This window comes from Cyprinus carpio, chromosome A17, assembly GCF_018340385.1.
Source record: "Cyprinus carpio isolate SPL01 chromosome A17, ASM1834038v1, whole genome shotgun sequence".
NCBI classification, from domain to species: Eukaryota; Metazoa; Chordata; class Actinopteri; order Cypriniformes; family Cyprinidae; genus Cyprinus; species Cyprinus carpio.
In genome coordinates this window covers 14,346,762-14,557,886 of record NC_056588.1, presented here as the reverse complement: position 1 = coordinate 14,557,886, position 211,125 = coordinate 14,346,762, and the positions used below count along the sequence as shown (strand labels likewise).

At 36.1% G+C, this 211,125-nt stretch overlaps 5 protein-coding genes, 2 long non-coding RNA genes and 3 pseudogenes across 17 annotated transcripts; 4 read left to right on the top strand and 6 right to left on the bottom strand.

The window, feature by feature from the left end:
• Positions 1 to 37,781: 37,781 nt before the first annotated feature.
• Positions 37,782 to 39,080, bottom strand: LOC122134342 (annotated as a pseudogene).
• An 89-nt stretch (positions 39,081 to 39,169) lies between these two features.
• Positions 39,170 to 40,759, bottom strand: LOC122134476 (annotated as a pseudogene).
• Positions 40,760 to 40,799: 40 nt separating this feature from the next.
• LOC109108389 lies at positions 40,800 to 45,057 on the bottom strand (annotated as a pseudogene).
• Positions 45,058 to 45,847: 790 nt separating this feature from the next.
• Positions 45,848 to 47,429, top strand: LOC109108598. Its single transcript, XR_002020906.2, has 2 exons — positions 45,848 to 46,399; positions 47,204 to 47,429. It is a non-coding gene; the product is annotated as an uncharacterized LOC109108598 (long non-coding RNA).
• Positions 47,430 to 53,284: 5,855 nt separating this feature from the next.
• On the bottom strand, positions 53,285 to 59,053 carry LOC122148259. Its single transcript, XR_006162208.1, has 4 exons — positions 58,993 to 59,053; positions 57,628 to 57,797; positions 57,181 to 57,386; positions 53,285 to 54,105 (listed from the first exon to the last, which is right to left on the bottom strand). It is a non-coding gene; the product is annotated as an uncharacterized LOC122148259 (long non-coding RNA).
• Positions 59,054 to 66,575: 7,522 nt separating this feature from the next.
• LOC109107954 (ALK and LTK ligand 2-like) lies at positions 66,576 to 71,132 on the top strand. Its single transcript, XM_019121132.2, has 6 exons — positions 66,576 to 67,436; positions 68,285 to 68,580; positions 68,705 to 68,758; positions 68,847 to 68,927; positions 69,125 to 69,198; positions 70,368 to 71,132. Exons 2-5 carry the CDS (start codon positions 68,337 to 68,339, stop codon positions 69,187 to 69,189), a joined length of 444 nt encoding a protein of 147 aa, XP_018976677.1. The 5' UTR covers positions 66,576 to 67,436; positions 68,285 to 68,336; the 3' UTR covers positions 69,190 to 69,198; positions 70,368 to 71,132.
• A 5,406-nt stretch (positions 71,133 to 76,538) lies between these two features.
• On the top strand, positions 76,539 to 97,400 carry LOC109108388 (SH3 domain-containing YSC84-like protein 1). Of its 2 annotated transcripts, none has more exons than XM_042774647.1 (10): positions 76,539 to 76,858; positions 81,927 to 82,037; positions 83,585 to 83,698; positions 84,383 to 84,447; positions 85,860 to 85,972; positions 87,580 to 87,708; positions 87,829 to 87,979; positions 89,195 to 89,267; positions 89,436 to 89,498; positions 96,429 to 97,400. In XM_042774647.1, coding segments are annotated over exons 1-10 (1,014 nt in total). In that variant the 5' UTR covers positions 76,539 to 76,857; the 3' UTR covers positions 96,623 to 97,400. The 2 variants fall into 2 exon arrangements, with proteins under 2 accessions (XP_042630581.1, XP_042630582.1); XM_042774648.1 differs by having other exon boundaries at positions 76,540 to 76,858; positions 89,445 to 89,498.
• Positions 97,401 to 99,283: 1,883 nt separating this feature from the next.
• LOC109082441 (NHS-like protein 1) lies at positions 99,284 to 148,560 on the bottom strand. Of its 9 annotated transcripts, none has more exons than XM_042774188.1 (10): positions 148,110 to 148,558; positions 116,974 to 117,126; positions 112,286 to 112,413; positions 111,728 to 111,802; positions 110,920 to 111,106; positions 110,686 to 110,817; positions 106,999 to 110,151; positions 106,286 to 106,409; positions 101,550 to 103,949; positions 99,284 to 99,888 (listed from the first exon to the last, which is right to left on the bottom strand). In XM_042774188.1, the coding sequence occupies exons 1-9, from the start codon at positions 148,393 to 148,395 to the stop codon at positions 103,358 to 103,360; spliced, it is 4,830 nt and encodes a 1,609-aa protein (XP_042630122.1). In that variant the 5' UTR covers positions 148,396 to 148,558; the 3' UTR covers positions 99,284 to 99,888; positions 101,550 to 103,357. The 9 variants fall into 9 exon arrangements, with proteins under 9 accessions (XP_042630122.1, XP_042630128.1, XP_042630123.1 ...); XM_042774194.1 differs by lacking the exon at positions 148,110 to 148,558 and adding an exon at positions 132,648 to 132,995; XM_042774189.1 differs by lacking the exon at positions 148,110 to 148,558 and adding an exon at positions 127,454 to 128,102.
• A 1,180-nt stretch (positions 148,561 to 149,740) lies between these two features.
• On the top strand, positions 149,741 to 184,686 carry LOC109107587 (intersectin-2-like). Its single transcript, XM_042774187.1, is given in 41 exon segments — positions 149,741 to 149,941; positions 157,671 to 157,746; positions 163,030 to 163,073; positions 163,807 to 163,899; positions 164,109 to 164,172; positions 164,279 to 164,445; positions 165,197 to 165,403; positions 165,773 to 165,869; positions 165,974 to 166,116; positions 167,621 to 167,684; positions 168,015 to 168,152; positions 168,283 to 168,386; positions 168,860 to 169,122; positions 169,276 to 169,425; positions 169,599 to 169,739; positions 169,931 to 170,018; positions 170,248 to 170,387; positions 170,735 to 170,815; positions 171,670 to 171,806; positions 171,889 to 172,634; positions 172,710 to 172,834; positions 174,712 to 174,869; positions 175,296 to 175,386; positions 175,470 to 175,666; positions 176,015 to 176,058; positions 176,935 to 177,101; positions 177,197 to 177,242; positions 177,341 to 177,462; positions 178,084 to 178,180; positions 178,275 to 178,444; positions 178,447 to 178,471; positions 180,261 to 180,389; positions 180,579 to 180,847; positions 181,445 to 181,543; positions 181,681 to 181,848; positions 182,546 to 182,758; positions 182,866 to 182,987; positions 183,382 to 183,464; positions 183,996 to 184,079; positions 184,171 to 184,344; positions 184,473 to 184,686. Coding segments are annotated over 39 exon segments (5,595 nt in total). The 5' UTR covers positions 149,741 to 149,941; positions 157,671 to 157,746; positions 163,030 to 163,042; the 3' UTR covers positions 184,631 to 184,686.
• Positions 184,687 to 188,123: 3,437 nt separating this feature from the next.
• Positions 188,124 to 208,461, bottom strand: LOC109107104 (phosphatidate phosphatase LPIN1-like). Of its 2 annotated transcripts, none has more exons than XM_042774184.1 (21): positions 208,303 to 208,461; positions 201,414 to 201,614; positions 199,362 to 199,457; positions 197,217 to 197,518; positions 195,491 to 195,580; positions 193,938 to 194,036; positions 193,546 to 193,675; positions 193,188 to 193,473; positions 193,006 to 193,099; positions 192,736 to 192,917; positions 192,397 to 192,491; positions 192,199 to 192,267; positions 191,254 to 191,346; positions 191,022 to 191,083; positions 190,109 to 190,247; positions 189,875 to 190,023; positions 189,695 to 189,781; positions 189,433 to 189,585; positions 189,230 to 189,344; positions 188,662 to 188,765; positions 188,124 to 188,302 (listed from the first exon to the last, which is right to left on the bottom strand). In XM_042774184.1, exons 1-21 carry the CDS (start codon positions 208,369 to 208,371, stop codon positions 188,125 to 188,127), a joined length of 2,793 nt encoding a protein of 930 aa, XP_042630118.1. In that variant the 5' UTR covers positions 208,372 to 208,461; the 3' UTR covers position 188,124. The 2 variants fall into 2 exon arrangements, with proteins under 2 accessions (XP_042630118.1, XP_042630120.1); XM_042774186.1 differs by lacking the exon at positions 208,303 to 208,461 and adding an exon at positions 204,199 to 204,578.
• Between the last annotated feature and the right edge of the window lie 2,664 nt (positions 208,462 to 211,125).

Sequence of the window (211,125 nt, the reverse complement as noted above, 5' to 3'; positions counted from 1 at the left end):
ATTTCTGAGCAAATAAATCCTTAAATGTGCCCAGGAAGTTCCAGCTAATAGCAACATGCTTTCTTAATTAAGTCTGTCAACTCGCCATTAATTACAGATGTAATACAAGACAGAGAGTAAGAGCAGCTTTTCGTATGCAGTCACGGGCCAGCACTCAATGGTACAAAACGCACGCATGCACATGTGTACATACAGGACCACCTGGCCTTTTCAATGAATAACAAGAGATTAAACTTCCTTGCAGCAAAGTATTTCAACATTTGTTGGTATTTAATAAGGAAAGGGGAAGAAAGTTGCACTTGAACATTTTATTCAGATGAAAAAATAAACAAAATCCATTCCAATTGACACTACATGAGAAGTGCTAACGATTAAAAGCATGCTTACAAGCACTGTCAGGAACAAACCTCTAACTCACCGCGCAACATAAACATAGAAAAAAAAAAAAAAAAAAAAAACCAAAACTTACAACTAAAAAATAAAAAAACAGACAAAAAGGAGAAAAGAAGGGCGAGCGAGCGAGAGAACTGGTTCTTCATAGAGACTAGAGAGTGTAGCTCACACTAATGCCTCTGGGCTCTACTGAGGCCTCTTTGGCAGAGACTCTCCGGCCATCACAACATCCATCACTCTCCTCCCAGGACAGACATGGAAAACACTCAGCCTTTCACCTAGAGAGAGACTACGTTAGCTGTCCGTTCACTCGCTGGAGAGGCCTCTTAATTACTCCTACTCACAACACTTCATCTGCACCATTAGTTCATGTACTGAAAGCCCTGGAGATTAAATATGAGTTGTGATAAATAAAACTTTATTCAAAACATTGTGAGACAATGCTCTCTTGGCTGCCACTCAAATATTATTTGCGTTTTCCCCTGCTTCGCCCTTGACTTTTTTATCTGAACTAAATCGGCCAAATCATCTTTGAAGTGGTGATATACTTCTTACAATCAGATATAAAGAGAGAGCAACGCATCTGAGCAGTCGGGGTTTGGAAGGATGCCAGCATGTGAACTTTTGAAAGGTTTCAGCACCTCATTGAAACGAGGATTAGATCTTTGGAGCAGAGTCCAAACTGAGAGAGATGGAAATGGTGAAGTGAGGGGACATCACTGAGGTGAACAGAAAGGTTGCGTGACAGTAACACTTCAGCAGTGTCTATTAATGCTCGGAATATTAAAGATGTTGCACTAGATTATCACATGTGAGATGCATCCTGACAACAACAAAACATCACCTCTGCCATTTGATATTCTGGGCCAAAAAAACACATAATGATTAGTCATTTGTCATTATATTTGACACTTATATCACAAGAGACAATACACTTATTACAGTATCTTGTGTACTTTTTCAACATTTTCTTTGGTGACTGAGGGGGACAAACTGTGAAAATTTTGGAAAATGGAAATAATAAAATAAACGTATGTGAAAATGAGAAATGAAAGAAACAAAATGTGTTAAAACAAGCTAAGAGTACTACACTGTTATGCAGCTGAAAAATTAATGAATTAATTTAATAAACAAACACACAAAGAACCAGAAGAACCAGGACAATAAAACAATCAATATTTGGTTATTTATTGTATCGGTCAATGACTTTTCTAACCAGGTAGATAAAAACAATCTCTTTTAAACCATTTGAAGTTCAAATCAAAGTCTCAATATCTAATTTTGAAAAGCAATTCTGAGTAAATATTGAGTAAAATAAATCATTTAAATTTATGGATTTTGTGTAACCTATACACAAAATTGCTGAATTCAAATAAGTCAAATATTACTTATCGCATCCAAAATAAAAGTTTTTGTTTACATATTATATGTGTGTACTGTGTATAGTTATTGTATATATATATATATATATATAAATACACACACATGCATTTATATATTTAAGAAAAATTTAATTTTATATATTAATTATATTTATATATAATATAAACTATAATAATATAAATGTATACATGTAAATACATGTAAATATTTTCAAAATATACACTGTATGTGTGTGCATTTATATATACATAATAAATATAAACAGTACACACACATATATCATGTAAACAAAAACTTTTATTTTGAATGCGATTAATCGCCCAGCACTAATAATAATGCATATATGAATCAATAGTAAAAAATGTAAATATTTGATTCATTTAACTTAAGCACTTTTGTGTACATCTGATCTTATTAGCTATCATTAAACTGTAATAAATATAATTGTATAAATGTGTTTAAATTGTGTATACACAAATTGTAAAATTGTAAATACACACACACACACAATTCCACAAAAATAAATAAATGTACTATTGAAAAATAAATATATCGATTGATCACTAAATTACACCACCCATCACATGTTAAAATGGCTTTCAGGAGCTTGTTTTTATTGAAACAACAGAGGAAAAAGTTTACTCAAGCACTACATTCAACCGCAGATGAGCACGGATGAACGAGTTCGACATGTGCAGTACCACCTAGTGGACTCGTTCTGTCTCAACATTTACCTCGTGCCTGCGCTGTTGTACACGGACACAAAAACTTTTGATGAAAACTGCGCCAGACACAGCGCACAGACAGTTGTGGAATGTGGACGGCTAAAGTAAGCAGTTCTTAGCACGTTACAATGCATTTGCTATGGACTTGCTAGCAGTTGTTAGCACGTTGCTATATGCAAACAACCTATAATTGCTACGAACAGAGTCAAAAGTTTACTCACCAGCACAGTCTACATTGATCAGGCTGACGGTGGCTGGATGTCCACTGCATATAAATTCCTCAGAGCCAGATGCACTATGCTGACCTTCAGCCTCTCTGGAAGGAGGGACAGCAGGAAGATGGGCAAATAAAAGGTGTACCGCAGCAGGCAGAGCACAGGGGTCATGACCTTACCTTGAGTTCTACAGGCCATGCCCTCAATCGTGGGGAAGAGCATGACCAAAGCCTGAGGATGACAAGTACTGATGGAGATTTTTGAGATGATCGTAGGTCAGGAAAACTGTGCTTTCTCTAGACCCATCTACTTTAGTAGTAGTTGATACTTTGGTTAAGTAACTGACAGTTAGAAAATCAAGAACAGCAGAACAAAATGTTACTTACGAAGATGCAACGTATAATATTTATGACAGCATTGCGAGCACTTTTAATCATAATATATGACATTTCTTAATTTCACTGCTTAAGAGTTATCAAACTATGAAAAATGACATGCCTGTGCTTTCACTATATTATGAAATCGATAGGAGAGACAAGGTAAGGAGGGAACAGAGGAGAGAGAGAGACTTCCAGAAACAGGAAACACCTGCCTCTGTTTGGCCATTGAGTAGAAGGCAGCTAGACACATTCAGTGAGTAAGACAGAGTGGATGTGCTTCATCTGTCTCTACAATCCTTTGCAGTTGCAGCCAAGTATTTTTCAGTGAAACTAAACAGTGCAATATCTTCAATTCTCTTGTGTAAAATATGTGATAGCCAGCACAATAGCAGTTTCAGCAGTGCCAAATGCAATCTATTCAGCTTCAAACCACTAAACTTCAAACTCAGCTAGTTCTGCAATCCTGAAAGAGAGCTGGTTTCATCACGCCCCGGCAATAGGCGATCAGGCAAAGTCCTGCTGCCGCTGAATTTATCATCTGAATGGGCCTTAAGGAACTAAAAAAAATATCTATTGCTGTCAGTGGAAAAGACATCAAAATCCAAATGGATGAGAGATTCACAATCCAGAGTAACTCTGGCATAACAATTACAATACAAACCACCAAATGAGTGGAAATCAAATGAGTTGCTCTGCCCACATGTGTGAAGAAATAATCTATACAAAGTACTCAGCTAAAAACTACATTTTCTGGAGTGAATATGAATGGTGCTTGAGTTGTAAAACCTGCCACCATGATGCTAGGCATTCTGGGTGGTTGCCAAGACTCTACTATGCAGGTGTTCTGAACAATTGTTAGCACATTCTCTACAAACAGGGAATTTTGTGAATGTCCATTTAAGTCTGCATTCTGTCTGCTTTGTAACGTTCACTGACAGACATTCTGAGCCAGTTTGTGAATGTCCCTATTTTGTCTGTCTTCTGCTATTTCCATTACAACACTAGCAAAATCTAGTTGCCCATGCATGGCCTTTTATCATCAGACCTGACCCCTTGCAACTCAGACAAAGGAATTTTTTTTTTAATATTTTAAAGGGGATGTGGTTATTCCATAAAACAAAATCCCTTATTTTAACTGTGATAATGGATTAAATGCAAAAACCATGTTTGTTTTGTAGACTGATCTTATGATATATTTTTTATACTATAGTAAAAATAATAGATTTGAATTAATTGAAAAATAAAGTTAATGTTAAAAATTAATAACTTTCTTTTCTGGCAAAAAAAAAGAAGAAAAAAAATGAAAAATGCAGTAGCTTCTGTTATTAAAGATGCAATCAGTTTGTTTTCAGCAGTTATCATTTAAACATCAAAAACATGATACCCTTCAATAATATAATTGAATATAGGCTACATTTTATTAGGCCCCATGTATTCCCATGCATGAAGAAAATAAAGTTGAATCCCAGGAGCTCTAAAAAAAAATGTTAGTGTCGACTGATGAATGCAGCCAAGGAAAACGTGATGACTGGAAAAATACATTGCAGGAAAAGAAAGTGGAAAATAACACAGGGAAGACAAATAAATGAATCCTACCTATTACATGTCAAACTGTTGGTCAGACAACAAGAAAAGTTACTTTAGGAAAATAATTATTTTAGTTATTGTACTTAAGACTGGTATAGCACGTGTGCATCATGTTCTGGAAATAAACCGTGAGAATCAGCCGTGATTTTGCCGAGATCTAGCAAGATGTCATGGCAACCTTTCCAGTGTAAGTTAAATATTAATAATAATTAGATATTATGTATAATTTGGTAGTAAAACAAAGTGTTCCACATTTTATTGGTGCAAAGGTGAGCATGTTTATTTTGTACAAAATTTGCAATTGCTTTTTATCACTTAATTAGAATTATTGTCTCATGTTAGAAACTACTGAACAGACATTTAGAAGTTTATTTTATAATGCAAAGGATTGAAAATCGAAATAAAGCTCTGTTTCATTACCCATCAGGTAATGGAAACTTCTATAAACACATGTGGTCTTCATGCCCACTTATACGCTTGGGCCAAATACATGAAATATGTTGTGTAAGTAGACAAATGGTCAAGTGCAAAGACCACAAGTGTGGTTATTTGGACATTAGGCTGCACATGGACACATCTTTAATGTGTCGTGACAATTCAAGGGGCACACAACTACTAGTTATAATGTGAAATAAACATGAATTGACATCAGAAGGTACGTAGTTCAGCCGCAGAAAGACGTCAATACACACTATTTTCCAAGTTCACGTTCACCAACGTAAATTCAACTCTCCTGTCTGGTTTGTTTGTTGGACAAAATGACAGATTCTGCTTTAAGATTGGACATATCACCTATAAATCAAACTCTCTGCGAATGTTGCTAAGATGTTCTGTTCCTGTGCAGTTTCTAAGGTGTTTTGGATGATTTCCAGGGTGCAACTACGCAGTTGCTAAAGTGTACTAAACCAGTGGTTCTCAACCCTGTTGCTAGGGTGTTCTAAGTCGATGTTAGCACATTGCTTTGCAGTTGCTAAATTGTTCCAAGTATGAATAATAGTAATAGCAGTATAAATAGTGGTCACTAATAAATCTAAGTCCACATAAAGCTCAAGGAAGCACTCAACCCTCTCACGTAATACTTTTCATCTGCTATTGCACTGCTCATCCTGACGCCCATCATTTGTCAGACAAAGAGAGAGAGAGTGGAAAAGAGCCAGTGAAGGAGAGAGGGAAAGGTGAAGAAGAGGGAGTGTGTGCGGAGCAGGTGATCTTTGATGTGCAAGTAGTGCTTTTGACAAGAAGCAGTTCCTCTTCCTGGAGATCACAGGAATGTAACAGAGAACACAGAACAATCTTACAGAGTCTCTGGGAGTGGCTCTTTAATCAGAGAGACAGAGGACCAGTCACACACACACACTTCTACTTCTAGAGGGTTCCTTCTCTGGTACTGCCGAGGTCAGGAAGGGGGAAGGAGTTCTCTGCATCTGGAGAAGGGGTGAAGAGAGTTTAAACGTCACAATCTGACTTCCACGGATCTGATATGTGAGGGTGCGATCTGATAGTGGAGGAATGTTAATGATGCACAGATCTACTGGTGGTTCAGACAGCATGATGGATCATACGGCAGTCCACATCTCTTTCAACTCAACCACTTACAGTGAGTATCTCAGTGGAAATGTGTTGCAAGGGCCGCCTCCACTCAGGTCAGCACCGCTCCGTGCCTTCGAACATAGCCTTGTGGCCAGGCTGCCAACAGGAATAGACACTATAGAGGAGAGGTGACGTAATGAACACTGCTGAAAGTGTGTGAAAATGCCTACATGAAATCAATAGTGCCCTGTCATTGCTATCCTTAAATGCCAAGTGCCTTTTTGCGAAAAGACTGGTCAGTCAGACTGGTCAGAACTCATAGGTCCCGGAGGAAAGCATAAGGGAAATACCAAGTCACTTTCATTTAGACAAATGAATTTACCAGGTCAAGCCAGGATGCAAGGCCACTGTGACCCTTACTTTCCACCAGGTCAAGGGAAACCGCTGCCCCAATATAACAAAAAATAACGATAAAAAATAATTATCAACCATGTGACTTCACAAGACCGTGTGACTGCATTTTCAAATTGTCTGGACAGTCCGTAGTCACGTCTGGGAGCTTTAAAATCTGGAGATGTTGTGAGGGTAATCTGAGCCAGGGCAATGTGCTGTAATGTTTATGCTTGTGTTTGGCTCATGCTGTGACTGTAACAATGTTTTATTTGAGTGAAGTATGAAATCATACCAATACTTCAGGACTGTTGTGTGATCTCTGCTCCCCAAATGGAGGCCCACCCAGAACACTGCGACACATACTCACCCACAAGTTAACCTACACACCCAAATCCTCATATCCTGGAAAAGAAAGACACATTGTTGTGTCAGGGGAACTTGAGTGTGCCATAAGTCCACTGAGGAGAATGACAAGACTTGTTAAGCATTCTTCTTAGCAAGCATTTCCAAGAATCCCTTTGGCTTTCCAATAGAATGCATCTTGTACAGATTAGCCAGTTTTTTGTTTAGCATCTCTCACTTGATCGATATGTATCTTGTTTAAACCATGTTGGTTTAACAATAGAACTATTGTTAATATCATTGTCATTAAATATTTTCCACAGAAGAAAGTAATTCAAACAGGTTTAGAACAACACAAGTATGAGGAACGGAATTTTCATTTTTGGGATGACCTATTCCTTTTTGATTGCAATTAAAATAGTTCACTATCGTAAGAAACATTATCTATGAAACTAGTTAAACACAAAGCAACACTTCAGCCAACAGCTGTTAAACCAAACTTTACATCTGTGCAGACAAACATAGGAAATGACATCACCTTCCCAGGGCACATGGCAAGATAGTAGCTGCAGGAGGAGGCATAAAGCATTTTCCTCACCTAACAGTCCCAAGAGCTCTAACTCAGACTGAAATGTTGGGTGGAAAAGGTCTTTTCTGCAGTCTCAAATCTGAGTGACAAATCAATTTCTCTCTTTCTGACTGTCTATTCTACAACTGGCACATACACAGTGTCACTTTATTACAACAAGCAAGTACTTCAAAGGCAACAGGGACCACTTGTAAACTGGACTCATGTCAGAGACATACAATTGAGCAACTCCATATGCAGTCAATCAAACTCTTCCTCTAGTTTTAGGGAGGTTTTCCAACCTACCTCATGCTGCTCCTGGTCTGAGGCTGAAATCTGCAAACATTCTCCTCCAGAAATGCACTAAAGAAACCCCACCATCATTTAAACTGACAGGTCTCTTCCATTCCAAAATAAATATCTAGAGCCAATAGTAACAGTTCCTGATTATCACACTTTATATGTTACCAGGCCTAATCTCCAGGTTGGCTTCTTGGCAGCCTGCAATCTGGGACAAAAAAGGAAATCTTTTTCTCCTTTGTGCATGTTTGCTCTGAGCCATGCCATATCTGTCTACATCGTACAGGGATTTAACCAGCCATAATTTGAAAAGAACAGATTCAGACAAGTTTACAAAAAGGTCTACATGGTTGGCAATGCTTTAATGACCTGGAATGAAACATTTTTCACAGGTTATGAAAGAGGACTGTTGAATCGATGAGTGAGATTGGGAGGTTGTGTCCCCATAAAGAAGAAAAAAAGACCAGCTTTCTCAAAATCCACAAAAAAAAAACTAAAAGTGGTCCCGACAAAAATCGTCTCCAAAAGTATCATAACAAAAATTATCAGAACATATTTTTATCGCACTGCAAAAAGTGGTACATAACTGTAGTGGCCTCATTAATGAACCTAAAATCCATTCCTCTTTGTCAGGAGGAAAGCATGTCCCTCTAGTGAGAGGAAATACTAAATAAAAAAAGGTTGAAAGAGGAAAAGAAAAAGATTTCTGGGTAGAGAAAATGCCTGAAGATGAAAATGACAGAGAGCGCATCTTAGAGTAGGAAAACCCCAGAGGATGAAAGAAAATCAAGGTTCTTTTCCATGTTATTTAATCTCCTGGCCTTTTACACAGTAAGGAAAGGGAACAGAAGTGTCTTATGCTGCTGATTGGCAGTGTCTCACTCTGCTTTCACACATTACATACTTTCATGCAGTGACCATGTTTTGGTGGCATGTCCTGTAATGGCAAAGTTGCAAATCGCTGAGGTGGTCTGCAGAGGTTATGCAGACAGCAGTACTGTAGCTGTTATTCATACTGTTTATGGTGGAGAATTAGACAGAATCAGTAGATAGTCTCTATAGATAACACAATTAAAGGGATAGTTCACCTAAAAATTATGTTAATTACTCACCCTCAGGTCGTTCCAAACTGGTAAGAGCCTAGTTCCTCTTCAGAACACAAATTTAGATATTTTTGATGAAATCTGAGAGCTTTCTGACCCTGCATAGACAGCAAGGGAACTATCACATTCCAGGCTCAGAAAGGTAGTAAGGACATCATTAATATAGTCCATGTGATATCAGTGGTTCAACCGTAATTTCATGAAGCTACAAGAATACTTTTTGTGCACAACGAAAACAAAAATAAAAACTTTATTCAACGATTTCTTCTCTTCCGGTCAGTCTCTGCCGCCATTCATGAGAGTACCATGACATACAGTATATGTGAGCATTCCTCTGCTTTTAAACTAGGCGCAACGCATCTGGGTTCTACGTCAACAGCTCCACACACAGTCGAAGATGAACAAAGGTCTAATGGGTTTGGAACGACATGAGGGTGAGTAATTAATGACTTAACTGACTTAAAATAATTTACATTGTTGGGTGAACTATCCCTTTATATTCAATTATAAAATTAAATTATATATTAATCTAACAAACTTATCTGATTTGGAATTTAAACTGAATGAAAAATATTTATGTAATTTTGATTTGTAATTTTGTATGTTTCTCTGATTTTGAATGTGCTGAAATTTGCCCCTAAATATATAAATATTTTTCCTTCACCTTAAATTCCAAATCAGATTTAATGCTGATTTAATGTTATTAATTGCATTTAATGTTAAATTAAAAATATATATTTACTATAAAATCATATATTCAAATTCAAATTACACATATACAATAATATATGCAATATAACTAAATATAATATAACTTCTCAGTCACAGATGCATCTTTGAAAGAAAAAGAGAGAAAAACTGCATAAAGCTCTCACACCAAACCCAATTTACATCATCACATGGTGGCCAGGACTGTTGCCAGTACTTTCATCATGACTTAGAACTAATAAATACAGCAAATAATATAATTAGACAAAGCTGCCTAGTTTGATCGATTGTGGAGCTCCGATCACAGCTAAATGAGAATTGTAAAGGATCCAGAAGACACATTAAATTGTTAAGCGCTCCATATAAAAAGATTTCTTTCATCATCTTGATCTTGTTCTTCATTATTTCTTTGGAAAGAAGTAAAATTACACTCTATTGAACAAAAGCAGTAACTGGAAATCCTGATAATGCTTGGCAGGCTTTGATATTAATATCTTACTACAGGTGCTGAATTTACTAGTATGAACCCGAGAAAGGATAAGAATTAGAATGAATGGACTGTGCAGAAATAAAGGTATGACAGAAGAAGACAGAAGAAGCTGGACTGAGGTGGGGTGAGGCATTTATCACTATGATGAGTTATGGGAGCAGAGCTGTTAATGATGAGACAGGGGAGAGAGGAGTACCAGAGGGGAGAGAGAAATATCTCATATTAGCTTCAAGACATAAATAGACAAAGTGCTCCTTCATGAGACACATTTCACAATATATGGTTCCTGGAGCACACTGCATCTTCTCCTCCTTCTAAAATAATAAAGACATCTCAACTGACGTAGTTGCACATGGCTAATTACTTAGACTTGTTTTATGATGAGATGTGCTGGAATAACAAATCATAAGGGTCTCGTTGATTAACTAGAATTGTACTGTTGTTGAAAGACAAATTAATATATTTTTATAAATTGTCGACAACATATTGAGAAAGAACACCCCTCAATTTTTTTTAATAAAAAGTGATTTTAAGGAAGTTAATCAAATATATATATATATATATATATTATATATATATATATATATATATATATATATATATATATATATATATTACATTAATAAAAATATATACAAAAAATAAAAATGACACTTTTTATATTAAATTACCATTATTATATTATATTATATTATATATATATATATATATATATATATAATATATATATATATATATATATATATTTAACATAGCTTTCGTGAATTGTGCAATACTGTAAAAGAGATCTGCTACTTCCACAGACCTTCACATCTATACAGGAGATAAAAACAGATTTCAAAAAGGAAAGGATGTTGGATGGGGGTGTTAGAGGGTGAGCGGGATGGATGGAGGAGCATTAGGGGGACCAAAAAGAGTGCATATGACCTTTAGGTACAGACAAATGCAGGAGAGATAAAAGGAAGCCGAAGAGAGGAGGAACCAATGAAACATTCAAAAGGTTCAAAACATTAAATCATTTTTATTGCATAAAATACCAGTGGAAGTTCAAGAATTATAAGATAAGACAGAGTAAAAAAAAAATATAAAGGCATACACATCAAGGGGGGTCTGAGACAAAGCACAAGATTCAAAAATCTGCAGGCCAAGTGCAATACAGCATAAAGCTGGGTTTGATGGATAATTGCCATGGTGCTTAAACTCCAAATTCACTGCCAAGCATCTACATATCAGGGTCACACAACATTATATGAAAAAAAGAAAAAAAAAAACAAGACTAGATAAAATAACCAACCATAAATAAAAAATATATACAACATAATAAACATAAATATGGAGAGGTTTTCGACATAAGAAAAGTTGACAGAACAAATCAGCCGATGTATTGTGTTAATATATTATGAGTATGTGAGTCATAATGATTTCTATAATGAGTCTGCTCTATCTAGAAATCTTTCTGAGAGAGCCTAAAATGTTAATGTTATATACAGATAAAAAGTTAGTATAAGAAATTAATCAAGTTATTATCTTATTAAGCCAATACATATTAAATCAATCAAAAGTCATTAATCTAAAAAGAAAAACATGTATCACAGTTCCAACAAAAATATTAACATTAACGTTTTCAACATTGATAATATTAAGAACTGTTCTTTGAGCAGCAAATATTTATATATATATATAATATATATAAAAATTAACAATTTATTTACTTCATTTTTAATAAAAATAAAATAAAAATAAATGAAAAAAAAATAAGCATAAAATATAACTATATAACAACTATTAAACTTTTATGATACTGAGTAGGACCTTAAAAGACACAAATTCACTTAACACATAATTTCAGAAAATTATTAACCAATAATATTTTTTTAAAAGTACTGACAGGCACTTAATCCAGGGCTATTTTCATTCATGAATATAAGTGAAAGAGACACTGAGCATTGTAGTCAGTGACCTGTGCATGCACACACATTTAGCTCTCCCCAAAACACTCCTTACCCCTCATTTCCCATTTTCCAAATCTGATCTAGATTTTTTTCCGAAGGTTCCCACTGAAGTTTGCCTACAAAGGGGCCCTACATGTTTATCTACCAGCACAGAGGGGCACTATGAGCTCAGAGCCCAAACACCAATGAGAGCAGTTTACACATTGAGTGGCCTCTCAGGATTACCTCATGAACATTTAAGACTATCCTACTCGTAAAACATACAAAACCTTCATCCAGCTACAATGACCTACATACAGTCACATATATAAAAGCAATCTTTAACTGTGGGAAAGATGGTTAGACTAAAAAAATAAAAATAATATAAAAAAAATTAAAATGACACTTTTTATATTATATTATTTATATATATATTTATTCCATGACAACAAAAATCAAATAAAATAAATTAACATATCATATACATTACAACTAGAACACAACTTATCTTATTAGATTTTATATTATATTATATTGTATTATATTATAGCATAGCATATAATGGTGCCTAAATAACTACATGGCTACATTGTTTTAGATAATGTGTGCTGTTGAATTGTGCATAATAATGCCAGGATTGTATACTGAGAAACTAAATACTGTAGGGCAATTTGGACTGTTGATCTTAAGCTATATAGAAATCCAAAGGATATCCTTATGGATATGGAACAAGAACAAGATCAGAGCAACCTGTAATGGGTCCAAAGAAGCATTTATGCAACATATGGCAAACACAAATTCCTCAATATAAAATAACGATCTGTTGGCAAGAGCAAGCGATGTATAGGGAGCCGGCTGTTAAGTGATTATATCCCCCCTCTCAAAAATGTGCAATAAATGTGTTGTGCATGTTTCATCCAGGGATTAGGTTACTGAATATTAATGTCAAGAGGAACCACAACAGAGTGGTGTTACTGATTAAAAATGGGTTGATACAGTGGGCATGTCCTTTTGCTTTTGTAAGTATGCTCAGAGAATCTTAAAAAAAAAAAAAAAAAAAAAAAAAAGAGGACTGCAATTATTTGAAACACATGAGAATGCTGTTTGCATGTAAAGCACGTGCATATGCTTCAAGGAATGGGTTAGCCAGAAATGAAAATGTATTCACGCTCAGGCCATCCAAGATGTAGATGAGTTTGTGTCTTCATTGGAAGAGATTTGGAGAAATGCATTTGCTCTGAATCCTCTGATGTGAATCGGTGCCATTAGAATGAAGGGCTAAACAGAGGGTATAAGATTTATTTTGGGCATTTTTGCCTTTATTATGATAGGACAGTAGACAGGAAGCAAAGTGGGAGAGAGAGAGGGGTATGGGATCGTGAAAGGTCTGCAAGCCAGAACTCGAACTCGGGACACCTGAAGTGCAACAACGATATATGTCGGCACACTACCCACGAGGCCTTCGGCACTGACATGTCGGTGGATTTTGATGTGAGTTGACATCAGGGCATGGGCTTTTTCACTGGAAGAAATATTATTATGGATTATGGACTGGTATTTAAATTTAAAATGCTTTATTGATGGACTTGTGTTTTTTACAAACACAGCTTTTTGCTTCACAAGTCATTAATTTATGGACTGAAGTTGTGTGGATTACTTGTGGATTATTGTGATGTTTTTATCAGCTGTTTGAACTCTCACTCTGACGGCACCCATTAACTGCTGAGGATCAGTTGGTGAACAAGTGATATAATGCTACAATTTGCCAAATCTGATCTGATGAAGAAATGTCATGGATGGCCTGAGGGCGAGTAAACTTTCAGCAAATTAAAATTTTTAGGTGAACTAGTCCTTTAAGAATGAATCCACATCAGTCTCTATTGCCAAATACAACCATAATACAACTAATGTAAAGGCCATCTTTAGCAATTAAAATGAATAACAGTTACAACTAACCAACAATTATTACAAAGAGGTATTAGACAAATTTTGTTTTAAATACAATAAGGCTTCCACCCAATGCCCATGCCTCCAGTCAGCAAGACAAACATGAAAACCCAACTTGACTACAACTGGTCACAAAAGGTCACATCAACCAGTCTATTTCCCTTTTACTACACCCCAGGCAATCTTACAAGAATGAGGGAAATTCCTTTTTTTATGCCTGTTTTAATAGCCTGAGCATAAATGGAGGGTAATTTAGTCATATCAGAGAAGGGAAAGTAGATTTTGAGTAGTAGCTCTCTTAACACACTCTGACAAAATGAATGAGACGTGTAGGTCTGGAGGACGGCTTGACCCAGGGCAGGGTTATTGACATTGGCAGAGTCCAAAATGTTCCCCATGTTTGTATTAACAGATATTTTTACTGTAATCAAAAGGTATCAATCACGAATCACCAACCACAGGAACAGTTCCTTCACAGAGATTTGGCATGTTTACCCCACTACCATTTCCCCTGCTTTTGTTTATGTTTCCAAGACACAGGGATGAAATATAATTTAATATATGCCATTAAATACGACCAGCCCTATATTGCCAAAGGGACTGTTTGGCATTGAGAGCTTGAGAACTCATCAATGAACTCAATGAAGTCTCTCTGTGGCTGTGATGGACTGGATGAAATGAGGTTTCTGTAGGTTCTGAGTGGCTGTGCCTGCAGCTGACCGCTGGCTGACCAAGTGCTCTTTGAACAGCAGTAAATCAATGGGCAGCATTCACAAGGAAAGCAACCAGTGACTTCTGGACAAGGAAGTTGAATTTAAAAACCTGAAGTTGTTTGAAGGGTCATCATAAGAAGAAACCGCAAACTATTTTTTCTTTTTTTTTTTTTAAATGAACCTAATAATAATGAATAATAAAATATCAATGTTTTCAAACGGTTTACATTTAATTTCAAAGTAAAAATAATTAAAATTTAGAAATATTATTTTTATATTTTAATATTATTTATTTACTATTATGGTGTTTATTAATGTTGAATTGGCATTTATTTTTATATTTTCAGTTCTCATTTTTTTAAAGTTTTAATTTAGTCATTTTTATTAGTTTTTGAATCACTATTTAAATGTAATTTATTTTTAATTAGTTTTAATTATGTATTTATTTACAGTTAGCTGCCATTGCAAGATTTTTTAGTTACTTTATCTTATATATCTTATACTCTATTTTATTTTAACTTTATTTCAACAACAACAAAAAAATTATAGTAATGAAAACTCTAATTTAAACTGCATATTACTTAATTTCTGTGTCACTAGTGTCCACAAACAGAACAGCAAAATAAATAGTTTCTTGAACACACCCCTGTCTGCCATTGGGCAAAAAAACAGATAGTCCCGCCCTCAAGCCATGCCATTGGTTGAGCCAACATTGCCTTTTAGCCTTAATGAAAGCATCTAAATAATTACTAAAAGAAACTATCCAAACTTTAAACTATCAGTTAAACCGTTTATTTAATGTAACTTTCATAAAAAAATCTGCACATGCCTGCATGACAAAAAACTAAAGCTTTCTAGGATATCTTTAGCAGGTTTTAGTTGATTAGAGTCTGATATAATAAATCCTCAGCAATGAGAAGCAATACAAGCAGCTATTTCCTCAGACAGGGGCATCTGCGAACCAAATGGCAGAACATGATGAGGGATGGATCACTGAGATGAACAAGACAATGTGCCGTGGAAAGAAAAGCCCAGCATATTCGATACCCCCTGCTTAAGACAGCCATTGATGGTAATCAAGAATGTCACTCAAATAGCGAGATTGAGGAAATGAAATATAACTTTTAACTGCGTCCCCTCTTTCATCTGTGCAGGCTTGGCAAACACTTGCCTCTTGTTGTCACATTTGAATCCACTGCTGAGTTTTGACTTTTAATCATCCAGCTTGTGATTGCACAACATGATATGAACAGCAATGGATGTCATCGTCTGTTGTGTGAGCCAGAGATCAGCTGTCTGTCACTAAATACTTTAAGACTGTGATTCCGGTAAAAGTATTCCATGTGTTCACAATAAAAAAGCAATTTTTTGATAACTCAGTTTCTAAAAATAATCTATACTGGATGAGCTACAAGATCATTTAAGGCTGCTGAAAATTTCAGATGTTCTTCCGGAAGTTTTGTTCTGCCAGATCTACTGATTTGATTATGGTCATTCCTGGTGATCAGGTGGCAAATATACCACAAAATTTCATACTGATGAGAAATGCAACCTTGTTTGTCCAAACAGTAGACCTGATGTGAACAGCGTTCACCTAGACTGTCCAATCCATCAAGAGAGCCAGTAGAAATACTGTTTTTGGAGATCCCAGCCATCTGTGAGTGGTTTGTCTTATTACAGGTGAGGGCTTGGTAAGGTCTTTCCCACGTAGCAAGCTCAATAAAAACGTCCATACTGCTTTATGGATGATCATGCTGGACTTTCATATACTGGTTCAGGCAGTGGAGGGAGACACGGCTTGGAGCATCCCGCACTCTGACAGACACTCAAACCAGCGTATCAGTCAGGACAGAGTATGGCTGTGCCTGAAACTGTCAGTCGGTGACTTCACGGTAAGCGTTTGTGTATGTAAGGTACAATACCTCCTAAATAAATTGGTTTCAGAGAGTCTTTCAAGTCTCTCACCATAATGTGTAATGATTTAAAACAAATTCAAGTGAGCTTTAGTGATAACTCAGGCTGGGTAAATATAAATCAGAACACATAAATAAATAAAAATATATACATCATATACATGGATACAAGGACCTAAAAAATAATGCAATATTGTGAGAAAAAGAAGTGCTAATCAAATGCAAAATTGAAAAAAAAAAAATAATAATAAAAAAATTAAATAAAAGTACAATCAATTAATACATTACATAATTATGATTATTAATAATAGCATTTATTAACAATAGTCTAATAATAATAATAATGATAATAATAATAATAAATAATTAAAAACAATTATTATTAATAATAATGAAAATAATCTTGAATGGTAAATAAAGGGGAAAACCATCTAAAAATTACAAAATTATAAACAATTATTCCCCTAAATAACCAAAGTCACTTAATTATCTGCTGCCATCCTACTGACTCATTTATAACAGTGGTAATGACATCACGCTGAGTCAGAGGATAGCAAACAGAAGCTTTTTGTGCAGATGACCTATATGCTGTCACTCTATGACCGTTCTCTCTCTATGACATTTATGTAAATACGAAAAACTATAGACTTTAAGAAGTGCTTAAATGTTAGCTCATGAGAAGAAAAACTATTTTGACCATCTGCAGACAGATATTTGTAATATAGTCCACATCTGAAAAGGCTGGCACTCCAAATTAACTTTTATAATGACAAGCTACTTTGAAGTCCATGAACAACAGAATTTACATGATTGTCCTTTTTTGTCTCAGTATAGGTCATGCATTATCACTTTTACACCTTCAAAAGGACTGTACTGTGTGCTTGATTTTATGCACCTGTTAGTAATGGTATAGCTGAAGTGAAGTAGTCAAATCTGGATAATTAGAAAGCTTGTGTCCACATGTACTTTTGGATGTGTAGTGTATGTAAACAGGGAAAATGTCCTACCTTTAATCATATCAACAAACAAATCATATCATAGGTTTCTGGAGGCACACAGAATATCTCCGGATGAACGTCTGATACAGTGTCCACATGTATGTCTTGTAGAAGCACACCTGGGTTACCTGTGGAAAGGTGGAAACTGAATTTAGCTAAATCTTCATATTTTCACTTCAATATAAGGATTGTGAGACATGGTATTCATTGTTTAGACAAGAACAGATGTCTGTTCCAGGTCTGCTGATGTAGCTCTGCTGGTCTTCACAGATGAGGTTAACTACGAGTGAGGGGAGATAAGGAGATAAATGGCATCTCTGATACCCAGCTGCCTTCAGTGCAGAACAATGGGCACTCTGTGTGGTCACAGGGAATTCACTCCCTCGCTCCAAAGAGTATCGATGAGCCACAGCCTCACAGGCTGATTCCTTTACCATAATTGTTGTGTGTGTCTGTGAGCTGAGAGTACACATAAACACATCACATCAATGTTTCAACAATAATGTTTGAAGTGTTAAACAATCACTCATCATTGGAGATAAACTAATTTTGGGATTATTGTGAGCTACAGTATGTAACTCCAGGGTACTACAATCCAGGCAAGACAGTAAACCAAAATTTTCCAATTCATATTATTACGCAAAACACAATATACTCTATAATACAATATACTCTACCAAAGTGAGTAAAGTAAAGGTTTAAATGGTCCCAAGTACTATACAATGTAAAATAAAAAAAATAAAAAATAAATAAATGTAATACATCCTATTAACCCTGTGAAGCCTGGCATATTAAATAATAGTCAGAAAACGTTTTACAGTTTATCAAACCTTTAAACAAAATGTTTTTTAAAAAAAAAAGTTTGTATGTGTTTTTATGTTTTGTATCCTATTTGATACAAGATTTAATGTATTGAATATGACACAATAGGCTTTATAGGGTTAAAGCAGGACTGTTGAAGCAAGTCCATCTCCACCATCCATCTCAGTCTTCACAGCAGGGGCAGTGTTCGCTGAGATATGCTGCACTGATATGAGCAACAAGGGCCAACAGCAGCCCTTACGAGCTCTTTTCAAACTGATTAAATCCATTTGTATGTTTTTATTCATGCTGAGGGTTCCCAAATCTCTTTCAGATGGGACTTGAAATGCTCAAAGTCCAAACTGCTTCAAGCCAGTGTTATTAGAAATGGCAGGTTCTTCCCAACCAGTCACCACAATAAAGTCACAGACTCTCTCGCTCTAAAGGCAGATGGAATCAAAGAATGCACTGTCACACATGGGCCCACGGATAGATTTCATCTATAGGGGCAGGGGAGGTGGAAGAGGAGACAAGTGCTCTACAGCTTTAAACACCGCTCCACCCTTGATCTAGCCGATAATTACACCCACTTTCCAATTTTTCTGTTCCAATGCTACACAAAACCGAAAGCAATAAAACCACAGCCAATCAGAAGATATCTGAAGTTGAATTTTCACTATGTCGGACGTGTTGCTAGACCAATGAGATTTCACTATGGGCATGATTACTCTGCTCAGAGAAACCAAGAAGCCAACAAAACGACTTGTTTCTTGACATGACGCAGCTGTGAAGAACAGAAATGGCAATTTGAGGGAAAATCCTGTCATCATTTACTCACTCTCATCCAAACCCAAACCACATTCACTCTCCAACACAAATAAAGTGAATAGAGAACAGAAACCATTAACCTCCAAAAACCACAAATTTCAAAAAGACATTGTAAAAACATGATAAAAGTAGTCAATATAACTTATTAATTTTGAAACAGCTATTACAGCTTGTGAGGAAGAGACCAAAATGTAACTTTTAACAATTTAATGGTGGACACCAATTACTCTCATTAGGGATGCACTAATATTAAAATTCAAGCTGATATTGACACCGTTATGTTATGCCAGATAACGATTAATAATTCTTATATTTCTTCTTAAATTTTGGTTATTCACCTTCTTGACTGCCATGGTCACCATTCACTTTCATTATGTGTAGAAAAAAAAAAGCTTAGAAACATCATTATAAATAACTCCCTTTTTTGTTTCACAGAAGACATACATGGTGAGTAAATAACAGAATATTCATTTTTGGGTGAACTCAAACTCATCTCTTTAATATTTTGTTGTGTTGCACCATGTTAGGACAGTGAATAGTCTCACTTACAGTATGACTCTTTGATTTGATTTTTCTTTTTGGTTTTTGTGTGTGTATTAGACTAGTACACCAGGGAAGTAGAAGATGTCCTCCCCTTTCTAATTGTGTCTATTCCATTCCTGAGTTAAAACTATAACAACCTCTTTATATGGACATCACAGAGCTAACAGTGAGACCGAACTAGTCTTTGCCTCTGTGAGGGGAGAAAGAATGCAAAGGAGGCATTCCTACCAGAAAAAGACGACAGAAGCATGAACTATCCTCTCCTCTCCCACACGTTATCATTACCCCCTCTCCCCGAGTTCATAAATTCAGGGCTGCTCACCGGGACATTAAACAGATACCCTGCCTGCCGTCTCTGACCCCAAGGCTGCCTGGACTACCACACCACTGACGTAGCCCTGCAGGTGCAGGACGCACTCTCACTTTGTCTCTCCCTCACACACACACACACACACACACACACACACACACACACACCACACACACACACACACACACACACACACACACACCATCCTGCTTGCTTACCAACCACACTGATTCACAAATACACAAAAGGGAAGCCACTAAATCAGCACATAAACACCAGCAGTGATGTAGGTCCCTAGTGGATATCAAAAAATAAAATATTGAGTTGAAAATGCTGAAAAACTTGCCACTCAAATTAAGAGTCTCCTTCTAGTTTAGTCTGTGAATGTTGCAATAAACCAGTGGTTTTTTTTTTTGTTTTTTTGTTTTTTGTATCACTGATATACTATTATAATTTTGAATTATGTTTTTTTTTTCTTCCTGTTTTTAATTTTAGTAAATTCTTTAGTAGTTTTTACATTTTATTTTATTTCAGTTAAAATTTATTTTATTTAAATAAGTACCAAGAGTATTTTTTAATGGTTTTAGTTAACTATAATAACCCTGCATTAAACTGAACATTTTGGAGTTTGATCTTTAATAGAAAATGCCCATTGACAGATTTTCCATTGTAAGCACCATTTACTAGCATTAAAGTGCAGACAAAAACAGGAATCAAGTTAAACAGGTTAAGGAGACCTGCCGTAAGAAAGGCATTAGCAAGTGCTGGAATTCATTCATGCAGACAGAGTGTGAAGCTGTCTTTAACTTATTAGCTCTAACATACCATAAAGCTGATCCAGTCTGCAGAGAGAGAGGAACAAGTGAAAATGATTATTGACTCTGGCAAACAAGCAGACACAAGGGTGACTATGGCCAGGTCTCCTGACAGATTGCCCTCCGAGGGATCTTTTAATCTATTCAAGAGGTATTGTAATCCAGGATAAAAGGCAGTAGGGGAGTTGTCAACCTCAGGAGGTGGAAAAGTTTGGATGGATGAGGAACATTTTATGAATCAAAAGAGAATACTACAACAGGTATTTTTAATATAATAGTTTAAATTCAATTAGCCCAGTAAATGCACCTTACTTGTATTGTTTGAGGTTGTAAATACCATACTATTCAAACAAACAAGGGAAACAGCACAAAAGCTCAGTGGATTTTATGAAAGCATGTACCATCAAAAGTGTCATCACTCTGGGTGCCCAAATGATGTCTAACATGAGCCATTGGCTAATAAATTTTACTCGCCAGTGTTTGTGTTGAAGGCTAAGTATAAGTTTAGCACAGACATATTTTCACTTGCCGAACACTGACTGAGTGCTTGAGAGTTGCACTCTCCGTCAAGCGATATGTACTTTTTCAGTTCAGCTCAACGGACGCACAGCTACCTGTATTTGACGTACCGTAAACTCCAGTGTGAAGGAGCATGACTTTGCTGAGAACACTGTTTCTCACACACATGCAAAGAAAGAGAAAGAGAGCAATTGCAAATGGCTCAAATCTCATTGGCTGGCGCTCATCTATTACAGTCACTGTTTTGATTTCAGCAAATCAGTTTGAGTAAATGCAGGCAATGTGATTAATATTCTTGAACTCAGCAGCTCATTAATCCTTAGTGCATTTTATATTGTTATAAGTAGTAGAATTCATAGCAGTATTATTATCTTATCAGTATTATTGTTAATCCCCCCCCCCCCTTTTTACAGAATCACTGAATGACCAACAATATATTTTATATTCAAATATGCATTCATACATGGTTACCAAGTTTTAATTCCAGTTACTAAAGTTCTATCATTCAATAATGCCTGCGTGATTATAATATTATCATATTATAATGCTTGACTGACTAATGTTAAAGAGTGTACATTCAGATATTTAAAAAGCTGTGCCATGCTACAAACATATATATATATATATATATATATATATATATATATATATTATATCTATATATATATATATAGATATATATATATATATATATATATATATATATATACATATAATATATATATACATGCATATATATATATATTGTGTCAGTCTGGCGGGTAAACTAAAAAATGACTAGCCAGTGGTGATTCTATTGCCAGTGTGTATGTAGAAGGTTGCAAGGACACATTAAATTGATCAAAAGTTGACATTATAAAGACATTTATAAAAATCTGTTTTAAATAAATTGTTATTTCAAAATTTCCAATATTTCAATATTAGTTTCCATATCTAAAAAGAGAGGGAAACCCCTTGGAAAAATTTGGTGATAAAAAAAAAAAACCTATGTTATTAGGACCACGAGTTAAAGTAAAGCCCACACTGATTAACTCTGTGAACACAATGTGCCTCAACCTCAAGTGGAAACCAACATACTCACTAAAGATGGAAAAGGAAAGAGGAATCTTTGTAAGATTATTATGAATGATCAAACAATGTGATACTGTGGGCTATTGGATGCAGCTGGTGGGACAAGCAGAGTGCTTTGCACAGCAGGTTCCAGTAAATCAAAACCATCTGGATATCTATCCCTGACCCATCGAACATCTCTGTACTTTAGGACTCATCATAAGCAATTTTACTTCTTTTAAAATGATAAAGGGCTTAATTTTCTTTTACAATTTAATGCATAAAATATCCTTCTTATAATTATTTGTTGTTACACATTCTTCAAGGTCAGACAAGATCACCATTAAGTCTGTTGTGCTTTAGCTGTAAACATGACAATTTGCTATCAAAAGTGGAACATTTAGATACAAACTATTTTTTTATAGATAAAATATAAATAACGTAGGTAACGGTTTCTCTCAGAAATTGGTCTAAAAACTTTCTAAAAGCAAGATCTCAAGTAGACAGTTCATTGACAATTCCTTGTTAACTGACTGATTTCAGTGCTGTACTATTACCAAGTTATTTGTTCTTCCACTTTAAACCTTTCAAAATAGGAAACAACATAAAACACTTCATGCTCAGCAGGGGACATACAAAATCGGCAAAAACACAGCAAACCTGCTGCCATCCAGTGGTTTAGTCAGTTAACACGGTTAGGGTGCTACGTGAACTGAGGTGATTTAGCATTTATGTATCACACATATGTCAGTATGCCTGTGTCTAACAGGACTCAAATGGAACTTTTTGGGGAGATATATGCCTCAGTTATATGAAAAAGACAACGAACAATTGGCATTTTGAACAGTACTAACTATTAAAGAGTAAAAATCATTTAAGAATCCAGATCTTTCAAAATTCACTTAGGGAAGTATGATTGCTTTCTTACACCACGCAATAAAAAGGTTCAATTTGGTATCATTTACACTAAGCTGTGTACTAAGACTACATAATGTTGAAAAAAAGTCTTCCGATGCCAATTTGTCTCCTTCTAGTCAGTGTGATCGTTTCAATAATACAATATCGTCCCTCATTCTTACAGAACAAACCGATTAAAACAGTAGCACCTGTGCTGGCCCTGGCAGATATAAGAGCCAAGGGAGCCTCTGGCCAGACTGCAGAGATTATTGTCGTTATCTCTGGAGAAAAGGGCACAGGTTCTACAATAACAGTGCCAGTGTATGGACTCTCCATTTCCCATAAAGAGTCTATTGAGCACAATGCTCAGTGACATTCAGAGCCTGGTGAAAAGCGGGCCTCTTTAAGGTCATCAGCTTGACTGTGTTCTCTCTCCAGGACATCTGCAGTTGGAGTATCTCTTTTTTTTTCAATAGTTTGTCAGAAAATAAAAAAGTGCTATATGTGCACTGTCATTTAAAAACAGAAAGAAATTAACAGGAAGAAAGGAATGATTCTACTTTTATTCAGCAGACACAATCAATTGATCAAAATTGACACTAAAGACATTTCTAATGTTACAAAAGATTTGAAATTAAAATAAATGCTCTTTTGAACTGTCTAAGAACTTCAAAGAATCCTGAAAACAAAAATGTTTCAGTCTTACCAACCCCAAACTTTTAAGTTTAAATCAATCAAGAATAATAAAAAAAGAGACTTTGTCACCTTTCTATTTTTGGAGATGGAAAAACAAAGAGGAGCTGGGAGATGAGATTTCATATGTCTGAAATTTGGTGACATAAAACGCTTCACTGATTCACTGACAGCCAAACTGGTATGAGAACAATTATAAAAAACATGTGCCATCAGTAATGGACATGATGCCTTTCAGAAAAACTAAGCTGTCCTGGTAGCAAACATTCATAAACAGCTATATCTGTGGATGTTCTATAACTGCAATAATCACAAGAGATGACAGAGAATTGAGGTTTCATGCCACAGAAGTTTTTTTCTGTTGTTCAGTTTAACTGGTATTGAGTCTAATTCTGTCATTTTATCACCCTCATGTCATTCCAAACCTGTATGACTTTCTATTTTTTCTTTCATGGAACACAAAAGAATATTCTTTTCATGGCATTACAATGAATGGGACTTGAAATTTCAAGTTTCAAAAAGACGCAAAAGCATCATCTGCTGCTGCTCTCATAAACTGATCTCTAATAAATCACCCAAAAACTTATCCATAAAAAATTGGAAATTTTGTCCTTTTGAGCCAAAGTTTTTTAGCTTACAAAATGGGCCAAATTTGTTCATGAATAGGATGCTGCTCTCATGAACTGATCTCTAATCAGGCTGTTTTCAGTGAAATTTATTCAAATTACATTTTTTTTGTATGTAGCTCATACAATATCAAAAGGCTACAGAAGACTTGAAATATATATTGCTAGAGTCATACTGACCCATTTTTGATGTTTTAAAATCCTTTTATTAAGCCTAGCTTCAAGTTAGCTCAAGTTAGTCATTCATTGCATGAAAAAATGACCAGTGCATTCTTCAAAATATTTTATTTTGTGTTCCACAGAAAGAAGTCATACAGGTTGAAATGACTTGATGGTGGGAAATGATGACAACACTTTTATAAATTTTTTGGTGAACTATCTCAAATTAAAGAAACTAAAAGGTACAAATAAGAAAGTTGCATTTAAAGTGTCAGTTCTAACATAGTCTTTATGACTAGGCATAATAATCTAAAACAGTATTTTTAGTGCTTAACATTTGCTCCTGAGCTACACAGCTTTTCCATGAAGTCAGTGTGTTAGAAGCTGCTGTCAGGGGAAGAGTGGTGGCCCATAGAGCCATTTTCCACTGGGGTTTTCCTCTTGACACAGGGCCAAGTGTAAAAAAGGTAGACTCCCGACAGCACTGAACTTTTCTTCATATCCCCTGCATCTGTTGGACTGTGTTATGTCCAATGCTTCAGATAGCTGTGACGCACTCACCCACCTGTGTACCAATCACTGCTATACAAATTTGGCTAGTTCCAATAGTTATGTTTATTTATGCCTTGGCAACCAAAACCTAACACAGCTCAGTCTATGATATTCATTTCGCCTCAAGACAAGTTTATTTGGTGCTTGGTCTTAATTATGGAAGTGAAGTCATAGGCTTTGAAGCTGAGCAAAACTTTAAAAGATTTGAAGTTCATGCAAACATTGCCTGACATTCAAAATATAACGTTCAAAAACAATATACACTCACCGGCCACTTTATTAGGTACACCTATTCAATTGCTTGGTAACACAAATTGCTAATCAGCCAATCACATGGCAGCAACTCAATGCATTTAGGCATCTAGATGTGGTGAAGACGACTTGCTGAAGTTCAAACCGAGCATCAGAATGGGGAAGAAAGGGGATTCAAGTGACTTTGAACGTGGAATGGTTGTTGGTGCCAGACGGGCTGGCCTGAGTATTTCAAAAACTGCTGATCTACTGGGATTTTCACACACAACCATCTCTAGGGTTTAAGAGAAAATATCCAGTTGTGTGGATGAAAATGCCTTGTTGATATCTGAGGAGAATAGGCAGTTACAACAGTAACTCAAATAACCACTCATTACAACCAAGGTATGCAGAATACCATCTCTAAATGCACAACACGTCGAACCCTGAAGCAGATGGGCTACTGCAGCAGAAGACCACACCGGGTGCTGCTCCTGTCAGCTAAGAACAGGAAATGGAGGCTACAATTTGCACAGGCTCACCAAAATTGGACAATAGAAGATTGGAAAAACATTGCCTGGTCTGATGAGTCTCGATTTCTGCTGCGACATTCAGATGGCAGGGTCAGAATTTGGCATAAAGAACATGAAAGCATGGATCCGTCCTGGTTTGTCTCAATGGTTCAGGCTGCTGGTGGTGGTGTGATGGTGTGGGTGATATTTTCTTTGGGCCCCTTAGTACCAATTGAGCATCGTTTAAATGCCACAGCCTACCTGAGTATTGTTGCTGACCATGTCCATCCCTTTATGACTACAGTGTATCCATCTTCTGATGGCTACTTCGAGCAGAATAATGCACCATGTCACAAAGCTCAAATCATCTCAGACTGGTTTCTTGAACATGACAGTGAGTTCACTGTACTATGTACATAGCAGTGCCAACGTTATTTATTTATATAGCCTATCCTCAAATGAGGATAAAGATAGAATAGAATAGAAGAGAACAACACAGAATAGAACAGAATATGTCATCTTATTTTATATAATATAAAACTTTGAGGGTTTTGTGTGATCTCACTATTTTAATGTAAATTTTTGGCACTGTTGAATCATTGAGTTGATATGTTGAATTGTCGAGTCTAAGGAGCTAAGAAGAAAAATATATTCAAACAATAATAGGTTTTCATATATATTTTATTTTACTTAATGTTTTTTTTAATATAATAAAATACAATTCTGAATATAATATAAAAATATATTACAATATTCAAATCATTATTTTACAATATACAATATATTATAATTAAGGCATTTAATGCATCTGCCCCGGCCCAGGCCTCTTGCTGATGAACATGATGCAGGATGACTGACTGCAAAATGTAGCCTTTATATAATTCTAATTCAAGACATGATGGCAAAACATGGGGGTTTTGCCTTATATTTATATAGGCAAGAGCAAGTTTTGTGTTACATTTTGGACACAATATTGTCAGAAAAAAAAAACCAAACAAAGCCAGGGCAAAACTATTTTTTAATGAAATGAAAATGAGTCAGTGATTCAGTGTCCAATCATAAAGTAAAATGTTACCCCATTCAACATTAATTTTGCCCATGTGTGATATTTCATTGATTGTTGTTAACAAATTTTGCTATCAGGTCCTCATTGCACATTCCAATAGTTTGCATCATCTGCACAACTATGCTGGAAAGTACCCCATTGGCTGCATTAGGTCATCTGTGTATGTGTGTGAAAGAGGGAGCAAAAAATTTTGTTTTCCTTGAATTTTTGGGCTGGGGGAGTAAAGAAAACAAAAGATAAGGCAAAAAAAAAGATGATGGCATATATTAGTTTGATAGGAAACAGGACGTATTTAGGGCTGGACAACTGGGAATGTTGTCCCAGGCCTTATGAGAAAGTGGGTCTGCTAAATACATCTTTACACTGTGCTTTAATTGCGAATTCGTGCAACAGCCCGATTACATTATGCCACTGTCATGACATTATATGGCAAACACTCACATTGACCTCCCAGAACTGGTCAGCTTCAGCAGATGTCCTGAATCACCGACCTTATGTGAGGACTCAAATCTGCGGGTCATAATGGCCACACACACAGTAGTGCTCTACAAATACATTTACCTTTGGATATCAAATGGAATCTTTATCTAGTTGCATGCTGTGAGCTTTCAGAAAGATGAATGCATAGTAACAGACTAACTGCCATCTGATGCATGCGTATCCAATTAATCTCAACTGCAACTGTTTTAAATATCAGTCTTAACACATCATGAGTTCCACAGTGATATCTGGACATAATCCATTCTCGTACAGAAATATGTTAAATCAGATTTTTTGCCTCTGCTGTAACAGCCAGTAAAATGTCAGCACTAAATCCAAGCAAAGCACAAAAGGCTCCAACACTGGCTTAGGCAGTAATCTCAGTATTCTTTCAACACACTACCACAAAATCATGAGTCAATCACTGAAAGAAATGAACTGATTAAAACGGGTAAAAATAAAGTATTGGGAGCCAAACTTTTTATTAGAGCAAGATTAGTTTCAGGAAAGAGCATGCAATATGACATTATACCAGTAAAATGGTACCTGTGTTTTCTCATGTTGGACAGATACTGTGACACAGGCTTAGATGCAGATTTCTCATATAGAATCAGGTGTCCTGTGAGTTCTCACCTGAAAGCAAACCCATATGTAATCAACAACCAGATCGATGTTTGATGTTTTAGGTCCAATACAGTGCACATGGAAGCAGATTGAGACAGTGTCACCTAGCAACATAATTTAAAAGGTATTCAGAGAATATCTGGAAAGTATATGTCATACTCACTCTAATAAACTATTACTTTGACAAAAAGATACATTTTGTGGTGACTGATCCTGTGGCTCAGTGGTAGAGCATTGTGTTAGCAGTGTAAAAGGATGTGGGTTCAATTCCCAAGAAATACACATACTGATTAAAAATAATAATAATTTATAGCCTCAATGCACTGTAAGTTGCTTTGGATAAAAGCGTCTGCTAAATGTTTTGGCATATTGATTGCGAAAATACTGTTTAGTCATGATGATGTTAGCAGAAAAAAATAATAAATAGCACTGTATTTTCTTTCAGAGTTTGAGTAAAAAAGATATCTTTATTGCATTTTGAGTGATGAAGCGATCACTTTATTCTTATGATCTGAAAGGTCATAAATGTTAATGTTAAACCAATCTTCTCACCGGTGAACGTGTCATCAGAGAATAGAAGAGATGTTGTTTCGAAGGCACATGATTTTAAATAATAATAATAATAATAACAATAACAATGTACATGGATAAATAATTTAGAATCAACACTGCAATATTCTATAAAAAATAATAATTATCGATTTTTATTTAAAGATGACTTTAACCCAGGGTTTACAAATGTAAATATATGTGTGAAAGGCCCTTTGAAACAGGAGGAAAGAAGCTTAACTTGAATATTTTGTGGTGTTAAGATTGTCTGATCACCTCTGACCCACACATACAGTATTTGGTCCCACCCATTCTCAAACATATGCTCTAAAGAGCATTGCTCATATACATACTATTATGCCTGCTGCGAGTATGCCAAGAATTCCATGCTCCTGACCTGACATTCTCACATCTCAATCTAATCAATAATAATGATATTTTACTGGAAACACATGTAACGTTTAACCACCCACACAGTCAAACACATTTTCACTGAGCTGTTTGAGGACAAAAGGGAATACTTAGTGCACCTGTGAAAACACAGTATCAAAACATTGGTAGAGAAATCTGTTGTTTAAATATGAAAAAAGAGAGATTATAATGTTAAGTATTTCCTGAATATATCTTGATGCATGACAATGTGAATATCATTCATTCATTAATAAATATATCTATAACACAGCTGTTTTTCTTGGTACATTCCCTCTTTTTCCCTTTTTAACCAAGAGAATTAATCAAAAGGTTTTTTTTTTTACTGGAGTTCAGATGTGAGTACAATAAATTAGCTATATGAGTTCTTGATCATTAATTCATAAACAGACCTTACAGAGAAACAGAGAGGAATGTCAGAAATGAATGCAGTTTCTAGATCCTATTGTAAATGTGATTTTTATCTAAACAAACTTTGAATGTGAAGGAATGGCTTTGTTTTATAATCAAAGGCCAAAGCAATGACACTGATTTGTATTGCAAATAAATATGAGCATGAAAGGCTGTTCATATTTAATTTGAAGGTTAATTAAATGATTTCAGGATAGATGGGGGAATGTAATAATAGATGAAGGAAGGAAGTGAAAAAAAAAGAAATTATTCAGCTAGGATAATTCAGTTGAAGTGTTTCATTTGGGATGTTAAAACAGCATATTATCTAAGTCTGCTTCCCTTTTTAGTCCAGCGCTACTAATTAGTGATTATTGACTGCAATAGTTGCAATACAAGTTGTGAAAAATCACTACTGCTAACAAAAAAGCTGGTGGTTCAGTCCAAAGATGGTTTAACATAAAAATTGGGTTAACTAATTGAGACCACCATGTTGGATCAGCCAAGTACAAACCAATTCATCTCAGTAACCACCATGTTTTTACACAACTTTGCTTGTGAAATCAATTTATCATGGCCCCCTGCAAATAGAGCATTTCTTGTCAATTATAGTAATTGCATGTTATATACAGTATATATATATATATATATATATATATATATATATATATATATATATATATATATATATATATATATATATATATATATATATATATATATATATATATAACATGCAATTACCACATGCAATTATTATTATTTTCTTTTTAACAATAACCACTTTAACTGAAAGGCATTTTTTTTTTCAAAGTAGCTTCCACACATCTGACACACAAATGCCTGGAAATGTTTCAAAATTCCAAGTGCCACACAGAAAGGATTCACTCTGCTGTCATATCTGTAATATGTTGCTCAGTCAGTGGCCAGCTGTTGTTTTATGCCCCAGCTTGGTTGTAAATCGTCACAAGATTTAGAGAGACACTTTGAAACCTGCTGGAGTGATTTACATGTATGACAGACCCAACAGGTTGAGGTACATTATCTGAGCTCTCAAAGGGGAACTGCTATCCATTAGGGGCACTGCGCAACCCACACACAATCTGTAGCCAAATTGGTTAGAAACAGATGCATCCAAAATCTTCAAGTGCCCCGTGTGGTTAAAAGTCCATATTAGTGTCTTGCTCCTGTGGGGCCTTTAGGTACTTTAGAGCATGTGTGTGTGTGTAAAGTGAAAAGGATGTGATTTACACATGCAGGAGGTCAGAAGGACTAGGGGGTGCCTGGTGTTTGGTATAGCACCTGGCCCGTCATATCTGATCACAACAGTTTCTTTTTTCTCCTCTTGCTACTCAGAGACATTTATCAAACACGTTCTTCATCACTACAACCTCTAAATCCTGCCTCAGTACATCTTAGGGAAAAAACATTCCCCATTCAGCCATCTGTGCCTCTATTCAAAGAATATACTGAATTTATTGTTAAGGAACTAGTGCGCTGAAATGGTGACTTTTTGATGACTGATTTATATTGGCTAATTTTAGTTTGTTTTGACCTTTTCTATACAACTTTGTTAAAAACAGAGATTTTTTAAAATTAAAAATCATATATATTTGTATGTTCGTGTATATATAGCTTGATTATAATATTGTTTATATTGTAATTATTAAAATTATGCACTGTTATTAATTGTTTAACTATATATAATATTTATGATTTTATATACATGCAAATCAGCACTTTGCAGCACTTTACAGTAAATTATAATTTGTTAATTCAAATATTGGCCTATATTCTCTGAAGTATAACAACCGAATATGCTATGACTTTAACTTTAAAAATAAAAGGTTGAATAACAAAAGTAACCTTTAAATCATGCTAAACAACATTAAATCACAATATTATTTGCTTTTTTGTTCACTGCCCATTTACAGTACCACACTCTCTGTAATGGTGTGTCTATGATGGGCAGCAATTATGTCATTTCCTGCCTTCATGTTACTTGTGACAAATTCATCCACCAGATTTCATTACATTGGACATTTCAAATGGAAACCGTTGGCAGTGCTGCTCTTTCTCTGGCATGGCTTGTCCAGCAGCAGGTCTCTGTTATAGGGGTGATGGGGCAAACTGGTTTAGGGTCACCCTCAGCTGCCATTTATTAAACACAAAGAGCAAAAATGAATGACAGACTGTCACCACTGCCAGCATGTGCATTCCAACAAATGCATATGGATATGTGTTATGTAATTGAAGAGATGCCTATTACAATATTATCTGTGCACAGCCAAAACGTTGAGGGCACATGGGTGTTTCCTTTATGTCTCAAGTGTTGATTTGAATTAAAAGTAACTAAACTAAGAACAATATATTAAAAATAAATATATATCATAGTCCTACAACAAAAAAAGTAAATTACTTTTGGTGTTTAATTTCTAAAAGCCTCTGTGTCCATAGAAACACCTATGTTTTACAGCTCTGTCCAGCTTCTCAAACTCTAAATTTGAGACTGTTTATATTATTTGGTATGAATTTTCATCAGCTGACTGAGGACCATATAGAGGAAATGTAAAACAGGCTACTTATTTTAGCTTCCAAATGTCTTGGATATGTCAGTAGATGGTCAGGAGCCACATGAAATCATCATTTTAACGTGTGGAAGGTAATACATCATTTCAAGCCTGCATGCTGTCATAACTGTGATGTATTCAGTAGATTGCATTTGAACAAATGTTTACAAATCAATGCAATGTAATGTAGACATTCACACAAACTGACACAAAACACCACAATATTGTTATATTACAATATGTTTGACATTAAAAACTAAATATAGTGGTGAAATTGTATCTTCCATTTACAGTAAAAATACAGTTTTAAAAAAAGTCAGAAAACACTAATTCATTGCTACCAGTGAAGATCTGTGGAAGTTTGAAGAAAGGCCTCAGATGCTTCTGCACAGTTTGAGTATATGAGAGCATGTTATAAATATTTGAGTAACAGTACAAATGGGGAATCTGAAACTTGCTCATCTTTCGAACTTTCTTTTTAAAAGTTCCCTCAATAGACTAAAATCCTTGTTATTTATGAACAGACAAAGAATAGATGATTATAAAAGAGGATTTTCAACCCTCTGGTGGACCTAGAAAAAGAAATATAAATTGGAAAATGCATAAATATAAAATTAATTCCCAGAACTCTAATTCTAACTGGTGTTTACTGCTTGAAAAAAAAGCACCAATGTGTCTCTTTAAGTTTCATTTAAGCCACCTGGTTGGCTGAAACAAGAAAGTAGGCAGGTTTCAATCTTTCACAAATTTTCATTCTAGTTTGTAGTCAATCGGTCTGAACTTTGTCATGAAAAGCTCACTGAAGAGTGGAGAAAATGAATGACCTTTTGATTAATATGATGCTGGTGTGAGAAGCTGATGATACCCCAATGCCAGCGACTAGGAGAGAGACAGTCAGCATTTGATCTGTAAGAAAATCATCTGACCATGTGATTTTTATCAGTTTCCAGCCTTCTTCCAGCTGCAGCAGGTCTGGATGGTGGACCGGCGTAGTGTAGCGCATGTTTTATTGCCTTTTGCACACCCTGTAAATCACTGACATTTTGTTTTCACTTGTTAGGCTTCTCCTCTGTAAAAATGAGATTATTTAGAGCTGGGACTGAATCAGCTCAGGGATATTTGAAGACCGAGGATGTTGTTATAAAATATGTCTTGTTAAGGTTTGTGCTTGTGTTACTGAAGCTGCTCTGTTTAGGCTTTTAACATTGCGACTTCTGGCTAAATGTGCAACACCAACAAGTGTACTTTCACTGCAAATTACCAATATTATATTTATGTAAACATCTCAAAACAAGAAAAAATGTTCATGAGTAAAATTTGATTGAATATTAAGGATTGCAGTAAGACTCAAGATAATTTTTCTAGAATTAAGATTTATTTCTTACCCCATTTTCAAACTTGTCTAAATATGGTTAAATTTACAGTGTGTTTAAAAAAAGATAAAACTCTTTGCCAATAAGGAAAATAAATAATTTTAAATTTTAAATAATTCAAGATTCATTCTCATACACAATTTTGGTTTTCCAGTAAATGTATTTAAGTATTTTTTTTAATTATGAGAATTTTGTAATAGAATGTTTTGTACTATTAGAATAAAAAAAAATATTTAGGAGTGAATCGTCAGTTAAAAAAAAATAGCAGGTGGCTATTGATTTTTGACCAATGTCTTTTACAAAGTTGTGATCATTCAAGTTAATTCTTGCTTAAATGTGATTTAGCTAAAGGTCGAATTCATGCACACTTTAAAAAGAATGAATCTTCACTGAACTTTTAATCAACCCAATGTATGAACACTGTCTGTTAGGAAAAAGCAATATGTTATGTTTGGGTGATCACACACACTAAAAAAAATGTTGGGGGTCACAACTCTCCATATCCTGAAGTTCATCCTCACATGCTGGGGGTCCACAATAACAAGTGACCTTGAATAAAACTACCAACAATTTCCTTTCATTCACAGCATCAGCCAATATTTCAGTGTATTTTTTCGATACTTCAAATTTTAGGCAGAAATATTATATATGAATCTTGGGATTGGGAAACCCCAGAGGTGAGGGAAAAAATGGATAGCGACCAATTTCCTCACCACTTTCATTTGGAAATCCTTCAGAAAACAGCAGACAGCTACTCTGTGCTACTCAGTTACTTGTGAAGCATTAACTAAGTTGTTTTGCCAAGTATCCATGGCTAAATAATAACTGGCATACTCTTTGGAGTGTTACATTAAACCTCTGACAAGTGAATGAACGAAAGCCAAGAGAAATGGAAAACGTCTTTCCTAAGAAAGCATTTCATCATGAATATGGTAGCAGGCTACTGCTTTAATTCCCTTTATTCTGGGCAGAGGCACTAATGCTGATAGTACTTTTGGCAAGACAAAAAAAAAAAAGTCACATCCTGAAGAATTGGGTATGGAAGCGCAATATATTGATGCACCAAACCAATTTTATGCTTTTATTACACATGTACCTTGTCATCAAACCTCACGTTTCTCAATATCAATGGTGGGTGAAAGAATGAGTTATCCATCTGTTCCACGAGATTTAGATGGAGAAATTAATATTTGAATGTTTCAGGAGCACATCATCTAGTGCCATACAGAAACAATACAGGTGTTGATGCATGATGAGCGATAAGACATTCTTTGGGTCAAAATGTCACGATACACTCAGGCAATGCTTAGTTTAAAGTGAGTCTAAGGATTAGTGCCTGTCAATTTGGAAGAAAAAAAAAATGATGTACTTCATCCAGGTACCAAAAAAAAACAAAAACAGATGAGGCCTACATCCTTTCCCTCCACACCCCCACTCTGGTGCTGATGACCTTTGACCTTGTTTGAAAAGACTGCTGTGGGAAAAGCAGCACACACTTGGACACAGCACAGGCCCAGATTCCAAACAGGTGGCAGTCTCTCTGCTTAGCAACATTTGTTTTGGGGCTCTTTTGATGAGGTTATATGAAATAACGGCAGGAGGGAACTGTTCCCCACCAGGTAACCAGGGGCAGTATATGGTGGGAATGTAACCTACTATATTAGACTGGTGTGACCATGAACTGAGTGGAGTGAAATGGCATGGCTGGTTAACCATTTATTGTCTTGTGAGATGCAAGTGAAATCCACAGCTGTGCAGTCATTTGTTGTCATGAAGACATCGCCCTCTTTTGGCCAAAAGCTGTAAACACCATCACAAATCCAATGGCGTGATATTAACAATACTGAAGAACTATAAAGGACATTTATAAGAATTTGTCATCTGTTGTATCTGTTGCAGCAACAACAACCCACAATTTTATGACCTGAGGAATGTTATTCTTTCAACATTTCACTAAAAAGCATGCACAAGCACTCCAATGTCCTTTGATTATGTAAACACGTCCTACACTGCTTTTATTCCGATTTATGTCATTTCGCAACTTTTTTTTATTTATACATTTCTTTAAATACAATATTTTCCAAAAACATATTAGCTTAATTATATTCTCAAAACATTGTTCACCAAGGCAGCCTTTCATTACATTAGTATATTATTTATACTTTAATTTGCTACAATTAAATTAAATACTTAAATGACATACAAAATTCATAAAACACTGTTTGAGGAAACACAATAACGGACAGAAGAAAATCAAAGACAATGGCCATTTTGGCCATTCACCAAAAGATTCACCAAAAGATTTCCAATAGAAAGGGAGAGGAATATCCACATCCGTCTTTTTGTTTAAAATCCAAATGGCTCTGTATATGATGACAATGACTTCATTAACACAAGGAAACTCTACAGACTACTGACATATAAATCATTCGCCATGAGAAGATCATTTAGATTAGAGATGAGCTTCTACATTCATCATTTTACAGTTCCTGTATCCAATCACAAATAACCTTACCAAAAAGTAGTATACTTCAAGTTTACTTTATTAAGTATACTTAAGTATAGTTCAAGTATATTTAGACTTTTTGTAAGTATAAGTCAAGTATTTAAATGTCATTTTAAGTATATTTCTGAGAAGTACATAAAAAGTAAACTAAAAGCATACTTTCCTATTTTTTTGTTTAAAAGAAGTATACTAATAGCACACTTGAATAAACTTCTTTTTCGTAAGGGAAAGTCTTTGAGCTTGGACAAACCTCTTTTAACCTTGCGTATTTCTGTAAATACCACTGATGTGAGAGGAAATTTCTTCCAGTTTTTCGGTCTTGAGAGTGTTCAGGAACTCTTCTGCCTTCTGGATGTAAATCTTCACAGAGTTTAACAGGTCCTGGAACACCTTCTCCACTTTGAGGTTTTCACATCCCTCTATCGCTTGCATTATCTGATCCTTTGCAGATTTCATGGCAGACGTCAGATCCTTCAAAAGGTTCTTCCCAATAATAACCTTAGTGGTACCAGGAACAGTAAATTCTATTTTGTTAATGTGACCTGAAACAGTGTCAGCAATGGCTTCTATGAGCCTAAAAAAAAAAACTTGTAGGAGCTCTATCAATCGCTTTTGAATTGGACTACCTTATCCTATTGTACAACTCCTGCCCGGTAAGCTTTTCCTCCAGACCTGGCAAGTGGAATTTGGTGTCCCTCAGGAACTTCATGGCAGCATCCAAAAGAACCTGCATGTTTGACTCATACTTCTGAAGGAATTCATTAGTGCTGATTGAGAACCTCCTGCTTAACTCTTGGAGATCAATCTGGGGTAAGTTCTCCAGCGTTCTCCTCCACATCTTTTTTCCCTGTTGTTTGAGCTGCTCGACTGAGGTCTGCAGAGCATCAGTCAAGCGCGGGATCTCTTGGTAAGCTTTTTCAATGCCATTGAAGAGTGCATTCTTCAGCTTTAGGGCAGCACGGTTCAAGTCCATGCAAAGGTGATTGACATGGTACTGGTTGATAAACTTGTGAAGAGAAGCTATGATGGAAGGAAGTTTGTCTTTAAGGCCATTTATCATCTCTGATAGTCCATTGATATGATAGCTGATCTGAATGCTCAGCTTTTCAGAGTTCTTCAAAGTCACCTTGAAACTCATCAGGTCTGTGTCCTTGTCAGGTGTTACTGGATAAACAATACAGACATTTTATTAGAATATTTTAATAAGCTGTACAAATTGTTTACAAAATATTATCACTCTCTTACCAAATATCTGCTAAACAGTTTCACATAAAACTGAGATGGTGACCTCCTAGTGAATTGGAACCAGACGAAGCCGGCTGCAAGTTAAGATATAGAAGATAAGATACAATTACAATAACATTAGTAATGCAATTTTGCAATGTGTAAAGCACAAAAAGGCCTATGTAAAACATAAAATTCAAGAGAGTAGAAATTTGAGAAAGTGATATGTTGTTCTTACCTTAGATTCTGATGGAGATCATGCTTTCAGCTTATATTCACATCACGATGGGTAAAGGTACTTTTTCCATCTAAACCCCACAACTCCATTCTCAAGAAGGATGGTGGCAATCACTAAAAATGGAATGTGAAATGCTCTTGGTTTATATCACAACAGTCAAAGCATTGAGGAACTGCAATTGGTCAGTACTGGTTACCAAAGTAATTTTTGATTATCTGAAGTGCAGGACAGATCTCCGTTCTGCACTATGCCAGCATGACTGAGTTTACTCGGCTGTGAAACATCAATGTCAAGATTAGCTGAAAAAGTTGACAGTGGAACAAACTTACTTAAATCACCCTTACTTTTTGCTTTCCATTTGTTGAAAACGATGCAATACCAGCTGCACTGGTGCTTGTGTAAGTCATTGTAGCATAAACACGCTGCAGAGAAGCCTCGAGACCAAGTTTCTTATTAACGTCCATATTCCAGGAACCAATCTTTTGGTGGTAGACCTTAGAGGTTAGATCAGTTTTCAGTGTGGAACGAAGACCATTGGCATTCAAATAAATAGTTGTTTCATATATATCCAAGGTAAAGTTGTGTCTGTATTTGATTGAAGCAAGTGAGACCTACCCAAAAAGCATTTTGTTTACTGGAGTTCAAAGTAAATCCAAAGTCGTCTTGGAGATCAATTTTTCCAGTCAGCTTCAGGGGCAAGATGATTTTAGAGTTCCCTTTATTTCTGCAATCAAGTGTGACCTCAAATGGTTGAGCCAAGAACTCACATGCTTTGGATATACTTCTACTCACTTTTCCAGTGAGCTTAGCATTATGTGAAATTCCTATTTCCATTTGGACATTCTCCATTTGAGCCTTTCCTTTCAACATCAAAATACTGCCCTTGATGAATGGTGCCTCTGTCTCAGCCCTGGCATCAACGTGATGTGGCTCAAAAATGATAGACTCTGCATTAACAGAATGCTTCATTTTAAGGTTTCTGCTGTTTGTTTCTCCTTTAAAATTAAGATTTGCTGTGCCAGCATTGACAATGAACTCCAAATTGCTCTTGTGTGTAATTTCATCAGAATAGTCATCAATGGACTTGGTGGTCCTTGATGGACTTGATGGAGACCACTTTCCACTACCCACTGTTCCAACTGTCACAGATATTGTCCTAGATTCAAAGCGATTTTCTGCTGTTTTGGTCATTATAGCCTGACTGGAAAGATCTACTGTATGGTGGGGTTGTTCAAATTATGGGTGTAAGTTGTGTCCATATTTGCAGATATTCCATTCTTTAAAGCAATGACTACATTATTAATCAAATCAGCTGTGTATATACAGTATGAGTGGTGACTTTGGCAGCTGTCTTGGCTGTTGCTTTGGCTGAAGAACCACTTAAGATGACAGAACCCTCATGGTCATTTTCAGTTTTATGTCTTTATATGCAGTAGTGCCAATTACATCTATTACATTCCTGCAAACCTCGGCCATCCTTGTATCTTTCAGTATCTCCAAATAATCAACAACAGTCACCTGCATCTCTTTTGTAAATTCTCTGGATGCCTCTATTTTTTGCGGGATTTCATAAACTTAATTTATCTGCTTGTTAATATAATTGAAAACGACCTTGAGATTTTAAAGTATCCACTACAGCCTGTACCAGCTCTTGAATTATGTACTGCTTGACTAATACAATGGCCTGCTCCACAAAACTTAAATTTTCTTGTCCATTTCATACCATAAAATAAGCTCTTGTGCATTTAAGTAAACTCTATTAATTTTCTATGGAATTTCGCACTCTATCCAGTTTACAATGACATCTTTCGCAGAATCCAGCACTCTCTCTAAGTCTTAATATGGAATTTGATCAGAAAGTTATTTCATATATTCAGTCAAGTCAAATGAGATTATATAGTATCTCAGACCCTCAAGTAACATCTTAATGTCAAATGTCTCAACCATCTTCCTCAGTTCACTCAGCTTTTCTTGAACCTTGGTTTTAATTTCATATTTTGCATCCAGTTCTTTCAACCAAGCAGCACTGCTGTCCTGCAGCTTTTGTAAATTGATCTAAGAAAATTGACAGGTGTGCTTAATGTTATCCTCTTCCCCATACTTAGTTTCCACTGAGGCTTCCAGCTACATCCATCTTAAATGACTCCATCATAAGGTTGCCATCACCACTGAGTCCAAAATCAAAGCTGGCTTTTTGCACTTAACGTTGTGACAAACGGCCTCATATTAACCTTAATGTCGTGGTTGTAGGATGCTCCATCGCAGATAAAATTGTCAGTTTTGGAGCAGAGAGCCAATTCCATAAAGTTACAGTCAGAGTATGAGTGCACTCTGATTTCATTTTCTGTAAAGTACCAATCATGGTATTAGACAGACTCAGTCCTTGCTTATTAATACCAAAGTTCATAGTGTTTCTAGCAGTTCCATCAAATGCTTTCCTTTTAAAAACACTGGTTAGATATGCTTCTTTGGGTGAAATCTTACCCTCCGCACTGAGCTTAATTGTGTTATCCTGTGCTGATCCTTTTGATACAACAGGCATAGAGGCTCCATCACCATCAATACCAGCACTGAAGGTATTCTCAAAAGTCAAAGAGCTTCCCTCAATGGTTGTCATGCAACTGGTGGTCAAGCCATCTACTCCAAAAGTAAGTGTACCTTTGTCCCACGTACATCTTTGAAATTCAGCAAACCTTCTATGTTCATCTCAAGGCCATTACTGTTTAGGGATCCAGTAAGGAGGGAGTATGCATGAGGTGTTGCATCATCCGCCTTGGTTTCAACTTTCAGTCTGACTTCTTCACTTGTGACATCAAGTTTAGCTTTACAGCGCAGAGCTTTTCCAAATGCCGTCATACTACTATCTGACATCACAGACAGCTGGCCTTTCTTGTGCTTTAACTCTGCCACATGCTTCAGAATGTCATCCTATTCCATTATCATTTTTAGCACAATTGTTTATACACTTATTTATTCATAAATTATTTACAAAATCAACATCTCTCCATTGACATAGGACCCTTCTATAACACCTACACACTATAATCTAATGTCACTAAAACAAATTGACATAGGACCCTTCGATAACACTGACACTGGATGATTGAGGAGTCAAACTTCAACGTGGACTCTCTTTTTCCTTCTCTTTTGAGCATATTGTATATATAAAATATCTATGTTTTAATGTATGTGAATTTAAACAAATTCCAATAAACTGAAGATGCCATTATGACAATTATCTTTGTAGATTAGCTTAATATGATTTTTGATGACTTGAATACCTTCAATTTTGTATGACAGGGGTGTCACGGGGCAGCTGGCCATCATTTTGTACTTAGCAATGTAAATGGGAACATTAACGGTGTTGTTTCCCCCTAAGACAGAGCCCTCCCAGTCATAAAAATTGTTGTTCATCTTAACAGACACTTCTTGCTACACCTAACATGGGTAAGGAGAAGTCCAAAGCTCTGAGAACTGTGAATGATGGAATCTTGTAGTTGTTCTTAGGAATATCCAGGCCAATGAGGGGGATTTGAATCTGTGGGAGTGTGAGGGTGGAAGGGATGTTGAGTTCAGCAGATTATTTCCTCCCAAGAGAAGAGGAAGTGAAATGGAGATTCTGCCTTTGCTGAACTGGCATCTCATCAAAGCATCACAGAACATAAAAAAGAGAGCAAAGTTTATAGTCAATATCAATGTTTATTACACGGTGGAATACTTGATTCTGATTGGTCAGTCGCAACATTCTGAGGTATGTTATCCCTGGATAAAAACCTGTAAAAGCTAATAACACGGCATTGTACTCTTGCTTGAACTATTTTTTTCTTGGTGGAAGCTTTGCGTTTGTTAAGCTAATAAAATATTACAACCCGATTCAAAATGGTGTACAATTGTTTAATTAGTATGTCTTCCTGGTATTGCGGACCCGCTCTCGTTTCATACAAACGCAGCTGCTGCCATTTTGCTACGATTGTTTTGTACACTGTAATGGATTATAAAAGAACTAACAAACTGGTAAGGTTTTAAAATATTTTAGTCTTAATTATTTTATTGCCTTAATTATTTTGTGGTGAAATGTTGTGTCATACATGGTTTGCCTGCACCATTTCCCTTAAATGTCCGTTTAGTTTGAATTTGCCGCTTGCTCGCAACTGCTGTCTTCACGGAAGCTTTGCGTTCAAATATTTCAACTCAAATCAATATTTTGCGTCTAATTATTTACTTATGTGGCAAGTAGCCATGTAATCCGCTTCGCGTCGGGGTCCTGATCACCCTGTCAGGGTTTATTCTGCGAGAACAACCGACTGGATGTACATTATCCCTTACACATATTATACCTGTATTTAAAGACTACCAGTCTAAACAGTTAACACACATCACTGTATTTTCACTATGTTACATAAAATGTAAATGTAACTTGTCTTTTGTGACAACATGCCCCAGTAGTCATCTACATATACGCCCTGTGACAACATTTTCATGTGACACCAAGACCCGGTCTCCCCTATATCTGATGATTTTTTTTTTATTGTAACAAAAAGTTCTCAGATTATGGCAAAGATGGCAAAGTGAGCCCTGGTGTGCTTCTCTTGCTCCTCTGTACGTTCACGAATGTACTGCCTGCTGCTAATTTATCCAGCCAAATATTCACTGCCTATGGACAAAAAGTCAGATTATGAAATTTTCATTTTCAACAAAGCCATTCAAAGATTTAAATTAAAATGGCAAAAGACATGTAATTTATACGAATCTCAAGCATGATTTCATGCACTTACCTCTAACCCTTTTGAAACAATGTGACAAAGTTTCATGTCAGTCTTGGTGACTTTCTGGTCAAGGACATCATCAATACTCTCCTGAACTGGTTACGGTATTCCTCCATATTTGGAAAAAGATTATCAACTTCAGAGTTTATGTGTGACTTCATTTAAAGTTCAACCTTGTTATTATCTGCAAAATCACAAAGAAGTCAATAATGACAAATTCATTCCAAGAAAGTTTGCTTCATTAACTATGTGTGCTTCATTACCATATCTGAGGACAGCTTTCTGCACAGATGTAGTCTCTGGCATGTTAAAGGCGGTTTCGAGCTGTAGGATGAGCTCATTGTTATTCTTTAGGGTGGCAGTGGCAGAGGTGTCCATCTGTAGTGCTGGCACTGGCAACTTAAGCTCAATAAAAACACACACAAAAAAATATAAACATATAAGAAACACACACACACACACACACACACACACACACACACACACACACACACACATATATATATATATATATATATATATATATCTAGAGTAACAACTGAGACTGCCCATAAAAGTGTCTGTCATTTAAACAAAAAAAAATTCTCCTAGATATTTTTCCCCACTATTGAGTGTTTACTCTTTTTAAAATATTTAAAAAGGTTTACTTAACCTAGCATGTCCAACTAGGGAAAGCTGTGGGATGTCTTTGTTAGTTACATCAATTGTAATGCCACGCATCTTCTTTCCTTTAGCACTGCTATGTGTAACTGCAAATCTGATGCCAGCTTCAAGGTCGTATTTAGGGATCTGAAGGTCAGTGGTGAGGATGTTCTTATTGAGGTTGTATTTCACAACTGCTGTGGCTTCAGTTGGCTCAACACCTTAAAATTAGAGGAACTTATTTTTAGACCAATTTCAAATTCTTACACATTAGACAACTCCCATTTACAGAAATGCAAGCAATCTTGACCAAATAAATACGTTTAAAAGCACATAGTTTCCTGACCTGATATATTTTCCATTAAAGGACTAGTTCACTTCCAGAATAAACATTTCCTGATAATTTACTGATAATCCCCATTTCATCCAAGATATTCATGCCTTTCTTTCTTCAGTCGCAAAGAAATTAAGTTTTTTTTAGGAAAACATTCCAGGATTTTTCTCCATGTAATGTACTTCAATGGTGGCCAACGGGCTGAGGGTCCAAATCACAGTTTAAAAGGGCAGCTTAAAAGGGCTCTACACGATCCCAGCCAAAGAATAGGGGTCTTATCTAGCGAAACAATATGATTGGTTATCAACCAATTATCTTTATCATAGATTATCTTTGTCATCATCGAATGGTCATTTAAAGATTATATTTCAAAATAATACCAATTTAATAACTCTGTAAAATGTAATATAAGTTTTTTTGTTATGATGCTTATATTCACTTACAACAATTTAAATAACTAATTTTATTTTCTATTTTTTTATTTTTTATTTATTATGACAAAATAATACAAAAGTTTAATATCGGCAACTTATCAGTTATCTGCAATAACATGAAAATAATTATAACTTTTAATATTGGTGCATTCCTAAAATTATGTCTGATAAATGGTATGAAGACTGAGGTTATCTTGACAACACAAAAAGTATTTATTTTGTTTGAGGTTAGAATTCTGTAGAGACAAGATCTTTAATCTCAATACAACATTGCCAAAACTTCAAACAGTTTTGATCATCCATTGTACAACATCCTCAGCACATTTTCTGTTTCCAGCAAAAAAATCTAAACAAATAATTTTGAACTGCAAGGTCTTGAGTATTTGAAATATGAGTGTACATATGTGCTCAGGGTTGGATCTTCTGATTCCAATATGTTAGCGATATGGGAGGAGACTTTTAATGTGCTAATTTTGCTCACCTGCTCCAGCACAAAATTCAGAGGGTTCCTGCAAAGGGAGTTTCATAAACCGAATGCTCAATAACCAAAATACAAGATGCATTATCATTACAGAAGCAACAGGATGTATTTTCTCTATTTAAGCCTAGAAATACTCAACACAATAAGCCCTCCTCCAAACACTCCTAAACAGGCTGACCCTGTGCGTCGATGACTGACACTTCACTCAGGACACGTTCTGTTGTGACAAAACTACAGGTCTGTGGGACCTCAATTTCAACCTGATGGTGAAGAGAGAAAATACACACATAGCCTAGAGTATTCTCATAAAAAACAAGTATTCTCAACTTTGTTGTTGTAATTGTTTCACAATTATCTGGTTTCACATGTTTAGAATTTATCATGATTTCTGCAGTGTTTCGGAGTCTTCCTCAACTACCTCTTCTACACAGGCATAGAAAAAAAATGGCTTAACTGAATACATGTTATATTTGACAAAACACAACAAATCGGAATAAATGATCACTAGATTTTTCTTTTAGGAAAGGAGTACAGAAAAAAAGATCAAAATGAAATGTAAGATCAGTGAACATCCTCTAGATTTCCATTCAAGGTATTGAGTTACAAAGACCTATTAATAATATTACAATAGGATGAAAATGAAAAAAAAGGTGAACTGGTAGGAGAAATAAGAAAAATTGTGAAAAATAGTACCAAGCTAAAGTACAAATGTATAGTACAAAATTAAAAAGACGAATCTAAAATCTTACCTGCCAATAGATGTGCACCAAGGATGAGTAATAGACACATAGTCCATCTTGATGGGCACTAAAACTGTATATGTATAAACTATCGTGCAGGTGATGGGGATTTACCTCTTTCTCTCTCTCTCTCTCTCTCTCTATAGGATTTATTTATTTTTTACTGTTTTACACCAGCTTCTCTTAAAAACTCCCACCCAGCTGAGCCTTTATAATATACCCCCCACCCCTAGGCCACACATTTACATTTACATTTAATGAAACCTCCTCCAATCAGTCAAGTGACAACTCTGACTTATCATTTAAAGTTTATTTGTGCATTTACAAATAAATATGTAGTTTGCATACAAAATATTTGATGTCTTGTGGTCAAAATTTGATATTTCCACTGATGTTTGTAATTTAACAAAAGTATATGTATATATAAAAAGAGAGAGAGAGAGAAAGAGAGAACATTGTCGCTTTAGCAAATATTTATTCTTAACGCAACAAGATGTATTCCACATCAAAACCTAAAATGAAATAATCTAACCAGAAATTATTGTGTCAGACTATTTAAATGTATTATTTTTTTTTGTATTGTGGTATATTTCCTTCCGTAAACTAAAAGTGAAATATACCTGCAAACTCTATAAATCAATGGTAGATCATTTAGATATGTGCATGAAGGCAAAGCTGGCATAGTTCTTTTGAAAAAAAAGAAAAGAAAAAGAAAGTGATGTAGGTCTAATGTTTCAGAGCATGATAGTTCTATGCATAAACTCCACTATTGCTTCTCACACACTAAAATTTATAACTCAAGCTGAACTTTGTCCAAGTTCTTCAGCTGAAGACATCAGATGATGTAATGTCATGTCATGGAATAAGACGGTAGCATAACACTTAGCCTTCTGAATACCAATTTCAAAAAGAAATGTGTAGGCTACTCAAACTAGTCTAAACAGATAACATCAGGTTAGAAATAATGGCTGCATATATTATCACAGATTCTGTCAAATGATTAGCCCGCGACGAACTGCGCATGCGCTTATTCTGGTCGAAGTTTCGTTTCGTGAACTTCGCCCCTGACACATTATTCAGATGATTCCGATGGACAGTGTACTTTAATGCGAATAAAATGTCTCGAAAACGCATCACATTCAATCAAGAAAAGAAGGACACATCTGAAATAGGTCATACTAACGACGCTCAAGCAGCTAAGGAAGAAACCAAGGTTCAGGACGAGCCGCATATGCTGGACTCATCGAAGCGCGTGAACATGAAAAAGAAGTCCGCCAAACAAGCGTACATCGCTTTTCTACCGGAGAAATACCAACCGCTGGTTGAGGATGATATTGTTGACCTACCACGAGATGACAATATCAAGAAAATACAAGACAAATATAAAAGTTAAGAAAAGTACGTGATTAACTGTGAAAGTTTCTTGTTTGTCTGATCATGATTATTTAGGCTACGGTAAATATAATAACACTGCTTACCGTCTTAGTAACGCAGAAACAATTATCTAATATAAACACAGCTCGGACAGAAACATTATTTGGGAGTTTTTAAGAATCAACAACAAATTGTTTGATAAATGTATTTTTCTATAGAATTTCACAACTGGTTAGTTATAGCTAAGGCTACTGTAGGCTATGATGTTTAATTAAAATTCTAAAAGATGTAACTTAAACAGACCAAATAATTCTTATTTTATTTTATTATATATTATTTATTTTTTACTGTTTTTATTCAAGATCATAAAGCTAGTTCTTAAAACGTTATCACATTACCATGGATACATGTTTTAATCTATTAAAATAAGCTATTTCAACCATAGGTTCTTTTTAATAATAATAAACCTTTGAAAACAAGCTGCTTCATCATCAGTAGGCTACTGTAGAAGTACCAGAGTAAATATACATGGGGGACTCTGCATATTGTTAATATAACTGTATTATGTTGATAGTCGTATTCAGTTACACTTAATAGTCCACTTCAGACATTCTAACTGTGAGTAACTTTGCAACTACATGTCAAATAACTCAAGAGTTTTAGTAGATATAAGCAGACCATCTACTAACACTCAAATGATTGGTAGTTGGCATGTAGTGCAAAGTTACTTAGAATGTCTAAAGTGGACTATAAATAAAGTGTTACCTCATATTCATTCAGTGTTACCTTCAATTGATTGTTTTTTTTTTTTTTTTTTTTTTTTTACAGAATATGGGGAAAGCTCTACGTAAAAGCTGGAAGTGTCTGGTGGTTGGACTGCAGAATTTGAGCACAGCCTATGCTATGCCGCTTGGTGCCACTGCCACAATAGTGTCAGACATCCACAGAGCCAGAGCTCACGTCTAACACATGACTCAAAACGAGCCGGTAACATCAGGATAGTATTCCTGATATTCTTCTGGTAATGCACAACTAATAAAAACATATACTGTAACTTTAGGCTTAGGCCAAACGTGTACAGAGAAGTTCTTAATTTTATTCTTTGATATGATGGGTGAAGAGAGTAGAATAATGTTACTGTGGATGTTGAGCCAGTGGAGTGCCTATATTTAGTGTTCTCCATGAGAAGACAGATGTAGGGAGGGAATAGGGATATCGAACAGGCACAATGTTATGAAAGTACATTATCAGAAGCTGTATTGTTTCTAAAGATTTAATTATTCTTTCGAATGTTGCACATACATTTTATGTGCATACTGTAAATGTAATTCAGAAGCACAGTTTGTACTATTCTACCCTTTAGTTTTTTTGTAATTATACCTATGAACAAATTGTTTTATTTAACAGGATTTAAACTTTGAATTGAACAAAAAGTATTATTAAATGTGTAAATTAATGTATTCAGGCTAATGCAAATGAGTTGATAAGAATAAATCAAGACTTGAAATGCTTGCTCATAGTGCTAAAACAATTTCAAGCTTGAAATTAACTTTCATTTGTTCACCAATAGGTGTCAGCATTGTGCAGGACGACACAAATGACTATAATTTGCACTTGCATGATGTATATTATAATAAATAAATAAATTGATAAACATACATTATTTAAATGAACTGGTGATAAACACCTAATTTGAAGTTAATGAATAATAATAATAATTAAAATATTAAAATGTATTTAATTTTATCCTATTTTATTTTATCAAGAGGGCTCTGTGCAGCAAAATTAAACAAAAAATCTGGATACACAATCAAGATAAGGATGCAGAGAACTAAAGGCAGTTATTTGTAACTTTCCCACATACAACACTCTCTCTGTTTTGTTTGATGTTTTCTGGGTTGTTCCATTTTTTATTAATTAATTAATTTAATCCTCATCGCCATGCCAGGGATTTCCTCACAGGTTCATTTCCAGTCATTTCATCACTACCTCAGATTCAGCACTTACACAACACACCTCATTACTTTCATGTTTCAGTTCTACACATACTGTAGCCAACAGGCACATTGATGGAGTGGAATGAGCGTGACAAAGTCAGTGTATATGAACTACATTCACCGCAACATACCGTATAGTGCTCTAGTTTAAGTCTACGCATGGAAAGTCACCAGATAAGTTTTAGTCATTTGTAAAGTGAATTCAATATCTACACCACTGTTGTTTAACAAAGGGAGGGATGGTAAAAGTCAGCCAACAAGATGGCCATCAGCAAGGAGGGGAGCAGCTGTTACAAAGATAAGAATGTCTGATGCATGGCTGAAATGTGATCTATGGGCCAAAGGAGATTAAAGGTTCATGGGTGTATTCAGCTGGCACTCTCCTCCTTACAGGTGCTATGGTAGAACTTGACTTAATAGGTGGGCTGTGCTCACTCAGTTACGAGATAAGAAAATGCTCTTGTTAGGAGACACCAGGTCATTCTGCAGTACATGAAGTGAAGAAATTTACATTTTACATTTTTATCTACAGACCTAATAATAATACACTCATCACTTAATAATTGAAAAGTCATAACAAAGAACCACGAAAATGTCTGTGAGGAAGTAAAAACATAACAGAGATTATATTGAACTCTTTTCATCTTCTATACTCATATTCATCTGGTTCATCTGGGAAGCAACATCTTTCCACCAAGAATATATCAGTAGTATTTTAAACTAAATATTAAATGCATATTTTTAATAATATAACCTTAATGTCATAAGATTTTTGTATTATTCTTATAGTTTTATATTATTTATGTACTTTTACATTATATACTACATTTTTATGTTTGTATTTTTTGTTAAGCTGAAGATAATTTTACACACTAGGCAATGTAGTTTTAAAACATTTTTAAAAACTACAAAAAATTTAGTTAAAAAAAACACTACAAAAACATCTGAACAAATCTGTTTTTGTTCCCAAAGCGACTTACTGATAAAGGGAGATTTGTTATAAGAAATTATATTCTGATTATAATAATATTTTTCACTTTAATCTTATCAAGTTCCAGTTAAAATTAAATGTCAAACTAAATCGTCAACATCAACTTTTTATTTTATTTTTTTAAGTCTGCCAGTATTACACACAGCTTTCTGTTGTCTTGCCATTATTTATTAGACCTCCCAAAAGCTGAATTTAGAAAGCTGAATCCAATTAAAAGACATGATGCACTGATGTTGTCTGATAAATGTGGTATTTACCTCCAGCTCCCTATTCATTTTCAGTTACTGTCAGTTTTCATAATTTAATAAATTTAAGCAAGGTGTTTTTGTTATGGATAAAACCAAAAGTCTTGTGGTCTATGATGAGCATGCTCTCTGATAAAAAAATAAAATAAAAAAGACAGCTTATAAATTATTAGAAGCAGAATGCTGCCATTATTAAAATCTGCCATTCAGGCTTTCCACAGTTTACCCTTCTGCTGGTCAGCCTTTGCTTATGTGGGTAAATATCAGTCATGCATTTGCTGGAAGACACAAAAGGATGCAATGACTTCATCATCTAAATAATCTGCCTTTGTCAATAAATATACTGGGTGCAGATTAAAAATCAGAAATCTTCCCAGCACTTGAAGACATTGACAGATTGTGTTTCATAATGTCACAATCAAACACAGACAGACTGACACCATTCCAATAATAACATCTGACCTATAAAGAGAAACAAGGACCAGCAGCCTGGTGTAAGATGCATAGAAGGCCTATGTTGCCTCAAATAGAAATTTGAAATATTTTCCAACTTATTGCTACAGAAAGGTCTAAACAGCCTAATTTGGATAACAGGATATAACTAGCAAAACTGAATATTTTAATAATTCATGTTCAAAAACACTGCTATTACCAATTAAACAAAAAAAATCAAATAAAAAAAAAATATTTTATTAATAAAATAATTGTTTTAAGGCTTTGCTTTAATTTAGTTTGTTTTTTAAGCAATTTTAAATTGTGCATTTATAAAGACTTTCTGCAACTGTGCTCTTACTCCTTTCATTCATACTCATTCAATACAGTCAATAATGTCCTTTTATAATCAAATAATTTTTCCTCATCAAAAGTGCCAGTCAAACCAATATCAAACTAAAAGCAGTTATAAAACCACAAATCTTTCATTTCTCATACTGCTTCAGTTTTACATAAAGCAAATTAGATTTCTATTTATTCTTTTAGCAGATGCTTTTATCCAAAGTATTTACCAAATTCTACCTACTTTGGTTGTCTTTAATTTAGTCACTCACAGAGCTTAATGATATCCGGAATACTTTGAGTTTAAACATATACAGGTGCATCTCAATAAATTAGAATGTCTTGATAAAGTTTATTTATTACAGTAATTCAACTCAAATTGTGAAACTTGTGTATTAAATAAATTCAATGCACACAGACTGAAGTAGTTTAAGTCTTTGGTTCTTTGATTGTGATGATTTTGACTCACATTTAACAAAAACCCACCAATCTCAACAAATTAGAAAACTTCATAAGACAAATAAAAACATTCTGGAAAGTATGTTAATTTACTGTACATGTACTCAATACTTGGTAGGGGCTCCTTTTGCTTTAATTACTGCCCTCAATTCGGCGTGGCATGGAGGTGATCAGTTTGTGGCACTGCTGAGGTGGTAAGGAAGCCCAGGTTTCTTTGACAGTGGTCTTCAGCTCATCTGCATTTTTTGGTCTCTTGTTTCTCATTTTCCTCTTGACAGTACCCCAAAGATTCTCTCTGGGTTCAGGTCTGGTGAGTGTGCTGGCCAGTCAAGCACACCAACACCATGGTCATTTAACCAACTTTTGGTGCTTTTGGGAGTGTGGGCAGGTGCAAAATCCTGCTGGAAAATGAAATCATCATCTTCAAAAAGCTGGTCAGCAGAAGGAAGCATGAAGTGCTACCATTTCTTGGTAAACGGGTGCAATGACTTTGGTTTTCAAAAAACACAATGGACCAACACCAGCAGATGACATTGCACCCCGAATTATCAGAGACTGTGGAAACTTAACACTAGACTTCAAGCAACTTGGGCTATGAGCTTCTCCACCCTTCCTCCAGACTCTAGGACCTTGGTTTCCAAATGAAATACAAAACTTGCTCTCATCTGAAAAGAGGACTTTGGACCACTGGGCAACAGTCCAGTTCTTCTTCTCCTTAGCCCAGGTAAGACCCCTCAGGAGTGGCTTAACAAGAGGAATACGACAGCTGTTGCCAAATCCGTGACACGTCTGTGTGTGGTGGCTCTTGATGCCTTGACCCCAGCCTCAGTCCATTCCTTGTGAAGTTCACTCAAATTCTTGAATCGATTTTGCTTGACAATCCTCATAAAGCTACGGTTCTCTCGGTTGGTTGTGCATCTTTTTCTTCCACACTTTTTCTTTCCACTCAACCTTCTGTAAACATGCTTGGATACAGCACTCTGTGAACAGCCAGCTTCTTTGGCAATGAATGTTTGTGGCTTACCCTCCTTGTGAAGGGTGTCAATGATTGTTTTCTGGACAACTGTCAGATCAGCAGTGTTCCTCATGATTGTGTAGCCTAGTGAACCAAACTGAGAGACAATTTTGAAGGCTAAGGAAACCTTTGCAGGTATTTTGAGTTGATTAGCTGATTGGCATGTCACCATATTCTAATTTGTTGAGATTCGTGTGAATTGGTGGGTTTTTGTTAAATGTGAGCCAAAATCATCACAATTAAAAGAACCAAAGACTTAAACTACTTCATTTACTACTAATTTATTTAATACAGGAGTTTCACAATTTGAGTTGAATTACTGAAATAAATGAACTTTTCCACGACATTCTAATTTATTGAGACCCACCTGAATTTCTGGTTTGGTAACAATTCAGAGGTATTGAGCCTTATTGATGAAGTTGTGCAGCTACAAAAGACATTGTGTGTTAGTGTTAGATTAATCACAGTTCAGTCACATTGAAGATTACCATGTTAACAGAGAGCCCAGGACTTAAAAACCTGTTTTCAATTTACTGTTGTGCATAAGATACACCTGGAAATCTCTTGAACTGGCTTATTGATCATGGGTGGATAGTGCAGAGGCTCCTATCACGGAGGTCTCTGCTCCGGCTGGCTGAGTCACTGCTTCAAGCACCTTATTAATCAAACTACGCCTACACTATCTCCAGCCCGCTGATACATCACTCTTTACAACTGACATTTAGCTATCCGACCACCAATCAAGAGCGCTGCTATTTAACCCAGCCCAATTTAACCTCAGCATTTGGGCTCTTGACCATGAGACATTTTGTTGAAGAACGACAACCAAAACAGCAAGTGCTTTACAAGACACATTAGGCTTTAATGGTATGATTATACAGAGTTTGAAATGCATAAGAAGATATGGAGTTAAAAAAGGAGAAATGTTTTATTCATGTTCCAACATTTAGTAGCATCAGTAGGAAGTACACTACCAAGCAGTCAAAAGTTAAGATTTTTAATGTTTTAAATAGTCTTATGCTCACCAAGGCTGCATTCATTTCATCCAAACATTAAAACAGTAATACTGTGAAATATTATAACAGTTAAAAATAACTGTTTTCTGTTTTAATATATTTTAAAATGTAATTTATGCCTGTGATGATAAAGCTGAATTTTCAGCATCCGTTACTTCAGTCTCAAGAAAAGTTTATTATTATCAGTGTTGAAAATGGTTGTGCTGTTTACTATTGTTGTAGAAATCTGATACATTTTTTTCAGAAATCTCTGATGAAAAGAAAAGCAAAAGAACAACTTTTATTTGAAATATAAACCTTTCGTAACAATATAAATATTTTTACCATCACTTTTGATGAATTGAATACATCATTGCTTAATAAAAGTTATAATTTCTTAAATTTTTTTTTATAAAAACTTACTGACCTCAAACTTTTATATGGTAGTGTATGTATATGCCACTTTTTGTTCATACAGTAGATCATGCAGCTTACATCCCTTACAGCTAAAAAATGTCGATTACATAAACTGCATATGAATTCTGGAATGTAAGACGATGCTCAGTGAACTGTGAGGTATGCCAGCATACAGGTGTGAATTATTGCTTAATGTGTAGATAACTGGGATCTGATAAGGATTTAATACTCACTTTAGGCCCAAAAACGTGCATCTGGGTCTAGCTGAAGAATGGTTAGACAATGTATTCAGTATCATCAAAACAACATTTACTGTATAATTAGATATATTAGTACAATATAGTTTTTTTTTTTTTTTTTTTTTTTAGAAATATCTGTTGACAATGTATTAGCAGTTTTGCAATTTAATGCAATTAAACTCCATGTAGGAGTCTTTTAATTGATGAAATAGAAAATCTCTTAAGACAAGTGTGCCTTTCTCATCCCAGTGTGAGTAGCTAAAGAGGATCAGCCTGTAGTCACTTTGAACCATCAAACACTTTGCTGTGGCTTATAGTGGATTAGCCTTAAGTCGCCTTGTGTGAGCTACCTACCAGCTTGCATGAGCTGAGTCACAGGAAACCAGCAATTGTTCTATCATTAAAGTTCTTTGATATCACAGATTCAGTCCTGTGAACTCACTTTGTGGGTCATCAGCTTGATTAGCTCATCCACAAACTCATGTGGGCAGAAAATCTTCAGATCTCCTCTCATACAGTGTAGATGCTCCTTGTTCCAGGTGAACATTTTGTTGTTCAAACATTATTAAAACTGACTTAAATGTTTCTCCTGAAATTCCTAAAGAGAAATAAAGATAATGAGAGACAGGTTGACATTCACTCTCAGTAAAAACGGTATATAAGTTGTAACTGGGGCAGTTCACTTACAAAACTTACACCTTTGTACCTTATTTACCCCTAAAGGCTGCATATTGGTACCTTAAAGGTACATACTGTACTAATATGTAAAGTGTACATAATATCTAAATGGTAAATATTAGCACTTTTTGAAATGGTCTAAACCCAATGACAGCTTTTGCACTTTTTTCAATATGTACAGTAAATTATCAAATTAATATGAAAGCTCTGATAATTTGGTATTAGTATATCTGTAAATCACAGCTATTGTGTGTGTGTGTGTGTGTGTGTGTGTGTGTGTGTGTGTGTGTGTGTTAAAATTTGCTCTGAAGCCTTTTTCCTGTTAAGCTCACCAAGCATTTTATTTTAGTAATGTTATAGTGTAATGTAATTGTAATGTAATATAGCTGTAATACTGTGATTTTAAAAAAAATTATTACCATTTAAAAGTAACTTTTCTGTTCTAATATATTTTAAAATGTAATTTATTCCTATGAGTTTTCAGCAGTCATTACATTCAGCAGTCTTTAGTGTCACATGATCCTTCAGAAATCCTTCCTATATGCTGATTTAATATGTTAATACGTTCAAAATAACAAAATTTGTCACTTTTGATCAATTTAATGTATCCTTGCTGAATAAATGTATTAATTTATTTATTTTTTAAATCTTATTTTGAACAGTAGTGTAGTATTCACACCCTGCCAGTATTCTCCATTGGCACTTTCATTCCGATGAAGGCACACTGTAGATAAGACAGAAGACAAAAACAAAATAGGACAGTACATTATTTCATAAGTTCAAGGCAAGAGCAGTTGCAAGCATGTGTTAAGTGCCAGCACACTACACGCTCAACTGCTTAGATAAATATGTAGCATTGGGCTGTTAAAGCTGAAGATAAAACTTGAGAGGGTTAAATAAATACAAATATATATTACACACACACACACTACAAGTCAAAAGTCTGGCTTTGTTTTTGCCTGCCGTCTGTGCAGCTGGTAAGTGATAATATGGGGCAGTAAGTAACACCTGCAGTAGCAGCCAAGATGTGGGCCTGTCTTATAACCTACAGACACACTCCCCAAAAAGGAGTCATCAGGCCTGGCTGACCAGGTGGAATCTGAATTGTGCAATTTTGTTCATAGAGGTTATATTAGGATACAGAACAACAAACGAGAGCTTGCCAAAATCAATAAACACATGCCAGAGCATAACAACATGACTTCTTACAGACAACATGGCAATTCAATAACATCAGTTTGAGAAATAAACCATTGGTTTACATTTACTCAAGTTCTTTCTAAACATTTTCTGGCTGATTTGCTAATGTTTTCCCAGAGGAAAAAAAAAAGAATTCATAAGGGAGCTTTGATTAATCTTGGTTACTTCTCTGATTTGCTATGATAAGAAAAATTCAGTTAAGAGTCAGATGTTTTACATGCACTCAGTTTGAAAGAGGAGTATCTGAGAAGTTAACAATTAATTGAAACTTAACTATTGTTTACACTCCAATAAGAATCCCAGCTTTGAATGAGCAATAATTTCTTTCCTTTGGGTTGCTTTGAATGTGAAATACACAGAATGTCTTATATTTGTCCACATCCTCTCTCACACCACACAGATTCACAGAGACACAAAAAAAAGAAGAACACCCCCATATAATATTATATCACAAAAATTCAAAATATATATTTAAAACACATATAAGGTAAAAAAAGAATGTGTCTGTGAACATTCAGAAATTGATAAACCACCAAATCTGAATTAAAAAAATTCCCCTCAGTAAAAGTCGTGAAGTTCCATATATAAAATGAGTTTTACCCATCTACATATTTATGTTTAGATAAACACAACTGAAAGATTGTCAATGTGACATTTTTATACAACAATTAAACATAAGGTAATGTTGAGTAACTTACATTTTAGAAAAAAAAAAGTTCCTAGTTATTGTTTTTCTCCACCAATGAAAATAGTTCCAAACAAAGCCACAGCTGAATTGAATCATTGCATGTATCTCAGAGCAACATACAGTGGTTTTGTTCTTGAATGATTCAAAGTTTTGAAAGAATCAATTTAATGAATGAATCAATGACTCACTCATAAAGATACATTAGCTGCATCCAAAATCGCATACTTCCTCACGGTAGTAGCCTATGTGAAAAACAGTAGTATGTCCGAATTCATAGTATTGGAAAAACAGTAGGGGAGAAGTACCCTGATGAACTACTACTTCCGGAGTGATTCGGAAGTGTGCATAGGCTACGATGGACACTTTACTATCCCATGAGGCCACGGGAGAGAATTTATGAATGGAAGTGAAGCGAAGTAATGGACACTGATGGGTCACGTGACAGTAGCAACATGGCAGATCATATATAGGCTACTACACTCATACTATATAGAACATACTTTTTAGCCACTTTTAGGGGTCATTTAGTAAATTCATTACAGCACGCAACAGTACGCGATTGGTAAATCGCTAAAAAAAAAAAAAAAAAACAAAGATTAAAAATAACTGTTAATAACTGCAGCAAATAACTGTATAAAGCAACACATTCTGGAGGGTAACGTATTTTATGTCTTCTTCGCATTGTGAAATTATTTTGCCTTATATAAACTTTCAGAGCCACACCACTAAGAGCTGGATCAAAATCTAATTAATCATTTTCAGCCTCTCCTCGGCTGCAAGGAAACTATTCCAAGACATAATTTATGAGTGGTATAGTATAAATTCAAAGTAACCTAAAGTTTTATCTTTACAGATTGAGTTCAGAGTCTCTTGACAGTTGGTAAAATAAATTTAAAAAATAAAATATTTTGTGCTGTTATAACCTCTCATCTCATTTTAAGTCCACAAAAGCGGGTTTCCCTGTATTATGTTGCTGTAGGAGGCAGTGTGAGTGCACATATATCTCTTTTGGTAAACCGTCTCTATTTTGATGCTGATTACCTACACAAACAATAAAATAATTTTCCTGACAGCCTCCATTAACAACCTTCTCATGTCTGTCCTTACCTCTCGTCAACATCCATATGCTTTCAAGTATTCTAACTGAGCAAAAGATGGTCATCTGTAGTCCAAAGTCTTGAAGAATGAATCAGCTTTTGGACATCACTGAGGAATTTGCTGCACAGACTGCATGAGGCTTTTCATCACAGGATTGCTTGAAGTGTCTTTTCTCTTATGACTTCTAGGGAGTTGCGCACAGATGACCTTAATGTCTGCACGAGGGGGGAGTCAAAATGAATCACACAGAGTGATTTCAGCCTTCACTATTGCAGTCTTTCTCAAAAGATTTAGCTATAGCCTAAGAGACTTATTAGTCTCGCTAAATAACCATACACATTTTTTTTTTTTTTTTTTTTTTTTGTGGTGTCTGAATGCCCGATGTCATCTTAAAATGATTTAACCCTTTAAAGGATTAGTTCCCCAAAAGTGAAAATTTGCTGAAAATTTACTCACCCTTAGGTCATCCAAGATGTAGATGAGTTTTTTTTTCATTGGAGCAGATTTGGAGAAATTTAGCATTACATCACTTGCTCTCCAGTGGATCCTCTGCAGTGAATGGGTGCCGCCAGAATGAGCGAAATTCAGAAATTTCTCAAACTGTGATCAGTCTGGAACTTTTAAAACTGTAACGCAGTACAAGAAAGTGTATAGTGATGAATTTCTCTTTAGAAACTCCAGTATCACTCACCACAGCATGTGTCACATATTTACATGAGTTCATTACAGTGTGTTGGCTAACAAAGACGTGATAATGTGTTATCTCAACAGTGACGGGGATGGAATTCGGAGATCTGGAGTCTCGCTCCAGACACCTGCAATCAAAATATATTGATTTTGGCTCCACATTCTCTTGTATGTGTGATTCTTCAGGTAGTGATTTAACACCTGCCAACTTTATGTTTGCACTATGTATCTTAAGTAATCTCAGCACAGGGTTTAAAAAAAGGTTACAAAAGTGTCAAAAATATGTGAATGGCAAAAAAAATGGCTTAATGACTTTTTTATGTTTTGTTTTTGTTTTTACAGAGTAAATATCGTGAGGATGTAAAAATAACATAAAATACAACAACATCTCTTGAAAATAAAATACACAATATTTTATAAAAATTTTCCACATGTCCTTTGGTTAATACAGTTGCTTTACTATTTTCTCTGTTAGTCTCATAAGGATATCCCATCAGACTGGAGCTCAGTCTCTCAGTACATACACCATCATTAATAAATTATCAAAAGGAATTTCCTCTTTTATTTAGGCCGGCAAACTTAAACATCAAAGAGAAATATTAACAGATGACAAAGTACCAGTGTGAGCTTTGAAAGTACAACTGCAAAATAAATGTAAAAATCACACAGTGGTTTTGACTTATATGATAAGATAATGAGTAAATTTGCTAAATAAAATTTAAATATTTCAGAAATGAATGTGCCATCAGATACATTTTTAGTATTGACAAAATGCACACAAAGACAGCAGTCTCTGTTACCATAATATAATATTACCTTCAAAACTAAAAATTTGAAAATTCAGGACATTTTTAAATAAACTGTCATGGTTGATTTCTATATAAAAAGCCTCTTTTACAGTATGCCACATTGTAGAAAGTCATTTATGTGGTATAAGCCCTCAAGCAATGGTAAATCTTTTTCCACTGTGGTGTCAAATCAACAGCTTATGCTGTCTGAAGGTTCTGTGAAATTACTCTTCAAGTAAAGTCATGTTTTAATAAGGATTTCACAAAGGACTTTGCGCTTTCAAAAAAGATAGATGGGTATAAAAATGTATGAATTTGTAATCCAATATAAACAATAACCACATACTTTTTCTTCAAACCGCTCAATCCTTCCTCCGTCACAGAGGCTTTCACTCTGAAGATTGTTCCCAAGCCAATAGACATAGAAAAGGTTTATTCCATCAACACCACAATGAATTTCAATAGCTGTAGCTGTCAGCAAGACAAAGCTAATGATTAAAGGAATTTTTCACCCAAAAACTAAAATTCTGTCATTATTTACTCACCCTCATGTTGTTCCAAACAAGTTTTATTTTATTTGTTTTATCTCTGCAAAACAGAAAAGGAATGTTAACGAATCTTAATGCAGCACTTTTCCATTTAACAAATGCTATCAAGTTATTGTTATTGTCCAAAAAATGGACAGTTTGTCATTGCATGGAAATGTGCTGCATTTTCCATTCTCCACATAGAATAAAAGCACAACAGGTTTGGAATGATAAAATGGCGTGAAAACAATGACCAAATTTATTTTTTATGAACTATTCCTTTAAGATTAAATCTGCTTACATGCATTCTGCTCTTGAATGAGTCATTTCAGAAGTGTCTCTGCTTGCTTGGTTTCTAAGGTTACCGATGACAAACCACATATACACATCCAGAGAGGGGATAATAGTTTTGCTGGATATATGAGACATGTTCACATGTCTATTTCCCAATAAAAACACGACAAATGTTTTTGCATTCATGAGTTCAGGTTCCTCATACCATGGAATCAGATTGTTTTGAGATAAAATAAGGAAATTATACAATATATGAAAACTTTTAAAACAGTAAACGAGACTTTAACTAAGACTTTAATTTCAATTATGACTGTTTCTGTCATAATTAATAAAAAATTTAAATAATAAATAAAATAATTAAATGCAATATATATATATTAAATAAAATAAAAATTTATATTCTAACCTTGTTAGGAAAGAAAATGTGAAAAAAAGTATGATTTGACCCCTTTAATTGAGTCTGCTTGCTTTACACAAAGCAAAAATATTTCAGCAAGACCCCTGTTCTATTCATAAAAGAATCCTGAAAAAAAGTATCACGAATTCCACAAAAATATTAAGCAGCACAACTGTTTTCAACATCGATAATAAGAAGACATGTTTCTTGATCAGTAAATGAGCAATTAGAATGATTTCTGAAGTATCATGTGACACTCAAGACTGGTGTAAAAAATTCAGCTTTACCATCACAGGAATAAATTACATTTTAAAATATATTACAGTAGAAAATGGTTATTTTAAATTGTAATAATATTTCACAATATTACTGTTTTTAATGTATTTTCAATCAAATTAATGCAGCATAAGAGATTTATTTTTTTTAAAACATTTTAAAAAAATCTTAAACAACCTCAAACCTTTTAACAGTAGTGTATAGTAGGTAAAGAAACAATTATTTTTACAATTCACTTTAGTGCTAGAAATGACTTGACATTTAATCTACTACAGAATTGAGCAGAACAGTTAGTGACAATCTTTAAGTATAGCATGGCACTAGAAATATATCATTTATCTAACCAAGCTCACTGACTCAGCAGTTTTATACTGTAAAAAGCTCACAACAAACTTTCTGCTATAAACAAGTCTCGGAACGCCTGGAAAAACTGGAATCATCAGGTACTGTATGGCTGTGTATGGACAGCTGCTTTGGCGTTCAGTCAAAACCAAACATATGGTGCTGACGTGACAATGAACAGACATAACTAATTACACAAACAGCAAAACTGCTGTTTTGCAAAGTTGTCATTGATATCAAATATGGCTAAGAGGTCAGCAGGGATTAAGGCTGTGGACAGGGAACTGGCATGAGCCAAGATTAAGGAGTTAATGGCTGAAAGAAGATCAGTGGATTTTAGGATCAGTGGCTGAATGTGTAGTCTGAACTGTGCACTGTGTGTTTGGATACGGGTCGACATGGCTTGTGTTTAGCTAGCACTGAATTATGACTGATCTGAAGCACATATTATGTGATAGTAGATGTAGAGGATCACTGCAGCTAGTTCTAGTGGATGAGAGCAGGAACTGTTGAAAGTGAAAGAGTCTGATGACAGATCGGTCTGTAGGGAGGCAGGGAGGAGATAAAGGCCACACGTGGGAGGCTTAGTGTCACTGTTTGTGCTGTGTCAAGCATGTGCTGCATAAAGTAGACCTACTACTTAATTCTCTTGCATATCAGATCTGGTTTAGAATAAGAGTGTTTGAGCACATACTTGTAGCACAGTTGCCATTTTCATAGTATATATTTGGATAATATTTCTTTGAATTTGTGTTGCACTGCATATTCAACAAATGCTATAAGACAGCTTAATGATGCTTATTGTAACTGAGTGGGAAGGGAAGTTTTTGTGCACTGTATTCTGATTTTCTTCTAGATTTGTGGTTGTGTGAGGTAAAATTGAAGATCTTACTGTTTAACTTACAAGACCTATAGGGGGCAATATACATACATATAAAAGTACATGATTTTAAATTAAAGGTTGAACTGAGTTCTTGTTTATATTGGGAATTGGGATGGTTGTTTTAAACATTTGTTTTAAATAATTACAGTATTTGTTGGCCTAACTATATACCGAATCAATTTGAGCTTCAGCTTCAATAGTCTATAATATGCTGTGCAATGGCAGGTTCCCATTGTGACAAATAGCATAGGCTGTAAACATAAAAAACGTACTCGGTTACAAACATAACCTTGTTTCCCTGAGATACGGGAATGAGTACTGCGTCTGCTAAGATGCTATGGGGAAAACTCCTTTTTCTCCGATGACTGAAGCTTTTTCAATAACGCAGTGTAAATGCACAGCCATTGGTTCATGCAGTAAATGAAAATTGAACCAATGCGATGAAGCCCGCCAGAGCCCACAGATATGGACAGGGCCATCTGGCTACATAAGCCGACATGTCGCCATAGAATTCTCAGGTTACTTCGACTGAAGTAACGACTTGAGTCATGAAGCTGTATAGCATGGCTAAGTACGCAGTACTCATTCCCGTATATCAGGGAACCGAGGTTACGTTTGTAACTGAGTAGGTTCTCTATCGATATTTCACTCGTACTGCATCTGCTAAGACGCTATATGGGGAACCTGTACAATTCTGCCGTGTTATGCTTAGAGGAAAGACTCATACTTGCCTTAAGCACCACAAGGGGCTCAGAGGGACAAGAAATTTAGCAGGGGACCATGCAGGAGGCACTAGGGCTAAACTCATAGAGGTCAGCCCAGCTATAAGTAAATGTCCAGGAATATAACCTACAGACTCGGCACTCCTTGAGGGCCAAGAGCGCAGGTAGGCAAAGCCTCAGACTGGTTCTGCCCTGAGGCAAGACTGAGCCCATGAAGCAGAAAGGACCTGGGCCTGCAAGGTCAGGACGTCCAGATTTTAGAACCTGGCGAATGTGGATGGCGAGGCCCAGCTGGCCACCGCACAGATTTCTGCAATGGACACACCACAAGACCAACCCCAAGACGAGGCCATGCCTCTAGTCAAATGGGCTCTTACTCCCATGGGGCAGTGTAGGCCCAAGGAGGAGTAAGCTAGTGCAATAGTGTCAACAACCCATTTGGAGAGTCTCTGCTTAGTGACCAGAAGCCCTCTGGTGCGGCCACCAAAGCATATAAAGAGTTGTTCCGTCTGCCTGATTGGGGCGGAACACTCTATACAGAGTCTCAATGCCCTGACTGGGCAGAGTAGTTTTAAATCCTGGTCTTCCTCCAAGGGGGGAAGTGCTGATAGAGTTATTACCTGTGCTCTGAACGGAGTGGAGATGGTATGTATAGTGCATTTGTACCCGAGCCTTGGTTTCAGGACAACCTTAGAGTCGTTGGGCCCGAATTCCAGACAAGAGAGTCTCACAGAGAGCACCTGTAGATCTCCCATCCACTTTACCGATGCTAACACCAGTAGCAGAATGGTTTTAGCATCAGGGGACGAAAGTCAATGGATTGTAGCGGCTCAAAGGGAGAGCTCCTTAGAGCCCTCAGCACCATGGACATGTAGGGACTGTGGCGGGGCGAGGCAAGTTAAGCCTCATAGACCCCTTCAAGAAGCGAACAAAGAGGTTGTTCCTACCCACCAATTGGCCTGCTATAGGAGCGTGATAGGCTGCTACATAGACTTTGAGCGTGGAAGGGGAATGGCCCTTTTCTAACAGCTGTTGTTGGAAGGACAATATCAGAGATATGTCGCATAAGTGAACTGAAGAGTGTTACCTTGTTTTATTATCCCCAAAACCACTCCGAGGATGGTCTGCCAGGCCTCGGCCCGTGTGGCAAGGGGTTGGATTAATTCGGGTGGAGGATCGCTTTGAGGGGACCCGACACATTTTTTCCGCTATAACAGCAGCTGGTAGTGTGGGCGCTTTTTGAATGGGCACAGTGTTTACTGACACACTGCCTTCAGCACCTGGAACTAACTGGGGTGCTTCGAGGCACAACAGAGGCTGCTTGGAGGGAGGTCCGGCTGTAGCGAGACTTGGCCCTCTCCTCTTCCTTTCCCGCAGATCAGGAGGACGCCTAATGCGCCGTGTCCAGCACTAACTTGGGCCGGGGTCCCTGAAGCTTCGGAAATGGGTAGTGTCTGGTAGAGCGGGAGTGCTGGTGAGGCTCAGGCTTGGGAACTGCCTGGGTGGCTGGAAGTGTGGGCTTCCTGGGCTGCTGAGTCAGCCCTGATTTGGGGTGACTAGAAGCAGTCATAGAGCTGGAGCACTTGGGAAGGAAGTGTTGCATGGCCTGGGACAAATAGGCCAGAGGGGGAGACCGGGAAGTCCAGAAAGGGGACTTTGTCCGCATCCTTAATCTCCATTAAGGTAAGCCATAGGTGGCACTCAAGCATCACTAAGCTGGACATCGACCTGCCAATCGTCTGGGCAGTGGTCTTGGTGGCATGTAAAGCCAAGTTGGTTGCACTGCTCAGCTCTTTAAAAGCTGCTAGGTCTAAGCAGGACTAATCTATGCTCTGGAGGAGTTTGATCTGATAGACGTGTAAGACCGCAATGGAATGAAGTGCCGAGGCCGCTTGTCCAGAAAGACGCGTAGGCTCGTCCAGTAAGGTCTGATGTCATATTGCATGGCTTGGATGGGTGAGCGACCTTTGCCTTCCAGCCAATAGCCATGGGTGGGCAGAGATGTGTGGCCACAGACTCGTCCAGGGGAGGCATCTTTTTGTACCCCTTCTCTCCAGTGTTGTCGACTGTCTTGAGGGCGGAGGAAGAAGAGGCACATAAGTGGGCTGAGTAGGGGGCACGCCACGTCTTTGTGAGTTCATCATGAACTTCGGCGAAGAATGGTGAAGCTCGTTGACGAGGGGCTTGGTGGCACCCCAGCAAGAACCACTCATCCAGGTGACTGCGAGTGGGCTCCTCCGGTTGAGACCACACCAATCCCAGCCCCTCTACAGCCTTTGGCAGGATGCGGATGACCTCAGCGTCCATGTCTGGCTTGGGCTCGCTGTGCTCCGTAGGCGGTAGGGGGGCGGGGTCATTGATTGAGCCCGACAGCTCTGCTGCGTCGGAGGCCGCCAACGACAAGCTGTTGTCAAGCGTGTCACACTCGCTCCCACCAAACGAGACCAGGTCAGACCCTTCATTGCCATAGGCTTGTGTAGCTCAGCTGCCGAGCCACTGGTTCGTTTTTAATTTACTGCATGTACCAATGGCCGTGCAGTTACACTGCATTAATGAAAAAGCTTCAGTCATCGGAGAAAAAGGAGCTTTCCCCTTAGCTTCTTAGAAGACGCAGTACGAGTGAAGTATTGATAGGGAACATGTGTCATGCATGTGCTGCATAAAGTAGGCTTAGTACTTAATTCTCTTGCTTTGATTTAATTCAATAAAGTTACAAAATTTAACCACATACTTGTTGCACAATTAGCATCCCATAATATATTCTGATAACATGTCTTTGAATATATGATGCATATTCAACAAATGTTACAAATGCTAAAAATGTGACAGCTAGCCCAAGTCATCCCATATACAGTATACACTTTAGGTAAACATTAAAAAGCTTTCAAATCATCTGAGTCTGCTTTTGGAATAATTAAAATGTTTGGAAGGGGATTGTATGGTGGCTGAGAAAGCTCAACACGCTGCAAATAGAAAAAACACCTGCAAATTAAGAAAACAACTTCATCAATTTGACAACACATGCGCTGCAAATGCTCACAACACAGTCAAATAAAGAAACACACTGCAAATAGAAAAAAGGACCTGCAAATTAAGAAAACAACTTCATCAATTTGACAACACAAACTGATGATGTTTTCTTGATTTGCTGGTGCTTTTTCTATCTGCATGTGTTTTCTGAAGTTGAGTTCTCTCAGCCATCGTAGGATTGTGTAGAAAATTAGTGGTTTGAAAAAAAAAAAAAAAAAAAATTGGTGTAGAAACATTTTTCTCACTCAGAAATTGCTAGTCAATTTCACAATTAATTACAAAGAAATCGCATGTAATATATTGAATTAAGAATGAAATTTTGATGTTCTGAAATATTATTTTCTTGTAAAACATACAGTAATGTTTGTTTTATTTACAGCTTTGATATTTTTTTTTTTTTTTTTTTTTTTTTTACAGTGTAGGCACGTTTAATAATCAGATCAGATCAAAATAACTTCACAAACCAAAGATTAATGGAATGCAGCTTTAAACCAATGAAAATACCTACAAAACAGATGTGAGTCAAATCTTGTGGTTTCAAGGTCTCTGCAATGTTACAGTACACACAATAGTTACAGTATGTGTATCTGTAAAGATGTAGTCAGTAAACAACACATTATACTTCACACATGTACAGTAAGAATTGTGGGCAACAACTTGCCACTACTTGTGTTGTTATCTTGGTTGTACCCGCTCATGTGGACCATTATATCAAGTTTAGTAAGTCACTTAGATAACTAGGGGCAGCTTTGAAGAATGACCATTGATGTGATTTTTTTTATAACTTTAGGTATTTTTCCCTACATTCTATTAGCCCGTTACAATAATTTCTACTCGTTTTTATTGCACTGAAGTCATAACTGCATGCTGTCAATTTGGAACTTCTTGGATTTAATTATAACATTTATGAAAGAAATATTTATTAATTAGGCAGATGCTTTTATCCAAAGCGACTTATAAATGAGGACCATCATAAGCAATTTATCATAAAGTTTTTAAAATTAAGATTTCAAGTTTAGTGGGTTTCTTGTGCATGTTGTTCCAGTTTGTAGGATTTTCTTTCTTTCTTCTGAAATATAAAAACTGTTTTTGTCAATGAGGTCCAAAAGAATACAGTATATATATATGGTATACATATGTATATAAAAAGGGAAACAATACTTGATTTATCTTCTTTTTTTCTTCCACAGAAGAAAGTAAGTCATACAGGTTTGGAACTACAACAGTAGTTGTGTGATTAAATAAGGTATTTTTTTTTTTTTTTTTTATCTCTATAATGTACCGTGTGAACATTTCATAACACTCATCATTCAAACTAACGTATTCACTGTGTGGCACTGTTGAGCTGTGCCTCGACACCGCATCACGTTAACCCAGATAAATCCATGCAACATGATTAATAGGCTAATAGTTCCCAAGGTATATAATCCTGATTATCATTAGCTATAGACATGGAAGCGCGCGGTAGAATGGTGTGCAACCCTTATTTTAAACCGTCTGCGATCCAAAGAGGAGGGGAATGAAATATGAGTGATTTTTTTCTATACTTAAAGGGAGTGGTATAATGTCGAGATTGAGAACGAAACCAATATTATAGAAGGCCTCAGTCTTCTCATAGACGCTGCTGTGGATAGTCTCAAGGATATTCTGCCTTCCCACTCCAGCTCTTACCTTGATGGTTTCTGATGATATTTTGGGCTGAAATACAAAACTGCAGCACGCTTTTTGGGGAAACTTTAAAAATAAAGAAGGAGATAAGCACCGCACGCACGTACTTCATAAGAAGGTACAAATAGGCATTAGGACAGAGAAAACACTTCTGGTGAGAATCTTTCCACTCGTGCCAAATTGGACCACCTGAAGATGCGCGTTACGAGACGGTGATCCAACAAAATTAAAATGCATTTTTTAAGGAGTGCTCTTAACGCGTTTCTAATTAAAGACATGCCGGGGTAATCCACATGGGACAGCTCCTTACGTCTGCAACTGACAATAAAATGTCAGGAACCCATTCCGGATGATCTGAAGCAACTTTACGCACCGGAGGGGGAAAATAAATAAATAAAAAGCTGCGGAATTTCGTCAATTTCCACCCACTTCGAGTCAACACTATCAACAGATGACCACGACTGTCTTTAAACATATAAAAGAGACTCGCTCTCCTTGTGTCATGGTGCGCTAGTGCCTGTGGAAGTACCTTTGGAGAGGCGACACCAGCGGAGTCTATTTGATGTGTTTTGCGTTAACATTATTAATCTTTAAACAGGCGGGAAGGCTGTCAAACAAGTGTAAACTAAAACTGCATTGAAGGAAAAACAGGTAATTTGTTACTTTTTCAAACAAACACTTGTTTCCAAAGGGTCTTTGCGCAAGTGCGTTCGTGCGTAAAAGTGGAGAAAACTCGGGATTCTTGCGTGGATCTGTGTGATGATGTGATCGCTTAGAGATATCGGACAGTGCCTGAAGCTACATTTACTTGTTTTTAAGTGAATCGAAAACTTTCCCATTAATTTACTGCACATTACAACTTAATATTAAGAGGAGAGAAGTAATAGTGCGTAATATACTGTGCTTGCTTATTTTACCTGGATATTATTCAATTATTAGCAAACCTTAAGTATTTGTCAGGATGTAGCTGACATAAAAAATACTTGTGGGAAGTTGACATCCTGCTGTATGTCATCTAAGACTAATTTAAACAGCTTTTTGATAACTATTTTACAATTATTATTCATGCAGCTTTTACGACCTTATTCATTGAAAACAAGTAACACATTGAATTAAACGCATTGGATTTAATATTGGTTTTAATTTTTGAAGTAAAAAATAAAGTTTTTTAACACTCCAATAATCTATTTAATTTAAGACTCTATTATATATATATATATATATATATATATATATATATATATATATATATATATATATATATATTACAATGTATTAACTGAAAGCCTCATAGAGTATTTGTACAACAAATATTGTAATATAAAAATATAATATAATACAATAATTGCAAAAAGTGTACATTCATATACATTTTAACCTAAAATCTTTAAATGTTTTTAGAAATTATGTTTCAACTACATATTCATGGTATATTTTATGCAGATATATATGAATCAAGTATAAGTGCCAAGGCTCTAAAATGATCTTTTTGTTTGCAGAGCTATACGACTGGACGCTGGGCAGAGGGGCTCTCTTTGCCCACCTTTCAGCATGAGTGCAGTGCGCACACCTGTCTTCATAGGGCTCCTATTGCTGATCCTCACCACCGGCTTCTGCAGACCAAGAGACAGGGATGACACCAGTCTGCTGGACCTCCTTAAGGACAGAGAGAGACTACCACAGGAGCATCAGAGTGAGGGAAACACACAGCATCCCCTTGAGATCGTTGAGCACTCGGCAGAAACAAAAGGCGTTATTAAAGTTACAAAGTCATATCAGCATGAACGCATCCTTGGTAAGCATCACCAAATTCATTCACTGACAAAATTAGATAATGAGAACTGAATACAGTAGTGGTTATTTGATCTGTTGGGTCGTAATAATAATTTACAACCAGAGGAATTTCTCCATTTTAACAGAGGTCTTTCCGAGAGATCTTCGACAGAAGGAGAAGTTTTTAAAACATTTAACAGGTGAGCAAGTGTCAGTATCTCTGTGCACTTTCTTCATTATTTTTGTGAACTGACAGCAATTTAATATCTGTCTTTTGTATATTTGCAGGGCCACTTTATTTTAGTCCCAAATGCAGCAAACACTTTTACAAACTGTATCATAATACCAGGGACTGCACAATACCAGCCTGTAAGTGCCACTTCATTGAATACCATGGCAAGCTATGTGTGAGAAATATTTAATTTTAATGATTGATCTGAACTGTTTTGCCATGTATTCAGGTGAATGATTAAGCATGCACGTTTTGATGTTTTTACACTATTTTTACTATGATTTTCTATGGTACATGTCTTAAATCTGTCTAACCCAATTTTGTCTTTTTCTAGATTATAAAAGATGTGCCCGGCTTCTTACAAGACTAGCAGGGAGTCAGTGGTGCTCAGAGGGATAGATGCTGCAGGTGAACAGTTAATGTATACACAGATTTAATAGAAAACTTGTGTCCGCTGTGTGATATATTACTGCTAAAATGTTTGTTATGGAAATATTTGCCCAGAACACACACTAAGTGATCAAATGTCTGGTTTTTATTTTCAAGGACACAATCATCCCACTGTTCTTGCTACTACATTCTAAAAAAAGAACTTGATAGACAGTTTCTGATTACACACACAGAGTGAAATCTGCGTACAGAAGTATTAAACGTAACTCTACATGAGAAATATTACACCTAACTGTTTTATGACCTTTCTAATATTACTGAGTACACAGATTAGCTTTTACTTCACCTGATTGGAATGAAAGGGTTTTCACGTTTTAGCTAAAAGGCTGTTCTGGTGGAGTTTCTAGTGCAAAGGTTCTCATAATGTGGTCTGTGAGTTGACTGGCTGATAGAAATAGTTAGTTAAATGCTGCAGTGTTCCTCTAATTGAACAAAAACACCTAAGAAAAGCAAAAACAGGTCAAACTGTGGCACCAGGATCTCTGTCAAAGAAAGTACATGAATATAATTGGGTATTACAATCTCAATTGACTGTATAAAGCATGTTAACCATTTGAAGTTAAGAGCCACACTTATGGACAATGGCCCTTTTCTTAATGACACTGCTTTAGTTCTCAGTGTAACATTAAACCTTCAGTCCTTTCACCATCTGTCTCGCACAATTTGCTCTTCTGTGTTGATTTGTACCCACACTATTATGCCTTTGAGGAGCATAAACTATATAATCACGAGGTTTATTTGAGATCTTTTTATCCTCTGTCTTGTAAAAACTAATTATAGCTATAACCTGCATTTATAATTGCTTTGTATACTAAAATAATAACAGTTTCCAGTATTTTTAAATAGACATTTCATTTTAATTTTTAAAGGTGTGCAGTCATAAAACATGAGATATCTAGGTGGATAATAATACATATTATTAAACAAACAAACAAACAAACAAATAAATAAATAAATAAATAAATAACATCAGCACTTTCTAATGCCTCCTTTTATTTTTGCATACATCAGTCCCCCAGCATGTATTTCTAGTATGTATTTCAGATATTTTCCAGAATCCTACAGTGTTTTATTAAGGCATATTGTGTTGTGTTTTTGCTCATGTCAATCTTTATTTCAATTTACAGATTTCACACACCTGAAGAAATAAAGAGAACCAAGAAAAGTGCCTTGGAGAAAAACGGGGAAATGAAATGAATTCTGAACAATCATATTTATCATGTGAACATAGCTATTTTTACAATGATATAGAACTCCTCTTTTGACCTTTTCTTCTCACATACAGCTTGTCAGTCTTGTGAGTTGACAAAACTGATGTTAGAACCAAGTTTACTGGCAATGGTCATGGTGAAAATGAAGAAGACAATGTTTTGTTGGAAAACGAACACAAAAAAAGTCCTGCTGCCAAATGATAAACTCTGGGTGTCACATTCAACTGCATATATATTCTAAGTTGAATTTGCCTTCACAGGTTGTGTGTCCAGTAGTTTTTGGCTGAAGAATAATTTAGATGTTGTTTTGCAGATGTTCAAAGGTGTTTACTGGCTGAACGACAGCCTCAAAGTCACATTCCTCAAAGCCAGAGCTAAATCTTTTGATTGAATTATGAATTGCATGATACTTTTCTGCCTTTTTTGTCTTTACAAGACATGTCTTGGCACTGATGAATGCTACTGGTTGCAGTTTATTCTGTGAAAGAAATTAATTGCATTTTGCCAATATTGAATATCTTGTATTATGTATTTATACATTCAAGCCATTAAATATTGCTATTGTCAAATGTATAAACACCTAAGTTAGAGTTCAGTTTGTAAATATTGTAAATATATACAGTAAGTGTATACATATATATATAAAACATATGATCTTTAAATAAACATGTTTGTTATATAATGTTTAAAGGGATGTTGACGTATGAATTTTAAGTGATTTATTTCTAATAAATGCTATTCTGTTGCTGCTTTTCATAGTTTCCCACTCCATTTTGGCTGTAAACTCATCTTTGAGAGGTATGAGACCCATTTAAGGGTGTGGGAAAGTAGTACTCTGTTCTTATAGCTGAGTAATAGCAGCACATTTAAGTGACAGTCTTCTGAAATAATGTTTGCAATGGAATTCAAAAAAATGTAAGAGAAAACATTTCAAATTCTTTTTTTGGTTTGTTTATCAACAAATTTTATTAGAGTCCATTAAGGAGAGGAAATTTCATCATTATAGCTATTTAGAGTCCAGTCCAGTCTTTGGGGATGTCTACAGTTTAGTATTAAGCAGCAGCCCATCAACCTGACTTATAAGTTAACGTATGTCGTAAGTATGCTGTCTGTTAATGAATTATCCCTCTATTATCTCTGGGTTACTATTCCAGAGTTCTCCTACTTAATTTGTCCAGTCATGCTAGTGACACTTGTGCTCAAGCTTAAGAACAATCAAATTAACGAATGACCAAATTAAAGGAGATACAAAGAAAGATTTGCAGAGATAACCATACAAGCAGATGATGTGTTTAGTTGGGGCAAAGATCAGCTAGCCATCATTAAGCGGTGAGTAAAACTAAATGCTCTACAAGAACATTATATTCCAAACATCCCATAAAATAAAGGCAGAATCACTAAATTTTAGCAGAAGAAGAGAATTCTTGTTTTACTAAAAACATGAGTACTCGTAACCATCTAGCATCCAAGTTCACTGAATAAACTTTCTCTTGTTACATTCAGCCATATTGCAAGCAATTATATCAGTCTGCTGAGGTATTGCCTGTGTATCTCTTTCTTGCTTGCTTAGGAACTCCCACTAGTTACCTGATGCCAACACTGTGGTTTAGCTGGTCTGACTATCATTTTGGGCAGCAGCCAAGTAAGAGTAAGAGTACAAAGCAACAAATGGTACATCTACCATTATGACTGAAACTGACCATCAAGAGAAGGATATAAAGACTTTGGAATATCTGTAACTTAATAATTGCAGGAAATTAAGTGCATAGAGGTTATATGTATTTGGATTTTGTCATATCCATACGGTGTTATATAGCCACTGGTGGCAATGTAAAGTGACATGGATGGGCAGATAGCAGTGATTTAAAACCAAAGATCAGGGACAAAACTGGCCAAATCTGACCTGATGATTATAAATGAACCGTTCAAAATCTGGGGACTCATACCTCCACATCAGCCTTAACTACATGCCACGATTGTGACACGAGCAACTGAGCAACAGCACTGCAACATGTATTTGCTTTATAATCAAGCTTTATTTTAAAAATTCTTGATATAATCAGTCTAAAATTCAGTTTGAGCATCCATCTAACAGATTCATCATGCAACCCATTCCATATTATAAACATATATGCACTGTAAAAAATAAGTGTCATTTTAACTGTACAATTTTGTAAAAACGCTACAAAAAAAAAGTGTTAATAGGTTAACAGTAAGTTCCTGTACTATATACAGGGAAAAACTGTAAAAGATCTAACCAGACATTTCATGTAATTTTACAGTAAAATGCTGATAAGTTTACAGTTTTTAGAAATAAAAAAAAGAACAAATCAATGTATAATTTAAAGTCAAAAACTGTAAACTGATATTCCCAGAATTCCCTGTGTGACGCTCCACATTTGAAAGTATTTTGTTTAAATAATCATGTTTTTTTAATAGTTTTTTGTTATCAGTTGTACATTTGGCCTTTATGTTACATCTTCTGCTGTTTAATGAAAGTTTATTGAATTGTTTAAGTATCGTGTGTCACCATGATGGTTTTTGTGTTTGCATGAATGACTTTGTGCACCTTCTATATATTAATATAAACTTCTGCTTGTGGCGAAGCTACTTGTGATGAACTTCGATTCTTCATGTGGCTATCTCTTTTACCACCTGCATTATTATGGTGGTTGTCAGTATGTTAAAGGTACAATACAGATTTTAATAGCAGTGTGCGTTGTTGAATTTACTGGTTTACATTAAAATTTTCTTGTTTGTAAATAACAGTTTTATACTGTAAAATTTACAGTTTTTGGCCGTAATTGTGTTTACAGTTTTTCTGTATTTTTTACAAAAGTATTCTGGCAACCACAGCTGCCAAAATTATTTTGTAAAAACTACAGACTTTTTTTTACAGTGTATTTTTTACAAAAGTATTCTGGCAACCACAGCTGCCAAAATTATTTTGTAAAAACTACAGACTTTTTTTTACAGTGTGCATAATTTCAGATATATATCTAAATATATATAAAATTGTGAAATATTAATAGTTATTATTAATGGCCAAATATCAAAAACATACTGATGTATGTTTTACCATATGGGATGTGAAACACATCATCATACTGAAATTGTTACATTTAGCTAATATTTATGATTTTCCCAAGTAAATGCATTCTAGGAATTTTGGCTTTAGGCAAATTATTTCTTTAGAAAGACATTTTGTGCTTTGTAATTTACAAAGTTGAAGGACAATTTCTTTGAGACAGCTCTAACAGAAGCCAAAATCTTTACCGAGAAACCTAATTTTGTAAGTTGTCTGGATAGGTGTTCCACAAAAAGCCATTCTAGGCTCTAATGCTTGTTCCCCTTTCCAGCTCCAGTTGGTGATATGCTGGAAAAAGTTCCCGGAAATGTGACATGAGGCATTTAAAGAACTCCATAAGCTGATTACTAGACCTTTGTTGAGCACATGATCTGAGAATGTTCAAAGTAACAATGTATCCGCCAATGAAAGCTCCTCAAGCTTATGTATATGGCATCAAGGCTGAAGGATGCATGTAAGATCAGGAACAAGACATTTGCCCATCCTTTCCTTTATAAACAACACCCTGCCATTATCTCCGCCAAACTGTTTGGCAAAACTTGCTTTGTTAATGATGAACCTCCAAAGCTTCTACATTGGAATGTCTTTGGAGAAATCTGTACGAAAGGTTGCATTAAACTGTTTTCCAGCCTTGTGCCAGATTCAAATGATCATGTTACAATCAGGACTAAAAAAAAATGCCAACCAGTAAGTTAATACACCTCAGTTTGAAGCTTTTTACTCAGTAAATTCACATTTAATAATCTGCTGACAGGCAGTAAATACCCATAATTGTATATGAATTACACTGGGTCATAAAGTGGGCCAAAGAAAATATTCTTCATAAAAAGAAAAATTAAGATTTCTGTTTCTGTGTGTTTGGATGCTAAGTAATAGTAATCCAGTTAATTAAGTTTTAAATGTTACAAATGGTTTGTTTAACCTATTTAAACAATAACATTGTGAAATATTGTTACAATTTGAAGTAACTGTTATTTTTAAATATAATTATTCCTGTAATGATAATGCTTAATTTTCAGCAGCCATTATGCCAGTCTTCAGATCACATGATCCTTCAGAAATCATTCTAATATGCTGATTTGCTGCTCAAGAAACATCATATCCTATCCTATGTGATCTTCACATTAGTAGGCCCTTAAACATCACATAATGAGATCTAAGCCTATAGAGCAAATCTGTGATAATGAAATTACAAAAATAACCCCTGAGAACCTCTTCCATTTGTTACGGCCATTGGTCATGTTCAGAACTTAGAGTCAAAATCAATTAGAAGATTTTCCAAACTTCAGTTTTTAATCCTCTAATTTAGGATTTCTACAGATTTAGAGTTCAAACAGTGGTTCTGCAGACCATTGAATGACAAAGACTTTTGGAAAGCTGTGTTGAACACATCAGACCAGTAACTGTGTTTTGATGTAGAGTATCTGCATAAGGTCTGTTTATGTTTGTTAGAAGCCAGAATGCTGCCTGCTACGCAGAGAGGATGAGACACACATTACATTTCTTACATAGCTGGGTGTGGATGACTGACAACCAAGGGGGTGGTTGTAAAAAGCCCAGACTGGAGCAGCGAGCTGCACGTCTTTCTTTCATGTTGTTCTGAATGTTCTGCCACTGCCGTTTGGAAGTCAGAACTTTGCGGGTCATCTCAGGCAAAGGGTCTTACAATTCTGCCTCACTGTATGTGTACAAAAGATTGCTTGATCATTTGAGATTGTCAGGGTGCACATGACAAGCTAGTTCTGCCAAGAGCCCACCAGAGGAATGGTTAAGCGATGATACGTGAAGATTGCAAGAAAATACAGTCTGTTGCATGTGTTTTCATAGTTTTAAGGTTAATATTAACTTAAAAAAAAACTATAAATGCAATATAACTGATATTAAAGCAAAGTCACTTTCAAGTAAAGTTTGTTCACTCTGCCACATTTGCAATGCCTCTGGGCAGCTATTTCAGACATCCAAGACAAAGTCCTATCTACCTGAATGGGGGAATCCTGAAATCTCAATAAATGGTTGCCAAATTAAGATTTAAATAACACGTTTTAAACCAGGCTACAAAATTTGACAGAAACCTCTCCCATATATATTGTTTCTTGTGATCAAATAGTTTAAAAAGCTTATATTTCAGGCTGGTCAGCATATGCAGTCCTAAGCACGTGTCTCATGACACTGACTGTTTCTATGGCAACCGCAGTGCATTGCATTTTCTACGATTTGGAGTAGCATGAGAGCACCTTCTTGGTATAGTGAGTAAGATTATGTTGTGGACTGTAGTTTAGAAAATCATACAGATGCAAAACAGACCTTTTGTGTGAAATATATTCTGAAGAAAGCTAACAGCAAGAACGGCTTCTAATTTGATACTTTCAGTATGTTTAGGACATGACCGGGATTTTTTTTTTGGCACAATAGGAATGTGCCAGTTAAAAACAGGCTTTGGATCTCTGTTTAGGGATTGTAGCAACAATAGTGTAAAATGAGACATGTTTCTAAAAACCATTGTGTCCAGATTTACATTGTGCTCACAGCAGATGATTCCTTATAAGGATGAAAAATCACACTGACAATAATCTGTAACAGGTTTTATAAAACAAAGATAAATTACCAAAAATAACATTGCTAGCGTTTTTTTTTTTTTTAACAAACATATAAATCTCTTTGTTAAGCTACATAAAAATGTTGTGCCTAATTTATTAAGTTTTTCTAGGAAACTCTTACCTTTGCTTAAAAATAGCTTTTTCTCAGCTGTTTTTATCAGCGGGAAGCTTTTTTTTTTTTTATCAAACATTGATTGCTCCTAATAATACAAATTTATATAAGTATACTGTCTATTTAAAGACCGTAATACTGCACAAAAAAGAGACATACGACTCATCACGACCGCGCATCTATCTGGTTCCACGCGCGCTACCTGTGAGTCCAGAACGTGCCTCTGTGTACACGAGAGCGCGCTAGGGGTCCTAATGTTGTCAAACGTCATTTTCTTTGCTGTGTCTCATTGTTGCCTGAATCAAAAATGCTGACAATAACTTTGATTCCTATATAGCTTAAAATAATGGTCTATAATTGTGACATGCTACTTTGTAAACGGTATTTCTTTGAAAATATTATTTACCAAACGAACTGAAATACTTTTATATTTCGTTTTATATCCTCACGGGTCCTTTAAGACTAAAGTAAACAGGTTTGGCAGGTGTATCGGAAGTGTATACCATCGCTTTGAACCTCTCTTACCTGCACCAGGTGAGACTGCATAAAAGTCAGCTAGAAACTTCGAGAAGTCTCCGGTCCTGGCGAATAAAGAACGTTTTTGATAAAAGTAAGTACTAGAGAAGGGTTTTCATGTTTCCTTGGGATGAATCGGTAACTCAACGTCGGTTCGTTTCTGTCTCTGCTGTGCTGGGCTGAAATATTCACGCGCACCGTGAGGCGACATTTGTATTACGTTTAGACAAGCCCGGAACCTAAAAAAAAAAAAAAGAAAAAAGAAAAGGTTCAAAACATTTCAGAGTATTTATTCACAGTCAGTGTTAATCTATGATATGGGGCTTGACTTACAGGAACACTGAGAGTAAAACAGAAAATCAGTGTTACTTTGTATACGTAGTAGTCTATATTTTGGCATAATTTATGAATACAGCTGGTAGATTATGACACTTGACACATTTCTTAATTATAACACTAAACATAAACTTTGTTTTTTGACTATCTATCTATCTATCTATCTATCTATCTATCTATATAATTATTATTATTTCCAATAGTCAGAGTAGATGACGTAAATACCTGCTGCATTATGACGTGCACTTTATTTCGCGTCACTGCTGCAACACGTGATGACTGTCTGCGGTCTTGACTGTCAAAAGCAATTAATTCAACCCCTGTGGGAAAATAGATGTAATATATCTCCACCTTGGAACAGACAACTTGTTATGATTTGGAGTGTCCCTTCGATTTGTTGAATGTGTTTAAAGCTATAATTATAAACGAATTATCACTAAGCGCTGATTTAAGTTGAACTTTTGTTGGAAACGCTTCAAGGTGTCAATCATACTTATTGCCATTTTTGGACTCTATTTACATATCATTTTCGAACCAGACCATTTGCATTCCTCTTGACCTTTGTTTCTGATTTGAGCCCTTTAATAGAATAACACTGATGTCAGTCATTTATAGAGTTGCAGAAAATGAAAATACGTGTTAACATTTATTGTTATAATTAAGACCTCACCAATTGAATTGTTGACCATTTGACCTTTAAGTTGTTTGTCTGAAGTGTTAAAGCAGCCTCCACTGTAAATGTCAGTGACAAAAGATGTTTGCGCGCTCTCTCTTTCTGGAACGATGCTGCATCTGTAATTGTTGATTATCTCCTCCAACTACAAATTAAGACATAATTGCACTGTACCAGGTATTTGCATTTTACATGCTTCATTTTGCTATGTTAATCAGGTATTGATTAATTTTCTGCGTAAGCAGTAATTATTTGTACAGTAGTAATCACAGAAATCGTATTCTCATTGTTATGTTTAATATGACAGCTGCATTTATTAGTCCACCCCCACTGTATGACAGCTCAGGTTTTACAGGCATGAGGAACCGGGTAGAAAACAATATCATCCTTTATTACCTGGGGACAGTAATAAGCCAGCCCCCAAAAAACCTTTGTCACTAGGTTCCTTGTCAGATCTGGGGGACGATTACTCAGCCAAATTATACAATGCAAAGTTTACAGTATGCATTATTCCTCTAAACCCTTAAGAAAATGTTCATCATTTAAGAGAGAGCTGCATCAACCCTGCATATCCCCATCCAGATGTTCTCAGTTCGCAAAGTTAGGTGCTGTTTTTGCTTTGTGACTGTCTCGGTTTGAATTCAGTTTATAATGGTACAATCTTTTTTTTTCTACCAAAGACACATGTATTAAAGCTGTAGGTTAGAATAGAAAGAGGGGTTTCTACGAGTGGATTCTTATACTAGAAATAAATCAGAAAAGGGCCCAAGGCTCACATTATTAAGTGGCAGCTGACATTAGGGTTGGAAATAGTGCTTCAGTTGCTCTAAAGCAGTGCTGCTCATCAAATGATTTTTGCTTCAGGACTCCAATTTCAAATTGGGCATCATGCGTGGATCGATCACAGTAGCAAACGTGATTATTGTACTAACTAAAGGTACAAAAATCCTTGAAAACAGACATGGATGATTATTTAATGTCATGGCCTGCATAGACCCACCAATATGCAAAGTTATGTTTGGTTTGCAAATGTTCATGTCATTGGCAGCCAGTGATTAAGCACAATGTGTTTGTAGTGGACAAAAACCATGTTTATACTTCTTCAAAATAAAACTGCATTGTACTTGGGTTATATTTTCTTTTATATTACAGTATGTAGTTTTGCTCATGGTTTTTGAGAATGAGTGTATCTCATGCATGTGCTGATTATATGGTAATGGTTATTATAATCTGCTGATTATATGGTTAGTTGCAGGGCTCAGATGATTTTCTGACCTTGGCCCAGTGTGACAGAGTTTTGGTCCAGCTGACAAAACACTTTTGTCCTTTCTGGTGCCCATTTTTGGGCAGTACTACATAAACTGTAGATACATTTTTATGCCTTGAAAAAAATTATTTTTCTTTTTTTTTTCTTTTTTCTGATGGTTGTTGCAAGTTCTACTGATTTGTCACCAATATATTGTTTTCTAGCTAGCTCTAATAGAAGAAGTTTTATTCAAATCCTGCAAATCATAAAAATTACTTTTGATAGACTTGTATGTTCATGAGTTCAGCTAGCTATAATTTCCATCTTGTTGCATATTTTCTTTTTGTAAAGAAAAAAATATTTTAGTAAAAAAAAAAAATACTCAGACAAGACAAAAGTTGTGCTGCTTAATATTTTTGTGGAAACTGTGATACATTTGAGAGATTATACAGTACAATACCTAGAAGGATATCATTAAACAAACTATTGGGTTATGGTTGAGATGATTATTGACTATGGTTTGTTTTGGTTTGTTTGTAGGACACCTGATCCCTTAAAGCACCATTACGTTGTTCAGTGCGTACTAATCCACTTTAAAACCACGTCATGAGATCAGGTTAGACTTATGACTCAGACTGACATTCTTTCGTGAGGTGATTTGGCAGAATAGCTGATAGATGAGATGCTATTTGACATAAGTTGCTTACGTAGAAGTCTTTAGGTATCTCCCAGTTTGAAAGCATGTAAAGTTTTATGTACGTTGACGCCGGTTTGGGAGAGTAATTGTTCTAACGCATTACATCAAGAGCTATATGACAAATGAGAGAAGAATTCACAGCACACAGCTGTTTAATACTAGAAATCACGGGATTGAAAGAGAGTCATAGAGGTGTTACCAGCCAGAGCCAGGCATTTACTGCTACATTGTAAATTTGAATGAGAGATTGAAAATTTGAATGAGAGATTATTATTACCCAACTGGACTTTGTGTAAATTGAGAAAGTTTGATGCAAGTTCTAGGCTGGCCTTCAGGTCTTACAAAGTTCAGTACTCCAATTCACTTTCAAAAATCTTGTGTCCCTTTGTGTGCAGTTCTTTTGAAGCTAGAGCAGTGTTTATATGCTTCTTAAAATAAATAATGGTTTGTAGGCACTTTAAGTGGTACAAAAAAAGAATATGACCTTGGTCCTCTTTTTTACTTTGGAAATAATCTGTAGCAACTGTGAATGAGTTCTTTGTTAGTCATCTGCTTTTTCATGTGATGTCCTGATCTTGGGGTAGTTTTTATGTGAAGGCAAGAATCTGTATTACTTTTGCTCAAGACTTAGGGTTAGGAACTTGAACAAACCATAACTTTATATCAAACTGTGGTGTGTAACTCATCCTGCAGCTTCATGCTAGGGATATGAATGAGCCATATCTATGGAGTTTTGACCCTTTTTGAACCCTAAACTTTTCAAAATTACGGTTCCAAATGGGGTTTTGCAGTGATGCCATGGAAGAACCATTTTTTGGTACCCCAAAGAACTGTTCTTAAAAGAACCTTTTTTTTTGTTTTTGTGAAGAACATTTGAAAAATATTTAAAAACCCTATTTCCAATATAAAGAACTTTTGAATGGAGCATTTGACATCCATAGAATGCTTCATCTTGTATTCATAGATTCCAGTAAAGAACCTCTATTTTTAAAAGTTTAGTGACCCTTATGTAAAAGTAGTGCTGTATGTAGCGGAAGAGGTTTAGGAATATTTCTGAAGTAACCTTAAGTGATTCATTTATAGTTATTAACATTTTTACTATTTCAAGAATGCTAAGTTGCAGCAGCTCTTGTCAGCTGGTTACTTTCTACCTACTTTCTAGCTAAACTCATTACTTATCACTGGTTATTGAGTTGACAAAAGTCAAAGTCACTTCAAAATGTCTTGAGAATTGTTAGCTGGACAGAATTGCCTAATTGGTGGCAGTTCTGGTATTACTGTAATAAAATATTGAAGCAGGTCACAGGAGAATCGTTCTGTTGATGTGGTTGGTTTTGAAAGAATTCTCCAACTGGAAAGACTGCGTTGAAAGTGACACTTTGCAAGCACCTCCCTGAGTAGACCACAGAAAGTATGCACCTGCCAAAATCAACTCTCATCTGTACCAGAAGGGTGCTTAATCATCCCAAAATATCCAGTGATTCATCCTTGAAAAATTAGTTTTGGAGAACTTGATGCATCTGTGTCACAAAATGAGGGTGTGGTGGTATTTAAAAGAAATGTTTTTATACATCGATGAAGTGACATGACACTCAGCTTTTATACAAATCTAATCATTTATTCTAAAATACTTTAAAAATGCCATGCATGCAGTGACCTGAATCCCCTCTCTTTCTATCCCCTCTCTTTCTAACAGGCATATAGGCAAATCTGACTCAGACAGTGACTTGTGGGAGACACATTTTGACCTAAAGTCATTAGCATGAATCCTAACACACTAATCAGTAATCACTGACTGTATGGCTAATATAATTAGTGCAGTTATCAATGAGATGAGAAAAAATAACCAGTTTGGTTATTCTGGCATATGTGTTACTGAATTGTTAACAGTTTGTCATATTAAAATGGAGATACTTTATAACAGAGGAACAGGTCATTGTGGTGGTTTCATATCTAGTTTGTCAACTTGAACAATAAGTGGTTAAATATAGCCTTTAGCCTTTAAATCATTTTGACATTTGAAATGTATTCCAGTTTCAAAGTAACATAGATGCCACAAGAGAATTGTTTTAGCATAGTAGAATTTAAAGCATTCAGGAAGACGCAAATCATCAGACAAATTTGGTCTAATAGTCATTTGATGTTTCAGATTGTTGGAATGTGATGCAGAACAAGTGTAAATTCATTTTTTTCTGACGTTTCTTTTACAGTGAATAACCCTATTCCTGCTAACCTAAAGTCTGAGGCCAAGAAGGCCGCCAAGATCCTCAGAGAGTTCACAGAAATCTCCAACAGAATGGGGCCTGACAAACTTATTCCAGGTAACTGTGGTCTCTACTCTCATAAAGACAGCAGTGGAAAAAACATTTGTCTTTTAGAATTAATTCAATTAATTAATCCTCTTTTGAATCTCTCTAAACGTCAGAAAAAAATGGCAAAAAAAGTGCCATATTTGTACCTTCATTTGTTCATGGAACACCATAAAAGCACTGTGAGAATCATTAAAGAGTCATTTTTGATTTAATTAATTTATGGTGAACGCCAAATGTTAATTTTAGGCAAATTTAATGTGTGAGTTATTACATTAATCAATAAAAAAGCATCAAATTAATTTGATTGCTTCTTCTTACCCATATGAAAATTAAATATTTTTTCTATCATCGGAACAAATTCAAAAAGCAGCAGAATTAATTTAATGCCTTACAAAATCAGTTATTTTCATTTGAGGATTTATTTTTTTAATAAATCTTAATGTGATTATTTGTAGTTAACGTAATGTATTAATCATTTGACAGCCTTTATTATATTGAATGAGTTTCTCAGTACAGTAGGAGTAATATTTTTTCTTATTTACACAATACAGTGGACCCACAAAGTATTTGGACCCTTACAGTAAGTAACACTTAGAAATGTCAATGCATTAAATAAGAACATCAAACCAAGTGGCATCTGCACACAAATGATGGTTGCACTTTATTTTACAGTACGTGTACTTACATGTACATATAGTGTACTTACAGTGTATTTATCTAAGAAAGTTCTGGTAATACAAGGTAACTACATGGGTTAGGGTTAGGGTTAGGGGTAGGTTCAGGGTTAGTACCTAGTTATTACATAGTTATTGTAATTGCTATAATAAGTACATAGTATGTACATGAGGAACAGGACTGTAAAATAAAGTGCTACCCAAATGATTCTAGGCCACAGCCATGTTTACAAAAACTTAACCAGTGGTCTCAAGGTAAAGTAATTTCCCCCAAAGTATCCATCCGTGTAGTTCATCACATTATCTATGGACATGCTCTTCATTTTGAAAATGTATCTGTTGCTTTATAATTTAAACAAACACAATTTGTTGTGCCAAAAAAATAAATGCCACTTTGATACACTGATATCTCTATGCATTGACATTTTCATTCATGTGTCAATATACTTACTGGGGCCACAGTTCCTCTTGCTTTAGGAACGTAGACTAATCCTGATGCAGTAATAGCACCCATGCCAGACATGTAAGTGTTATTATAGTAACTGCTGAAAGTTAGCATTTCTGTTGACTGATGTCATCTGTGTGCATGACTAGCAGTCTTTCTGCAAGTACATTGACATGTATCTGTTCATGCATGTCTTAAGAATGTGACATGAATGCAACTGACTCAGTGACTTCACCATATCTGTACAACCTGTGCAAAAACACAATGAACCAATCAACTCTGCCTACCTGTTTCATCTTGCATTTGCAGATTGATTTATTCTTTTTTAGTTCATATTTCAGCCCTTGTATTTAGATGCAGAACAGTTGTGCCTGCACAAGTCCAAATGTAGAATCTCATATTCATTTACCTCTATCTTTTCCACCATCTGACACCAGCCCATGTCATTGCCAAGGCTCAGGGACTGGCCATCCTGTCAGTCTTCAAAGCGGGATTCATGATCACTGCGAGGGGCGGCAGTGGGATAGTGATCGCAAGACTCGCTGATGGAAGTAAGTGTGTTTTATTGATGTCCTTTTTGATTTATCCTCAGTGTAGAATATATGTATATTTGCTTGGTGAGATCTAAAGAGATTATATACGAGCATGTGATTTATATTCTATATATGTTTAAAAGTTCAATCCTAATTTTTCTTCCTGTCTAAACCAAAACTATTACAGCAAAATAGACCAATTTGAGTAATTAGGGAGGTTTCATTGAATTGGAGTAATTGATGTCTGGCAGCTGCCTTAGCAACATACAAAACTGAATAAACAAAACACTCTTTAAGGTCATTTAGAGCTTCATTGACTGTGTTTGTTAGTGTTTCTTTGTTTTTACTCATTGAATTTTGACATTAAGCAGAGCTAATACAAATTTAGAGGAGTTTTTGAGGCCTTTAGCTTTTTGAGTAGTGTAATCATTATTTTGATATGGGATTAATACCTGTATTTAATTAACATTAATATATGATTTGATTTAAACTTCAGTAATAGTTATAATAATGGACAATGGGCTTATGTTTTGGACATTATATATTTTAATCTTGAAAAGACGTTTCAAGGTTCGCCATTAGCAGGTTGGTATCAGGATTGTCTGTTGTACTTAAAAATCTAAACAAATTCTATAGTAGGACATCCCAAACTGAAGTTTTTATATGTATAGTGTGATGTGATCTCTATTTCCTGTGCTGAAGGATGGTCTGCTCCTTCAGCCATTGGCATTGCTGGACTTGGTGGAGGATTTGAAATTGGCCTGGAGGTAAGATGTTTTTCAGCAGTTATGCAACAGGTTTATTTATGTATCTGATGAACATTCTGGACTACACTATGCTATATGCCTATGGATTATGTACAGTATGCAGACACGTATATCAGGGTATAATTTCTAAATTACTTCACTTGCAATGTCATGGAAAAAAATGTTTTCTTTCTGTCAAGATTGTCGGAGTCATGCATAGACAAGAACATCAAGACATTGAAATATTTGCCCAAGTATATCTTGCATGGTCTTCTGCAAAAGCATGAGAATAATGAATTACTCATCACAGCCTTTTTCTTAAATCAGAAGTCAGCTTTTTTTTCTGGAGCTGTTTGAATTTCAAGTGCTGGCTTCATCATTTTCCAGTGCATCCTCCTATCTCCAGTGAGGTCATTTGTCAGCATCAGGCAGAAGTTGAACTTTTTTTCATGACCTTGGGTTGCAGCTCGGATGAGTCATTTGTGTACCGAGCGCCTGTGCATCTTGACAGTCTTGATTAATTTCTCAAGTAGCCTTCAGGCACAGTGGTTAGCTCTGCACTGTCTGTCTCTCAGTAAGTAGAAACACACCTGATAAGTAGGGAGGGAGTACAGGAAGTATCGATTTTTTTCTTTAGGCATTAAAACCAGAGCATGCCTGAAACCGGTCCAAATCTTTCGACACCAACCAGCTTTTAAAAAGCATAAAAACTATTGCTGAATATAGTGCTACTTTTTAATGTTTTGCTGGTGACAGATAGTTGGCAGGGTGCTTATCAGAGTAATGTATAGCTAGATTGTGCATGAAGGAGAGACTTGACTAATAACTAACTAACTAAAAAAATCTGATTTTGTAAATAGTGAGAGAAAATCATGAAAAGAGTGATAGGCAGTTCTCAGTATCTGGTGACGTGTGAGTGTTTTAGGGCTGGGTGGTATGATGGAACTTCATATATCATGCAGGGGTGGAAATATGCAGTAGAGATTGTTTTATTTTTTGGCACAATTTTAAAAATCCTACAAGCAGAAAACCCTTATTAAATTAACTGAATATAATTATTTCATTTTTATTTATATTTAGGCGAAGGAACATAGTAAGTGATGCCCAACTTGTAATAAGAATAAATAAAAAAACGAATAAAAATATTAAATTATTAATAAATGAATTAAATTCAATTAAATGTAATCAAATTTCTGTAAAATTGAAATGTATATTTATATTATTTAAAAATGTAATTAAATATTACATTTAATTTAATATAAGACTGTCTTTGAAAATTTAATTTAACTTTCTAACTTAGACTTTCTTTGTAATGACAGCCCCTGGTCACTATATATATAAAAAAAACTAATTGAAAAAGTCATTTTTGAGTGAACCGTCCTTTTAAGGTTTCACATAAAACATGACATATGTTCACTTTTTTTCATCTCCAGTCATCAGATTTTGTCATCATTCTGAATCAGAGGAGAGCTGTGGATGCTTTTAGTAAAGGGGGCAATCTTACACTTGGAGGAAACTGCACTGTGGCTGTTGGGCCTCTTGGCAGGTATGCATGTTAATATTACTGTGTCGTACCAAATTCTGTTGCCAGGGGGCAGAAGAGAGGCAATAACCCAGAGTGAAGTTTTGGAAACCTGGGTGCTTTGAGCAAATGTCCACTGTTAAGTATCAGTGTTGTAATATGAAATGACACTTTTATTAGTAAAGTGTTTTCTTTCTTTCTTTCTTTTTTTATTTTTTTTATCTGGATGCATCTGTCACTTGGCTGACTTTTGTTTAAAATCAAAGTTTATGGCTTAAGGGAAAATGGTTTGATTTATGTTCAGCAATTGATATGATTGTTTTTTTTATGTTACTGCGAGTGCTGCCATGGCTATGTGGACATGAATGAGAAAAGGATGGTGCGGTCCTTGAGCTCTTGAGAGCTTCATTATGTTCCATTCATTTGTAAATAGACAGTTGAAGCCCATTTCTTTGGAGAGAGTTTTAAAGTGTTTACATAGATGATGGAGGTCTTTAAGGTATAAATTATCCGTCTCATTTTTTTTAACTGTAGTTTTGGTTTATTTATGAATAGCATAAATGAAAACCTTTTCCTCTTGCTGAAAGCTATATATATAAAATCAACAGAATATAAAAGCCATCTACTTTTTTATCACATTCACAAGGGACTCATTTTCTCTGATGACATGTTTATACAAAAAAAATGTATACAGTTGTCAGCCGCTTCAGCTTTCACCTACAAAACAGTCATTCATAATTTGACAAGCATGAGCCTGTGCGGAAAATACTACTGTCATTATAGATAATGACAGGTGTCCATACTGTTCATTAGGAGCCATTCGAAAGTGCTAGTTTAAATGACAGCTGCATTGTTCTAAGCTAAATCAGTGATTTTACTCTTTATTGATGGATTCTGCTGTGTTTGTGCTTGTGTGGAACGTCCTTATTTATTCTCACTGCTTTAATTGTTGTTTATGGATCTTGCCGGAATAGAGCTGCAAGCAGTATTGTCCTGAATGGTTGCCTGCTGCACTACAGTAGCTTTGAAAGCTAGGACTAAAGATTCCACTTAATGTGGATGTGTTTGATTTGTTGGCTTAGATTAGATCGGGCTTGGATTTGGTTTGGCAGCAATGACTGCAGGGTGTATGTGCTCTTTTGAAATTAGTTATTTTTGGAATAGAACCTTCTTACCACCTACAATAGAACATTTTATATAAATGATCATTATTTTAATAAAATCACCATTTGCATCAAAATCAAGGTCTCTTTTAAGAACATAAATATTAAGTGGACAATGGAACTTGGGCATTTTATAAACATTTTAAAGGGGTTTGTGTGATATTTTTTAAATAAAAAAAAACTTTTACAACTGAAAATAATTTCTTTGGTTCATAAGCTTAGTTTGAAAATTAAGCTACTTTGGCCATTCCTTAGACTTTTTTTTATCATTTATAAATAATTGAAACTATAATAGAAAAAAATGACCCTATTGTATGTATTCCTTTAAATGAGGATTCTCAACAAATACAAGTTGTTATTACACTGAAAATTGTGCATGGTTTAATCTTTATTTATTTCACTATGAGCTTTGACTGTGTAGTGTTTATTCCTTGCATATATACAAGTCTGACTAAGCATCTTTGACAGGAATTTGGAGGCAGATGTGGCGTTTCGCAGTACAGCAGCTGTCTACTCGTACTGCAAATCTCGTGGTCTTTATGCTGGAGTGTCTCTTGTTGGTTCTTACCTCATCGAACGCAAAGAAACCAACCGAAAGTAAGCATGTTGCAGTCTTACAGGTTAAAGAGTTTAAATGTTGCATTAAAGCCCTCGAGCACTGATGTTACCTCACATGCTACAGTTTCAGTATCTAATGTGGGCTTTACTTTTGATTAGGTTTTATGGCCAAGACATTCGTGCTTCATCAATTCTCAATGGAGATGTGGAACCCCCACCTGAAGCATACGATTTGTACACCATTTTGCAGGACTACACAGAGAAATACACCACTGACTGGCAGAACAAACACATGCAAGCCTCAAGCAAGGTCACTGTCTGTGTACTACTGCCCCATGTTGGGAAAACATATTTGAAACCAAAGCTTACTGAGCTACGAGCTATGCTACTCATAATTTTGTAGCACTATACAATAATGTGCCATTAAAGTTAGTAAATGCATTAACTAACATTAATGAACAATGAGCAATACATCTGTTACAGTATTTATTAATCTTAGTTAACATTAGTTAATAAAACAATACAACCGTTCATTGTTAGTTCACCTCACATCCATTAATTAACATTAACACATACAACTTTTGATTTCAGTTATGTATTATTAGTAAATATTGGAATTAACATTAACTAAGATTAATTTATTTGTATTTTGTCAAATAATTTTTTTTATTGTTAGTTTAGCAAATGTAGTTAAGAAATGTTAACAAATAAAACTTTATTGTAAAGTGTTACCTATAATTTACAGTGGTTTAAAAACAGTTCTGCTACTCTTTTGAAAAAAGTGAAAGATACTACATCATTAAATCTATGAAATATATAACTATAAAATAAAATAACTTAAAATACCTGGTGATTTTTAACATTATTACAAAGTTACTATAACCTCATTGTAGTTGATAGGATTTTAATTCACACCAACTACAAACTTTCTTCACAAGTATGAGGTAGTTTGGAATGAAGAAATTAAGAAATTACACACAAATAAAGCATGAGAGGTCTTGGCAAAACATTCAGCATATTAGAAGTTGATTGTGAGTTTCATTTAATGGCTACTATAAATCAGACTACTATAAAACACTGTAGATGACAGTAATATAGGCTTTCCACTGTGGTCTCATGAAATCAGATCAAAACAACTCAAGGGATTTCCTATCATAATAACGAGTATGAAATTCTTTATTTTCTCAGGAGTAAGTCTGTATACGTATAAATGAAGCAAAATGAATAGTTACAGTGTGTATAATGTTTTGAGATCTCAAAGTTCTGTGTGTGTATGGCACAATATGACATTATTAGAAATGCAGTGCATATTCAGCTTATACTTCAATTCAATTAATGTTTAAGGTGCAAACTGAATTAACATACTTATTTAGATTTACAAAAAAAAGAGGTTTAATTGTTCTTTCTTGACTTGAACTAATTGAATTAGTTTTTTCACGGCATCAGTGCCAGTCTCTGTTTATCTCTGTTGGCTGGGTGAGAGATAAGCCTGCTGATGTATTTTCGGGTGTCTTTGTTTTCACAGATGAGTTCAGCACCAGCTAGACCAAGACCTCCCTCACAGAGAGCTGCCTCCTTTTACACACCCAAGACACAGGGTAAGACCCTCAGTGGCCTCTCAAATCCTCACACCATTCATCTTTTAGAGTAGAAATGACTGACTGAACTTGTGTTGTTGTAATATTGGAGGAAAGTTGCTACATCCTTGCCTCTGACATTGAGAGACTTGTTTGTGTTTGTGTTAATAAAAAGTCATATTTTCACAACTTCTGCAGCTGTGAAGCCAGTTCTATATCCAAGCTTAGACAACTGGGATACTGAAAGCTCAGGTGAGTGCAGTATTTTATTTTATTTTATTTTATTTTATTTTATTTTATTTTATTTTATTTTATTTTATTTTATTTTATTTTATTTTATTTTATTTTATTTTATTTTATTTTATTTTATTTTATTTTATTTTATTTTATTATTTTAGGAATATGCAAGTCCTTAAGAAAATATAATTCAAAGGTTTCTGTCAAGAACAAAATGGTTTGTTTATTTCTGTTAACACAAGCCTCCCACACAGCTAATAAAACCATGAGAAATCTTTAAGTATGTTTTTCCCTCCTTAAACGGTATTATGCTTGTTGTTAAAAAAGACACTTCACCCCTGCGACTATGGTAATAAACTAACAGAGGAGGGATTTACTGTATGTTTTGTATCCCACCCTGCGTGTTCAAGCATATTATCAAGCCGAATATCTGAACAAAAGGGTTTATTCCTTCTGACAATGTGGTCATGCATTTTAGTTGACATTGATAAATTATAAAGTGGATTAAAACAGCTAGATTAGCAATGGCTAATTGAATAGCAGAAATGCACAAGAAGAAACCCCCAGCGCTGTGTGAGATCCTTTCATTATTCAGCTCAGCCTTTGGAGGATGATTTGTGTTGTCGTCAATTCAACTCCACTAACAGTCTCATTTATTTTCATTAGGTTCCTAAAGGCCCATGTTTAAAGTTAAAGTTAAAGACTGGCCATTTTCCCATCTTCCTGTACTCCGGAAGGGCCCCGATGCTCTTTGCCATGTCACAAGTCAGCTACGCAGCAAACACATTCTTTCCCACAGTGAGATGTCATTATCATCCCTGAGGGGAGAGATTTTAAAGGCCACTTGCTATGTGTGTGTTTGATTGATTCTGGACTGGTGGATTTTGTCACGTACACACCCAAGCATCAAAAGATTTGGCAGCCTCCCTGTCCTTTAAATAGGAAAATCTTGGAGGAGGCGATGTCTTGGATCTCCACAAGTCCTTAAGGCTATTTTATTGCTAAAAGTACATTTTATTTCCAACTACAACTCAGCAGAAGGGTCATTGTGCCCATCTTTAGTGCACAAGCATAAATGACAGCAATGATTGTTCATGGGAACATTATAATAATAACATTACACACAGACTTTATGTTCAGAGCAGCCAACAACAGCACTCAACACATGAGGATGATTATAGTGGGTTCTGCTCCTAAAGGACAACTGAAACAAATTAAATGCTTTTCTCTAAAATATTAATCGAAAGAACCTTCTCATAACCCTCTGAAAAAAACATCTTAAACCAACCTGAGTTGATTTTTGGTCTTATTTCGCCTTTCTGCCTTGTAATGCTGGTCTGTTGGCTGGTTTCAGAAGAGTTTGGGCACTTTTCAGGCGGTCAGGCTGAGAGATAAATCCATACTTAAAATATTCTCAAGACTGGAATCCATCCAGTTTGAGGATATGAAACTTTTTTGATATTTTGAGCCGATTTTAGAATTTTTCATTTGTCATGCATTTACTAACAAAAAGGTGCATGTTTTGTTGTATTTCAAATGCTTGAACATCTGGAAGTTTGCGATGCTCAGTCTTTTAATGTATGATGCCTAGTTTTTCTCTGTAACCATTTACAAAGTTGGCAAGTGTATGAAGCCTTTTAAAAGTATGTATTCCAGTCTTCTCAACAGGAAAAAGTCATTTGTTTCAGGAATTGAGCTATACTGGTCATGTTGACCAGTATAACTCGATAGAAAAGTTTTTTTGCAGTTGTTTTGTGGAACGTAGCCTTTTATTGTATTTTATTTACAATATTTTGATTGTGATGCTGAATATTCAGATTAATAACTGCGGGCTATAATTTCAGTTTCAGTCCATCGTGGCCATAGCAAACTGGAGGGAAAACTGTTTGAATATACTTGTATGTGTTTGTTATGGTGTCAGTGGTCTTCTTGGGTCCTTCATGGTCAGAAAGAAACCCCACAAGAAAAACAGGAGTGCCTTCAGAAGATTGCATCTGTCTTTTAGAAGTCCATGTTTAGAGGTTGTTTTTGTCAGGTGTCCCTGACTTACGCAACTGCAGTTCATTCTGTGTGAGCGAATGACGCTATAAGAGCGGGCAATCAAGCATGCAAAGGCTAACATAAACTAAAGACACATTCTGTGATCGTAGATAAATGACGTGGGGTTTGTTGTGCCAGGTAAAGTCATTCATGGATGCCAACTTTGCCATTAAAAAAAGCTGGCTGTACATTTGCCTTCTTGTTAATTATTTAAATGAGTGATACTTTATTCACTTGCACATTAATTCAAACAGTAATTCCTTGTCAAAGTGCACACAAGTCGACTTATTGAAAATAGCTAAAATTAGATTGAAAACTAAACTGATATGTGCATTTTAATATCATCTGCCCTTCTCTCACTCAAAACGGCAGACTGAAGCATGCATTATTAGAATGATTAGCTGATATCCCTCATTTCCTGTGTTTACTCTTTAATTAATTTAGATGCTATTATGGTGTATTTATTCGTTATTTTTAACTCCGTTGATTCAGATGTGTAAATGAAGTTAATTGATTGAAATGTGTGCGTGCCTCAGCATGATTCAGACAGTTAGAGACTGCTGTAGACAAGGTTTCATTGTTCGTGTCTCCTCCAGGTGGGAATAGGTTTCCAGTTCCCCTCTGTGATGTTTAATTACCGGATTTTGTCAAATTACATGTTAATATTCTACTAGTTGATAACAGTCATTCTGAATCAACAAATGGCTGGCAACCTAAATTATGTGTCGAGTTTCGACTGTCAACTGCATAATACACCAAACCATCAGCCAACAGCATCTTTTTTGGCCAGAGGTGGATGTGTAAGAGAGCCAGGTGAACTATACAGGGACTAGATATTGTTAGCCAACTACTTGACATGTCTTTCAACAGCCAGTTGTCATTGTCGTTGTCGAAGTATGGCATTGGATGACTTCATTAAAATCAGGACAACAGATGTCTCTCTTTTTATTTTGTTAACTTATATGTTGAAAGTGCATGCATGTCCCTCAGAGACACAGTAGAATAAACATACAAATTACTTACTTTTACGTTGTCCTTGAATTTTAAAGGGATAGTTCAGTGTCTTTCTACAGTCTTTTGATGATGAGTCAAGGAGATACTCATCTGTATTGTTTACAAGCTGAAAAAAAAACTCCTTGGGTGTGTGTTCACATTTGTTATTTTACTGGCAGACATTTCTCTTCCCCCAATTATCATGATATCATTTGTGAAAAATGAGACCTGGAAAACTCTCACTCCTCACTGTTTCATTAACTCACCTTCCCCTGAAGATCATTATAGCTGTAAATAATATTTAGATGGATCCCTGGCCTTAGGAAAAGGTTGTTAGAGAGCCACCCTGATTTCTAAAGACTCTTTTTGTCTCTAAAGGGAAACTGTTTTATGAGGTTTTGATTTGTTAAGTGTAATGGCACGTTGAGCAGCTGTTGTACAGGTTTCTCTGATACTTCCCACTGTTCCTTCGGAATGAAAAGTGAATCCAGGTTGTCAATTGTTAATCAGGTCTTTTGTATTCCACCATAACCAGGTGCCAGCAATTATCTATGGTTGCATAAATTGGATTTGTTCACTGTATACCTGATAGGGCTTAGCTCCAATCCCCTCCAATCTGAGATTTATAGCAGCAGAGAGGAGAAATAGCAGTCATGAGCTGTCACTTTTTCAGGTATTGCGTGTGCAAGTAGAAAACCGCATAGTTCAGATGTGACCACTCTGCCAAAATACACAGCCCTTCCAGATCTGAAGAAACTCTCTGGATTGTATTGCTGTCTTGTGCCTGGCTTGTCATGTCTTGCACTTGTGGTAGCGGGAATGAACATTATGTTGAATGGATGCAGTTATTTTAGGATACAAGTCAAAAGCATTTAGTGTGAAAAACGGCTCGACAGAAGCTTTTGGCAATGCCTGAGGTTTATTTGGAGATTTCAGAGCAGGTGCCAACAGTGTGAAACCACATTCCACTTCTGTCTGATTCCATGCTCCTCTCTTGTATATCTTCACTGATGAAAACCCCTTGCCACCCATTTCCCCCCATTTTACCGGTAAAATAAATCGTATCATTGAGTGAAGCTCGATGCATGTTGAATGTCACTCTGCTTATATTGATATATGAATGAAAGACTGAAACCACATTGGAAATCTGGGATTCAAAATCTGTTTTAAAATATAACGTTGTGTCATATATCTGAGTGAAACTGATTATGGACAAGAAAAATGTAGTCTGGGGACTTTGTGTAGTTCATCGGTTGTTGGATCTGAATGCAAGCTTGCAGTTGATTGTAAAAAAAGGGATGGGGTTTGTTTGGAATTATTGGAGAAGTCCGATATACATAACCGGAAGATTAGGTCTTGACATTTTGAATAAAAATTACGAGTCCTAATTAATTAAACATTCACGGATGAATTCTTTACAATAACATGCATGTAGTAAGGGTGCAGCTTTAAAGCAACCCTATGTACTGTAGTTTTGTGTAATTTTGCGACTTTGGTGCCCCCTGCAGTTAAGTGGGTGGAATTCGTATTAGTATTTACACACAGAAGTATATGTGCATTTGTTGCTGCTGTAGAGCAATCCATGGAATTTCGTAGCAGCCCACCGAATTTATATACAGTACTTCCAGAAAAGGCATGGGGGAGCATGGGAACAGGGTTGCCAAGTCCATGGTTTTACACTGTTGCTGCAGGGTTTTTTTTTTATTTTTAAATCTGTGGGTTCAGGGGCGTAGCCATCAGTACAGAAGTGACGGGGACAGAAATATCAAATGCTTTTTTTTTCTTGTAAGAAATCAAATACACTGCTGGATAATAACCAATCATTTGTATTCTATAATATTTTTTCCTGTATTTTCCTAATGACAATTTTATGATTGGTTTATATACTACAAACACTTTTTTCCATTTTATCACCGATTAAGGCAGAAATATATTTTATATTTTCTATAGGCTAATGTAATCAATGATATGTCAATTAGCACCACATTATTCATATATATTATTTATGTATTACCCAGAGATGACTTGAAAAACAACAATAAACCATATATTTCCTGGCATGTCATAAGTTATTACTTCCATGAGTCTATTTTGGTCTTTCCCTCAGGCTTTGTGTATGAATGAAACAAACACTGCAGGGACAAATTTACGTTTTATTAAAAGTGCCCAGCATATTCTACAGCCATGCACGGGTTAAAACTCCTACCCCTCTTCCTAGTTTTGATGGCTGGTTTTGTTTCACACACCTGGCAACCTTGGCTGCATGGGAAAAAAACAAAAACCATTCGCTTTAGTAGAGTGTACATTAGAATGAATTTGAATTTATTATTTCAAGATAAGAACGTACATATAGTTGCTTTCAAACTCTGCACTATTTGTAGGAAAGGTCACTAATCAGATTGTCACTGGGCGTCTTACACTTTTGTATTTAACCACGCATCAAGAGTAAAGTGTTTTACATTTTGTTTAAACCTATATTGTTTTTCAAAAGACCTCTAAAGGAAGGAATAAAACTGCTTACTGTAAAACTATCAATTCCACGAACAAAGTGCATTTATTCCTGCTCGATGTGTTAAAACACATAGTCAAGAATTTCAGTAATTTAAGGCTTACATTTGTTGTTTGTTAACCTGATAGTAGAAATGATTGAACAGTTGTTTATATCTTAAAGTGTTGATAGACAAATAAAGAAAAGAGTTTTGCCCATGGCTAACAGATTCTATCTGCAGATGTACGGTGCCGTGCACCACCATCTATTAGAGTACAACCTGGAAAGTTTTGTGCTGTTTAAAGTACAACACAATGTAGGTTTGAGAGAGAGCATCAATTAGCTGAGCCAAAGTGGGTTTATCTGCTTTAAGAGTACATGCTGCTCTCTAGTGTTGATAATTTGTTATGACCGTTTTATATAGCATTATAGGCACGTTTTTAATTCACATTTATTCATTGTTAATGTCACTGTAAGTATGTGCAACATTTATACATTTAGACGTAATTATTTATCAAACTATCTTGCAAATAAGGAAAAGCACAAGAAATGCATCATACAGTTTAATTAAATAGCCCTATTCATAATATTGCATATTGTTCCAAAGCAGTGCGGAAATACCATTAAGGATACATGTAAAATAAATCTAATAAATTTCAACAGTAAAGAAGTGCAAAAGCAAATGCACACTTCATGTTAATACTGAAGTTTTTTTTAATTGTTATTTAATTTAATTTAATAATAAATCAATGAATATGTTTTACTAAATATTTTATTGTCTTTAATAATCTGCTATCAGTGTTATTTTAGTGTCCCTGAGATACTATTGTAGTTTTTATTATTATTATTTTGATTTATTTTAATTTTAAAGGTTTAGTAATTTTTTATTGTTTGTGTAATTTTTTTATTGTTTAATTTTATTTCAGTTTTATTTTTTTTTTTTTTAGTACAAGTTAAACTAAAATAGTAAATAGTAATAAAGATAAATTAAAATGAGAAATGTTGCCTTGGCAACTAGCTGAAATAAAATGTATTTTACACATATTTTTTATGGTCTTAATTTTAGTTTTAGTTAACAATATTGGTTACTATTATTATTATTATTATTAATGTGTGTTATTCTGTGTATATATAGATTTGTAGATTTGTAACTAGAATTAAATGCTACAATAACAAATAACCTTTTTAAAGTCTATTTTTTAATTAAGTATTTTTATGCATGTATTTATATATTTTTATTTATATATTTATCAGTTTATGAATGCTTTACTAAATGTTTTATTGTCTTTAATAATGAGGAATTACAGTTTAACCTTTACATTTTCTTTATACTGGTTTGCAGTTAGAATTACACTTTCAAAAATGCTCCAATAAATAAAGTGTTTTTAACCAAACAATGATCTCTCCTCTCTAATGTGTTCTAGATCAAGCATCAGGTGGCACTTTAGTGGTCACAGCCGTGCATCCGTTCACCGGTCAGCAGCCTGGAGATCTGAGCTTTGTTGTAGGAGATCGCATCACTGTTATCACCAAAACCGACTCGCAGTATGACTGGTGGGAAGGAGAACTAAGAGGGCAGGTTGGGATCTTCCCAGCTAATTTTGTGTCCTATAGCTGAAAGTGCTAAAAATGGACAGAAAAATCTCAAATTGGTGACAAATGATGTCTGGCATTGAAGGGTCCTCTTTTGCACAGTTTGAAATGACGTTTATGATGAAGGTGTTTATTTTTAGGAGCACTTGGGGTCAGTGTTCTTCTTAAAGGCTGTATTAAGGGATGACAAGGGGTGTGTTTTCAATGTTTATTGGCATTGGTTAAATATATTCTTCATTTCACTTTGGCCGTTCAGTTATCGGTATGTGGGTTGACTACTAAAGGGTTCCTGTTTTATTAGTTATTAGTCCATTTTTAGTTATGCTATGGTTTAGAAACAAACTGGAATACAATTATGCTTTTTTATGTGTACACAAAAACACAGAATGACACTGTGGTATATTAGGTGAAGTTTCTCCAGGTGTTTGAATTATGATAGCACAATGGTTCGCCATCTGCAAAAACACAGTGGCACATGGGTGCTTGTTGTGCCATTTTTTTTTTCTCTGATAATAACACCGCACAGCTGTTGTGAACAAATGATAAGCTAAATTGTTTAAAACAAGCCTTATTTATAGTTTTATGAACTATTGCCCTTTATTTAACCTCACATCTATCTTGTACTGTTGCTCTGAAAAAAAAGAAGGAAAATTGTTTTTGTTTTTTTAAGGAAGTGTTTGAATGGTTGCTTTCCTTGCTTTCATTTATTGCTGTTTGCACAAATGAATGATTGTTTTCTCACTGGTTTTAAATGAAATATACTGTATATCAGTTCTAATAAAGATTATTTCCTACATTTTTAACATAATTTGTCTGTAGTGCTGGTTTAAGACTTGATTTTTCTTATTGTAATATAAATGAGTAATAAGTTAAAATAAAATAATAATTATTATTATTTTGCATGGCATATGTACAAGCTGTTCAAAACGATGACTGAACCCGCTGTCTATTACATTAAGAATTACACAAAACTTTGCCCCCCAAGTGTTTGTGAAGGTAAAAATGTTACTTTGGAAATCTAAGAGTACAGCAAAAGTTTAGAACATCAATTTGTCAATAAACCTAAAAAATAAAAAAAAAAGCAGAATATATATAAAAAATGTCTGTTTCTCACAGTCTTGTACAGTGTCTGGTAAAGGGATGCCACTAGTCTCTGGAAGAAGCAGGCACAGGGCTGCACCAATCATTGGCCCACTGCTGTAACAGATCAATGCTGGTAGAGGGAGCCTTCCATCAGGGGTCGTCACAGCATTTATAATACAGGCCACTCGGTAACAAAGACTAACCAGGCCGACACACTTCTGTCTGCATAGTGTAAAATATTTTGTTAGTGAGAAAGTGATGCACATTTCATGAACAATAAGGTTTTTGTTGGAAAATAATTTACAATTACAACATCTACAACTTCTATCCCAGCTTTATATGCAGAAAGCTTCACTGTCCTCCTATAGGCAAAAGAAAGTAACTACGCATTTTGAGTTCTGACTGGAATCTCTCTTAGACTATGATCTGTCTTGTGATAAATGGGATTAGATCAAGTATGCTCAGCTTTAGAGAAAACGAAGTGTTGTAATATCATATCAATCACCTTTTCTACCAACTCAGTTTCAGTGATGGTGTAAAAATGTGTGCAACAACTACTTATCTGTACATTCAGATTAAGTGTGGTAACATTTGATCACTTATTGTCTATTACTGTGCTGTTAGCTTACATACTTAGTACTGCAACACTGCACACAATGTTATGTAACTCATGGAAAAAAAAGTGTTTTATAATCTCTACAATGATTCAGCATATTTATTGTCTTCCTGCATGAATGTCTTCCACTGTTGATCAGCAATGCTCATACATTTTAAAATATTTTTTGAAAAGTGAGTTGTGATATAGATACTTTTTGAAATGTTAAAATTAATCCAAATTACATTTAATTTCACACAAACAAATATGCTTTCTAGTCGTCTGACCCTGCACATTTTACGATTGACAGATCAACATGGTTGACTCTAAGGTGTGTTTTGAACTTGGAGACTAGTTATCTAATTATCTGACCAATAATGTGTTTTATCAGGTAAGCCTGTTTGGATATTGTGTTCAGTATTACAGTTGGTAACAGCTCAATCCCATAGAGCACGGAGACACAGTAGGTGTACTGCATACACAGCTTGTCCATCAGTGCCAGGGTCATACACATTAAAACAATAATTTTTAGGTAGGTCCATATATGCAGCAAACTATTTAAAAAAGGTATCATGAATTTGTTCAGATATTGCCAATAGTTACAGAGGAAATAAGTGTTTCTATCTTGAGAAGACATATATATATATATATAAATAAAGTTACATCATTCAGGCAAGCCATTCCTTAAGGTGAAAGGTCACCTCCCTATGTAATTGGCATAATACATATTTACCTGACTGATGATAAATTGTTACATTTGATTTTGTTCGGACTTACTCTGAAATTATTTTCTCAAGTAGATTAAGTGAAGGCATATGTTTCAACAAATCTGCGTCCAGGTAAATACTAGATCTCAGGTTAGATGGAGCATTTTATTATTATTATTTTATTGGAGATAATATTGGAGTACTAGTGAGCATGGTTTGGCATACTTCATAGTACTATAGCCATAACATCTGGTTATATTTGTCACATTTAACAATTCAACAATTTAATACAGTCCTTAAATAAGAACAAAGCAGTTATTTTATTCCATCAAAAACATGTATTCCATTCATCCCTGTACATTGCTTTCTATTATAACCGACTCATTACTGACACCAAGTTGTATCTCAAGCAATTCAATTCTCAATACTGCAATTAGAAAACCATTTTAAAAAAAAGAAAGAAAGAAAGAAAGAACATTTTGTCTAAATCTCCGTTTTCAGTAACATGATAAGGTTACGTGTAGGCTATAATCTTAGACGAAGAACTCTGTCCTTACATCACATTTACATTTACTGAGTGATTTACTAATAAGACTCCGTTCATCAGCGACCGTGACTGACATTAAATGACAAACAATTCCCGCCAAATGCGCTGCAACAAGCCCACGTGAGCTGCGCCTCTGCATCAGCATGCTCCAGGTGAAGGGGGGGCGGAGCGGCACGCAGAATGTTTGGCTTTTCCGATAGATATTAATGGAAGGAAGATGAGTGGCCCTTCTGCTGGCATCCGCCGTCGGATCCCTAAACCGCAGGACTTGGGTTAAAGCTGTCTTCAGTCCTGCCACAGTTTTTGTGTAGGGGAACAACCTTGTGAGAATTTCCATTTATGTTTGCTGGGGGTTTGTCCTAGGGGTTAAATTAGAATTGAAAAATTAGTTAACAAAAACAAATGTATTTTGCCTAAACACTTAAAATATAGCTGCCTAAATAAAGTCTAGTAAGAAATAAAAGCTACAATACTTGATTCGAAAAAGCTAAATGAAAGTAAAAAAAAAAAGTCACACTTTTATTGTTTGCTGTCAAAAATGACCTGTAGACTAAGATAAAATCTGACTTGCAGGCAGATAATCAGTCCCACTTTTCTGATTAAAACTGGGCCAATCTACATTTTTGTAAATGACTTTATGCAACTGGCCCCTGGACAAGAGCAGAGCTTTTGTTATCATCAATTATCAAAAGAGACACCGTTTCAGTTTCAGTTTCAGTTTCAAGGCAGCCATATAAAAAGTATTCATGTTAAATCAATGTAATACAGTTTCTTTCTACTGCTGTAAGAGAATGATGGATTGTTTTGCACACAATTATAACGTTTACGAAAGTTCTGCCGTGGGTGAAAACTACACCCCGATATAAATAATAATAATAATCAACTAGGCAATTACACATGTAACAATTACATTTGCAGACAACGTAGTTTGTGCTCAATATGAGCCTAAAATGTTAAATAATTAGCCTAATTAGGCATAGATAAGATATATTTCCAAAAGTACAAACATACTATAAAATTTCAAAAGTTAAAAAAGTTATTATTATTATGTTATACAGTATATTCAAAGAAATTCAAATAATTTTTTTAAATTACAATTAGGAAGTGTTAATTTTTTTGTAGTTTTGTTTGTCACACATACTCATATCCATTTTGTTTTATTTTTGTAATATGATTTTGTAATAATATTCTACTGATTTGAGCTGTTTGTTATTTGCAATGGTTACAGCTATTTTTCATAATGTGATTTTTGGTGAATTTTAAAGTTAGGGTCAATTTGACTCACAAATATCATCATTCTTATTAATTATAATAACAGCAGTTTATATGGAGCCCACAAAAATTTACAGATTTTTTTTTTCGTTCAAGTGAGAGTTTTGACCATTGAATTAGGAAATGTCCCCGGTTTCAATTTGAGAAATCTGGTCACCTTACTGTAGAGTTAAAATAAAGTCTTTTATGAGTTTGCATCCCTGAGTAATGTATGTTTTTAAAGAAAAGATATTTCAAACAATAACATTTGAGATTTAATTTGACTGTGTGTTACTTATAGGGAATTAGCTGGTTAGCCTACTGTACAGATGGATGAGAAGACAATTTAAATCTTCTCATGTGCAGACCTGAACCAGATGCTAACTCTAAAAACATCTAAAATAATGAGAGATAAAATGCTTAAGTCTTTTCACTTTGGCTTGAACATATTTATGTATGTAAGTATTTAAGATGCTTTATAATATAATATAAATGTTTTATATTTAAAAACAAATTTTTAAAAAGTTTTGCAGAGTAAGAAATGTTTTGGTCTGGGCAAATCTCATAGATTGAGCTTTCTTAAGTGCTCAAAAGCATCATTACCAATTACATTAAGAAGTATTACCTGAAATAATTAACTTTAGAAAAAAGTAACAATTGATCATTACGCTATTGAATTTAGCTGTTTTAAAGCTACTCCCTTATTTGGATTGCTAAGACATGTAAATTCTCAGTTTGTCAAGTTAAAGTTTGAACAGCAGTAACTTACCTGTTAGTATAGGGTCTTGTCAAGTATAGCCAATACAATTGTGTTTAAGCAATATTAAATCTCCCTTGCTACTAACAGAATAAATGTCCTTCTGTTAAAATCTATTAACCTCCCCTGATTCAGTTGCTCCACATCCATCAACATCAGTGATCGCTCTGTCTGAGGACTAAGGGTGTTTCATTCAAAGGCAGACTTAATTGCGTAAGAGATCACATGTCTACATGTCTGGGGCTTATTTGCATCACTGGCCGACAGCCCACATGTACTGACATTTGGAGATGTGCTGAAATGCAGTTTATGTGCTAAAGTGCAATTAACAAAATAAATGAATTATTTAATTGGTAATCCATATTAAAAACTCACTATTTCATACTCTTGCCATTCATAGCAATTTCACAGGTTTTATATAGTTATACAGTAGATTAATGATTAACAGCATCACAGTAAATTACTAAGATCATTGCAGCAATGTGGACATTTTTGTGCTGGAGAAGAATGTGGATTGTTCTATATTTTGCCAGGCAAGAACTTGGCCTTCTCAGCAAGGTTAAAGGCAATTAGATGTGATTACCTTTATTACGTCAATGGAGTGTATCATCCTACTGTAGTCACTGCTGTAAGCTCTGATAAAGTAGATCAGAAATAACATGCAGGTATTTCACAGAAAACAAGTGATTGTTTATGATTAATGCCATATTTTATTTCTTTCACAGAAACACTTGCATCTCATGGCCTTTACCATTTCTCTACGACCATTCTGCTGGTGTTCAGAACTATGGGATGAAGAACATTCAGGTGCACGTAGTACTAGTAAACAGACTAAACGATACCTCCCTTTGCAAATAAGAAATATAAAAATGTACAAATTGACATACTATGCAAATGTGAGACAGACAAAGGCAAGGAATTTCTCAGCTTTTAAAGAATAAAGAGACCTAAATAGACACTTTCATTTTCTATAAATGAAACAGAATGGTTGGTATAAATGTTTTTTTGTAAAGGCAGGATTATTTACACTGTTAAAGTATAGAGAACTTTTAATATAGTCTAACTGTATACAGATAAAAATCTATTTTAGTTAGTTTAAATTGGCTTGCATCAACTGAGTAACTTTCTGTTAAGATAGAGTCCCATCTCTCTCATTGCTCTAACTAAAGGGTGTTGGACACAACTGAAAAGAAATTAAAAAGGTGCATATAATATACATATTTTAAATCAGTCTCTCTAAACTAATTCTCCATGCCATCTCCACATTCATTCTTTAGCAACTTCACAATATAGTGCCAATACTTAATTGACACCACCTCTTCCACAAATGTGATCTGGAATTTCTGTGAAACTCTGAGAATTTAGAGTTTAATTGCTCACTTTGGTTGGGTACTTCAATTGTCACAGAGGCAGAAACACATCAGCATTGGCCATTCGATACAAAATCCCTCAATGACGTTCTGCTTTCATTCATTCATCCCTCAGCTTACCACCAAGAAAGAAATTTACATTTCCTTATTCTCTTAACCTGCATAAAGCGAGATGAGAACATTCAATTCATCAAAACCAGTAACCCTCTGTTAACATCACATTTTTTGAGAACACTAATGTTTTATGTAAGAAGCTTTCACTCATGGAAAAGAGCAAAACTACGATTACAGAATTACAGAAACTTCCCCCATTCCTTCGTCTCCTTTATTCTTTGGGGAATGCTATCGGCCAGCACAAGCATGGCCTTCCAGCCAGAGTTTAGACCTCTGCGGTCTTCATACTGAATGGACAGCTATCTTTTACAAGCCGTTAGGGTTGAATTGATAGCACTAAGTGCTGCCTTGAGCACAGACCGAGCTGCTGGAGGATATGGGCAGGGCGAAATGACTCTCAGCACTAATGCAGCAGTCTGTAGACTCGGCCGTCTCTCCCTCTTTTTCGCAGATGGCAGTCATTGGCCCACTGGGAATGCGGCTACGGCTGTTGTACCGGCTGCTGGCTGCAGAAGGTGGTGTGCGTGAACGCCCATATTTTAGGGTTGTAAGACGGGGCAAGGCTCCCTCTGTACGTGCCCACTCTTCATGTGCTCTCCTGCTGCTTGTCGGAGAGGTGGACAGTCCATCAGATTGTGCATGCTCTGAATTAGCCTTCTGAAAAAAACGAGGGTCTGTGCATTTGAGAATCTCAGCGGCTGACATGCGGAAGCTGGACTCTGAGCGGCTGCCCTTCTTGAGAAGCAAAGCTTTAAAACTGTCATTGCTCGTGGATGAGCGCCGCAGGTTGCGCTGAACGGAGCCAGTCTGACGTGGCAAGGAAGTTAGGCTGGGACAAGAGCCTGTTGGAGTGACAGGTGGGGACGGGAGGAAGTTACGGCAGCGTTCCTCTTCAGAGTCCCCACGGCCCAGGACCTTCCTCTTTGACCTGTGAATTAACAGATAGCAGGACAGGTTCTCAGGTCAGCCTTTGGCATGGTAACTGCATGTCTTGCTGTTGATACCATGAGTGTAAAATTTCCATGTGTACCATTTTTTATCTATAAATAAGTGAAAGTGTGACTGTCATTTGTTGTAGGACTATAAACTGATGCCTCTCTCTACTTACAGTAGATAAAAATGTTGGGGAAAATGATTTAGAAGGGATTCCACATTATAATGAATTTTAGGTTTGAAGATTATCAGTTTGGAATGTTATCAGATAACATTAAATGCCAAGGACACTATGAGGTCTTGGAAGAGGTGAACTGTGTACATTTTTTGATGTTATAACTTTTTCCTGCACCAGTTTATTATGCACAGAAAAGTAGGTTTGCATAGCTTGACAAATGTGGGTTTAAACAGGTTTAGGGGGCGGGACTATTAGATGTTCATCCAGTGGCAGACAGAGGGAGTACTTGGGAGACCTGTTGGAAAACAGTCATTTTCACAATTCAGATGATAGAAATTGTGCATTTCATGTTTAAAGATTAAAAAGAAAGATACTACTGTCTACTAGATACTACAGAACTAGGTACTACTACTTAATTGTGTTATGATAAACCATTTTCGTATTCTGCTATACCCTTAAAAAAATAACTTTGCATTTAAATACTTCCACATATATCACCATGTTTCCTTAAGATTCAGGACATCATTTTACCTTAAGGCTTTTTAATCGGAGAACATGGATGTTAGCTCTTTCTAGGCATTAAACTTTAATTCACACAAATGAATAATGACAAAACTTCTAAGAATAACACTGCATCATGTGCTTTTTAGTTCTGTCCTAAAACACTATGACAGTCATACCATAATCTTCCCAGCTCTGTGTTTGCGTACTTTCAGGTTGGTTGAAATACACATTCCATTTAACTTTTAACCTAACAAAAGGTGTGACACCACAATACAAACACTGTGAAGTAGAGCTTGGGGATTAGAGAGGGCAAAAAAAGAGGATAATCCATTCTTACTGGAGCTACTGGATTATGGGTGTAATCTGACCCTAGCCAAACTACAGGGAGACAACACCAGCCAATGACTTGAGTACTTGCCAGTCCAATCCACACCTGTAATTGGATGTTCATGTTCTGTCTACGTAGACTGCTCCAGATGACACGTTTAGACAAATGATTCAACACAAATGCATGAACACATGACACGACTTTAATAACATTGAAATTGAATGTTTAAAAGATTCTGGCTTGTCATAAAAGTCGGTATACTAAACGTTGTTCAAGCCATCCTAAATACCAGGGTCATGGATATTATAAATTAATAATATTTCAATATAAAGAGATACTAAAAGGCATTCTATAGAACTTTGATGCACCACCAAACAATTGAATTTAAAAATATGTTTATCTAAATTAAAAAGGTCTATATTAATTCATTATTTTTAAAAATATATATTGCATTATTAAATGTAATATAAATATATTATTATTGATCATATTATGTATCATATTGATTCTGATGAGAGAATGAATAGCTCCACATACTGATTCATCTGTTGTGCACCATTAAAATTAAATTTGAATTTAAAGAAATATTAAAGCTGATTTAAAATGTAATAATTAATTTAATTGTACATAGAGTTGACTAAAAGTATAGTTTTTAATAATGGATTTAGTTTTTCAGTATGAACAGCCCATAAACATAACATCTATAAACATACACACTATATGGAATATTTTTATTTTGTGATGTTCTGTGGCATGAATAAAAATCTGTTTGATTGCTAAATTTGTCGAATATGAGAAAAAAAAGACATAGTTATTATTCTTCCTGTTATTATTAGCCAGTTCAGAAATTCTGAATTTTGCTCAACCCTGTTTTTTAGACAAAAACAAAGTTCTTTTTGATGATCTGTTCACTAATCTTCTTTAAATGAATTGGGAAGGATTGAGGATTAAATATTCTGATCCTTTCTGAATAAACTTTCCAGTGTTTATACAGGTCAATACAAATATAATACAATAATACTTTTTATGCAAATGTATAAAACTTTCATTCATGTTGAGTAGTGCAAGAGAAACTAACAAAAAATATAAATATATATTTCACAAAAAATAAATAAACAAATATATATATATATATATGCACATAAAGTAAATTATCCATTGTGATACATATTATGATCTTGTAAACCTTTTAACCTGTGCATTACCTTTTTAAGCACAGCCTACAGCAGTTTTTATAAGACTGTATTTACCCAAATAATGTTTTTACTTCTTATGCATAATGCAGGCTTTACTGACTAAATAAATGAAAACATCACATTACCTATGAATGGCAGCAAAGAGGTCCTCTGTAGTACGGGGACGAACAGGTGTCACCATCTCCTCCACAGCCTCTCCGTTAGTGTTAATGCTAGATGCGCTTTCAGTGCTCGAGTCAAACACGGCACCTACAACCCACACATAAACACTCAGCTTACCTCTCAAAGTGAGAAGAAACAATGGAGACTGAGCCTACACTGACTGAAAATCAGAAAGGCACAAAAACCATGTGGCAACAGACACTTTCTGCTCCTTAAATTATTCACACTCCTTTGGTAGTCCTGCTGTTGTGCAATATCTGCACTTTAGTGAACACTGCAGAGGCTTGAGAATATTATAGTCTAAACCCGCTAACCATCACACACTCAAGGGCTCTCATTCAACTTTCTTAGCTCATTCAAGGGTAACTAGTTATGCAACAGATAAAAAGAATCATAGAGTTGTAGTCAATCCTGCACCCTTTTTTGGGAGAAAGAAAGTGATAATTATAATTGAGGCTATAAAATACAGAGTGCTTTCTGATCCTTAACCTAAACAAAATATATATTATCTTGTAATTCATGCAAACAAAAAATGCAGCTTTGCAGATGGATGTAAAGCTGAGAGTAAATTCGAAATGTATGATCAAATGACACAATCATTTGTTCTGCACACTAGAGTGATCCTCCGTACACAGAAACTTTCTCTCTTTTAGGCAAGTAATAAAAAATCCCTTACCATTTTCCTCATGTTCATCCTCTCTAAAGCTGATGGATCCTGAGCTGCTGCTTGTACCATCATCTGATGTACTTTTATCATCACAGAGTCCAAAGTCTTTATCACTCAGGCCGAGGTCATGCTCATTAAGAATGTGATCAGAGAGTTTCAGCTCTTGCAGACTGCTTGATGACAACTCACTGCTGAGAGACAGTCTGCCTTTGACCACAGGGGTTGAAGAGTCTGAGTCACTCTCCTCCTCCACCTCGAAGTCTAAAGAAATTGCTTGCAAATTAACTGTGTTTGTCAAGGTTGTGCCATTCAGTTGGCATGATTCAAGTGTCTTTTCTGCATCATGAACCTGTTGAAGCTTAGGTAGGTGCATAATGGGTGGTATAATAAGGGAAAGATTGTGTTTCTTATGTGATATAGGAGGCTTCTGTTTCAGCTGAGGACTTTGAGGAGAAGCTGAGGAGTTTGTGCACTGCAGAAGCTCATAGGAAGATAAAACTGGAGATGTCTCAGAAAGGTGCACTGAAACATTCTGCACAGTATTGCTGACATGTTCATTAGGGCCAGGAGGTAAAGCACCAGTTGATGCCTCAGGGAAATCTTTTATAAATTTGTTCACTAAATATTCTTGTTCAGATGTATTCATGCCATTTTTAGACTGAATAACACAGATGGCAGTCTCAGTTTGCTCTGTAGTCTCGCTTTCCAGGGACTTTCCTGAGTTTGTTTCAAAATGGTCATGTGCTTGGTCATCAAAATCATCAAAACTGACTCCTGTAAAAATATCTTCTGTTTGCTTGAGCTTCACAGGTCGTAGCTGCACCATCTGAAGAGCTTGGGCAGTAATTATTGGTCTCTGAGTCTTTTCTTGCTCTCCAGTGTGGTTGATGTTTAGTGCTTTTTCAATTTCCATAGCCTCTTTAGGTGTAAGACAACTCTCTGTGTTCAAAATGGCTGCTGTTTGAAGACTCATCTCAGGTAACGATGGAGGAGGTGGAGGAGATAGAATGCACAGTGAAGGTTTGGGAAGAAGAAGTGAAGGAGATTGAGGACTATTTGTACCTTCATTTCTTGACAGAGATTCAAAAACCTTTGGTGGGGGAGGGGGGGAATCAATACAGTCACACTTTTCAGATGTTGTGGATGAATCTGAAAGTGAATTATGTCTCTCTTCCAAGTCAGGTAGAAGAGGAAGAGGTGGGGTTGAGTCTACCATAGCTGCTGTTGGAGAGCAGGAAGCGGGGCTGGTTGATTCACATGATGTAATGGTCATGTCAGGTAGAGGTGGAGGTGGCTGTATGTTTCTGATGGAATCTGAGGTGTTAGAGGACAAGGATGTAGAGGAGGACGACACAGAAGACCGCAGGGAGGACTTTCTTTCGGGCACTTTTGGTTTTGGCCTCCCTGCAGGAGATTTTGCTCTTATTAGAGAAGTAACTGGGGTGCCTGCAGTTGGAGTGTTGGACTGACTTGAATAACCACTTGATGGTGACGTCAGATGATGAACCTTGTCAGGTGATGAGGCCAGGTTTGACTGAATCCCACTACTATTGCAGTGGGACGATGAAAACCCGATGTTGTAGGATGCATTGACCATGATTACTTGATTCTCCTCAGCACTTGCAGATCTTGTGATTTGGGAGGAGAGACCCTGGTCAGACGATGGACCTTGGTAATCCATGTAGAAGTCCCACGACTCTGCATAGTCTGAGCGCTGACTGCTGCAATCACTGTGTGTGGGTGTGACCGGACAAACAGAAGCTGGTGCAGACATCCCACTGCTTGCTGCACTTGTGGAGCTCTGGCTTCTGGGTCGGATTACCCAAGGGTCTTCAAACCCACTGCAGGGTGCCTGTTCAGAGCAAGATGCACCATGAGTTTTTAGGTTAAGCTCTAAGGACTGCTGGAGGCTGCAGATCAACTGCTCACTTAGGACTGAGCCATTTTGGTAAGGCTTCCTCTGAGGTTTGCGCCTTAAAGAATCAGTCCTGGCTGGAGGGAGTGGGGGCTTCTTGGCTTTCCGCAGGGAAATGCTGCGAGTCAGGGAGCGGTTGCTGTGAAGACTTGCACGATCCCCTTGACTGTGGTGGTCCTTGCACTCATACAAACTGTGCTTTGCATCTCCTGCTTTATTGATGGAGCCATGACTATGTGACTTCAAACCAGAGTCCAGGCGCATGGAGGTGTAGTAACCTTCGTTGTCAACAGAGAACAATGAGCTTGAATCCGTCTTGCTGGGAGAATGTTCCTCACTGTTGTATATATGGCTGACAGGTGAGGAGCAACTTGTGGTGACATTGTCCTTTGGAGAAACGTCATACGTCCACTGGTCTGTGGTTAGAGTGCTGCAGCTTTGATTGCTGCTCTCCGAGAAGTTAGAATCCCTGCAGACACAGTTATGACTGCCACAGTTTCTGCCATCAAGTGTGCTGCACTGGGACTCAGTCTCTGTATGGATCCCTGTACAGAGGGAGGTTGTGGATTCATAACAGGAGGAGACAGCCGACAACGAGGCATCAGCAGTATTAAGCAACTGGGCTGAGGAATAAGGTGATTGCATCTGGTTATCCTCTGTCCTTTTGTGTCCGTAACGAATGGAGTTTTGTAGTGCACCACTGAGACTGAACAAGCTTGGGCTATTATTTTGGTCAGAGCCTTTGCAATTTGGATTTTCAGCAAGCTTGGTGCTGTTTAATGTACTGCTTCTAGAATCGGACAGCATATGCAGTGACGATGAGGAACCATGCTGCATGTCAAACTGGTAGGACAAGGAGCTTGTAGATCCAGAATTCATCCTGTAGGGGGAGCTGTTGTACTTTGGTTCACAGTGTTGATGTGGGATGTGAGAACCTTGTCGTGGCAAACTGTGAAAGCTCTGACCACTGTCATTAAGCTGAGTGTAGCTAATTCCATTACAGTCACTCATGGTGGAAATGCTGCTTGAGGAGGAGACGCTGGCCATTTGGGCAGCAATTCCGTGGCCTCTTTGTGCTCTGATTCTGCGTACTGAGGGAGGAACAATCTTCACCTCTTCTGTTTGGCAGCTGGAGTCACGGGTGTCTGAGCGTCTTAGGGTGGAGTTTACACTGCCCACTCGACTGAGAGTGGAGTACTGATCTGCCATACACATTGAGTCAATTCTGTCATCTTGTTCTTTATTTGCTGTAAGAAAATAAGGAATGGTAATTATAGATATAAGGTGTATGTTTGCACTTGATTGTCTTTCTCAATCATTTTACGTATATACTTGTCAAAAAACGATTGTAGTTAAAATATAGTAAATAAATCATACAGAATATAGTATAATATAAAAATAATCAGCAATTCAGTATAATCAGTAATTCAGTAATTTTATCTATGTTTTGTGTTAACATGGCAGTCATCTTGGACTACACCGACACCTAGTAACATAAATAGAATATCATACTTAAAAAGAAAACTTTTTTAATTACCAATGCCATTGCACAAATGCTACATTAGCATTCAGATTAATGCATTTCCACCAACAAAAATGTCCAACAATGGATCAGATTTTTGGTGTGGGGACATATATTTATTTTATTAAAATACTCTTCATTCCTTCATGTATAAAACTTCTAATTACTGAATGCTAAAAAATTACTGAGTGCACCTTTAAATTGTTTGAGAGGGGTGCAAAGTACTGTATAGGACTGCAACAATGAATAGGAATCATACCTAGTTCAGTTTGGATGTTATCAAGAACTCCTGTTATTGTCTTTCTTCTTTGCACCCTCTTGGGTCTTCGTGTTATGGTGTCAGTGTTTGCTGCGGAGCGACGGAAGCTGGCCTGACGGTCAAAGTTCTCACCTAATTATGTCAAAATAATAGAAAACCATTGCTTATTAATGGGGTGCCTCATTCTAAGACTATATATATATTTTTACATTTAGATTACCTTAAAATAAGTACCTGTAATGTTGATGGGAATGATAGCAGTGGCCACTGACTGGGCCTGTAGTCTCATCTTCTCCTCAGGAGTGGGCAAAGGTAGACAGCTTGCCCAGCTTCTCTGGATGTCCGGGTCATGTTCCAGCAGAGGAGTCTGAGGCGGCATTGAGTACACAAGCTTCTCCTCTTCATTGGGTGACTCTGAAGCCTGGACACAACACAAACAGACTGATTTAATGAGGTCAGGCTTCGTTGAATGATAGTCTAGCCAATGCCCAGTGATAGGCATTGTCTGATATTTCGTCATTTCTACTGATAAGTGCTTTCCAAAATGAGCAAAGTAAAAAAGTGCATTTCCCTCCAGTAACATAGGGTGACTGAAATATTTCTCTGAGCAATAAGCCCAGGGGAGCCCTGAATGGAGGAGAGCTAGGCTTACCCTCTAAATTATTCATGCTAATTTGAGATCAGTGTTACAATGAGTGTATTCAACCATAATGTGTCTCGATTCTCTTTTATTTTATTTTTTCATTTTTTTGGCAAAAAGACAAATTTGATTCTTTTGTTCTGCTTTGCATAACCAGTTCTTATAAATTTGCAAGATTGCTTGAGGGAAATACACAGTCTAATTATGTATTAATGTCTAATTTGTGTAATCTACTGTACCATGTCAGTGTCTCTGTGTCTTTGAGGTGAAAACACACTCACGGCGGGTGACTAGCTCTAGTAGGTTTTCTATGAAGAGGCTATGAGGACTTGTTAGGATTTGAAACCACCCTTCACAAAACACAGCGCTACCACTGACTAGCAACTGCAGCAAAAGCTGTACCTTTCTTTTCCAAGATCTCAAATGACAGCAGAGAGAGAGGCAAGACTGTGATAGGCAGTCTAGGACTTTAAACCGTTGGTGAGAGAAAAGAAGATTTGAAAATAAAAGAACAAAACAACATCAAGTGAAGTGAGACATTACCTTTATTTAGGATTACAGAATGTGGAACAAATATTTTCTTGTTCTACTCATTTATTATAGTGCTGGACTTAACTGCTAGCATGCATACAGCCACTAATGTGCAGTGCAAAACAAGTGACCCAAATCATGTGTTCATTTCAAGTATTTAGGAAAAAAGGCCTTTGTCTGTTTCATGAATATATGAGCATTTAATAGATTCCATTATAATACAATTCATCAATTCTTGGACAACATAATGAAAAGCCATTTCCACTGACAGGATTTTGTTAATGTGGTGAAATTGATTATAAACGACATGACATATTGCATAGCCAAACAAAAGTTTTTTGTTGTTGTTGTTTTTTATAGCAACAGCATGTACTGTATGTGCATGTAAAGAGAAGTACTGTGTTTAAATTTGTGTTGGGTTAGGTTTACCTTCTTTTTCTTCTCTGTCTTCTCCTCATCCAGGTGCACATTTTCACAAAGGCTGGTTGCAGAGAATGCAGGGCTTTGGGAGCTGTACTGGGAACTGCGGAATCCATCTTTCCTGAGCTTGTCGCACTCTGGAGAGGTAAGCATAACCATCCAATCAAATAACAATTTGGGGTGTTAATGAGTATGTAAAAACTATTAAACACAGACACATACAGGCCTATAGAAAGAATTTAAACATCAATTAATGCTACATTGTTGTGCACAGGCAGCCCAAAGAAATATTTTATTAATCAAATATTTATTTCCTTCAGGCAAAAATCACCCTGTGGAGACTTACATGAAGCAATAAAAAGCAAAGATAAAAAAAACAGCTGCAGTGCACATGTTCTATAAGTGGAAGGACTACTCATCAACAGAATTTAAAGAAATGAAACGCATAACTCTTTGTACTTATTAAAATATTTTAGCCAACATAGAATGCATCCTGATAAGCACACTGCAGAGAAGAGATTTCACATAAAGGCTAATGACTCTTGTATCACACTTAGCAAATTACTAAACAACTGCAGAGCCACAGTGTCCTTTTGCCTCATTGCAGCGAGGGCAGTTACAGAATGAAAGACAGTGGGCTTATGCTCTAGGAATGAAAGAATGATAGATAGAATGATACATAGGTAGATTTCTGTCGCTAATACCTCCAGACAAATGAAAGAGTAGTGTCTCTTTTTACTGTAGTTACTGTAACCTGAAAATGTCAGATCTGACTGTTGGGTTATGGATGGCCTGCAGAGTGGGGGTCTCCACCTCCACCTAATGCCACTGACATATCCATTTCTTTCAGCTGATCACCTCCTCTGGCACCTTCATAATGAATGCCTGCTGAGAAACACTATTAGCTATTCTCTCTCTCTCTCTCTCTCTCTCATCTGTCTTTTTGAAGAGCTCAATGTAATCACCTGATCTTTCTGCAGTAGCTCATGATAAGACTTGGCACCTTATCGTTGCTTGCAGTTTGCACAAAATGCACAATATCTCAGCTGTTTACTGTCTTATAATCTATAAAATGTAAGCAAAGCAAAGCTTCAGTCCTACATCCACTTTCTGTATTTTCATTTAAGATGGCCTAATAAAAAATAATTACTACATCATAAAAAAAAATTATTTTTAAAAAAAAAAAAAAAAAAAAAAAAAAAAAATTATGGAAAGCAAATCCCATTTCAGTCACTACATGCTGTAAATAAATATGAATCTAATGTAAAACTCTCTGTTAAACATAAGAATCAGGGTAGAAGATATTAATAATGCACAGAGGATGGTAATAATCTTATATGTACTGTATACTGCATATGGCACTAACCAGGTGAATAGACAGTACACAAACCTGCAATATCAGCAAGCCTGGAAACAACAAATATATGCAAGTAGGAACAGCTTGGCCTGCATTCTTAATGTATATTAATATATATGTCTTACACATATGCTGGACAGAGGCAAGAGGCTCAATTTGATTACATGAATTTTAAAGCATTTTAAAGCGAATCATCACTGAACCCAGAAATAAGCTTTGTGTTCCTCATGCTGCATATTATCAGAAGCACATTACTGTGGAATATAAGTTGGTGTGTTTTAGAAAGCTTATAATATTACTTCACAGCATGCTAATCAGTAAAAACTGTACAAGAGTCGATAATTATAATTAGCTGTACAATTTGAGCTGTGATTAGTGAGTAGAGGCTAATACAGGTTAATATGTTAGTAGCTCAAAGAGTAAAGGATAGACAAAGAGTGAGACTGAGAGCATGTGTGAGGGATTTAATCCTTAAGAGGACTTAACTTCAAACCTTTCACTTTACCTTTAACTTCTCATCTTACTGCAGGCAGCATGAACAAAAAAACTGTTTATTGCCCATAACAAGTACTTTATGATTCTACAAGCAGCTTTGTCTACCAAGAAGGGGTTAAAGGAATAGATCAGGCAAAAATTAAAGTTCTGCAATCATTTATTCACCTATAAGTCATAACAAAGTGGAATGACTTTCCTCTGTTGTATGAACATCTAGCAAAACATTTCATTTTGTGTTGATCTTCATTGGAAGGAAGAATGTTTTACAGATTTGGAATGACATGAGGGTGAAGGTATCAATGGATGATAGGAACTGATTGTTGCAAGGTAACCAATCAGTTATCAAAACCTATATTGTCAATAAAAATTGATTGTTGTACAGCTACAGCGCCTGCAGTCGACTCTTAATTGCCACATTGTGATTCATAGAGTGAGAGGAAAAACATTCAAAAGCTGTGATGATGTGGGTGGTCAATGAATGCAAATTAGATAAAAAAAAAATATATATATATTTTTTACAATCATAACAAATAGACAGACAACAGCCATGACCCTGCCATTGGGAAAATGGGGAAAACAGACATTTGGTGTGCCACCTGCTGCCCCCGCTGGAGCCAAAACATCTCACAAGCACACACTGGTATATTAGCATTCCAGAGCACCTCTGAGGACTAGTTATTTATGCAATAGCAAGGTCGAATGAGAGAATTTAAGAGGAGTCATCAAAGTAAAAAAGTAGAAACAGAGAGTGTAAAGTCGACGGGAAATATCATTCACGATCCATTTTACTTCCATTATGTCAAATATTTTCAAGTGGAACAAATGGACATAGACATGGTGCTCATGGGTATGGTGGTACTTCATGGAATCATTTGTTAATTGGTTAATATTTTTAACCACTATGTCAAACATCTCTTCAAAATCGTGTGCCTAATTTTGTGGAGAACATACATTTGTTTACAGTATATTAGAGACAATTTGTGGTCTGTGCTCCTGAGCAAGAACTTTTAGCAGTTGTGCGGTCAGATTGCATTTGAAAGTGGAAAAAAATGTGGAGTGTCTATTTACACTAAGTGCTAATGAATCGGCTAGTCAAGATAAGAAAAGACAGTCACTTATTGTCAGTTCCAGTGGCTCAGATGGTGAAATGAGTGTTGTACATATTTTGATGCGATCGACCCAGGATCGAATCCACCTTTTGGCAAACTTTTTTCTCCCTTTTCAAATTTCAAATCACATCAGAAAAGCATTTATTTTCTATGAAAATGAAGGAAATAATCAAAAAGTTGAAAATAAAGTATCGGGTATGGTTAGGTAGGTGTAGGGAGGGCTCTATTGTGCCAATAAGGTGGCATCCATTTAATAATTTGAATTTACATTCAATAAGTTATTATTGCATATAATGCAATACTGAGGTGCAGACAATTGCCATTATTTGCAATAAGTAGTATAAATAGCAGAAAATCCTGTTATTTTTAACATAGTGTAAATAGAATCTATAGCAATTTGCACTTAGTGTAAATAGCATATCACAAAAAAATGCTGCTATTTGCACTTAGTGTAAATAGCATCTATTGCTAAGAAAAAATTCTATTTGCACTTATTGTAAATAGCCTCTGCCAAAAAAATGACCATTTCCTGCCGACCCTCATTTTTAAAAAGGCTTTAGCCCATACTTGGATGCTGAGGGTCATGTTCACCCTTTAAAAACATATCAGTGTATCCCTACTGCATTTTTTTTTATTGTATTTTTTTATTGTTTCTATTATCAAAACTTTTATTTAATTAACATTAACCGGCAATAAGTTGGCTTTCAGGAGATTTTAGAAATGTTTCATTACAGTAGTCTAAAACAGTGGTTTTCAGTCCACAACAGTGCATATTTTGTATATCTTTATTAACACACTTGATTCAGATTATCATCTCATTAGAACTCAGCTAATGCCAGGTATACACTACATGATTTTAGGCCTGATATTCACTTGCCGACATGTTTTTTTGGAGATAAAAGCCCGATAAAAGCCCAGATCCGAGGCAAATCTGTGCTCCTGAGTGACAGTCACATTGTGTGAATTATCAAAGATGCAATCTGAGTGAAGCACCAATGTGTTGGCTATGCCTGAGAAACATTTAGCAGGCTAAATATCTGGACCTGTCTGCAGTTCAGACTGTTGCATTGTGAAATGTGTTTTGGCTGGAAATGACATTGGTGACAACCTACAGCTACAGCCAGTAAGATACGGGGCAATGTGTTTATGCGTGTATCTCGTGTATGTGTTTTGTAAACGAGACAGAATTGTCTGGGATTCTTCCTAATAAAATACTACGTAATGTATGACCCCCAGACATTGATCCATCATGTAATGTGTAATCCACAGCAACTTTATGATACCCAAAATAGCCTTGATCTGACAACCTTGTAGTATATGAGCAGCATGAGAGAGACATACAAGATGTGCAGTGCTATGGGTCTGCAGGACCAGGATTACAAAACACAGACTTAAACAATGCCTAAATAGCGATTTTGTGGAGTTGAAGCAGGGTTATATCATTTGCATCACAGGCAGTAAACTGTCAAAAATGCTCTGCTTCATCACAGGGTAAAATGGTTGTGCAAGGGAACTTTCTGCACAGTGGTAATGTTTTCTTCATTATAATGGTCAGTGGGTCTGTAACACAGAAATCACATATTCTTCTGCAGGCCATTTTGTATTTGCTGATTATATGAAGCAATTATGCTGAATCTTCTAATCTTCTAATAAATCACTGCTTGTACTGTTGAGATTATAATTGTGTTTTGCATTTTAAAAAAAGAGAAAAAAGTAGTGTAGTTTTTGTCTCTGACCTCTGAGGACTGTTTTCAGGTTGACTTTGGCCTGATAGTGAAGGTCTTCGACGCAGGCTGGTCTGGACCCAGGCAGGAAGACATTCTCCTGTTGGTGCCAGGGGGCTGTGTAGTGCACCGACCACTTGCTCTCCTCATCTAGACTGGACACCGCTATAAGAAACAAGGACACATTAAAATTCATGTTTAAAGGAAGAAGGTCAGTGGTTTCTGTAAAAGTGCATTGCAGCTGCTCAGGTTTAGACTGATGAAAATGGTATATATGAAAAATGTACAGTGTTAGACAGATAGGAGACATTCATTTAAAGTGCACTAAACTTTTGTGTTGCTCTACCCTGCTGAAAGACCAGTTTGACCAGAATGAGCTTCCATTGATGGTCCAGGTTGGTTTATGCTCATTAGTGTCAGTTAAACTGGTAGACTATGGACTATGGCATGAAGTTCTTTGTGGTGAAGCTACAGTAGTTGACCATGGAAATCTTAAAGTTAACCTTCAATAAATACTAATACATTAGTAAATCTCAAAATGAAAATTCAACCTTTTCATTTATATTTTTGCTTAAATTCACTTAATTAGCATTTAATTATTTTGTTTATTTTTGTGTATTGTGTCTTTATTTACTTATATACTACAGTATACATAAAACAGTACAATTCTATTATAATATACAATTATATTAGTACAATTATAATATTGGACATAACAACAAAATAATTACTGGCTTATAAAACTCCGCCTGTGGCTGCCGCCGCTGGGCACATGAGATTTGGGAGCTGCAGTCATGTGCGGTCTCTTAGGCTCCCTCAGAGAGAACACATGAAAAACTGCACGAGGGGCCGAACCAATCTAACACTTCTGCACCACTGCGTCTAAAGACCTGGAGACATACTTGTCTCTGGCTGGTGCCTTGACAACTCACATTAAACGATTGATTATGCCACGGCCCTCTGGGTAAGATTAACCAGGTCAGTCTTATCAATGCATTTTTCCATACAAAATGTATGTCAGTAATTATAGATTATTCAGTATAAGAGTTGAGTTTCCTCAAGTGCACGAGTTCACAAGAGAATACTAGGTCATGAGCTCAAAACACATGAAGGTAGAACTCACTAGTCCACCAAAACATCAATGGCTCTGTTGTAAAATATCCTAAGGCTAATTCAAATGTGTAAACAAGTGCAGTACAGATGTAATCTAAACTTAGACGTACATTTACAACGAGTTTTTATAGTCATATACCGTATATAATAATCTACCGTTGTCTCATACCAAACCAATAATTCATTTAAGAAGTAACAAAATAATATTGATATAATTATTATTGATATAAATATATATAATTACAATATTCATCATATTAAATTTAAATTATAAATATCTTATTATTATAGAAATTAATGAATTTATATATACACACACACATATATACATATAATCTGCACCATTTGGTGAACACTAAAGGTAGAATATATTAACAATGAACGAAACAGGGCATCAGAGCATTACATCACCAATAAAATTCACTTAAAGTTGCAGAACAAGGTCACTATAAGGAGATCAGTACCATGCTTTAAAAGGAAACTCACAAACAAATGTAGCACAGCGCTCCGAATCAGATGCATGCAACCCACAGCAGCAGTGATGAATGACCCCACACCCCAAACTACCTGAGTCTACTTGACCTTGAGCTACATAAGCAATAAGATAAACCAGAATGGACACAGTACATGATGAGAGGAGCTTACCCTTCTTTTTGAAGTACTTAATGACAGATTTAAGAGAGGTCGCAATGAACACCATTGTGATGGGTGATCGATCCCCTGAGAGATGTGCGCGTAAGGATGTATTAGACTACCATCGGAGCAAGTAAGTGAGAGGAAGAGAAAGAGGGGAAAACCCGCCACTAACCATACGACACTCTCTCTTTACTCATTTTACGCTGACTGGCACAGCATTCAACACTCCCCCTCCTCTTCTGTCTCTCTCTCACTTTCTCTATCACTCTCTCTCACACACATTAGCCCACCCCAGAGGATATTCAGTTGCTGTTTGAGTTGTACTCTCTCTCTCTCTCTCTCTCTCTCTCTCTCTCTCTCTCTCTCTCTCTCTCTCTCTGCATCCACCTTCCTTTGCTCATCAATTGTGCGTCTCTCCTCCCCTCATGTCTCTAGCTATAGAGCATGACTCTGTCGCATTGCATAGGTTTAAGTCTCTCTCACCTTGCCTTTACTGCTGTGGAGGAATAACCAACTTGGATCTGTGCCATAAACTATGGATCACTGACAATCAGCCTATTGTGTTTCTCTACACCGCTGCAGCCCCTGCCACTCCTCCTTTCACTCTGTCCTTTTTCTTTTGAGCTGGGGGGCCCAGGACGAGTTTGAAAAGGATTCTAGAGCATTCAGCAGAGATTAAGGTGGTGGTCACCCACCAGGCTCCTATGTAGGGGCTCACTGCTGCAGTATTTCATTAGTGTCGAAGCAAGTGTAAGTTTCTTTCTCGCTTTCCTTTTTTTTCATTTCTAATGAACTGTGAATGGCCACTCAGCATTTTCACACATAAGGTTGGACAGAACTGAATTTAGATTCAGCGCACATGACTCACAGCTGTGGGTTTGCGATATCACTGTATGTCTTTGACATTGTCATGAGCCTTTGCACCAGAGAAGACATATTGAGTTGTATTAAGACCTTCAAGTTGGGTTTCTTGAGAAAAGAACATTTAAACCTGATATTCACCAAGCCTGGTGTGCCAGTCAGTAGTGCTGTTAATTAGAGCCCTCTGTTCACACAGATGGCTATGATGCATTGACACTGATCCAACATGGCTACCATCATATAGAGCGTGACGACCACTCAGTAGCACAGCAAATGTCGCTCCCTGTTTTTATGCACTTTATGAATAAGGATTGGCTACAAAAATCTGAAGTATGCTGTTATAGTTTGTTAGAGTGGTTTTACAGCAGTAGTAAAAATGTTAATTGCCCCTTGTCCACTTAAAACAGATTTGGTAGATCACCATTATGTCAAATTCTAATTTACTTATAGGTTTCCCAACAGACCATTTTGATTTGGGGTGAATTTAAAGGAACACTCCACTATTTTTGAAATTAGGCTTATTTTCAACTCCCCTAGTTGAAAATAGTGAAACTCAAAACAGTTGGGTTTTACCGTTTTTGAATCCATTCAGCCGATCTCCGGGTCTGGCGGTAGCACTTTTAGCTTAGCTTAGCATAGATCATTGAATCAGATTAGACCGTTAGCATCTCGCTCAAAAATGACCAAAGAGTTTCAATATTTTCCCTATTTAAAACTTGACTCTTCTGTAGTTACATCGTGTAATAAGACAGACGGAAAATGAAAAGTAATGTATGTAATGTAGGCTAATGTATGAACAAACTGTTAACTGAAACGAACATCATTTGGCTCCCATATTTAAAAAAACTGACATCTCTGTACCTTACACTAGTTGTAGCTACTGCTTCTAGAGCTGCTTTGCTTGTCTTTTCCTGGTTGATGTTGTGTATTCCGTTGGCTCACCCTGGTTCAGCTAAAGGGAACACTAATAATGAGATTTGGGTACAGACCCCTAAAATGCTAAAAACTTTCTGCCCGACTGAACCTATTGTGTTTAGAGGTTTCCAGTACTACCAGTCCTGAAACACACATATATAAACAGACAGAAACTCTAGCTCTCATCTTCCCCACGTCCCAGGCAAATCATTAACTGAAGAAGACAAACTTATCCATGTAAAGCAGCTGGAGGGCCAACAGAAATGCCTAGTAAACACTAGCCTGAAGAGATGAAAAACAGCTAAATTAATATCCTCACATAAAGCAATATTGATTTTCACTCACTGTATACCCAAAGAACATATGGCAAATTGCATTCCTATAGAAGAAACATTTCTTAATGACTTGAAACAATATACAATCCATAGTCCAGTTGTGATTTTAATGCTGCACTCGTGCTAATACAATAGAAATGAATAGGACTATAATGAGACATTTGTTGGTGATTGTGAACAAAACTCCGGCAGTGTGTGGACTCCCTCAAAGACGCTTCAGCCATTGTGTGTCACTGTGTGAAAATGCCAGACAGACAGAAAAACGTAGTATACCACAAAAGACAGGAAGGAAAAGGAAGAAAGCACTTGAACTTTAATGAGGAATGGGTTCGTAGACAGGCTTTGCTCTGTATGTATAATGTATAATGTACAAAAAACTAGCTCAAATGTGCAAGTGCATCATGCACTTTTTTTTCCTTCTTTTTTGAAGAGGAAATCTGTGGCGGTTCTTGCTGCCAATTAATGTCTGAATGAAAGATAAGACATGACTAAAGAAAAAACTTTTTTTTTTTCTCTATCCCTCATTTATTACAAAGTTAGATTTTCGGCCAATATACATTGGTTAGCTGCTTCCCATTTTTGACAAAATTTTACATATTGGTGCATCCCTATTCAAAATACATTTGCTGCGTGATTCACTGAAGATCAGCAGAGCAAAATCCCCAGTATTTTTAAGTCAGAAAGGTTTCATTATTATTAACTATTAAATCTCGAATCAGAATCTTCCATCTTAATGTTTATTCCATTTCCTCTGATTGAACAGGCTTAACAAATGCAAATAAATATTCAATGCAATCACTCTCATATTCATGTATTCATAAGAGAGATAATAGTGGTTGAAAAGGTTAGGCTGTTCTATCACCTTTAATCAAAGCAGCCATCACACCGACAGCAAAAACAAGGATGATTAGAGAGAATCCAAAAAAGAGTCCCCTAGCAACAGTAAAGGAAAGAGAGGGTACTTCAGTGAGTGAGCGAGTCACATGAGCTCACACCTGCACAACAGCCTTTATCATTCGTCCTGCATGCTGCGTTTCACACAATGGACCCACTCAGTCCGGTGTCTGCAGTCACCAGTTTAACAGCCTCTGCCCACATATCGCTGGTGAAAACAAACATGCAGGACAACTGGACAGATTTACAAGTATAAATCAGAGGAGCAGTCATTATGTACTGATCACAGTGTAAAAATGCTGCTTACAGAATGTATCGTAATCCAGATACTTCCTGAAACAGGTTTTATGAATCAGCTACGCCTGCACAATGTCATCTAGTATCACGTTATGATGTACAAATGGTCATAATAGAAAAAAACAATAGGAAATAAAAAATATACCATAATTTGGTTATAAGCAACTGACAGACAAGCGAACATTAATGATACTGCACCTCAAGCATGTGGTTTATTGAGATGTGTGATTACTATATATAAACAATCTTAAATCAAGATACTTTTACTTGAGAAGCAAAATTATTTAAGATATTATGTCTTGTTTTTTTTTTTTTTTTTTTTTTAAATAAAGTTAATTATTGCCAGTGGGGTCTGAAAAATAATCTTGTTTTCCCTTTGCGGTAAGTTTATTTTTCCGACCTCAGTGGCAGATTTCTTTTCAAGCATAAACTCAATTATATTTGATAGATTTTTCCGAAAACACAAATTAATACCTTAAGTCATTTTGAGTCTATAGTAAATGTATCTTAATTTAAGAATGTTTAGACGCTTCCAATGGAAAACAAGATAAAATAGAAAGTAAGAATTTTGTTTGTTTGTTTGTTTGTTTGTTTGTTTTTTGTAAGCAACTGTCTGGCAACACACTTGCAATCACCCGGAGCACCCTAGCAACTGCATAGCAACGCTCTAAAAAACACTCGGAACACCTTAGCAAGTGCATAGCTTACTGTTTTTCCTGTAAACTCTAAAATAGCTGATATATTTAAACTCGTGGTGAACATTCAAGTTGATACATTGCCTCATAAACAGCCTGTAGTTAGGGTAATGGACTATGTTACTTGGTGGAAAAAGTGATTGTCATCATTAATAAATCTCCACCATTATATGAAAGCAATAAGCCTCCCAAGGCAGTGTAACACACAGTCTCTCTTAAATTATTGCTTTAATACTGGGTGGGTGACTATTTACTAATTATACATAGCAATAAAATCACAACATTAAAAAGACTGTATGGTAAAACAGAGCTTGCATGGACATAAAATAAACATGGATATGCAAGAGCATCTGAGTCTGCATGAGACTGGAGCTCTTTCTCTGGTTATTACACACAACAAAAGCCCATGTGCCTGACTCTTACATGACCTGGTTATGGTTACTAGGGTAGCTGTGTGTGAATTTAGTGAACAAAATCCATCAAAGGTTTGCAAGGGCTCTACATCTTGGCTCAATTCTAAATCAACGAGACCCACAAACAATGTGCCTGAGTGAGGCATGTGAAGAGGACCTGCTGATTTTCAAAGGCACTTGATGTGTAAATGCTTCTTAGTTTCCATTGAAAGAAATATGTGAACTGACTTACACTCCAAGACTCAGACATTTGTTGTGTTGATCAAAGATGATATTATGTCATCGACTGAAATAAGCAAAGATGCTTTCTGTGGTCATTTGATAGCATGAAGGTCAGAGCCACAGGTTCAGTTGTAGCTGTAAGCCAGTGAGATCAGGACATTAGCTCAGAATGTGAAGAAAGATCTCATGTCAGCACAAAACAGACCAGACTAATAAATTAAAAACCACAAAATTTAATTAATAAAATATAACTAATATTATAAAGATGTTTTGTTCATGGTTGCTAGAGGACTAAGGGTGGTTTCTAGTGTGTTGCTAAGTGGTTGCTAATGTATACAGGGAGATTGCTAGGGTGTTGCTATGTGGTTGCTAGGGTATTCTGTGAGATTGCTAGGTGGTTGCTTAGTTGCCCTAGTCATAATGTGGTTGCTAGGGTAGCCTTGCTGTTTAGACTGAGATGTCAGTAAGATTTTTTTTCTTTCAAATAAATTAATTCTTTAATTCAGCATGTATGCATTAAACTAATCAAAAGTTGATAGCAAACACTGTAAATACTGTATAATTTTATCTTATGTATGACTTCTATTTCAAATAAAAACACCTCTCTTTAACAACATCATGATGACGCACACAAAATATAAAAAAAAAAATAAATCATTTAAATAAATAAAATTGAGAAAATCACAAAATATTTATTATACTAATGATTTTTATATCAAATAAATGCTGCCTAAAAGACTTCCTTCAAAAACAAACTAACAAAAAAATCTTATACCAACATTTAACATTTGCACATTTTTCTAAACACAAACAAAACTTCAGTAACTTGATTTTATTTATATGCTTTTATGATATCTTTAAAGATATCTGACTTCACTCACGTTTCAAATGTCCTTTGGTATATTAGCACAATTTTTTATCTGTCCCAACCAGGACACATACAGATAGATAGGAATATTCATCACTTTAGATAGACACTGATTTTTCTTTCTATGATTCACAAATAGTATGGTGAACAATATCTCTCCCTTTCACTAAAGAACAGGAGAAACAGACCTTCAGATTTCTAAGTGTTGAGTATTAAAATATCAGTCCCACCCAGACACAGGCCTGATAAATAATCTACTGTGTCTGCTCAAACATATGTGGCATATTGATCTGTAACATGTCTGACCCAGCATCGGCCAATATCTGTGTCAGAAAACTGGGCCAGCTCCAGCACAATGAGAAATACGATCCCCTACAGCACATCAGCAGAGACTCCTGAGCCCATATTGGGATTTGGGATGGTATTTTTACAACCTGGCATAAAGAAACTCTCTTCTATTCTCATCTTATTGAGTGCTGAATATGATGATGTACATGTTTGTTTTACAAAATTGCTATATGTATTGCATAAATTTGTTAGAGTTTTGTAGTGGGCAGTTTTTAAGTACCATGTTAGTAGGTCAAATCTAGAAGTGTTGTAGATACCATGTGTGCAGACATGAAAGACAAATGTGTTAGGACTTATTCCCAGACTAATAAACATTTTGATATAAGATGCTTTGCTTTTGAATTCATTTTATAGAAATTATACACAGTTCTCAATTAGGCTTCAAACAAGCTATTTTGCTTAAATATCACTAGTTTGTAGCAATTATGCATGTGTGTGTATATATCTTCTGATATATATATATATATATATATCAAAAGTGGCAGTAAAGACCTATAAATTTTTATTTCTAATTAAAATCAATGCTGTTTGTTGTAACTTTACCTTCATCAAAGAATCCTGAATTTTTTTTAGGCTTTCCTCAAAAACATTAAGCAGCTGTTTTCAACATTGATAATAATAAATGTTCCTTTATCAGCATATTAGAATGATTTCTGAAGGATCATGTGACACTGAAGACTGGAGTAATAACTGCTGAAAATTCAGCTTTTTTCAAATTGACATTTGAAACTGTATTAAAATAGAAAACTGACATTTTAAATTGTAATAATTTTTCACAATATTAGTGTTTTTACAGTATGTTTGATCAAATAAATTCAGCCTTGGTGAGCATAAGAGATTTCCTTTAAAAAACAATACCAGTTATTTATTATTATTATTATTATTATTATTATTATTATTATTATTAAGCTTACCCTCAGTTTCCATTTACTTTATTGTATGGAGGAGAGCAGTATGAACAATCTGCGAAACTTCTCCATTTGTGTTCCACAGACGAGAGTAAGTCTTACTTTTTTTTCACAACATGAGGGCGAGTAAATGATGACAGAATTTTTTTTTATTTTATTTTGGGGTGAACTGAGGTCCCAGTCCTCTCAAATTCCTTTAGAAAAAAAAAATAATTAATTATCACAAAAACTAAAAATAAATAATGAAACTGTGATTTGTAGCAGAATCTGCAATGTAAAAGAATGGTGCCATCTTGTGGCACTACATAGTATCTCATCCTTTCATAAACTGACACTGGAGAGAGGAAGGGAGGGTCTCTTAGGAACTTGATGATGAGGAAGTGCAGGTCAGTGCCCCGTTGTAGTGACATTCATAGAGAAAGAGGTGTGTGTGTGTGTGTGTGTGTGTGTGTTTGTGAGTGAGATGTGTGTGTGCTTCGCTGAGCAGCTGTGTGTAGCACAAAGCCTATTTGAAAGTAATTACATTAATTAGAGCGCATTAGAAGTGTTTACCACACCGTATGGACTGTAGGCCACCTCACTAAATAAGTATGTGCTACTGTCCAACACATCTGAAGACAAACTGAAACCAACAAAGCATTTTAAAACAAATGACTGCCTCAAACACAATTACAATTATCATTTTTCTTTTCTTTTTGCTTTACTGACAGTAGCATTTGAACGGTGTGAATGCCACAAGTTTGTGTAAAACCTGAAGATCATGTTCTCCAGCTCCAGCAAAAATTATCAATCAAGAACTGAATTTTGATGGGAGTGGACTGTAGGTCACATACGGTTTTTCAGAGACATCTGTCTGCACATCTGATGTAAGTGAAGGGGGCAGCCTGCCTGGTGACTGGGATGAGATTTTAACACAGCCTTAAGAAATCAGCTGTCGTCTGCCAAGAACCTTGAGGATTAGTAAACATTACATACTCTTCATCTTTCAATGTAAGGCCCAAACTAAAACTCTGCTTTAAACAAGCCCCTGCTAAGACTATGACTGCATATGAAAAAGGATTAATATTACATGAAATATGTACTTATATTTAGTTCTGGATCTGTCTTAAAAGTAACTTCAGATGCAGTGGGCTTAATCTGAGCAAATCAGCCCACTGGAAAATCTGGATTGGTTTATGACAACATATTACGACTGCAGAAGTACAGCTCATAAATTAAATTTTTACAGTTTGTAAATATAAAATTAAAAAACACAAAAGCACATAAATTATTTAAATTAAAACTGAACATATAAAACCAAATGAAAAATATTACTAAATACTATAATAGCATATAAATAATAGCACTAAAATAACTGGCCTGATTCATGAACAAAAACAAATGATTTTTTCTGGTGTATCTGCAAGCTTTAAAGTTTTTAGTTCCTATTCCTTGTAATCATCTGGAAAACAGGGGTCAGTATGTTACTCAACATATTTCCTTTTGTATTCCACAGAAGAAAGTCATACAGATTTAGAATGACATCAGAGTAAGTAAATGATGACAAATTTGCAGTTTATGGGGAAATATCCTTTAAAGACTGATAAAACCTAAATTGAAGAACATCTCTTTGAATAATCCTGTATTCTCTTATGGAGCAGATTCTTTAGAAATCTCTCTTTAGTTCAGTAACACTTGCTGCTATTGTGTATCTCAGCACTAGGCTTGTCATGGCCTGCTACGTTCCAGACTTCAAACACCATCCTTCAAACTGGGCAACACATTAAACTATACTTTAATCAATTCTCTTCAACTTTTCGCCACCATAAACTTGTCAAAACCCATCAGAGTTTCAAAAGGTCTATAGCTCTGAATTTTAACACCTGCTAATACTACTGGCCATTCTTTGTTATGCCAACATAATTCTTTGTTATGAGATAATTGATCTTTGAGCACCAGCTTTTGTACTTAAGCTGCATACAAGAGCACACTAGATTTGAAGCGCTACCTTTCCAGTCATGGCAGGACGGACTGAAGGTGTAGTTTGGCTGGCCCTGCAGTGGGACGCCCTTTCGAGCTGGTGGTCCCGCCCAGGGTTTGGGTGCCCATAGTGCATCTTGCTGCTGGTGAATTTTGGAGGTGAGGACTCTGCGGCGAAGGCTGCCCTCTGTCTTGGGCTGGAGGTTCAATTTGCGAGTATGAAGCGGAAGAAGTTCATCTTCGTCCTCATAGTAGGTCTTATTCCAGCATTTCCCAGCTGGTTCGGTAGAGAGGCAGTCCACGTATGCAATCATCCTGTGCTTGACAGAAGTATCTCAACTTTAGTCCAGTTTGGGACGTTCAACCACAGGTTCCCACATCCACCCTTTTCCTTTTTATCTCCACAGAGCCAGGAAAACTAGGCGTACAGAGAAACCTCCACTAACACTAGGTTTCCACAAGTCACTAATCATGCTAGAGTTGGACAACATTCCGCAAAAAAATCTGGTTTCTCCATAGACAAAAAGATCAAACACGAATCAGTGAAAACACATATTTTGTAGTCCTCTCACTACCAACCTAAAGCTTTAGACTGAGAGAATGCAAGTTAGCTTGCTTGTGTAATCTGTAAACCAGGATTATCCTTTTATATCCAAGTGCTGCTGAAGGCAGGCTTTGCAGTACAGATGGTCACCTGGGGAAAGTTGAAAAACAATGCTGAACTAATTACAATTTTTTTTTATTTTTTACCTAAATGCTTAAAAAGCAATAAAAAAAGAAGATTTGTATTGTAACATTACTTTTCCCTTTGACCTCTACTGGAACTACAAATAATGTTCAAAATTTTTTATACACATTTTTTTTTATTGATAGTCTATGTTTTACACATTTGCTCAATAATTCTACAAAAAAAAAAAAAAATAGTAGAATTATTGAACAAATGCTATTATATAAGTGTTGCAACTCCTGGTAGTGGGTTAAGGTTAGTAACTACAGCACTCATGTAATTTACATGATTTAGTAATAAAAAAGTAGTAGATTTCAAAACAACTTTAATTAGCAGCATATAAATGTGATAAAATGATAAAGTAAATAAATAGCTAAAAATAATGAAATAGCTAATAAATAAATAATAAAATAATAAATAAACAGTCCATATATTCTTGATACCCACTTGAGTCACTTTCACAGCTGTTTGTGGCCATAGGATAAGTAAAACATGAGAATTAGAGAGGCTGCAAGGGAGAGAAATACGATAAGAGCAACAGATAGTCAGACAGAAAGAGCATTGTACAGTTATCTCCAGCAAATATAACTGTCTAAGTCAAGAAAATAAGTTGAGCCCCTGGATGGGTGACATAAATCTGGGACTGGAAAGATATCCCTCACCCAGCAGTTTATGTTTGCATAGACAAGCTAGATATAATACAATTGTCCATTTCATTGTGATCAAATCTGATTAAACTCCATCCAGGGTCTAATCCAAACCCTTGAGCTCAATTCTTTGGATGACCGCCAAAGACAGGAACTGGACCAGATGAGAATTCCAGCCACCAGAAGCTGTCCTGCCAAGAGCTTAAACTTACATACAAGCACCCTGGCCCAAAGAGTGCTTTTCACAGAAATACTATCACATCCACATAAATCTAGGCTTATCATTTAACATGCCTGGCAGAAAATGTTGAATGTATGTCTGTTCTGTGCTCTTTGTTAACCTAAATACGTAACATTATATTAAAGTTTACTCAGTGATGTGGCCACTCTGAGAGTTTATCATGGAGCAGAAAATTCTTTCCCAGAAACATCTTTTGTTGCAAGCAGTGAAGTATGTGTTCGTGTGGTCATCGCTCACATGGTCTGCAAAGCATCTGGATCCACTTAATTGAATGAATAGTTATGCATTTGTGAAGATGCAGTGCAAATTTGTTAAACTAAAAGATACTGGGGTTTCACAAATGTAGCCCTTTTTGTGACAAAAGAAATTCGAAACGGCATGTTTATTGATTTTCTTGAGTTCTTTATGAAACCTAATAGAATCCCACTTTCTTCCAAAATTTATTTTTCCTATACTACAGAAGAAAGTATACTTAGATTAGTTCCTCCAACGAATCACACAAACCATTGGCTCTGAATAGAGATTGTGATTGTTGTAAGGGACGTTGCCTTCTTTTAATATCCTGTATACTACTAATATCGACCATAACATGAAAAATATTATCAGCTTATCCTATAGGCCAGAATTAAAAAAAAAAATGATGGAACATCCCTAATCTCAAATCAGTTTTTACACAACTTGAGGAGTTCATTTCAGCTTAAAAGCTGCTGTCATTACAGCAAAAGGAGGGTGTGCACAGATGTACATATTTCAGATACCACTTTACTTGTATATATAGTTATCTACTGTGCACATCCATGTCCAATATGGATTACTGGAATGCCGGCTTAAAGCTGTTAATGACATTCCCTCAGTATTCCAGTATTCAGACCACCAGTGTTTCCAGCTAGACTGCAATATATTTATACAAAGATTACTGTTAGTAAATTTGAGGACTGTGAAATATTTGATGTGAACTTTCAATTTCGTAACTACTACACAGTAGTCCTGGTACACCATATAATTATTTTAAGCAATGAATAACTTGAGTTCAAAAGACATTTGTACAGTGGAAAACCACAGTCCATTAAACTCATTTTACAGATGCTCTGTATCATACACTCCTACGAAGAAGCATCTTGGAGGAGGAAACCATTTTCAGCTTTAGGGGTTGCTTTTGGACTACATTTCCAAATCCTCCCATCTGTCAAACTCTCAATGTTTTGTCCCTCATTCTTTCCACAGTGTCTTAAATAAAGCAGTAACATCTTGAGACTTTGATTCAACAATAAAATCATTAACTAGATTCCATCTTGGAATTGCCCCTTATGGCATTTCTGAAATTAAGAATGATCTTTCTTTGCTTATTATCTCAACCCTGAAAATATGTGCAGGCCAAACTGTGATGGACTCCACCAATGTTCCAGGGATCAGACTCAGAATACCACTGATGTGGAAGGAAGTGTCGGCTCTGCACACACCTAGCAACTGAGACCCTCATGTGGGGCTGACATACTGTATCTGGAATGGCTATCATTCTTCAGGCTCCAAGCCAATCCTGGCTAATGTCCATGATTCATAACTGTCACAGGAACCATGGATGCCTCGTGTGAAATGGGAAGAAGTGCATAATGAGACATTCATGCTTGCATGAGATTCAAATCCAGGTGTTTTAACAATTAAGCCTGGATAATCACTCCGAGATTTGGAAAAATGATCATCCTGACAGTTGAGGCGCCTTTTGTAAGACACCATCTTCTCCCTCTTCAGTCCAAGGCAAGCAAAAACAAGGAAAAATCATCCTACTTTAACAGATATGATGAGATGATTGGTCCTATGGGTAGGACTGCAAAAAGAGCGAGACAATAATTGGATTACATCCAATCAGCTGCTCTGGCTCTTCTGGAAAACAGTAAAATGGAGAGAGGGAGGCGGGTACCTTTATCTAGGTCAAGGAATCTTAATTTATTTTTAAAAAACTTACACACAAGAGCACTTTCAGGCTTTTAAAGTGAATTACACTGCACAAAATACCAGTCCCTGCCTCCCATGAGAGTCGTCTCCACTTCTCATTCAAGTCACAGAAGGACGCTGATTTGATTCAAGACCTGAGGAGCAGCTGACTAACAGAATGCTCTTTTAGCTCCTCATAAGGGAGCCGCTAAACTGTCTCTCCATCATGTGACACTTTTAGAGAAGCCTGTGGGCTGTGGGTCACTGCATACATTTGCACTCAATGATTACACCTCTGACAACAGGAGTCAGTCCATAAAGCAACTTTACTGGTGTGCAGTGTGTTGGTGTACAATTAGCTTAAAAAAGAAAATCCACAAGCATTTTTGAGGGAAGAGGAGCGCTGGTGGTGTTGATATGAGTGATATGAATGCACTTGTTTTGGAGTTTGACTTTAAAACACAAGCCTGTCTCAGCCTGCACAGAGCTGACTGCATCCAAGTTCATAGTGCTGCTGCAAAGGACAGATTTTTGTAAACAATTCTGTTCATTAAAACAATAAAGTATGCTTTAGGCCAGTGCAGTTTGGTGGATCTGATCCATTACATATCTATATCAATATAGTTGAAGACAATACTGAAATAAGACACACTGTCCAAACAAACTAGCCAGCAAAAATAATTGTTTTAATAAAATAGAAGAAGTTTATGAAGTTTAAAGTAGGGAGATTGGGGCTAGTGGTCACAGTTCATCTATACAAAAGAAACACACACTCATACATACACACACAACACTGCAAAACAAAAAAGCTACTATATTAATTTATCAGTGATAGTGCACCCAAACCTCTTGAACTTTCTTTCTTTACATTAATACAAAAGGTGAATTTTTAAAGAATATCCTTTCCACTATTTTTCATTTGATAAACGTAAAGGAGAATTGGAACGGTCAAGCTCCAAATTGACAAAAAGCACCATAAAAGCACATCTGTGACACTTTTGAAGCTTGAAAGCTTCAGCCCTCATTCATTATTATTACACAGAAAAGAGAGACCCGCTATTCTTCTAAATTTCATACTGGTTTGTAAAGCCAAGAATAAGTAAATGATGACTAATTTCTATTTCTGACTGAACTATCTCTTTAAACTAAACAGAATGCATGTTATACACTATTTAAAGAGCAAATGAGGAACACAATACCACCACGGAGCCAAAACCACAAAGAATGAAAAATCTGCAACACTTGCAACCCAAACTTGCATTTCTAAAGAGAAATTTGCCATGTAATTACAGCTCGGTATAGTTCACATAAAAGACAGATCAGATAAAAGTGTCCTCCTTCTTTGTAAACAACCCTGCTCTCATTACCTCAAAATTCTGACACGGTCACCGTAACTTTTCTGACAGATACACACAGATCCCCCAAACCACAGCCCCCCCCCCCCCCCCCCCCCCCCCCCCCCCAAGCCTGCACTTCCTAGCAAAGAAAACAAAGGAACCGAAGGAGAGATCAGTGCTTTGAAACTGAGCAGGACGTTTAACTAACAGCTGAGCTCGATCCCCTGCCTTTGTCTTCCATCAGGGAGCTTTTACACTCTGAAACTGCAATAACTTGCGTATGTCTCCTAGCTGTTCTTTGTCTTTCTTTCTTCCAGTTTTGAAGGTCTGACACTTACCTCTCAGACAGAACATGGTCTCCTGCCTCTTCCACTGTGTGTTGGTATTTGCTGGGAAGTGTGTCAAGAGTTTTGCAGCGCACTGTCCTCACACAGCACAACGTGCCAGATGGAGCAGCTGCCTCCCTCCCGTACCTCCCGAGCACAAACACTCACACAGGTTCATAGGCACTATCTCTAACTCCCTCCCTCACTTTCACCCACGTATACACACACACACACACACGGTGGCAACCTGCCAGCTCATGCACCCTGGGAAAATGTTATCCAACCCCATAGTCCTGCCATTCCATAGGACTGACACTGCAGGACAAAGGACAGAGAGGTGGAGAGATTGTGTGAGAGAGAGACTGACTCAGTCAGGGAGACCCCCTCCTTCTCTCTCTCTCTCTCTCTCTTCATCCCCAACTGCAGCACTGCAGAGCATTGATTGTTCTTAACTTAGCTGTCAGCAGTTCAGCCGTCACTGGCTTTTGACACACACAAAGTTAAATATAGCTAAATCCCCTCAACTCAGTTGTTTGTTACAGAAATAAAAGGTCATTGTCCTAGGCTGTCATCGGCTGCTAATGCTTAGTTTAATTGTCAAAACAAACAAAACATGCTTTGTGTGCTGCATTTTGACCATGTCATGTGCAGTTAATCTGACAACACCTGGATGCAAATAGACCTGAAACAGATTCATATCTACAGATGTAACCTCCTTTATCAAATCAAGTGCAACTATTAGAATGTCACTGTAGTCAATTTAACAGTTTTCCCAATGCCAATTCTGTTTTACTTTAACTGAAACATTGGTGTTGACTGTGGAGTGAGAATAAACAGGATGCTTTGACTAATGAAATCAAACTGTTAACTGTGGACTCCTTACAAGGAAATCCCTGACTATCACAAGGTAAATAAAATCATGCTGCTGGGAACTTAGTTTTTAGTTTTACTAAACCTGTGTGATAGACCTAATAAACATGGTTAAGTGAGAAAAAAAAAACTTTTTATTATAATAGGATGTATTTGTCAATTAATCATTCAGTCATTTAAAAATAAATAAAATGATTCAAGACACAAAAGGAAAAATTATACTTTGCATAAGGAATATTATTTTCATGACAATTAAGCATATTTTACGCAAATTCTCTTTACTGTAATTTGTCTAAATTGTGAAAAGTGAAAAAAAAAGTGAAAGTGACGTGACATACAGCCAAGTATGGTGACCCATACTCAGAATTCGTGCTCTGCATTTAACCCATCCAAAGTGAACACACACAGCAGTGAACACACACACACCGTGAACACACACCCGGAGCAGTGGGCAGCCATTTATGCTGCGGCTCCCGGGGAGCAGTTGGCCTTGCTCAAGGACATCTCAGTCGTGGTATTGCCAGCCCGAGACTCGAACCCACAACCTTAGGGTTAGGAGTTAAACTCTCTAACCACTAGGCCACAACTTCCCCATAATGCCACAAAATTACCATAATGCTACAAAAAAGTTGATATTTAAAAAAAAAAAAAAAAAAAAAAAAAAAAATATATATATATATATATATATATATATATGTATATATACACATACATATACGTATACATACACATACATATATATATATATATATATATATATATATTATATATATATATATATATATATATATATATATATATATATATATATATATATATATATATATATATATATATATATATATATATATATATATATATATATAGTTGGATCTTTCTTTTACATTTATGATAAAAATTGAAAACTGTGCAAAACTGTCAGGAAAATCACATCAGTCCTATGACAGGCTTTTCTTTATCTTAAAGTGAAACAATTTATTTTATTTATTTTATTTTAGTGTAAAATACTGGCTACATGTTCATAAGTTCACCCATTAATAGACAAATATAATTATTATGATTTGACTTCATTTGCTAAGGTTGCATCTGTAATATAAATTTAATCAAAACATACACTATTGTTTAAAATTTTGGGGCCAGAAAAATATTTTTAAAGAAATTAATACTTTTATTTAGAAAGGATGCATTAAAGATCAAAGTGACAGTAAGGACATCTGTAATGTTACAAAAGATTTATATTTCAAATAAATGCTGTTCTTCTGAACTTTCTATTCAAAGAATCCTGGATAAAATGTATTGTGGTTTCCATAAAATATTAAGCAGCACAACTGTTTTCAGTGTTAATAAATGTTTTTTGAGCACCAAATCAGCATATAAGATTGATTTCTGAAGGATCATGTGACACTGAAGAGTGGAGTAATGGCTGATGAAAATTCAGCTTTGCCATCACAGGGATACATTTTATTTTCAAATATATTAACATAGAGAACAGTGATTTTAATGTGTAATAATATTTCACAATATTACTGTTTTTGATTGATTAAATAAATGCAGTCTTGTAGGGCATTTCTTTCAGAAACATCATACTGAACTTTTGAACACTAGCAAAGTAAAAATGTGAGAAAGTAACATTGGTGCATGTGCAATGACAACGCCCTACCCTATACTCTGTCAATCACCCTGACACTTTCCCTCAAAGCCCTGAGTGGAGGACCATTTCAAAATGCCCCTTCTAGTCATAATGAAACCCTCAACAAAATTTAAACCTCTAATGTTCTCAAGTATTTCACGGGCGATATTAAGGAATCATCACAAACAGCTCATTATACAAACTGAAAGCTGAGTGTCCTCTGCTTACCTCTGTGATGAAGAGGTGCATAAACCCACTCATCATAGTCATCATCAGTATCCAGCTGCTCTCTGTGGCACGGGAAGAAGCGTGCATGCTGCTCGGACATAGTGGAAAGACCCAGAGCACCAAGGGTTCGAGGTACAGGGTGACTTCTGCCCTCTGCCAACTCCCCCCTGTACCTCAGAAAGCTCCTCTCTCCCCACATCTCCAACAACCAGCAGCAACAAAAGCCTGACTTGAACCAAAGAGTCAGGCACGTCTCCAAATGCCCCACATTTACTTACAAAACGCGAAACAGCAGCTTAAATCACTCTAACATGGAGGGAGGATTTATAAACACGCTTGCAAAGACCAAGGGCGGGTCCTTCTAGAATATCCATGTTTCAAAATATAATGTTGAAATTGTCCTCATACGCTGCACTACAAGCAGTGCTGGTCTTCAACATGCCTTTAAGCTCCAAAAATACATTCTTCTTTGTCTAAATGAGTTTGACTCCAAACAAGCAAAGTGCACCCTCAGGAAGCCTTAAAAAAAACTTTGGACAGAAAGTGAGGAACTTCCTCTGTTCCCCAGCTGTGACACGTCGGTGCATTGGCGTGAGCAAGTGTGTGTGTGTGTGTGTGTGTGTGAGTGTGCACACTCATGTGTTCCACCAGCTCGGCTGTGTCTGCTTCAGCACGATTTCTCCATGCTCTTTCTTCAGGTGGAGCAAAATAAAATCTATCTATTATGCCGCTCAATGAATAAGGCTATTTAAAGTAATATTAAACTGAACAGCTCCTGGCTAAACCACAAGATTCTCACACTCCTCCTGTATAATCGTCATAATGCAACACTTTAGCGTGGTCCACACACAACCTATAAATAGTTAAAGCAGATTAATCGCTTTAGAATGTCTTACAGGTGACCAGGGAAAGGCTCTTAGACCTGACACATAGTGTGTCTGTTATTTTAATGAATTTGGCATAATTATTTATCTATGATGAGTACAGACTGACTGTACAGAAACAAGTATAGCACAGAACAGCTTAATGCGGATGTATCCAATCCAAAACCACTGAAAAATCAGAGCAGACATGAAATGTTACTTGTTTAGTGAATTTGATCTGCTGCACTAATAGTAAGTATTGCTTTCCAAAAAGAAACAATATATTTTAAATCTCACATTTCGAAGATATACATCTCTTTCATAGTTCAAGACTGTCTTGGGATATAAATAAATATTTATGTGATTCATACAACAGCTAATGGTGTAAAAAACTTGAGTTCCAAAAGTTTTCAGAGTTCCAGACTGTGACTAAAATGGTTGCTAATGCGATAAAAATGTGACAATTTAAAGTTGTTATGGGTGGTGGTGCTGTAAGGAGCACATGACGATGGAGAAAACAGGTGAACAGAATGAACTAATCAAGTGAGCATTGGAAAACTAGGTCAAGAAACAAAACAGGAACAGAGAAAAACAAACTAAAAGTCAATGACCGTTACAGTTTGCCCCCTCCCGGAAGGCGCGTCCTCGCGCCTAAAGTCCAACTGAGGAGGGAGGGTGGAGGCTCTAGAGGAGGATGTGGAGCAGGAAAAAAGCAGGGACTGGGAGAAGGTGATGGGAGGAACCATGGTGAGAAGACGGAGGGAGGAACCAGGAAGGAGCCAGGAGCAGCCAGGATGAGGCCCCAAGGTGGAGTCGAGGGAGGGAGGAGATATGGAGAAGGCCTTGACAACACCCTGGGGACAAGCGATGGAGACGGAGCCACTGCAGTTAGAGACCCAGGTGGAGCAGAGTAGATGAAGAGCCAGGGCGACACCTGAGGTCCAGAGGGCTAAGGCGGAGCTGATGCCTCAGGCAACCGAGGCAGAGACAGGGGCCCGGAAGACAGCAGCGGAGCCAGAGGGACAGAGTGACAAGGCAAAGCCAGAGGAGTGGAGTCCCGAGGCGACAGATGGCGGACGACTTATCGGAGCTAGGGGAGCTAGGAGCCATGGCGGAGACGATGGGTCGGAGCACCAAGGAGGAATCCAGGACTCGGAGGCTGAAGGCGGAGACAGAGGATCCTCACGCTTAGGTGGAGCTGGAGACTGGAACTCCCAAGGTGGATCAGAGCGCCCAGATGGCGCTGACTGAGGGTGAGTTGAGGGACTGGCAGGAACCAGCAGAGACAGGGCTGAGGAACTGATTTGCATAAGAGGAGGTGGGAGAGGGAGGTTGGGTAGGTGCTTAAGAGTCACAGGGAGAGCTGGACAGAACCAGCGGAGACTCAGGGGACCTATAACATGGGGAATTACCTCCCCTACCCAGTCAATTAAGTTCTATTTAAAACAGTCCATTAGTTCCTCATAATATATTCCAGTGACCAGTTGCAGCTCACCTTCAGCGGCGGGAGTGTGGGCATGGCTTCACTCCAAGCCCTCAATCTCCACAATCCCTCGTGCATGTGCGCTGTAGCCAGCTAACACACCTGGTCAGACGTCTCTTGAGGCTCAGGCTCCCGGGTGATGATCGGCTCCATCGCAGTTTTATGCGCTGGCTCTTGTGTCGCAGGAGGCTCAGGCTCTCTGTCTGTGGTGGGCTCAGGCACGTGCTCCGTGCAGCGAGATGATGAATGGCTGGTCTCTGGATGTGAAGTGGGGCTGGTGTGGTCCTCAGCCAGGGCCGATAGTGAAGGGAGAGTTGTTGCTTACCAACACCCACTCCACGTATGTGGCAAAATCCCTCCTGGGACCGTCTGCTGGAACGTGGGCCTTCGACCACTTGCTCAGGCTGGTGTGGTAAAATACACAGAGCGGGCGGTCAGGGTAATGAGTCAGGCACGCGAGATGTAAAAAGTCCCATGTGTGGTCTTCCTGCAGACGGTCACCCTGCTCCAGGCATAGCAGGGCAACAGCAGGAATGTCCATAGTGACAGGGAAGGAAAAAATAAACAAAATGCTTCAAAAAATAAACTCTATCAGTCCTGTATTCTGTTACGGTGGTGGTGCTGTAAGGAGCACACGACGATAGAGAACTACAAATTACAGTCTTTTAATAAAACCACAGAAGAAACGCTTGAGATACTAAGGGAAAACGCAGCACAACCAACATGAAACATTCTCAATACAGGACAAAGGAACTCAGGAGAACACAGGGCTTAAATAAACGGAGACAAACAAAATATAATTCATCAACACAGGTGAACAGAATGAATTAATCAAGGCAGCATGGAAAACTAGGTAAAAAGAAACAAGACAAGAACAAGGAAAAACAAACCAAAAGTCTATGACAGTTAAAAAAGTCTAGTCAGGAAAACATTGTGTAAGTCCAAATGCATATTCATCAGGTATCATCTCATGCCATTAGCAAATTTAAATTACATTAAAACTGGTGTATATGTATTTAACATGCAAGAACCACTGCGGCACAAACCGTGATGTCTGATTCTCAAACAAATGACTGTTATGAACCAGTTATTTTTAATGAGTCAGTGAAAAAGATTCATGAATTTGTATGAAACTGTAATGAATCAGACTGAGTCAATAAATCATTCAGAGCCGTTACTGACTCTCTGTTGTTTTCATAAACAAAGCGACATTTATATTGCACAGATAAAATATATACCAATCAGCTAGGTCGATCAAATAAATTCATCTAAATGAGTCCTTTTTCCTGGTGGCTGAAAAGTTTCTTGTGTTATATGTTCCGACCATTGACCCATATCAGCGCCACCAAATGTTTGATAATAGTGAGAACATGTGTGCCAGCTGGCACAATCAGCTCACCCATAGTCAAATGTGTTCCAAAAGCTTTGAAATCAAGCAGCAATCCAAATGTTCCAGACTACTTTACATGGCATTAATCGGGAAGCTACACATTGCCCCTAAAACGCTCTCTGGTGGCACAAAACAGTTCCAAGGTCTTACATGCCATGTTTTTGTACACCACTATTCAGCAGTAATGCATATAATTTGACACTGGCTTTAAAATTATTTTAATTGATATGAAAATATGTCAATTGTATTTACCTTAATTCAATACCACTTTTTATGTGCTCTTGGAATGCTTAGATGAATAATTAATGTCTATTTTGTACTGCTGTTTAGTTAATGTCTAGTTTCTGCTGCTTATGGGTGTTACAGTAATGTCAGAATAATAACTTGAAATAATAATACAGCCAATTACTTTTGGCACTATTAGGATATTTTCTGTTTATGTCAGTACACCACGTTTAGCTGCAAATTAGCAAACATATTTCAGCCACAAGAGGGTGCTATGAACCCAAACATTCCCTTTAACTCCCTTTATAGATATGCCTATAAAGGAAAATACCAGAGGTGGAAAGTAACGAATTACATTTACTCGCGTTACTGTAATTGAGTAGCTTTTTTGTGTACTTCTACTTTTTAAAGTATTTTTTAAAATCTGCAATTTTACTTTTACTTAAGTATATTAAAAACACATTTATTACTGAGTAAAAAAAACAAACAAAAAAAAATTACTGAGTAAAAAAAAAAAAAAAATCCCTCCCTGGAAACTAGCCAAACTAGCAGCTTATAAAATCTCGACAAGACGTCAACCCTTCGCAAGCATGTAGAGGTGAGCTAAATAATTGCATCGCTGCATTGGTGGTTAAAATGAAGCTTTGACATTTTAGCAAGAGGTTTTGAACAAATTAGCCAAAAAGACAGTGGTGCGGAGTGTGCGATGTATATCGTCTGCGATAATATCATAGTTGTTGTTTTAATGATGTGCGCGCGCATTTAGAGTGCGTTCTTTCACTGTGTGATTCAGTCTTGTAAAATGCATTTAGAATGATCACAAATTGAAGATATGGGGGCAGAAAAATGTACATATTTATATAATTTCATATAGTAAATCAAAATCACACAAAGAATGCCGTCTTTTCCTCCAAAAATCATCATGATTACATTATATATATATTAAAACATATATATATATATATATATATATATATATATATATATATATATATATATATATATATATATATATTTTTTTATTATTTTTATTTTTTTACAACAGGTCAGTAAATAAGTTAATTAAGAGACTTGCGTTTTAGACACCATATTGCCTGTTTTTGCTCTATTTCTACAACAAAACATTATTCCAAACACAGCCACCAAAGCACAGTTTTGCGTCTCTGAGCAACATGACAGTGTTTTGTTCCTGAATGAATCAAATGTTTAAATGATTCGGTTCAGTCGCAACGACTCACTTATTAACAGTGACTCGCTGACACATACTGGCCATTTTAATTTCACATTTAAAGTAGCTTTTGATTTTTTAAAAATAATTAATTTCTTATAATTTCAAATGAGTATTCAACATTTTATGTCTTGTATATCAAAACATTATTCATGCATTTGCAACTGCAGGTTAAATGCATTCTTGTCCTGCACTAAACAGTGTGTAAATACATCTAAATGGCACTTCCGATTAAGCTTCTGCATTTCATCTGCATTGAAAAGATGAGTTTTGTTGATACTGATTTGCCTGGTAACAGCCCAAATGTCTTATTATTCTAAATAACTGATTCCTTTAATTAAAAACAACTAGTTTGAGATTAATAGGCCTCAGGGGTGTCAAACTCAGTTCCTGGAGCTCCGCACCCCAGCAGAGTTTAGTTCTAACCCTGCTCCAGCACACATATCATCTAGTTTTCAAATAAGCCTAAATGATTAGATTAGCTGGATCAGGTGTCTTTTAATTAGGGTTATATCTAAACTGTGCAGGACTGTGGCCCTCCAGGAACTGAGTTTGACACCCTTGGCCTATCCCATTTTTGCCTCCCTCCCACTGTTAAAATGTAACTAAGTAATTTTTACTCTGAGTAAGTTTTAAATGAGCTACTTTTTACTTTTACTTGAGTAGATTTTTAGACTGGTACTTTTACTTGTACTTAAGTAAAATTTCATTAATGTAATGGTACTTTTACTTGAGTAGAATATTTTTGAGCATAAAAAAGCATAGCAAAATACTGTAGTGTAGCCAGCTACTTCATTTGTTAATGTCAGTCAAGCACTAAATCAAGACATCATTACGTTCTGAACAGACAGCCGTTCCTCATATTCTGGGATGATATTCAAGCCTATAAAAACATCAGATAAGGCATGATAAATAAAGAGAGGGAAACATAAACTATCAAGCCAGAGCTGTAACAGATACCTGATACAGAAGCTTATCCGACACGCTTAGCTATTTTCACTCCTGCACAGTGTTTTTGTGCCATTTTGCCCCACATTTCCTTGAGGGACAGACAGTTTCAGTGTCCAGCTAAAAACATAAGCATCCATGACTCTTAAGTATGCAATTTTAGATATTTTAATTTTAATTAAAAAAAGTGTTTTTCAATAACAGAATTTATTTTAAATAAGAATTCATTTTATTTTTAGGCTATAATTTGAGTTTATTTTTATGACAACATTCCTTTTGGCAAGAAAGTTTCCATATAAACGCATAAAAACAAATAAAGTTTACTTTGGTTTTATATTTCAATGCATAAAGAAGCATTGAATGAAATGTAATAAAGCTTGTGGTTTTCAGTAACTATTGGAATCTCTACAAGGAGCATGTGCTCAGACTGCAGTTGAAATGAAATGGAAATGCAATCTATTCCAGACAGACCATAACTGCGGTTATGAGTTGGTCGACTCCACCCAAATAAACCAATGAATTCAAATCTCTCCTTCTCAGCACACACACATTTCAAAAATTAATGGTGGAGGTATTTTGACAGGCATTCTCCCCACTAAAGCAGGACTAAACAACCCCAGGATCAGATGTTTTCAATTAGGATTAAATTGGAAAAAGGGAGCAGCAATAGCGGTGGAGTCGCTTACTTCAACCGTCCAGTCATATGGCCTTGGCAAACTAATAAGCTATTAAAACCACATTAAGGGCACTTGTTGAACCATAACCAATGACCTTAACTGACACATTTACCCCCTTGCCCTGCCAGCAACCTCTGTTTTGTTTCTCTGGGTTGATTCTGTTTGTTTTTGCACAAAAATGCAATAGGGCCCTTCAATCTGAAGTGTTGCTTAGTTTTGTTCTCAAGTGACAATCAGTGCTCTTTGTGGAAACAGACCAAAACCAAAGCAGTTTCTATTTATAAAGTATTATAAATAGATAAGACCTTTCACAATTTTCCTTCTACATTTATGATTGATTGCATCCAGCTCAGAAACTCGACATTAAGAAGACATAAAGACATTAACTTGCAGGAAGGTGATATTAGGTGATTCTGCCCTACTTAAAAGCCATTAAATAATGAATTATATAGACTGAGTTGATTTGTTTATATGGATCTTGCAAAACGGCTTGATTAAATGATAAACAAAGGCAATCCCAATGAGTATTAAACATTATTCAGGCACTTGAAGTCATTTTGAAGAGTTCTTTTTACTTTGCCACTCAGACAAGTGACTCAGTAGAGACCAAGCAAAACAAGAAAATATGTATTTTTGATCAAGAAGACATCATATAATTTTCATGCAACAAGTCTACAATAGGCTGAAAAGGCTTAATTTCAAGTTCAAGGATACTTCACAGATTTCACACTTCACAGATTTTCTGCAGCCAGCGGTTACAAGATTCCTTTCATGCTAAAGCCAGGGAGACTTCACAAAGAGGAAACATTCACAAAACCAGGAGGAAATCCTGAAGTCTGTCACTGTCCTATCTCAGTCCTCATCCCTCTGATATCTTCAATGATGATATCTGTGTTATTCAAGTATCGCAGCTGTCCCCACAGACTTCACATAAGGTCACCATCTGTATCAGCAACCATCTTGACCACAGCATAGTATAATAAAGTGCAATTTTAGAGTAATATTTTAAAGAAATACAGTAATAAAGTCTCAACTGAAATCGCAGTAAACTTTTTTAAACACTAAGGCAGAAATGTGCTATACACATATGAAATGGAGATTCTCAACCAAGTCAAAAGCCAAAATGGGTTCATGCTGTAAACTACAAACTTTGAGGAGGATCCTTTCAAAAATAATTTCGACCACCACCCATTGTGGGTTTGCAAACACTGACTGTTAATATACAGTATACTGGCCTTCAGATTATTACAGCTCTTTGTGAGGAATGAAGCTTATCTGTATATAAACAAGAAAAAAAATAATGTTTATTTTCAAAATTATCTTTTTTTTTTTTTTTGCTACTGTAAGCACATTTGATAAGACTAACATACATAGTACGTTGTGTCTATGCCTGTGTGTGTTTATGCATATGGGAGTATGGGCTGAAAACAATAAACTTGGTTAGACTGCACCATGACGGGGGGAAGATTCTTCGGTTCCAGACTTCCAGGTGTGTATCTGCTGGCTGACTGAGAGATTTAGGAATGTGCAAGATTTTTCCAACTGGGTTGGGAAAATCATATTTCTCCTTCAACCCGAATAAGCATCCCACACTGACCTACTTCTCCACATCCCCATGAGATCTTTTAATTAGTCTGAAGTGAAGGGCAAACTGAAGGGGAATTTGCACAAAAGACACCCACATGCTGAAGAAGAATGATTTACAGATACCTTTATCTGGAAAAAGGAAATGACTAGAATTCAGTTTTAAATAGATTGATGCCTACAGTTATGCAAAACTTCTGGAATCCCCAAAACATAATGAGCACTTTTGTTATTAAACCACAAATCTCTTAAACTAGCCTAAGCTGGTTTGCTGGTCTTAGCTAGCCTCCCAGTCCAGTCAGGATGGTTTTAGAGGGATTGGGAAACCAGCTTGACAAACAGCTCAGCCAAATTGGCCAGACTGCAAGACCTGTTTAAACCAGCTAAGTTCAGCAAACCAGCTTAGGTGGCCTGTCAGCTAAGAAATAAAAGGAAAAAACCTTCCAGTGCAATTTGTATAACATTTTACAACTGACATTCCCTGCAAATGTTATCCTGAGCTAGTCAGGCAAAACAGCCTCGACAGAAAGTTGGACTAGGGCCATAAACAGAAGGCAAATGATTTGGAACAGTAGAGACTTTTGCACTGAAAATGGGACTAAAGCCCAGGATGACTATAAACTCAAAGAAAACATGAGGGCCTGACCTCTGTGAGTCACACTGGTGTGAACCCGCAAGAGTCCTTTACTCTAACTCTGCCATGACTAAATAAACTCATTAACAAAAGTGCTTCAATCTCAGAGACTCTGCTCTCAGTGCCAAGCTGGATGTAAGTTCAGGGCCCCTTCGTCCAAGCACAAGACACCTATTGTTGAGGCAGAGCAGCCGGTTAATGACACTGAATGCACAGTAAGGTTTCAGCTTAACAAGAAAAGGTCTGTTGGATCATTAGATTCTGACAAGGTATATTCAAATAAACTTTTATATCAGAGAAAGTCCAATCAAAACTTTAGTCACATTATTGCACTACTCTGTAATTCTTCCATATCTACCATTATTACTCACCATTGTAGTTCTTTGTTCTAGGTAAGAAGTACCTGCCATTTTCACTCCATTACTATAATTATATTAGACCCCCTTATTTTGTTCCATCAAATTAGATTCTTTGAGAAAATTGTTGAGTTAAAATCTCACTTGACATGGTCTACTCACTAGAGCCTTTCACAGCAAGCATGCTTTTAGTCCAGCTCATGAATCCTGTTATTGAAAATCAGACTTCTCAAAATCATCATGAGAGAGGCTTCATTTCCCAACAACAACTTGCAGAAAGGAAATCCAGTAAATCCAGAGGGTCCATAAAAATCTGTCATGAAATAAAAACAAGCCCACCAAGTTCCACCAAGATGGACTTTACAGAAGTTCCAGTGAGACATCTATTGTCTGGTTGCGAGAGATATGTGATACAAATGTCGAAACAACATGATGTCACAACAGCCAAGAGTGCAAAACTTTCCCATATGAGAGAGACAGCAGCGTGATCACGAGTTGTATTTCAGTCAGTGAGCAGTAAAAAACATAGTCAACAGAGCTAAATAAACTGCAAAATTACATGTAAAAGTTTTTCTCCTTGTCTTAAAAAATTATAATAATTGTTATTTATTTATTTGCATAGTAAAATGGTAATGATAAAGATCAAGTAATTTCATGATCTGCGTATGAATGCAGTCTAATAGTTTGCAGGAACTGTGTATTTTTCTACAATAGATATCTATCTATGCACCAAATAACTTGACTCCATTCACTAAAGACCTCAGCCTTGAACTTCAAACATACACATTAACTTGAAGCTTGTAAATAAAATACAAAATATTCAAAGAAAAAAATTCCTGATACAATTATGTCCCATTTGTTGGATAAATATCCAGTATTTTGGTCAGACCATTTTGAAATAAGCATTCAACCTTCTGCAGGCCAGATTTCATATCTTAGCTTGCAACAGTACCATTTTCTTCAATATGGACTTCAGAGGATTCTAAACTGACGCCAGATTTTCATGGATTTGAATAGCTTCATTCACCAGGATTACAGCTCTCTGCTCTTATTTAATTGTTGCTTAGTTGAGCAGAAAATAAAAAATACAACAGGTCAGTATCCATTCTGTTTGCAGATAAAGTGTAGGAAAAAGGAAAAGCAACTTGGAAAGAATATGAGCACACGAAGAATGGGGCAAAAAAGACATTTCCCCAATTATAGTGAAGGAAATATATCACAAATAGACAAAGAAAGAGGGTGTGCATCCATCTGGCTGTGATAAAAACACAGTGTCAGTGAAAGCCTTTAAAAGGGCTGGACCAACATCTGGTTTCGACATGCTTTCCCCCTGCAGACGAACTATGAGGAATGGGTTGGAGTTGCTCTCTGAGGGAAGGAGGGAGGAGTAGGAATATAACAGCTGGATTGCATACAGTCACATAATGTCTGTATGGTTTATATATTGTTAAAACAAACAAAATATGGGGAGCTGATGTGCTGAAACAGTCCTGTTTGTGCAAAATGTTTAATTCCTTTCTGGATTATAACAAACCCTATTCACCCTGGTCTGCATACAAATCAGTATAACAGATACTGATTCATGTATTTACTCTTTAATCAAAATGAAGCAACTTCTTCCTCTGAAACAACTTTCTTTTTTGATGGACATTGAGAGAGACATATCCCATTCAGTATAATGGTCAATCAATATTGTTTTTTGTTTGTTTTTTATTAATTGATTCTTAGACTTTTACATTTGGTCACCCTCAAGCTTATTTTGTTGCATCCTTGCCTTTAACCATAGATTTTTCAAGATCCAACTAATTTCCAGTGGAAAAAAAATCAAGTCACTTTTTTTCCTTATTACTGTATATATCTGTTTTGATTAATGAAATGTCACATTATGGGAGGAAAATGGGCTGCAAACATTTTCATGCTGAATAAAATTTCCATCCATTTTCTGTGCACATAAGAATACATTTTGCAAAGACTATAAATAAAAAAAAATCATTTAAATTAATTAATATAAATATAAAAATTTATATAAAATAAAGCAATGGATGGAAACCTAATTTATTTATAGTAAAAAAGAAAAGAAAAAGAAAAACAATAAAATACCAGTCTATGATAAAAAATAAATAACTGTTTGTTTAAAAAAAAAAAACATTTTTACATGTTTATCCAATACAAACCAATCATTAAATATATACATTAAAAATATATTCTGGTAGGAATTTTTGGGGAGCACAATAGTATGTATAGGAATATTTAAATTATTCAAATAAGAACTGGAAAATTACTACTGAGATCACTATGCCAATACAACCATTACTGGATTTTCTATATCTGTTGAAGATTAGCCTGAAGTTATCTGTCATTTCTCTGATCATTTGAATTTTATTTCCATTGTAGTGTCTGTAGATTCCATTCTATAGCATGCAGCAGACAAAGAATCATTCTCTTTCTTGTTCTTAGTACTTTTTAATATATTGTCCAGGGCTGGATGTCTGGAGCACACATGTATCCACTTATGCTCTGCTTCCTGCACTCCACTCACCTTACTCTGGGCTTAGTTCTGGAGGCAGGGCCAGTGAAAACACCCATTGTTTTCTTTGGAGGTGAAAGCATTGCAGAGAATCGCTGAACAGAAAGTGCGACATAACGACCATGGAGATACACAGAAAATGTGCATGCAGAGAAAAAGGAATAAAGAGGACTCATCTCTGCCATCTTGAACAAATCCTGATTACATTCCAAAATAATTCATCGTGACCAAAAACGCTGCATTCAATGGTGAATACAAGAACACCCAGAAGACCTCAATGAATGGTGTGCCAACCATTATTACTGGCACAGTAGTTTGTCCCAAAAACCTCTATTTATTTATGTCCTAATTGGAGCTACAGTTCACAAACCGCTGTTATGGCAAGCCATTTTAACATTTATTCCTAAAATTAACTAGCTCATATCTTAATAGTATTTATTTAATTATTTAAGTGTTCAGTAAATATTAGTCATTATTACACTATATAGCAACTATATTCAATCAATCACAGCTTATTTCTTTGCTAGTCAGTATCCCATAGGCTACAAAAAGGTAACTATTCCAATTGCTATTGCTAATAAATTGCTCAGTTTTGCCACTGCTAGTAATTGCTAGTAAATTTCACAACTAATCACAAAGAATGTAACACATAACATGAAATTTGGAATTTTTACTTTTTTATGGTGTACTAGTTATCTAAAGAAACAGAAAATCACTCTTGGGCTAGTAATTTAAGTAAGCCCATTATAACATGCAAAAAATAAATGCTTGTTAGTTTTAAGAAATATGCTTGCCACATTGTGGGTGAATCCATGAACGTAAAGAACTCACGGCTTGTGGTCCTCTTGTGGTCGAGATGTCGCACAGTGTCCTGCAGTGAGTCCAGCCTGTGCTGCAGCGCAGAAGCTTTACTGACGAGCAGCGCTGATTCAGTCTGGATCTCCGCAAACATGCTGCTCGCGTGCCGCGACAGATCGGACAGCTGACGGAGGATGTTAATCAAAGTTTGACAATTCACAGCATCCTGGGAAGGAAATACATCACCATTATCTTCCAGTCGTTCTCTGTTTATTCTGCCCAGGCTCCGGGGCTCCACTATTCTCTTATGAAACGGCATTTTTTTATGGAAAAGACCTATATGTTTGTTATATTGCAATTAGTCCAATTGTTTTTTAGAAGTGTCAAGTGTTGTTGTCCATTCAGGTGTTTTAACCTGTTCTACAAACATCCTGACATCCCGCCTCATTATTCAAAGGATCCTGCCCTTATTCTTCTGGAAGAGCGCTTTCTTAAACTTTCTTCTGGAGGCTCGATTTTCAGGACAAACTCAAACCCCGGAATCTGGAGTAAAACGGGGATCTGGAGTTTGAGCAGGACTGTGGCTCTCACGCCAGCTTCAGATTCATAACTTAAGCATAACACTAGCAGTACTTTAATTAATTAATATGCAGTTGATTTCCCCCCGCAGTTATTATTTTTTAATGCATGAGTTTATTTTACTAATGAAATCAGGAGAGAGAAGGCGAATCTCTGATATATTTGTCCAAACTGATGATGCTCCAAGAGACAAGTTAGCCATTTGTGCATACTTTATACCTTCACAGAGATAAGTTATTGATATGTCACTTCACAGGAAGTACACTTTAAGACTAAAATATTACAGTAAAATATTACAGCGTTTCACTGGGAAACCTAATTGGAAAGGGACACAATGCTGGTAAAGTGCGCCCCCGTGTGGCATTTGATTAAAAAGTGTTCTTTTCTTTTCTTTTCTTTTCTTTTCTTTTCTTTTCTTTTCTTTTCTTTTCTTTTCAGAAACAATTTCTGGCAAAGTAATTCTTTTCATGAGACGTAAGTCTGTGTTGCTATCAATGTTACTTTTTTTTCCCTGTAGGTTTAAGCTTTAGGTTTTATTAAAGTAATATGTGAAGATGTAAATCATCCATGTCCATTTTAACTTATTTTCTTTTCCATAATTTAATTTGCACTGGCAAAAAGGAGCAGGAGGTTAGAAGGACACCATAATTGTGATTAGGATTAAAATATAAAGTGTATGATCCATATATAGATATGATTGAACGTGATATTTCTTAAGTTTTGGTTATGTAAGCAATTTAAATGTAAAATGTATTGCTGTAAAACAATAATATTTAGTAATTGAGGACTGATATAATTTTTTCCTGTAATGTCTTCTCTATTTCTCATAAAATCAATATTATCCTGAAATAAGAATGTATTCAGCAATGAAAAAAGATAGATAGATAGATAGATAGATAGATAGATAGATAGATAGATAGATAGATAGATAGATAGATAGATAGATAGATAGATAGATAGAAATGGGCCTCGCATAGATTGAGTGTGATGCTTTGTAGATAGAGAGGGGGCAGCAGTGTGTCAGGTCCAGCACTGCTCTGAAACACACTCCCATCAGCCCCTCCCATCAGCTCTTAAAGGCTCGCGCACGTCCCGTCGTCAGCCATGTTGTTTGTCTGACAGCGCTGTACTGCAACAGGTTGTTAAAGATCCTCAATAAAACACTGCAGAAATTCTTTAAAGAAACCCTGAAAGCCGATTGTCATCACGTTAATTCAGAGGACAATGGAAAAGGATATGTTTTCCTCCCAGGAGATTTCGCAAAGTCAATAATGCTGTTGTGTAATGTGAGTACCTCCTGTGATACTGCTCAAATATCTGCTAATTTTAAATGTTATATGCTGTAATCACACTTTAATTAGTTTGAACATAGTTACAGGGCTTATTATGTTCATACTTTTTATGCTACATATAATGTAGAACAATTTCTGGTGTTTTTTTTAGTAGTTATAAGTGATAAGTTGGAAAAAGTGTCCAGTTTCAGACTCTTTAAAGTCCATCAGAGCTTCATATTACAAATATTAGAGCTCATTCTGAGCCATATGTGTCATTTAATGGTAAAGACCTGATTCAAAGTGCTTTCAAACATGCTTTCCGCACACAAACCTGCCAGACGGGTAGCAAACTCGTCTGTCTGCCTTTCACGCACAGATATGAAACGCTCTTAGTAGTGCACAATGTCACGTTAAAGTGAGATTTATTCGCTTTTGTATTAGTTTTTATAATGCTACAGAGATTCATGCATGACAGTTGCCCTAACACGATCAAATAGATGATGATGATGATGGCGGCTGTGTTTCAAAATTTAGTGATTTGCGGCTACATAGTCAGCATTTTTTGCCATAAGGGCCCATGTCTCTACACTGTAAAAAAAAAAAAAAAAATCTAGTTTTTACAAAATAATTTTGGCAGCTGTGGTTGCCAGAATAATTTTGTAAAAAAAAAATACAGAAAAACTGTAAACACATTAACGACCCAACAGTATAAAACTGTAATTTACAAACAAGAAAATTTGAATGTAAACCAGTAAATTCAGCAACGCACACTGCTATTAAAATCTGTTTTGTACCTTTAACACACTGACAACCACCATAATAATGCAGGTGGTAAAAGAGAAAGCCACATGAAGAATCAAAGCTCATCACAAGTAGCTTCGCCACAAGCAGAAGTTTATATTAATATTATAGAAGGTGCACAAAATCATTCATGCAAACACAAAACACCATCATGGTGACACACACGATACTTAAATAATGCAGTAAACTTTCATTAAACAACAGAAGATGTAACATAAAGCCCAAATGTACATAACTGCTAACAAAACCTATTAAAAAAACATGATTATTTAAACAAAATACTTTCAAATGCGGAGAGTCACGCAGGGAATTCTGGGAATATCAGTTTACAGTTTTTGACTGTAAATTATACATTGATTTGTTCTTTTTTACTTCTGAAAACTGTAAAATTAACAGCATTTTACTGTAAAATTACATGAAATGTCTGGTTAGATCTTTTACAGTTTTTCCCTGTATATAGTACGGGAACTTACTGTTAACCTATTAACAGTTTTTTTTTTTCGTAGCGTTTTTACAAAATTGTACCATTTAAAATTACACTTTTTTTACAGTGTAGTCAGTGTTTCAGATTTTTTTCACTGGTTTCCTACTGGTTTGCCTTTTATTTGGTTATATACAGTAGAACATATTGATCAGTTTAAGACCTTTCTAAAAAAAAATTGGCTTAATAAGATGCTGTTGCTCTACTCCATAACGTTTGTAAAAGTTGAGCCTTTTAATTAAGGCTCTTTAGATTAATAGAAATGTAGTTGATTCCTTTTTAGTCTTTAAGGAAATGTCCTTGCAGACTTTGGGTCAGTGAATGCAATTGATTTATCAAACCATAATGACTTTTGTCCTCTAGTTTCAGGTGAATGGTCACAGACTTATTCTGTTAACCACAGAATGAGTGCTTATGTAACTAATTGCCAATTCATATGGCATGTTAGAAATAGATTGTGTAACATAGATAGTTGTTCAAGATCATGTGTATCATGCATTTTTTTTTTTCATGCTTATCTTCATAGCTTGGACTTATCTGCCATTCATCACAAATCTCAAAACAGCACATGTTATCCAAGCAGACTAATGAACCGATCCATTCTGCCAGTGTTACTGTGTTAGAGCTGCTGGCCAAATTATTTATTTACAACCCAGAAAAAAAATTTTTTATTTTTAAATTGCTTTAAAAAGGAATGTTGGGCATCATTATATACAGGGTTAAGAAAAAGAAAAAGAAAAAAGGATGCCGCAGAGCCATAATGACACTATGTACTGTGACCTTGGAGTTTGGTGCTGTACTGAACATTATGGGCTACTGATTGTAGACTGTAACACTAAGTGAAGGTTATCTAGCTCTCTAGCATAGATGAAGATTTGCTGAAACTGTAAAAATGACCTCTGCTAATGTTAAAAGCTTCAGATGTCTGCGTTGTATGACATTTGAACAGTTAATGAAAAAAAAAAAAAAAAAAAAAGATTTTATTCTGGCACAAAAAAATATGTTCCTAAAACAGTGATGTTTTTGATAATTGAAATAAAGCTGAATTAATTCGATAAAAATTCGATAAAAAAGAACTTAAATTAAAAAAGGAATAAAAAAATATTTAGAAGTACTAAAATTGCTACAACTGAAATAAAAGTAATGCTAATTGATATTTTAAGTTAAGTATTTCAGTATTTCAGTCTCTCTCTCTCTCTCTCTCTCTATATATATATATATATATATAATGTGTATATATATATATATATATATGTATATATATATATATATATATACAGAAAAAAAACAGTAATCTGCCAAAATGTTACAATAAGGCTTGGAATGTTTTTATAAAAGTCTCTTATGCTCATTAGGCCTGCATTTATTTGATCAAAAATACAGAAAAAAAACAGTAATCTGCCAAAATGTTACAATATGAAATAAAGTTTTCTATTTTAATATCCTTTAAAATATAATTTATTTCTGTGATGCAAAGCTGAATTTAAATCAGCCATTACTCCAGTATAAGGTGTCACATGATGTACTGGGAAGCCAGAATGCGTATCCATCAACAGAAACATACATTAGCCAAACCCTGTTTTTCTTTTTACATGTTATTTATAAGAAACCATATTACAGATTCAACTTCACAACCAAAAAAAAACATACACCAACCATCAAAAGAACCGTATCAGAATAACCTAAAAGTCCCACCCCTAATATATATACACTACCGGTCAAAAGTTTGGGATCAGAATGGTTTTGAATGTTTCTTACAGGAGTTTCTTATGCTCATCAAGGCTGCATTTATATGATTAAAAATACAGGAAAAAAATATAATATTGTGAAATATTATTATGATGTAAAATAAAGTTTTTCTATGTTAACATACATCAAAATCTAATTTATTGCTGTGATGCAAAGCTGATTTTTCAGCCTCATTAATCCAGTGTCACATTAATAAAATAAAATGACAAATTGACAAATAGCTAAAATACAGTAAAACAAATATAACAGTATAGGTTAATGAAATCAGTAGCAGCCACTAGGGTTGTGCCAATAAACGATAGTATCGTGTATCAACGATAATTAGAAATATCGTCTGTTGCCTTTGACGATATCAAGACGGTAATTATTATTATTATTATTATTATTATCAGGCTAGAATTATCAAATTAATATTAGGACTAATTTGTTCCATCATATTTCTTTGTATGCGTTTTTGCAATGTTGCGAGTTATAAACAATCACACACTATTCTGTTGATTTAATGAACGCAATGCAGTCAGAAGAGTTCAGATGAGTCATCGCTGAAACACCTGAGTTTTGTTGAGTGCGCGCACTAGCTGACTGAATTCTGCTCTCTCGTGAATTATCTCATCATAAACAACGAAGTGCAGATGTACATGCAATACAAGAGATTTATACAGTGTTGACCTCTTCATTGTTTATAACAGGAGTGTTTTTTTCTTAAAGTGCATAAACTCGCTAGACTAAAGTCAGTGATAATGTTCTTTGATCATGTTAATATTCCTTGCTCGTTTTCTGTAGCTGCTGTTTGAATAACTGAGGAAACATAAGCATTATAATTAGTAACTTATAATGTTTGTATTAAATTAACTACAAATTCAGAAACATTACAAATAGTTTACAAAATGACATTCATATGCTACTTGACTAAAAAGATATAATGTGTAGTTAATAGATTACACTAACATTAGGCTGCTTTAAGCCTTACCCTGGAGTTGGTTCATTCTCCGGCTATGAATGTTGGTAAATAATTAAATAAGTTAGCATGATAATATTTTGTATTTGCAATCTCACAGGCTGGTGAAAGGACAATATGACCATGGAGCATATCGCCCATCAGCATCTCTGGTAATATTGCCAGGGAAGGGTTTTTTTTGTTTGTTTTTTGTTTTGTTATGATCAAGGCTCTACACCCTGCTCTACGAACAATGCTTTCATTTTAGGAGAACTGAGAATTCAGTGACAAGGGTCTGACACACAGACAGCGTTTGTTGGTTTTAATGTGGCTTAATGCCCTCTCCAACCACAAGGCTGTGGGTCCAGAGTATTTGTACAACATTGTTTGTGACCTTTAGACATCCTGTTTCATTTTTGCTTTCCTCCCACTTCCTTCGTTCCTTTGTGGCTGTTAAATCACACACAGGGTGGAGGCAGGAGGTTGTGGGACGTGCCCAGCTCTGACCTCACACTCTATCTTTGCAGCTCTCACATCATATACACCATTAATATAAAGTGAGTGAAGGCAGAATGACGCAATTACTGTACATTGTGCATTGTCGGGGCTTCAGTATTTCTAAACAATTCATACAGTACCTGTTACTGAAATTGGTTGTTGACCAGCAAATGATAATATAGTGGAAAGAAATGCTTTGTTTCCATATTAAATAGCCGAATCTTTGATATTTGCTATAGATCAGGCCATGCAAAATTTGACCCAGGTGCAAATAACATGCAAAGCCACAATGAAATACCATTGGTCTCTTGAAGCTCTCAGGAACACAGCATATGTACTGGAAAGAGATTAGCAATGCATGCAGTTTTAAAAACTTAAAACTGTAGCTTAAAACTTAAATGTAGTTTCTCGTAGTATTCTCATTAAAATATGCAGTTTGTCCAGATCATTCAACTGGGAATTAGTTTTGAGTCAGTATGATTTTTGTAAAGAAATTTATATTTTTTTTTATTTAGCAGCGACTCATTAATTTAATGAAAAGTGATGGAAAAGACATTTATAATGTAATATTACAAAAAAATTACTTTAAATGTGGTTCTTTTGAACTCTCTATTTATCAAAGAATCCTAAAAAAGGTATTATTGTTTCCACTAAAATATTAAGCAACATACACATGTTTTCAGTATTGATAGTAATAAGAAATGTTTCTTAAGCACCAATCAGCATATTAGAATGATTTCTGAAGGATCATGTGACAGTAAAGACTGGAGTAATTATGCTGAAAATTCAGCTTTGCCATCACAGGAATAAATTAAATTTTAATATATATTCAATTAGAAAACAGCTATTTTAAATTGTAATAAAATTGCATACTACTACTGTTTTTTTATTGTATTTTTGATCATGACTTGATGAGCATAAGCAATTTCTTTAAAAGACATTATCAAAATCTTACAGACTCTGATCTTTTGAACATTTCCTTGCATCATACCTAACATTTGCAAAGCTTTGCATCATGACAATAAATGCAAATAAATAAGTCACTTTATCTGTCCGTCACTCTCAGAGTAAAAGAAAACCACAGCGAGCACCACCAGTGTGTTAGATGGGGAGAGAATGAGAGAAAATGGAGTGATATGACAAACATGACAAGCATGCCCTATCCGAGCATTTTTCTGGAAGCTTGTCCTGTTTGACTGCATTCTGTTCCTCTAAAAACCTGATCCCACAGCTCTACCACGATACTGCCACACATAACCTCATGTCAGCAACTTTCTCACTTTTTTTAAAGTGTATATACTGCTATGTGTATTGCGTAATAGGTTTTAAAGATCTGACAGCTGTGACATACAATAAAACTGGTTAGTTAAATGAGTGTCATGAATAGTGGTAGGCCTATATATTAGCCAAGCTGACTGCTTAATAGCACTGTATGAAACTACAAATTTTCATTAGTGTGGGTGGTCTGAATGACTAGTTGACTAGTCTGTGGACGGTCTTGTATAATTAGGCTGCATCACATCTACCAGCCCCCTGCCTGGTCAGATGTGTTTCTCAGGGATATACAGACACAAAGATACAGCCCTTCACTGTTCTAACAAATAAACTATTATTTTTGTGTTTGTTCACCGTTTTTTTTTTCTTTTCTGTTTTTCCAATGGCAGGCAGCTGTTTTTCCCAATGCACCTGGTAATGAGTATCACCATGAAGATTAAAAAGTGGACTGATGACAAATACTTACTGACCAAATATCTTAGTTTCATAATACTGACAAAAAGCTTTGAGCGCAGCACGAGCTCACTAGAGCAGATGTGTTTACTCGCTGATGAATCGAGGTCACGTGACACTAAACAGCGCTGTGAGATCCAGTGTGAAGCACTTGAATTCAATGCAGAACACAAATGAGTTGGTTATTTGAACTGGTTTAAAGCCAGATGAAACGGCGCTGACAAACAGGAGAAACACTGTGAGCAATGATACAGTCAGAACTAAGGCTTTTTAGTCTACAAATCGCCATCATTTACCATGGATTTACTGTAGTAACAATAAATGCACCATGGTATTGTGGCAGAAATGTGGGATATTCATATCAAATTTTATTATATTATTAATGTAGAGATGTATTAAATGTATTAAAGGAGTAATTGAATATAATTACAGTATTTTTGTGACTAAGTTTTTAGGATTAAGCATTTGTGCATTTATACTAAATGTATTTTACATACTTATAACATTACCTAGAAACCTTAGTTACATTTTTTTTTTTTTTTTTTTTTTTACCATGGTATACAGTATGTGTTGTTTTAACTGTAGTTATCATGACCTAGATGTATGTTACTATGGAAGACCAGTGGTTAATTTTAATAAAGCTCAGTCAGAATAATTAAAATTCACCATAAAAAAATTAGGTTGTTACAATTTTTAAGAGAATACTATTTTTGATAATGCACATGATTTACATCTGCATCCTAATTCAAGCTGCTACTACTTTCAACTCAAACTGCTGTCAAATGTGCATTTCTAAGAGACAAAAATACATAATATTATCAATATTGCAGCCTGCACTGCAAACTTTGCTGAAGATACACGTCATCAAAGTCAGGAACACAAATCTGCTTTATGATTTAAAACAATATCTCTCATTAGAATATGTAGATACTAAGAAATACATTTTACTATATTGATATTTATTTTTTTTAGGAAAAATGACTGTGAAAGTCTAAACTAAAGAATAAAAAAATGCGAAGTGTTTGTCTCGTTCTAACCATCAATAGTTTAATGCAACAATTTTTTCAAGTCTTTAAACTTGAAAGAAATAAAGATTTGAAATCTAAATATGAAAATATGGAAATTCGTAAAGTGGAATTCGAATTTTGTCTTCCTGGGCGGGTGTCTAGACTAGATTAAATTTAGACTCTTATTTCATATGTCAGGCTTTACAGCGTGTTATTTCTTCCCAAAATAATGATGAAGCATTGACTGCTTTGAAATTCTGATGTTATTAGGAGGAGCATACTGATGCAATCAGTCATAAACAGTTTCATTGTTTATTTAGATTTTGCACATAGAACATTCTGTTGAAAACATTTGTATGGGAAGTTTAGAGCTCTCATCTCCTCCCTCTCACCGTTCCTCTCTCCTTTACACATCCTCTTCTCTCTCTTTAACTCTTAGAGTGCAGGATGGAGATAGCAACAGTCCTGCACTCCCCTGCCTGCATTATTAATGGGTGGACATTTCTTCTGTGTGTGTGTGTGTGTGTGTGTGTGGTGCAGATGACTGAGCTAGCCAGCTGAGACGAGGAGATCAGGACCACTCTCCTCATATCCCTGCCACCTGCAGCTATGAATGGTAAGAGCTCTGCTTTATATTTCTATGTGTGTGTGTTTACCCACGTGTCCCTGCCAACAGGATTTGTTTGTTTGTGTGTGTGTGTGTGTGTGTGTGTACACAAAGGACCTTTAGCCTCATAAATGCACTAGAAAATGAGTCTTTCCTATTTATCACATCTCGTATATATTTGCGGTGTGTTTGCTCTCTCACACTGCAGCATGCATTGCTCACACACCAGTAGCTTTGGCCGTCTGCTTTGATTTCCGCTTGTCAGCAGCCCATCTGTCACATTGACACGTCACTGCTTATTGATGCTGTTTATTTGATAACTGACTCGTGTTTGTTAAAATATACATTTTGAAGATACTTTCTCAGTTTTCTCAGTAGCTGTACATTTGAATAACAGGATCGGGCCACCCTGTAAATGTTTCAAGGGATGTTGATTATTGAAAGTTTAGTTTTATTAGTTTTCTTCCATTGAAGAATGGTTGTTTTTAATAAAATTAATTGAATGAATGAAAATTCATACGTTAGGATATTCAGACAATTTCAGCCCCAAATGGCTGCTGTTATACCTGTTTTAAATAAGCATTCAAAAGTCAAATATAACTTAGTGACTGGTAGAAAAAAAAAATTATGTAATTTCCTCTTCATTTTGTCATTTAAAATGACAGCTCACTATTAACTAAACAAAAAAAAATTAAGACATTATATATATAAAAACATAAAAAAAAAAAAATATATTTTCTTTTTTTTTTAATATAAGACTTGTTATACAGAACTTAAAAAAATGCACATGGAATGACATTTTAATAGAATACATTTGGAGTTTTAAATGAGTATATTTAAGCTTTGAACTCAGAAGTATATTATGTCTACTGCTGCTTTAAGCTGACTTAACTCTGTAATTACAATAAATATCAATTATACGTACTTTAAAAGTTCAATTTCAGTCTGACCAAAGTAATAATTAGTCTTTTTCAAATGTAAACATTTTCATCTTAGATCTTGTTTCAATTTGAGATGCACCGATTGAACTGCCAGTGATCAGAATCGGCCGATTTTTCACACATCTTGCTGATTCCGAGCCGGTCCTTTTATTGCCAGCATCACCAGTGTTCTGTCAATTTGTACTACCCTGTCAGATTTTGCTACCTCCCATTAAAACAGTAGGTAGTACAGTTTGACAATGAAAATTTCTACCTGTCAAATTATAGTTTAACTAAAGTCTACCCCTATCCCAACCTTAAACCTACCCTTACATTATGCAGTATGTGTTATTCAGGGTTGTGGATAGAAAGGATACAGCTACGGCCGGAAACCAACAATAAATAAATTTTTCGACCTATTAGATTGTGTTTTAATAATGTCTACACCTACCCCAACCCTAAACCTTCCCCTTACAGTAATGTATATACAGTAATTATTAGAGGTCAACCGATAGTGGATTTTACCAGAGGTGGAAAGTAATGAATTACATTTACTCGCGTTACTGTAACTGAGTAGCTTTTTTGTGTACTTCTACTTTTTAAAGTAAATTTTAAAATCTGTAATTTTACTTTTACTTAAGTATATTTTGTTTGAAGTATTGCACTTCGCTACATTTTAAAACACATTAATTACTGAGTAAAAAAAAAAAAAAAAAAAAAATCGCTCCCTGGAAACTACGTCAGTAAATAATGGGCAGGAGGGCAAACTGGCGCTAAAATCACAAGAAAGATGCAGATGGACAGACAGGCGTTAGTGGTACAGACACCGCTGAAAACGAAACCCCGTCATATTCTGAAGTTGAACTCGAAGGAAATGAAGTGAACCCCTGGCCATATTTATGCTCTGTTATGCAGTGTAAGCTGTGCTTGCCTAGGGAGACCAAAATAGCAGCTTATAAAATCTCAACAAGACATCAAACCTTCACAAGCATGTAGAGGTAAGCTAAATAACTGCATCGTTGCATTGGTGGTTAAAATGAAGCTTTGACATTTTAGCAAGAGGTTTTGCACAAATTAGCCAAAAAGACTGGTGCGGAGTGTGCGATATATATCGTTTGTGATAATTGTTTTAATGATGTGCGCGCGCATTTATAGTGCGTTCTTTCACTGTGTGATTCAGTCTGCTTAAATGCATTTAGAATGATCACAAAATTGAAGATATAGGGGCAGAAAATTTACATATTTATATCATTTAATATAGTAAATCAAAATCACACAAAGAATGCCGGCTTTTCCTCCAAACAATTATCATGATTACATATATCATTATTTTTATATATATATATATATATATATATATTTATTTTTATTATTTTTTTTTTTTTTTTTTTTTTTTTTTTTTTTTTTTTTTTTTTTTTACAACAGGTCAGTAAACAAGTTAATTAAGAGACTTGCGTTTTAGACACCATATTGCCTGTTTTTGCTCTATTTCTACAACAACAAAAAAAATTCCAAACACAGCCACCAAAGCACAGTTTTGCGTCTCTGAGCAACATGACAGTGTTTCGTTCCTGAATGAATCAACCGTTTAAATGATTCGGTTCAATCGCAATGACTCACTTATTAACAGTGACTTGCTGACACATACTGGCCATTTTAATTTCACATTTAAAGTATCTTTTGATTTTTTTTAAATATTTAATTTCTTATTATTTCAAATGAGTATTCAACATTTTATGTCTTGTATATCAAAACATTATTCATGCATTTGTAACTGCAGGTTAAATGCATTCGTGTCCTGCACTAAACAGTGTGTAAATACATCTAAATGCCACTCTAAATGAAGCTTCTGCATTTCCTCTGCACTGAAAAGATGAGTTTGTTGATACTGATTTGCCTGGTAACAGCCCAAATGTCTTATTATTCTAAATAACTGATTCCTTTAATTAAAAACAACTAGTGTTGATATTAGTAGGCCTATCTCAGGGGTGTCCAAACTCAGTGCCTGGAGGGCCGTAGCCCTGCAGAGTTTAGTTCTAACCCTGCTCCAGCACATATGTAGTTTTCAGATAAGCCTTAATGATTAGATTAGCTGCGATCAGGTGTGTTTAATTAGGGTTATATCTAAAACTGTGCAGGGTTATATCTAGACTGTGGATCTCCAGGAACTGAGTTCGACACCCTTGGCCTGTCCCATTTTTGCCTCCCTCCCACTGTTAAAATGTAACTAAGTAATTTTTACTCTGAGTAAATTTTAAATGAGCTACTTTTTACTTTTACTTGAGTAGATTTTTAGACTGACTGCCACACACACACACACACACACACACACACACACACACACACACACACACAAAAACACAAAAAAAAAAACACAAACACAATCAAAAATAATTGCGGAGGTTGTCTGTGATCTTAATCCTGTGTGAATCGGCCATGTCCTTAAAATATAAACCAAAAATAATCCCACAAACTACAAACCATTTTTCACCGAACACTGAGGTCCTGTGATAACATTAGACCGTGCGAATCGGCATCTCTGTGATTTGGCCAGCATTTGGTGGGTCGTATAGCATTTTGCGAGTTTTTTGTTTTGTGCCTTTTTGTCCATCTTTCGCGAAGAATGGAGTTGCGTTGGAGTGTTTGATAGTATTTTGGGTGTCATATCGCTACACCATACAATTTGCAGAAAGAGAAAGCTAAAAAAGTTTTCGAAGTTAATGTGTTACAAATAAATCAAGCATAAAGCTTGAGAAATTATTTTAACCTGGTGAAATGTAAATGACACAGCGCACGAGACTATATTAGTTTCTTTTTTTAAATCCATCTAACCGGGCCATAGAACGGGACTGTCAAAGCCTTGACATCCAGGGAACCGGGAGATAAGTCAGTAAATTTGAGTAGTTACACACTGGGCAAAAGTCACACACAAGACGCGTTCAATTCAAGCAGAGGTCTAAAACTGTTTATTTAATCACCAAATGGAGTTTGCTACAAGAATGAACAATTATGTAGCATAAATCAGTTTGAAGTTTGGTGTTTAGAAAAACAGAGCAAAGGGAAAGAGAAAGTGCAATCTGTATTACAGCTCTCTATATGAAGCATACAGACTGTATTAAAGCCACAGAAAGAGCACAATACATATTTTATAGCCTAGGCTGAAGTCATGATGTACATTAACTGTGATTTGGGACCAATATAATGTAATTTTTAATGGAAAACTATGTGAATGGCGGTCTGTTCTGCAGCAGGATTTTCTGTCGGCTGCATTTAAATGCCCGTATGAAGTTTCCCGTTCTGTGCAGCGCACAGTGTCACATGTCAAAACAAACAACACGTGCTGTTAGTGATTTCTGCCTCTAGAGGCTGCTCTCGTACTGTATAATGGCAGTGGACCTATCTCAGCCACTCCAGCTACGGATGCAACCCGGAAAACTATCGGCATGGATTTTTGCCAAAAACCGATAGTTCCAATTAGCTATCGGTGCCGATTAATAGGCAAAGCCGATGAATCGGTCGACCTCTAGTAATTATAGTTGTTCAGTGTGTGAAAAATGACGCCGTATTGACATGCGCATTCGCAGTAAACCCTGGTAGGAAAATCTGACAGGTGAAGTGTCAGGACACCTGCAATGACGTCACAGCCATGCGCACACTCAAAGTCAGATGTAAACATGTTGTTTCGCGTGAGAATGATTCTAATTTTAATTGCATTCTGTGTAAATGACCACTGATAATGTATTTATGTCATGCCAGATGAGGGTTGCACAGCCTGAGTGAGTGTGTGATAGAGACAGCATACACAAAGTAACTCACAGAAATTTATAGATGCATACTGCGGTAGAAAAAAAAATAGATATTTACAAAATATGATTTAGGTAAGCAACATTATACAGCCATGATGTTTCTCCGAATATCAATATCAACACAATTTCAATGTAACACTGATTTTATACAATGGTATTTCAATAAACAAGAAGTTAAAATTTAATGACTTAAATTTTAGACAAAATATTGACTGTTTTTGCTCAATTTCGCTTATGAGCTGTTGTGTATATCTCCGGGCAACACATCGGTGTTTCGTTACTGAATGAATACACGTTTTTTGAATGAATCGAGTGAGTCAATGATTCAGTGGCCCATTCATAAGGACAGTCACTTGCCTCATTTCTGAAAGAATAAGCAATTTGAATGAATCGGTTGAATGAATGAATAAATGACTCTCTTATTAAAACAGACATTTGCTGCCACCTACTGGTGGTTTAGTCATATTTAAAAGTATCATTGCATTTTTTTCAGCATTTATTTTTATGTTTAAAAAAATGTAAAACATTAATCTTATAAAATTATTTATGCATTTGAAATTTTGCAGTGTAAATGCATTTATGGCACCTCCGCTTCATCAGACGCTTCATGGTAACAACTCTACAGTTTCTTATTATTCTAACTGAATTAATTGAAACAAAGAATTTGATGTGAAAGATGACACATTTAATAAGGTTAGGGGAAAAAATTACTATTTATAAACAGTGAGAAATTACATCTGTTTTGTTACATACAGCAACTCATTTTAAGTTAACTATTTCTTCTTCTTTCCAGTCACAGAGCACTTTATTTTGAGAATTGTTTAAGTGAGAGAAAATCTGCAGCTTAGTCCAGATTGGGGGAATTCTGATGTTTAATAATTTCTTGTAGTATGTAATAATTTTTTACATTGAAATTTGGATAGGTTTTTGTTTGTATATGGTGTCAATTAAAGTTCTTGGAAAGAAAATTGGAATTGCCAAAAATCGGAATTCGGCCCAGAGAAAATTGCAATCAGTGCATCTCTAGTTCCAGTCTAGTTTGGGTTTTATAAAGTGAGACCTAGACGATGCGAATTGAAATGTGATAGTGTAACTTTTTTTTTTTTTTTTTGCCCTTTACATTGTACGCTTGCACCAAAAGACAGAAGTGATGTGCCACATATATCATTCAAACAATCTGACTATGCAAAAGCCCACTGTAGCTCAATTATAACTGTGCATTTAAATGTACCTGCTGATACTAGAGTATTGAATCTGCCTGCACAATTAGCAGTTTAATTCTTTTCCCTGTTTTTTTTCTCTCTCCTTCATCCCTCATTCTTTTTGTCTACTTTGCTTTTAAGGTGGTCGGAGTATTTGGGCTATAACCCCAGAGGAGAGGGACAAACATGATCAGAAGTTTGACTCCCTCTTGCCAGTACAGGGCTTTGTTACAGGTATGCAATGGGGAGCCTTTGTTAAAATGTATTAAAATGTTCAAAACTTTTTTATTATTATAATTATATTATTATTTATTTAAACATTTTAATAAGAGATTAATTTATTGAAATTAATTGTATATACAAACAAATTAATTAACATTTTATGTACTAAATATGAAATTATTTACCAAATTATTCTTTTTTTATATAATTTTTGTGTATAGGGGAGAAGGCACGAAACTTCTTCATTCAGTCAGGGCTTCCCCAGTCTGTGCTAGCTGAGATCTGGTAAGAAATCCTGACCATGTACAATCTAAAAAAAGAAATAATTAAAAAAAAAAATTGATGGAGAAGTCTTGCCCTGATTGCTTGTCTGTTTGTTTGTGTATGGCAGGGCCCTGGCTGATATGAATAAAGATGGTAGGATGGACCGGTTGGAGTTTTCTATAGCCATGAAGCTGATCAAGATGAAACTGCAGGGACAGAATCTTCCTACAGCTCTGCCCATCATCATGAAGCAGCCACCTGTGCCAGTTCCAACCATGCCAGCAACACCTCTCGGTACGCTGCCAAACTACACTATAACCAGCCAAGCAATGATCTGAGAGGCCTTTGGGATATCTTGCACTGTAACAAAACTGTGAATCGGTACACAGTTTACTGTTGTAACAACAGATTATTAATGTTAATCTAATTGTTATCCTTACTAAGTACCACTATATAGAACAGGACAAATTTTCTCTTTTGTTACCATGACCGGCCGCAGTCACACATGAATGCCGCTCCAGTATTCAGTGTTCAGCAATCTGGCCAGCATTGTATGGAGGTCAGTTATGTAGAGGTTATTTAAGCTTTAAAGGTACAGTAGCAGTTTAATGTTAAGTAACGACTGGTTTTGGTGGAAAAAGACCCCTTGATTAGCATTTATAAGTAGATTTCAGTTTTAGCCAATGCAACAAAAGTGCAAAATACTGTAAGTGTCACTTCCCCATTTGCTAGGAAAACCTCAATCCTCTAGAAAGTCCTTTGTATGACAGCAGGTGCACAGCTTGATGGCCAAAAGATACAGTGGAGTCGTAATGTAGAACAGATGGCTGTAACCACAACCTTTGACGTGTACAAGAGAAATGTGTCCTCTGCTTATCAACTTTAAGATGTAGCTTTTGTTTTTGATATTTGTAAAATAAATTTCGCTAGTGTCAAACTAATGAGGACTTTGTTATAAAAAGGAATAGTTTGAAAACCTCTCCAGCAATTTGTTCAGTGAATGTTCTCTTATTGTCTGTTTGAATTTACCCTTGTGCTTTTGCAGGAATGGGAACTATGCCAAATGTACCCATGATGCCGAACATACCCATTCTGACCCCTATACCAATGACCACTATGAGCCCCATGCCGGGCATGACTCCCATGATGGGCACAGGGCTGTCGATGCCAGTGATGCCCACCATCAGCACTCCAGCCCTGCCTAATGGACCTATTGCCATTCTACACCCGACCCCCATCCCTATCACTTCCAGTAAGAGACACTAACATCCACATGCCAGTGAAGCCTGAATCTAGTAAAATTACGGTTTAACATTTGTTAAACAGTAATGGTGTGCTAAAGGTGAAATGACACTGATCTGTTTTGCTCTCACTGCAGTCAGCATTTTCTGTGCTTCGGTCTTCCTGTGTCAGGAGTAGCTCAGCTTGTACTTATAAGACTGAGCTATATGTTGATTTAACAAGCAGCTCTTTATGCCTAAACCCTCTCAAAATGATGACTTTGCAGCTTATATTCTCATGCATGATGTGTTCCTTCATTAATGGCTTGTACACTCTGTCTCTGCCATTGCGTGCTATTGGCTGCATTTTTCTTTTAAGTTGTGTTTTTTTTCCCCCATAGCTCTCCAGCTATCAAGTTCCTTTTCCTCTTCTCCACTGGGCTTCTCTGCCACTCCAATGAACAAGAACCCATCTTTGTTGGACCTGGGCTCGAGCAGGTCAGGAACTTCGACACACGGACCTTTATAGTATATAATTAATCCTCTTGTTGTGTACATAATACTATCTGCACACAAAGTGACTTGTGTACTTATGTCTACAGCTCAAACTCCTCCCCCTCCACATCACTGGCCAGCAACTCTCCTAAGGGTGGCCTTTCTGATTGGGCTGTCCCACAGGCATCACGACTCAAATACAGGCAGCAGTTTAACAGCCTAGACAAGCAAATGATGGGTTATCTAACAGGTACTTAGTTATAAATGATTTTCAAAGAATCAAACCGATAATGGGTTTAAAAAAATGGTTGGTTGTCTTACTAGTGTGCAAAAAATAGCAAACGGATAGTTCAGCTAGCACTAACATGCTATAGGTTCTCTTAATGATGCCTGAGGACAAAACTTTTGAAATGCCATTGTGATTACTGTGATAGGTGAGTAGTGCAGTAAGATGGCAATCCACACCCATATGGCTCATCTGCAAAGCAGTTGTCTGTATCACTTACATATCTCATGACAAAGACATACGTACTAGAAACTTTCAGGAATGAGGAAGTGGGTAAAACATGACTTTGAGGTTTATTTCACAGGTGTATGGCATTAAGTGTAAGCCCTCTGCCTACATCTCATAGGAAAGCTGTTTTGTTACACGGAATTTGAGAATGGGCGCTCATTTTTCTGTGTGAGAAGTTTCTGGATGTCGTAATGCGTTGATGGTTTTAGTAGGATTCCAGCTTTGTGACATTTGGAATATCATCCAGCTCTACTCTAGACCAGTATAACTAGACCAGTTATTTTAGTACAGCAACAGTATTTACTAGCTGGTTGTAAAAAACAACAATAAAAAGTCACCATTTATAAAACACAGCAAATAGGCATTTTTCTCCCTTAAAGGGATACTCCACCCCAAAATGAAAATGTTGTCATTAATCACTTACCCCCATGTCGTTCCAAACCTGTAAAAGCTCCGTTTGTCTTTGGAGCACAATATAAGATATTTTGGATTAAAACCTGGAGGCCTGTGACTGTCCCATAGACTGCCAAGTAAATAACAGTGTCAAGGTCCATAAAACGTATGAAAGTCATCGTCAGAATATGTGACAGGACGGGAACACTTTTTGTAAGCGAAGAAAACAAAAATAACGACTTTATTCAACAATTCCTTTATCAACAGTATCCACTGTGTCTCTCCATATCACTGTATGCTCTTTTGTATCATCCATGCCACAAGGATGCGCTGTTTCTACGTGTATTTAGCTATGATTTGAAAGAAAACAGCGCTTCCTTGTGGCACGGATGATGCAGAAGAGCATACGCAGCATACGGTGATCTGGAGAGACACAGAGGAGACCAGTGACAAAGCAATTGTTGAATAAAGTTGTTATTTTTGTGTTCTTCGCTTACAAAAAGTGTTCCCGTCATTTCATATAACCCAGATTGCACGTCTGATGGCAGATGGAGTATTCTGACGACGACTTTCATACCTTTTATGGACCTTGACACTGTTATTTACTTGGCAGTCTATGGGACAGTCACAGGCCTCCCGGGTTTCATCCAAAATGTTCCGAAGACGAACTGAGCTTTTACGGGTTTGGAACGACATGGGGGTAAGTGAGTAATTTTTTTATTTTGGGGTGGAGTATCCCTTTAAATGTTTTTATCTTGTAAAAATCCTTTTCTGTGAAGATGGTAAATAGCATCCGTATATTTTTTTTTATTTTATTTTAATTATTTTTTTTATTTTATTTCTGCAGGTCCTCAAGTGAGAAATATAATGGCTACAACAATGCTTACTCAGACTCAGCTAGCTGCCATCTGGTAGGTGTTTGCCCTCCCCAGTACTTGAATAAAGGAATTTATTTTCTTTTTTTTATTTTTATTTTCTTTTAATGATGAAACTTTACTCGGGGGTGATTTCATTGCACAAGAGTAGCTTCGTGCGTGTGATTGCTAATTTATGATGGGCCTAATTTTATGAAACATGTAAAGGTGGGTTCAAAAGACTGCTTTTTTCCCTATGCGTATGATATTTTCTGTTTTAAAAAATCAGAGAAATTTTAAAGTTAACAAATTTCAGATTTTATAAATATTTACCTACATGCCTTGATCTAATGACGTTTTGAATGTTTTTTTTGTTTTTTTTGTCAGGAATCTTGCTGATGTGGATAAGGATGGTAAACTGAAGGCTGATGAGTTTATTCTTGCCATGCATCTAGTAGACATGGCTAAAATGGGCCAGCCGCTGCCTATGGCACTCCCTTCAGAGCTGGTGCCCCCATCACTGAGGTACTGCTGACTAGTTTGTAACCTGAAATTGACTGAAAAATTAATCGTATACAAAACATTGGTCATGAATTTAAAAAAATGTTTTAAATTATTATCTGAATTGCTTAAATTGATTTATATGAACCTGTAGGGGGAAGCTTGGTGAGTCTGTGAATGGAACCACTGCCTCGATCTATGCAGGCCTGGCTGAGGACCTCTACGAGTCTGAGCCTCCGCAGAAATCAAGGAACAATTGTATGGCTTTACACCACACCCATTATTACATAATACAAATATCTATTACTCGCTGCTTTTACCAAAAAAAAAAAAATAAATCTTCCCACTTTTACACTAGGTATCAAAGAATTTAAACAGATGTGTTCTCTATAGGCTCACCGATTGTATAATGTTATTTGATTTGTGAAAGACATTAAACAGTTGATATAAATAATTTCCTGAATATCGAATTACTCTCATAATGGTGTGCTTACTGACTTTAAGCATGTCGTATCCCTCCCTTACTCCCTCAGTATTATTTAGACACTTAAGCCATACTTAAAAAATGTATTAATGTTGTTGTATTAATTGGCAAAAAAAAAAAAAAAAAAAAAAAAAAAACTGGTATATAAACATTTAACAAAAAAAAGTGTTTATAATTATCAAATATACTAGCTGCCTGAACATCCCAGTTCATTGTAATAATTTATATGTGTGCTCTGTGTATCTAGTGACTTTTGAAGATAAGTTCAAGAAAAATATGGAGATGGGAAATGCTGAGCTGGAGAAGCGCCGGCAGGCACTGCTGGAGCAGCAGCGCAGGGAAGAGGAGAGGAGGGCACAGAAGGCCAGAGAGGAGCAGGAGAGAAGAGAGAGGGAGGCACGAGAGCTGGAGCTGAAGAGGAAGAGGGAGGAAGAGCTCAGACTGGAGCGACAGAGAGAGCTGGAGCGACAAAGAGAGGAGGAGAGACTTAAAGAGCTGGAGAGGAAGGAGGTGAGAGGATGACGATGTGATAACTTTTCAGGTTCTGACCAAAATATTACATTTCCCAAAAGGTTTGTATTGGTATAAAAGATTCATGAAAATAATCTATATAAATAAAAACATGAACATTTTTACCGACTACTGCTTCGATGTTCCTTACAGGCAGCCAAGAAGGAGCTGGAGCGCCAACAGCAGCTTGAGTGGGAGAGGAGGAGAAAGCAAGAGCTCCTAAACCAGAAGAGTGAGGAGCAGGAGGAGATCATCAGGCTCCGAGCCAAGAAGAGGAGTCTGGAGATGGAGCTAGAGGCTGTGGTGAGGCTATAAGACTGATTATGCTATCAACGTTCACAGTTCATCCAGACTCATTATGTGTGAAACCAAGCACTTTAAATTTAACCACACATTTCAGTTATGTACAATTATTATAATTCCTCCTTTTTTTTTTAATTGTCAGAATGCTTGATATAACAGATCTCTCTTTTTAGGGCAACAAGCATAAACAAATCTCTGACAAGCTCCGAGATGCTGAAGGCAAAAAGAGAATCCATAAAAATGAGCTGGAAATGATCAACCACAAAAGAGACTCCTGCATCACAGAAATCAGCTCTCTGCAGAAACAGTTAGAGGTCTGACTGCTGCATCCGTAACAGCACACATGAATTATGAATGTGTCTACATGCATTTAAATTAAATCGATTCAATTTATACTTAAATATATACTGAAACTCCTCTTATTCTTAATAAATCTCTATTTTAGATGTAGATTGCCTCACAAGAGCATAGTAGTAATCATGATGACTGTATTTGATTTTTGCAGGAATTTAAGAGAAAGTTAGGACAGTCGACCATAGAACAGCAAAAACTCAATGACAGACTCTGCAACCTCAATCTGAACAACCTCCCTAGTAAGACACATTTGGCCAGTTATGTTCCCCCCAAGTATTGCTATTTTAAGCATTTTTTTCCATTTGTGATACAAGCATCTGGAATTGTGAAAGACATAAAAAAAAAAAAAAAAAAAAAACTTACGCATGACTGATTTGTTGAATTGTAAAATAATAATAATTAACCTTATTCCTTGTAATTATGAGAGCACCTACAATTTGTATGTTTTATCTTTTATTTTTGATCCAGCTGCAACAGTGAAAACTTTACAGAGTAAAGTGGAAGAGAAGGATCTTACCTGTCGAAAGCTTAAAGAACAGGTTAATGCTTTGGAAAAAGAGACTGCAGTTAAATTAGCAGATATGGATCAGTATAAGAAAGAAATACAGGTAAGCCTTTAATATCACTCAGCCCTGACTGACTAATAAATACAGTACATGCAATCCATTCAGAGCAGCACAAACTGACCTGTAGGTTTAGCGAGATTAGTTACACTTTACAAGGTGCTGATTGACACTTTAACTTGAGTGATATGAAAATATTTAATTCCCCAGCTGTAGCTATTTAGCATTTCTGTATCAAATCTTAACCGATCAGTGCTAACAGCATATAGACTGTTCCTGATGACTCTAATGCGAATAACCCCTATGCTTTTGTCCCTGTGTCTTTATCACTAGCTGTAGAGCTTTTCTGTCTGTCTGTCTACTTGTCTGTCTCTCCCTGGCTTTCGCTGCAGTTTGAGGAAATGGATGACTGCATGCTTAAAGGCCTGCTCTCTTTACTGAGTTGCCTCAGCAATCTCTTCTTCCTTTTGAAGGTCTCTTTTTTTCTCTTTTCCTGCTCACACTTACTGTAGCAGCTTCACCGTTAGATCGTTACCAAAGGATCTTGACTGCACATATTGTCAAGGATGGATTAAAGGCAGAATGAAATTCCATTCACAATGTGTTTAACTTCCATAATTATTTCTGGAAGAGACAATTATTGAGAGTATATCAGTTATTTATTTTAAAAAGTGTCTGTTTGGAGCATCATTGTGATACTGCTATATAGGTTTTTATTAATATTTTGAATCACTATTCATAAAGAATTAATTATAATTTTAAACTATAATTCATTTATTACTATTCTTAAAATTTTAATTATATTTTATTTTGTAATTTTCATGTAGTTTGTAAAATTTTATTTTAGTTTCAGTTTTTTTCATACATAAAGTTAAACTAAATGAAAGAAGTTTCAGTAGCTGAAACGAAGTTTTAGTTAACTATAACAGCACTGCTTTAGAGTGCATTCTGGCTTTTGAGTCAACATGAATCCTTTTATTGTGATGTTGTACTTCTGATTGAAAAAGGATATTCGATGAGAAGAAACTATTTTAAATTGATTTGGAATGTAAAAAATGATCCATTACATACCAGAATGTATTCAGATGTGTGCAAGTTTAAAAAAAAAAAAAAAAAAAAAAAAAACCTTTATGGTCTTAATGATATTGTCACTTTAGAAGAATACTTTGTCTTGATTAAAAGATAAGCTAAAAAGTCAGGTATCAGTGTTAAGAAAGTAAACTGGATAAATATTGATTTCAGTTTAATCTTAAGGTTGTTTTGGGTCTCCGCTACAATGGAGTATAATTAAGTTCAGTGTGCCATAATCTTGTGGTTTGTTAATTAGGATCTCCGAGAGAGCCAGAGGACACAACAGTCTGCTTTGGAAAAACTACGCACCATTAAGGAAGAAAAAATCCGAGAGCTAAAGAAACGCAAGCAGGAGGAACTGGAAAAGAAGAGGAGAGAAGAGGAAGAGCAGACGTAAGAATTTTTTTCCTATAGTACACTCGCACTAAATGAAAGAATTCAGGATTTCACCAGCAAAAATTCTTTCCCTCTACAGACGCATCAAACTGGAGAAGGAGCGGCAGTGGCAGGAGAAACTGCGGCGTGAAGAGGAGGAGAAACAGAGGAAAATACAGGAGGAGAGAGAAGCCAAACTTCGTGAGGAGGAGGAGAAGGAGAGACAAGCTCGTTTACAGGCTGCTAGAGAACAAGCGGAACGAGAGCACAAAGCCCGGGAGGAGGAGGAGGAGAGGAGGCGCAGGGAGGCGGAGGAGGAAAGGAGAGAACAAGAGAGACGCAGACTTGAGGAGAAAAGGAGGCAGGAGGAGGAAGAGCAGCGCAGGCAGCGAGATGAGGAAAGGAGGAAACTGGAGGAGGAGAGGAGAAAACTGGAGGAAGAACGGAGAAAACTGGAGGAGGAAAGGAGGAGGCAGGAGGAGTTAAGAGCAGAGGAGGAGCGGAGAAGAGCAGAGGAGGAGTGGAGGAGGAAAGAGGAGGAGAGACGGGAAGAGGAGAGAAGAAGGGAGCGTGAGGAGGAAGAGAGGAGGAGACACCGTGCACAGGAGGCTGCCATGAGAGATGCAGAGGAGAGAAAAAGAAAAGAGGAGGACCGTAAAAGGCAGGAAGAGGAGGACAGGAGGCGTCGGGAGGAGGAGCAAAGGAAACAGGATGAGGAGAGGAAAAAGAAACAGCAGGAGGAAGAGGCTGCAGCCGCAAGACTGAAAGACGATGACGAGAACAAGAAGAACACTGTTAAATCAGACATTGTTGCTGCTCTTCTGCGCGGCCTGGAGGAGAGGAAAGGTAAGAAAACGTGTACCGCTAGTTAAGTTATCTCTGAATTGATTGGAATTAATGAAAGTATCCTTGTGATTTTAGGCAGCAGACATCCTCTTGGCACACAGCACAGAAGATCAGCGGCACTGACGACGTTTAAAGCCCTCTACTCCTTCACTGCCAGAAATGATGAAGAGCTTTCCTTTGATAGCGATGACCTGATTGAGGTCAGTTTGAGAGCAAATCTCACAAAACCTCCCAGTGGTCCGGGTTACGGTGTACATTTTAGGACATCCTCAGACCTTGGTCATATGACAAAAGGCTTCAGGCATTGGAGTAAATGGCATCGTACCTCAGACTGAAAGGCTTCAGGTGTCACAACAAACAACGTCAGGTGTCAGGTCTCATACAATTAGGCATCGGCAAAACAGACTCAAAATCCTGATAATATTCACAGCTGTAAGTTCTTTTTTTTCTGTTTAGGGGTAAAAAGAAGTTCAAATATGGGACCAGTGCTATAGTAAGCGAATATTCCAGCACCGTGCACGCTGCAGAGACCGGAGTTTAGAAGAATATGTAATTATGAGCTGTGAGCTTTCTTCTTGATTACAAAATAAACACTTATAAAAAAAAATGACAGCGGCAAAAAGCAGTTAAAAAACTGAACATCTGATCATCATAGTGGCACCAGCTCTGCAATCAGCACTCGAGTAAAGTCACATCACATTAAAGCATATTTATATAGCAATTTATACAATAGATTACTATAGACTGCTGCTTTTAAACATGAAAAAATTATGACAGTATCGCTTTCGATTAGAATTACAACTTCTTTTCTACTATAAAGTAGATTAAGGCGTTTTTTTTTTTTTATTGTTTATAATAACATTTAGATTCTGTTGGTTTTTATCGCATCATAACGTCATCCTTAAATTGTCTTTTTCTTAATCTCCCGCCCCACAATAAAATGATCTTGTGTGTGTTATGTTTATAATTTATTGGTATTCATTTTATGTATTTATATGTAATACTCTGACAATGTTCTTTATGTAATTGTTATTTGAGCATTAGAGAGAGAGAGAGAGACCGAAGTTAAGCAGTATCTGATGTATTTTCTTACAGTTTTAATTATACGTTACACTGGTTTTGTTCTATACAGGACAGAACATCCTGTTTGACAGTAGTCTGCAGAAAAACTGCAGCGGGCTGAATGAAAATGCGAATTCACTTTTCTAACAGTAGGCGCGGAACAGCAAGCGGTTTCCCCAGTAACATCTGTACACAAAGTTACGCTGTGCTTATAACAATGCAGTCTAATAGTCCCAAAGATCTCTTTAACTGCACTATAGTTTGCTAACATACAAGCTACCCATATGTTTTTTAGCAAACTTTCTTAAACGTGCAAATAAAATTCACGAATAATACAAATATACAAAATTTGAAAGTCTTCAGCTCTGTACCACTTTTAAACTGTGTGCATGTGACGTCACATTGAGGCTGGGCAACGCTAAACTTATACCTGAATCCATTTCGCCTGATGAGTCTGTTTTGCCCGATGCCATTATGTCCGATGCCTTTTTGTCTGAGATCGTTTCGCCTGATGCCTAATTGCACAAGACCTGTGACCTGACGTTGTTTTTCCTGAGACCTGAAACCTTACAGTCTGTGGAGTGATGCCCTTTAACCCAATGACTGAAGCCTTTTAGTCTGAGTCAAGATGCCTTTTTCGTCCTGTGACTGAGGTCTGAGGATGCCCTAAAAAGTTTACCATACCCTGGGCATTTTTTTTCACCCCAAAATCTAAAGGACGAAATGTAAGGTGCTAGATCTCGCCTTTTCTTTATTATATTTGAAAGAAAAGAAAACCTTTATATACAAAAAAATTATAAATTAATAAATAAACAGTATTACTGTTTTACTGTATTTTTGTCCATAAGAGTCTTCTTTCAAAAACATAAAAAAAAAGTTAAATCTGTAAAAATGTTTTATCTGTAATTTCATAATCTTTTTTTATTTTTTACACGTTCAGTGTTAAACGTGATTGTGATTGAACAGCATAGGGTTCAGGTTTAGAGTTTACTCAGCTGGATCTGTGTTTGTTTAGGTGGATGAGAGCATAGAGCGAGAGCAGGGCTGGCTGTACGGCAGTCGGCAGGGGAAGATGGGCTGGTTCCCCGAGAGTTATGTGGAAAAGCAGGCCAAATCTGAGGCTCCACTCATGGCCAAACAAGCCCTAAAGCCACAGGTCTCAATCTCTGTCAGGTGTGATCTCCAATCTGACGACCTCATACTGTTCAAAAGCTTAATTTACACCTCTTGCACAATCATTTATACAAACTTTTCCAATTTGCACTAACAGACAAAGTGCATGTGGGTGCTGAGCCATCACAGAAAACATTCACAGCTACAAACTGCATGTCTTTCATTCGAAACAAACAAAATGCATTTTGAGTACAAGACATGTTCACACCAAGTCCAAAAGTATAGAATATTACGAAACGATTTCACATCAAGTCTAATGCAATGTTTTTTTTATTCTCTGAAAAAATAAAAAATACAAATGGAAAAAAAAAATCTATTAATATAAGGACTTTGTGTGAAAGAGTTCATAAAGATGCACTGTTTCATTTCAAATCTTGAGCATGATGGTAGAACATGTAGGATATTCTAAAACACCTTCTTCACCAGCAAACTGAGTGATGGAGCGAGTGGATCACGGCTGAACTCCACTTTCACCCCCACTCATGCCACAGGCTCCGCCTCATCCAACCATGGTCAGGTATGCAGGATCCTTTGAGGATAACCACATAGTGTTTATGTAAGATACAACTTCCTTGTTGTAAAATGCAATAATGGTTTCAGGTGGTGGGGAATGTGCAAGCTCAAGCTCTGTGCTCATGGACTGCAAAGACTGACAACCATCTCAACTTCTCCAAAGATGATGTGATCACAGTTCTGGAGCAGCAGGAGAACTGGTGGCTTGGAGAGCTCCGTGGGGTTCAGGGGTGGTTCCCCAAAACCTATGTTACAGTGCTGAGCGCCACTGATGCACAAGCAGAGTAAATACATACACTGTGCTGAAGTGGTTTAATATCAATAATAACAAATGCGAAGTGGTTGTGACCAAAATATATAGAGTGTGTAGCTGTGAGTGTTACATGTACTTTGTCTGTGAAAGTGTTAATATGAAATGGAATTTTCAAACCAAACCAAGCGATTCTTTGCGTACTGAAACTCACTGGTGTACTGAGGTGCAGATGTTCCTGCCAAGATACTAATTCTGATGTTGTGCTGCTTTACTTTCTGTGTTTGAGGTTGTTATTCATTTGGCATTTAACAGCTTTGTCCTGAAACACTTTAATCATCTCGTTTGGTGCTTGTTTAATGATTAATATTTTCCCCCATAGTTCCACTGAAGGATCTGATACAGCAGATGGATCCAGCTATGAAGGTAAGAAAAAATAGATTCTGTTTGTCCACCAGGACACTTTGTAGTTGTGAGACTCTATAACATTTTGATATAAAAGAACATCCCCCTCACACAAAAAAAAAATATATATTTTTCAATAATACATAATAACAACAACATGTTAAAAGTCTTTCACGTTTATATATTCAGGAACTTCAACAACATGTAATTTTGTGCATCCCTAAAATCTACACTGTCATCTATTATTGCATTTTGTTTTATTATTATTTAATATGAAGTTTGGAGTTGGTAAGATCCTCTCCACTGCATTTATTTTATTAAAAACGGTAAGATCTCAAAGTATTGCTGCAATATAAATTTTTTATTTTGTTTGTTTATTTTAATGTGTTTTAAAATGTAATTTATTAATGACAGAGCTGAATTTTTGGCACTCCAATCTTCAGTGTCACATGATCCTTCAGAAATCATTCTAATATGCTGATTTGCTGCTCAAGAAACATCTCTTATCAATTTTTTAAGAATAGAAAGTTCAAATGATTTTTTTTTAAGTGGCAATCTTTTATAACATTATACATTTCTTTACTGTCGTTTGATCAATTTAATGCATCCTTGCTGAGTAAAAGTATTAATTTTATTATTATTGTTTTAATCTAAACAGTAGTGTAATTTGTGTAATTAGTTCTCTGATAATTAGTTGTTTAGTGTGATTAAACAGTCCTTGTGGATAACCAAAACTTTTATGTCCCGTGCGTGTGTGTGTATACAGTATATTCATTTTAAGTATATTTTGTGTCTGTTATGCCTGTGGAGACATCACAGATTAATCTCTTGACATCACTATTGTCCTCGTGTTCCAAGTTACTCTGAACCATGTTTGTATGTTGATCCTGTCATCAGAATATGTGGCGCTGTACACTTACGAGAGCCCTGAGCCTGGAGACCTGACCTTCACCGAGGGAGACACCATCCTGGTCTCAGAGAGAGAAGGGGAGTGGTGGAGAGGCAGCATCGGCGACAGATCGGGACTCTTTCCCTCCAATTATGTCAAGCCAAAGGAGACCGATGTAATTTTATTTTTGTATTTAAGGATACTGGCATTCATACAGTACTCGTTGTTGTTGTTGTATGATAATAATACGATTTTTTTGTCCCTTATTAGACATCAAGTCTCTCTGGTAAACTTGGAACGCCTGGAAAGAAACCAGGTTAGTAACAACATCAAGTTATATGACAAAATTAATTAACCATATGACTGTAATTAACCATAGTTATTTAAACCTATAATATGTTATTTTGTTTGCAGAAGTGGCCCAGGTGACCACTGCGCACACAGCTGCAGGTGCAGAGCAGTTGAATCTATCCCCAGGACAGCTCATCCTCATCCTCACTAAGAACCCCTCCGGCTGGTGGCTCGGGGAACTGCAGGTGAGTGAACAGTTTATGCTTAAACACCTTAAATGAGCCATTACCTCCACTTACTGTATGTTAATCAAGGAACTAACAAAAATACAGTTTTAAGTAGTTTTACAGATTTTTTTTTTTCATGCATTCCATTATATGGCCCATATTATTTACAATAGGGATATATTGTTATGATACATTGGTTTATATCAGTTGATTTATAATTTACTGTCAATAGTTATATCTGGAGTTGTACACACAATAATTGATGATGATAGTAATTTTCATGTTATGGCCTGTAACCAAATTACACAGTTTTGTCAAAATAAATTCAAAATTCAAAAATGTGTGTATATATCTTTCATTTTTTTTTTTTTTAGACAAAATTGTATAGAATTTTAATATTGTCCTTATGTAAATAATTATCAGCCCGTTGGTATCGCTCAGAATATGAATACCGCTGCATCCCTAATGTGTATTAAGTATATTTTTATAATTTTAAATTATGGATATCTCCACCTGTAACATGTATTTTATTTCCTTCCTCAAGCAAAATAATATTAAACTAATTTCAAAGACAGACGGATAGATAGATAAATGAAAAATTCTAAATAGCTGAATATATTTTGGTGTTTGTGTCCTCAGGCCAGGGGGAAGAAGCGTCAGAAGGGCTGGTTCCCTGCTTCACACGTCAAGCTTCTGGGCTCAAACAGCGGCAAATCTACACCTTCATCTGCAGCTGGTAAGATAGATACAGTGCAAGTTTCCAGGGTTGATGATTTGTTTTATTTTTTTTAATCTCTCCTCATCGCTCTCCCTGTCTTCCCTCACTGTAGTCGGCCAAGTCATCGCCATATACGACTACACCGCAGCGAATGAGGACGAGCTGAGCTTCTCGAAGAGTCAAGTTATCAACGTGCTGGACAAAAGCGATCCTGACTGGTGGAAAGGAGAGCTCAATGGGGTCACGGGCTTGATTCCTACCAACTATGTGAAAATGACCCATCCTCGGATTCTGACCCCAGTCACCAATGTAAGTAGAGACCCATAAACAGACCAGTCTATTTTGGTTCTGTTTTTTATTTTTATTTTTTTTATCATGTTGGTTTTTGGTTGTGTCTTTTCTTCTCCTCCTCCATATTTCTCACACAGACTTCTCACCCTTGTACCCTCCATATTTAGCCACACGTTTATTTCTCACACAGTTTTTTTCCCCTTGGACTTTGTTCTTCTCATTTGTGTCCTTCTCTGTAGGGTGGTAACACCTTTCCTTTCCTTTCCTTCATCTATAAGAGACCCACTGTCCCCCTTTCACAGTGGAGGTGGTGCTGAAACCACCATTTACTCACCCAATCACCATCCTGTATCTTTCCTCACCAGTCTCTTTTCTTTTACTCTGGATCTTAACTGATTAGTAGCTTATTAAATAATTCCACATTTTTTTTCCTTTAATTAATCCTAAAAAATTTTTTGCTTTAATTTAAGCTCCAAAAATGACACATCCTATTTAGATGGTCATTTTGGGACGGTGAGACTTCACAGTAAAGCTGTTGCTCCTCAGTTTGGTTATTTTCAGAGACGTTACATTTTAAGGAATCTTACAAAGTGTGAAACTGCCTCAGTATGTTATCGCAATGACAGTAATGATCCACTTTACATGAATACGCTGGCTATAATGCAACTTTAAACAGTATTATTAGTCTCTGGTTATTGAAGGCACTTTGACTTTTTAAAGAACAAACAACTGTCACTTTTTTTGAGGTAGTTTCATCTTGAATCTTTGGATGATTTTCACTCTTTTGCTTCCATTTATTTATTTTCAGTTTGAAATTAATATAAGTTGTCTTTCATTTTAGTTCTTACATTGCTGTCTGTAGTGTACTTGGAAATATACTGTAGTTCTGCTGCTGATGCTATTTTAAGCACAATGCTTTGGCCTTAGGTGGTTTTGTTACATATTCACTGCGTTTTATGCAGTGTTTGTGCATGACTCGCTTCTGTATAAACAGATTTATTAATATTATATGGGAAACTTTGCAAATAGTTGTGAACTTGTGGATGGATGTTTGCTTTAATATAATTTTATTAAATGTTATTAGTAATCCTTATAAAATATCTCAAATACTTGGATCTTGTACTTATTTGATTTGAAGAAATCTAGACATTTAAAGTGTTTTGAAAAAACAAACGTCGTTCCTTTTTAATATTTGTAACGAGTTCAGTGCCAAAAAAATCTCATAAATATTCAAATTTTTATCATCTACAGTAAAATATAACAATTTAATAATGTAATGATCGAATTGTTTGATCGTTATTAATATTTAGATTATAGTTAATAGTGTCTCTTATATCGGACCACCTTTCATGAATTTCTGGTGACTTTCTGACAGTAGCTAATCTTCACTGCCATCTAGTTACGTTTGTCCTGCAGTTGTATTATGGGTGAAAACAGAATGAATAATCCTGCATGCTTGCAGTGTTCATCACAGTAAATGAGCAGGTTTACAAAGCACAGCTCATAAAAATGAGTGATCATTCAGGGGGTAAACTGCAATTTTTACGGCTGTGGGATGTGGACGATGAAGGCACAACTAAAGGCACCCCAGATGGTCAAACGGACAGACCATCAGCAGGTAAGGATTCACTCTGGAGCGGTTTGAAGTGTCGTCAACACATTTCCATTATCCTGCTTTTGAGTGTGCTTGAGTGCTTTAGGACTAAGGTTGTTGAAGGATCCCAAGGAGCCGTCAATGTGTGTGTGTTTTGTTGCGTGTATGGGCTTCACGTGTCTGGGTGAGTTCACCTGTACTGTTTTCTTTTAGGGTGCACTGACCTGAGCACTCTGGATGCAATGAGCCCTCAGGAGAGGAAACGGCAAGGATACATCCATGAGCTTATTGAGACAGAGGAGAAATACATTGAAGACCTACAGCTGGTTCTAGAGGTACAAAGTCACAATCACCTTATGAATTTATTTAGTATTATTATTATTATTATTATTATTATTATGTTATTAAATGAACATTTATATTTTCAGTTGACTCATGATTTTAATTGCATAAATTAAGTAGTGTAGTGTAATAATATAGAATTTTAATTAATAGGGAAATAATATAATAAATATAGCTGCAAACTCCAAGATGCTCAAGTATGTGAGGTTAACTTGGAAATGTTCTTATCTTTTACCAGTCTGCAGTGTATCATGCATGATGTGTGTATTGTCAGGGCTCTGAAGACAAGGAAAAAGACGGGGGGTGAGAACATGCCTGTTCACATGATCGGGGACATTCTGGCCTCTGAGCTGTCACACATGCAGGCCTACATCCGCTTCTGCAGCTGCCAGCTGAACGGTGCCGCACTGCTGCAACAGAGAACCGATCAGGAGCCAGACTTCAAAACCTTCCTTAAGGTAGCCTCACATACATCACTTAAACAAGATATTAATGTTCTGAAAATCTGAAAAACCAAAATTATGCAAAGATAAAAAAAAACATTAAAATAATTATATATATAAATAAAAAACAAAAAAAAAATTATACAAATAAAAAACAAATTAAAATTATACCACACACACACACACTATATAATATAGAAAAAATATATAAATATAATAAAAATATTCAACTAAAACCACAATATTAATTTATTACAAAAAAAAATTCTGAATATTTATTTAAATGATTTTCTTATCTGTATTTTCGGTTTATTTATTTAAATGATTTTCTTTATTTATTGAATTAAATAATATAAATAATATTAAGCTTTTTTTGCAGTGCATGGTCCTTCAGTATGGCATATACATTTTTGAAAGTGCATATATCCCAGTTAGTTTAATAAATGTAGTATAATGTAAAATAGTGTGATAAAATAATATTATACTTACAGATAATTAAAAAAAAATACTTTTATGACTTAATTTAGATTTTCCATCATCAGTGTGAGGTTTTTGGTTGAATTTTTTTTCTTGGTAGCAATGTTAATGTCAAAATTTTTTTTTTTTCTTCAGAAAATTGCCACAGACTACCGTTGTAAAGGAATGCCTTTGTCCAGCTTTTTACTTAAACCTATGCAAAGGATCACTCGCTACCCTCTCCATATTAAACATGTGAGTAAATAAAGTGTAAATAACTTTTATTTTAGATCCGTTTTATTTTTTTACATATCTTTTATATTAGATATTGATAGTTAATGCAAATGATTAGCGCGTTGTTAACCAATACTTGTGTGTATGTGTGTGTCCAGATCCTGGAAAGTACTCCAGAGAGTCACGTGGACAATGTTCAGCTGCAAGAGGCTTTGGAGAAGGCAGAGCTGCTGTGCTCTCAGGTGAACGAAGGTGTCAGGGAGAAGGAGAACTCTGACAGGCTGGAGTGGATCCAATCCCATGTGCAGTGTGAAGGTATCACAGAGGTAAGAAAGCACCCCCCTTAGTCATGTGACATTTGGAACGGTTTATATATACATCTTTATTCTGATAAAAGAAATAATTGATGTTCAAAACATGCATTACAAGATAAGCTATTGTCTGGATGTATATTACCATTCAAAAGTTTGAAGTCTGTAAGATTTTTTGATGGTTTTGAAAAAGTATCTTATGCTCACTAATTGTGCATTTATTTCATTAAAAATTAGGGAAACCGTAATACTGTTAAATATTATTACAATTTAAAATAATTATTTTCTGTTTTTCCCATAGCAGAGCTGAATTTTCAGCAGTCATTACTCCAGTCTTCAGTGTGATATGATTCTTCAGAAATCATTCTAATATGCTGATTTGCTAATCAAGCAACATTTCTTTTTATTGACAGTGTTGAAAAGAAGGGGCGCGGAAACAGGGATATTTATTCATGATTCTTTGAATAGAAAATTCAAAATAATTGCATTTATTTGAAAAATCTTTTGTAACATTGTAACCTCCCCCTTTTGATCAGTTTAATGCATTCTTGTTCAATAAAAGTGATAATTTCTTTAAAAAAAAATCTTACTGACTGAACTTTTGAATGGTACTGTAAAATCTGAGGGATGATTGGCTGAAAGACTTTGGCTTATACGTTCATATAACGCTGTATAATAGATTTCTTACTCTTCTATTGTGTCACTTGTCTAGAATCTGACTTTCAACTCTCTGACCAACTGCTTGGGTCCTCGTAAATTGCTGCACAGTGGGAAGGTGTTTAAGACCAAGAGCAATAAGGAGTTATACGCCTTTCTGTTCAATGACTTTCTGCTGTTCACTCAAGCTGTCAGGCAGTTCACTTCCTCAGGAACGGACAAGCTCTTTAGCCCCAAGTCTAACACCCAGTACAAGATGTATAAGCAGGTAGAGTTCCACTCCTCTTCATAGAATCTTTTTTGGTTAAACCTTTGAACAAAACAAAACAAAAAAAGCACTGGGATATTGTGTAATGTGTATGTTTGTGTTCCCAGCCTGTGTTCCTCAATGAAGTTCTGGTGAAGCTTCCGTCAGATCCGTCCAGCGACGAGCCCGTCTTCCACATTTCCCACATAGATCGTGTGTACACACTGAGGACAGAGAACATTAATGAGAGGTCAGTTTCAGCGATCGCTCTCTATATCAGTCTTATCAGCAAGCTGCTATTTACTGGACACATGGGACATTTTATGAACCGTTAAAGGAATGTTGTTATCGCCCCACTGTATGGGAAGAGAAAAAACAACTGCTTTTCATGCTGCTGAAATGCCACAACAAGTGGAATTTACAGAATTTTAATGCAGATTAATCTAATGAATTAAATCTATTTGCCTTTGCCTTTTATTTGCATGCTTTAGGGAAAACAGTTACATTTTGCTTCAAGGAAACTATATACACACGGTTTTTTTTTTTTTTTTTTTTGGGGGGGGGGGGGGGGGGGGGGGGGGGGGGGTGTGGGGGTGGGGGTTAAATTGTGACAACTGAAAATGCTTAATCTCTGATAACTTTAGGCCTGCGTGGGTTCAGAAGATCAAAGCAGCATCAGAAGCATTCATTGAGATGGAGAAGAAGAAACGGGAAAAGGCCTATCAATGTGAGTTTTAATTTATGTATTTATTTATTTATATGGACCACTGAATATGAGTGCAGTAAACTGAGCAAAAGTGACATTAAAGAATTAAATGCCTTTGTTAAAATAAATGTTTTTGTTTTGAACTTTCATCAAGGAATCCTGAAAAAATGTCAGAACATTTGTTTTGTACATTGATGATCATAAGAAACGTTTCTTGAGCACTAAATCAGCATATTGGAATGATTTCTGAAGGATCATGTGACACTGAAGACAGAAGTAAAGGCTGCTGAAAATTCAGCTTTGCCATCACAGGAATGAATTACATTTGAAAACGTATTAAAATAGAAAGCAGTTACTTTAAATTATAAGAATAATTCACAATATTACTGTTTTATTGCATTTTTGATCAAATAAATGCAGCCTTGATTAAAATAAGAGACTTCTTTCGAAAACATTACAAATTCTTACTGACCTCAAACTTTTGATTGGCAGTGTATGTCATGGTCTTTAAATAAATAAATGTAAAGAATTATTACAATCCTTTTTTTACAGCTCGATCAATGAAAGCAAGTGGAATTGGTCGCCTGCTTGTCACCATCTTAGAGGCAACAGAGCTAAAGTCCTCCAAACCAAATGGTGAAGGGTTTTATTAAACCAATAATAATGATCAATATAAATAAGTAGCTTCCAAGAACATAAGTTAATACTTGTACAATTTTTTTTTTAGGAAAGAGTAATCCATACTGTGAAGTGACCATGGGTTCTCAGTGCTACACTTCCCGGACCATCAATGACACCGTCAACCCCAAGTGGAGCTTCAATTGTCAGTTTCACATTAAAGACCTGTATCAAGATGTCCTCTGTATTACGATTTTTGAGCGGGAGCAATTTTCACCAGATGGTGAGTATGAAAACTAGCGAGTATAATACTATTTCTAAATTATATCATTTAATTGATCTTAAACTGAGCTCTCTTTAAATTTTAGAATGTATAATTACACATTCCCATTTGTCTTTCTCCCTTTATAGACTTTTTAGGTCGCACTGAGGTTCCTGTAGCCACTATTAAGAAAGAGCTTGAGAATAAAGGTCCGTCCACTAGGAGGCTGCTGCTTCATGAAGTTCCCACTGGAGAGGTTTGGGTTCGGCTCGACCTGCAGCTGTTTGACCACAAAGCCCCCAAATGATGAGGAGAGAGCATCTCCCTTCAAAACTGCACAACACTATCACCACAAGATTCTCAAGACTTACAATACTGACCTTAAAATTAAAAAAACCAAAATCTACCGTAGAAATTAATAATTAACCATAAGCAATAAGAAATAAAAGTTAACGGTCACACCTTTGCCAAGTTTTGATTTTTGACCAAGTGACATGGGAATGAAAAGGGATTTTTTTTTTTAATCGCCTAAATAATTTACCACTGGATGTAGAGATATCTCAGGACCTATATTTTGCTTCAGATATACTGTCTTTATCGCTGTACTGAAAGCTAGATTTGCTAAATCATAACTTGCCTAGATCTGAAGTTGATGAGAACTCTTTTTGAACTTGAATATTCTCATCAGCAACACTAAACCATGTGTTGTTTTTTTTAATTAATTGTCCATCTGCCTTACCTGCCAGTTCATCCATTTAACTTCACCATGATAGAATTCATTTGCACCAGCCAGTTGATCCTCTGTAAAATCTTATAACAGTTTATTAGCCTGTGTAACATGGAAGGAATTTTTCTGCAGAGCTTACTAGTTTTTATGTACGAAGGTACGAATGAGGTGATTAACCAGGGATGATTGGTTAAAGGTCTAATCTCTGTTGATTTTGTGTGCTTGACTGAGTTTTATTTATGTTAATTTATGCGTCTTGGACTATCTGCACATTTTTTGCTGCCTACTATATCTGGATTCCCATAAAGCATTCAGATAAGGTCTTAATATTGTATATTTTTGCAGAGTTGTAGTACGGTTTACTCAAGATACTGAGTTGCGGAGTGTGTCTCTTAGGTTTTATTTGTTTTAGTTTTAAATATAAATTTAATAAAGTTTGAGTATTTTGAAAATGTTTTTTTTTTTATTATTATTATACACTTTTCTTTTCTTTTTCTCTTTCTTTCTCGTCAGTTTTTGTTCTTCATTTTAGCCAAGTATTAGTTTTGAGAAAAGGTCTAACATTGTATTGTCCGAAAGACCTCTAAGCACAAATATGCAACAAAATCAGGTTTCAGATGCAAATAAAATTAAAATGCTGTAAAGTATACTGGTTGATTGTCTTCACTACAAAAGAAAACACTTTATTAACTTTAACAGGACAAGTTTATTTTTGTCTATAATATACATACAGCCCATAGTCATGAATATTAATTAGGATGCTGTTGATATTCATGAGGCAGGCGGTTGCTAAGGGCGACCGAACCGTCAGTTCAGCAACACAGTTGTGAATGTACGACTTAGTTAGTTAGCCAAAAAACGTCTTGAGCACTTCTGATGTAATTTGTTACATGAAATTATGTACCCATTTCCAAAGTTATTAGAAGAACTTCTCATTGAAACAAAACATGTAGAGTGCGCAGCTACACTTGTGGCAGTGAAAACTGGCGACGTAACGGCTGCGTCCAACTTCACTGTAAGTTTACTGCAACTTTATGCGTACCTCACAGACACACATACTGTATGTAATTTAAAGTTTTATCGATGATATTTGAACATTAGAACAGGCGTGTCCATTTAGGTGAATCAGTTCAATCTCTTCAAACAGGTCTGTCCAGAACAGTTTTTTTGTTTTTGTTTTTTGATAATGTTTGTATTTTGTGTGATTGTAGTACTATTGATGAGAAACTATGAACTGTATTTTATCTGCTTAGCTACAGGAACACCAAGGTAGGTTGTTTCAGTACAGCTCAGACAAACAAGGAAGCATGTTTTTGGATTCATGTTATGAGATTTTAATTTACATATTGAGATTTGGCATCTTAAAATATACACGCAACCTAAGTTTTTACATCTCAACACCGAACATAATGACACACAATCTCGACTAACACAACCTAGGCAATAAGATCTTTCACAGAAAGAATACAAAACTCCATAGAGACTGCAAACAGAACGAAAGCTATTGCAACTGAATGTTATTTGTGTTACAATACAATTTTTTTTTTGTTTAGAATAATAAATCTCAATGAACTGAAGGTGTAAGACAGGTAGAAAGAGCAGAAACAATCTACAATGTTTGACCTGATCATTCACAGTGTTGAAGTTTGTAGCAGTCATCTGTCATTATAATAATTTTTTATTACGAACTGAACCAATTAGAGATCAGTACAAATTGCATTTTCACGTTGCACACATACATTTCATATACTCCTTTTCTCATTGCAGAATAATAACACGGTTAACATTAAAATACACCGTTCTTTTAAATCAATCCCCAAAGCCCCTTCATTCATGCATCACATCAGTGCTTATTTAACGTGCTTCTTGATAACCATGGAAAACCACAGACTTGAGAATACACAAGAGCTTGTCCATTTATGTATCACACTAGGCCTATATTTCATTATACAGTGCTTTCATAAGACAGTCCATTTCATCCTTTAATAAGACAGAAACAATACACAGTTGGGTAGAATATAAAGATTATTTAAAAAAATTAAATTAACATAATAGTATTCACTATGAATCAGGAGATTTTATATTTTTAATTACTGAAATAAGCAAAAAAAAAAAAAAATCAATTGACTAAAATTTTTTCTCAGGTGTGTGTTTGTATATATATTTTATGAGAAGGATTAAGCTGTAATAAATATGTCATTAATATGAAGGAATTAATACAGGTAGGAAATTCTTCATGACCTGAGTGTTCTTTGCATTGTTGTTTGCTTTTGTTTAGTTTGTTTTTCTTTAACATGCTAACGGGTATGACGCATGATTCATATTTGCTGGTCAGAGTTGTGAACTTTACATAATATACACACACATAATAAGGAATGCAAAGTTATCGCATAATAATACGTTTTTCGCAAAACGTAAAGTGTGTGTATATGGTAAAAAGTTGTCCAGGAAGACACAATTCATCCACTTGCATTTGTTGTTTTGCTGTTAAGGAAATGGAGTAGTAAAATAATTTATGAAAGGTCACTTTAAGTTTTAAAGGAGTACCTTGTGTGAATTCTGTATCACCTGAGATATACTAAAGCTGGTTTTATACCTACAGCTGAGTTTATTTATTATTATTATTTCGGCATGTTTTATGACAAATGCTCAAAAACATTTTATACTATGTACTAAAATAATTGTATTCCCTCAAACATCTTTACTATCTTGGACAAAGCCAACAGACAATTGTTTTAATAGCATAATGTAATTATCTTGTTGGTTATGAATAATGCATTTGGCACTTTAAAATAGCTGTAACCTCATCAATAAAAAAAATAAAAACAACAAAAAAAAAAATAATATAAGCAATATAATACCACAACATACACATAATATCAAAAAAAAAAAAAAAAAAACAAAAACAAAAATAAAAAATAAATGTTTGTACTAAAAATGTAAAATAATAATGAAGGAACAGGCAGAGGGCGGCATGCGGTCTGCAAAGTGCTAAGTTGCTTGTGCGTAGAGGAATACCTATGGCAGTGCAGTGTTAAGAGCTGAGTTTGTAGGGGATTTTATCTTTTTTTTCCTCAGTTTGTCCTTTCAGCTGCTTGTTGCTCGGCATGTTGATCCTGCTTTTCTACCTCTGGTAACTGCTCTCTCCAGAAGGTGAACTGGCTGAAGGTATCTGAACAGGGGAAGTCAGTGGTGTTCCCTCTTATCAGAAGAGGGAAGACATGATCCACGACCTCACACAGACGTTCATAACTATAAAACACATAAGAATATATGAATGAATTTACTGTCAGACTGACAAATTCCAAACTATTAGACATTACAAAATAATCTACTGTCAGAGTCTATCAAGAATCATTGATAATAATGGAAATGACAAAAATATTCAAATGTGAAATGTCCAGATGCATTTAAATGAGAATTTAGAAAGAAATATGGGCTTAATTATAATAGGCATAATGTTTCCCCCCAAAAATCTAAATAATGCCAAAGCAGGCATGGTTTTATTGCTTCTTTTTTTAAATTTTGAGTGATTTTCCTTCCGCTTTTTTTCTTTTTACAATGAGAAAAGCAATGTTTTCATTAGATCCAGATCAGTTGCGTTCACTTACGATGATATGTTGGTCTTTGCATGTTCTTGGATGAGCTCTCCCTTAGGATTCACAGTGAATATTCTGTTCAAAGGCACTCCAACCTCTTTATATGAATAAACATCCTGGAGAGAAGAACATTCATTAGAAATTGAGATTTATACATCATCTGAAAGCTGAATAAATAAGCGTTCCATTGATGTATGATTTGTTAGGAAAGGACAATATGGCCGAGATAAAACTATTTGAAAATCTGGAATCTGAGGGTGCAAAAAAATCTAAATGTTGAAAAAATCGCCTTTAAAGTTGTCCAAATTAAGATCTTAGCAATGCATATTATTACTAATCAAAAATTAAGTTTTGATATATTTACAGTAGGAAATTTACAAAGTATCTTCATGGAACATGATCTTTACTGAATATCCTAACGATTTTTGCCATTAAAGAAAAATCCATAATTTTGACCCATACAGTGTATTTTTGGCTGTTCCTACAAATATACCACAGCGACTTAAGACTTGATTTTGTGTTCCAGGGTCACATATATCAGTTGAAGGTAGTGTTAGCAGTTCTTGCAACTAGTACTTACTGTTGCTCTGTTTCCAAAAGCAGCATAGAAGGGTTCTGTGTTTGGATAGAACAGGTTTTTAATGTCGGTCAGACATTCAATTTTAAACTTTTCTGGCTTCTTCTCAATGACCTCCCTGAAATTAAAAGAAAAGACATTAGTTACAATATGGCATTCTTACAGTTTTTTTTTTAAGCCAATACATGTTTTGTGTGTCTTTCAACCTGTGAAATGCAGAGAACAGACTACTGGGACTAAGCAGCACAGGTCCCATAGGTAGCATGGTGCCTCTTTCATTAACCCAGTGCAGGTAACCCCGGGTCATATCAGCCATGCCAATCGCCCGAGCTGAACAGTACATAAACTTGTAGCCGTTCCTGATTGACATAATAAGATATATTATTAAATTATATTTTAAATTGGGCCAAAAATATTTTTGCTCACATTTAATAGATGTGCATGCTCTCTATGTGGTGTGGGACTCACTGGCTGACTCTGTGGTAGAGACGGGCAATGCCCTGATGGGTCCAGTCTTTACCCAAAGTGGGTAAAATGTGTCCCAGGGTGTCAGACCTGAAGGAGATTTTGCAATTTAGACTGTACCTTCATTTTTTCATCCGACGAACCCATTACATTGCCACAGAAAGTTGTCTTGAGTAGTCTCACCTTGTGATGGTGCCATCAATATCTGAGATCACTATCTTGTCATCCCAGTTCCACAGATAAATTATCCCCTCACAGCGGCAAGTGCCCTGGTACTGGGTGGTGACGCTGAAGACCACATCATTGGGGCCATCTTTTAAGTGCAGACTGGCCTGTAAAGAATATGCTTGTAGCGTGGGTTTCCATAGCATAGTCTGTGACTGACTTTACAGGCTTTATGGAAAATGAGATGCTTACTAGCTCTTCTGAGGACAAACGAAGAGTCTTCCTGTAGCAGTGGCCTCCAGTGCTGTGGAGAACTTCAGACTGATTGCTCACAGGATTCTGTTTAGCACCTGCACTGTCATCTTCACTGGATGATGATTCATCCTTTAATCTATGAAAAATACCACCACCCAGTCAACAGTTAAAATGAAAATGTTGTGTACTTTATAAATAATCTACATTCTCAGTATTCTAAAATACATATTGTTTGATAAGTCACGCAGTTGTCTCTGCATTTGAGCTTATATTCTAAAATTGAGTTCCGGTTCTAAAACCTGATTTTGTAGTTTCTGTCTACTGAAGTCTTAAAGGTACAGTAACAAAAACTGTAATTCTGTTTAAGTCTGTTTAATTACATACATGAGAGATGGAGTAATATGTTTGAATTAAACTTAATCATAACTTTTGGATGTGAAAGACATGTTCACACCAACATGAACGTTCGGTGCAAACATTTGGTGCAATAAACATTTTAATTTGAACGAATGACTGTTAATGTGTCTGTACAGACAAATCTTTGCATGCCATCAATGCAACACTTTTTAAAGGAAGGTAAACAAAATCTCTTTTCCACTGCACTGCAAAGAAACTGGCCACCCAATAAAATTTGGTGCTCTGGAACGGACTATTTTGCTAAGTGAAAAAATTGCTTGTATTTGGTGTTGTTTTATAAACACCATGCTGTTTTTAATCTGAATAGATATATCAAATGCACAAACTGAACCAAATTTTCATGCTGAACATTTGTGTTGGTGTGAACAGGCCCTAACAACATTACTTTTATAACTTCACTTAAGCTGAAAAATGCTCAAAAGTGCAGAAGATGAGCCTTTCATCTAATAGCCAGAACAATATTTTGTTTTTCTAAATATGATTCATTAGGTACCTGCTCACAGATGCTGTTGTTATAGAATCCTCTCCACCTTCAATCTGCTCAGATGCTGATTCCTGTTGCAGTAGGAATGATAGTAATTCTGTTACATTTTGATTTGCATGCTTTTTTGCATATATAATATTTGCAAACCTGCAAAGTCAAAAATTCTTGGAATAAACCTGGTAACATTTCACCATTATATTCAATTCACAATTATTTCCTATATGCAATAATGCAAACATACGGATTTGGAGCTTTTGTTTCTGCCCCTCCATGAAAACCACCAGCGTCCTCCTTTCTTGGGCATCTTCTCCTTCATGATGTTCTCCACTGTGGCCTGGAGCAAACGCACAGACCCCCCCTGATACTCAAAACTCAAAAACTAAATGACAGGATGACTGTGACTTAACAAACATACAGCTAATAAATCACCACAAATTCAAAAAGACTTACAGGACTAGAGCCGAACACGCTAGGAAAACAGTATGTGAAGAAACCAAGAGCAGAGTAGACATAACTCAGGCAGGAATACTTAGCCCAATGGCGCACAATGGGATGGAATTAGGGGAGATCATTTAAAAAAAAGAAAAAAAAAACGGAGGAGGGAAGAGACCAATTTAAATGCCCTGGAATGCCATGAGAGCCGGGGTGTAGTATACACAAGGACTTTAAAAAGCCATGAAACACTCAAGCTGAACACTTGAGAAGACAAACAATACAAAAACAAAACAGTATTTTCTATCACTGTGATGTACTTCATAATTTATCTATTTAATCTATGCTATTTATTTGGTTAGTACTGAGTTTTAAATAAAAACTTAAATAAAAAAGTGTCCAAATAATTCTAAATATTCAAAAGTGAGACACATCCAGTGAAGTGCAGTATTTTTTTTTTATTGTATATGCAGGACAATGATGTTTCCAAATGAACGGTTTCTTTGTTTTAATCCACCTGCAGGGGGCACATGAATCCCACCATCAAATAAATAAAGTTATTAGTTTAATTTCAAATCACTGTAATTCATTTAAAATATTTTATTGAGAATGGTATTACTATAATGTTTGACTTTGATATTAACAAGCTCAAACATAAAGCTTTATTTAAACTAATACAAGACAACATGGTCAGTGGTGGTTGAATAGCTAAAGAGCTTTATGTACATGTGTGTGTTGTTTATGCAGTCCTTACCTTTGGCAAGGGCTTCTGGAAAACCTGCATGGCTAGTACAATAGGAGCGGCTGTGGTCCAATTATAATATTCGTGGAGAGAACAAAATGTGTGAAATAACTGAGAAATGTAATAAACAACTTAATTAAGAGTATTTTGACAATATTTTAAAGAAAGACATTATATATGTTTTTATGTGGCAAAAGGATTTATGACGTACTTGTTGCCAATCTTCACAACCAGGTTGGGATCATCAATGATAGATGGATTATCTGCAAACTCCTGATAAGATATTGCTCGTTCCTCGAATTCCTCTGTGAATGAAAGATTTAATGGCTTAATTACTTCCCCAGCTAATGAAATCTAGAAAAAACTGGATATTAATACAGAGCCTACAGAATCACAGAACAGCCACTGAAAATACATGATTTACACTACCATTAAAAGGTTTGGGTCTTGGTGAGCTCAAGAGAACTCTTTTGAAAACATTAAAATAATATTACCTTCCCGAGAATTTTTAATAGTAGTTTAAAGGTACATCATAACTTGTCCTTTTACCTCTAGTGATCTCTCTGTTTTCTGACAGTCCTCCACAGAGAGAGATGGCAATATGAGGCAAGTCTCCTAACTGGTCAGAAAAGCTATCCACCCCACTGTCCATTCCACTGCTACCCACTGATTGAGGGGACTGATTGGCACTTCTCGGATCTGCCCCACCCCTCACAGAAGTTGCTCCATCACTGAGCAGCAAAAAAAATTTGACAATTAAAAATCATCTTAAAATACTGACATTACATCTGGATCATAAATGAACAAGTGAGAATGTACCTCTTTGGAAAGTACAAGGCTGCCACCTCAGGCTCCAACTCTGTGATGTCATCCAGATATACTCCATCTGATCCCAGGTGCCGGCTCCTTTTGTCTAGGAATTGATGAAGTGTGGCATTAGATGTTTTAAAAATTAGCCAAATACGTTTTGCTTTGTAACTGTAGCATAAAAAGTTACATACCTTTTTTCTTGGATGGAGAGTCTGTCTTGCTAATGGCATGAGCTCCAGGACTGTGCCGCCCCTCTTCTAGGTCTGTGATGAGATGGGCTGAAGCACTGATGGCCTCTACATCTACAGCAGCGGCAGATGTTGCCTCTTTAACCTTGAGATCAGGCACATACACATCACTGCCCTGAGACTCCACCATCCCGTCTCCAGTGATGGCTCTGAAGTGTCTGCTTTCAGATGGTGGGATTGATCTTGGGGTCACCACCATAGGCTCCGAAATGGGCTGCAGGAATGATGGCTGTGGAAAAAGAAAGACGTAGAGTTAGCTACTTCACATTTGTTAATGTGGCATGTCTAGTAAATATTGTACCTTTGCAGCATGAGGCAGCTCTCCCCACGTCCAAAGCATCTCAGGGTTGTCCGGTTTTCCTTCTCTCCTCTGACTGCTCAGCAATTCGGAGTCACTCTTGGGTGTGGATGGCAAGGAGCCATTTGGGCTGCTGTAAGGAGGAATGAGAGACATTGAGAAACATTTGGATTAACTGTAGATTTATATTTATACTCTTGTTGTGAAATAAGATAGGAACAATGCCTTCAACTTTTAATTACTTGTATTGTAAAACTGAATTCCATGCTAGATAAACGGAAAAATCTTTAAATTGAACAATGCGCTAGAGAAATGTTAGGCTTTTTAAAGCTTAAGTTACAGTTTATGGCTTTGTTTTAAGTTTAATTACATTGTATAGTGACTGTGTCAGTTACCTGTGTGTGGATTGAAACATGGTTGTTTGTTGAGGGCAGGAAATGGATAATCCTGAACTGGTGGGAATGGGTAGAGAGCACGTCTTCCCCAACCCTTTGCTGGGGGTCAGAAAACAAAGCTTTATTTTCAAATGTCCATTATTTTTAAATATATAAAATAATAAATAAAACAGACATACACATTTTTGGATTTTACAGATTTTTTTTTTTCACTTCACAGGTGTCTCATTGTTTTTTCACAAAATCACTATCACATCAAGATTACATCAATAAAATTCAAAAATACAACTGAATTCCACAAATAACTGTACTTTGAAATGCACACAATGGGCCTCATTCATTAAACTAGCGTAAATATATGAGTAAATTATGAGTAATTTGCGCATAAAACAGACCTTCCCGAAAACTCTCCTCCGGATTCACAAACGTTTTGTAAACGTCCGATTTGTTAGTTAAACATGTGTGTGTTAATGAATTGAAATCATTCGTAAATAGGGCGCTCGTGCACACACATTCACAATTAGCATAATCCCCACCTATGAATTACAGCAACGCAAATTGTGTGTCCAGGAACGCAGTGGAATATTCTGGTCAACTTTCTCAGTTTTGGCTCCAGTACCTATTGCATAAATGCAAAAAAAAAAAAAAAAAAAAAAAAAAAAAAAAGACTAGTAGGCCTGCTAGGCCATATGCCTAACAATAAATATTCAATAACATGTGTCCACCAAAGAGTTTTCAGCCAGGTGAAAAAATGTCAGACACTCTTCTTAAAACGACCAGCTGGTGGCGCTTGAAAACGTTTTGGTGGCACAGCGTTTTTTTCCAGCTGATAAGTTTTAGTTATGTTTTGAATATCCACGACGTATTAGCCTACTAGTATGTCATTTTTAAAAATTTGTACAAAATATAAAAAAGCAGTAGACTAACCAGTAATACTGACTTCATCATTGTTGTAGGCAGACGTTGTACAAGCAGGATTGTTAAATAGTGACAGTGACGAGCGCTGCGTTTTACAGTTATCAACTGTAAATAAATAAATGAATAAAGGAAAAATTCAAAAAGAGAGCAAGGGCAAATTAACGTGTAATCATTATAGCAGTGCATCAAAATTCAGTGCCATCAGTTTGCCAAAAAGAACACAGAAAGTTTTTCACACCATTTACACATAGTACGGAGCAGGTGAACATTTCTTTCGTACCAACTAACATTTTGAAAATACGAACATTTTCATGAATTTGAAAGTTTACGTCAGAACGGCTTTACGAACGATATACACAACTATTCGTTCTGCTCGTGTTTCATGAATGAGGCCCAATAACTTTAAGGCCTGTTTTTCTTTCTAAAAACACCTAAATGACGGGCAGGAGTGTCCAGGTAAGAGGCTGTTTTTATGTTGTATATAGTCGTGGTACATTGTTGTCTCTTTTGCTATGTGTTATATACATGGTATGTTCATTCTCTTTACTTAAACTTTGTGACTTTGTATCTTGCAATTGTTACTTTGTTTTTCATAATTGTGATGTGGCTACAACCAGGGAGTCTTAGTGGCATACCTTTGAACACCAGTCCAGTTCCCTTCAGACTGTGTGTATGAGCTGCTAGTTCCTTTCACCTGCTCAGCAAATAGCTCATGTGACATGGCTCTGAAAACACATACAATATAGGCAAACATGCAAGTAAGTATATATACCTGCAAAAGATAAGAGTAAGACATTGTATACATTTATGTTCCATGCATATAGATATAGCCAGGGATAATCTGAAGTGCTTGTCTTCAACAGGCTCATTATTCTAGGAAGACAGAGAGCATTGTGGGGTTTCCAAAGAGCTGGATTCAAACTGCTGCTTTGCCGAGCAACACATTCTTGAGTTTAGATTCATTCCCAGCTGACTCTTTTTGGCCCAGTGAACAGTGTTTTCCCAGTGGCCTTTACTGTCACTTTTTTAAATTCATTACTGGAACCTGGGAAGCAGGTTCTTGGAAATGCAAAGCATGTAGTGCACTTCAAGACTGACCTTTTAACTTGCTTATCCAGATTGAACAGATAAAATACATAACTTGTTGTCCACTGGGAGTGAAAGAAGGGAAAAGGATGTTTATGGTTTACACTGCAAATCATTTCTTTTCTCAGATATGTGGGGTAATGCTAGATTGCCCAGCATTACAAAGGACTCCCCTCCAGCTGGAGCCAGAACTGGCATGGTTTCATGAATTTCGTGGAAAAACATTGGAGGGGCTGTTTGAACCGCTTGTTTACTTCAGCAGTAGGACTGGCGACCTCTTTTTCTCTACTTAGCCTCTCTCTCCATTGCAGAGCTTATTCGAAGAGTGAACAAACAGACACAGCCCACATCACAAGACCACTGCAACTGGATTCATTCCAGCAAACAAATTATGCCACTGCAATCACATAATATGCAGTGTTTTCAAATGGGTTAAGAGAAGGAGGATCTCTCTGCATTATCAGATCCATGTTCTATGCTCTGTACAGGAAATAAGTTAAGCTCCACATATCCTGCAAGGCTGAACTGAAGATTCAGTGTGAGATCTTGGTAAGACCACTATCCCCAATAACCCACACACAATGAAAGTGAATGGTGACCAGGAGCTGACATGCTTCAAAAAACACCATCCATATCAGCTCTCAAAACTCATTTAAGTTCACATACATTCAACAGGTTTTATGTCAGTTATTTGTAAATTATATTACATGTCTTAAAACCAATTGCGATGTGCTAAATTTGAATATGTAAAGCCATATGGTCTACTTCAGTAACACTTTACAATACGGTTCCATTAGTTAATGTTAGTTAATGTGTTAACTAACATGAACAAACAATGAATAAAACATTTCTTATAGTATTTATTCATCTTAATAAACAATGTTAATGTTAGTTAATGAAAATACAGTCATTCATTGTTAGTTCATGTTAATTCACAGTGCATTACCTAACGTTAAAAACAACAACAAATGTATACAAAAAAATCAATAAAAAATAAGTATTGTTGATGAACTAATGAACCTTTTTGTAAAGTGTTACCTCTACTTCTGTAAAAAAATGTTTTTTTGATGTTTGACACCCTCGGTATATAAATTGTTTTTTTGATGTTTGACACCCTCGGTATATAAAAGAGTGGCATGGACATTGTTCAAAATGTCTGCTTTTGTGTTCCATGGAAGAAAAAAACTCAAATACAGCTTTAGAATGACACGAAAGTCATGTGTAATATAACTTATCAAATAAAAAACTTTCTCCATATCTACTATTTGTTCTGACCTGCTTCCTGCAGCCGCTGTATCATCATCAGAACTCATATCAATTGGAAACATGTCATCGTCTTCAGAAAAGTCTCCATTGTCTTCTCGCTTTATGCTGTCTACTTGAGATTTTCTCCTCCTTTTCCTTCTCTTCTTCATTAATGAACTGTCACCAGGGGCCTGCATGGGGCCCAAGGTTTGAATGGAGGTTCCGGTTCCAGACTCAGACAGGCGGGACATTCCTTTTCCAACTTGGGCCTGCATTAGGGCAGAGCCCTCTGAAATTATGGGCGATGTAGCCAAGTGGGACGGCACCATCTCCTGTAGAGAGAGAAATTATAGTACTAAATGTAGGCATGCTTTAGGGAATTTTTGCATTTGAAGTTTTCTTTTTTTTAATCTTTGGAGGAAAACATCTAGATTTATTTGTAGCAAATATTCTAAGAAAAAACTATTCTAAGTAAAATATTGGGAAAAAATAAATAATGTTAACTATGTAGTTCCATTACCAGTGAGAAATATTTATAGCCTGTAAAATGTCATAATTCACCCACTACTGGCAGGTGTTGCAAAAAGTTAATATTGGACCCTGGTAGAGTGTGTTGTAGGCAAACAGTTCCCTTACAAAAACAACTGTATATTTGCAAACACAACCACTCACTCAAATAACCATGAATGTAGACTGTAGCCATAGATTTAGTTTGACTGTGTCCACTTAAATTCCAGAAGCACAACACTGTGATCCTTATGGCTTGTGACAGATCACTGCATCTTTTATTACAGACAAATTCATGCACGTGCCACAGCTCTGAACTGTCTCTAAGTCATGGTTTTATAAGACATAAGTGCATGGCTGCACATAAATATATGATAACATAATGTTCAGTTGTTAACGTCACTCAATTGCCCTTGAGAACCAGACGGTCAACACTGCCAGCTCATATATCAGTTATCACTCCCATTGAAGCAGACAGACCATTAACAAGTCTAGCTCTGCTTAACATTATCACCTCAACACAAATAGATACACTGACTATACAACAGCTGGAACATCACAAAAACTAATACAGAAAACTAGAGTTCTTGAGCACTTTAAAATCACTTTTCATTAAAAGATCTAAGAGTCTAAAGTTTTACATTTTGATTTAATTTAATGTTCATCGCTAATAAATCAAATAAAGAGTATTAAACATTGTGTTAGTTCATTGTAAAACTATATGAATATAAAACTTACATGCCATTACATCTGTAGAAGATCATCTCCTAAAATGCTACACCAAAGCATCCAAGGTGTTAAATGTCCTTCTCTAGAAGTGTTACACTTGTATTCGTAACGGAATATCATATTAACATAAATGACGCTATTCAGGAGTGTAGCATTGCTGTAAATGCAATCCAGTGATAGCTCTCTGCTTGCTACTGGCTATATTTAGTCAAATGAAGCACAAACATCTAAACCGGTTCAGACAAATAGACAGTGAGTCTGCTGGCATAAAGAATAACATAATGTAGCGAGCACATAATATTGTTACACAGCTGTATGTAAAGAGAGAATTATTTTAGTAACACAAGGCCAGGGTTGAGGGATCATAGGACAAGTGCATCTCTCTTTTAAACCGTTGTCACAAGCCTTCAAGAGACAGAATGTTCCACATGAGGGCAACCATTCTAGCAATTACCAAATGCAATGTACCTCATCAGATATTCATCTCAGGCATTTGTTCCTGTGATGAGCAAGAAACCATCTGTGGTCAGAAAGTAATGGGGAAGTTTAAAAGACTAAGCCAGGAGGATAACCGACATTACACAGATAGGGTCTCAGCAGTCGGACAGTGTTTCAGGGCTTTTCTCCTGTGCATAACTTTGCCCTTTAAATTGGCCGGCTCTTTCTTTCAAGCTTGGGATGCATAAAGATGGGTGCTGTTTTAGACAGGACAACAGTGCCCTTGGCAGAAAGGGTCTGTTGTGTTCAAGCTCGGGTAGCAGAATGCATGTGGCAGGATTGTTTCAAGTAAGCAAGTTCAGATTTCAAAATATGGTATTCATGAGGAGACATGCAAACATATATACTTGCATATGTTACATTTCTCAGTACACAATGAACCTTGGCTGCAATAAAAACAATGCAATGATTTATTGTTTGGCACAGGACACCAGTACTCACCTCATCACTTTCTGTTTCTTTGACAAAGAATGCCTCTCCATTTTCACCTAGTTTCATGTGTAAACTGACTGGCTCCCCATTTATCTCAATGTCAACCTGAGGAGAAAGGGAACATGGAATGCTGTCACTATAATAAAGACAATTTACAACAGTAAGCCATGTGTAACACAAGGCCAATGACAATGTTAATTTTATCCCATCATGAAACAAGTTTTTCCTGTAAGTCTACAACTTTAAAGACTAAATCTATGTCCATATGTTCATGGCTTTGATACAAGTAATGTCCATATGGCAGAAATATACAATTCTAAAATTAAACAAATCATGAGACTTCCGTAAATCTTCAGAACACAAATGAAGATATTTTAAAATATTATCTTATACCTTTCATCTCTTCATTTAAAGTTCACACAATCAAAACTTTCACACATTAAAAAGTACAAAAGACATAGTAAATGTAATCCGTTTAAATTTAGCAGTTTAAGCCAAGTCTTCTGAAGAGACTGGGACACTTTATATGATGAACAGATTTAATTTAGGCTTTTATTCACATATAAACATTGATCATCACACATACATAGAGGACATCAAACATGGTAAACGGATGCTCAAATGTGCTTGCTTGATGCTTGATAACAACCCTAATTGAGCACGTTTACATGCATACCAGTATGCTGATAGCTGCCAAAAATCTGTTTATTGAATTAAGCATCTGTTATTATGTGAGTTGTGATGTTAAAGCTGCAGTCTGTAAGTTTTGCCTCTTTGTCGCCATCTTTGTTTGAAAACCTGCAACTGCAGCTATTTGTGGAATTATCGTCCTTGCATGGGTTGTGCTCTGGCACAGCTCCAGCATGGATGAATCTAATGTGTGGCTCTCAGTCATCGCACCGGTGTGGATACTCCACTTTGTATTCACAAATTCTACATCTTGAAAGTATGACCCAAATACTGTAAGAGTTGTTACTGGAGAATGAAATCTGAACAAGTAAGTAACAACTGCCACTTTTGTTCTGATCAACTGAGAAAAAAAGCATTACAATAAATTACACTATCTAAATCTAATGATCGGTTCGCTCATATCGCATCAAACCGTGCCAATTATTATTATCATTATTATTATTATTATACTTTGTTTTCAAATTCAATCCACCATTTATTCCAGCTGGTGTGAGAAAAGGCTATAAACGATCCGTCACCTGCCACATCCTCGCGTGCAATATAGCATACTAGCCAAGATAAAGTCTTTATGTTTTACAGACGTGATGTAATGACACAGCGCCATGCTCGTATTTCCTGTAAAAACCTACCTGTACCACTCAAATGAGAAAACTTTATTACAAGCTTACGTTGTAAATCGAGCTAAAGTAAGGAAATAGTTTTGAACACTGGCATAAATAAAGCATTAAAAAACCCAGAGTATTTCAAAATGTCAGTGGGAAACTTGCACAGACTTATTTTAAACTTATTCTAAGTTTCTATGACTCTACCACCTGTCCTTTGGCTGCACTAGATGAGAATGCTTTTTTATATATTTCTTGGGTCAAGAAAATGTCAGAGTTTGTAAAATAATTCCCTAATGCGAAACATTTGCTGTGACTGCATGCGCTTAAATTTGCCGTATAAGGGCCCTTTCAGTTACATATTGCACATGAGGATTTGAGTAAGCCAACAGGATGCAGGTTAAAGTGTTTGCATGTCGGGTGAAATAAGGGTAATGAATAAATATCTAGCTGTGTTGATCAGTTTATTCTCAAGGGAAACGGTTTACAGTGTTTACATGACCACATGCATTGCCACAAGCATATCGGTTTAAGAATGTGCATATAAATGCACTCATTGGTTCTTGCAGAGGCTCGAATGTGCTTGTGTAACACATGACAACCAACCTCAAAAGCAAATAATGAAAGAATATTTTTTTTCGCTGATTCAACTTGTGTGTGTTAAATAACCCTTTAACACACACAAGTTGAATCAGCGAAATGGTAAACTGCAAAAATATGAAAAATCTCTTATGCTGCCACCATAAAACATGTCTAAGCTAGTGCTTACCACTTTCTCCCGGGAGCGCAGCACTCCCATCTTGCCAAAACGGACGTGAAAAGGTGAACACTGTAGAGTTCCATCAGGCTGACGCACAACAATAACATCGATACAGCCGGACAGGGTGGCAGGGTTAAGGCCTCTGTACAGCTCCTTCACCTGCACAAAAACCTGACCGGCTAGCTGACCCACGTAATTCATGGTCTGACTCTGAAAGAGAGAAATGTCAAGCTTTTAAAGGCAAACATGAACCTACTCAAATCAACACCTTAAAATCATCTTAAAATCTCTATTTTGTTTTATTATGTTCCAATAATGTTCTCTGTTGCTCTTTTATATGTAACAAACTATTTTCTATTAATAAACAAGTATGTGATTATTTCATCATTAAATCAAGCAATATAATTATCTGTGCTCTACAGCACTAAAATTAAAGGGGCCATATGATGCAATTTCAAGATTTCCTTTCTCTTTGGAGTGTTACAAGCTGTTTGTGAATAGATAAGATCCCTAAAGTTGCAAAGACTAAAGTCTCAAACCCAAAGAGTGTTCTTTATAAAAGTTAAGACTCGTCCACGCCCTCCTTAAACACTTTGTTTAAACACGCCCCCACATATCTATGTCACTGTGTGGGAAGATTTGCATAAGACCGGCCAAATGTTCACGCAAAGAATCAAGGCGTAACTTTGATTCCCTCTGTAGTATTGTTGCGGCCGTCGCCACCATGCCGTGGACACGTTGTTTGCCTTCCAAAAGAGGACACAACTAGAAATCAGTGGTTAAGTTGTATTTACAACACTGTTCCAGAACAGTTCAACCCAAATATTCAAATGTGTGCAGTGCAGTTTCCTGGGAGAGTAGTGTGCTGACTCACAGCCTGTAAGTACATTTTCATATTTAAAGGATTTGCCACTGATGATTCAAACGCGAGTTTTGAGCAGTGTAGAGTAGTGCTTGTTGTTAGTCGTTTCTCCAATCACAAATGCAGACATGGTTTTATGTTTACGCGGCACGATGCAATGCAACGCGTAAAAAGACAGTACAAATTATTATAATCAGTAATTATGTCCCCACTGGATGCTACAAATGTCTCTTTTGTAATGGGTTTTATTGGTTTTGTCTCGTCGCACCGGGACACGACATCACAGTATGGTGAAGGGCATAACAATTCTGTCACAGGCTTGAGGTATTCAGCCAATCACAATGCACTGGATAGCTGGCCAATCAGCATACACCTCGCTTTTCAGGACGATAAGTTTTGTAAAAATGTACGCTTTTCAGAAAGTTGGGGCATAGAGGAGAAACAATAATGTACAGTATGTGGAAAAAAATTTGTTTTTTGAATCTTAAACCGCATAAACATTTCATTACACCAAATACACAAAATAATTTTTTTTTAGCAATGTCATATGACCCCTTTAATAGCTGTTTGTGTCAAAGTGCACAGTCAAGTATGTAAAGGCAACTGTGATGTTGATGAGCTATCTGCGTGTGTTTAGTGAGTATGATAACATTAAACATCTCTACAATAAACAGTATACGATTGTGTGAAATTTTGCAGCTGCAGCTCTAATGGAGAAGAAAAAAACTGTAGCGTGAACTAGGTCTAATAAAAACATGCTGCCTTGCTCAACTCAAGCCAAGATCTCTTTGGCTATTTAGGTGAAAGGTAAAATATCATAGAACCCCCTAAGAATGCAAGCGGTAGATACAATGGCATTGCTCAAAAAAGGATTACAAGTGGGGTTCCTTAAGCATTGCCAAGGGTTTAATAATGCCTGCTTCTGGTATGCTCTACCAACCCAGAAAACTACTGCCTCTCTGTATTGCACAATGTGTAATGTTTAAAGAAATTAGCTAATTGCAAGTGTCTGCAATAAAAAAAAAAAAAATAATAATAATCCTGTGAGCACTATTACAATATGCAAGCTAGGGCTTGCATAATTCTGACCAGGCAGAGCAAGTTGTCATTAATGAAAAATCATTTTGTATGTTCCCACACTTTTTGAACAATTAAGTTAATGACTTACCCATGACCTTTCCAGCTGTTCATGATTACTAAAAGGATTTATTTATAATTTATTTTACAGAGATTGCTGGGCAGATTTGCATTTGTTTGTCAGGTGACAACAGAATTAAACATTTATATTTAGTTCTGTACAAATGACCCTCAGAGGACAGACTGAAGCTGCCTGTGGTCAAACATTTCAAGCCAAATAAATATTTTAAGGAAATACAGAACTAGAATGTATATTCACTACAGACTTGCCTGGAAATCACAGTTTTAAAATGCCCTAATCTTTTTAGGTTTTCCATGACTGTGGAAACTCTGGCTTTTAGAAAAACCTGACAATAAGATTAACCCAAATAATTTGTCCCCTAGATGTAACCCTGAGATTGTGTAAAAACATTCAAGCAAGTCTTCATTGTTCATACACAACAGACTGATCCTTCACATTTAGAATGATGCCCACAATAACAAAAGAATAACAATATACCAATAGAATTGCAATATTACTAATGTACATGAAAAAAATGGAGTTAATCGAAATGAAATCCACATTTAGAACATAAAATGTATATAATCGTATAATTGCACGATTGCTACAGAAACCGAATGTCACGGATTACAGTCACGGACCCAATGAATGTAAACAATCATCCTCTGTGCTGTAAAAACAAGCCCCTTCACAGTGCATAATCCAAACAAGTGTATGCATTTACGTTTGCTAATGAGTATAAACAGGATGGAAATAAGGGACCAGGGAGGGATGAAATTCCCTGTAATACATACGTGGGATGCGGCAGAGGTGTTAGGATGTCAGCCATGCAGAAGTGCTTATTGGATCATCGGACGCAGCTGAATCCGGTTGATATTCGCTGCTCTTCGCTCATGTATTTTGTCTCTAGCGTCTGACACTGTCTGTGCTGGTGTTGTATTTAAAGCAGTGTGGAAACAGTTTGCGGTGAGTAGCAGCCCCTGCCTCTGCAGCTGACATCACAGTTAACCCTTTGCTCCCATCTACATTGCTAGCTACACGACGCGACAAACACAGCAATACAGTCATTGAAGCTGCCTAGTGCCTACTGTATCGAACAGTATGCGCGCGACGCGTCTTTCACGTTTGTAGTTGGAGTCATGACGTCTCACACAGTGAACCAATCAAACACTTTGTTGATGCGACGCAACGCGACAAGAACGCTACCGTGCTATTCGACATCGCAAACAAGCTTCAGTGACAGTACTTGTACAGTACAAGGCATTATAGTTATTTGAATCATCTTTGACATTCCTTTTTTATTTTTATAAACGCAATTAACGTTTATTCGAGACTTCCACTGTGTTATTATGACGGTGAACAGCTCGTTGCGTTTTAAATAACAGATCAGTCAATGCATCGACTGAAATCCACATTTATCTGCCTAATTTATATTTAATTCTAATTGCTTGCTGAAAATGGCATTGCGGTTGTGAAATAATCCTGACAATGAATTACATTTAATGCACGGGTTTAACACACGCACACACACACACACAAACACACAATCTGCTCACGTGGCAGGAAGGCAGCAGCAGCTGAAATGGCATTCGAATGTTTTACAGTAGCATGAGTGTGTGACTGTGGCTGTAAGTCATCACAGAAAAGATATGTGGGTGCTTGAGTCAAAATTGAAAGGTGTCGTGCAGTTTAGTATGCTTATAATTGCAGATTGGAAAAAAAGAAAAACTGCACAGATGTACATCAGGGTACACCAAGTGAATCAGATGGTAACATATATGCATATTGTTAAGAAATAGTGGATGTTAGATGCCACTAAAAGCATACATTCTTCTCATTCTGACATAGCAGTCATTGTAGTGTAATGTACTGTGGTAACTCGGGTGTCCTTTGAGAGGAATTTCAGACCTTATATTTGTTTGAGTGGTTTAGTGGAAAATGTGTGTGTGTGTGTGTGTGTGTGTGTGTGTGTGTGTGTTTAAGTTCAGGAACTGCTGCCTTTCTCTGAAAAGAGTGACTAAAGACGACAGTTAACACTTTTGTACAGGGACCAATTCTCACTATTAACTAGTTGCTTATTAGCATGCCTATTATTAACATATTGGCTGTTTATTAGTACTTATAAAGCACATATTCTACATGAACATATTCTATCCTAATCATACCCAATACTAAACTAAGAAACTATCTTACTAACTATTTATAAGCAGCAAACTAAGAATTTAGTGGAGCAAAAGTTGTAGTTAATGTTTTGTTAATAGCAAGAACTGGACCTTTAAAAAAATGTGTTTCTATGAAGTGCTATTCAGGCAAATAACAACCTACAGTAAGAGAATTCGCCCATGTTAGAGCAAGGACTGCCCAGCTATCCGATTACACAACGTACTGTCAGCACGCACTCTGTGATCTGTTGATTTCTCCACAGGATACACCAGAACACTAGAGTACGTTCCAGATACTCTGGTGGGGTTTCTAGGAATCGGAGAATGTGATTTAGATGGTCTGGGGTCTGAGGAGACTCAGGAGACTACCAATGCTTTGTGTGATTACAATATCCAAGCTAAAATAACTATATATGAATAACATTTATTGTCATGGTGGTCAAGATATAAAAACTGATGTATTTATATTAACATTATGTATCTTGATTAGTTTTGCTCTTGTCTTGTCTCTTATCAGTCATTATATAATAACATAATAAAATATTACTATATTTAGCTCTAATTATTACCTTATCTACCCTAAAGTCTGCCATATGGTTCTTTACAGTGCAGTCTATAAGCTTATAGCACGTGACTGATTGTGAAAAAACATTCCCAAGAAAACCAGTGAATGCATTTACGTGGAGGAAGGGGGAGTCGCCTGGGATGGCCCGTTTCCACCAATCAGAGCCAGAGTGGTCTGTGACACAAGGCATGTGGGGTCATGTGTTGACCAAACTGCTGACCTTAGTATTGTACAACGGAAGACTGACACTGAGAATCTTCAGTGGAGTGGGGCCTGTTTTTCATTGTATTCCTGACATCCTAGGGCAGTACATCATGCACCATAGGCATGTAAAATAAGTTCCTGTTCAGTTAGTATGATGTAAACAATGGTGAAACTATGTTTAAGAGCATTACATATAACAATGTGCAGCAGATTGTGCATGAACATGCAAAAACACTTACACTTAATAACAAGCAATTACGAATGTCACCTGATATCAAAATGGTATTATGATTAATCAAATGAATTATATATACAGTATATATTTGCTTAAAATGCACCCAAATTATGATGAGTTTAAAGACTAGCAAATCAACGAACAGACTTTTTGCAGACTCTCAAAAACTCAAAACTGCTAATTTAAAACTGAATTGCTTAGCTGGTAGTAAATATAATTACTAAATGTTTATTAAAAAATATATACCTAATATATATATATATATAGAGAGAGAGAGATTTCCTGGATATATGAGGAAAAAAACATGGGAACCTTGATTCTTTAAAAGGAAACAGTTGTTGAGGGAATGAATTGACATTTTTATTTTTATCCTATTTTCGTTATTTATTTATTATTTTATAATTCCTTGGTTGAGAACATTAAGAACCTAGCCAGAACACACTAAAGGAACATGAGTGGAAATAGACAATATATCTTGTATCTTCTAAACCCCTTATACCACACAAGTGGATTGCAAAAGTGGAAACCAAAGAACAGGCTTGGCTGGAAGATCATGCTGATGTCTGTTTAGTCAGTCAAGCTAAAGACCCTGTTCTCAAAAAACAGCAGAACAGTTTCCTTCATGTCAGCACAAGCAGACTCTTGCGCTGCTGCACTGGTAGCTTTACATTATTTATTTCAGCCTTGATGAAGCACTGGCCATATTTAACTGCAAAAGGGGGTTCGATTACATCAATCATTGCAAACCTGCATCTGTAGTGTTGCATCTTTAAACTCAGTTGACCATAGCAATCACAAGAACCTAGCATGATTAAGGCTACAGGTGAGCAACATTGATATTTTCTTCAGAAACCCCAGAAAAAAAAAAAAATCTAGTTTGTAGGCTATTTGTGTTTAATTGCATTACCTCACAGAAGAAACAGTAATAAGGGCTCTTAAAAAAATGAATCATTCATTAATCATGAATCCTAACCATTAGTGGGTTCTTTAATGACAGCGGCTGTGATTATGCAACAGCATAATCAGCTCCTGACCTTCACTGATATCTGAGATATTGCCTGACTTTTAATTAAACATCTTATGTTACCTCTGATTAAAAATACTCTGGTTTAATGATAACATTGTACAAACATCCAGACACTTTGAAGGATGAATTTGCTCAGAGGTTGAACGCAAACCTGGTTAGTCTGCCCTGGTCAAATGCACATGTAACGTGACACAGTGACGCACTCAGTGCTCTTTGGTTCTAGGTCACATAACAGACTCTAGAAGCAGCTCATGGTGTCCCTGCCTATGACTGTCCCCAAACGGACATTTGATACGCAGGTGCCCAAACTCCTCAAATTTTACAGGCTAATTAATAAACATTATAATATAATAAATATTCAAATCACATGTTAAATTATGCATTAGAACATGCATTATCAAACCCATACATATTATATGCACTTTTGTTGTAACATACTAATAATTAATTCCTAAAATGAGACACTTGTTTAGAAAATTACCAGTTCAGAACAACCATTCAGGCCACAATCAACACAAAATAAATTGTGAGTAAGCAATGAAGCTACACTAAAGCTATTCAAAAAGCTATTAAAAATTACAGTTAAAGCTTTAAACACAATAAAACCATTAAATTATGTTTTTATAATTTCTGGCTTGAACAGACATTTTTCAGTATTTTATTCCATCATACTGAATATTAAACTGATAAATCACGGTGTGTTACCCATGTCCAGCTCGTCTCATTTGGGCTGAATCTCGCATTGTATCCTTCCACTTGATCCTCTGCTATCATGATTCCATTATCCACTCCAGTATATATGAAATAAGCCTTTACTACAAAGCTGAGACTAGTCTTTATGCAATGCTTGTGCTAACAACCGAGCAGTGAGTTATATACCGGGCTTGAATGTGTTTTCGTATACTAATTTTACCAAGTGTGTTCTTGGAATGGTGTCCACAGGCGAAACTTGAGAGGTCTGGCATGAAGAGCCTCAAGCGGTCAAGCCCTCCCTGAGAGAGGGGATAACACTACAGCTTTCTCACAATTAGCATATATACATACACACATATATACACATGCATATATATATGCGTGCACATAAGCATCCACAAGGATGCACACATGATCTATAGACTAATCCCATACATGTTCACAACAAATTCAACAACTGAGAAATTTCTACAATTTTAGACCTTTGAAATGGGTTTTTTGTTTGTGTGTGTGTGCATATTTTCTGTGCATATTTCGACTAAAATACAGCTTAATTGAAAGCAATGTACAGTATTAAATAAAAAAGTGTAATTTTCTTGATTTTTCTTTTCTGTCTCATATTAATTGTATTCAACAATTAGTTCCTGTTTTCAAATTTGATTGGCTGAGCGGCATTCCAAGAGCCCTGATATTTCAAAAAGCACTTGACTTTGTGGGTTCCAGACAGACTGTCAGTCTGTGGATTTTTGATCCTTTCTCTAGGTCGTCATTATGTCAGTAGGTAGCGACAAGCAACTTTCTTTATGAACGAGTCATTGAATCATTCATTAATTGTTCTAAACACTAATTAATTCACAACCCATGCACCCATTCCGTGTTGCTCTGAGACGTGTTGCAGTTGGTTCTGCTTTGACTTGGTTTGGCAGTAATGGAATTATTGGTTTGGATGAAAGTGGCAATATAGTATTTAAAACCTAAGTTAGTATAACTTATCGTTTATTGAACTGTTGTATGAAACATTACCAAACTTGCAATCGTACTGTTGATCTGAATATCAGAACTATGATTTCTTATGGTAGATTTATATTTATACACATTTGATGAAACAAAAACTTTATTAGGGATAAAATTGTTGTAGTTTGTGTAAGTAATTTAAATGTACAGTAAATTATTTTCATACAACAAGCAAATATTGAATTTGAAGTTGATTTACTAGATTAAAAAAAAAAAAAAAAAATATATATATATATATAAAATGTTAAAAAGACAATTTTTTTCAACCACAACAAAACCTCTGTTAGTTAGAAATCCTCACTTTTAAAGGGATACTCCACCCCAAAATGAAAATTTTGTCATTAATCACTTACCCCCATGTCGTTCCAAACTTGTAAAAGCTCAGTTCATCTTCAGAACACAATTTAAGATATTTTGGATGAAAACCGGGAGGCCTGTGACTGTCCCATAGACTGCCAAGTAAATAACATTGTCAAGGTCCAAAAAAGGTATGAAAGTCATCGTCAGAATACTCCATCTGCCATCAGACGTGCAATCTGGGTTATATGAAGTGGCAGGAACACTTCACTTTGGGGTGGAGTATCCCTTTAATAAAGTGCTTGTAATTGAATCTTATCATGTTTACTACAGCTGGGTAAAATAACTAATGTTAAAGTTATTAAAAATACATTAACTTACAGTTATGGCTGCAACAACTGTGAGTTCTGATAATAGTCATGTTATTTTTAAGTAGTACATGTTACAGTTCCAGGGACCCATCAGATCATGTCACATCATTTCTGAAAGGGGGGGGGGGGGGGGGGGGGGGGGTCGGTTTGTGATGTTGCTGTGACTCTGTGAGACTGACCCTTACCCCACCAGAGACAGCCAGAATGTACACTTGCAACACGAGTCACCGTTTCCACATAGTTCAGAGAAGATGACATAAACATTAATACCAGATGACAGCGAATGTGTGTGTTCTTAGTCAACTGTTTATCTAGAGATAGTGATTAAATTGTGTAACATTGGAATGGCTGAAGATGGATAGTGGCCTGCACAGATATGCAATGTCCCATGTTAAATACCCAATCCCATATACCATAATACAAGCATGATGGGTAATATGTCAGTTAAGCTCAGCTCAAAGGTTGAGTTTTGGATTCATTTCCATGATTGAAAGATATGTACAGGTGACACTGATGTGGATTGGAATATAATTTAAATATAAAGTATTATGTGTGAATTTAAGTGAAAGCTGCAGTCATGTTTGTGGACGGTCATAACCTAAGGATCTACAGAAACATGACACATCCTGTGGTTGCTATAAACATTTTGGGTGACACATTGATCCCCTATTAACAGAATGATGAATGGTACATGCTGTTAACTTGTTTCATAACATGCCTAGCAGGTAATTAATGCACCCATCCTGCCCTACAGAGTATGATGCTGAGAAGATGCGTTGTCATAGAAACTGAATTTATCAAAATATTACCATTAATAAATTCAGTTTGTGTAGGCATGAAGAACTGACATTTGTGAACTGCAATGTCAGTATACAAGCATTATTTGGGAAACGCTTGGAACAACAAGTTTACTCATACAATACAGCAAATATGAAGTTTAGTGCCCTCTGCTGGACATATTTAATGCACAAGGCAGCTCGTACAATCTGTTTTGATCATAGATAGCCTATTATAAAGAACACCTTTGATTTCTACACGAGATTTATACTTTGCTTTCAGAAAGTAAAAATGTGATTGTTCTGCCTTCTTGTGTTCATACAGCGGTACAGTGGTAAAAGCATTTTGAACAGCAATGCATTGATGAGCGGAGGCT

Excerpts from the sequence above, each read along its gene's own strand:
- LOC109107954 (XM_019121132.2), top strand. The coding sequence starts at position 68,337 with ATGAGTGCAGTGCGCACACCTGTCTTCATAGGGCTCCTATTGCTGATC. Across the intron at positions 68,581-68,704 it reads TCAGCATGAACGCATCCTTG|AGGTCTTTCCGAGAGATCTT; the intron begins GTAAGCATCACC and ends CCATTTTAACAG. Across the intron at positions 68,759-68,846 it reads GTTTTTAAAACATTTAACAG|GGCCACTTTATTTTAGTCCC; the intron begins GTGAGCAAGTGT and ends GTATATTTGCAG.
- LOC109082441 (XM_042774188.1), bottom strand. The coding sequence starts at position 148,395 with ATGCCGTTTCATAAGAGAATAGTGGAGCCCCGGAGCCTGGGCAGAATA. Across the intron at positions 117,127-148,109 it reads CCACAAGAGGACCACAAGCC|CGGTGTCCAGTCTAGATGAG; the intron begins GTGAGTTCTTTA and ends TGTTTCTTATAG. Across the intron at positions 106,410-106,998 it reads GGATGAACATGAGGAAAATG|GTGCCGTGTTTGACTCGAGC; the intron begins GTAAGGGATTTT and ends TGTGGGTTGTAG.
- LOC109108388 (XM_042774647.1), top strand. Across the intron at positions 82,038-83,584 it reads GCCTGACAAACTTATTCCAG|CCCATGTCATTGCCAAGGCT; the intron begins GTAACTGTGGTC and ends ATCTGACACCAG. Across the intron at positions 83,699-84,382 it reads CGCAAGACTCGCTGATGGAA|GATGGTCTGCTCCTTCAGCC; the intron begins GTAAGTGTGTTT and ends CCTGTGCTGAAG.
- LOC109107104 (XM_042774184.1), bottom strand. The coding sequence starts at position 208,371 with ATGATAGCAGAGGATCAAGTGGAAGGATACAATGCGAGATTCAGCCCA. Across the intron at positions 193,474-193,545 it reads AGCTGCCTCATGCTGCAAAG|CCATCATTCCTGCAGCCCAT; the intron begins GTACAATATTTA and ends CTTTTTCCACAG. Across the intron at positions 188,303-188,661 it reads GCAAAGACCAACATATCATC|TTATGAACGTCTGTGTGAGG; the intron begins GTAAGTGAACGC and ends TGTGTTTTATAG.